The following is a 279,427-nucleotide window of genomic DNA, read 5'->3' on the forward strand; positions in this document are numbered from 1 at the left end:
TCCTTTCTGAGGCCCCTCATATCTTTGGCTAGGAACTCATCTCTGTAAGCATTTGTACTTTGCTCTTGTTTTCGGCAGATCTTAAATATTGTGCCTGGGTCTGAGCTTCCCCTTACAAGTGCAGGATTCTAAATTCAAATTCACAAGCCAGTGTCTGTTTTCTGGAGCACATCCAAGTGTGGGTGAGTGAGAACAGGCAGTTTATAATCCTGAGATGCTAATCTACCTTGCCAGGTTCTGAGTGTGGTGGAGGAAGTAATAAAGTTGGAAAACAGAATAGGTTCCAGGCCTGAATGACCAATTAAACCTCTTTTTAAATGGCCAAGAGCAATATCTATAAGATACAAGCTAATTACAAGAATTAACAACAACCACTACCAAAAAAACACCCAGACTCTTCAACTATATCAAATACCAAGGACCAGAAATGCAAGCCATCTTATATTTGTAACATCTATATTCCTAGCTCTGGCCTCAGTTCACCTCTGGTCCTGGATACAAAGAGGTGGGGTCCAAAAAAGAAGGAGTCTAGGATGATACCAACCATGGGAGAAATGAGAAGGCCCCTGAGTTGTTAGTAGATGGATAAAATACCAGTCCTAGGACCTTTTCTCTCCTGTCACCTTCCTTCTGATCATTCATCCAGTACACATTTATGGCAAGCACTAGGGTAGGCACTGAGACGCAACATGGAGCTGACATTCCCAGTGGGGAACGCAGACAAGCAAACAAATAAGATACCGTCAGAGAATGCTAAGCCCTCAGAAGGACATGCAGTTAGGTAATAGGGTAGTGAGGAACTGGGCTTGGGCAGGGACAACTTGGATAGATGGGTGGAATGGCATCTTTGAGGAAGTGACCCATATAAGCTGAGATCTGTAGGACGAGTAACCAGCCACAGGCAAACCCGGGAGAATGTTCCAGACGTGCAAAGAAGTGCAAAGAAGAGCACTTGTTGTGCCCTCCACCTGGAACATTCTCCTTGTGTGAGACAGAGCCTAAAGAAGAGAGGGATGGTTGGAGTGGCTGTGGCTCAGTGAACAACAGGGCTGGGGGATGGGCCATGGCCTGATGGAGTAAGGCTGCGGTGGGGGGGGGGGGGTAGGATAAGGAGTAGTTAAGTAGAAGCAAGACCCAGAGTCAGAGAAATCTGGATGTGAAGCCCAGTTTCAAGAGTTATAGGCCGGGTGCAGTGGCTCACACCTGTAATCCCAGCACTTTGGGAGGCCAAGACAGGCAGATCACTTGAGGTCAAGAGTTCGAGACCAGCCTGGCCAACATGGTGAAACCCTCTCTCTACTAAAAACACAAAAATTAGCCAGGTGTGGTGGCACATGCATGTAATCCCAGCTACTCAGGAAGCTGAGGGACAAAAATCACTTGAACCTGGGAGGCAGAGGTAGCAGTGAGCCAAGATCTTGCCACTGCATTCCAGCCTGGGCGACAAAGAGAGATTCCATCTCAAAAAAAAATAGAAATAAATATTTAAAAATAAAGATTTATTAACAGCGTGACCTTGAACTGGTTACTTTGCCTCTGAGCCTCAGTTTCCTCATCTTTGAAATGGGGCTAATCAGAAGAGGACCAACCTCCCTTGGTTAATGCAAAGAATAAATGAGAGGGAGCCCTTTAAAGTACTTAGCAGAGCACCTGGCACATAGTCAGTGGCCATAAGCTCCAACGTCTACTCTTCAGACTCACCACTGACCCCCAAGACCAGTGATCGCAGGTCAGGGTCAATTTCAGTCGCCACCACCGAGAAAGCCACCAGGTGGCGGTCTTTCAAGCTTTTCTGGCTTAAGCGTGGTCAAGACTGTTTTGAGCTTGTTTTCACCCAATAGGAAAATGCAAAAACAAATCCTCCAAAGACTAGGTGGGTTTAGGGCCACTGGAAACATACAGGGAATATTTTCTGGTTTCAACAACAAAAATGTAATGGAAAGAACACCAGCTAAGAGGCAGACCTAGGTTCCCGTGTCCACTTTGTCTGTAGATCAATTGAGCTTGGTAGTAATACGTTTGAGCCTTCTGGTCTAGATTTCCCCATCCGCTTACACACAGTATTGCTGTGAGGCCCAGAGGAGGCACTGCTTGCAGAATGGCTGGAGAACACCTGTCTAGAGTGTGCTTGAGTGACAGTCCCAGCTTTGCCACTTACTTGCTGTTTACTTACCCCCAGCTTTTTCACCTATAAAATGGGCATAAGAACAGAATCACAGGCTTTTTAGGATGATGAAAACAGTTAAGCAGTTGAACAGTTCTGAGCACCTGGACGTACAGTCTCAGTGTGTGCTGCCATCATCTGTAAAGTGCCATTAGGTGGATGGGCTATGACCACAGGCTGCCCTGGCTTTGGTTGAGGTGGCTGCTGGGAAGCTGCAGAGAAAGAAGGTGAATGTTTGACTAAGGATGAAGATGAGACAACTATGAATAAGCAGAGAAGGAGGAGTTCCACTTGCAGATGGGGAGTGAAGGTGCACACTAACCAAGGAAATGTCTCCTGCCCCCACAGTGCCTTGGAAAGGGAGCTCACAGAATGTGGGAAGAAGGGACATCACCTGGTAGCTACATCTCTCCAGCCCATTTCTATTCCTTCCCTCTCTGTGTGTGTGTCTCTCTCTCTCCCCTCCCTCCCTTCCCACCCCCTCTCTTTTTGAAACAGGATCTCACTCTGTTGCCCAGGCTAGAGTGCAGCGGCATGATCATGGCTCACTACAGCCTGGACCGCCTGGGCTCAAGCAATCCTCCCACCTCAACCTCCCAAGTAGCTGGGACCACAGGCATGCACCACTAACCCTGGATAATTTTGTGTGTGTGTGTGTGTGTGTGTGTAGAGATGGGGGTCTTCCTATGTTGCCCAGGCTAGTCTCAAACTCCTGGGCTCAAGCGATCCTCCCACCTCTTCCTCTCAAAGTAAGTAAGTGGCAAAGCTGGGACTGTCACTCAAGCATACTCTAGACAGGTACTCTCCAGCCATTCCACATGCAGTACCTCATATGGGACTCACAGCAATACCATGCTGGGATTGCAGTCATGAGCCACTGTGCCTGGCCCTATTCCTTATCTCTTTCAGCACAACTTGGGCACCAATTTCCTGCTGTATGGTAAGCTCCTTGAAGGCAGAGGTTGTGTTTATCTTTGTTCTCCCACCAGCCTAACACAGAGCCCACACCTAACAAGCCCAGGACAAATGCCTGTTGTTGAGCAATCCATCCTGGGCTATCCAGTGCACTGATCACATCCCAGATAACCTAGGGCTCTGCGCTGAGCTGTGACTCCACCAGCCCAGCCACAGAATTGGATGCTCTGCCTGTGACCTGAGGATGTTAGTTACTCTGTGCTAACGCCCTTACCTGTAAATGCGTGCAGACCATGTCATAATCACAGGCAGAAGGAGAAAAGGCACAGGCACCAGCTGGTTTTCCTGGGTTTCCCATTTGCCTGTGACCTGCCCCTCCTGCCTGGAAATCTCTCAGGAGGATGGCACGTGGCGGTGAGTGCTGTGTAATTGCTTAATGGCAGGAATGGGTGTAGGAGGAATTGCAGAGATATGGAAAGGGCAGCAGGCATGACAGAAAGGCACAGCATGCCTAGAAAGACACCCACATTCCTAGCTCTGCTTTGCCCCATGAGAACTTCGGGAGGTGATGGGAGTCACCCCGTCTTTCTAGTTCCTCTTCTCCACAGCAGGGGAAATACAAATACCCACTTCTTTGTCATTAAGGGCACAGCGCCTGGCACACATAAAGTGCTTAAATGCTTGTTGAATATCCCAATAAGATGTGGTGTGAAACAATGCTTTGTAAATACTAAAGCAGCACTGTTAAAACTTTTTACTACTCTAAACACAAAAGAAAAGGTTACACGTATCCCCACACGGTTGGGGGAGTCTGAGAATCTTACCCAACAGGAAGCCTGGAAGGTCTTTTCAAGGCTCATGCTTTGTTTAAATTATGCTCGCACAGTTTTGCATTCAGCTCCATGATATATGCAGATTTATTCAAATCATAATTAGGTATTTTTATTTCTTTTCCTTTTTTTTTTTTTTTTTTTTGAGTCAGAATCCCACTCTGTCACCCAGGCTGGAGTGTGGTGGCAGGATCTCGGCCACCTCCACTTCCTGGGTTCAAGCAATTCTCCTGCCTCAGCCTCCCAAATAGCTGGGACTATTACAGGCATGCGCCACCATGCCTGGCTACTTTTTTGTATTTTCAGTAGAGACGGGTTTCACCATGTTGGCCAGGCTGGACCTTGAATCGACCTGAGGTGATCCGCCCACCTTGACCTCCCAAAGTGCTGAGATTACAGGTGTGATCCACCACGCCCAGCCAGATATTTTTATTTCTACTAAAGGAATTATCACTCCACCACTCCTCCTCTTTCTCCCCACCCCTGGCAAAGTGGGTCTTCTAGTAAAAGTGGATCTTCCAGAGTGGGTCTTCTAGTGAAAGTGGATCTTCCAGAGTGGGTCTTCTAGTAAAAGTGGATCTTCCAGAGTGGGTCTTCTAGTGAAAGTGGATCTTCCAGAGTGGGTCTTCTAGTGAAAGTGGATCTTCCAGAGTGGGTCTTCTAGTGAAAGTGGATCTTCCAGAGTGGGTCTTCTAGTGAAAGTGGATCTTCCAGAGTGGGTCTTCAGTGAGTGGATCTTCCAGAGTGGGTCTTCTAGTGAAAGTGGATCTTCCAGGAAGGAGGAAGATGTGGCACTTTTATCTGGGGTATTTTGTGTTCCCAGAATACTTCCAGCATACTTGTTTAACAAGCATTGTGTAAGACTTCCCTTCAGATTTAGTTATTTGTGTTTAATATTTTACACTTGATCTTAGCCAAAAGACCAAGAAGCGAAGTGTGTTTAATATTTTGATGGCCAGCCTCGGTACCTTGCTTTACTCAGAGGAAAATAATTGGCTTTTGTCCATTTGGGTCCAATCAATGCACCTTTTCCCACCCCTTACTTCCACGCTGCCTCACCCACAGCCCCGCTAGCAGGCAGCAGTTGCACATGCCGGAGAACAAACAGCCTGCGGGGCTCTCCACCAGGAACCGAACTCGACAGCCTGTTGCGACTCTTGACTCTTCGTGCTGTCTGCCCCTCTGACCTCCTGCCTCCCTGGGGCCTGCTCTCTCCTCCCAGCCCTGCTCCGCCTTGCCTTTGAGTTCCTACCTGCCTCCCGCGGCGGAGGTGTCAGGTCAGGCCTGCTGCATCCTGAGCCCTCCTCCAGCTGCCTGTGCCCTCGCCTGCACACACAGCCTTCAGCCCCGCATCCCGCTGGAAAGCGAATAGCGCTCCAGCTCTTAAAGACCTCCAGGGGAGCAGTTTCTACAACCTCTGCAGGAATCTCGTTCTAACATCTCACAACTCTCACGCAGAAAAAGCCCTTCTTTTCATGAAATCTCAATTCCTTTCTGTTGCAATGAGCATGGAGTTGCTTTTATTCTCTGCTGGTTTGAGCTATACTTAAACAAGCCTAATTCCTCACGATATTCTCCCTGCCTCACCAAAGGATGGAATATTGGCTTCGGGTCTGCTCAGCCCTCATCTACCGTGTGTGCGAGCCTTGGTCCAGGCTGGGATCCTGCCTCTGGGGTGTGAACGGAGCAACACTGAAGCAGAGAGTACTCTTTCCCATGGAGGTAGGGCTAAGCCAAGGGTAGCCCTGAGCTCTTTTGGGTGCCTGGAAGTAAATAACTGACACTGACTAAGGGCCTCTTGTGGGTCAGACCTTGAAGAGGTTTATGGGAAATGTAAAACCAGGTCTCTACCCTCAATAATAGCATCATAAAAGAATCACTTACTGACTCAACTCTGTGGATAGTGGAGAATGCACTGATTTTGGCCCAAGAGACTTGCATTTGCATCGCAGCTCTTTTCTTGTTTGTTTGTTTGTTTGTTTAGATGGAGTCTCTCTCTGTCGCCCCAGCTGGAGTGCAATGGTGCGATCTCAGCTCACTGCAACCTCCACCTCCTGGGTTCAAGCGATTCTCCTGCCTCAGCCTCCCAAGTAGCTGGGATTACAGGCGCCTGCCACCATGCTCAACTAATTTTTGTAGTTTTAGTAGAGACAGGGTTTTGCCATGTTGGCCAGGCTGGTCTCAAACTCCTGACCTCAGGTAATCCACCGGCCTTGGCCTCCAAAAGTGCTGGAATTACAGGCGTGAGCCACCGTGCCTGGCCCCAGCTCTGCCTTTTATTCGCTGTGCTGCACTGGGCAAGCCACTATACCTCTCTGAGCCTTCATTTATGTGTCTATCTCATAGACGTTAATGAGGATTTTTTTTAATTCTATAAAGTGCTACACAATTAAAGGATTATCATAGATTGGAGTGGGGTGAATATGAAGTCAGGGGCTCTACATGTCTGCAATAGGAGAAATGCACATGTGATGTGCTAAAGGGCTTGGAGGAAGAGAAAGGGATGAAAGTGAGTGGCATTTCACAGGAATGACAGGCAGAAGAGGTGACAGTTGGGTACAGAGACTGAGGAAAAAGAAAGGAAGAAGGATGATAGCTGTCATTTATGGAATGCTCCCTATGTGCCAGGTGTTCTACTAAGGGTTTTGCATACATTATCTCACGTATTTCTTATGAAATCCCCGTCAAGAGGTTTTATTATCCTCATTTTACCCTTGCATGTGGCAGGTCATAACATACCTCCATACCCTCAAGCTGAACCCATGAGAGATCTATCCTATCTATAATGGAATTTGGGTCAGGATGAGGATAGGGCTTTGTAACAAATCAGAGAACCAAGCAAGAGGTGCAGAGATAGGTGGTCGGGGCAGAGGGTCTTCCACAAACCCTGGTTAATGACATCAGAAGAGTAATCAGAAATGATGGCCCTTACAAATTTCAAACATGGATTCCTTTCTCCAGATGCCATCGATTTTTGTCCAGCTTGTTAGCCCTCCACTTCTATCTTCTACTTCCTGGATGGCCCATTTCCTTACTCTTCTCTTTCTCTTTTTCCTATGTCTCTCTCTCTCTCTCCCCCTCCTCACACATGCACGTACACACAGGCTCAATTACCTTTTCCATCTTCTTTTGTGTCAATGTCTGACTCTGTGGATGACAAGCTCTCCATGCTCAGCTTACACATTGAAAACAAGGTACAGCTACAGACACTCTTCCTGCCCCACTTTGCTTCCTCTCCCGACATCCTCCCTTCCCTTTCTCTCTTCTCCTGATTCTTCCCCTCCTTTTATTTACTCCTTCCTGTTCCCCTTCCTCTTCTGTTCACTTTTCACCCATTTCTCTCTCTTCCCTTAGGATGGAAACTGACAAGGGCACTCCTAGCTCAGGAGCTCGCTGGCATTTGCTGCTAGTAAGTGTGTGCTACCACCACCCAATTGCTGACAGGGTTTTCTTTTCTTTTCTTTTCTCTTTTAAACCATGACCATAAGCTCATGTCTGTCAGAAACCTGGGTGGGTTGGCAGCTGAATATGCCAGACCTGGAAGTGCTGGAATCTGAAACAGGACCTGTCCACCAAGGCAGGGCCAGGGTCTGGGGACGCCCTGGCAGCTGGAGACAAAAGTGAGGCCAGGTTGGGGGCATGTTAAAGGAAGCTGGCATGAGGCAGTTGGCAGAGGTTCAAGAGGACAGTTGACGCCTGGAATGTGGAGCAGCAGGTGGTAAAGACTCAACCTCAGGGAAGAAAGAAAAGTATCCAGACCCCAGAATCCTAGGCCCTGAGTCCTGGGTCATGGAGTAGGGCACCAGGAGGTGAGAATGGGATGGAGACCCAGTGACTGGAGCTGGGGGTACCAGCAGGAGCTCTGTCAGAAGAAAAAGGTAACAGTGTGGTACTAGGACCTGAGAAGAAAGGCAGAGCAGGACCAAGGTCAGCAACAATGATGAAGATCCAAGATGAAGCTTCCTTGCTGTTGACTTGGACTCCAGGGAGCCCCTTTATCATAAAGACTGCTGGCTGAGCATCTCAAGCAGGGGTAGAGAGCTGTGTGGTCTGGGGCCCACGATGGCTTCCCTTTTCCCATCTCCCTCCCTATATCACATTCTTAACCAGCCCCTCAGATTGCAGAGCCACTCCCACGAGAGTATGGGAAAACCCCATAGCTCACTGGACACATAGGCAGGTGAGTTCCTGGAACCCAAGCTATTTTGGCACAGGTTAACATGATGAGCAGACACCTGCTTGCATCATTACCCCCAGGCTTCCCCCTGCCCCACAGCCTCTAAACTTTCTAACCAGACTTCCCAAGATTCCATCGTGTCCTCCTTCCTCCAGCATCCCTTTCCTGGGGCTGCTGTCTGCCTGGAAGAGCTTCTCTGCAGCATGCGCTTGCAGCTCAAGGTCTTCTGAACTAACTCTCTGGCCATCTGGAAGACTCTGTTCTGCGTCTGTGATGGCTCTGGCCCTGACTGAACCATCCCCCAAGGTTTGTGACTTCTCTAAAAGAGTTCCTGCCGGGCACCGTGGCTCAAGCCTGTAATCCCAGCACTTTGGGAGACCGAGATGGGCAGATCATGAGGACAGGAGATCGAGACCATCCTGGCTAACACAGTGAAACTCCGTCTCTACTAAAAAATACAAAAAAAATAGCCTGGCGAGGTGGCGGGCGCCTGTAGTCCCAGCTACTCGGGAGGCTGAGGCAGGAGAATGGCGTGAACCTGGGAGGCGGAGCTTGCAGTAAGCTGAGATGGGGCCACTGCACTCCAGTCTAGGTGACAGAGCAAGACTCCCTCTAAAAAAAAAAAAAAGAGTTCCTGTCCAGCTTTACCCCTAACCTACCTCCCCTTGAAAGTCTGTCTTGTACATCTGCCACTTATAAGCCACTGTTAACACAAGTGCATCTGAAACTCATCAGCCATGTGATAAATGTGTACCCCTTGGAAAAAAGGGACAGCCCTTCCATACGACTTGGTCTGAGAAGGGGTTATTTCCTCACACTCCCTTTAGCTCCTCATTTCTTTCAGTTTGTGGTTTCCCATTTTCAACTATTACTGTTTTTCCACCCCCTAACAAAAAGATTCATTTCTTTTGGGACAATCAAGGCTAAAATACACAATCCCTTTTCTACAATTCCAAACCCTCAAATCTCTGTAAGTCAAAAGGATTTTTGTTTTGCAAGTTTGATGCCAAAACTCATCTGGTAGCAAAATGTGACCTAAACTGATGTGAAGTTACTTTATCCTCACACCTGCTTAGTGTAAACTTCATATATTTTGCTGCAGAAATATTAATGTGTCTGATTTCAATATGCTGCTCAAGGTTTCATGAGGATGTTTTGAAATGTGTGGTACCTTTCTGAATTCTAAAATGCCTCTGGCTTCAAGGGCTTCAGATAAAGCTGTGAGGAACCGTACCAGCCTCTCTGTTCTCCCATGGCAGACCTCTTGGGACAGAAGAATCTCTAAGATCTGGGATCTTGACTTCTCATGTGAGAAGATAGCGAAGTGGATCAGTGAGGGCCACAAGGAAACCAAGAATTGCAAATCTTCTAATGTAGAGAGAGAATTAACAAAGTCATTTGTCAATGAAAGGATGTGGGGGCTGGAGGTTGTCTTCGGTGTTTCCTACAGTTTTTGTCCTGTCCTTGACTTGTGTGACTGTTAGCAACCTGTGTAAAGTCCAACCTCTCTGAGCCTAGACTTTAGGAGAAAACTAGCTCCTGAGAACTCCTGCTCCAGTGATGTTGATGATGACTAACACACACAATACGTCTTGAGTTTTTAGAAAATGAAGTACTGTATAGCTTTAATAATGTTTTTAAGTAAATAAGTTTAATTGGAATAACTCAGCAAATATCTACTGTGTGTTCACTCTGTGCCCAGTTTCATACTGGGCTCTGTGAGGTAGTCAACTGTAAGGTACAAACTCTGGACTTCAAGGGGCTCATATTCTGATAGGGAGGCCAAGTATCACTGAGTGAAACAATCAGAGAAAAAAGCAAATGTGCATACAGGTGATAAGATGGTGTAGACCTGCAGGAGAGCTGAAAACTGCTGGCCAGGGCAGTTTTGGAAGGTGGTTCAGGAGGGAAGTCTTGGTTTGGATATGAGCGGACGAGAAAACACTTTAAGCATGTTTCCTAGGTAAGAATGAAGAAGTTTGTGGGGGAACACTCTGAAGAAAAACAACTTCACTGGGATCAAAGGACCGGAGCCTGAACAAGATTCTTGGGGTAAGGATGTGCTGAAAATGTGTTTATTAGTCAGCTCAGGCTGCCACAGCCAATACCACAGATGTGGAGCTTAACCACAGAAGTTAATGTTCTCACAGTTCTGGAGCCTGGAAGTCCCAGATCAAGGTGCTGGCAGGTCTGGTTTCTTCAGAGGCCCTGCTCCTGGCTTGCAGATGGCCTCCTTCTGTTACTTACGCAGGCTTTCTCCTGAGGACATACAGAGAGAAATGGGGGATCTCTGATGTCTCTTTCTCTTCGTATGAGGACACTAGTCCTATTGAATTAGGGTCCACCCTTATGACCTCATTTTGCCTTAATTGTCCCTTTAAAGGCCTTATCTCCAAATGCCGTCACATTAGGGGTTGGGGCTTCATTATGTGAATTTGGTCCGGAGAGGCACAGTTCAGTCTTATAACTGTGTGCATGTGCCTCAAGAAAGCTGGGTGTGTCTGGGCAATGTGGGAGGACAAGAGGTCTACCATGGGATAGGGAGGGTGGCAGGGCTGGAGCTCTGAACAGACATTGACATGAACTGAGCAAATGGACATAGAGGACATCAGAGAAATGAGATATTTTCCAGCCAGGAGTTCCTGGCCCACTGGGCTCAACCCTCACAAGTTCAAGTGCTAAAGCCAGATTGTATTCCCTGGAGCACTTCCTGGCTGGAACATCTCCATCATTTCCTGCATTTTTCTGTCCTTCCCTAGCACCTTTGGTCTGTTGTAACCTTACCTGGCTAGCTGCAGGAAAGTGTGAGATTATTATAGAGTTATTTTGCACAGAGCATCTATTCACATCTGGTTGGCTAATGCTGATAATTACCATGCTGGTTACTAAATCTGTCGGGTCTGGGTGAGGTGAGGCGCTACAGCTGGGGCTGCTGTGCACAGCTTTGCCGGCGGAGAGAGAGGTGAGAACAAAAACCAAGAAAGGTGTGCTCAGATGCTTGGGATTGAGTGAAACTGGTTAATTACCAGTCACTTGCTGTCTCCCTGAGTTGGAGTTTCTGGCTAAGGAATGCTCATAGATCAGACAGAATATGACAACCTGCAACTTATTTCCACATTAAGAGGGTGGCAGGGACCAAGATGCAGAGAAAGTGTGGAGATAGCCTCTCAGGTGCCAGAGCCTTGGCCAGATGACTCAGATGGCCTCAGAACAAGGTAGTGGCATTCTCCAGCAGGGTGCAGAACCAACTGGACTCCTTATGCAGAGAGCTGGGGATCAGATACGGCCTTGGAGCAGAGTCTATTTGCCAATAGATGAAGGTTCTTAATCAGGGCCCTAGATTAAGTTTTAATGATCCATGAACCCTCCTAAAGTTGCATGTCAACATGTCTGTATGTGAGTAAGCATTTTTATAGGAAACAGATCCATAACATTTATGAGATTCTTGAAAGGTTCTAAAGGGTCTGTGATCCCCAAAAGGAGCGTGATTATAAACTACTGTCCTAGACCCCTGAAGAAACAGGTTGACATTGGACAGAGCCCTAAGAGACTCAGGGTTCCTAATGATCCTGAAAGTATACTCAAGGGGTGTGTGTGTGTGTGTGTGTGTGTGTGTGTGTGTGTGTGTGTAAATGTGTGTGTTTGTATATTTTTCTGCAAAAATGATTTAGTAATTTTTGCCAGATTTTCAAAGGCGCCCACAACCCTTAAAGGCTTGATGGGGGTTCAAAAAGCCAGAAAGTTTGTCTATGCCTAGCTCTTTCTTTTCAGAGGAAGATCACAGAGACCTGAAAACAGAGCCCAGAGTAGGTCCTGGTAGTTCTGCTCAAAATCCAGGGATAACAGGGGCCAGGGACTGGCTGACTGGCCCTCTATAAAAGAACACATTTAAATCATTTTAAGAGTCAAGGGCCCAGAAGCCAGACTAGTGGGTGATGGTCACAAAAGCGTCAACAGATGGGAAAACAGTCCTAGCTCCTTCCCTCTCCGATGCTTTACCCAGCTTTCAGAAACCCAAAGACCTCACTAATGGAAACTCCGAATTCATTCAGTAAACACTGAGCGCCTACTATGTGCCAGGCTCTATTCTAGGCGTAAAATAAAGGATTTGCCTTCAGAGTGTGACCCACCAAGGCCAGTTTCCTGCCTGGACAGGGGTATTTTGAGTATAGCTGATCAAGTGTGTTTTTCTGGCGCTTAGCATCCCCATTCCCCTGGTCCAGAGAGGCAGAAGCTACCTCCCCCCTCCCACGGCAGCGGGTTAGGGGCGAAGAGAGGGGAGCAGTACCTGTGATCAAAGCGGTGAGGGAGGCTAGTAGGACGCAGGCAGCAGGAGCAGGAGGGCCAGGCCCGACCCGGCCACTGCTGGGGTGGGGACTAGGTGGGACGGGGTGGGGGCACTGCCCGTGGGGACAGGGGGTGGGGTGGAAGCGGCACTGCCGGCAGCCGCCTGGGCCTCTGCGCGCCTGATCTCGGAGCTGCGCTCGCCCGCTCCCCGCCTGCGGGGTCCGTCGCGGAGCCCTGCTCTCCATACTCAGCAGTCCCCGGGAGGTGCTTGGACACGTCCCTAGGCTGGATAAAGATCGGCTCCGCGCTAGATCCGAAGTCGAAATCTCGCCATCAGCGCGGCTCGCGCGGCCGCTATGGCCCGGCCCGGCGACGCCAGATCGCTATCCTGGGGGAGAAACGGGAAGGCAGCGACGCCGCTCTCGCCGCCACCCTTGGTCCTGAGCGCAAGCGTGGCCGCGAGGTCCTGGGGCTCGCCGCTCTCCCCTCCCCCTTCGCATTCCTTCCCTGTGAGGCCTCCCCAGGGACCCCCGCTTCCCTCCTGCCCGGGGCCCCCAGTGCCCAGCCAGGCGCCCTCTCCCCTCCTCGCCAGGCCCCGCTGCCTCCTGAAGGTTACGCGACGCAGTGGCGGGGCGCGGGGGGGCGCCCGCCCTCGCCGCCGCCTGCGCCGCCGCCCACCCCAGTGCCCGCCGCGCCGCGCCGGGCCAGCCTGGCTGCCGGCTGCTACCACCGCAATCCCGGCTCCTAAATCAGCGCGGGGAGGCGCTCCCTCCCCTCGCCCGGCTCCCCGGGCTCCCTGGGCCGCGATTGGCCGCACGGGCGCCCCCCAACCCGGGCCCCCGGCTCCAGCTGCCGCGCCATTGGCTGCGGGCCTCCGCCAGCCTTTACATAAGCCCGGGCGCGCTCGAGTGGAGTTGTATAAAGCGAGCGCGCGGCGTCGGGGCGGGAGGCTCGAGGCCAGCCCGGGACCGGGGCTGGGAGCTAGCAGGCGGCGGCGCCGGCGGCAAAGGCGGCAGCGAGCGCCCGCTTCCCACGCCCCCAGGCGGCGGGGCCGAGAGCGGGAGGATGGCTCCGAGCGCTGACCCCGGCGTGAGTACCCGCACCGGTGCCCCCCACCCTCCGGCAGGGAAAGTTTCTCCAGCTCTGCGTGCCCCCCGGATCCGCCCGCGAGGATGGCGGGGACGCCGCCCGGGAACCGGGGAAGACGGGGATCGCGAAGGCGGCGGCTTCGCTCCTAACTTGCTGGGAGGCGCTGGACTCGATTGGCGCGCGGAGCCTCCCCTGCGGGCTGGGGGGCGAGGCGGGGGCCGGGTTGGAGGTGGCGGAGAGGTGGGAGCCGAGGTGTGGGGGCAAGAGCCCGCAGCTGACAGAGAAGGTGTTGGGGGCGCGCTGGAGGTCAGCTGTCAGGGGAGGGGGCCTCCGGGGCCGGGAGGGGGCGGAGCGGGTGAGGAGGGACGTGCCAGGGTATCGGGAGAGTCTCCCAGTCAGCCAGGCTGAGATCCGGGCCGGGGAAGCCACTGGCCTCGGCCGAGTGCCTACGCTTCTAGGCTGGGGAAGAGCCCCGGGGGCTGGACTCTTCCTCCCCTGGGAAGCCCAGTTCCCGGGCACAGCGCTGGGTGGCAGAGAGCTCCGGGAGCCAGCCCCGCGCGCGGCGTAGCTGCTAGCCGCCTTATGCTGGACGAGGTGTGGTCTTCCCTTCAGGCTGCCTCAGGCAAGCCAGCTTCAGGCATTCCAGGGAAACCGTGAGTCCTCCTCGACCCCGTGGGGGCACTTGGAGGCTTTGATGGGGCAGCCAGGCCGGGCTTGGGGGCATGCCCAGCAATGCAGCGCGCTTCTTTGCAGTACAGTAGTTGGGAGCCCTGGTTAGTCCCGCTTCTGCAGAAAGCAACTCAAGAATCCAAAGTCATACCAGCCTGGATGGAAGCCTCCCAGAGTGGAGGGGAAATTCTCCTAGGGTTGAGAGCCTGGGGGGGCTTCCTCCGGGAATGACTAATGAATATTGCTGCTGCTGCTGCCGCTGCTGCTGGTGATGGTGGTGGGTGCACCTAGTGTGGCTTCTGCACATCTAGGAGATGCTTCAGTTCTCCTGACAGGACACATTCTTGAGTCGTACTTGAGATATCTTCTCGGATGGGTGCAGGACTTTCCACGTGAAGCCAGGTGGAAAAGAAGGGAAGAGGGTTCCAGGACAGGGGACAGTTCTATAGTGTTGTCTTGAGTCAGGGGAGAACTCATGTGGGAAGAGATAAGCGATTGACAGAAATTTGGAACCCAGATGACTTGGGGCTGGAGATGTCCAAGACTGAATTAGAGCTCATTGAGAGAGTCACACAGTACCTCACCCTCAGCCATGGGGGAGAGGTGGAGGCTGGAAAAGTGGGAACATGGTGGCTGTTCCAGCATGGTTCTTGAGAAAATGTTGTCTCTCTCTCTCTCTCTCTCTCTCTCTCTCTCTCTGACTTGGTTAAGAACATCCTTCTGGCAGTAGGTCCTAAAGTCAATTTAAGAGGTAATGAAGAGAGTTGAGGGTCTTGATGATGACACAGAGGACCACAATTAGAACATTCCACTTTCCGGTGGGCACTAATGGACTCTGGAGAAGGTGAAAACTGTGTGTGGGGAGTCGGGGAAACCTGCTTTGTGGCTGCTCATTTGGGGCTGAATCCTCCACCTTATCCCACCCCTGAATGTGGGTGGATGTTCAAACTCCTAGGGTACCTGCTTCAGCCTGGAGATATTTTATGGGGGCTATCAATCCATATCCCAACCCCCAGCTCCATCGTTGTCTGCCTGCAGTCAACATTTTTCTGCTGCATTTCCCAAGACCTTCTCTCCACTGGGGAATTGTGCAGCGAAATACCTGCTTGTTGCTCTTTCTTCCCTTCTCCATCTGGGCAGCACCTGGTATTCTGAATCCTGGTGTTTATTCCTTGGCACCTTGATGTTTGGTTAAGACGTCCTATGGCTGCACAGGGGTGCCCCTGTGAATGTGTGGACCAATTGCCTGTGTAATTCTAGGGAGTGAAATAGACTCTTTTAGAAAGAATACCACCAACCAGGAAGGCAGTCCTATTAAACAGGTTTTGACAGCCTCCCATGCTCAAGCGCTCCCTTGCTTCCGATGCTGAGGCGGTAGAAGCATAAAGGTGGAGCAGACTCCTTGGTGTCCAGTAGGGGGCGCCAAAGGTACCTAGCTCAGGACCACTGACTTTCTCACTTCTTGCCCTTCACTGGCTGTAGCAACTTAATGCTTTAAGGCAGCTCAGCCTACAGCCTTCAACCACCACCATCGTAATTGGAATCCTTCTACCACATGCTTCCTGGACTTCAGGTGGTCCTGTGACCTCAGGTGCAATGGGGCAGGTGCAAGCACAACGTTCCAAGGAGACAGAGCTGGTACACAGCCCCACCCTCTCTCGGGGATCATTCCTTTGTGCTTGGAGCCGCTGTGTTATTTGAACTCTTTAAGGGTTCATGGAGTTCCAGAACATGAGAGCCAGAAGCAAGGAGACTTGGAGAGCATCTCATCCAACCCCATCCCATCCCAACGCTCACATGCATTTAATTCACAGATGAGAAAACTGAAGCTGGATAAAGCCAAGGTCACATGACTATTTGGTGGAAGACATGGAACTAGGTCCTAGGATTCCCAGTGCTCGATTCAGAGCTGTTTCCACTCCAGTGGCCTGCTTCCTCTTCACTATAAAGATGGACATACTTTCTCTGTACAGTAGTCACTCATAGTTATTCACTGACCAGGCTTTGGTAAATGAATACATCCCATACAGTTGGGGAGATTCTCTTTGAATCTGTTTTTCAGAGTGAAAAGGTGAGGAGAAAATACAGTTCTTGTCATGGACATACACAGGTCATAGAAAGTCCTAATTATTCTTTCCCTCCCTCTACAATCTCGTCTCATTATTCCAAGTGGTGTTTTAAGCAAAAGCCATGCAAGTCCAGGTTTCTGTCTGTGCATTTGGAGTCAGAAATGCTGAGTCCCCCACTGTGGTCTTGGAACCCAGGTCTGGAGCACCAAGGAATGCTGGCGTGGGGTTTCTCTGTCTTGCAGTCGCACCATTGCTGGTGAGACCTCCCACATTCATTCTAGATGGATTGGAGAGTTTCCAAAGAGTATTTGCCTATTTCCCCCACCCTTGCTGCTCCTAGCTCAAGGTCAGAGTGCTAGGATATTCTATTTTTGCAAAATCCTTATGTTTGGGCTTCTTGGGTGACCTGCAAGATACTACCATTTCCATTGCCCTTTCTTCTGTTCCGAGAGCCTGCTGTTGACATCTGAGCTGGGCTCTGGGAAAGAGGTTTGCTGAGTGGCGTGTGGGCTGCCCCCTTTGTTCTTGTCTCCCCACCTGGCTTCTTTGCACACTGAATGGACTTCCTCCTGGTTCTCCTTGGAGCCTCAGCAGACTTGGCGGCCTACCCTCATAAGAAACCCACTGCTGCCAAGCCAGAATTCTGAGAGGCGGAATCCTCTTCTCTCCCTAAGGCTCACGAAAGGGATGCTTGTTGCCAGGGAAGATGCTTGAGTCCCCTCCTCTCCCTCATGCTCACAGAAGATGAAGTTGGGCTTCATCTTCAGCGGGAGGAGGGAGGTGGCAGGATCACATGGACTACCTGAGAGCAAAAGCCCCTCTCTTTAAACTGGAGTCTTAAGAGGCTGTGCTTGAGATCTCACCAGCTCCTAGCTTTACCTGGTGAAATGAGCCTGCATTCTCAAGACTTGCTCTAGTTCTGGATAAGACCAGAGGAATATACTTACATAAATTGTGGTTATAGCATAAGCTCTCTGGACTTTTGTTTGAATGCGGGAGTGGGTAGAGAGCTTGAGAAGTGGCATTAGACTATGAGAAACAGGAAGTTGTCCAGTGGGGCTTTTATGAGCCCCACCGGATGACTGACCCGTTCCCCTCTCATTGTAATGGTAAGGACACAGGCTTAGAATCTGGTCTGTGCTTGCTGGCTTAGAGACCTTAAACAAACCACTTAACCTCTGCAAGCCTCAGTTTCCTTCTCTGCTAAATGATGAGGCTGACAACTGTGTGATGAGGGTAGGGGAGCGAAGCTGGAGGGAGACAGTCTTTAGTATTCCTCTGCCCTTGGTTAGAGGTAAAGAGGTATTCAGTTGGAAGGCGATATTATTGCTGAATCACTGGGAACCCCCGGAGTCTTCTTTTTCCCAGAGAGTGAGCCTGAGTGCCCAGGTTTGCACATCAGCCTCTGCTCACAGCAACATCTGGGCTGATGGGCAAGGCCTTCTTCGCAGGGCTCCCTCCTTGCCTCTTTCCCTCCCCCACCTCAGGGTTTTCACTTTGGGGTTCTGCCATGCTTGGGAAAAAGAAATTTTACAGGTCCCAGGATAATTTTGAATGTGATGGAGGGCCCTGAGCTATTGATTCCTAAGGAAGGATCTTTCTGCTGGGAGAAGCCTTCCTCGGAGCCCAGTGATTTAAGAGTGCTGACAAATTCATGCTCACCGAGCCTCCTGCAGGCTGCAGATACAGGCTTCCAGGCCAGCCTGGGCTCTGCTAGGGATTTCTGGAGAGCCTGGCTGGTTGCTTAGGGGACATAAACCTGTGAACTTTCCTTAGGAGAAAGTATGAAATCAATTGGTTCATTATCACACCAAACACACCCTGGACCACTTAGGGCATTTAAGAAATGAGAGATAGCAAAGGACTGAGAGGTTGTCTTTGAAAAGCGTGCAGAAAGGTGTGAAAGGGTTGGGGAAAAGGAAGGGAGAGGAAGACCTTTTTTCCAGTGAACCACTCATGATTTTGACCTTATCGAAGTCCTTGAATGGTGACTACAGGGGTTATTTTGTTCCCCCTCCCAGATATTTGGCAATGTCTGTAGACGTTTTTTCTTGTTACAACTGGGGAATGGGGTGCTACTCGTATTCACTAGGTAGAGGCCAGGGATGCTGCTGAACATCATACAGTGCACAGAACACGCCTCATGACAAGGAATTATCTGGCCCCAAATGTCATTGACACCAAGATTGAGAAACCCAGGACTGGAGCCTCGCAGTACAGAATCACAGCACATTAGAGGTGGGAGGGATTTTGGAAGTATTCTCCTCCAATTCCCCCATTTCACAGCTGACAGCACTGAGATCCAGAGAGGAGAGGGAACCAGCCAGGATCACACTGCAAGCAAGTGGCAGAGCTGGTCTGGAATTCAGATCTGCTCTCTCCTGAGACCGTTTTACCCAGATTTCCCCAGAGTTGTTGTGAAAATTAAATGTGAGCTGTGAAAACAAAAATAAACAGAAAATTATAGAGACTATATTAATATTTCTATTATTAAGAATTGGGAGTTTGGAAAGTTGTATTTCTGGCTATGCCACTGACTCATTGTGTAATATTGAACAAATCATTCTCCCACCCTCATGCCTCTGTGAGAGAGTGTGTGTGTGTGTGTGTGTGTGTGTGTGTGTGTGTGTGTGTGTGTGGTGGGGAGGTGGTCTTAGCAAAATATATATATATATATATATATAATAAATAATCATTCTCTTTAGAGAAAGGTCCAAAGATTTGCCCTTCAAAAACCCTAGGCACTTAAAAAAATAAAAATTTTCCTTGAAAGAAATCATGTTGACTTCGTAAGAAGCAAAGCGTTTACTTCTTGGAAAAATTCCAGTACCCTGGCCCTGTAAGCTGGTTCCAGCCCAGGAAATCTGATCAACATCCGGAGGAGAAACTGATAGCTCCACAAATGACAAGAGGCTGGATATGTTCCCTTTCCCTCTGAGAAAAGGAGATGGCGACTACTCCTCCATCCTTTCCTGCTCAACCCTCCTGGCCCAGAAGTTCTACAAGGAACTTCAATGAGGGATGGGAAGGCGTGTCATTAATTAGTGAAGCCTTGTTTACTTAACAGACATATTCTTAAACAGCTCTTCCAAGGGACATTTTGACATATTACTTTAATTAGCTACAGAAGAATTGAGAGTGCAGAGAGTGTAAAATGACCCTCTCTGTTGTTTCCAGTTACTCTTATCTTTGTTTGCACCCAACAAGTACAGTGACAAGGTCATGGGAATCACTGCTGAGCTCTGGGAGTGTCCCGGTGACCTGAGGAGGGACTGCAGGGACTGCTTTCTTTCCTTACATCAACCTTCACCTACCTAGGGAGCAGCCACCTCGGTGGAGATTCCTGCTTTGGCATTCCCGACCTCTATTGATATAGACCTGTCTTAAAGGAAGCATCATGTTGTACAAATTTTAACACAGCTCTTAGGAAGGGGAACAGGCCTGGGAGCTGGAGTTCCCCTCCCAGAAGGGCAGAGGAACTCTTGTAGGATTGGTGGGAACAGCCTTAGTTGGTGTTTTTCACATGAGGTCTGACCCTGGTCTTGTCCTCCTTGTGCTCAGGATCGGAGGTAGGAAGTCACTTGAGGCTCCCCTGAGAGGACTGAGGTGACATCCCTCCCTTCCCACATGGAAGTGTCACTGTGTAGATTCCTGCCATGAATCTTCTACTTGTCCTGAAACAGGTCCCTTAGCCTCTGGAGGTCAGTCACTGTAATCAGAGGAGCTGGGTGGCAGGCTCTTTCCATCACCCGCAGTCTCTTCCTCTAAGGGGTGGCACATTCCCTTTCACTCTAGTCTCTAAGAACAGGCTCTTTCTTAGAAATCATCATCATGCACCTCTCATCTGAGAAGCTGTGTATATCCAAAGAGGCTTTTTCAGGTGGGGAAATAAGAGTCCTCAAGGAGAAATGCTGCCTTGTAAACAGTATGAGGGAGACACTGTCATTTGTTCTCAGCCACAAATTCAGTGCCTAGCATGGCACTTGGCATGCGGAGGGGTTCAGTAGGTGCTTGGTGGGTGCACAAATGAGTAAGTGAATGCTGGTGGCCATTCTGGGGCAGGGGTGACCCTTGGTATTCAATTGGATCTCCAAACCTGCCTTCCATCTAGCTCCTTCCCAGAGCCGGCATGAGGACTATGTAAACCTCCAAAGGTCGCCTAATCAAGCAGCACTTGAGGACTCCAGACAAGACCCACTCCATGAGATGGTGGCTGGCTCTGAGCCTGGAGCAAGGCTGTTTCTCTTCCTCTTTACCTCCCTTTGCTGTTCTCCCTCTCCTTCCTGCCCCCTTCCCACCTGGCTGCTGCGGGGAAGCTCAGTGCAGGTTTACTTTGCTTGAAGCTGATAGACTACATGGAAATTTGGACTTCCACTGGAGACAAACTAGGAAGTAAATCACAAAAGGATATCTGGGAGGATGCTTTTAAATAGCAGGGTCCATGAATGCATTTTAAATTATTTAGGGAAAAACTTGACCCATAAACTATTAGGCCTGGAAAAGGATTTCGGAGGTCATCCAGTGCCCCACCCAACCCCTGCCCCAGGATGTTCAGATCCTCTCTGTGATACTCTCACTCACTCTTCAGAAACACGGTCTATCCATCCTGCACACTGCTGCTTGAAGTCTAAAATGCCCTTTCAAAAATGCAAGTCTGATCCTGTCTCTGCCCGACTTCAAAACTTCCCACATGTTGTGACTCCAGGCTCCTTACCGTGGCATGGCAGGCTCTCCAGGTCCCAGCTGCTGCCCCACACAAGACTGCGTCTCCACCCCGTCCCCACTGTCCCCTCTTCTCTCTCCCTCCACCCCATAATCCAGACATTGCACTCCAGGAGCAACAAATGCATCCACAGCATGTACCAAGCTGTCTCACATGCATGTTGTTGATCCATAGGTCTCCACCATCTACAATCCAATTCACCGTCTTCAGGGAGTCTTTTCTGCCTGCCCTTCCCACCACCTCCCTAGTTAATCCCACCCTCCTATGGCCTATGTCTAGGCTTTGTACCTGTTTCTTTTTTTCTTTTTTCTTTTCTTTTTTTTTTTTTTTTTAGATGGAGTTTTGCTCTTGTTGCCCAGGCTGGAGTGCAATGGCATGGTCTCAGCTCACTACAACCTCTGCCTCCCAGGCTCAAGTGATTCTCCTGCCTCAGCTTCCCGAGTTGCTGGGATTAGAGGCATGCACCACCATGCCTTGCTAATTTTGTATTTTTAGTAGAGTTGGGGTTTCTCCATGTTGGTCAGGCTGGTCTCAAACTCCCGACCTCAGGTGATCTGTCTGATTCAGCTTCCCAAAGTGCTGGGATTACAGGCGTGAGCCACCGTGCCCGGCCTACTTTGTACCTGTTTCTACTCTGAGCTTATCCCACTGACTTGTGTCTTACCCCTGATAGACTGTAAGCTCCTTGAGGTCAGGGACTATGTCTTTTTCATCATTTCTAACCTGGCCCATAGGCATCTTCTCAATGTTTGAAGAATTAATGTGTATAGCATAGCATGCTAAGGGGTTCTGTGCTTAGGAAGCAGTATTTAAGGAGTCAAATAACTCCATCAGGGTCCCCTAGACAAATTAGTTACAGAAGCAAACCTATTCCTCAAAGTCTTACAGTCCAGAGCATTCCATTCAACATCTGGCAACTACTCCTGGAAGGGGAGCACCAAGCAGGCCTGGACTCTGTCACCTGAGACGCATTCATGCATCCCACAAACATTTATCATTAGTAGTAATAGTGTGATTATTGGTACTGTTACCTACCACGTGTGGACTTTCTCTCTGCCAGGCATTACGCTCAGCACTTAACACACATCCATCTCATTTCATTCTCACAACAACCCGATAAACATTATTTCCCATTTTACAGAACGGGAAGTCTGAGCAGTTAATAGTACCTATTAAGAACCTGCTGCGACTTCTGCATAAGGCTAGGAGATTCCATTTGTCCTCTCACTTTCAGAAACACCATTTCATTAGCCCACTGGCTTCTGTGGCACTTCCTCAGCTGGGTCCCCTGAGGTTTTGTCTGCCTTTTTCTGGAGCAAGCCCAAGTCTCTCGTCTATGAGTGCTGCTGCAGGCAGTGTCTAGAACTGTCTCCAGGTAGAGGGGAGGAAGAGGAATTCTTACATTTTCTTCATGCTGGGGAAAATGCATGAAACATGGCACCTTCTGCGGGGTAGGGAGTTGCAGAGGTCTGGAGTTTGTCTCTTAGACTGGCAATACAGAGGACAAGGGTGGGGGACAGGGTAGAGAAATAGAAGCATTAGAATGTATACTAATGCCGTACATTACCAAAAACTTCATCTTGTTCTCAGCTGTTTTCCTAGTGCCCAGAGTAGTACCTGACACAGAGTAGGTGCACAAGAAATAATGAATGAATAAATGAATGAATGAATGAATGAATGAGTGAATGAATGAATGAATGAGTGAGTGAATGGTGGCCTCTAGTGTTCTCGCTCACTTGGGCCACGGTATTTGCCACCTAACTGGCTTCTTTGCTTCCAGCCCAGCTTTCTCATGACCTTCTCCACACTGTATTGACAGAGAATTCCTTCTAACACACCACTCCAGCCATGGCATTCCCTGGCCCAATGGGCCTGTGTCACTCACGAGGCTTCCAAGATCTTTTCCAGCCTCCTTTGCTGCACTCCTTCCCACCAGGTGTCCTGCCCCTGCCCTGAGTCTGCCCTGCAGAGCCTCACTGCACTACACAAACCTGCGCATCTCCCATGCACCTGCTCCTCTCAGCCTGGAACACTCTCTCCATCTTGTTCCTCTGGGCTGCTTGGCATTGTCTCTCTTAGGCCTTCCCCAGCTTCCCCAGGCAGAGATGGTTGCTGCTTTCACTGTGCTCCCATCTCACTTGGTTAAGACAAGTTTGATATCATGAGAGAAACTATTCAGTATGGTGTTGAAGAATTCTGGAGCTCGTTTGCTTGGACACACATCCTGGGTCCACCAGGTACTAGCTGTGTGACCTTGGGCAAGTTACTTACCCTCTCTGTGCCTTAGTTTTCTTATCTGTAAAATAGGGACAGTCATAGTTCTTCTCTCACAGGGTTACTATGCAGATTAAGTGGGTCACTCATGTGAAGGGTTAGAGTAGTGTCTGGCACATGGTCAGCGGTAGATATGTATTATTATTGTTAACTATCCATTCTTCGTATAGTACTTGCTATGCAAAATTGCAATTACGTGCCTCTCTGTGTGCCTGGTGTACAGAGTCCATATGAAGATCCACACGACCCATTCTGAGATTTAGGAAGGAAGCTCTGACAGCATGTGGAAGTGGGAGGAGGGGAGAGGAGAGGCAGAAGCAGTTAGCAGGTATTGCTATTGTTCAGGTGAGGGAGAAAGGGGCAGATCCCCCACAGGAGGGGTGGAAAGACTGAGCAGCTTTGAGAGAGATTTGTGAAGCACAATTGACTCGGGGATCCAGTGGGTGTGAAGAATGAAGAGGCAGCAGAGATGGTGCCAGATTTCCAGCCTGAGTGACAGTGTTGGGGTTTGAAGGGGCCCAGCGAATAGCGTCCCACTCCCCGACTCAGATTCAGGGCCAGCTAAGAGAAAGGACAAGAGAGGTGGGGCTCAGGCAGGTGGAGATGGAAATGCCGCCTTTATTCCAGAGGCAACTGCCTGGCAGGCCAGGCTCCTGTGTGGGGTCCCTGGGGCTTGCTGACACCTTAGCCCTGCCCACTGCAGGCTTCCCTGTGGGTGGGGGCAGGGTGGAGCCTGCCTGGCCAAGCTCCACACATGGCAGAGTGGCCCCTGCAGGGAGGCAGGGCCAGAGAGGGCTCTTCAATCCCAGTTCTTTCAAACTGGCCAGTTCTTTCAAACTCCCTCCCTTGGGAGAAGGGAGCAGAGTAAAGAGGGAGGCCCAGGATGTCTCTCTAGCTAGGGTTTCCCCATCTCAGCACTGTTGACATTTTGGGCTGAATAATTGTGGGGGCTGTCCTGTGCATTGTAGATGATCAACAGAATTCCGTGCCTCTACCCACTAGATTCTAGTAGCACCTCTTCCCTGGCTGTGACAACCAAAAGTGTCCCCAGATATTGCCAAATGTCCCTGGGGCCAGAGAGCAGCAAAATCGCCGTAGTGGAGAACCACTGCTCTAGTCTGATGGAAGGGCCTTTGACTGGAAACACGCAGTGTGGGAAAATGGGTGCTGCCTCCCAGCTTATAAGCCAGGTGGTGGGGTCTGTAGATAGGGAAGGACAGATTGGGTGAAGGCTGGGTCCTCCTGACCTTTGCAGAGTCGGCTCTCTCTGTTTTTCTTTCCTTCCTGCTCCTCCTCCTGCCTCTCCTTGCCCACCTAACTTCATGGCATCCTCTGAGTCCAGCTACAACCCCTCCCTCTAGGAAGAGCTCCCCAGCTCCACCTACTAGCTAACTTAGATCTCTCTGTGCTCCCTCCTCCGCAGCACCCCTCACCCTGTACTGCAAATGGTGAGCAGTTTTCTTGCTGTGACCCTAGCACCTAGCACAATGCCAGGGTCATCGAAGGTCTGCAAGAAGTGTTGTCGCAGGTGAAGACCCAGGGCAGCTCCTGTTAGCTCTTCTCCAGTGTTGCTTGAGTGCCAGGAGCTCTTTTGTGGGTGTCTTTGTGGAGCTGGTGGCCCAGCCTGTGCCAGGCAGAGTGTTCCTGTGGCTGCCTCTCTCCTTCATGTCTCAGCCCTCCTACAAGTGTCTGAAAGGCTGTGTTTTCTCTGCTTGTTCCCAACATCGGAAACATTTAGGCATCTTGTTTTCGTGAGAGCTTGGGGTGTGACCTTGGCTCTTTCCATAGTTGCGAAAGAACTGCTTGCCCCGAAAATTGCCCTGGAGGCCTCTCCCCACAGCTGCCTGACCCCACGTCAGAGAATCCAGGTTGCTTGGTTACCGGTTTCCAGGCCCAATTCAGGAAAGTCCTGAGGCCACAGAAAACTGAGTTTGGCTACATGGAACCCACAACTAATGTCTAAAGACTATCTCACCTTTCAGCTCTCTGCGTCAAAGAAGGGGAACATGCAAGTTGGCTGCCACCTGCCTGGCCCTGGAGAGGCCTTCCTTGTCACTGACTTAACCCTTGAAACCGTGGCCGGTCATATGATCTCCATGGCACAGATGAGGACACCAAAGACCAACAAGATCGAGGAACAGGTCCGAGGTCATGAGCTAGGCTGTGGTAGGGTTGAGATCCAAAGCCAGGTTGCTAACTCCAAACGTTGGTCTCACTCTTGTTTTTTTTTTTTTCTTTTTTGAGACAGCATCTTGCTCTGTTACCCAGACTGGAGTACAGTGGCACGATCTTGGCTCACTGCTGCAACCTCCACCTCCTGGGTTCAAGCGATTCTCCTGCCTCAGCCTCCTGAGTAGCTGGGATTACAGGCGGTGCCCCTTACCACACCCAGCTAATTTTGTTGTATTTTTAGTAGAGACAGGGTTTCACCATGTTGGCCAGGCTGCTCTTGAACTCCTGACCTCAAGCAATCCGCCTGCCTCGGCCTCCCAAAGTGCTGGGATTCCAGGCATGAGCAACCATGCCCGGCCTCTCTCTTTATCTCTCTGTCTCTTCACCTTGCTGGGAATTGTTCAAAAAGTTTGCTTATAGAGCATTTTTAAGAAATTATTGCCAGGTACGATGGCTCACGCCTGTAATCTCAGCACTTTGGAAGGCCAGTGTGGGAGAATTGCTTGAGCCCAGGAAGTTCGAGATCAGCCTGGGCAACAATAGCAAGACCCCATCTCCACAAAAAAAAAAAAAAAATAGCCAGGAGTGTTAGCACCCAACTGGAGTCCTAGGCTACTTGAGAGGCTGAGGTGAGACAATTGCTTGAGCCCAGGAGTTTGAGACTGCAGTGAGCTGTGATCGTGCTACTGCACTCCAGCCTGGTTGACAGTGAGACCCTGTCTCAAAAAACAGAAAATAAATTACTATTAAAAAACAATTCTTCTCACAGCTTGAAACACAAGTTTTCCCATCTCTGGCCTTTATGAAGTCCCTTCTTTTCCCCCTCCACACACCTTCCCTGCAGGAGAAGCTCACATCCCTTACCGAGGCACCCTGCGCTCTGGCCCTGTGCCCCTCTGCCTTTGATATTTAGCCTTGCCTCGTCTGGGCTGCTTTACCTGGATAGCCTCCCATTGCCCTTACACGGGGTGTTACACCTAAGATCACATGGCTGCTCCACTGACTATTGGGAGAGCTCCTTCAAGGAAGGCAAAGGCTGGGTTTTATTCATCTTTTCATTCCTAGGACCTTCCGCATTTCTGCATGGAGTAGCATGTACTATGTACTTCTCTAGTGCTACACCTGCCGGGGAGTGCTACTCCCAGTGCTACTCCCATAGTAGGTGCTTGATACCCAAGCATTCAAGAAAACAAAACAGTTCAGTTCAAACTACATTTCATTCTATTTTTAATCTTTCTACCTGTTCTCCCCAAGGATTCAGATGTTCACAGTGGTGTGACAAGAGGCTCCCTGAGTCAGCCACACAAAATGCGAGGTCACTCCGGGTGCCAGCTGCTCTTCTGCTTCAGGCAGTGTCATCCTGCTCTGCTTTTCCCCCAAAACTCTATATCTCCCCTCCTCCTCTGACACTCCCTAGATAAATAGATTTTCTTTATAGACTTCAACCAGCCGATGATGAATTTTGGTAGCAGAAACATTTCTCACTTCAAATCAGATTGCAGCTTCCCATCTGGGGACCACGAAGCTGGGGCAGTGGTTCTCAACCCAGACTGTCCATTAATATGATCTGGGCAGCTTCTAAAAATACACAGCACTCAAACTCCCACCTCAGACCAGTTCAATCAGAAGCTGGGTAAGGGACCTGGGTGGTGGCATATTTCTAAACACCTCCACCCCAGGTGGTTCTGTTGGGCACCTAGGGTTCAGAGCCGCCAGCCTAGAGTCTCATATCACCTGACAGCTTCCTGGGAATGCAGGCTCTCAGGGGCCACCCCACACCTACCGAATCCGAATCTGTATTTTCAACATGACCCTCAAGTGATTGGTAAGCACACTGCCTTTTGAGGAGCATTTCTTTAGAGGAAGAACAGTTTTTAAACAACTATGACAAATTGCAAGCAGTTTCTGTTGATTCATGTTATCAATTGGACATACTCATTCCCGTGCTTACTTAACACATATTAACAGAGAAGCTGCTAGGTATCAGGCACTATGATGGTTTCTGGGAACACAAGGGCATATGTTTCTATCTTGGCCTGCAAATTCCTGCCCAGAATCCCTTCTTCCTAGGCTCTGCCCTTTGATGGGAGCTATCCTTCATCTCCTTGACCTGACCCTCTCTCCAGCATCAACCCTTTCCCCTTCTCACCTCTTCATAAAAATTAGAGTCAGAATCCCTCTTTGTCACTTCTTGTCAATTGTGGTACTTTGATCCTGAGCTGAAGACAGCCAGCTCTGAGTGTGTAAAGATAAACTGAGCCTGGGCAGCTCTGGAGATTGCATAACCTAGGATTGATTTCAGCTCCTTAGATCCAGAGGCAGAGGAGAATGTTCTTAAACCAATCTTGTACCTTCACTGTAGTATATAGCCTGGTTTCAGGACTCTGGGAGCTACAGTATGGAGCCTTGCTGTTCGATGTGTAGTTTATGGACCGACATCATCACCACCACCTGGGAGCTTGTTAGAAATATAGAATCTTGGACTCCACTGCAGAGTTATTGAATCAGAATCTGCATTTTAACAAGACCACCAGGTGATTCACACACACATTAAAGTTTGAGAAGCACTGATATAGAACAGTGCTCATCAAATTTTGCAACATATTAGAATCATGTGGGAGCTTTTAAAAATCTGATATCCCATGATTATATATTAACAGCAACAAAAATTTGGTGCCCTTACTACACATCCTGTGCCAGTTAAGTCAGAATATCTTGAGATGAGACCCAAGCATTCGTATTTTTTTATTGTGATGCAATACACAGAACATAAAATTTGCAATTTTAACCATATTTAAGTATATACTTTAGTGATGTTATGCATATTAACATTGTTGTACAACCATGACCACCATCTATCTTTAGAACTTCTTCATATTCCCAAAAAGAAACTCCATAATCCACTAAACACTCCCATTTCCCCTCTACCCACTCCATGGCAACCACCATTCTGCTTTCTGCCTCTATGAATCTGACTACTCTGGACACCTTGTAGAAGTGGAACATACAGTATTTGTCCTTTTGCGACTGGCTTATTTCACTTAGCATAATGTCTTCAAGATTTACCCACCTTGTACTGTGTGTCAGAATTTCTTTCCTTTTACTTATTTTTTATTTTTTCTTTCTTCCTATATAAAAGCAATTCCTCCATGTTTAAAGCTGAACAATACTCATTGTATGCATAGGTCACATTTTGTTTATCCATTCAGCTGTTGACGGACACTTGGGTTGCTTCTGCCTTTTGGCTATTGTGAATAATACTTTTATGAACATGGGTGTACAAATATCTGTTCATGTCTCTTTTTGCAGTTCTTTCGTGTATATGCCCAAGTGGAATTGCTAGATCATATGACAATTCTAATTGGAATTTTTTGAGGAATTGCCATACTGTTTTTCACAGCAGCTGCATTATTTTACATTTCCACCAGCAGTGCACAAGGATTCCAATTTCTCTACATCCTCACCAACACTTATTTTCTGTTTTTGTTTTTTATTATAGCCATTCTAATGGGTGTGAAATGGTATCTCATTGTGGTTTTGATTTGCATATCCCTAATGATTAGTGATGTTTCATGTACTTATTGAGCATTTGTATATCTTTGGAGAAACGTCTATTCAAGTCCTTTGTTGTGAGTCAAGTTGTTTAGTTTTTTTGTTGTTGAGTTGTAGTTCTTTATATATTCTGGATATTAATACCTTGTTACATATATGATTTGCAAATATTTCCTCCCATTCTGTGAGTTCCCTTTTCACTCTTTTGATAGTGTCCTTGGATGTACAAAAGTTTTAATTTTGATGCAGTCTGTTTTAGCTATTTTTTCTTTTGTTGCCTGTGCTTTTGCTGTCTTATCCAAGAAACTATTGTCAGGCATCAGAATTTTTTTAAAGCTCCCCAGATGATTCCAATGCATAGCCAAGATTGAGCAGTGTTTCTCAAATTTTAACATGCATTGGAATAATCTGAAATCTTGTTAAAATGCAGATTCTGATTTATTAAGTCTGGAGTGGGATCCAAGTTTCTGCATTTCCAACAAGCTCCTAAATGACGCTGATGCGCTGGTCTGCCGACTGCTCTGAGCAGCCAGGGTAGAGAAGAGCATTTAAATGATTTACTTTATCTGAACCCCCCAAAAAGAGGGTAAATATTATATTTACAGACCGTCTTCTAAGCTTCCTCACCATAACCATTGCCCAAAAAATACACCATCAAGACAGCCCACTGCTTATCCCTGACTTTCAAACTGGTACTGAGCAGCCCGGTGGGTGCATTGGGTGTGTTTGGCGTGGCAGAGCAATGAAATGTAAAGGACTTATTCTCCCCACCCCACTCTTTCCCTGGTCTCGGGGGGAGGCCAACCACTGCTCTACTCATGCTGGGTGAGTTCAGGATGCACATGATGGCTTGCTCCTCTCTGGCCTTGGCCCTTGTGAGGCAACTACTATAGAACCCTGCTGAAAAGCTTGTCTTGTTCAAAATATGTTTCATATCCTCAGAAAGGAAAATCACATTGGTTGGCCTGAAGTTTATAGAAGCAACTCAGGAGGGAAAAAACTGCTGAAGGTCTGCATCTAAAAAAAAATCCTTTAATTCATCATAGAATTTTAGAGCCGGAAAGGACCTTTAGAGAACTCCAAACCTTCATTTTGGAGAAGAAAACTGAGACCCAAAGAGGTTGTGACTTGTTTAAGGTCACCCAGGCAAAATAGAGGTCAGCCAGTGGGTGCATTATTTATTTCTCATCTTGCTTTAAGTTATTTATCTGGAAACGGATAACACAGAGCAGCTACTTCTTTCGTATCTCTCCTTTTCATTAAAAGAAAAGGTAAAACTAAAGAGACTAGATCATGGTTCTTGACTCTCAGGGCCTTCATTAGAAAGGTTCTAATGATTAGAACTTTTAGGCTCATATTACCCCAATGGGACCAGCCTCACTAGTGGCCATGACCCAAATTGCAGGTGTGGTGCCTGGGAGGAACTAACTAGCTTCTAAAACACATGTCGGATGCCACTTTTCTCTTCCATGCCCATTGCTGATGTTGTAAGCTGATCACAGCACTCTTTCCAGCCACTGCCAGTCAATTGGATTTGGCCCTCAAATTGAAACTCCTTTGCCATTCACTACAATAGAGGTCATCCGTTGAAAAGTCCAATGACCTTCAGATCCATGCTACATTTCGGCATGTCGACACTGGTTATTAAATACTCTTTAGTTTCTCATTTCCTCCCCCATCCCCACCCAGCTGCTCATTAATCCAATTATGAGTTTCCTTTATCCAATCAAAGTTCCTGCCAAGTTGCAAAGCTCTTCTAGTGATTCATGATGCATTTGTCTTTAGTGATTAGAAAACCCAGCAGAAGATGCTGTCTCGTTCAGACGTCTCTGTAATTTGGAATGACCTCAGTTTGGTAGTGCCACACCCCACATGTGCCCTTTGAACACACTACAAGAACCTCCTTCCCAGTTTTTGCCCTGCAATTGGAGCCTTGCCCCTGTGTCACTCCCCAGCCTCTCCAGCAAAGCATTCAAGAGGCTCCTGAATCACGTCTGACTCTGAAGGCAGTGCCCAGGCCCTTCATTTTGGTCTCTGGGTCCTTGAACAGCAAGCTCATTTGCTGGCAGGAGCATCTGTCTCCATATGGGGAGACAGTCTTCAGATCTTCCTTGCTCTTCCCTTCATTAAGACATCAGCCTCACTCAGCCTTGCTCTTGGCTGCCAGATGCACTGACAAGCCAGCAGGAAAAGTTCCATCTAGAATAGGTCTGCTACCTTCTGAAGGCAGGAAAGTATCGCTTTGCCTGCTGGGACTGGACCCATGCAGCCTTTGTGGGCCTCCTTCCAGCAGAGCCTTTAAAACATTCCATGAGTGCTGATTCTAGGCCTGCGGAGAGAGTCTCAGGGTGGTGCCATCTACAGCGTTCCAAGTGTCTCCCTTACTTTCACTCAAGGGAGGTGGAGTCCCTCCACCTCCTTGGCCATTTTCATCTGTCTCCTGGGTGTGTGCCACTGGCTCCCATGGCACCAGGCTACTTGGCAACACCCCGAGTTATGTTAGAGATATAATAATGAATTATACAATGCATTATACATAATTAATTTATAATGAAACACGCACGCAGTGGTTTAATTTCTCCAAGTGAATGATGTGCTACCCGCCAGATCCTGCTGGAACGCCTTTCCTAACTGACTGCTTCTTGGTCTGGAGGTGATGGCCAGCTGCCCTAGGGAGGGATCTTGGCTTGAGGAACCTGCCAGGTCGCATATTCCCCCTGGCTACCTCTGGAGTACGTACCACAGAAGAACAGCCTTTCATTGCATCTACTATTGTTCTAGGTCTGGATACTCATGAGGGTCTCACCCAAACTCTGCATTGTTTGAGAGCTGTTATGTTCTTCATTCTCCCAGTCTTTCTCCCAGAGTGTGGGAAATGCCTTTGTATTTATACCTTTCCCTCCCCATCTCCCTCCCTTCCTCCCTCATTTCCTTCCTTCCACAAATATGAAATAAATGAAGGAAAGAAGTGCCTATTATGTGAACTACCCTTGGCTTGCTGCATATCAGTGAATAAAACAGAGATCCTTGCCCAAGTGGAGCTTACACTCTAGCAGAGGGAGGCACACAATAAATTATAAGTGTAATAATAAGTAAATTACACCATACGTCATACAATGATAGGTGCCATAGAAAAAGAAAAAGCAGAGCAGGCTAAGGGCGATCAGCCATGATGGAGGCAGGTTGCAGTTTCAAGGAGGGTGGGCAGGGTAGGGCAGGGTTTGTGGAAAAGTAGCAGCCTAGGCACTGCCAAGCTCTCCATGAATAGGAGAGAAAGGCACTCTGGGCCTACCCAGGACTTTAATGTTCTGGGGTTGCTTTGGTTACAGGTTCTTTCAGTAACGTTTGTCACTTTTGGTTTCAGATGTCCAGGATGTTCCTGCTGCTGCTCTGGTTTCTGCCTATCACTGAGGGGTCCCAGCGGGCTGAACCCATGTTCACTGCAGTCACCAACTCAGTTCTGCCCCCTGACTATGACAGTAATCCCACCCAGCTCAACTATGGTGTGGCAGTTACTGATGTGGACCATGATGGGGACTTTGAGATCGTCGTGGCGGGGTAAGTGCCTCCCACCCTCAGCTTTTGCTGTAATAAGGCTGTGCGACAACTCCAAATCCCTGTGACTTGCAACAACATACATTCTCGTAGGTCTGTGGTCGTCTGCTGGGCTCAGCTGGGGTTCTGGGATGCTGTGGCCTCGCCTTTTGCTACTGCAGTGAGTCAGGATGGAAGGAAGTTTGGAAGAAGGGTGTTTGATCCACAGGCTTTTCAGGGAGAAAACTGGAATGCTCTGCTTTAAGGCACTCTCTTCTCTTCATATTTAAGCCTACTTGATTATGCAGGTATTACTTCTTTACCAGTGGGGCTGTAGGATCTCTGTACAGGAAGGCCTTAAGGGTGACAATTATGATAGAAGGGGATGCTCAAAGCTGCCTTTGCACAGCACTTTACGTAAGACTAAGAAAACATTAATTAACCATTTCAAAGAGGGGGGCAGATGGAAATTAAGAGGGACAGCTAAACCTCTGCTGCACATGCCTTGGTGCCCACGGCTCCATTCTCTCCTGAAAACCAACATTGGGTTGCAAAAAAAGCATAAGACTAGGAATCCTGAGTTCATGCCCTAAGATGTAAACGTTCTAGTTGTATGACCTTCAGTCTCTTACTCACTGAGATTCAGAGATATCCTCTGTAAAACGGGGAATAACTGTAATGGCTTGTTGTCTTGAAGCCTTCATAGGCTATTGCATGTGACAGTGCATTGTAAATTTCTGCCAATCACCATTGACAATTACTGTGCACTGAGGGTGCAGTGGCTCACGCCTGTAATCTCAACACTTTAGGAGGCCAAGATGAGTGAATCACTTGAGGTCAGGAGTTCAAGACCAGCCTGGCCAACATGGTGAAATCCCGTCTCTACTGAAAATACAAAAATTAGCTGGGCATGGTGACACACGCCTGTAATCCCAGCTATTCAGGTGACTGAGGCACAAGAATTGCTTGAACCCAGGAGGCAGAGGTTGCAGTGAGCTGAGACGGCACCACTGCACTCCAGCCTGGGCGATAGAGCAAGACTCCGTCTAAAAAAAAAAAAAAAAGATTGTGCATCGAGCACTGATATGTGCCAGGCACTATGCATCATCTCATTTCACATCCCTCATTTTATTTCATCCCCAACAGCACTATGAAGTAAATGTATTGTCATCCTCATTGAGAGAAAAAGGAAGGTGGGGTTCAGAGACAGTAAGCAGCTTGCTCTCTGCTAAGTAAATAGTAAGTAGATGAGTCGGGATCTGAACCCCAAGGCTTCCTAACTCTACAGCTGCCAAACAGCACTGTACAAAGTTTCGTTATCACTTCAAAAATCAGTCAATCAATAAAAACACTACAGGGGCCTGTCGACCTCATTCTGGGAGGCCCGAGCTTTTTTGGTAGCACTAAAGTAACTGGCGGGTAACATTATTTGCAGCAATTGCATGTAACAGTAGAAAGCTTTGACCTTGGAATTGGAAGACCTGGTTTTAATTCTAACCGTAGCCAACCCAGTATTTATAAACCTTATGCAATTTACTTTACACAGACCCACTTTCCTCATCTAAATAAAATGGGCATATTGAAATCTATAAGGTAGTCATGAGGGTTAGTGGTGAGATGTATAGAAAAGATTCTTTGTAAAGTACAGTTTTTATTTTGTCTGTTCATTTCTTCTACCCTGCAAAGAGTAGAGTTACTCAATTCTAGGCCTCCTAGATCTAGATTGGTATGCTGTCCAGAAGCACTTTCTGTGATGATGTAAATGTTCTGTGTTGATGCTGTCCAGTATGGAATCCACCAGCCACATGTAGCTACTGAGTATGTGAAATGGTAGCTAGTGTGACCAATGAACTGAATTTTTAAATTTTCTTTTATTTTAATTAAAAATAGTCACTTTTGAATTGGACAGTACGGTTCTGGGCTTTTAGAGGGAAAAAACTAAAGAGCTGAATATGACAGAAAAGGAGAAATGGAATCATTGTAATGACTCTTTTTACCTTGGGTGACCTGAGCAGATTTGCAGTCAATCAGCCTTGCCTGTGTCCAGTTCTGTGACTGTCCAGTTGCTCTCTGAATCAGGGAGACACCCTCCTCACTAAGTCCATGCCCAACCTGACTCCCAGAACCTTGTGCCACTCTGCCAGAATCTCTGGTTAGAGGACTTTGATGCATCTCTGAGACGTTCTGTTTGGATGGTTGCCCTGCCTCCTACTTGGCGACCCTGGCCTCCCCTGATAGACCCTGGGGACTGAAAAAGGACAGAGAAAAGCAGGGCAACCGTCCTTCTCTCCTCCTTCTCGCCCCCCAAGTTGCAACTATTATGCCCTCCTTTCATCTTGGAAGATGGTATACTCTTGTATTCCCACAAGTTAATATGGAAAAAAGTAAGACCTGAGATATGAACAGAAAGTGTCTTCACCCTATTTTCTTCTCCTTCTGAGACCTGGACATGTGGAAGGAGCTAGCCAGATCCCAGAGCATGGAAAGCCTCTCCCTGTCTCCACTGGGAAGCTGTCTCTGATTTCAGTACCTTGCACCCCTCTCCCAGCCCCTGCCCCTACACTGAGCAGCCAACGCTGCTTCTTATGGTCTGGCTTTCCCTCCTTCTCCCCTGGCTATTGCAGGAGACCCATTGGGTCCCCCCTGCTCTGTTGCACTCTTTTCCCATGGTTCCAGATGGAAGGAAAGAAAGGGTGCGAAGAGCCAAGCACACCCCCTAAAGGAGGATGCAAAGAGCCTCTTACAGCATACTTCATTATTTTTGCTATCATTTTCCCCTTTCCACAGCATCTCTCTGAAAGGCATGCTGAAATAGTAGGCACAGGTTGCATTGCTCTCCTCATGATTCATCTTTCAGCTGCGAAGAACAGAACTAGCAGAGAAGGTCTTGGCCCCAGGGCTGGTGCTGGCCTGGGTCTATTTGGGAAGAAGCAGAGCTGTTTGGTAGCAGGATTTTCAGTTTGCCTGTCCTTTCCAGGTCAAACGGAGTGATATGTGCCCCCATGGGCCCACTCGCTGAGGTCAATTCCCTGAGCCTGTGTGTAAATGTGGGCTCTGTGTGCAGGTCTTTATCCTGCCAGTCCTTTGATGTGCAGGGGATTGCTCCTGCACCTCCTGAGCCTTCAGTTTCTTTCTTTCCAAGTGTTGGACATTCATTTCATCTTCCTCTTCAATGAAGTCTTTTTCACGTTCTCTTTCAATAAATGTGCCTTTGTGTACTCTGTGGCAGTGAAGCTAGACCATCATTTGCACTGACAGCAAGGTTTAGAAGTCTCAACCTTGTGTAGCTTGCTGTTTATATGGGTCCTGTAGGACTTTGGAGTCATCCTCTGGAAACAAGAACTAGACTGTCCTGGGTCTTGATGTGGAATCAGCCATTTAGAGAGAGCCCTGTCTCTTCTAGGGCAGGGTTGAGCCAGGCAGCCTCTGTCTGAGAAAGCTTGGGCTGCTGGATGTTATTCTGAAAGATATTTATTGCTCACCCCCAGCAAAGAACAAGAGTTACACAGAAGACAGGATGGCAAAATTGGGCAGTCTCCCAGCTCCAGGTCAGGCTTTCTTTGTGGCTGTTGTGAAGCATTGTGAATTCTCAGAGCATCAGAAAGACACATTCTAATTTGAGTACCAAAATACATTCCAAAGGCAAATATAACTTTTTATTATCTTCAGCTTAGGATGATTTGTCACTGTCTCCTTTTTGGTGCTGGATAACCAGAAATGGACTATACAGACATATTTAAATCAGGATGTTGGGAGGTCATTTGGTCCACCCCTTGCCTTACAATAAGGCCACACATACAGTATTCAGAGGCTCCATTTACTTTGAGCCATCTGAGGGAATGTGGCAATCCTATTGTAATCCAGCTCGATAGTTACTTATGTCAAGAACCAATTTGACTAATCTGAATCCCTCATATTAGAGCTTAATAAGCTATTTCTTTTAGCTTTTGTTTTGTTATTGCCTTTGAAGATATAAACCAAATGATCACTATCTTTTCAAACAATGAAAGCTAGGATCACTGCCCTGCCTTTCATCCCATGTGGACTTTTTGGCAACATTTCTGATTTTGACCCTTAGATTTCATCCACCCTAAACCTATATTTAATTCTGTTTTATTATCTGTCTGATTGTCACCTCTCTGTGTAAGAATCATGTAGCAGGAGTTGAAATTTTGAAATATTGCATTTGTAGCCTTTATCAGGGGTACCTACGGTCCAGTTCATAACAGGTTCACCCTCTATTACCTTGTAGACCTTTCCACTACCTGGCCCCTGAAAGCATTTACTTTTGCCACCCCTGGTAGAACAGTCAGCTCTTCTGTTTATAAAGCACTCCGTACTTGAACTTGTCTTGAATGTGTTGACCTTGTAGTATGTCTGACTGGAGCCCTGTTGCTTTGAGTATTTACTCTTTGAATAGGTTTGTTTTGTGTTGCTTTTTCGGTGTCCTCGTTCTGGGTATTGACAGCATTGATTTTGAGCGTGTTGCGGGTCGGTTTGTGTTGTGTTTCAGATTCTTGAGTTAATTGTGATGGAAGGCGTGTGCATGTCTCTGACTCTGGGAGGAGCAGGAAATGACCGCCCTTTGTTCTGCGGGGATGGGGGAGGGCCTGGGCCGGCTCGGATCCTCTGCACATCTGGGCGAGTGCCTCCGCATATGGAGGGCTTATCTGTTAACCGGCAGGTGTATGATTGCAGTCTGCTCCCTGCGGGGTGAGGGGAAGATTTGATCACCTCTGGCAACTTCCACGCACGCACAGACCATTGAGGATCTTCAGTACTAGTTTTCCAGTAAATAGAAAGCCCAGTGGCTTCTCCTTTTCTCAGTGGAACTAAACACCCAATCTACAGTCTCACAGAGTCTGGAAAGGAATTCCTGTTGGTGTCAATCTTGTACAATTCCTTTAGAGCAGCTTTTGTTTCCTGGGATATCCCCAGAGGTCTGAGATAACACCCCTACCATCTCAGTTTCCAACAGGAGTTTGCTCAAATGGAAAGATTGTAGTGGTTGTAAAGTTTAAATCATGATTTAGATCCATTTTTCTACCCAAAGATTATTCATTTGATAAAACCGTAACACAGTCTTCACATTTGGAAGGGTTTCATTTAAAGGGATGCTACGTACTGTAAAGCAGTGTTTTCGGTTTTTCTTAATTTTGCAACTATGTCAGGAAACTTTTTAATTTACTAAAGTTAATTGAATTATTTAAAAGGCAAATTGTATTCAATTACCAAATTAATCACAATCATATAGGAGATAAATTTGCCATTATAAATAATAAGAACAATGATTTTTAAAAAGACACATTTATCCATGATTTAGCCAAAGCAGCATTTATGCATTTTATTATAAGTATGTATACATACATGTAGTATATAGATATATATAGTATTTATAGATAGATATGGTAAATAATAGGTAGATGTAGTATGTATATAAATATAATTAGATACATATTAAAATATATACATATATGCACACATTCACATATGCTTTTAACAAAATCAGTACAAATATTTTTGAACTTTCAGTCTTAATTGTTGTTTTGTATAACATTTTAATAGATTTGATAATCAGTTTTGATATTATCTTAAAGTGTTAAATTATTTCATTCTGTTTCTTTTTTTTTACTTAAAATATATTTTACTTTTGGCCAGGCACAGTGGCTCACACCTGTAATCCCACCACTTTGGGAGGCTGAGGCAGGCAGATCACCTGAGGTCAGGAGTTCGACACCAGCCTGGCCAACATGGTGAAACTCCGTCTCTACTAAAAATACAAGAATTAGCCAGACGTGGTGGCACGTGCCTATAATCCCATCTACTTGGGAGCCTGAGGCAGGAGAATTGCTTGAACTTGGGAGGCAGAGATTGCAGTGAGCCGAGATCATGCCTTTGCACCTCAGCCTGGATGACCAGAGCAAAACTCCATCTCCAAAAAAAAGAAAAAAATATATATATATATATGTATTACTTTTAATTACACTTAAGCACATTTTGTTGCAAAAAAAATCACACAACCTAGGTGAAGGTAAAAATCCATTTTTACCAATCCACACTCCTTCAAGACCATCCCAGCCCCCTCCCAGAATAACAACTTTTTCGGTCTGCTGTTTATGCTTCCAGAAATTTCTATGTCATGTATATGGAAAGAGTGTGTGAGAGACAGACAGAGACATAGGGAGAAAGAGTCTATGTTGTGTACATTTCTACTGTGTATATATATTATAAAATACATAATTTATGGAGAAATCACACTGATACATATTGTTCCAAAACTTGCTTTTTTTCACTGTATAATATGTTCAAACATATAGATGTAGCTTTTTTAAAAGTTGCTTAGTATGGATGTACTGTATTCATTTTGCCATTCCTCAAGTGATGTTTAAGCTGTTTCTAATCTGTGACCATTGCAAATTCCACCACACTGCATGTACATCCTTACACACATATGCAAATATTTCTTTAGGATGGATACCAAGAAGTAGAACCGCAGGGTCAGGGATATGTTCATTTTAAATTTTATTAGATATCACCAAATTGCTTCCAATCTAATCCTTTTGTATTTACTCATAGCCTAGAAATAAAAGACTTTGGATTATTCAGCTCAACAGCTGTTCAAGCACCTACTGTGTGTACAGCCAAATATGTTCCAGGGTCTGAACTTTGTCAATGTAGATTTAACAATCCCAAGAAGGAAAAGAGCGCCTCTTCTACATCTGCAAAGGAAGCTGCTGCTGTTAAAACTGGATTGAGGAACTTCAGTACTTTCTGATTCAAACTGCTGAAAGGGCCTACTCGAAAGCCTCTTCTGCAAAAATATATTTCTTAAATGGGTCACCCTTAACCCTGAGATTTCATTGTTGTTGGTATCATGGAAGAATGATTGCAGTGTGCCAGCTCTTCTGCTGTGGTTTTGGATGGACTGCCCCTGATTCTGAACACTAATAAATACCAATTAAATTAAATACTAATTAAATGCTAATACATATGAATTGGAGCAGGATCCAGGGCTTTTTTTAGCCCATTCTTAAAACTTTTCTAAAAAAGGTTACTCAGCAGTGCCTGGCAGGTTTGCCAGAGCTGTCTCATTGCCGCATCCATACCTCCTCCCCAGTCCTGGGCAGCCAGGAGCAATGGGCAGAATTCCACTTCCACCCCCTCACCCCAAATTACATACTCTCCTGATCAGCTCAAAGGTCTGAGGCCCCTATGTAATTACCCCAGACGCACACACAGACACACACAGACACACACACACACACACACACACAGAGCAACTGAGCCAGTTGGCGTGGTAGACAGAATAATGGCCTCCCCAAAATATCACATCCTAATCCCCAGAACCCACCAATATGTTATCTTACCTGGCAAAGTGGACTTCACAGAAGTGATTAAGTTAAAGACCTTGGAATGGGGAGAATATTCTGGATTATCTGAGTAGGCCCAATGTAATCAAAGGTCTTTAAAAGTGGGGAAAAGGGAGGCAGAAGGGGAAGTCAGAGTGATTCTGTGTGAAAAGGATTCAACCCACTATTCTGGCTTTGAAGATGGAGGGAGAGGCCAAGAGCCGAGGAATGTGGGCGGCCTCCAGAAGTTGGAAAAGGCAAGGAAACAGATTTATCCCTCGAGCCTCCAGAAGAAAACGCAGCCCTGCCAATCTTGATTTTAGCCCAGCAGGACCAATGCTGGACTTCTAATGTACAGAACTGTAAGATAACCCGTGTGTATTGTTGTAAGCCATTAAGTTCATTGTAAGTTTTCAAAGCAGCCATAGAAAACTAAAACACGAGATAAAAGGTTGACTGCTTGGTGTCATTTTTCAGAGAGGTGATGGCCATTACTTCAGAGAATTTTAACTGTGCTATTGTATAATTTCACAACAATAAACAAAATATGCTACCAAGAAATGTATTCGTTTTAATCAATGTCAATCCCTGTCATAGAGACATGTGAGTTTTGGGCCGGGCGCGGTGGCTCACACCCGTAATCCCAGCACTTTGGGAGGCCAAGGCAGGTGGATCACAAGGTCAGGAGATCGAGACCATCCTGGCTAACATGGTAAAACCCTATCTCTCCTAAAAATACAAAAAATACAAAAAAACAAATTGGCCGGGTGTGGTGACGGGTGCCTGTAGTCTCAGCTACTCTGGAAGCTGAGGCAGGGGAATGGCGTGAACCCGGGAGGCCGAGCTTACAGTGAGCCGAGATTGTGCCTCCGCACTCCAGCCTGGGCGACAGAGAGAGACTCTGTCTCAAAACAAACAAACAAAAAAAAGAAGGCCGGTCGCGGTGGCTCACGCCTGTATTCCCAGCACTTTAGGAGGCCGAGGCGGGCGGATTACGAGGTCAGAAGATCGAGGCCATCCTGGCTAACACATTGAAACCCCGTCTCTACTAAAGAATACAAAAAATTAGCCGGGCGTGGTGGTGGGCGCCTATAGTCCCAGCTACTCTGGAGCCTGAGGCAGGAGAATGGCGTGAACCCAGGAGGCGGAGGTTGCAGTGAGCCGAGATTGTGCCACTGCACTCCAGCCTGGGCGACAGAGCAAGAGTCCATCTCAAAAAAAAAAAAAAAAAAAAAAGAAAGAAAAGAAAAGAAAAAACCATGTGAGTTTTGTAAAGAATTCCTAAAAGCATACTTTGTTCCTCGGTGACTATCCGAATTAATTCACTCGGCAACTCACTGTTTGACACCTAGTGCTATGAGTGGCTGGAGGTGGAGAGAGGGAATTCAGAGCTTTTAAAGATCTCACTGTCTTTGGTGGGATAAACACACCCAAATTGGGTGAGGTCATAAGTGACCAGTGCCACCAGAGAGATGCAAGCATTCCTGGAGGTCAGAGGGGCCAAGAGCACTTCCAGCTGGGAATCACAGAGGTCTGGAGGTGGCATTTCGATGGCCGTGGAAGGACAGGTAGCCTGTAGATCTGTTTACCAAGGGGACAGAGCCTCTCTAGGTCAAAGAGAGTTTTAGGCTTATTTGTTTTTGTTCGTTTGTTTTTAAATTTATTTTTTAAAAAGGCTTTTAACAAAAAAACCTGATTTTCACAAAGTAGTGAAGAGTATTTATATAAAAAGCCATTCAAAAATAGTGATATAATTAAAACGCTAAAAATGCCTCTGCTGAAAACGGCAAAGCTACATTTAGTAGTCTGAATTTTTCATCCATTTAGAAAGTAGACGTATGCCGTGTCTCCAATCACTTTCCTTGAAGTCTCTCTTCTCCCCATTTTTTTAAGCGGTGGGCTGGCTGAAGGACCTTCTTAGTCCCATAGGCCCCACTGCAGGCTACAGAGGCCCAGGCCTAGGGCAGGAGAGAGCTGAGGTTGACCCTCCCCGGCCTTGCACCCCGGGCCTTCCTCATTCTTGCTCTGCTCTTTGGAATATACGCAGCTCCCACTCAGCATCACTGCTGCTCTAGGGGGCGGATCTGACGCCAGCCTCCCCATCCTGTGTTTTACTTCACACATCCCTTCTCTTCTCCAGTCCTACTGACCTGGTGAGCAGGTGGTCTTATCATTTTGCTGTGATTCTGACTTAATTTTCCCTCTAAGGAAACTTTTGAGTTTATTTTTGAGGTGCGGGTATCTAGAACACAAAAGGATGTGCGGAAGCTAAAAACAAACATTCCCACTTCAGATTTGTACCATGCTCTTCCCTAGTTTACCTTCACCTGCTTGCAGCCTACAGTTATGGAGGCATAGAGAGCAGGAAAAGCACGTGTCTGGTATTTTACTGATATCTCATTTTAACCATCAAGCAGTTCATATGAGATGCAGCATTTAATTGATCCTAAGTCACAATTTTTTTTTTTTACATTTTAATATCTCTAAAATTGAGATGGGACTTAGAATTGGCAGCCTGCGTTTACTGGCAGAGTTCTTCTTTGCCTAGAGATATGTAATATCATGGTAAGTCTTATTGCCAATGACACTTTAGATTTGACGAAAACACTGTAAATAGTGTCGTCCCTGTTTTGCAGATGAGGAACCTGAGGTCCAGAGACCTGCTTGCGTTCTCAGAGATGGTAAAAAGTAGAATAATATTCTATTTATGCCCATTAAATTAAGCTTGTTAATCGTGTTATTCAAATGACAATCTTTACTACATTTTTTTCTGCTTGGCCTATTAATAACTGAGGGGCTTGCTTTGTAATATCCTACTATGGCGGTTCATTTCTCTCAGTAATTCTGTCAATTTTTGTTTTATACATGTAGAGGCTAATTTGTTAGGTGCAACTTTACCAATTGTATTTTCCTGGTGAATGGACCCATTGTCAAGAAGTGATCTCATCCATCCCTAAATACACATTTGGTCTGATAACATGATATCTATTCCAGCTTTTTTTTTGGTTAGTATTTGCCAGGTTTATCTTTACCATACTTTAACTTTGAACTTTTCAAAGTCCTTATGTTTTATGTGTGTTTCTGGTATGCAGCATATGTATAGCTTAAGTTTCTCCAAATGTTTGACCATGTCTACGTCCCTTTGCCAATTAGTTTAGTCCACTTCCATATAATCAGAACATCAATATGTTTAAACTTGTTTCTGTTATTTTGTTTTCTCAATTTCCGTGTTTTCAATGATTTTCTCTTCCTTTCTTGCTTTTTAAAAATTTGATTGGTTGAAAGTCTTTTTTATTGAAGGTGGCAGCGTTTCAGGATCTCTAGGGTGTCACTCTTCTAGCCAGACCCCTGTGGCTGGTGGCGCCTTTGCCCAAGTCTTGCTTGGGCCTGATGGGCTCGCTCCGCCCACTCGCCATGGCAGGCTGCGCTCAGCTCACACCACCAGCCTGGATCCCACACCTCCAAGGGAGACTACAAGTCAGACGTGGACTGGCAAGGGGTGTGTGAGCCAGTGCAGGGCCCAGCCACTGTGCAGTCAGACACGCTGGCTGTTACCACAGGGCGGGTAACTCCAGGTACTGGCATGGGTGCCTGCTGTCTGCAAGGCTGCAGCTGGACCGGGTGCAGGTAGCTTCTCCGTCTGGCACTGGGGAACATGGTGGCACCTAGAAGCTTGGAGATGCCGGGAACTGCAGGGTCTCAAAGAGGGAGTCACAGCCCTGGCTCGAGGAGATCCTAGGTCTGAGCTCCCTGAAGGGTCACAGCTCTTCTCTCCTTCTCTCTTCCCACAACATAGAAAACAAGGGGCATGTTTCAGCCTTCTTTGCGTTACTGCTCTTTCAGCCTTGCCATTCTGCAGGTCCCAAGTTCTTGTCCTGTGACCAGGAAGAATGAGGTAGTCAGACAAGTGAATGGTGAGCCAGACTAAGAGGAGCTTCACTGAGTGATAGAACAGCTCAGTCTCCCATGGGGCAACTCCTTTCTGTAGCCAGGGTGTCCTGTCGACTGTTCAGCTCCTAGCAGAGAGGGCAGCTCCTCTCTGCAGCTGGTCATTCCATCACCTGTGCAGCTCTCAGCAGAGAAGAGGCCTTAGAGTGGGTGGTTTCTCTCTGCAGGCAGGCATCAGTCATCTCTGCAGCTCTCAGCAGTGAGGGGGCCCTGGAGTGGGTAGCTCCTCTCTGCAGCTGGTCATCCTGACGTATGCCCAGCTCTGGCTGAGCCTAGGGCTTTTATGGGCCTCAGAGAGGAGACAGTGCACACCAGTTGGTCCATGGACAGCCATAGGTGGGCCAAGAAAAGGCACCATAAGTTCCCACTCCTGTCCATGGTGCTGGCAGCCCAAACCCAGCCATCAGGCCCTCCCTGGCCTGAAGGTAGGGACTAACTGTGGACCTGCCCCCTTCTTCTCAGAAACCTGTCTGCCTCCTGCTGCCATTCATGGCATGCAAGTTGTAGGTGCCAAGGGGCATTTGCAGGCCAGCGCTGAGCTGCCCTCAGCACCCCTTTGGCTTCCCTTCTATGCTTATTGGCACCCAAAGTCCAGAGGGGGAAGAGGCAGCAGGGGGCTGGCATGTCAGCACTGCCCTGAGCCTGTGCACACCTGGCTGGGCCACAACAGTGCCCAGGCTTGCCCTAACTTTGCTCTGAGATTGGAGCAGATGCCAACAGCAGGGAGAAGCCAGGTCTCAGGGGCAGGCACTTCTGAGCCTGTGAGGGCAAGGGGGACTTCCCAGGCCCCCAAGAGCACAGGGATGCCTAGGTCTGCAGCTGGGGTTTGGACAGCCGTAGCTGTGCTCAGGATGGCGGGGCTTCTGCCTTCTTCCTGGAGTGGGAGGCCTGGGTCTGCTGCACCTCCCTGCTGCAGCCGGCGTGATGGCAGTGGCCACTCCAGATGGCCTGTCGCTGCCATCATCAGAAAGTTCTTGTTTTCTAAATCCCTTTTTTTTTTTTACCCCTATTGACTTGGGATTTATACCTCTACTTTTGTTTTTTTAGAGGTTTACTTTGAAACTTTATATACATTTTAACTTAACAAACTCTGAAATTATCTTAACCCCCTTCTATAACAATATAAGGACTTCAGGACATGTTAACTCTGAACCCCTACTCTTGGCATTTGTGTAGTATTTTAGTCTTTGCCCTTTGTTAGCCCTGCCAGTTATAATAATAATAATTGATAATAATAGTTGTTGTTGTTATTGTATAAAGACAATGGTTTTACCTTTTTTTTTTTTTTACCATTTTATTTGCTCATTTTTCCTTCTTCCATCTCAGAAAGACCTTCTGGGATCATTTTAATTCCAAAGATGTTACTTTGCTGAATGCCCCATCCTGATAAACTCAGTTTTTGTTTAATCTAAAAGTATTTTTACTGTATCTTCATTCTTGAAAGAACCTTTTTCTGTATTCACAATTTCAAGTTGATGGCTATTATTCCATGGTGTAATGGTTGCCATTGTTTCTTTTCTGATGCCCATTATTCTGATGCCATTCCTTTGTAGATCTATCTCTTGTCTCTCTCTTTCATCATTCAGTTTGGCAGTTTTACTATCATGTATATGGATCTCTTTAAAAAAAAAAAAAAAAAAAAACAAAAAAAAACCTGGTCTGTGCTTCCCAAATTGGAGGAGTCATGTCTGTCATCATTCTGAGTATTTCTCAGCCATCATCTTTTTAAGTCTTTCCTTGGCCAGGAACAGTGGCTCAGGCCTGTAATCCCAGCAGTTTGGGAGATGGAGACAAGCAGATCAGTTCAGCCCAGGAGTTTGAAACCAGACTGCGCAACATGGAGAAACCTCATCTCTACTAAAAATACAAGATAAATTAGCTGGTGTAGTGGTGTGCACCTGTAGTCCCAGCTTTTCAGGAGACTGATGTGGGAAGATCTCTTGAACCTGGGAAATCGAGGTGGCATTGAGCCGAGATCACGCCACTGCACTCCAGCCTACCGTGGCAGAGCAAGACCCTGTCTCAAAAAAAAGCAAAAGTCGTTACTCCATTCTCTCTACTCTCTCCTTTTGGGACTCTACTCAGACAATGTGAGATTTTCTCATTGTAGCCTCCAAGTCTCTTAACTGTTCTCACATTATTTCATCTTCTGTCTCTCTGTGCTGCTGCATTCTGGATAATTTCCCAGTTACATCTTCCAGTTCACTAATTATTTCTTCAATTGTATCTAAACTGCTGAGTTTTCATTTCAAAACTGTTTTTTATTTTTAGGAGTTTTATGTTTTTTTTCAAATCTCCCTGATAATTTCTGAAAATGTGTTACTGCTTATTCACTTTTGTGAGTTCATCATTTCATTCTTTAAACATTGCATGCATAGTTATAATCTGTATTTGACTGTTCTAATATCTGCAGTCCTTGGGTGTTAAATGTGTTCTTAGTTGTTTTCATTACCACTAACTTCTGGTGGCTTACTTCCTTATTATATTTGCTTGATCTTAAAATGTAGGAGTTCTGTGGGCCTAAATTGAAAACACTTTTTTTTTTTTTTTTTTTGAGACAGAGTCTCACTCTGTTGCCCAGGCTGGAGTGCAGTGGCACGATCTTGGCTCACTGCAACCTCCACCTCCCGGATTCAAGCAATTCTCCTGCCTCAGCATCCCAAATAGCTGGGACTACAGGGACATGCCATCACGCCTGGCTAATTTTTGTATTTTTAGTAGAGACAGAGTTTCACCATGTTAGCTAGGATGGTCTCGATCTCCTGACCTCATGATCCACCCGCCTCAGCCCCCCAAAATCCTGAGATTACAGACGTGAGCCACCGTGCCTGGCCTGAAAACACTTTTTACCAGAGAGGATTTGTATCCACCTCTACTGAGGGCCAAGGGGTCCTACTGACCTGAGAATACCCTAGCTCTCTCCAAGGGTCCTGGCTTAATGTAGGATTCTGTAACCCTATCTTGCCACCAATTCAAGGATTAGTAATATTCTTTATGATGCTCAGAGTCCTTCATTTCAATGTATTTACCATTCATTGCTGCCAGGTCTAATTTCAGCTCTCACTTTTCTGTGGGATGGGATGGTTCTTGGAGCTTTTCCTCAAGTTTGTGAACCCAGTAATACACTAAAAATATAGTTCATTGGGGATCTACTTGTTCTGTAGTGGTAGGGTCCTTCAGAGGTCTGCATATCATTGGAAACAGAAAAATAGACTTAGGAAATCCAAAGCTTGTGTTCTTTCTGTCACCAAGAAGACATTGGAGGGTTTGTGTAACTAAAGGAAGTAGAATTTAAAAGGTCCTTCCCCTTAGCTTTTCAGAGATGCTTGAACTCACTTCTTGCAAAATACAAAGAGCTCTATAGCATGGAAGACTTGAGTATAAGACAGATGAGGAGGGGTGTGTGTGTGTGTGTGTGTGTGTGTGTGTGTGTTTTGGAGGAGAGAAGCATGTGCAGGAAGCCCCATGTACTCAAGAAAAGCCAGGCCAGACGGTGGTCCTTGGACTGTGCCTCTCTAGAAGAGCATGCGAGTTCAAGATCAGAATCTGTTTACAGCACAGATGATACCATCCACTGGTGTTTGGCTATGCCAAGCAAAGAAACATGAACTGTGCACATCAGAAGATTCCTTCCCCCTCAGCAGCCATCTTCTCATGTTGTTTATAAAATGCCTATAGCCATATGAGGTCACGGACAACTACACAGTATCCTTTGATGTGCCCAGCTGTTGCAGTCATTCTGTATGCTGTCCATGAGTGGGCAGTGGAAGAAGATTCTCCCTGCTTGGGAGCAGCAATGCATTCCAGAGCTCCTCACACAGGATAAGGTGGCCTGATCTGCTCCTTGGGCCTCCACAGGACCTTGATTCCTTCTGAGAAGAATACTCCTCCTCGGGAGAACTGTTCCAATCACAAGATCCTGTAGGGCTGCCACTCAAAGCAGCCCTTTGGCCACTAGGGATTAGTCCAGTATCTAATCAGTATCTTGATCTGAAATTTTCTATCTTGAAGGAAAGTTCTCCCTTTGCTGTTGAATCATGAGTTGAAAAGGTATATCACAACTACCACCTGTTCTGTCCCTCATCTCATGGAGGAACCTGAGAGAATGCCGATGACATCCAGAGAAAAAAGGAGAGAATCCCGGGGGCCTGTCCCTGAGGTCCACAGATCTATGCGTCCCCTGAAGCTCTCCTATAGTTCTGGGAACACCCTGGCATATGCCTCTAGTATGTCCTCTCCCTCCTTTTCTCTACAGTTACTATCCTTATCTTATACCAAAACTTATGGCTTTTAAGTCAGACAAGAGACGCCCCTTTGTAGACCAGAGTGAGCACCCTATCTGGTGCTGAGTTGCAAACCAGAGAGTAACCATCCCTAACCCCAAAGGAGATGCTTTGGGAAAATTCTTAAGAATACATAAAAACAGTTGGCAATCTGTGATCCATGTTAACCTAGGTTTGTGAAGGAGTTTTTGCTATCTGAATCAGATTTAAAATAAAACTCAAACCAAAAATATATCCCAATCCCAATGTTATGTAATTAAATAGTAAACATTCTAGGCCAGGCACGGTGGCTCACGCCTATAATCCTAGCAATTTGGGAGGCCTAGGTGGGCAGATCACTTGAGGTTAGGAGTTCAAGACCAGCCTGGCCAACACGGTGAAACCCCATGTCTACTAAAAATACAAAAGTTAGCCGGGCATGGTGGTGCATGCCTGTAATCCCATCTACTTGGGAGGCTGAGGCAGGAAAATTGCTTGAACCCAGGAGGTGGAGGTTGCAGTGAGCCAAGATGGCACCATTGCACTCCAGCCTGGGGTACAAGAGCAAAACTCTGTATCAAAAACAAAAGTAAAAATTCTACATACACATTTTGATGGATAATTCTTTTTAAAATTTCTCCTCTCACATTAGATTGCAGACTTCTAAAGGCAGGAACTTTAGCTTTTTCATCCGTGCACCTATAGTGCCTGTCACATAGTGTTCAGATGAAACAGGCAGGGGTCTTATGGGTGGTTGGAGGATTTTAGATAAGAGGATTAGTGAAAATAATAAATATTAGCTATACTCAGAAGTGACTGATTTAAGGACCTTCGTCTTGAGAGCAACATCAATCAATTCAATAAGCAAATTCTACAAGCCTACCTACCATGTGCATAGTCGTGTGCTCAGTGCTTTGGAAGATACAAGAATATGATCCCCTCCTTCAAGCATTCTTAGTCATAAGAGAGATAAGGCACATATGGAAATAACAGAGCAGAATGTCATATGTGCTACAGCAAAGACACTCATTCCATGTTCAGCACACTCATCAAGTTCATGTCCCCAGTGAATATTCTAGCTTCTTATAAACACTGCATTTCATATGAGGTTGTAATCATAAGGTTTTCCCCTCTGTGGAACTTTTCTATGATGAAAAACTTCTCTATGGGTTTGATCTTTTTTAAAGCCAAGGTCCTTACGTTAATTTCCCTTTCATTAAACTGCAATAATTTTTTGTTTGCTGAATAGTCCCAAGGGACTGACAGTATCATTGAGCCTCCAGTCCTGGTTCTTCTCCGTTCCCATCTAACACCAAGACAGGAGAGGCAGTGAAATTCTCAAAATGCGCCAGTAACCAGTTGTACTAATGTCAACCTGGCTTTTGTTTTAATTGGCAGATAAAAGTTGTATATATTTATCATGTACAAATCATGTTATAAAATATGTATACACTGTGGAATGTCTAAATCGAGCTAATTAAGATACGCATTACCTCACTTTTTTGTGATGAGAACATTTAAAATCTACTCTTAGTGATTTTTGAGAATACAATACATTGTTATTAACTATAGTCACCATGTTATACAATAGATCTGTTGAACTCATTCTTCCCATCTAACTGAAATTTTTGTATCCTTTAACCAATATCTCCCTTCCTCACTCCTAGCCCCTGATAACCATCATTCCACTCTCCACTTCCATGAGTCCAACTTTTTTAGATTCTACATGTAGGTGAGATTATGTGGTATTTGTTTTTCTGTGCCTGGCTTATTTCACTTAGCATAATGTCTTCCAGGTTCACCCATGTTGTCACAAATGACAGGATTTTCTTCTTCTTTAAGGCCAAATAATACTTTATTATGTATTATCACATTTTCTTTATCTGTTCATCCATTGATTCACACTTAGGTTGATTCCTTATCTGAGCTGTTGTGAATAATGTTGCAATGAACATGGGAATGCAGATACCTCTTCAACATACTGATTTCATTTCCTTTGGATATATACCCAGTAGTGGGATTGCTGGATCATATGGTAGTTCTATTTTTAATTTTTTGAGGAACTTCCATACGGTTTTCCATAATTAGGCTTATTTTTTGAACATACATTTTTCCATCAGTAACCTGTTGTCCATATCCTTCCTTCCAAGCTAAAGCAAAGTATGGAAGGAGTAGGAGGGAGATAGCTAGCTATTTCCCTCAACCCCCTCCAAATAAGATGGGCTGTAATTCTAGTTCCATCAGGATCTTTTAAAGTTGCTTCCCTATTCTGGGAAGCAGCTGCACCAGGCTATAGTCGAGGCAGCACTCCATCAGCTATTGCTCCATCCGGCTGGCCTGACAAGGCTTTGGTTAAGCCATTTCAGCACCCGATTCCTGGACAGCACCAGAGCCATGGAACAGGCTCAGAGATGCTGCCTGGCCTTCTTTCCTGTCTGTATCCCCACATGCAAAACATTTTGCTTAGGAAGATTTTAAAAAGTATGGTAAGTCTCATTATAAAAGTTTTTTCTAGACAATGTATTAATGTCAAAAAGCAAGAGATAGTGAAATAACAGATATCTCAAAGTTTCCAAGGGTATATCTAAAATCTAAATCAATCTTTCAAACATGCCTAACATTTCATAGGAAAATAAATCTTTAATTTAAAAACCAGGAAGTAAAAAGAAGACAACCAAGACTCATTCTTGGTTCAAAAAGCTGGAGAGCTAAAGAAATTTTCAGAGAACACTGGTAACGCTGATGCCTGTCAAATAATAGTACTTCCTACTGTTGTGGTGAAGACAAATGAGATAAGTCATGTAAATTGCTTAGCACAGCACCTGACACATACTAAGTGCTCAATAGTTAGTGTGTTGAGTCTGAATATGTTTCTTTAATGCCTAATATAACAGGAGGAGTTTGCCTGGACCAATCCTTGTCTTAGAAATGTGTCTCTCTATCCCTCTTTTTATCAAGGGCATAAAATGACACTGTGTAACTTTTTTTGTTTTTATTTTACTTATTTATTTATTTGTTTATTATTTTTTAAAGACAGGGTTCTCCTCTGTCACCCAGGCTGGAGTGCAGTGGTGCATTCATAGTTCACTTCAGCCTCTGATTCCTGGGCTTAAGTGATTCTTTCTCCTCACTATCCCAAGTAGCTGACACTACAGGTGTGTGCCACCACACCTGGCTCAGTTTTGTTTTTGAATTATTTCTAGAGACAGGGTATCACTATGTTGCCCAGGCTGCTCATCTCAAACTCCTGGGCTCAAGCAATCCTCCCACCTCAGCCTCCTGAGCTGGGAGTGCATGCCACAACACCGAGATAATTTTTTGTTTTGGTAGAGATGGGTTCTCACATGTTGCCAAGGTTGGTCTCAAACCCCTGGCCTCAAGCGATCTTCCCACCTCAGTCTCCCAAAGTGCTGGGATTACAGGCATAAGCCATCATGACCAGCCATATTTTTTGGTTTTTAATTAGAACTATATATCTTTTGTTGGTAATTTTTAAAGCAGTCCTTTAAACATTGTTGAATACTGTGTTGTCTGCAGACATGCAATGTAAAATAAGTTATCTTGTATTTTACTTAGTTTCCTGTAAATCAATGTCTCACCTAGGAGAAAGTTTATTTTCCCTATTATATTTGTCAGCTCTTATTCGTTCATTCCACTCATTCTTTTATTAACCTACCATGTGCAAGGCACCTTGCTGAGCCCTGGAGGTTAGTAGTGAATGAGAGCAACACCTGCCTTCACAGAGCTCAGAAAGAGAGTCAATATGCCTGATGGATTAAAGAAATTCTTACTTTGGGAAATAATTTCAACTTCCTCCAACGAAATCTTTTATCAGAATTCATAATTTGTAACCAGAATCATTTCTCATCCCCACTGTCCGTGCTTGCTAAAAGACGCTAATAGGAAATGGAATGATAAAACAAAATGGGGTTAGAAAGGAAAAGGACTCGACTTGGGCAATCCATGAATTAATCAGCCCCTGGATAATCAAGAGGTGATATATAAAATGTAAGTATCACAGTTCATGCCTTCTTAAATAATTAAACATATTAAAGGAAGGACAAAAAACCACATTTCAGAAGAAATTGGTAGCCTTAAGGCACAGGGTGAGCAAAAATGAGCTCTATAGTAGCATTTATAAGCCTTTTCTATATTGCAACAAGCCAAGCAGGTAGAAGTAAGAGGGATGATTATCTGGATTCTCCCATATATTTTAAAGTAGGGAATGCCAACCTAGAGGTCACAGAGTTATTACACAGCATCTGAGGATCCATCTGTGCGTGGGCATTTTATCAATAGATGCTAGTACAGCTACCATTATATGGAGATTCTTTAACATTAAAAGATATCTTCACACCTGAAAAGAGTTCAAAACCATAGTCTTAAAATATATGCTATGTACTGTCATAAAAATGGGATTAAAAGGAGCCAGAGAAGGGTCATTGAAAGAAGAGAGAATGAAAGATTTCAGACAAGATATGGAGAAAGAATGAGAGAACAGAGGAGTGAGAAAAGAACAGAGAGAAGAACTGTGTACAAGATGTAGGAGAGAAATTATGTGCTCATGCAATCTGTGGTTACTCAAATCTGTGGTTAAACTCTAGCTCCTTCTCTTCCTAGCTGTGGGACCTTAAAATGAGTTACCTAGCCTCTCTGAGTTTTGGTTTTCTCGATAAAGTAGAGACAATAATAGCTAAGAGCCTACTTCATAGCACTATGGTAGTGGTGGTATTAAAGCTCTCCAATAAGAGAAAAGAACCAATAGGAGTTATAGCATGCAACGCATAACAACATTTTGGCCAAAGGTGAACCACATGTACAATGGCGGTCCCATAAGATAATACAATTGTGTCTTTGTTGTGCCTTTTTTATATTTAGATACACAAATACTTACCATTGTGTGATAATTGCCTGCAGTATTGAGTACAGCAATATGCTGTGCAGGTTTGTAGCCTAGGATCAATAGGCTATACCATCTAGCCTAGGTGTGTAGTAGGCAGTTTGTGTAGTAGGCAAGACTAGGTTTGTGTAAGTACAAGCTATGATGTTTGCATAAAGACAAAATCACCTAACAACACATCTCTCAGAATGTATCTTAGTTATTATTACGTATGACACTGTGTGTGCATTGGGTGCGGAGAGATTGATTTATTTATTATGAGGAATTGGCATGTGATTATGGAGGCTGAGAAGTCCCATGATCTGCCGTCTGCAAGCAAAAGGCTCAGAAAAGCCTGGAGTGTGATTCAGTCTGAGTCTGAAGGCCTGAGAACCAGGGGAGCCAATGATGTAAATCCCAGTTCCAGGGCAGGAGAAGATGAGAAGGGATGCCCCAGCTCTGCAGTGAGGCAGGGGATGAGGGGCAAATTCCTCCTTCCTCTGCATGTTTTTCTACTCAGGCCCTCAACAGATTGCATGATGCTCCTTCACATGGGAGAGGGCAATCTACTTTACTGAGTCTGCAGATTGAAACACTGATCTCCTCTGGAAATACCTTCTCAGAAGCACCAGAAACAATGTTTAATCTGGGCACCTGTGGCCTACTCAAATTGACACATGAAACTGACGCTCACAGTAGTTAAAATAATGCACACAAAATGCTTGGTCCTATGTCTGACATGTAGACAGTACTCAGGTATTAGCCAGCATCACCATCATAATTTCTTTTTTTGTTTGTTTGTTTGTTTGTTTCTTTTAGAGACAGAGCTTCTCTCTGTCACCCAGGCTGGAGTGCAATGGCGCAATCTCGGCTCACTGCAACCTCTGCCTCCCAGGTTAGAGTGATTCTCCTTCCTCAGCCTCCTGAGTCGTTGGGACTATAGACGCTTGCTGCCACACCCAGCTAATTTTTATATTTTTCATAGAGACAGAGTCCCCCTGTTGGCCAGGCTGGTCTCAAAATCCTGACCTCAAGTGATCTGCCTGCCTTGGCCTCCCAAAGTGCTGGGATTACAGGCATGAGCCACCACGCCCAGCCACCATCATCATTTCTCACTGTCCCACCTTGTGTGTACCCATGAGATCTTTCAGAGTCTTACCCATCCGCAAATATCTGAGTGCTACTTTTTGGGTAATCTTCATCTTTAATGAACTGGATTCATCAGAACTCTTTTGATTGCAATAGAAGAAACTGTTTGCTACCCACCCCTCCCCACCCAAAAAAAAAGGAAGATCTAGAGAAGGCATACTGGGGCACACACAGAACTCAAAGTTAAGACCAGATTAACTGAGTCTTGAGAAAGCAGCAAAGGGACAGCAGGGGCTGTCAGGACAGACAGGAGCCAGAGACCAAATGTGGCCAGGATCGTTCTCTGTGTCCCTGCCTCTCATCCCCATGTCTGTGCCTTGGCCTGTCCACTTAGTTATTTCAGAGCATCTTTCTCTATAAGTCTAGCACCAAAACTGCTGTCAATCCTGGCACATATCTTCCCAGCCTGACCACCAGAGAGAAAGTTCCAATTACAAGAAAAGAATTCTGGGTAACCACATGCCCATCCCTGTGTTTCAGGGAAATTGTGTGGTTGGGAAAGGGGGTAGGATTGATCTTCAAATGCAAAGGGGGTCTGTTCCTAGATCCAAGAAGGAAGAGTGCTGAGCAGACACATCATCATGACATAGTCACTCGTTCAGCAAACACTTATTGAGCACCTATGTGTATTTAGCACTAGAGACACAGGGATGGCCAAGAGGTACATGGTCCCTGCTGTTATGGAGCTGACATTCCAATAGGAGAGACAGCAATAAACAAAGAAACAGGACATTTGAATTTCTGTAGGAAAGTAAGTGCATGTAGATGATGCACACTCGTGCACATGAACGCTGCTCACAGGGAAAATCCTGCAGCCTGCTGTTGTCCTGCCTTCTCCAGCACGGACCCCTTTCCCTTCCTTGGTTGCCTGGAATCCCCTGGTTAAATCATCCACCGCAGCACCCATTTATCTTTCCTTCTAACCCTCAATTTTAGTCCTTTTGAAACCTATTGAGATCCAGTGATGCAAAGAAGACACCAGCTAGATTTCCAAGAAAATTTGCATGCTCAGAATTATGAACTAAAGGAAGGGAGGCCTAGAGAAATGTTCCACATGAACCCCAGTTGGGAAAAGAACAAAGGAAAACAGATGAGTAAAGTCAGTGTCTCAGAGTGTGTCATCCATGAGAGCCATGGCTTATAAAGGAGCCAACCAGGGCCTGTCTCTGGGGATGAAGGGGCTACTGGGCTCCAGCCTTACTCTCTCAAATGTGAGATTCATAAGGCTGTATATACAACCATTGTATTTGTGTGTGCATGTGTTTCAAATATTTTTTCTCGTGATATTTTTAAATGATGTGAATGATTTTGGCAACTCTGTTTTGGCATTCCTTCATTTCTTAATATACTGAGAGTCTCAGAATCTGGAAGTGACCCAGCCCTCTCTCAAACGTCAGGACACTTTGGCATTAGTATTTAATGAGCACCTACAGTGTACCAACTCTGTGCTTTGCCCTTTACACATAATCTCATTTATGATGGAGGTGCTACTGTTTCTGATTTATAAAAGAGAAAAGTGAGAGCAGGAGGGCAGATCTCTCGCTGAAGGTAACCCAGTTAGTAAGGGGCAGAGTCGGGAGGTGACTGTGGCCTATTTAGCACCAAGGCCCAGACTTTTCCTTCCTGCTCCTGGTTCCCAAAGCAGGGCAGGGCCAGTCTGAATGAAATTGTTGTCACTTTGTAGCAAAATTAACTAAATAAGAATAATGTACTAATAATATTTTCATAACACTAAAATTATTTAAAGGACTAATTTTTCAATTCTGAGATTTTATAATTCTTGTTTTTCTGGTGTTAAAAAGTATCTTTAAGGTTATATCATAGATGATGGGGGTTTTGCTTTGTTTTTTATATTGTTCTCAGTTGGCAAAATAAAACACTGGCAATCCTACATGAGTGCTCTCAAGTTTGTTTTTGAAAGTTCACTGTACCATGACATCTTAACGTTGGAAAGCACTGCTCTGGATAACATTGGCATCTCATGAAGGAAGGGCTGCCCTTCATTGAGTGCCCATGGGCCCCAGGCTGGACGGTTTGCATGTGTTGTCTCTGATACATCAAACCACTAAAGGAAGGTCTCCCCTGGTTTCACAGGCTAGGGAATTGAGGTTTAGAGGACCCCCTGGGGGTGCTTGCAAGGGTCTTGGGTTCAAATGCTACAGCTCTCCTCTCCCCCGTGTGGTGGCAGGCTGCTTGGGAGCCCAGTCCCTGCCCTTGGTGCATTTCATCCCCAAGCAGCCTCCCTCCCAGTCCTGGGCCAAATGAGACACAGCCTCATTTTCCCTTTACCCTTCCTCCTTCCCAGAGCCCAGCCCTTTTCCCACACATTGCAGCTTTTATTGCTCTCAGAACCTCCACAAACAGCATTTTAGAGGCTGTTGTAGCTATTGTGGCCCCCATTGGTGCTCTGGCTTGGGATAACTTCTCAAAGATCCTCAATAGGGAGGTTGTGACCTTCTGTCCCTTGCTGGCCAGGGACGCTGAGGTGAAGTGGGTTCCCCAGAGCTCTTGGCAGTTCACAAAGTGATCTCTTATTTCAGTGCACGACGGGCTGGGATGGGTGGGCCAGCTACTGCCTCAGGACCTGGCTTACATGTTAATAATGGTCCGGATGCATGTATATGGCTTTCCTTCTGTGTGCAGGGGTTGAAGGGTGATTCTTCTCTGCATAGGCCGCGGCTGGTTTTCTTGGGAGCAAGCACAATTGGACTACACAGGAGGCCTTGGCACTTTGCAGAGGCAAGCGCACCTCTGGGATGACCAAAGGCTGTTCTCGTGCATGCCCCGGCTCAACCATAGTGACAGATGCACAGTTGGCCTCCATGTGGCTGCCAGAGGTGGCTGTGGCAGGCATTTCGCAAGCAGGAAGATCACCTGCTGTCTTCATTAGGACAAGGAGAAGAACGAAGCTGGCTCCCTGGCCTTATCAGTGATCTGAGGGAAAGGGGCGGGGTCTAGTTCCATCTGGAGAAGATGGAGCAGCCCATAGACTGGTGTATTTTTTAGGAGCTATGCGATAAAAGAGAAAGATTCCATCAGCTCAAGGAACTGGTGATGGCTAATGAGGCCAATGTAATTTACAACATGAGAAAAATGTTGACAAATAGAGCAAAACTTCTTATACATAATATTATACAGTAGTAGGAAGAAGAATAACAGGGCTTAGCTGTGGTTCGTATTTGTCATTTTTTGGTGCCTAGCATCTACTCTCTCTTCCTTTCTTTCCTAGTAGGTAATTGTTTCTCCCCTTTTGTGGGCAGTTTCAGAGAAATGGTAACCAAGGAATACTGCCCTTCACTCTACACAAGCCAAAACGATCCCTGGAGGTTCTGGCTAAGGGATAGAGCCACAAGTTGGGCACAAGTCTGACATGCATCCAATTACAGTCTCCCCTGAGTCTTTCATTTTGGGGCACAGCAATGCAAGGATTGAAGAATTGTTTGAAATTTAGTTATTTTCACTGCAGCACCTGAGCTGGGCTGTCAGAAGTTTCTGGCTCCTCCTTGAGCTGCCTGTTCCTAGCCTGGTCCTTCAGCCTTCCCTTTGAACTAGCGAGCTCCCCCATAGCCCTGCCAGTCAATTTCCTTTTCACATAAATCAGACAGACTCAGTTTCTGTTGCTTACAATCAAAGAATCCCACTGAGCTTCACGTGCCCAAACAAGTTCTCTTCACAGAGGGGTCTGGAAGGTCATGTACCTGGTTCGGTGGTGCTGCCAACCCTCAAAGAGTGCAGGAGTTTTGCATTTGAGATGACCTTGGGAGCTTTGTTTCCATGCCATGCAAGAACACCAGACCCTGTAACCATGCTTCAATTTGGACCCAAAACATTACCAGCTCAATCAGCTGGTTATTCATTGAGCTTGGCTACAAATGCCAAAAAGCCTCTTGACTGTTTCCAAAAATAAAATTCAGCTCCACAGGATGGGGATCTGCTGCCATTGTGCTTATTCCAAATAATGTGGCATCGATTTGAAGAAAATTCTCGAGAGAGGCCCCAAAGTGTCTGGAACAATGGCAGCAACCTTGGGATAAATATCTGGCATCTCTGATGACTGCTCAGAAGGGAAAGGGACACTCATTTGGACGGACAGATTCCAATATATTTACTAAGTAGCCCATCTCATTATCTAGAAGTCACACTCCATGCTGGAGACACGTTTCCAAGCCTGAGAGCTAGAGTGTTTTAAGAGCCTTTGGAAAATTCTCTACATGCAGTCTGAGAGTCTTCCCCACTCCTCAGATATAGCCATGTAGGGATTTTCGCCTTCACATGGGAAGCTGATGAGGTTTAAGAAGCAGTGGCTGTTGTCTCTTGCTCTTAAGCAAGATGTGTGTCCTCTGCCCAAGGATGAGTTGCAAATCTAAAATAAGAGAACATGTAATGTCCATCAGCAAATCCCTGGTTAAAGCCCCTTGTATACGCATCATGTTTCCTTGCTTCTTAACTTTCTTTTAGATTAGAAAAATATTTGCCATTAGGTTTCCCAAAATAAAAAAATGTGTGTATGCTGTGTGTTATGTGCATAGATATTTTTGGACGACACTACGGGCCCCAGATGGAAACACGACAGTGGGTGGAACACACGCTACTTCACCCCCATCTTGATATGTTGATACTTATGGCCTGGCCACACCCACACACATAGGCCAGAGGAACAGATGAATCTTCTGTCTTCTACCACTATACCATTGCCAAGCTTGGGGTCCTGGACCATTTCAACAGTAGAAGAATTCCACTTTCAGGCATGGGGAAGAAGAAATGTGGTAGTTCTTGATGTGTCTTTTGATAGAGAAACAAAAGAAGAATGGAGCTCTCAGAATTGATTTCTGTCTCTTGGTGTCTTGAAATTTCTATCTCTTTGTGATCAAAAGAGCACAGCCCAATGAGAGAAGGGAGAGGAGAATCTCTACTTTTGGCAGGCTCTAAGACAGTCTTGGATTATTTATTTGTTCTGTAACTCATTTCTGTCAAACATTCTTTTTCTATCTCTTGTCATAAAAAATTGAAATGCTAGTTTTTCAGTAGATATCTTGGCTTTAACTATCTGTCTGACCTTGGACAGATTATTTAACCTCTCTAAACCTGTCTTCTTGAATGTAAGCACAGTGCTTGGCCCAGTGTAGGTGCTCGCTAAGTATTTATGGGTGAGTGGGATGACTTCTAAGGGCATTCCAGGGCATTCCATAATTCTCTCTATGGCTTCCCTGATAACTGAGGAGAGTCTACTGGTGGGCTTTCTCCAAAGGTGGGCTCCCTCCCTGTAGTGGGCATCACCACTGTCCTTTGGCATGTTTCATATTTGTTGGGTGCTTATTCTCTAAAATATTGTTTTGCCATTCTTCTGAGAACACTCAGTCACCACGTTAGCATATCAGAGTCATTTTGAGAGTCTAGAATTGAAGGTTCACATGGTTTACCCAGCAGAATTGCTAGCAACTGACCATCACTCAATGCTGTTGGCTTTTGCTCATCAAAAGTTGTTTGTTTTAAAAAATTAAAAAGTTGTTTGTTCTTTTACTCTGTGTTTTTGAAAATCTTTCCATAGGCAACAACTTTCCCACTTTCTTCAACTCTTAGTGGTCTGTGTCAGGTCATCCATAACAGGCTAGACCACAAACTTTGTTCAAATGTTGTGATGCTCCTTCAATTCCTGTTTTTCAGTTGGCCAGTACCTGAATTCACACAATTGTGGTGCTTCTGGGGTTAATATTACTCTTTTGTGATGTTGATTTACAAAATATGTCCCCTAGAGACTCACCCCTTAATCTGAATTGTCAACTGGGGACCGCTAGAGATTGATGATGGGGGATTATGATTGTCTACGTGTTGCACTTTCATCCAATTTTCTGATGTGTTTTGGTAATGATGTTGACAGTTGTGTGAAGATCTGTTACTGAAATTAAAGCAGCAGCAGCAGCATTTTTGAGCTTGATGATTAGATTTGATTAGATCAGAGTGGGTTTTACTTCTCCCTCAGAGTCAGCAGAGATTTACTGTCCACCGACTGATTTAACTTCATGCTGGAAGATGGTTAGGGACATAACTTTCCACAGAAAAAGAAATGTCAAGGAGTGTTAGACTGAAACCCAGCCTTGTTTGACTTTGTGTTGACCTTGAAGGGTCAGAAAGTGTTAATATTATCAAAGATTCCTGCCTAGATCGCACCATAGAGAAAATAACTCTATCTTGACAGATTTTGGTGGACATTTGTATTGATGAACATATTCTAACAGTAGATATCATTTGGTGAGTCAGAAGCTTTTATGAAATCAGATAAGGTATGAAAGAATAGGATTATGGTTTCTAAATTTTTCTTGCCACTGGCAAGAGGTGAAAGTAGCCATTTATGAGGCTAGGGGTACATGACTTAAAGCCACAGTAAGATGCTGGAATGGACAGCTCATGTGCAGGGATTTCCTGTAATGTGGTAGGTGCAGTTTCACTTTGTATATGAATTCTTAAAATAATCATAAGCAGTAATTCACAGAAGAGGAGATGCAGATGGCCAGTAGACACAAAAACAATACATGACTTCAACTAAGAATTTTCATGATGTGGCATAAAATCAGACTCTGGTTTTAATTAACAAAACTAGCAAAAAATTAGGTAGATTATACTACTCAATGTTGGCAAAGATGTGATGAGATGGACATTTTCATAAACTATTAGTGGGAGTTTGAAAATTTGGGAAGAAATTTGCAAAAGGTACAAAGAGCCTAAAAAATATACAGCCCTTTTGACTCTATAATTCTACTTCTATAACTTTGTCCTAGGAAAATAATCAGAAATAGAAGATCAGAAATTTATGTGCAAGATTATTTGTTGTGCATGTTTGTAACAGCAAAAAACCAGAAGCAACTTTAATATCTGTTAATAACAAAATGGTTAAGTAAATTATAGAACACCAATGTGATGAGATATTATGGGGTCATCAAAAATTATTTTCAAGTAATATTTAAGGACATGGAGAAATATTTATATCATAACTAAGGGAAAGAAGCATAATATAAAACTTGATACCGTACAATCCCAACTTCACAAAACATTTAAATATTCACAGGAAAGGGATGAGAAGGAAATACACCGAAGTATTAAACACTATCCTAGGTGGTTGATTTAGAGGTTATTTTTATTTTTTTCCTTACGTCTTTCTGTTTGTTTCTAATTTTTGTAAAATGTGCACACTTTTTCTTATAATCAGGAAAGACTTTTAATGATCATAATTATAGCATCCATAGGGCCACCCAATAATTTTTTTTTCAGCATTTCAGGTCTTCAGGATGAGAACAAGGAGAACGATTACGTGTTTCTCTTCACCTAATTGGGAAAATTTTAGCAGAAATTCCACTGGCTCCAGGTGCCTTATTTTTTCAGCTGTTTGATGATTTTCTGCACCTTGTCAAGAATCACAGGGATTCTGCAGATTCTTATGTCTGATATTGTAAGGTGGAGTTGGAAACATGTTCCTCAATAATTGTCTTAACTGAGAAGGTTTCTGAAATATGCTTTTCAGAGTTCAGCAATGGATTCATTCTTATTCAGCCGCTCTCCATCCAGGAATAGCAAGGGAGACAGTGCCGACTTTGTGCATGTGTGTGGCACTTAAATCTATGCTTTTAAATATTCGGGGAATACTAGACACATCCGTGGGGTCATTTTTCCATCTCTTATTTGTGCCAGACTTCTCTGAGCCTCTGCTCTGGTGCATAGGTGCCCCATGTCTAAGTTCACGTCAGTGTGCTGGAAATTAAAAGCCTTCTTCCTCTACCTCTGAGCTGTGGCATGAGGAGGTTGAACTACATGATCGAATGTCTTCAACTTCAACCTGGTTTGCTTCTATGACACTATCCCCTCATTAGTCCCAAGCACCCAAGTGTGACGTTTTGTGGAAGTGGATCCCAGGACTTCCTCACAGGCACTACTGATGGTGAATTAAAACCCACCCTACAGTTGGCAGGTATGGGACTCTTGGAGTGTAGAATATAGTATTAGAGGTTTTGGAGGCTTAGAAGCAAATTGTAAGCATGTCCCTGATTTAAATGGACCATGTCAAAAATTTGCCCAAAGCTAAAATAAAAGCAAGTGCATTATTAAAAACAGCTTCTCAGAACCCACCTTATATGAGGGTGGGTGTGCCAAGTAACAGTCATTGAGCACCGACTGTGTGCCTGGCATTGCCCTGAGCACTTTACATGAATCTTCTAATATAATCCTCAGCAATCCTTTGAAATTGATATGATTGTTTTCTCCATTTTATGAATGAGCAAACAAAGATTTAAGAAACTTTCCTGGGGTTGCTTTAAACTGCAGAGCTAGAATTCAGTCCCAGAGCTTACACAGGCCATTGGACCAGTGTGTTCCAAGCTTGGTTAAAAGAGTAACCCTGGGCGTTTGTTAAAGAGACAGCCCCCAGGCCCTTGGAGCTTCTCTGACTGGGTGGTCTGGGGAAGAACCTGGGAATTGGTAGTTTTACCAAGTGTCCCTGGTGATTTTTATCATCAGGCAAGCTTGGGAGAGATGGTGTTTGACAATACTGCAGTGCCTCTCAGCTTCTGCTGCAGGTTAGAATCATCTAGAGACCCTTAAAAAAAAAAAAAAAAATACTGGTGACAAGCTCCACCCCAGAGACATTTGGATTTAATCGGACTGGGGTGGGACCCAAGCTTCAGTAGTATCTTAAAGCACTCCAGGTGATTCTAAAGTGCAGCCAGGGCTGAGAGCCACCGCTCTGCTGCCTCACTGATTAAAATTAAATCAGCCTGACTTACTCTAAAAAAACACTGGTAAAAGAAAAATCACTCAGTGCCCACCAACTGTCTCCCACTTCCAGCCCAGCAATCAGGGGACTCATGTAAGGGCTGAAAGAAGAAAGCAAAATGACCAGCAATGTGTGTCATCACAGTCCTTTCTTCCATTCACTCTCCAGCTCCTTATGGGATACCAAAGCCTGATGCCCTTAAGGTGCTGCATAGACCAGAGCTTGGGCAAAGATGAGGATTCTCTTGTTCCTTCCCCATGGTGGTTCAGGTGAGGTATATCCGAATCACATGGAGGGTTTGTTGGAACAGATTGCAGGACCCTATCCACACAGAGTCTAACTGAGCGTGTACAGAGTGGGGCTACCGCTGCTCGTCAGGAGATCACCCTTCAAGGACCATGCTTTAGCAGTTTGGCTATCATGGAACTCACAAACCACATAAGCATAAGTATGAGCCCCGCCCTGCTTCCTGGCCAGTGCAAAATAGTGCTTTGGAGCAAGAACTTCTCTGGGGGAGCTTCCAGTTGGGTCTTAGACCCTCTGATCATAACATTTGCAGGGGACACCACTGAGGCACATCCACACAGAGTCAAGGACCAGCCCTGCCCCCATCTCCTTGCTCAGTCATGGGTCATCACACACACTTCCAGACAGCAGTGTGAATTTATCAAATCATTGGGCAAGATGCATGTGATGCCTGCTAAATGCCAGGCTGTGTTCTAGTGGCTGGAAGAAGAACAGCAGACGAGTCAGCCCAGATTCTTGCCTCCACGGAGCTCTTGTAAGGAACCACCAAACAGACAACAAATAAGCAAGATCATTTCTGAGGGGGTAAGCGATAGGAAGACACAAATCAGAGTGAGTGACAGAAAGTGTAGCTTTGGACTGCGAGGAGCAGAAAGGCCCTTCTGAAGGGAGGACATTAGAGCTGAGACTTGAATGACAAAAGGAGGTAGCCCTCAAGGACCTAGGAGAAGAGTCCCTATGTCAAGAATGTTGCAAACCTTGAGAAGCCATCAACTCCAGTGGCATGGGAGCCAGCAGCTTGTACAGAAATTCCTAGGGCAGGAGCGAGCTTGGTGCATGGGAAGAACAGAAAGTAAGCAAGGGTTGATATGTACACAGCAGCCACTTGCGTTTCCTAGCACTAGAAAGTTATTTACATCTGTCGTCTCATTGGAGTAATGATGTACTATGTAAGATATAAGAGGAAAGGGGGATTTATTCCCATTTTTTGTATGAAACAAAATGAGGTGGAGAGGGAGTAAAGGAACACTACCAAGGTGACAGGGCTGGTAAAAAATGGAGCTCAAAGCCGTGCTTCTGAAGCACTCCTGTGTACACAAGTCACCAGAGACCTTGTTAAAATGCAGATTCTCATTGGCTAGGTCTGGGAGTGGAGCCTGAGATACTGAATTGGTGACAGCCTCCCAGGTGATGTCACTCCTGCTGGCCCATGGGCCACACTTTGCATAGCAAAGTCTTAGGTCATCATGGGTGCCAACCATGGCCGTTTGGTCAGAATTAGGGGGTGAGGGTCTGGTGATTATTTCTGCAATTTGATCAGGTGGACTCTGTTGGAGTTGACCTTCTGGCACCCCACCTAGCAGTCCAGGATCAGAGCCTGAAGTTCTTTCAGATACTGATATAAAACCTCAGGAAGAGGTGGTAGAGGCCTCCCCTCCCCTTCAGGAACAGCGGCTGGTGTGAATCCCTGCTTTGTCTTAGGCACAGCCTCAGCTCAGGCCATACATGCTGATGATCACAGCATATTGGTTCCCTGCCACTCTGATTTACACTTGTGAGGTACTCATCAATTCCAATAGGGAACTTGTTGAGTTATTTCAGGTTTCAGTTTTGATAGCAAAAACCAACTCCATAAAGCCAACGTTTCTCAGTTATGTTTCCAAGAATGGCATATAATTCCTTGCTAACCAGATCTTGTTCCTGTCTGGGTCTCAGAGCTGACATCCCTCCCCAGGGTTCTCCCAGTCTCAAATTTGAGTTGGTACCCTAGTGAGTTGCTATTGTGATTATCCCAGAAAAAAAAAAAAAAAATCAGCATAGACTGTAAACAGCTGGCTTTCTTTTTAACAGCAGGAATATCATTGCAGTAGCCACTGTTACCAGAGAGGGGAAAAACTGACAAGACTTGATTTGGGGGACCTTTCACAGTGCCTTGCCCCATTGGGTGAGCAGAGCCGGTCCTAAAAAGAACCTGCTGAGATGCAATTATAGCTCCTGAGCCTTGCTCCTGTCTTGCTCACGTGCCAGACAGTGTTCCTGGAGCTGCCGCTCTCCTCCCTGGCCATAGTATTCCAGACATCACAATTCAGCTCCTGTCATGATGAGCAGCTTGCCAAAGGACTTATAGAACCTGTCACAAAAGATGCCTGAGTGGAGGCCCCTTTATCAATTACCCTGGGCCCTCTTATGTGTCAGGGGCCCACCTGGTCCAGCTGTTCAGAACTTACCCATAAATTCCAAGCAAGCCCAATACTAATTTGGCAGTAAATAGCATATGAATACCAACTGCATAGAAATGCTTAGCAAATACTCCCATTTTTCCTGTGACATCTTGAAGGTCCAGCAAAGACTCAGAGGCTCTAAGGGAATACGTACTTCACACCTTTGGACGAGATGATCCCTGGGCCAAAATGAACAAAAATGACTGAGCTAGCCTATATTTGTCTACATTTTGTTCAATTCAACAAACACTTACCGAGCTGTATGAAGGAACTTTGCCAATCACTCAAGGAGAAACAAAGATATATAAAGTGCAGTCCTGTAATCAAGAAGATTGTAACCTATTACAGTTGAACCTGTAGACACATCCACAAATAACTAGTACGAAAAATAGAATGTGATGAATTCTGGATTAGAGGCTAGATCAGAGTGGGGTGGGAAAGGATAAATTCTAACTGGAGAAGTCTGGAACAATTTTGTGGAAGCAGTGGCGATGGATCTGGTTTGCCCATGAATAGATAGAATTTCAACTGAGAGATGAGCATTTTTAGTAAAACTAAAAACTGCTGCGAAGTAGTAAGGTCTTTCCATGTATCCCACGCTATTCCAAGTGCTTCGTATGTGTTAGCTCATCTGATCATCTCTTTAACCCCCTGTGGTTTGATGCATGTGATTCCCACTTTATAGGTGAGACAGGTGAAGACTAGCAAGATCAGGAAACCTGCCTCAGGCCAAATACTACTCTATGGGGAGCTGGGATTTGAACCCAGGCAGCCTGGAGCCAATGCCCATGCTGTTAACTGTGAAACACTTTTGCTTCTACATGCAAGATATTTGGTTTTCTTTCTTATTATCCTCACTTTAAAATCACTAATCAACTCTGTTAAGCTTTGTTAGAAGTGGAATGAGCGCGGAGGACCTACTGAAGATGTTTGTTTATTCCTCACTATGGGCTTTGGAGCCACCTATAATCAGTGAAGGTCTGGATGAGAGTAGCTGCCGCAGCCTGCCTTTCTGAGCTCTAGATTGCCGAGAACAGGCTCTCCAGGCACGCAGCTCCCTGACCCTGGAGTGTCTTTCTGGTCCTCAGAGGGCAGCTAAGCTGTCTCTCTTCCTCTGGGTTTTGGGACTCCATGTCAGTGGTCTCTATAGGGGCCCTAAGATGTAAGATGTGGTTCGGCGAAGGGGCCACACACCAGGGAGACGGTTCCTCTTTCTTCCAAGGCTTCATGACCTCAAGGGGCAGCCGGGAGCCAGCTCCTCACTAAGGGCCCAGGAGCACGCTCACCGAGTGTGCCTAGCTTCCCTGGCAGGTGGAGAGGCTCTTGGCACAGAGGGCGGAGGAGCATTTAGACAGGGGCCTCTGTGTAGGAGCTGGGGGCTGGAAGCCCAGCCTTCCCTCGGCTCCCCCAGCCCTACCCCCGTGTGAGGCTGTGCAGGCCTGGAGGAAGGGGCGCCTTTTTGTCATTCACAGGGAGGGTCCATCTAGAACTATGCAGAAGACTGGCTGCCAGTTGTAACAGAAATGGTGCCCCGCGTCCTTGAGGAAATGGTGACTCCATTCCGACCTGGGCCAAAGTGCGGACAGGGTACTCCTCTTTCTGCTTTTGGATACCAAGAGATGTTGACCCTTCCGGCTACTTCTCCCCTGAAGAAGAGGAAGAAAGCGAGGTCTGCGGGCTCCCCATCCCGCCCCTTCACGCCCTATGCAGCCAGCATCTCTGTGCACAGGGCCCCGGAGGTCTGAAGTCTTTTGAACCTTCCAGCCGGGAGGCGGGTCAGGACCCGGCGCTGGCGCCTTCCGCACCCGTGCTCCGTGAGGGGGCTGAGGGCAGCCGCGTCGGTCAGCCGGGCCCCGGGTCCCTCTGCGCCCTGGGATTGGGCAAAGAGCATTTTGTGTTAAATGCCGACATATAAATTTGTAGACGATCCTCGTGCGCAAATTGGATTTCTCCGCAGGGCCCTTAAATGCTGCCATTTAGCCAGATTTAACCGTAGGCTCCGGCCCCTCCGCCGCTCCTCCCGGGCCGGCCCTCCACTGCCTCCCGGGATTCGATCCAGGCCGGTCCCTGCCCGGGCCCCGGCCTCCTCCCGCGGGCTCCACGTTCTCCGGTCTCCTCCTCCCCCCAACCTCCCGCTCCCTTCTCTCCAGCGTCTCCCTCCGCCCGCCTCTCCTTCCCCTCCGTCTCTCCCTCCTCCTGTCTGCGCCGCGGCAGCTGCTTCCAATGCAGCGAGATGCACCAATTCATTCAGCCTCGCAGACTCTTTAAGGTCGTTACTAAATATATCAAGCAGAAGAAAGGGGTCTTTTTTCCTATCTCTGAACAGGGAGCATAAATGCTGGCCTTAGGATCCGAGCCTGTTCTGGCTCCCCGAGTCCAGCTTCTCTGGGCTCCCAGCAGAGGCAGGGGTGACCCCGAGCGGAGGGGCAGAGGGGAAGCAGTACTGGGGCGCAGAGGGGACCCGGGGAGCAGAGATGAAATCCGTTTGATATCTTCAAGGAGTTAAACAACCCTGGAGAGTCGGAGGAGAAAACAATTTCCACCAAAGCGACTTCTCCTTCTCTAGATTAGTATTTTTTTTCTTTATTTTTGAGGATATTGGGAAGCGTTGAAAGAGGCTGACTTGCCAGTCCTGGATGCGCAAATCTATTCAGATACTCTAAGCCGTGTTGTCTCTGATTTTTTTCCTAAGTTGTAAGCAGGTGACCTTGCTGCTTGAGCGGTAACCGGAGGTGCCTGAGTGCACGTGAACCGCAGACTTCGGTGTTGAGATGAGACGAAATGTACAACAAAGTGAGTCCGCCTGTTACGCAGCAGGGGGGAGCCTGCTGGTTTCATGGCAGCTTCTCTGTACCCAGTCCTCCCTACTACACACCGACAGGCGCTTCCTGGGCGTCTCCCAGCCGTCTTCTCTTCCTCCTAATGTGTGTAGGCAGAACAGGCTGAGTTGTGACTTAAGAGAAAACGCCTCCTCCCCATGCAAAAATATCTCCCGCACACAACACAGCATGCAGCGCCCATCCTTTAGAAGTTCTTTGAGGGGAGATAAAAATATAAGTGGTATTTTATCTTAAAATCAAAAGTAGATGAGGTCACCAGAGAATGTGTAGGGCAGTCATTTTCATTTTTAACCTTTTTTTTTTTTTTTTTTTTGGTATGGGATATTTTATGAGACAAAGAATGTGATGGCTGTCTCCCCAGGCGGTGTGCATACTATTATAATCAAAGAATTCTGCAAACAGTTTTGGGAGGTTCGTGAACCCCTAGGGCCTATCCACAGATCTCTGACTTCGAAGTAAGAAACATAGAACCAAAGAAAAAAGGCATTTCAGCGACTGTCTAAAAAGAAGGGTCAGTGACAATGGTAAGGAAGGAGTTAGGTGGAGGAGAATATTCTAGAAAAGTTGTCACTGCAGCAGCAGCAGGCCAAAAGGGGTTCAGGAGGAGGAAGTGGTGCCCATCAGATGCCTCAGAAAACTCAGAGAACATAAGGACTGGGAAGCGTTCCCTAGAATTAGAAATCAGCAGGTTGGTGGTGGTGGGGCTCTAGGAGAAAAGTTTCAGTGGGGAAGGGGAGGAAGTTTCGAGGTCAGGCAACAAGTGCTTTGGAAATGCAGAGGCTGCTCTGCTCCTTTTGGGATAGGACGTAAACAGGAAGTCCCCACAGAAGAGTCCAGTTTTGAGATGGGCTGTTGAAACATAAGTAGGAAATCACTAGGCAGAAAAGGGAGCCAGGGATGGGGGACATTTCAGGCAGGAGAAAGAGCATTTCCACGGAGATGATGGCATGGAGGCCCCGGAGTAATTTGTTGGTGTGTGAATGAGGGTGGGAGGGAGACAAGGCGGAACAGTGAAGCCGGCCTCAGAGGCACGGGGGCTGGGGAGTTTGTGCTTTGTCCTGTCAGGCAATGAATAGCCAAGATGAGATGTTTTTAACTTACTTTTTTTCTGATTCTAAAAGTAATACAAGCTAATTATAGAAATGTCTTTAAAAATGTGGAAAATTAGAAAGAAATACACACACACAATTAGTTGGCATTTTGGTATATTCCTTCCTTTAGTCTTCTTTCCAGGCCCTGTTTCATTACATCTAAGACACCATCATTTGGGAGCACATCACTACTTTCTGTGCCTCTACAAATGCACAATTACACTTGACACAGTGCTTCTTATCAGAGGGACTGAGACACATTCCATTTCAGAGAGGTTAAAATGTGAAAAAACAATCCTTGGATTTCCATCAATGTCTTGGAATTGATGAAATATGGCTACGTTGTTTTTTGAACTTGAGTTCTCATCGAATTTCAAACTTTGTGTCTTGCTTCTTGACTCAGGATTATGCCACAATAATTCTCCAAGTTATAAAAGCATTTACAAAAGCAATTTTTATGGCTGCATAATATTTCATTACATGGATATTCTATAATTTATGCAACCATTTCCCTATTAATAGGTACTACACTGATTTCTTTTTTACTACTATATATAGTATCTTAGTGAAAAACACTTTGCATAACCTTTTTAAATTTTTTGTTTTTAACATTTTATTCAGAGATAATGTAGCAGATTCTGATGACTTTATGTTGCCTTGGCATCCATTTCGAGTACAGGTTTAACTTTCTCATAACAGAAGCAGAGCCCAGTTTCCAGTCCTACACCACACCCAGAGGGCATGGGAACATAGAGTCATGTCTCCTGCCTGGCAGGCCGGGCTCCCTGCTTTCCTGCAGCTGCTTGTAATGGACCATTCAGGCATTTGCCTGTGAACTTGAAGTGACCCACACCCTGCTCCCTTATAACATACACTGCTAGTTGTAACATGCACTCTCTCTCTCTGTCTGACTCTTTCTTTATCCCTGCCTCCCATGGCCTGGAAACAGAGGACTGCCCTCCTGACTCATGGTGCTCTCTTTGCTCAGGGTCTGGAAGTAAAAGGTTTTTGAACTTGTTTCTTGTTCTGGTGGTGTATTGTACCTTCCATCTGAAGAACCAGGGGCTGCCCCAGGCCGGGTTTTCTCTGGGCACCTGGTCAGTCTCCCAGTGTCAGCACAACAGTCGAGTCAGACGAGAGCCACAAGGATGTCTGCCAGTAGAAACAAGTTTCCTGGGCGAGGGACCCTGCTCTCAGATTAGACAGCTAGGCATTTGGCTGTCCTCCAGGTAAAAGAAGTATCCCGTGAAAGGCATGCTGGACACACCATGTCCAGCTCCCCTGCATTTCCTCTTAGGGCAGGGTTGCTAGTCACTCTGGTTACTGAAACCTCAGTGTAGCTGGGGGCTCTCAAAACAGATAAATGTACACTTCAAGCCAAACATTGATATGATGTAATAAGACTTATCTTCGAAAAACATGCATCAAACTTCCCACCTCTCCAAGGTATATAAATAAACCATTGGTGAACTTAGCTGCAGCTCTGTGTTCAATCTTGTAGCTTTAAAAAAACAAAATTATGGTAAGCTATGCATAACATAGAATTCCCTTTCTTAACCATCTTTAAGAGTACAGTTCAATGGCATTACGTGCATCCACGTTGTTGTGCAACCATCATCACCATTTATCCACAGATCTCTTTTCATCTTTCCAAACTGAAACTCTGAACCTATTAAATAAACACTCACTCCCCATTCTCTCCTCCCGCCAGCCCCTGGCAGCCACCATTCAACTTCCTGTCTCTATGAATTTGACTACTCTACCTATTTCTTATAAGTGGAATCATACAGTGTTTGCCTTTCTGTGGCTGACTTATTTCATTTAGCATAATGTCCTCAAGGTTTATTCCTTGTAGCACGTGTCAGAATTTCCTTCCTATTTAAGGCTGAATAATATTCCATTGTGTGGATATACCACATTTTTTTTATGCATTCATCCATTGGTGTGCATAAGCTTTTATCTGAATTTTGGGCTCTCTAGAATAGATTCCTAGTTGTCAATCAGATGGTATGAAAAATATGTTAGACTCTTAATACATATTGTGAAATTGCTTTCCTTTTTACAAATTTTTACTACCTCTATCAGAGTATAAGTGTGCTTGTCAGCATTGGATATTATTATTTGGTTTATCTTTGTTACTTTGATACTAGCGATATAGCATGTCATTGTTTTAACACACACTTCTTTGATCATTCCTAATAAAGTAAACTTTAAAAGAAAACCTTCATTAGCTGGAGTGTGTTTCCTCTTTGTAAATTGTCATTTTATGTACTCTGATCATTTTCTTATTAAAGATGTGTTTTACTTATTACTCTATAGGCACTTGTTATAGATGAATGATTCATTTAAACAGTCACCGACATTCTTGTAGCACCTCCCGTCTGTGTCAGGCACTGTCTAGGCGTTGGAGAGACTGCTGCGAACCATCAGACAGAAATCCCTGCCCTCATGGAGTTTACCTCCTAGAGAGGGAGAAAGATGTTACACAAGATATTAATATGTTACATGGCATAAGTACTAAGGAGAAAAGTTAAAGTGGGAAAGGGAGGTAGAAGTGTCAGGGGTGGGTGTCAGGGAAGGCCTCTCTGAGGAGTTTGAGGCAACCCGAGGGAGGGAGCCCTGTGGTTAGTTGGGGAAAGCTGGCCCGAGGCAGGAACACGGGAGCCTTCTCTGCTGGAGCAGAGTGAGGAAGCAGAGAGTAGTGACAAATAAGAACTGAGTGTAGCCAGAGCAGCAGACCACGCTGGCCCTGAGGGCGGGTTGCTCAGAGTCCGGCTTCTTTCTCTGAGTGAGAAGAAAGCCGTTAGGAGAAGGATTTTGAGCCAAGGGATGACATGATGCGACTTGCACTTTAAAAGGATGCTCTGATTTTCATGTTGAGAAGAGACTGAAGGAAGGAAAGGGGAAGCTGAGAGCTGTCGGGAAGTTCTTGCAGTAATCCAAATGAAAGATGATGGGCTTAAACCAGAGATTAGCAGAGGTGTGAGAAATAACCACGTTCTGTGTATTAATATATTGTAAGGTAGAGCCAATAGGATTTGCCAGTAGGAATTGGGTATGGGATGGGAGAGGAATCCAGTTAGACTTGGAGCTTTTGGCCTGAGCACCTGGAAGCCAGAAGTTGGAAAAGGAAAGACAGCAGGAGTAGGTCTAGAAGGGCTACTGGGAGCTCAGTTTTTGACAAGTTAAGTTTGAAATGTCTATTAAACATTCAAGAGCAATGTCGAGTAGGCAGTTGGATATATGAGTCTGGAGTTCAGGGAAGAGGTCTGGGGTGGAGATATAAATTTGAGAGTTGTCAGCGGGTAGATGGTATTTAAAGCCCTGAGACTGTGTGAGGTCATCAAGGAGTGAAAAACTGATGCAAGAAGAGATACCCACTGACTAAGCCTGCTGCCTCCAGCGTCAGCAAAGATTTGCACCCTTTGCTGTGGTTTTGGCATTTTGAGGGTTACAAAGCTGGGAGTGGGTCTGGGTGGGGAGATAAGACATGATCAGATCTATGTTTCTAACCAGTGGCTCTGTGGGGTCATCCATGGTCTATCTCATTTCTCCTGAGCGTGGAGGGAGTATGAGAGCTTCCTATCTGAGGTCCCCAGCAGGCAATGGTTAATTTCTCAGATTTCCATGGTTACAGTTGACCAAAGATCAGCTAAGTCTTTAATCTCAAGAGTCATCATCAACAGGCAAAGCACATTGGCAGCCCTTTGATACTGACAGGGGAAAATGCAGACTTGGGAGAAAGAGAGGAAGAGAAAGAGAAAGGAAAGGCAAGGGGCCCAAAGGAAGGCTCGGGCTGGAGTGGCAGCCCTGTCCCCACCGGCTGGCTCCTTCTTTACAGTAGTGATTGTCAAGGGGCTGGGAGGGGACGGAGCATCAAAACACCTGGGAGCTTTGCCAATCTATTCTTCCCTGGCTCCCAAGTCCCTGACCCCAGGAGATTCTAGATCCTTCTCCTCCCCAAATGAGAAGCTTCACTTTCAAGTGTGGATACACTCTCAGATTGGAGCTGGGATGGTATAAGCATCGTTGGCCAAAAAAGATGCCTATCAACATGTGACTTCTGCTGCTGCTTGGAGACATATCAGTGTTAAGAAGGGAATGACTATATAATTTGTCACCCAAATGAAGGCACTTTTGACATGGGGGGAAAGGAAAGCAAACCAACCGGGAGTGTCCTGGGCAAACTCTTGTATTAAGACCACCAGCAGAGCTCCAAATGTGACTGAGAAATTCCAGTATCAGCATCACCTAGAGATATGATTTTAAAAATAAATCTCTGAGCTCATCTCCAGATGTACTGGCTCAAAATCTTTGGGGATAGGACCCACGGTCTGCATTTTTAGTGAGCACCCGCTAGTGTAGGAATTCTCTTTGTCCTATCATCTCTATTCCTTCCGCAAGAGGTGATTCATGGTCTTTTCAGACAAGGTTTCAGGAAGAAGGAAGAGCTGCTGGTTGAGAAAGATCATTTCTCCTGCAGTAGGGTGGCCATCCTATTTCTAACATGTCCTAAATCTGGGGCAGCACTGCCTTCCTGGGGAACTCAGCCTTGCTGAGTGTTCAGGACGGTCAATTCCTTATTACCTTCTCAGACTCTGGCCTCCCCCATTTACTCCGACTGGGCTGCTGTAGTAAAATATAAAAAATTGCAAGCTGGGCGTGGTGGCTCACACCTGTAATCCCAGCACTTTGGGAGGCGGGCGGATCACAAGGTTAGGAGATCGAGACCATCCTGGCTAACACGGTGAAACCACATGTCTACTAAAAATACAAAAAAATTAGCCGGGCATGGTGGCAGGTGCCTGAAGTCCCAGCTACTTGGGTGACTGAGGCAGGAGAATCGCTTGAACCCAGGAGGCAGAGGTTGCAGTGAGCCAAGATAGCACCACTGCACTCCAGCCTAAGTGACAGAGTGAGACTCTGTCTCAAAAAAAAAAAAAAGAAAAAAGAAAAGAAAGAAAGAATTGCTCCTCTGTGCACACCCAGGACCTTAAGGGAGCAGCAGAATTACTTCCTCAGATGTCAACACCCTGGCAAGTGTCCTTCCCACAAATCAGCATCATTCCCCTTTCATAATCCATTCTGGCTCTGTCATCTGTGAATTTAAAACCATTTTGAGCTTCATTTATATTTTAAGCCTGTTTTCTCTTCTTTGGATTGCAAATCCCATAAATTTCCTACCTGTTGAATGGTGTATCCTTTATTTGTCTAAATGCCAGCTCTTTCTCCTTGCCCAGATCTCAGACTTCTGAAAGATGGAAGAAAAAGAATGCCCCCGGGAAGCCATGTGTACCTTGGATGTGCCTTTCCTTATATGGCACTTCTGTTTCAACAACCACTGGGCTGGAAGGGACCTTGAGTATAGTCAAATGGGACTTTTCCAGTTGTACCCATCAGATCTCTCCTTTCCTTATTTCTTCCCAATCTGCTTGAATACACTCAGTGATGGAGCACTCACTACTTCCAAAAGCAACCAGCTCCAGCTTTGCAGAATTTTTTTTTGAATGTTGTTTAAAAATCAGTCTCCCCTAAGATAGGATGATTCATGTGGTAATGGATTAGAGTTGGAGACAGTGTGAACATAATATAGATACAGATGGTTACATATAGAAATATTTATAGATAAATGTCTATACATGGGTTAGTATACACACATATATTTCCTTGATCTGTCATCTCAGAGGCCCTAGACGCAACTGACACTCCAGTATCAACAGGCACACCTAGCCCCCAGATCTTGGTTTCTACTACCATTCTCCAACAAAAGGAACCAAGGCTCCTTGGAGAAATGGCTGATTCTAGGAATGGGACAAGAAATATACAAGATGAGCCTGGAGCATCTGGTAGTGCAGACAGTAAGGAGGTGCTTGAAAAGCCGCCATGATGGGGTATATGAAAGAGACAGAGGAGTTAACTGAAAGAGCTCCCAATGGCTAATGCTGCAGCAATTTGAGCAACAACATAAATAAAGTTGTATTGGATTATAACCTAAAGTATAAATAAATATCAATGAAACTATGCTGATATAAATAAATGATTGTATAAATAAATAAATGAAGGAGAATAGACAAACCTCCCAGATAGAAGAATTCCAAATAACTGATGTTAATACAGCGCCCCGGAGGAGCTGAAGCGTAACTCCCTACTCCTGCGTAGGTGCCGCATAGTGACTTCTTTCTGACGTGTGTAGGATGTGGGGGGGTATAACTTTACAATGGAGAAACACAGCAAACACAGCCTCAACCAGGTGATCAAGGTCAACATCAGCAGGGACAAGTCATGATGAGAGTGTGCCCTGGTTACAATGTGATGAAAATGGCAAGGTGCCTTTGTGGTCTTCCTTCCAAAAACCCACTAACCCCAGGCTAACCCTGAGAAAAACATCAGACAAATCCCACTGAGGGACGTTCTGCAAAAATACCTGACCAGTACCCCTCAAAGCTGTTCAGGTCATCAAGACCAAGGAAAGTGAGAAACTGTCATGGCCAAGAAGAGCTAAAGAGATATGATGATTAAATGTAATGTGGTATCCTCGGTGGGATCCTGGAACAGAAAAGGGACATTAGGGGAAAACTAAAGAAATCTGAATGAAGTATGGACATTAGTAAATAATCAATACATTGATACTGGTTCAGTAATTGTGACCCATGTAACATACAAATGTAGGATGTTAATGATAGGGGAAACTGGGCAGGGCATTTGTGGGAACTCCCTATACTACCCTTGCAACTTTTCTGTAAACTTAAGACTACCCTAAACTAAAATGTGCACTTGAAAAAGAAAATCAGGCTGGACACAGTGGCTCTAATTCCAGCATTTTGGGAAGCCGAAGGGGGTGGACCACCTGAGGCCAGGAGTTCGAGACCAGCCTGGCCAACATGGTGAAACCTGGTCTGTACCAAAAATACAAAAATTAGCTGGGTGTAGTGGAGTGGCGCATGCCTGTAATTAGCCACATATAGTGGCGCATGCCTGTAGCGGCTACTCAGGAGGCTGAGGCATGAGAATTGCTTAAACCCAGGAGGTGGAGGTTGCAGTGAGCTGAGATCATGCCGCTGCACTCCAGCCTGGGTAATGGAGTGAGACTGTCTCAAAAAAGAAAGAAAATCAGCTTTCCCTACCTATGTACTGGCCTTGGCTCTATCCTTGGCCTGAGTCAACACAGAAATGACCTAGAACAGGCCAGCCTTGTGTCCCTCCAGGCCGCTCCCAAGTGGCAGCCATCACACTCACCTCTCCCCTGCCCCATCTATCATCTCATTTCCAAGTCAGGTATCTCCACCTCCATCAGAACCTCTGAGTCCTGCTTTCAGCTTTTCTCACTGACTAGACCACTCTTCTTCAGGCACAGCTCAGTTTGACAACTGTCTGCCCAAGTACATTGAGGTGCCCAGAATTGAACATGACACTCTGAGTATGGCTACACAGCCCAGAGAAAAGCTAGCCTGTCACCTCCTTCAGTTCATGACATATGTCTCTATTAATATAGCCCATAGAGGCTAAAATGACTTTACTTTGGGGGGCAGTCACCTCACATGAGTATCTCCAACTCAACTATCTAGTTTTTTTGAAAAACAACAACTCCATTACAATCAGTATAGAGAATAACTTTCCACAAAGTAAGAGCTTACCAAAAAAGAAGAAAGAAAGAAAAAGCGAAGGGTTGCCTCTGGTGGTAGTAAGTGTTCCAACACTGGGAGTATTCAAGTATACCTGGCAGCTACAAAAAAAAAGGGTGGGGGGAGATTTCATGGGTGGAACTGAAAAAGGAGGCTCAATCCAATTATGTTTACAGTCCCCTGAACAAGTTACTTAACTGCTTTTGCCTCAGTTTCCTCATCTTTAAAATGAGGATACTAATAGAACCTACCTCATAGGATGCTGGAGATTAAGCGAATTAATGTGTGTAAAGGTACTTGGGCTGAGTTGGCACACAGTGAGTTCTATACAAATGTTTGCTATTATCTGCTATTATTTTAATATTTGTTCTGAGGGTAGAGACAGTCCAAGAAGAGGGCCTTCCACCAGCCTGTGGTCAATCACTCCTGACTACAGGTCTCTTTTGGATCCCAGCTCTGACACCCAGCACTCTGGCTTCCTCTCCCAATTTTATGTCATGCACTCATTTGATCAGCCAGCCCATCAACGTCACCTTCCAATTCATCTGTGCACATGTTGAATAGAAGAAGACAGAGAGCATAGCCCAGTTGCAAGTGTGATGCGGTGATAAGGCCGGGTTTCCTACCCCCTGGGCTGGTGTCATGCCAAATAGAATGAAATGCCCTCCTTCTTGGGACACCAGATTAGCCTTACCACAAATCATGACAAGCACCTTACATACGCTAATGACCATCTTCCTTTGGTTTTAAAAACTGATCATTTCAGGAACATCAGGGTAAATGATGGGCTCAGCGGCTATCGAGAAAGAAGTTAGAGGTGCTGACGTCTGAACTTAATTAGACACCTGTGCCCTTTATATGGCCTGATAAGGTCAGGTGAATACATTCAGCATTAATAACATTATCAGCACTGTGTGGTCGACAAGCCTTCCCAAAGTCAATAAGTCAAGTTTTTGCGGCTCAGAACATGTGTCTTCTTTTCACACTCAAGCTTGTTTCTTACGTGCCAACAGCTGGTGCCACATCTGGGAAGGCTGTTTCTGCTGTGGCTTTTCTCCCGTGAGTGTTTTATGGGATACCCCACCCCACCTCAATCTTTTTAAGAGAAAAGGGCTCATTCATTCATTCTCTGATGGCCTATCAAGCAGCAACCCCTCTGCATTTGCTGCAGGGGACCCACGTGAGTAAGACAAACTCTCACTGCAGGGCGGTGGTCCTCAAACATTACTGAGCAGAATAACCATGGAGGAGGGGGTGCTTAGGCTCTCATTTCTCACATGCTTCCCCCCACCATGTGATTCTGATGTAGCTGATCTGAGGACCACATTTCAGGAAATACTCATCTTAGGGCTTTTAGGCCCCCACAAGCCACCCAGCAAAATGCACTGGCTCATTGGTATAATTAGCAAGTAGTTCATTCTGTCTTGGGTGAGGATCAGAGCAGTTTCAGGTGGTTCTCTGATTGCCAGGTAGGAGGAGGAAAGGATGTGCTGGAAAGAGGGGACAGCACAAGCCAAACCGTGGAGCCCTGAGACAGCATGGTAGGTGGGGCGAGTGTAGAAAGCACATCAAGATCTGATTTTGAAAGGATGTACATTTAAGGCATGAGTCCTGGAGACAGACAAACCTGGGTTTGAACTCCAGCTCATTGCTTGCTACCTATGTGTCCTTATATAAGTTACACAACCTCTCTGAGCCTCAATTTCTTCTTCTGTAAAAGGCAGCTACCTACATCTACCTCTCAGGGCTGAAATGTTTAAAAAGTAAATAAATATCGATACATAGTGTTTACCAAAGCACCTGCAGCAATGTAGATACTGCTAATAAAATGATGGCTACAAATAAAAATAGTACTAATAAGCAATAACAATCAAATAAACATTATTCTACCTTACTGAGGAATTTCTACTTTAATTTTTTATAGGCTGTGAGTAACCCTCAGAGTTTTAAAAGCAGAGGTCATATTTCATTTAGTCAGTCAATAAGCATTTATTGTACACCTACAATGTGCTAGGCTCTGCCAGGCCCTGAAGCTGGTGAGGTTTGTGTTTGAGAAGGTTGGCTCTGGAGGCAAGAGACCATCACAGACTGTTGCAACAGTCCAAACCAGTGGTTCTCAAAATTGAGAGTGCATCAGAATCACCTGGAGAACTTGTCAAAAACAAGGATGGCTGGGCCTCATCCTCAGGGTTTCTGACTCTAGAAGTCTGGCGTGGGGCCCAAGAAATGTACATTTTTAACAAGCCCCCAGGGGATGCCGGTGCTCCTGGTCAGAGACCACACTTTGAGAGCTACCAGTCCAGGAAAAAGAAGAGGGCATCAAAACAAAGACGACACAAGCACCAAGCAGGGAGGGTGGGGATGCCAGTTCTAAGCAAGGTTTTAGGGGTGCACTGGACAGGAAATGACGACAAAGGACCCAAGGACACTGGAGCCAGGCTGCATCTAAGTCTGGCCTCGTGCTTTGCTTGTGCCTAGATTTTGGACACACCTTTCGGGTCCTGCTAGCCAACCATCTATGGGGGAGAGGAGGAGCTGCTGTCGTGTGGCCTGGCCGTACTTTTGGAACCTTTAGTCTCATCATCCCAGCTAGGACTGGGTTTCTCAGTGCAGTCTCTTTTATCTCCATGGATGTTCAGAGAAGAAGGTTTTTTTTTTTTTTTTTTTTGCTATTCTTTTCCTCCTGGGATGTTGATGCCACCAAGATGCACAGGTACCGTTCTGCAAGAGTGCCTGGGGTGTGTATTGAATTTCAGTCCTGGATCATTTAATGCGTGGTGACAGAGAGAGCGGATGTTGTTTGGATTCATGTGGAACTCTCCGCCTTTTCTATTTTCTGTACCGAGAGACCGCAGAGCCTTGCTGAGCAGTGGCCCCTGAATTCCCCACCTATAAGAACCTCATGGCACCAGTCGCCCTGGTCCCCACAGCATTGCCAAAGCTCCTTGTGAAACCCAGTGGAAAATTGGAATGTTTCTGCCGGTATTCAGGGCATCTGTTTCATTTAAAGCTCTCCACAACTCGAGTTGTTACTGAATTAAACATCGAAACAAACAACAATCAATAGCCTAATAATATTATGTTCTGAAATGTGTTCTTTAATAATGACTGTGAAGCTCTTCAAGGGAGGAATAAGGCTGCGTGCGCACTAGATGGTGATCTGCGTTAATTCCTTTACAGCTGCTGGTTTTGAAAAATGGTTCTGGGTGTTTCTTACTGACGCAGAGTGTCCTGTTTTCTGTGGATCAGAAACTTCGAGGTAGTTGGCTGTGATCTCATCCCTGTAAGTCTTATTCAGGAAGGCTGCTTCAGATCTGCTCACCTTCTCCCTCCCTTTTTTCTGCCTGGAGTGTTGACTTAGAAACTGGCAGACAGCCCCAACCCTCATGACCCGAGACCTATGCACAGACAGGCACTGGATGAAGAAGGAAAACCGCGAGCACAGAGGCTGCACATCTGAGAACAGGGATTTGCTGGGCTTCTGAGCACAGTGATGTTCCACGGCTTTCTGAAGAAGTTAAAGACATGGAAACTGTCTTCTGGGATCTGTGTTCTAAAAAAGACACCTCTAAAAAAGACAGCAGACATAAAGGAGACACAAGCACCAAGTACACATAGAAACTCACCAGTTACTGTTAAAATTAGACGCTAGCCTGAAGTAGGTGCTTATCCTAGAGGAAGAAGTGAGATCAATGCATGGAGCATTGGTCTTGAACTCCTAGCTGCAAGCAATCCTCCCACCTTGGCCTCCCAGACTGCTGGGGTTTTATAAGCACGAGCCACTGCATCCAGTCAATGCATAGAACATTAGAAGTCTTTGCTTAAATTGAGGCCGGAATTATCTTCCTTAGCCATCACCACCCTAAGAAGAGGAAGAACTAGGAAACGGTGTATTTGAGGCTTGGGGCTTAGGGTTATAAGGCCCTATAAAAGTTAATTTCTCCAAGATCCTATGTCTTGCTTGGTCCCCTCCCTGTTCACATGCTGAGTCTCTCCCCTCCTTTCACTCTGACCCAAGATCCAGACCCATAATTTGTGTTTTCTAATATAGCTCACATATTTTGGTTGATTTTTGAAAAAAAAATATGTTAAAAAGTTTTAAACATATACAAAATAGACAGAATAGGATAATGAACCCTCTGTAATTTTGGTGAGCTTTTCATGACATTTTCCCCCCTAAGTAATGATGTCCTGGGGTGCAGTGTTGTTATACTTCTTGAAAGTAACAAAGGAAGAGAAAGAGGATAGCTAGGTTGTTTGGGGATGAAATATCATGTTGCTAAGTGAGAGAAAGAAGATAGAAGTTACAACTTCTGTTGACTTTCATCTTCTCCATAGGGTTGGGGGTGGGGTCTTCAAGCAGGTGTAACCAATAACCTACTAAGGGAATTCCAGCCTAAGGCATGTGAAGCTCACACATGGCCATCTGAGATAAAATTACAAGACCATTCTCAGGCTAGTATTGCTAAAATTAAAAAAAAAAAATTACAAGACCAGTTGCACATAATGACACAATGGTCCTGGAAAATGGAGCAACCAGGGAAGAGAACAGTCAAATTATATTTCAAACATGAAGAAAAAAAGAGTGGATCTGAAAATTAAAGAACAGTGAGTTCAAACAAATGGCTTATACGTTTTTAGGACATAGTGCGGGGATCAGGAGCTAACACTGGCTGTCTAAGAATAATCTGTACACACTACCCTTGTTTCCTTGCAAGGAGGCATTTGGCTGGTAAATTGGCAGGATGCTGTGGACATAGTTTATTTTTGTTTTAGCGAAGCAGTTAACAGTCTCCCTACACATTTTACATCGAATATGTTGACCCATAAGCCAGATGATCATTCTCTTAGCCAGAATTATGCCCCAAAGGTGGATTCTAGAGCTGGAAGAAAGGCTCTGTCCAGGATCCTGCCCTGTTGAACCCTTTTTTATTAATCACTCAGCTAAAGACTAGGAGGGCATGCTAATCAGAATTGTAAAAGGCAAACCAAGACCAGAGATGGAAGAATAATGATTCGACATTTGGAGAGGAAAAGATTTATTATGTAAGCAGTTAATTTATCATAGATACACACGTGTGTGTACAGAGAGGCCATCATGGAAACATGTGCTATATATACACACATGCATATGTATGTATGGAGGCTTTTTTTTCCAAGGAGGTTTCCAGTTTGACTTGGAGGGGGCTGGTGTTTATATGATGGTCTCTCCTTGCTGTAGAGAAAAGATACAAATATGTGATGCTGCCAACAAGAGGTGCTACAATTTATTGAGTATCTATTAATACTATTAATCTATTAATACTATTGCCAAACAATGAAGGAGGCTGTGCAGAAAACAGTTATAGCAGGGCTGGAACTGCTGTCCCTGGGGCTGGGACCGCTATCCCCAGAAAGACCTGCTTGCAAGGTTGCCCTTTGGCTGATGTCTGGGAACTTTGGGAGCATTCCTACCATCCCTAGAACGGATGCCAGGGGCTCACTGTACCTAAACTGTTTATCCATACAATGTGGTTCATTCTGAACACCTGTTTTCCTTCTGGGAGACCGTAATTTTAGTACATGCTAGGCAGAGTGTGCCTATGGGGCCAGTCCCCAGTAAAAACCCTGGGCACTGAGTCTCTAATGAGCCTTCCTGGTAGACAACATTTCACACATGTTGTCACAACTCGTTGCTGGGGGAATTAAATGCTGTCTGTGTGACTATTAGGGAAGGATTTTGTGCCAAACCCCTATTAACCTCAGTAGGGAAGGCACCAGGTTCAAGAAGCTGAAGAAGAGATCTAGAGCCAGCAAATGAAACATAGGGTTTTATTAGGGGCTTACATACAGAGGAGAGAGTCCAGTGGCAGTGGGCTGGACCACATGTCCGCCTTACCTATGGTCCGGTGGTGGTGAGCTGAACAGTATAACCACATGGCCCAGTGGCGGCGGGCTAGGCAGTAAAACCGCACACCTTGCAAACAGCATGCACTTTATATAGCACTTTTACTTAACACCCTCCCCTTAACAGCCTCCACCTGGCCACCTTCATCCAACCCAAAACTCAGGGCCTCAAACCCCTGTACAGCCCATGTTCCGTGGGATGAGCCAGGGGCTCAGATATTCCTTATAGACAAGGAATGAATTTTCCAGTTGGGCACTCCCAGATTCCCTAGCTTGGGGCACACATTCAGGTGCATGTGTCACACGGTGATTCTAAGTTGTGCTTAAGTTGTTGCTATCAGATATGTTTACCCTGTAGCAGACTCTTGGAAGCTTGTGCCTGGTGACCTTCAGACTTCACCCCACATGCCTTTTCCCTTTGCTTATTTTTCTTGCTATTTTTTTACTTTAATAATCTTGGCCAGGAGTATGATTCTATGCAGACTTTCGTGTCCTCCCAGTGAATCACTGTGTCTGGGGGGGTGGTCATGGGGACCCCTGACCCACATGAGTATGTGATACTTATCATATCATTTACCTATTACTGGTAACTCACAGACCTGTTACTTGAACCAGGTCTAACTCCAAAGACTGGCTTGTCCCACAGAGTCTCATAATGGCCAGGAGCTCTTTCACACTCGCTGCTCCTGCAGGCCCAACACCTGAACCGGTAGCACTCAGATTTCCAGAGTGCCCATGTCTTGTCTGTCTCATTGTCTTCTGGGATGAGAATAAACCACCAAGCAGATGGCTTTAAAGCAGCAGGGATAGAGAGTGGACCTTATTTTTTAGGACCTGTGAAATTTATCCCCATTAGTGTCATCCTGGTGGATTCTCTTCGGCCCCTGGGAGAGCAAGTGGTTGTATTTTCTGGCAAAGAAGGCGTATGTGAGCTAATCAGGGGTTAAGGACTAATATTGGCTGTGGCCTTTATAACCCTGCTGGGTGGCCACCAGCCAGTCACCCCTTCCTTTTCCTATCAAGTAAGAAAGGGTGTGCTCCAAAACCCCTAAAAAGTACAAAACCAATAGTGAACCCTAATATTCTCTATGGACTCAATGATGTGTCAATGTGGGGTCATCATTATAACAAATTAACCACTCTGGTAGGGGATGTCAACGATGGGTGGGAATGTGGGAAATGTCTGTCCTTCCTGCTCTAAAAAATAAAGTCTGTTGGTTAAAAAACAAAAACTCAAGGAGATTCACTAGCTCTACAAGGAGATTTATACCCTACAAGCGTAGGGTATGGATCAGGGCCGTGAGAGAAGGCCGCTTTCTTCAAAGGGTGACTAATTTCTAACATTCCCCACTGCTTCTCCATTAAATGCACCGAGGTATCTTTGAGAGAGATGACATTGTCCCTTTCTTTTGCCAATTGTCATGTGATGCACCCTCCCTCTCCCCCAGCCTGAGAATGCACCGAATGCCCAGTGCTGTTTTTAGACTGATTCCTTCACCTAAGGAGCCCTGGCGCTGAGGGAGCCAGGAGGTTACTGTGGGACTACCCTTTTACCCTGCGTGACTCTATTGCGAATGCCCAGTGCTGTTTTTAGACTGATTCCTTCACCTAAGTAGCCCTGGGGCTGAGGGAGCCAGGAGGTTACTGTGGGACTACTCTTTTACCCTGCGTGACTCTATTGTGAATGCCCAGTGCTGTTTTTAGACTGATTCCTTCACCTAAGGAGCCCTGGGGCTGAGGGAGCCAGGAGGTTACTGTGGGACTACCCTTTTACCCTGCGTGACTCTATTGGGAATGTCCAGTGCTGTTTTTAGACTGATTCCTTCACCTAAGGAGCCCTGGGGCTGAGGGAGCCAGGAGGTTACTGTGGGACTACCCTTTTACCCTGCGTGACTCTATTGGGAACCTGATGCCTTCTCTACCGAGGTTAACAAACTCCTATTAACCTCAGTAGAGAAGGCATCAGGTTCGAGAGGCCAAAGAAGAGACCTAGAGCCAGCAAACGAGATGTGGGGTATCCTGCTTACAAGACCCTGGCAAAGGCTAGAGGAAGCTTTAAAAGAAAGAAGGAAGAGACTTTCCCCTGTGCAGCCCTGCTGGTATTGGTTGGAGGAGGAGCTCCCCCAAATTCAAAGCCACGTCACATAAGTTATGATATGTGTTAAAGATTGTCACTGCCGTTTTCTGTTTCCAAGTCCCTCACCCACCATCTCCTTCGCCAACTCCCCATTCAGTGTGTCTTTGATATTTCATGCACTTTAATCCTAGCCTCCTAGGGGTGGAGGGTCCATTGCATTCCAGTATGATACACAGACAATGCCAGGGGACAGTCCCTGCATTTTTGATACACTGCATCACAAACGTGTCTACTTTCAGAAGACTGAAGGCAGGGAACCGCCAGGTGAAAGGCAAGAAGAAAACTGTGTTAAGAATGTGAGCTCAGGCCGGGCGCGGTGGCTCAAGCCTGTAATCCCAGCACTTTGGGAGGCCGAGATGGGCGGATCACGAGGTCAGGAGATCGAGACCATCCTGGCGAACACGGTGAAACCCCGTCTCTACTAAAAAGTACAAAAAAAAAACTAGCCGGGCGAGGTGGCGGGCGCCTGTGGTCCCAGCTACTCGGGAGGCTGAGGCAGGAGAATGGCGTAAACCCGGGAGGCGGAGCTTGCAGTGAGCTGAGCCTGCGCGACAGAGCGAGACTCCGTCTCAAAAAAAAAAAAAAAAAAAAAAAAAAAAGAATGTGAGCTCTAGGATCCTATGGGGCTGGGTTTGAATTGGGCTCTGCTACTTTCCAGCTATGCAGCTGCAGGCAAATTCCCTAACCTTGCTGAGCCTTGGTTTTCTCATTAGTAAAATGGAGATCATAATGGGCCGTGCCTTGCCTTACAGAGCGTGAGGATTGGATGAGATCATTCAGCTACAGTGCACATGGCTCATAGTAAGCCCTCAATAAACATCAGCTTGGACTGCTCCTGTCACTGATGTTGCTGATGTTGTTGGTGCTGTCCCTGGCCCACCTCCTCTGGGCCACAACAAAAGCACGCGGCTTTTATCATCACTCATTCCCTTTCTGCACCGCCCACCTCTGCACCTCAATTCTGTTACCTCTCCCTCCTTATTCTAAGAAGTCTACCATTACCCCCTCCAGAGAGACTGCCAATGCCAGACACATCCTTGTCCCAATGTCTTTTTAAAGCATTGCCCTCTCCTCCCCAAAGAGAGGCCCTCTTCTCTTAATATAAGTACCCCAGCTGGGCACAGTGGTCCACACCTATAATCCCAACACTTTGGCAGGCCAAGGTGGAAGGATCACTGAGCCCAGGAACTCAAGAGCAGCCTGGGCAATACAGTGAGACCCTATCTCTTCCAAAAAAAAAATACAAGTATTAGCCAGATGTGGTGGCATGTGACTGAAGTCCCAAATACCTGGGAGGCTGAGGTGGGAGGATCACTTGAGCCCAGGAGGCTGAGGTTGCAGGGTGCCGAGATCACACCACTGTACTCCAGCCTGGCTGACAGAGAAAGACTCTGTCTCAATTAAAAAAAAAAAAAGTGCTCTGCTTCTCAGTGTGTACTTTCCAGAGAGTTCTCCCTGCCCCTGACACCTCTGAGATCATTTTTGTGACCCCAGCAAAGTGCTGTGCCTTGAGGGAAACTGTCTGGGTCTGTGTTAGTGTTTGTTCCTTTTGAGAACCTACAGTTGTAGATTTCAGTGATTTAAAAGAGGATCAGCCCAAAGATATTTTTTGTTCATTTGTTTGTATTTTGTGGGTGCTAGTGGTGGGTTCTCTGTTTTGTTTTACTTTGCTAAATCATCACTGTTACTGCATATACAGTTTATTTTTAATGAAAAGGATAAGATCCTTTCCAAAATAAAGATGCCCAACAGCAGGCAGTGCAAATTCTTCCTCAAGAACACTGACCCTAGAGTACAAGCATGTGCCGGATTGAGAGCACAGCCGCCAGGGGCTCATGCAAATCCCAGTCTGAACCGTGCACTGTCACTTTATAACTCAGTGACCTTCGGGAAGTCACTTGAGCTCTTACGCCTCATCTGTAAAAAGGGATAACAGGTTCATTTGGGAGAACATGAGAACATGCATATAAAGTGCTTAGCCCCGTGCCTGGCAGGCAGTAAGCAGTCAATACGTGCTAAGCTGACATTAGGATGCATTCTAAAATTCTATCAGAACCTGTGCTTTAAGCAGCTGTTTTGGAATATATGGAAGAACTTGGTGTCAGTCAACTTGCCTCCTGGAAGTCACATGTTTCATCCAATCTGGAAGCAACTGTAATCATAGGCCTTTAACAGAAGTGGGTGTGGTTCCCTTTTCTTCTTACATGGCCTTTATGGTGAGTTGTGCTTGGCCACTGAAGCATCAGTTGCTTATTACAAGGTCATGTAGAAGCCCACAGATATCAATAAGTAAATCTGTGTGATTATCAAAGATATCAAGAAAGACCCACACCTCCCTGTGGGGCTCAACCTTTGCAACTTTAATCATCATGGCCTCTTTGGGACTCCTGTCTGAGGCAATGACTACACCTTGAATTCCTCACCGTGCACCCATGCATATGATTTGGATCCCTTGGGCACAGTGTGGATAACAGTGTCCTCCTATATGAGCCAAGAAGAGCATGTCATCACCCTGGGGCTACCAGCTATCTCCTCTGGAAGGTCTAGCGAGAGAAACACAGCCGGAGTTGCCTGTTCTGGATAAACACTTTAACTTTCATGACATCCCAGATTGAATATAAGAGAACTGGTCAGTAGAGGCATGCACAAGACAATGAATATGGGAGTGAAAATGATAGTTATTCATTCTTGAGCACTTTTTAAGCATAGGTGCATTATCTCATTTGATTCTCACAAGAACCTTTTTATATAGTTACTATTATTATTTCTGTTACACAGATGAGAAGCGTGATACTCAGAGAGGTTAGGTTAACTTGCCCAAGGACACAGAATAAGGAAAGAATAGAGAAGAGGTTTGGGGCCAGGTGTGTCTGACTCTAGAGACGGGGCTTCTTAACCTGGGCTCCTGCCCAAGCATTGCTAAGCAGTGCGGTGTAGAGGGGTGGTTTTAAGACTTTATTTTCTCAGTGTAACCCTTTGAAACAAAAAGAAAATCTTATGGAGTATCCTAACACAGAAATCAGATCCAAGTGGAACAACTGGACTGAAGGGGTTTAGGGGCCCAGAGCCCATCTCTTTCTCCCTCTCTTCCACTCAGGGTTCTTGAGGACTCTCTGAGAAACCCTTGAACTCCACAGGACACAGACCCAAAACCTCTGGTGAAGATGAAGGAGGGTAGACTTCAGAGCTTTTGTGTTCTCTTTGTGAAAGAAAATACAAACATTGTCCTTGCAGAGTTGTTGGGAAGATTAAGTGAGTTGCATATGAAGCATCTAGTACACTCCCTAGCTGCTATTATTATTATCCTAACTGTTAGGTTTTATGGGAAAATAGGTGTCAACCCAGAGAGGATGTAGTGGTTGAATGGTGGTCCCCCAAAGAGCTATGTCCATGTCCTAATCCTTGGAACCTGTGAACAGTAGCTTTTATGGCAAAAGACATGATGAAGGTCAAGATCCTGAGAAGAGTTTATCTTGAAGCGATGCAGCCATAAGCCAAGCAATGCCTGCAGCCCCCAGATTGTAGAAAAGACAAGGAACGTCTTCTCTCTGAGCCTCTGAAGGGAGTGTGACCTTGTTAATACCTTGATTTCAGACTTCTAGCCCCCAGAACTGTGACAAGATAGGTTTCTGTTTGAGCCAGCATTTGCAGCACTTTGTTATGGCAGCCCCAGGAGACTAATACCCGGGTCATTGCCCCAACATGGCCCCAGCTCACGCGCTATATATGGCATTTATTTCACACAAAGATGAAGGCCTAGGGCATGTGTCAGAGTCCTTGGAAGAATGCGTTCATGATGCCCTCCTCATTCCTGCATGTAGGTAAGCGGGATCTGGCAGGAATCCTCTCTGCTCTTTCAAGACCCTTCAAAGGGCAGAATCTGGGTCACTACTCAGGCTTCCTCTTTCCTCCTGAACCCCAGCTCCAGCAATCACAACGTCGAGTCAGTTATTTGTAATGCTCAGATTGGCATTTCTGACAACAGGTCTGCATTTATCTGTGGAGTCTAATGACGTTGAGGACAGGAGGTTTATTTGTGCTGTCACTGTCCCACTTTATCACCATCTACATCCAGGTCTGGGGGGTCCTCTCAAGATGAGCAATCATGCCTCCTAGATACTATTCTTGCTGCATATCCTCTTCCCTCATTTGACTTCAATATTAGCCTTCTCCAGTAAAGTGGAGCTGAACCAAATTAGTAGGAATGTGCTGCCACAGAGAGACCAGGAGGCTTGTGTGGTCTGGGGTTCCGCAGAGACTTGCCACGCTCCTCAGCTGCAAAGATGTTCCTCCCAGGGCGACGCCACGGCAGCTCGACTGTAGAGACTTCTCCACGACAGCCATCTGGCATTGATTTTTCAGCTACACCTCCCGAGAATTTGCCAGAGTCGTAAAGTAAAGAAGCAGTAACTCTTCTTTTTGGCCATCACACCTGCCGAGGGGGTATCACATGCTAGTTCTGCACTCACTGGTATAATTTAGAGCAAGCTTTGCCAAAAGGAATCCCTGGTCTAGTTGAAATAATACGTTAGCTCATGAATAGGATGAAAATAACACATTATGGTTGGGTAAAAAGAAACTAGAATTTGGAATCAGGGAACCGAGTTCAAAGCCCAGCCCTACATTTTCCAGTGGTGTGACTTGGGCATATGACTGACCTCGGGCTTTAGTTTCTCATTGAAAGGTGGGGGAAATAAATAATGACCCCACTGGATTGCTGAGAGGATTAAGCCATCAATGTGCTATGCAACTATAGACGCAGACGACGACGCCATGAGGATGGAAGGAATGCTTTGTCCCTTTTTAGTTCTGTGTTTTGAGTTCCAAGGTCAGGCTGGGTTAGACCAACACAGACGCTGTTCCTCTAAGGGACCTCCGTTGAGGGCCTGCTGGCCTCCTGGCCATTTATCAAGGCTATGAATCAACAGAGACCTCCGGCCGGGCTGCTATCACACCTTGTTGCATCTCTGCTTGTCGTACACTGAATTTCAAAAGATGCTGGCTGGTTTCTCTTATCTCTAAAAGAGAGTGTGATGGTGCATGCCACTCTCTTTCTGAAGGGACCAAATGCACATATCAAAAGGAAAAGAAGAAAGGTAGTGCCATCCCAAAGGACTGAGCGCTTGCAGATGCCTAGGTTTGATCTGACCCCTTTCTGACCTGTGTCTTGGGAGCTGAACTTGGGCAGAGCTGCAGAGGGATGGGCCGACTGGTCCTTGGAAGGGGTGGCAGGTGCAAGGAGGAAGGGGGAGGGCTTATAGGAAAAAGCTAATGAAATAAAATCGCTGGCTTCCTGTCTGCCCTAAGCAGGATACTAGAGTGGCAGAGGCATGGGCTTAAGAGAATGAATGGTTCCTGGGAATGGGAATCTACTCAGCTCCAGAACTGGGAAGGATGGAGGCAGCATGTTGGTTACTCTCCATCCTCAGGGAGGACGTATATTCACAGGTGTGGAAGGGAGAATCAAATGCATTGTGAATTGTGAATTAATCAATAATATAGTCCTTCTAGGTATTCACACCATAGCTTGTTCTCTACCTGTTCAACTGTAATGATATTATAAACTCCTAAATGGCAGAAACAAGATTTATCCAAGTCTTTTCTGTACTAGACTCAAAGCACCATGTGTCAACTGGTCCTTAATGGATCCTGATGAGATTGGAAGGACCAGGGATGGGTCTCACATTTTGATGAACATAAAAACCACCTGGGGGTTTGTTTGGAATGGTGATTCCTGGACTCCACTTCTAGCAATTGTAATCAGTAGGTCTGGGTAGCGCTCTAAAATTTGCATTTTTTATTTTTGAGATGGAATTTCACTCTTTTCTCCCAGGTTGGAGTGCAATGGCATGATCTTGGCTCACTGCAACCTCCACCTCCCAGGTTCAAGCGATTCTTCTGCCTCAGCCTCCCGAGTAACTGGGATTACAGGCGCCAACCACCACGCCTCGCTAGTTTTTATATTTTCAGTAGAGACGGGGTTTCGCCATGTTGACCAGGCTGGTCTCAAACTCCTGGCCTCAGGTAATCCACTCGCCTCAGCCTCCCAAAGTCCTAGAATTATAGGTGTGGGCCACCAAGCCCAGCATAGAATTTGCATTTTTAACAAGCTCTCTGGATGTTTTCATTGTAGGTGGTCTACAGGCTATTTTTTGAGTCGGGCTGATCCAGGCCAGCCCTTCTGAAACATTAATGTGCGTGTGAATCCCCGGGCACCTTTTTAAAATGCAGATTCTGATTCAGAGATCTGGGGTGGGGCCCAAAATTTCACACTTTTTGACATGCTCCCCAATAGTGCTGGCACCACCAGTCCCCACTCCACACTTTGAGTAGCAAGAATCCACTTTTGCTATTCTTTTCCTGCAGGTGGGAGGCACAGCTCTAGCAGGGGCTTTGTTCTAGATGGATGAATCAAACCATAAAATGTGTGCTTACCTAGTATCTTAGATTGTAGTCATGTACCTTTCATTTGTAATTAAAATCACTGTTTGTCTTAACTGGCAGTCAGGTAGGTAATTTTTATATAGCAAGCACTTCAAAGAAATAAATGTCTAGGTACAATTTGGCACTTTCTCATTAGTACTTAACACACAACATTTTCTATCCCTAAACTTTAAGGCACATTTGCTCCAACATCCAGATTCTGATCAGTGTCAATGCTTGGCTGAGGAAATTCAAGGCAGCCTGCAACAAAGACCCCTCTGAATGACCGCTTTTAGTACATGGCAGCGTTATATATTTTTTAAAGCAAGAATCTCTTCTAGAACTATTTTCTTCAAATCAAAATGAAGAGTTTAACTCATCAGTTAACACTCCATAGCAACTAGAAGGCTTTTGCTGCTTCCTCCAACCGTTATTTCTCAAGACACAGCCGGTCCTACCCCCACTAGCTGCAGCAGGAAAGAGACAACTAGAAGGATTTTGTTGTCTTGATTTTGCCATTGGGATGGGATACCCACAGTAGGGAATAGATCCAGCAGGCAGAACAGTATATGCATAAAGTATGGACAGAGGAGGTGGAGATGCAGGTGAGCAAAGGGTGCAACACCACATGGCCCATTTGTCTTGACAGATACAGCGCACTCAGTGACTTATATTAAAAATTCCAAGCAGATAGTCATTGTGGGGGAATTTCACTATCATGAAGAGGAGGCAGTCACCCGGGCAGAATCACCTGGCCCCCCAGCCAGCTTCTCAGTTGCTGTTCCAACTTCTCCTTCCTCAAGCCGTGACTTCACACCCTTCTCTCAGCTGAGAACCTCGCCAGTTACGTACCTATGAGAAGGCCAAGGTCTCTGGGTGTCACTGTCTAGTCACTGTCTTCCACCTTGTCCTATCTTCTTGCCCATCTTGACTTCCTTTCCTCTTAATTCCAGGCCTACCTTTCTGTCTGATCGGACAGAGCCCTGGGCTAGCAGAATAGGCCTTTTCTGATCTGAAAATGGCCTTTCTGTTTTCTCATCCATTCCCCCATGAGCAGTGACCAGCAAGAGCTCACCTGGTCTATCTTTATATGATAACCCTGCCCTTCACCAGGCAAGTCCTGTCTGCTCTCTGCTCCGACAGGGCCCATGACCTGTGTCTAGTGACCTGTGTCTGTTTGCCTGTCCAACCCAGACTTCAGGCCACGCTTGCTTACAGCAGCCTCCTGCACATCTCTAGTCCTGTGCTCAGCCCCAGACGTCCTCCCTGCTGGAGAAAACCACAAAGCTGCCAGCTGACTAGATCCTCAACAAATTCCCATCTTCTCCTTTAACGGGGCATTTCTGCAGCTCAATGGGCCTATCATTCAGCTCCTGTCAAATTGGGTAGAAGACCTAGGGCTCCCCGGGGCCCAGGCAGCTGCCTCTGCTACAGATAATAGCCATACACTCTCTGTGTGTGTGTGTGTGTGTGTGTGCATGTGTGTGTGTGTGTATGCATATGCATACATGCAAAACCAATAGCTGTGTCATGGTTTACATATATTATCTCGTTTGACCTTGGGGTAGGACAAATATTGTTAGCCCCACTTTATAGATGAGGAAACTGAATCTTAGTGAATATATGCAGGTTCCTTCATCAAACATTGTGTTAAGGGCTGGAAGAATAAAATATCGTCCAGAACTCCATGGAGCTCAGAGTCTTCTGTGCTCAAGGCTACACAGGTAATAATAATAATTCATTCTTTCAAAAATATTTTTCGAGCTCCCATTATGTGTCAGACACTGAGTATATAAGGAGAAAAATACAGACATATTAACCAGTGTTTACTGAGCATTTGCTCTGTGCCAAGCCCTGTATTCACTACTTTATAGATATTATGCTAATCCTCTGCACAGCCCTATGGCCTGGGAGCTGATCTCGGCATCCTCACTTTACACATGAGGAAACTGAGGCTTGGACAGGTTAGGTGGCTTGTCCAGGAGCACCCACACAGCTAGAGAGTTGCAGAGCAGGAATCTGCCCTCAGACGGTCTGACTGCCCAGCTGAGTGCCTCACCATGGAGCGATGCTGCCTCTCAGCCTTTATGTCTGACTTCAAGTCCAGGGCTCTCTCCGCCACTCTGTGCTACCCCCACAGAACTCACCTCATTCTGGAGAGCAGATGCTTCTACCACCTTTACCACGCCACTCCCTAGGGTTGGGGGAAGGCAGCCCTGCCTGTGTTCCACCTCTGTCTGTGCCCTCTTGTCCAATTTGGCTGCCTGGCTCTGCCCAGGACTCTCTGCACAGATCGCTCCTCTCCTGGTGCAGGGTCTCTCTTCTCTGTGGGACCAGGGTCCCAGCACCTGTTCGCAGCAGCTTACATTCCTTGAGTTGGCCTGACTTCCCCCTCTGAGGTGGCTGATCCTGCAGGCCCTGTTTACCATGGCAAGTGGTCATGTGTAAGTCTCTCACTTGCTAATCTAGCTTCTCCTTCAACAAGCTCTCTGGGTGTGATATGGTTTGGCTGTGTCCCCACCCAAATCTTATCTTGAATTGCAGTTCCCATAATCTCCACGTGTTGTGGAAGGGAATTGAATCATGTTGGGGGTAGTTACCCCCATGCTGTCTTTATGATAGCGAACGAGTTCTCACGAGATCTGATAGTTTTAGAAGGGGCTTTTCCCCCTGTATTCGGCACTTGTCTCTCCTGATGCCATGTGAAGAACGAAGTGTTTGTTTCCCCTTCCCCCATGATTGTAAGTTTCCTGAGGCCTCCCCAGCCATGTGGAACTTCAATTAAACCTCTTTCCTTTGTAAATTACCCAGTTGCGGGCAGTTCTTTATAGCAGCGTGAGAATGGACTAATACAGGGTATTACCGTCTAGTTGCTCTCTTCCACCTCATCCTCTCTTCTTGCCCATCCTGGCTTCCTTTCCTCTTAATTCCAGGCCCAACCCGTCGGCTGGTACATGACACTCTGTTCTCCCGACCTACTGCACACCCTGCCTAGATGCCCGCAGCATCAACTGCCTCTCCTAGGTCTTTTCCTCTTGCTCACAAACATGCACAGGCCCCAGAGCTTGGTGAAACCCTTGCTTAACCACGTGTTCCCCAGCACATATCTTAGGACTTTCTGAGCACATTTTGTCCTCAATGACCCACCCACACTGTGGCCCCATCCACTCCCATGCACCCTCAGTCTAGCTCTCCTCTCCTCTCCTCTCTAAGGAAACAGCTTTCTTGAAAGTCATTAGTGGCTTCCAAATTGCCAAATACACTTGCTCTTTCCACTCCTTGGCCTTTTTGACCCTTAAAAGCATCTGACACTGTTGGCTACCCCTCTTATTTTAACCCTTGCCTTCTTGATTTCTGTGCTTTTTTGACACTATTTTGTCTTAAGAGTCATTTACTTATTATAAGGAACAGAAACCTAATCACATTAGCTCAGAAGAGTTTTTTGCAATAATTCAGGGAATGCCATGGAATCCAATTGCCATTATTCTGCACTATCATTTCAATTTTCTTCTGTGGCCAGTCCTTCACACATACCAGACAATACTCTCCGAAACACTGTTTGACATAACAGTACATGGAATCCCTGCACGGAATCCTTCAGTAGCCCCTATTTCTTAGCAAATATCATCTTCATTTATTTCTTAATTATTATTTTATTTATTTTTTTTTAGAGATGAGGTCTCATTATGTTGCCCAGGCTGATTTCAAACTCCTGGTCTCAAGCGATCCTCCCGACTTGGCTTCCCAAAGTGTTGAGATTACAGGCATGAGCCACCATACCTGGCCCAGAAAATATAAAACCTTAGTTTCATGCCACATCTCCCACAATCTTAGTTGCCCAGTACACCAAGACCACGCTTCTGTCTTTAAGTTCCCCCAGTTAAAGACCCTTTACCAACAAACTGGATCTGTCTACCTCATTCTTTTATTTCTCGGCTCCTTTAACATTTGGGGAATGCTTTGCATATACAGCCCTTTCACGGAACGTGTACTTTTCCAATTTGCTTTTCACTATTTTTCACTTCTGTCCAACACACACTTCTATGTTGTCCAGCTAGTCTACCCCCTATTCCCTAAACATATTTTTCTGTTCCTTGTTCACACTATTTATTTCATAAATGCCTGACCCATATGTTTCTTACTAAAATCCTATATATCTTTCAAGTTCCGGATCAGACAAACTTTCATTAAAACTTTTACCCCTACAACTTTTGGCCCTCTTTCCTCTGAAAGTTTGGGATTAGGACCACTCTTTATTTGCTATACTAGGCTGGAGACTCTGAGCAGAGAATTACATCATATGCCATGTGCGTCCATCACAGTACCTCGCGGTGTGCCTGCCTAGAAATAGGATCCCAGAAGGGTGGAATGAAGTCAACGGCTGACTTATCTTTTTACTCTTAAAGAAGAGTGAAGCATCCATTGGCTCCTTGCCCCCACTGTTCTGTCCCTAAATTGGCCTACCTCCTCAACTGAAAGAGCAACAAAGACCAATAGCTTTTTAGCTAGAAGCTTCTGAGTAGTTATAGCATGAAGGAGAGAAAGTTTGAATAGATATTTAAAGTGTTTTGTGACCAAGCAGTTAGTGAGTTGCCTGAATCCACAGCAAGTGGGTGAGCTCTGGCCAGACTCTGGGATCCACTTGCTGATCTCATCGCTGCCAACTCTTAGCGTCCTCCTGCTTCTCTGGAGTCCAGCTTTGCGGCTTGGAACACAGGGCTTGAGGATCAGGCAGGAAGTCAAGAATCAGATCATTTCTAGGACCTAGTGACTCAAACATTGTTCCACTTTCTGTGTTTACCTCTTTCTGGGGCTTCTGGAGGGGAATAGTGGGCCCTTGAGATATGTCTAGAGGACACGGTGACTTGCTGGTCCCAGGGAAGCGTTTGTTGTCTTCCATCAGGAGGCCTTCATAGGTTTGTCTCCAGAATGTGCAGACCCAGATGAGTCACTCTTATCTAGAACCACATCCTTATCCTTTCTGGCACTTCTCTTCCTGCATCTATATAGGTGGATCCCAAGACGCCACTTTCACTGGCCTTGCTACTAGTTGAAAGCTGCCAACCACAGGCTCCCAGCTCCTGCCTCTGGGGATGAACAGGTGACCCACCTTGAGCCAATCGGTGCTCTTTTCTGGGGTTTTTTACATGCAAACTGAAGAGAGAACACACTTTCCCTTCTGGTCCTAAAGCTGAGATGTGAGTCTGGGAGTGTTGCCATAGTTAAAGTCTTGGGAAGGAGGATCGTGTGAGAGAATGAGGCCCATAGGCAGAGAAAAGAATGAGAAAGAAGGAAAAGGAAGTGCTCACCACATCCTGGTTCCAGTCATCTTGAAGCCTAGCTGCACTCTTGCTGTTCCTGCGTTCGGACATCTAAGCCAATACATTTCTCAGTTAGTTAACTTGCAACCAAAGAATCCTGATTAACATAGCCTCCGTCTGTCACCTGAATCCCTTCTTTGACAGTTTATGGGAATTCCTGACTCTCTGTCTTCCTCTTTTCCTAGAAACATGCATTGAGGAATGGAGTTATGGTTTTTGTCATCATCAGCAAACATGACTGAGCACTTGCTCTTTCCTGGCACTGGCCTAGGCATGATGGGGAATAGATCTGCATAGGATAGTCCCTGCCTTCTGGGTGCTTCTATGCTCATGAAAATATAAGAAATTCCAAGGACATCGAGCACATGCTGAGCACAGATCTTTTTAAGAACAAGGCGGCCGGGCGCGGTGGCTCAAGCCTGTAATCCCAGCACTTTGGGAGGCCGAGACGGGTGGATCACGAGGTCAGGAGATCGAGACCATCCTGGCCGACACGGTGAAACCCCGTCTCTACTAAAAAATACAAAAAACTAGCCGGGCGAGGTGGCAGGCGCCTGTAGTCCCAGCTACTCGGGAGGCTGAGGCAGGAGAATGGCGTGAACCCGGGAGGCGGAGCTTGCAGTGAGCTGAGATCCGGCCACTGCACTCCAGCCTGGGCGGCAGAGCGAGACTCCGTCTCAAAAAAAAAAAAAAAAAAAAAAAAGAACAAGGCATAAATCAATCAGTCTGAGTGGAGTTTTTACAGAACACAGACACTCATCACAGCAGATTATTCTGATCTTTTGGTGCCAACCATCCCTTTCTTGAAAAACCATCTGCCCCTTAGGACAAAAGGTTTTTCTCTTTTTTCTTAAAGTTACCTTCTTCAGTAGAGCACTCTATTTGTGGAGTCTTCTCCACTCTGGCCAGCTCCTAAATCAGGATCAAATCTGATTTTGTTATTGTTATTTTTCCAACCTTACCCAATTTATTCCCTAGCGGAACCCTGCCCCAGATTTCTCATCATGCCCAGAACCTTCCCATTACCAAAGTCTCCATTCCTTTAAACTAATATTTGGCCTCTGGATATATCCTATTCCAGGATACAATCTGTGAATCTCCTGTTTGAATGTCTTCCCATATGTTTTCTGGTCCTATTTAACTTAAATGGCTTTCAAAGAATAAATGTGTAAAAAGGAACAAAAAAAAGAGCATTACACACATTTCCAAAGAAATGATCTATTCTCAAGAGTGTGCATTCAAAATGGGAAACATTTAGATATGGTTAGAAAGGAAAGAAGAAAGAGAAGGAGGAGTAGAAAAACAGGAGTTTCTGGGATCCCTGTATTCTTATTACTCTTCCACTCTCAGGCTCTGCACAGTCCTTCCCATATCCTGAGATCCAAGTACCAACACAACCGGTCCAGGCCTCCCTTGGGGAGACCTGTCTACTGTGAATTCAAATAGCCATCCTAGAGAATTCCACTGATTTAGGAATAATCCTTTTTCCTACTTGCCAGGGATAAATTTTTCCTCTCCTTAGGTCTGAGATGATAGGTCATCATTATCTACTTTCTTTTCCAAAAACTTAGGGGCTTAAAAACAATTTATTATTTTTCACAATTCTGTCAATCAGGAATTTGGAAAGGGCTCATCTGGGTGGTTCTTCTGCTCCATGTGACATTAGCTGGTGTCACTCACTTAGCTGCATTCAGCTGTTGATGAGCTAGGCTAGAAAGTTTGAGAAGTCCTTGCTCACAAATCAGATGCCTTGGTGCTCTTTCACATGGCCTCTCCATGGAGCTAGCTTTGATTTCAGTGCATGGTGGTCTCAAGGTAGCCAAATTTTGTATCTGGTACCTGGCTTCCTCCAGAGACTAAGTGGAAGCTGCTAGGTCCCTTACAGGCTAGGCTCAGAACTGCTCCAACATCACTTCCACCATATTCTGCCAATCAAGGCAAATCACAAAGCCAGCCCAAATTTAGGGGGAGGAGAAATAGACTCCACGTCTTGATGAGTGGAGTAACACATGCATACAGAGAAGAAAGGAAATGATGGTGGCCATTTTAAGAGACCATCCACCACATCCTTTCTACCCCCTCACTTAGAGCACAAATGCTTTTGCTCATTTCTTAGCCTTGGATTAAATCCCTATTTAGAGAACACTATTATCATCTTAAGCAACTCTTTTATTATTATTTTTTAGATGGAGTTTCACTCTTGTTACCCAGGCTGGGGAGCAATGGAGTGATCTTGGCTTACTGCAACCTCTAACTCATGGGTTCAAGCGATTCCTCTGCCTCAGCCTCCTAAGTAGCTGGGATTACAGGGTGTGCACCACCTCGCCCAGATAATTTTTGTATTTTCTTTTAGTAGAGATGGGGTTTCACCATGTTGGCCAGGCTGGTCTTGAATTCCTGACCTCACGTGATCCACCCACCTCGGCTTCCCAAAGTGCTGGAAGTACAGGCGTGAGCCACTGTGCCTGGCCCTTAAGCAACTCTTCTCAGTTTCTTTTTCCCCCAAAGGTTATCTCGCCTTACAGTCGCCATCCTAAGACCTAAAATCTTTCCTACATTTAACCTTCACTCTCCCTGAAATACTTGCTTCAGGAAACTATGTATTCCCAAGTACTGAACCCAAATTAATTTTTACTAAACCTTATTCTAATTTTTTGTTAAGTTATTATAATGATCATTTAAAACTTATAATATACTCATAATATAAGGCTGACAATCCTGGAGACCAGGGGTTGGCAATCTTTTTCGGTAAAGCGCCAAATGGAAAGTATTTTCAGCTTTTGGCCATACAATCTCTATTGCGATTAATCACCTTCAATATTTAGCAAAAGCAGCCATAGATAATACATAAGTGAATGAGTATGTCTGTGTTCCAATAAAACCGTATTTACAAAAATGGGAGCAGGCCAGATTTGGCCCACAGGCCATAGTTTGCTGATCCCTGCTTTAGACTAAGGGATAAGTTTGTCTTTCCATTTATTTTATCTAATGACTAGCTGTTTGACTTTAGAAAGTCACTTTTCTCAGAAACTTTGTGTATCTATAAAATGAGAATATCAAAGTGACCAACAATAAAATACTCCTTTGTGCCCATAGTTGTGAAAATGCAACACATCTTTAAAAACGTTTAGAGGAAATGCCCCAAATGGCCACAAGATGGCATTATTTCTCTGTGATCATATCTCAGAGTCCTGTTGATGTGTCCGTGACTTTGAGACTTTCTAGGGCTCTCTCCATTTTTCTTTGTAGATATGCAGATGCCCTTTTTCATGGGGCTCCCTTTATATGGGTAGGTGTCTTTATCTCTGTATCTATGTTTACTTAAAAGGTTTTAGGTATGCTCTGATATCATTTTATCTCTGCTTATCGGCTTCATTTTCCCTTTTTGTATATTTCCTCATTTCCATTTTTGTATATTCCATGTGTCTCTGGTCTCGGTCTTGCACTCTTTGTATATTCGTACATCTGTCTCTTCTTTCTGCCCTGACTCTCTATCTTGACTATACTACTGAATAGATATATTCTTTTCACTTTTTTTTTTTAAGACAGCATCTTGCTCTGTTGCCCAGGCTGGAGTGCAGCGGCATGATCACAGCTCACCACAGTCTCGACCTCCTGTGCTCAAGCAGTCCTCCCACCTCAGCCTCCTGAGTAACTGGGACTACAGGAATGCACCACCACACCCAGCTAAATTTTGTATTTTATTTTTTTGTAGAGATAGGTATCACTATGTTGCCCAGGCTGGTCTGAACCTCCTGGGCTCAAGGGATCCTCCCACCTCAGCCTCCTAAAGTGCTGGGATTACAGGCATGAGCTACCATGCCCAGCCTTTTTTTTCACTTTTTAATGGAAAAAAAATTTAATGAAAACAATTTCTCTGTTAATTTTCAAATAGATAGCGTATTTTCTGTATCTTTCAAATCTAAAAAATGTTTCTATGTATATAAAATGGAATGTCATATGTAAATTACTTAGCACAGTAGCTGGTATACAATAGGTGCTCACATCCTTCTATCTGGCTTCCCCTTATGTGACTCCCTAAGTGATTTTTTTCACATAGATCAATGATTCGAAGCAGAAAAGAAGTTAATCCTCCATAACTACAGCATTTGTTGTTTTCTCTCCCCCTTACCCAGGACACCAATTGTTGGTGCTGAAAGCTCTTTTTCATGACTATGTTTGTACATGTATTAATATTTTGGGAACTGATGAAAGTGTAGAGTCAAAGACCAAACAAGAGATTGGCGGCCCAATCAAACTTTTGTTCAGCTCTTTATACCTTCCACAGGCTTCGTCTCTTCCATTCGCTCTGTGGTGGTTTATTGAGTGCTCACTACGGACTGGATGATGGGGAGACAGGAATGAAGAAAACAGACACAGTCTTTAACTCAGGAAGCTTATAGTTTACTGGAAGAGACAGGCAATAAATAAGTGAAGAAACAGGAATAAGTGCTGAATGCAGTGATAAGAATACCAGTGAGGGAGATCTCTCTGAGGAGCCTCTGAAGAGGAAGCCGAAGGATGAGAAGGAGTGTGCTGGGTGGCAGGAGCAATTCCGCAAGAGGGCTCTGGGTTGGGAAGCACCTGCCAGAATTCAAGGAGCTGAAAGGAGACCCTGTGGCGGAAGGAAGCCAATGAGGTAGGGGAGCAGACCAAGCGGACTGTGAGGCCAGGAGTGATCACAGGTCTGGGTTTCATTCCCATACAATGGGAAGCCACCAAAGGGTTTTAGCTATGATCTGATTTATGCAGTAAAAAAGATGCCCCTGGCTACAGTGTAGGGGAATTAAATTAGGGGAGAGTCAAGTGAGGAAACAGAGAAGGGTGTCTGCCCAGAGATGGTGGCAGTGGCGGAGGAAAGAAGAGAAAGGATTTGTGAAACATTTTTGGAAGTAGAAACGACAGGATGGGCCTATTGATGAAAGGCGAAGACAGAGGGGAGGCAAAGCCAAGGCTGACGCAGGTTCCTGGCCTTAGTACTTGGGTGTTCCTTTGTGGGAGGGAGGGGTGGAGTGGTCCACTTTGAACATGTTCTATTAGAGGTAGCAGTGGACATCCAAAGGATGATGTCAGGTAGCCAGTCAGAGATATGCATTTGACCTGGGACTAGGGATTTGGGTTGGAGGTATAAATTTGGAATTGTCAGTCAGGGGAATAACGTTATCCCCTAGTGAAAGGGGAGAGAAAGAGAAGGCCCAGGACCTGGCCTGGGGACTCCAACATTAAAAGGGAAGGGAGAGGAAGAAGGAATTATGGTGGGGAAAGGAGAGGAAGCCAGAGAGAGAGCAGGAAACAGAGGAGGGTGGCCTCCTCGGCCTAGAGGGGAGAGTGCTTTCAGAAGACAGTGGTGGGGAAAAGGCAGAGAGAGCAACAACTATGCCAGATACAGCTGAGAGGCCGAGGGGCATGAGGACAGAAAAGGGCACCCCGAGATGTGGGTGGGGTGCTACCCATGACAGTAGCAGGAAAAGCTGTGTCAGAATTGGGGTAGGAAGGTGGATGGGGGTGGGGCAAATAGGCAGCAGGAAAGTGGAGATAGAAGTTTGGTTTTACATGGGAATAAAGAAATATACCTGCAGAGGATGAGCTGCCGAGGGTGGGATATTTGGGGACAAGAAATGCTGGAGTGTGTTTGGAAATATCAACATGATCACTGGAGAGTGAGAGATTGTGCCCCGGGTTTGTTGTTTTTCTAAATAATGATAAGAACTTCTGATTGTGTAACTCCTCACAGTTTACAAAGTGTTGTCACACACACTCTGGCACCTCATCCTCACAGCCATCCTCTGAGGTATGCAGCAGCCCCCTTTCCAGATGCAGAAGCCAAAGCTTAGAAGAACCAAGGGACAAGCTTGGGGTCAGAGCCAGGAGGTGGCAGGGCCAGGACCCCACCCCCAGGCTGCTCTCGGCAAAACCCAGGACCCTGCTGTCCCCACAGTGGTACTGTCCCAGTGAACTGGCACCAAAATGGGATGGTTCTCACAGCACGGGTCGGTTGTGCCTTTGATGGCGTCTCTCAAGCAGATTTTACAGTTCCACTGAGCCCGTCACCCCTGCCTACTGGCCCATCGTTTGGGAAGCCATAGCTGCTTCAAAACATGGGACTTTGCTCCACTTCCTGGCTCCATTTAACTGAGCTTCGAAGTCTTCAGAATTTATAAAAGTGCCCAAAAGTCTCTGACAGGTGTCAGAGAAAGTGTGTAAGCCCACATAGCTCACACCCAGCTTCTCAGGCTCGTCAGCGTGGGGACTGCCAGCAGCGTGACAGTGGGCAAGTCATCTAACCTCTGAACCTCAGTCTCCACGTCGTGAAATGGGGTGTTAATAAGACCCATGTCCTAGGATCGTTGTGAGGATGGAATGAGACAGTGGGTACAAAGCACTTAGCATAACTCTCGGCACGCAGTGGCTGCTCTGCTAATGCTACCCATGATTATTTTTATTCGTTCATTCATTCACCCACTGATTCACTCGTTCTTGCATCAAATAGACATTTGTTAAGCACCTACTCTGTGCCAAGCATTGCTCCAGGCACAGCAAATGCAGAGATGCATCCACTCCACATGCTTCCTGAGCTCAAGAAGCACGTTTTAATGAGGAAAGTGATGTTGGAACACAAACAATTCTGGCCGCACAGCAATAACCAAGGTACAAAATGCTGTGGGTTTCCAGAGAAGAGAAGGTCACATCCAGCAGGGGCAGTCAGGGCAGGCTTCGTGGGAGGCTGAGAAGGTGGGAAGAGCATTCCCTGTGGGAGGGGACCGCTGCAGCTGAGCAAAACCACAGGAGCTGGAAAGGGCAGAGCACACTCAGAGGATGGTGAGGAAGCAAACAGGAGCGTCAGCCTCAAGAAGAAGTGGGGGAGGGAAGAAGGCTGGTTCTCCTGGTTTTGTTGGGGGATTGTGAGAGGCTCTGAGTGTTGGTCCAGCAGACTCAGCAGAGAGCAGCCTGGGTGAAAGGAGGGAGTGGCAACTCCAGGCACTACCCTGGCCTTGCACCATGGGGTGCCAAGAACCCAACCTAGGAGTTGTTGGTCTGGTTTTGTATCTGTAGTCCTGGGAGGCAGTGGGGGCTGGGGGAGATGAGGGGCAGAGTGTCAGGATGCATCCCAAGCTACCACATAGGTTTAGGGAAGCCTTTGTGGCGTGTGCTCACTCTGTAACAGATCGAAGAATTTGACCCAGCCTAGCAACCTCACCGCTGGAACTGGCACTCAAAATTCTTTAAAGAAGAGAGAGCCAGGGCCAACTGCCTTTCCGGGGTTACTACCATGGTGCAGGGACCTTGTGTGTACCCCAGCTACTCCAGATTCAGGGCAGAAGGACTGGACTCCAACATGTGAGGAGGCCTTGATCCCTCACCTCGCACTGGGAGCTGGCTTCAGGGGGTGGTGAAGACATTCTAGGAGACCCAAGGGGCAGGGGCACAGAGGAAGGGTGTCAGTGCTGGGTTTATGTGGTGGCTTCTCAGCCACAGCCTGGGACAGGGGGCGCCTGCTCTGATCATCTCATAAGGTTAGTGAGACTCACGAACCCACAGAGTCCAGGGGCTTTTAAACTCCAGCTCTGGAATCCCTTGTTCAAACTACGTATTGTGGAATGTGATGCATAAAACAAAATGCATTAACACACAGATGCTCTAGTTGAACGCAGCAGCGGGCCCCCGGGGCTGCTTTTTACCACACATGTCATGACCCTCAGATTTTGTCCAACTCTTGCATTTCACAGAAGAGAAATGCAGAGCCTAGAGAGAACTGACCAGCCCAAGGCCACCAACCTCATCTCTGGCAGAGCTAGGAACTTTAAGAAGTAAATGAGCCCAAGGATGAGAAAGTGCTTTGTAAAGTGTAAAGTGCTATTGAAATGTAAGACTATGGTAATCTTCGCCAGCTACATCTCCATGAAATTCTCAGGCATTTCTCAGGGGCACTACTTTGTGGGAGGCAGCCAGGGGGAAAAATGAACAAGCCTGAGAGTGCTGGCATCATAGGCAGTACGGAAAGAACTTGGGGTTTGGACCCTGAAGACACAGAGGCCCAGCGCTGCCACTAACAAGTTGTGTAAACTTGGACCTCACTTCAGTTTCCTTTTCTGGAAAAATGCTTTGCCTACCTTCCTTCTGAGATGGTGTGGGGCTCAAGGGAGACCGTGCATGTGAGGGTGCTTTTAACAAGGCCAAGCACTCCGCAAATACAGCCGTCTTACAAGGTGCAGTAGTGATGGAAAAGCAGAAGACCCCAAGGCTTGCAAGACTCGTGTTCAGCCCTCACAGGCACTTCCTGTCCCCGAGCACTGGAGCCAGCTGCTGACAGTTCTGGAACCCAAGTGCTTGTCTCCCCTGGCCCTTGGCTAGACACATCTCCATAGGTCATGCTGCACCCTGGACATGCAGCCCTCAGACGCTCTTCGTCAAGGTGTCTAAGGCGCGACCTCCCATCACCGGGCGCTGACTCAGCCCCCAGGAGCTCCATCTCTCCTTTCACACCCTGTGGGGGCCAGAAGGCGCCCAGCCAGCTGCTCAGCATCCCCTAAACCTCGCTGGCTTCTGCATCTTGGGATGGTGCAGCGGGCCAGACTGGATTTGTTTCAGGAAAGAAAGAAGTGATTTCTCTCAAAGACCTTGGAGAGCTCTTCCTGCCCTCCTTGGGTGTTCCCAGCTGGGGGCCCTCCGGAGCCAGTGTCTGCATTTCCCTCTGAATGTGCACATTCAGGCTGAAACGTAGGAAGAGGTGGGGGACCCTGTAGATGAGGTCTGTTCCATTCTTTGGGAGAACCTGGCAAGCTGGTGCTCCCAGCGGGCAGGAAGAGGCCTCAGACATTCATTTCTGTGCTGCCTGGGGTGTGACCCTGGGCACGCTGACTTCCTGCAGGGCCCTTGTTTTCTCCATATGGGAGGGTGATGCAAAGAAATCGACCATGGGACACCTGAGTTTTTATGATTCAGACATGAGCTCAGAGCTTTCATTCATTCAATTAGCCAATAAATATTTATTGAGCACCTGTTGAATGCTAGGCATGGTTCTAGGCACTGGGGAACAAAACAGACGAGAAGTTCTGCCTTCATGGAGCTGACATTCTAATAGGACCAGACAGAGAAGGAAGAGATAAATGAGAATATGGAATTGTCAGCTGTTGGTCAGAGCTCTGGGAAGAGAGCATTAGTGAGAGATAGAGAACAGGGTGGTGGTGCAGTGGTGGGGGTGGTTGCTAATTTTTGGAGCGTGTGCAGGCAAGGCCTCACTGAGAAGGAACAGGGGGGCAAAGGTTTAAGGGAGATGAAGGCGGGAGCCAGTGGTGTGGATGTCTGGAGGAACAGCATCCTAGGCAGAGAACAGCAAGTGCAAAGTCCCTGAGGCAAGAACGTGCCTGGGCTTCAGTACAGCGAGGAGGGAGTTGCAGGCGCAGGAGAGTGAGACAGAGGAGAGATAAGTAGTGATGGCTTTTAACCTTTTGTCTTGAGTTCTTAGAAAAAGATCCAGCATGTCTATCTAATAACTTTAGACATGTTCGTGTTCTCCCAACTGAGAGGCTAATTTCATCCCTCTGTTTAAATGCGGTGACTTTGTCAGGAGAGTTGTTCAAACCTCAACAACAAAGTCTCCTGCTCCTCCAGGGCTCATTCACACAGGGACTCGGGACTCAGGATAGAAAGGGCCTTGGTTCAACTCCCAGCACCTGACACTTCCTAGGCTGTGTTACCTTGGAAAGGGCATTCAGCCTCTCTGAGCCTCAGTTTCCCTGATAAACCTCACCGGTTGCCTCATCCATAAAACGGGTTACTAATACATGCCTACCTCTCTTGATTGTTAAATTTAAATTAATGAGATCATAAATGTGAAAGTGCCTTTTGCATTGAAATGGGCAAGATGAGCGTCAGGCAGTTCTTTGTTTTCCTCAGTGGAGCCTGTGGGAAGGGTCTGTCCGTGGTTCCCACTTCCCTCCACCACCCAGCTGCTTATATGGTGTCCCACATGGCCCCTGCTGACTTTCACTGCACCCGAGCCCAAATCTGATTCAGGGACACTCATCCAACACTCAGGGCTCCGTGAGGCAAGGCTGGCTGGGTTCCCCAGGAACACTCTGGGGCTGACTTGCCTCATAGCGTGTCCGGGAGGACTCCCAACCCATTGTACTGGTCGGATGGGACTGGGTGGGCCCAGCGGCTCCTCTCCAGCATCCCCTCCCCATTCCTCCTCCAGGTACAATGGCCCCAACCTGGTTCTGAAGTATGACCGGGCCCAGAAGCGGCTGGTGAACATCGCGGTCGACGAGCGCAGCTCACCCTACTACGCGCTGCGGGACCGGCAGGGGAACGCCATCGGGGTCACAGCCTGCGACATCGACGGCGACGGCCGGGAGGAGATCTACTTCCTCAACACCAATAACGCCTTCTCGGGTAAGGGCTGGGGCCCAGGTCTTTTCCTGCTTCCCATCTTCTCCCTCCCAGCACCAACTTGAGGAGGGCCGTGGGAACCCTGGCCCTTTCTCAGGCAACTGTCATCGTCCCCCTAGGCACTGCCCCCTGCTGCCGCAGGACCTCTCTGGGTCCCAGAATGACTTCTTCTCTTGCGTCTGAGCCTGTAGGTCTCATCTCCTGAACTCTGGGCCTGGAGATGGACAGGGTGAGCAGAGACCGAGGCTCTCCCTCAGACTGAGTATCCCCACCACCACCTCCTAATGTGAGCCCTCCTCACCCCTCTCCCCAAATTCTTGCCAAGCACCTACACTATGCCAGCCTAGAGGTGCTGAGGATACAACTGTATAGAAGAGAGACCTTGAGTTCATGGAGCCTTTTCTTGCAGGAGCTTCTCGAACTGAAGTGTGCATCCGAATCCCCTAGAGGTCTTGTGCAAATGCAGACTGATTCAGCAGGTCTGGGTGGGGCCAAGACCCTGCACTTCTGACCCGCTCCCAGGCTATGATGACGATGCCTCTGGGTCAGAGACCACACTTTAAGTAACAAGGTCCTGCGTGCTAAGGAATGGATGAGGGAAATTGATGCCCAGAAGGCTAAATGACAGTGACAATAATAACAGTTAATACTTAAGTAGCACCTATTGTGTGTCAGACCCTGACATAAGCATTTACATTAATTATCTCATTTAGGCCTCACACACCTCGGTACTGGTAAATGCCACTGTACAATTGAGGAAACTGAGGCACAAAGAGGTTACCTGACTTGCCCAAGGCCACGCAACTTGTAAGTCCCAGGATTCAAACCCAGGAGTCTGACTCCAGATCCATCCTCTTAATCAAGATGCTCTACGGCTTTCTTCAACCCTGTGTCCTCACTGCCTCTTGGACAGCCTAGCTTGCAGTGCTTGCTCAGTGTCTCATGATTTGGGGGCTGTGCCCTTGTGGCAGCAGATCAAGGTGGTTTCCCACCCCTGATGCTTGCATTTTCTCAGGCTCAGATCTCAGGATCTCAGCCCAGGCCTGTGGGGCTGTAACATCTCTGTGGAAGTCCCAGGCCACAGTGTCCCGAGATGAGGGACACTGTGAGGGATGTAGGGCCCTGTGTCCCTGTGGGGCCAGGCTGAATATGCAGTGGGCTCCTCCAGAAGGCAGCCCTCTTTCGGGTCTGCTTTGGATGAAGCTCTGTGGTTCAGACTTGAGCAGTCATCATCCTGGACCTCCCAACCTCCTGGAGGCCGGTAACTGCCTGGCTATGAGGACCACCTTCCTTGTGCTCCACTCCCCACCCTGACACATATACACTGGCTTTCCCCTGAGCCACGACTTTACCGTTATTGGTTGTTGAGCCCAAGCCAGGATCCAGCCCCTAGACTGCCCCTGATGTTGAGTCCTGCAGTTGCATGAATGGGAGGGGAAGAGGTTAGGGCTCATGCCAGGGGCAGGGGCAGGCAGTGCTGTCTGGCTGGCAGCCAGCCTCATGCAGCCAAGAAACAATGAGCCACAGCCCTGAGTGGTGTTTTATGGGTTTTCATCTCATCTTGCCACCAAGTGAGGCCTGAGAGATAGTAATTATCCCTACACAAATATCAGGGCATGATTATGCAGCTGGATTTACTGCCCTCTCTCCAGCCAAGCCAAGATTGGATTAGGACACAATTAATTGATGGGCTGATCAACTCTTTAATGTGGGACAAGGTCAGAAAGGGAGCAGTGTCAAGGGATGCCTGCAGAAGGGGTGAGTCCCCAGGAAGTCTCCCAGAGGCTGGGAAGCTGGAGCAAGGAGAACTGTGGAAGTGTGGGCTCAGCAAGCAGATGCCAGAGGAAGGGGACAGACCATCCCCTATTCACCAAGCACAGAGCACCTGCTGTGGCAGCCACCAGGTGTCTCTGAAGCAGCAGCCCCTCCCATGCTCTTAGAGTGCTGCATTGTGAATCCCAGAGCCCTGGTTCCCTGCCCAGGCTGCACATTAGGGTCACCTGGGGAGCTTTCAACAATCCCAGCTAAGCGGCACTCCAGTCAATCCCATCAGAACCTCTAGGAGTGGGACGCAGTCACCAGATGGTAAAGACCTCCAGGCAATTCCCCATACACCAAGGTGGGAGGCCACTACCTCAGAATCACGCTGGTTTCATGCTCAGCCTCACAACAACCCTACTCATTTATTAATGCATTCATCCATTGGACAAATATTTACTGAGCACTTACTATTCTAGGGACTGAGGATGCTTCAGTGAATAAAACACAAAAATCCTGCCCTCATGAAGTTTACACTCTATCCTCAACACAGCCTTGCGTTGCGTTTCTCTGGGTATCTGAGTCCCCTCTCCCAATGCCCTGCCTGTACTGTAAGCTCCTTGAAGGCAAAACCTTGTATCGTTCATGTTGTGGCCCCCTTCGGCCCCAGTCAGACATTACACATCCTAAGAGCTAAGTTAAAATTTGATAAATAAATCCCAGGAAGAACAGGCAGGCGTGAGTTGTTGGGCCTGAGAGAGGGTTTGCCAACTGAGGGAAGTCAAGAAAGGCAGGCACAGTGGAGGCACCAGAAAGGCCCTGGGCTCCTGAGATCGAGGGCATAAGTGTGCACTGGGAGAGGCCGGAGCCGGCCCCCGGGGTGGGGGGTAAGGCAACAGTGCCCAGCAGCCTCAGTGCTGGCCACCTTCTATGGGTTTCAGGGATGTCTGTGGGTTTGAGTTCATTTTTCAGTTGAGTGATCCCATTGATTCATCGGCAGTGGGCGGGGTGTGGAGCAGGGACATTGTGCCGTGTCAGCACTTCCTTGGGCCCAACTGGCATGGCACTTAGCCATTGCCACCCTGCCCACTCTCCAGGGACCCCCAACCAGCCCAGGCATGCCCATGGCATTTGGCTGTGCCCATGGCATGTTCCAGGATGTTGGAGCAACCTGTGGAAGCATGGTCCCTCTCTCCTCCCTTGGCCAGCCTTTGGGATGGTAGCATTGGAGTTCCTGGAAGAGGGTGAGCACCCTGCATTCCAACAACATCCTGGGGGAGTCATTCTGTACAAACCTGGGGTCTGCCCCTTATTTACTGTGTGACCTTGGACAGGTTACTTGACCTCTCTCAGCCTCAACTCCCTCGTCTAAAATTACGCCAACTTCTTAAGCTCAATTCCCGACAGTGGCTCCATATCCAAAGCCCTTCCCATCGCCTACAGCACCCCTCCTATGTGACCCACGTTGCCTTTCTGATCTTCTTTCCTCCACTCTTCCTCTTACTCACTGCCTTCCCACCTGAGGCCTTCGTACTTGCTGTTCCCTCTACCTGAAACGCTTTTCCCACTGATGTTCTCCAGGCTCACTCCTTCATTCAGGCCCCTCCTCCAGTGAGATCTTTCCTGAGCCCCTTATCTAAAATTGTAACTCCATTACCCTCTGTGCACTTAACTGGCTTTATTTTCCTTCACAGTACTGACCACTATCTGAAAATAAGCGATTTTTTGTTTGTTGTCCATCTCTCCTACTAGGGTCTTAGTTCCATGGGAGTGTCTTGTTCACTGCTATAGTCCAGATCCAAAGGAGTGCCTGTCACTTAGTAAGCATTAAATACATATTTTTGAATGAACACCTGAGATAGTGAAGGAAAGCACTTATTACAGTGCCCAGGACTTAATAAGCACTCTACACAATAGCCGTTTTAGTCCTGTGGCTCTGAAGAAAGCCAGAGCCACTCAAAGTGTCATGGGCAGAGGTCCACAGGCCTTCCTCCTGGCCTGTGGGAAGGAGAGACCGTGGGAGCAAAGAGAAAAGGACCGCAGTATAACACCATGCAGATGAGGGGCCCAGTGGGCCTGGGTCAAGGGCTGAGAATTGGCAAGTGGGTAAGGGAAAGGAGAAGGAGGAAGACTGACCACCATCCCAGGACGGCCTGGGCCAGGAAACCAGCTTATGGCTTCACCAGCCTGGAAAAATACAAGCCACTGAGTAGCATCTCAGGCAACACTACTCAGGGAAACCAGGTAGGAGAGTGTGTAGGACGCAGGGGGACAAGAGGCAGGTGCCGATACCTCACCTCCATATCCAGGAACCTAGGATGTTCTGCAGCTCCTGGTCAGAGCCCATCCCCTGGGGGATCACACACTAGCTCACCCCTGCTGCTTCACTGAATAGCCCTGAGCACTCCCACCCACATGGGCTGGCCTGGGGTAACGAACAGAAGCATGGGTAGCAGATGGCTCAGTGTGAACTGTGAGCTCCTGCAGGATTTTCATGTATTTTCATGCATTCAGTTCCACAAAATGATGATTGAAGATCTGCTATGTGTGGGGTACTGCTCAAATAATTTATGTGTCTCCCTCCTTCCTACATAAACAGCCTGCCCAACTCATGGTTCCACTCTTTGCTCTTTTCATTTAACAATGCAGTTTGGATTTGATTTCATGGCAGTACGCAGACAGCTTTCTCATTCTTTTTATGGTTGTATAGTACTCCACTGTGCCATTAATTTAATTGGTCTTCTATTGATGAAAGATTACTTGCAGTCAGGTTTTGCCTTTCGCCCTTACAAAGCATGCTACCAAATGAGTAAGTTTGTACCACATGCCATTTCCCACAATTGCAGGCATGTTTGTGAGTTCGTAGAAATAGAATTACTGCCTCAAATGAATATACATGTGTAGTTTTCATAGCCACTGCCAAATTGTCCTTCCTAGGGCCACTGCTCAGGACGTTCCCATCAACCAAATACGCAAGCAAGCACTTTCCAATACCCCCAACACAATATTTCATCTATTTTTACAGTATTTGCTAATCTGACGAGGAAAAAATGATATCTAAGTACAGTTTTAATTTTCATTTTTGTTAAAATGAAGGAGACTGAGAAGATTTTTATATATTTGGATCTCTTGTCTGCTCATAGCCTCTGCCTATTTTTGTATTGATTATTGGTCTTTTCCTTATTGAGTTGTAACAGCTCTTTATAAATTAGGGAATTAGCCCTTTGTCTATAGAACAAGTTGAAGATCCTTTTCCCTTGTTTGTCTTTTTTTTCTTTTGTCTTTGCTCTTGGTGGATGTTGTAATGTGGAACATTTTCATTTTTATGGACTTGGATTTATCACTTTTTTGGGGGGGGCTCTGTGTCATACTTAAAGAGGCCTTCAGCAGAGGTTCTTGTAACTTCTTAGAGAGGAGAAGGAGCGTCAGTCACCTCGATAAAGAGAAGGGTGTTTGGATGGGTGGTACTTCCAGCCTCTTCTGCCTTCACAGCAGAGGAGCTGACTGATCTTGAGAGAAGCACCCCTGGTCGGGCAGCTCCTCCACCTAGTCCCAGTTCCAACTGTACCCAGATATTCTGCACCTCACTACTCCAAGTGTGACGCATGGGCCATAAGCATGGCAATCAGCTAGGCGCTCTTAAAAATGCAGACTCTTAGGCCCCACCACAGACCTCCGAAACCAGAATCTGAATTTAATCTCCAGGAGCTTCCTGAACCCAGCAAAGTCTGAGATGTATGGCCCTATGGCTCCACCCTCTTTTCCTAGGATTCTCTAGGTCCTAAAATGGATTCTAGGGTCTCCTGATCCCCCAGCCAGATTTTACTTGGATGCAAAGTCCTGATTTGCAGCTCTCCCAGCATGGGCCAAAGCAGCACAATACGGAACATGGGACCCCAGAGGCCATTCCCATGGTCCTAACAAGGACCCTTGGGATCTGGGACTGCCTCCCATGAGTGACCCAGCTCTTTAATAACATGAGAGGGGGCTCTGCAACAGACAGACCACCTCACAACAGCTGTGCAACCTTAGGCAAATGACCTAACCCTCTGAGCCCCAGTTTCTCTCTGTGAAATGAAGACTCCACCTTCCTTGCACTGCTGCGGAGAGCACTGAAGGAGCTGATGTGGGCAAAGTGCCTGGCGGGAGCTGATCAGGTTTCCCTCTTCACCTTGGGATGGGGGAAGGAAGGCTGGGGTCAGCATTTACATCAGGGACCCAGCACAGCCTGGGCTCCTCTTTGAAAATGTCCTTTGACTGAATGTGTTCTTTCTTCCCCTGGAGCCATCACTGTCTTGCTGGTTTTCCATTGACTAAATCTTATAAAGCCTTTTATACTTAACATTACAGTTGCCTCCTGAGTTGAGGATCTGCTGTGGTCATGTGCTGTGATTTCCTGGATGATGGTGGTGATGGTGATGGTGTTGTTACTATGTATTTAACTTACCATGTGCCAGGTATTGTTCTCAGCACTTTACGTACATTATCTAATTTAACCCTCACAACAACCTGATGAATAGGTGGCCGTTCTCATTCCATTTTACAGATCAGAAAAACACAAGTTCATGAGTTGCCCAAGATCCACCTAGAGGGAGCGATGTTGCTCGCTACCTCCCCAGCCCTGCTGTTTGCCTGATGAATGAGGTTGGAGGCAGAGGCCTCTGTCTTGCCACAAAAACCTGCGCACCCTTCTCTCTACCACCAATACCAGACCATGAGACAGACCATCTCCCAGGTGGGGAAAGCCCCCTGGGGAGGAGGCATTCCAATCCAGTGATCCTTAGGGAGAATCCTTTATGACACAACCTCATGCTCCCAGTGGCTCCAGGTGCCCTCTTATTCCCCTTTTCTAGTCTTCTGATGCCTCCTTCTCTGTCCCAAATGTGGTTTCTCCCCGGGACTCAAGCGACCCTGTTTATGGCCTGGCCTTTCCCTTCTCCTTAGCTCCAGACTCACTACTCTGTAAGGAGTCATGCCTCATAGCCAGTGACCTCTTGGCCACCCTGTGGTCACTTTAAATCAAAACTGTCTGAAGCCAGGCTCCTGCTCACCGCCAGTGAGCTCAGCATCCCTGCTTGGGTCACTGTTTCCACATTTTGGACAGCTCCCTCACTCTGCCGGCCACACTCAGCCAACCCCTCCTGCACCGGTGCTTCCTCCCCATCCTGATCAAGCCTGAGCTCCTACAAAAGTGGCCACTCGTTGCATTTTCTCCCTCACTAGTGCATTCACCCTTCACTCCCCTGCCAACTTAATCTTCCAGAAACACTGTATTCCCGTGACTTTCCCCATATCAGAAGCCACCAATGGCCCCTTTGCCTTCAGTACTGGGTCTCCCCCACCCTGCCATGCTTCTCCTCCTCCACCTGCACAAACCCCCCTCTCCAGGCAAACTCAATGTCCCCTCTGTGCCTTTTTCTTGCCATCCTGCCTAAACTGTAGAGTGCAGTGCTGTTGTTACTCTGACCCTTCAGTCTCAGTTCAGGTGCCTCCTCCCTTATGAAGCCCTCCCTGATCACAGCGACCTCTTCCATCCTGATTTCAAGGCATTTCCCGACATACTGTGCAATTCTGCCCTGCTGGGCTCTGCCAGCTATGGAATCTTAGGAAATTCCCCTTCTCTCTCATGCCCCAGGCACTTCATGTGTAAAGGAATCATGAAAATAGTACCCACCTTGAGGTTTGTGGTGAGGGTTAATGAGTGAATATATGTGAATTTCCTGGCACCTGGCAAGTGCTATAGACATAGCAGTATCATTCATTTCATGGCTGTCTCCTGGTATCTCCTTTACCTGTCCCTGGTGTTGTGGGTGGACTCTAAAAGCCCCTAGTCAGGGACAAAGGCATACTTCCCCTGGCCTCCCACGGCATCTGGTGTAGCACCTGGCCCCTTGCAGGGCATGGTGGGCACCTGAGCCTCACCCACAGACCCCTCCCTCTGGCCTCCTGGCAGCAAATGGTGGTTCTACTGGACTCTGAGACCTTCAAGGCTCCTTTAATGCCAAGATGCCAGAATCGGGGTGGAAATGGGAATCCCCAGACTTGCCTCTCATGGGGGCTGTGACTCAAGGGCCCCCTGCCCTGCCCCAGATGCCCCCCTGTTTCTCCCAGGCCTCTACCTTCTCCGTGTCTTTCCCCAGGGGACTCAAGAGAATACCTCTCTCCTGCTCCTCTTCCTCACCTCACCTCTTCCCAAACAGCTGCCCCCACCCTCTTATGAGGGACCCCAGGGCAGAGTGCAGTTCTTGTGCAGCTACAAGGAGCCAGAAGGCAGGACTGCATGCTGACATGGGCCAGGGGCCAGTGCTGGGTGTTTATTGCCTGTGCCATCGACCCGCACAGCTCGCTGTTTATCTGTCTTCCTGACACACCTAATTACCCAGGTTGCAGCTGCCAGAGCGTTTGCTCTTCCTAAATCACGGGCTCCCATCTCTCCTGTCGCCCAGGCCTCCGGGCCTCTGCCTGCAGAAGGGCTGCCATTGATTTTGCCGTTCCCATTTATGATCTACAAGGCTCTGCATGGCTGTTGCACATTTTACCTTAATTAGTTTATTCTTCTGGGCATCCCTGTTGAGCTCAGGAGCCAGGAGGCTGAAGAGTGGGAGAGGCCAACAGCACAGGCGCCCTAACACCTCCGGCTGAAAAGCTCTGAGCCTGACCAGACATCAGCACCTTAGGACAGCAACTTGCTAAGGACAGCACCAGTTACACAGGGCGCTACGAGGTGGTCTACAAAAAGGGGTTCCATGGCCAAGGAACATTTGGGAAAGGCTGGGTTAAATAAAATTAAACAGGTAATTCATTGCAGGAGTTCTTGACGTTCTAATAGATCAATGTCCAGGGGGAATCTCCAAGAGGTGGGTGAGTGTGCCGTCTTTCCCAAGCTCACATGATCACAGAGTCCTTTCTCCAGGCTCCTCATAGAGACCAGAGTCCCACAAAGCACACTTTGGGAAATTCTGCCTGAGGTGGACAGGAGGAACTGGAGGTGAGAAGTCAAACAGAGGGGGACAGAGTCACCCTAGACCTAGTTTCTCCTCTAGATAGCTAAGGCGGGAACTTGGGAGCTTGAGAAATTTCTCTCACTGAATCCAGAGGTGTCCATCAGAGCTCTGCAGAACCCCAGCTGCCACACCCATTTTCTCCCCGACTCCATGCCGGCCCAGGCTTCAGTGGAGTGTGACCCAGGCATCTCAGGGATGATGCTAGCTGGAGGTACAGCATCTAAAGGGGCCCTGGTTGGGCAGAGATGGGCAAGGGCTGCTTGCTGATGGTGAGGGCTGGAGACCCGGAAGCCTGCAGGGGCTATCTGCAGAGGCTCCCAGGCATCTGGAAGCAGTAGCAAGCCTGCCACTGCCTCCAGAACAGCCATGATGATGGTGGCCTAAGTCCAAGTCCCTTCTCGAGAGCCCTGAAATCCAGAACCCTCTGAACACTTCAAGTCCATTTTTTAAGTTTTGTGGGAAATTCAATTGATAGCAAAACCTGTCCTGGGCTAATCTGAGCTATTTATAGGCTTTATTTATCCCACTTAGGGTGAATATTCATATAATTCACTGCAGAAATATTAATGTGTTTAATTACAGGGTGCTGCCTCCATCCCTGCTGGGGGTGTTATGTAATAAACGGTGTGTGCACTGTGTTACCTTTCCAAAATCTGAAGGAAAAATATGTAAATTCCTGCACACATTTGACTCCCAGGAATTTTGAGGAGGGGCTGTGGACCTGGGGTCTCAGAGCTGCCCCTGAACTCTCTCCATGTGCGTTTCTCATGTAATTCCCACAACGATGCTGGGAGGGAGGCAGAGCTGTTATCCACAACTTTTAGATGAAGAAACCAAGACCTCGGGCCTCACAGCTAACGAGCCTCAGATGTGGAACGCGACTCCGGTCTACTGGGTCGGGGCCCTGTGGTTTTGTCCGGGTAATCCGCAACCCGGTTTCCCCCATGTGCATCCAGGCCACAGCAGCTCTGTGCAGGTCCCTTCTGGGCTCCACAGAAATGGGCCTGTGCTGAAGCCTCCATCTGCAAGCCCTGCAGGCCTCCTGGGTCTGCCTCCACTCAGCGGAAGGGACTTTTCCTCCTCCCTGGGTCAGGCTTCTCTGGAGAGAAGGCAGGAGAGAGGGTGCCGGTTCCCTGCTCTCGGGTGAGGACCCTTTGGGCCAACTCCAGACCCCACCGATGATGCTTCTGCTCCTGTGGGTCCTGCAGTCTCAGGGGGTCGCAGCATGAGGACCCCTCAGAGACCAAACCTTTTGTTCTCTCCTGGGTGGAGCCACCTGAGGGGTCGAGGGTCACTTACACACTCCCCTCACCTATGCATACTCCCACAAGTACTCACGCTCATCTGCTCACTTCCACACACACACTTGCCTGTTCTCACACACTACGCTCACACTCACCTCACTCGTGCCCACACTCATCCTCACTCTCACTCACTCCGCCATGTTGCTTTTGCGCTCGCCCCTCCTCCGCTCGACCCCGCCCCCCCGCATCATGTCATCTGCGCATCGCGTAAATATCGGTACATCATCTTCGCGTCGTAAATATTTTATCGCATCAAATCGGGTACATCGCATCGCCCCATCAAATGTCATCATGCATCGAAATGTCATCTTTATCATTAAATCGATGCATCGAATGTTTTAAATAAATGTCATCATTTTATCATCGTCATCGTTTACATCATCTTTGCGTCACGTAAATCTTTGCATCATTTTATCGCATCGTAAATGTTGAGAATGCATCAGCAGGTATGGCATCGGTGTTGATCGTAAATAAGCATCGTTGTCATGCATCGCGTCGTAAATCAGATCACAAAAATAAATAATCTTTGCGAAATAAATGTTTTATCTCGTCGACGAACATCGTGAATAATCGTTGGTTCAGACCATCGTTGATAAGAATAAAGCACATCAAATAATCGGATCACGCGTATCATTTTGCTGTCATGCATCGCGTCGATAATAAAATGGTCACACTCATGCTCACTCTGACTCATGCCCACACTCACTCTTACTCATGCCCACATTCTCAACTCACTCATGCCCACTCTCTCACACTCACTCGTCCTTGCCCACTCTTATTCTCTGACACACTCTTACTCTCGTGTACTCACCACACACACTCACACACCCACTCATGCTGACACACACTCATGCTCAGCCATTGTCTCACTCTCACACCTACACACTCATTCTCATGCTCACTCTTTTTCTCACACACTTGCTTTCACAAACTCGTACCTTTTTTTTTTTTTTTTTTTGAGGCAGGGTATTGTTCTGTCACCCAGGCTGGAGTGCAGTGGCGCAGTCACAGCTCATTGCAGCCTCCACCTCCTGGGCTCAGGTGATCCTCCTGCTTCAGCCTCCTGAGTAGCTGGGACTACAGGCATGTGCCAGCACACCTGGCTAATTTTTTTGGGGGGTGGTTTGTAGAGATGGGGTCTTGCTATGTTGCTTGACTGGTCTAGTACTCCTGGGCTCAAGTGATCTGCCCGCCTCGGCCTCCCACAGTACTGGGATTATTGGCATGAGCCACCGTGCCCAGCCCACTCACACACTCTTACTGTCACTCACACTGGCTCTTACTCCTGCACATTCTCACTCATTCACATATCCACACACACAATTCACTCTCACAATGCTCACTCTCGCTCATGCTCACACTCACACACTTCCCACCCTCACACACACCCACTCACAGAATCACTGGTTTTCATCGAACCCCTGCAGTGCAGGGCTGATGTCTCTAAAGAACCTTGGAAAGTAGTTCATCTATAACATGAGAAAAATCATTTCTGTCGAAAAATAGCTACCACTTTGGTGGGGGGACTATCTCAAACCTTTAGTGTGCATCATCTCATTTATTCCTCACAGTAAACTTTCTGTAACTACTATCATCCCCGCTCCCAAGTAGGAAAACCGAGGCTCAGAGATACTGGGCAGCGCACCTCAAGTCTGGAGCCTAGAAGTGGAATCCAAGCAGAACCAAGGCTGGGGCTCCAGATCATTTCCATCACCCTGAGCTCTTGGTGCCCCTGCGCCATGCTGTCTCTCCTCAGTCTAAGCCTCCTGCCTTCTCCCTGGTCCAGACAGTCAAGTTCAGGGTTCTGTCCCCAAGCCCACTCTTCCCCAAGCTCACCTTCCCCGATTCCTTCAGCTGCTCCTCTCCCTGTGTTTCCTCTCCAGCCCAGGGGATAGAACGAGGCCCCCCCTAAACTATGAATACTCGGGGTCTTGCATTAACAAGAAATTAACTAAGGGTGATGGTGGAGGAGAGAGCTCTGCCTTTCAAGTGGTCACTTGAATGGGCTTGCGGCCTCAGCCACCAGCAGTTATTCCCACATCCCCAGAACAAGGCTTCTTAGTCACGAACGAGCTCCAGAGGGCCATAGACCTGAAATGACGTATGGCATATTGTGTGGTGCAAACCTGCGACTCCCTGAGCTGAAGGTCCTTCACCTCCCTCCAGTTCTCAAAGGGGCCAGTAATCCAAAAGAGGTGAAAACCACTGCCTTCTGGGGCTCCCCAGTCCTGGGACCAGGGGCCTCCCAGGGCTGCCCAAACTCATCACACCCCAGGCAGAACAACCCCTCACTTCTCACCCCGTCAGAGCTCAACTTCCAGCCCCTTCCTCAGGGAGGACTGCAACCTACTCATGAACCAGAACCATTTCTTCTGAGACCCAAATCAGGTAGGTCCTGCGATCCAGTAGAGAATGTAGGGACAGCACCTGGAGAAAGAGTCATCTTGGGTTGAGTTTGGATATTACGGTATTGCAGTCCCAGGAGCTCCTTGATGCTGTTGCAGGAGAACGGGGCAGGGCATGAAATCCAGCTGCTGAGAGTCATCTCGGTCACACTGCAGCAGTGGCACTTCTTCCCTAGTTCCTGAGGCCTGGGCCAGCCATCTTCATGAGGCTCAGAGTCTCTTCCCTCAACTGGAAACATCTGAGTGCTCCCCAAACACAGAGGAGTCTCACCTGCTTGAGGTCCTCCTTGCCGCAGATGACCCATCCTCCTCCCATCCCAAGAACCTTGTGGCAGGTGCCATGAGACATACCCAGAGATCAGAACCGAGACCCTGATCCACTGTCCACCAGCCCTCCCTTTCCTCCTCTCTCCAGGGGTGGCCACATACACCGACAAGTTGTTCAAGTTCCGCAATAACCGGTGGGAAGACATTCTGAGTGATGAGGTCAACGTGGCCCGTGGGGTGGCCAGCCTCTTTGCCGGACGTTCTGTGGCCTGTGTGGACAGAAAGGTGAGTGCAGGGGTGCATGGGGGACCTGGGGAGAAGCCATGTGAGAGCCAGGAGAGGAGCCACTGTGTAGACATCCCCTGACAGAGTGGCAGCTCCCACAGTGTCTTGGATAGATTGGGTGCTAAATACCAACAACTAAGACTTGCAGAATGCATTGTTTTGTACCTTTCACATCCTGTCTCCCATGCAGCCCTCCCAGAAACCAGTGAGGAAGCCAGCCAAGGGATCATTGTGTCCTCAGGACACTTGTGGGGATGGAAGCCTAGCTTGGAGCAGTGACTTGCATGGGAGCCCAAAGCAGTTGAGTGGTGTGGCTAGGATATGAATCCACCTCTTCTAGCTGTAAATCCTGCCTGCATTCATTCACTCAACGAACATTTACTAAGTGCCTCCTGTGTGCCAGGCACTGAGCTGTGGGGCCCTTCGTAAATATTTACGGAGTAAATGAAGGCCCAATGGAGGGGTTCCTAGGTAGGTGAGGGGAGGGTTGCCTCAATATACAAGTACTTTAGTTCATCAATAGCTCCTCCAACGTTTTCATGCCCTGTAAGTGCACCCTACACAGAGGTGCCCCACCCAAACTGGACGGGGAGGAAAGATGGAGTGGGAAGGGGCATGAGCCGCTGCAGCCATCTGCCCAAGGAGGGGGCAGCCGCCCACCCAGGCTTGGGTCCCAGCAGGCCTCGCCAGAGCCAGCAGCTTGCTGCAAAGGTGATTTATCCCTCCTGTCACCTGCTCCCCTGCCGCCCACCTCCTTGGCTTTGTAAACAGTCATCACTAAATCAGGGGCCCAGCTGCTGCCCGGCTGCCACAGGAGAGTCTATGGCCCCCATTCTGGGGGCGGGGGCAAGAGGCTTGGCTCACTTTGGAATTGAGATGGCACTGAGGGGATTGGGGATTCAGTGTGAATCTTTACAGCAGGGGCCTCCAGGCCTTGGGAGAAGGCAGGTGCCAGGTATAAATATTTATTTCTTAACAAGCTGGTGCTGGGAAGAGAAGCCAAGCTGGGCTGTGAAGCCACATTTAGCCTGACCTGAATCTGTGCCACCTGGACTCCTGCCTGGAGGGAGGGGATGGGGAGGCAGCTCTGTGAACAGCCCCAGAGTGTGGGGTGGAGCTGGGGGGTGCCAGACTTGGTCACGGTTAGGGGCCTCTTCCCAGCCTCCTCCTGGTTTCCCATCTCACCCGTTCAGGACCAAGGCTTTTGACACTCAGCTAACGTGGGCAACTTCTCAGAGAACTGGAGGGAGAGGCATGCAGGTTAATCACAAAGAGATGCACTCTGTGCTAACAAGGTCATCTGCACACCCACGCATTTAACCACAGGACAAAGGCACTATGTGAAATGCAAAAAAAAAAAAAAAAAAAAAAATGGCCTGGCATGGCAGCACAGGAGGCAGGAGTCCAGAAGCTTGCTCACACCCTGCTCAGCCCCTGACTTCAGTCTCCCAGGCCTCAGAGAACTAGAAAGAAGCCCTACAGTCAATCTGCCAGCAGAGGAGGGTTGCTCTCTGAGTCCAGCCACCGCCTCAGCCATCCCTGGGGCCTGAGGACTGCCAGGGGAGGAATGGAGAGAGGCCAAGGGCAGCCTGGAAGTTGAGAGAGGGTAATGCAGCACGGTGCAGGAAAACACAAGAGCAAGGACAACAGTAACAGCCAACACCTCTTACACTAGGGACATGCCATGCCTTGTGCTGCACACTTTACCTCCCTCGTCCTACTGAGTCCTCATAAGACACCAACAAGGTAGATGCCATCACTATCCCATTTGACAGATATGGAAACTCGGGCTTTGAGAAATTAGGCAACTTGACCTTGATCACACATGAAGCAACAGGCAAAGCCAGGAATTGAACCTTGCCTGTCTGAAAATGAAGATGCCTTTTAACCCTCAGCCGCCCTGCCCCTGGGTGAAATGATAGCAGACACAAGTTTCTAACTTTATTACAGCACTCACCCTAGTCATCCTTCCTTAGCCCCATAGCCCCTACCTGGGGCAGGCCTTTTAATCTAGCTACCTGGTCAGTGGTTCTCAGTGTAGCCTCTGGGCCAGCGGCAGCAGCATTGCTAGAAATGCACATTCTCAGGCCCTGCCCCACTCCACCCTCCAGACAGACTGAATCAGAAACTCCAGGGGTGGGGCCAGCAATCTGGGGTTCAGCTAGCCCTTCAGGTGACTCTGATGCATGCTCAAGTATGAGACCTTTTGCTCCATAAATGCCTCAGCCCCGCCCCCACTCCGCCACGTGCTGTTCTCTCCCCTTCCACCCCTCACTCGTTCTCTGCTCCAAACCCAGAACATCCGCTTGTCCTTTCTCGCCAGCTGCCTCATCACTCACCCACCTTTCTGGATCCAGCTCAAAACTGATCTCTTACAAGAACGTCCTCTGATCAATAATGATTATGCCTCATGTTTATATAGCATTTTTATCTTTTCAAAGACTTTTCACATACGTTGTCTCATTTAATCTTCTCAACAACCCTGCCAGGAAGCAGGGGGAATATGATCCCCATTTAACATCTGAGGAGATGCAGCCTGGAGGCAGCCAGGGATTTACCCAAGGACAACGAGCAGTTAGAGGCAGGCCCGAGACTAGGACCCGGGCTAATGGCCCTGGATCAGGGTTCTCAAAGTGCGGTTCCCAGACCAGCAGTGTCAGCATCATCTGGGAACTTGTTAGAAATGCAGATTCTCATGGCTCACCCCAGACCTGTTGGTCAGAAACTCAGGGGATGGGGCCAGATGTTAAAAAAAAAAAAAAAAATGTGTGTTTTAACGAGCCCCCCAGGTGATTCTGATGTAGGCTAAAGTGTGGGAACCACTGCACTGGCCCCAAAGCTGCAGAAACATCTTCCTTCCCTTGGAATCATCTCGCTCTCCCAGAATTACCGTGGTCAAGTTCACATGTGATTTTCTGCAGTCTTCTACAACCGTAACACATCTGTGTTTGTCAGTTTATCCCCCTGATAAATCAAAGTAAGGAACTAGGCATAACTGAATTTTGTAAATATCCTAATTTCTGGCAGAGTGAATTTCAGTCCACTGAACTTATTGCTCATTTGTTGATGAGACTGCTGCCAGCTGGTAGGGTTGGGAACGGTTTGTGATGGTGCACTTTCCTCTTTGGCCCCTTCATTCACTCTTCATCCAGTCATTCTGCACAGCCTCGGATGGCTGAGAACTTCTCAAAGTTCTCCCCTAATCAAGAAACCTTGTTAGGCCAGGTGTGGTGGCTCAAACCCTTAACCAGCACTTTGGGCATCCAAATCAGGAGGATAGATTGAGACACCAGGAGTTCAAGACCAGCCTCAACAACATAGGGAGACTCTGTCTCTACAACAAACAAACAAACAAAAAATTAGCTGGGTGTGGTGGTGCATACCTACAGTCCCAGCTACTTGTGAGGCTGGAGTGGGAGGATCGCTTGAGCCTAGTCGAGGCTGCAGCGAGCCTGAGTGACAAAGGGAGACCCTGTCAAAAAAAAAAAAAAAAATAGGCTGTACTGTAAAGCAGTGCATCTCAAACTCAGTTTTGCACAGGAATCACATGGCAGTCTTGCTACAATGCAGATTCTGATTCAGCAGGTCTTACAGGGGGCGGGGGGGTTTGCTGAGGGTCTACACTTCAAACATGATCCCAGAGGTCACCAGTGCCACTGGTATAGGGACCACTTTGAGTAGCAAGATTTGTAAAGCACAGATTTCTAGGTAGCAGCATAAAGACTCAGATAACCAAAAGAGAAGGAGCAGAGCAATCTGTAGGGAACAAATTTACCACCTTCTCCAGCTTCACCCCTTGACACTCTCTGCCTTGCATTTTATATTCCAGCAACATTGAACTAACTGCTGTAGTTTCTCTACATACATCCTTCTCTTTCTCATCTCTACTTGGAAGGTTCTTTTCCCTCCTGAGACTCCTTTAAGGAAAGCTTTTCGGAACTTCCCATGGTTAGGTGCCCTTCCCCTGGGTTAGGAGCTCCTCTTCTGGGCACCCAGGAAATCCTGTCCATGCTCTCTGCCATATGCTTGTATCATTGTTGATATATCTGTGTCACCCAGGAGACTCTAACAGGAAACTCTAAGCTCCCTCCTTGGCCTCACCCACCAGTTAGACAGACTCGTGTGGCTCTTCATCAGCTTCCTCAAAGAAAATGACCCCTTCAAAGATTGGCCAAGCATGGTGGTTTACACCTGTAATTCCAGCACTTTGGGAGGCCCAGGGGGGTGGTTCACTTGAGGTCAGGAGTTCAAGACCAGCCTCACCAATATGGTGAAACCCCATCTCTACTAAAAAATACAAAAATTAGCCAGGAGTGGTGGTGCACGCCTGTAATCCCAGCTACTTGGGAGGCTGAAGCAGGACAATCGCTTGAACCTGGGAGGTGGAGGCCGCAGTGAGCCGAGATCACACCACTGCACTCCAGCTGGGGCAATGGAGCAAGACCCAAACAAACAAAAAACACACACACACCAAAAAACCCACAAAGATATAAAGTTGCTGACCAGTTTGGTGGAACAAGAATTGTGCTCATGGTGCCAATGGATGAGAAATTGAAGCAAGGAAAGGGAACCACCAGTCTTATTGCCGTGAGCTCAACAGTTTCTCTTAGGTCCTTTTAGGTTTATGGCTTGTCTTTCAAACTAGACTATAAGCAACCTACAGTCAGAGATTTTGTCTTAAGTACATTTATAACACAGCACTTGGCACATCGTTGGAGCTTAAGAAATATTTACTGTCTAATTAATTGGAGGGAAGTGATGAAAAGGATGAGAGAAAAGCCAGAAAACTGATTTAGAAAGTGTGTGGATCTCTTGGGAAGAAGTCATCCATTGAAGAAATAGCACCATTATAACAACGGGCAGAAGAGAAGAGTCTTTCATCAGCGGTGTTTTGGACTAGTGAAGAGAATGACTCTTGCACAGAGGAGCTGGTGCCCAAGGCTGCTCCTGGATGCAAAGGGAAAAGCGAATCTTTGAGACAGTGTTATAAAGACGGAAGTGATATAATCTTTCTTCCTGGTAATACGGGGGAAATAAGGGAATGGAAGAGGGAAGTAGGACCCCTGCAAATCTGTGCCTCTTGGGCTACCAAAACAGGGGAATGAAGAAGCGCGGGGTGGGAACAGGGGGAGGGAGATGGCTCAGGAATTTGCTTGTCATCTTGGCTGGAGTGAGCTTGAATGGGAGAGAGAGAGACTGAGAATAATGGGAATTGGTAGATCAATCAATCAGCAAATATTTATTGAGCAGCTACCCTGGCTGGCAGCTGGAGAGAGCTCAGCTGGAGGGAGGCACATTAGAAAATTGTCTATAAAAAGGTGGTTGTGGCGGAGAGGGAGGGATGTGTTCTTCTGGAACAGGATGGAAGGAGAAGCAGCCTGCTTTGTTGTACGACTCCCGGGAGTGTCATTCACACGGCAGCCTTTGTGAAAAGCCCCTCTGGAAGTGCGCCATGCACGGCCTGCAAGGCCATTCGCAACAGACCTGGGGAGAAGAACCCAACCCTGTGAAAGAGCTACGGTCCTACCTGGGGTGGGGCGGGGGCGGTTTCTGGGATGAGCCAAGGTGGGCCTGCTCACCGCTTCCTTCCCTTCTTCCTCAGGGCTCTGGACGCTACTCTATCTACATTGCCAATTACGCCTACGGTAATGTGGGCCCTGATGCCCTCATTGAAATGGACCCTGAGGCCAGTGACCTCTCCCAGGGCATTCTGGCTCTCAGAGATGTGGCTGCTGAGGCTGGGGTCAGCAAATATACAGGTACGCAGAGTGACGTGGGAGGCGGTGTGCTGGAGGGGCTGGGGCTGGGGTCCAGGGCCCTGCAAGGCTGAGTCTAATTCATCAGAGACCACAAGGAAAGGGTGGCCTTATGTCCCTGGGGAGGGGAACTAAAGGCTCTATGCCATCCTGCCACCCACAGAAGGCCTCTCTCTCCCACACTGCCTCTCCAAGCGTTGGTGAGATGTCTGGCAGGCATGAGTTTCAGGGCACCCAAGAGGGGACATCTGGCTTGCTGGAAAATGGATGTGAGAACCACATCATCACAACATCGTTCTCTCCCTGGAACATCTTGCCCCACTCCCTCTGGTAACCTCAGTGATGGGTGAGCAGGTTCTGTAGGAGAAAACTGACAAATCACAAAAGCCAAGATTTAAAGCATTCTTTATTGCCAAATCGCAGATGAAATTATTTACTTACACATAAGCAACCAGGAATTGAGTGCTAAATCCCTAGGCTTCAGCTGGGTCCCGTCTCGGATAACTGAGCTCAAAGAATTGTGTTCTTGTTCCAAAACCTCTCCAGCACTTTTTTTTGAAGGCACGCTCCCCCCTCATCTTTCTGGATGGGGGACCTATTGTCAGAGTCTCTGACAGGGAGATCTTTCTAGGCAAGGCTGTTTTTCTAATTCCAGCACGGCTGCTGACTAAACTCTGATAATCTGCCAATAGACTGCTGATGGCAGAGCAATCCAGTTCCTGTTTTGGGTGCCAAAAATCAGGAAGCCAGAGCTGTACACAACAACTTGTCATGTGAACTTAAGCCACACTCACACCTGACCTGTACTTGGGACAGAGAGATCCTCTTGTTGGTCAGCCTTCCCGACATATCCATCCCAAAGTGTGCAGCAGAGGCTTCCAAAGTGGCAGCCTTCCTCAGTCTGAATCCTGGGGCTGGAAGGATGGTTGAGGGGTCCTTTGGGGCACCCCCCTGCCTCCAGACACCTGGGTGGTGGCATCATCTCAAAGTCCTGCCCAGAAAGGGTTGTCACTGCCTCTCCTGAGTTTACGATGCCTTTCTCTAACCACCTTTCACCCTGGTGAAAGGGGGAGATTAATGTTGACCTGTCTGACAAAGTTTCTGGGAACAAATGACTAGACAATAAAATAGTTAGCACAGCTCAAGCCCCATCTAAGTGCCTGAGAGCTCCGCGCGTGAAGGTACCATGGAAAGGCTGTGTCAGTAATAAACCATGTTTCCCCCGGAAAAGAATAAACATGCAGGCGCTTCAGCCTAGATTTGTACAGTCAATTTTTCTGAATAGTTCCCAGTTCTGTGCACTGGGCTGGCTTAGCAATTAAGTGCCTTGATCTTGCAAGGGAAGGGGGTGCACTGGGGGAATGAAGCACTTGAAAATGACGAGGTGGAAGGGAGGTAAAGACTGGGAGAGCAGGCTAGATGCAGAATAAAAGAATTTGGAGGTTGCGGCTGAGTTTCAGCACGAAGGGGGCATTGTTCACGCTGACTGGGCTGGCACAGAACCGAGGAGGGGGAAGGAGGAGACCCAGAGGGGGCAGCTGAGGAGCACAGTGGGGATGGAAGCACCAGCCAACTGTGCCGGCTGGGCTAGAAGGACAGGCGGTTCAAGGAAGATGCAGCAGCTTCGGTGCGGAGGGAGGCTGGGGCAGCTGGCGTGCCCAGAGGACACGTTCGAGCAGCTCTGCAGACTTCCAAAAGCCATTTGGCTGACAAGAACCTATTTGGCCCACCATGTTACTATTCTGTCGGCCCGCCTTCTCCAGCCCACCCTTTCCCTGCCCGCCAAGCCCCCCAACACTACCCTGCAGCCCCCCTTGTCACTCAGCTAATGACACATGGACATCTGGCTGGAAAACCAGCCCAGAGTTCCCCCCACCCCTGAGCCCCAGGAATGGACCCCAAATGTAAGGGCCGCCATGCTGAGCCCAGCCTGATGGCTGAGGCTCTGGGCGCGTGGCCAGCGCTCAGCACCACTCCAGTGCCAGGGGTCCAGAGAAGCTGGGAGGGAAGCAGGCGGAAGGGGCAGGTCACGTCCAGATGTGCACTCAGGGAGCTGGGAGGTCCCTGGAGCCAATACACGCAGCACCTGCCTGCTAGACAGCTGTACGACCTGGGAGAACTTCCCATTTTACAAAGAACAGAGCGAGATCCAGGGAGAAGGGACTCGCCCAAGGTCACACAGGAGGTTTGTAGAGAGCTGGCACTTAGAGCCCATCTCCTCCTGATGCCTAAACTGCCACAGCCCGCTGACCTTTCCGATGACCTCCAGCTTGAGAATCCTGCCATCCTGCAAGACGGAAGGGGCTGTGAGGGGAGGCCCACACCCACTGGGAAGACAGCCTCAGGCTGGCACCCGGACTTGAGGCAGCCCCACCCAGGTGGTTGTGGCTGAAGCAGCTGCCTGGCTGAGTGTTCAGGCAGCGGGGGAGGTCCAGCCACCCCGGGGCGGGCCGGGCAAAGGTGCTACCCAGGCACCGGCCCTCGGCCCTGCGGGAGGGGGAGGGGAGGCCTCCTCTCTAGACATTATCCATTCCCGTGGCTGCAGCTGCTCTGCTGGGTCACAGTGCCATCTAGTGGCCGGTGTGCCGGCTCTCGGGGGACTCGAGGGCCCCGGGAGGGTGGCGGAGCGAGAGATTGGGAAAGAGACTGGGGCAGCAGGAAGACCACTCTCCCATCCCCTGGTCCCCAACTTCCCCAGCTGCTTGAGGCCTCTTGAAGCCAGGACAGTGCCGTAGCTGCCCTGCCTGGGAATCCTGGAAATTGGGTTCTGGCCATGGCCAAGGCCCTGGCATGGAACCAGATGGAACCAGAGGAGGGAAAGGTGGGAGGCAAGGGTCCTGCACTGCCTCTACGGTCCAGGCCCCAGTGACCTTGGGCATGCCCCTCAGCTTCTCTGAGGGCATTGAGCTAGCAGGTGAGGGGACGGGGTTTGGAGCCAGGCCACAGGTACAGGTTCAGCCTACCCTGTGCATTACAGCCTAGGCAGTAGTGGGCACACTATTCTCCCAGCCTCAATTTTCTCGCCTTCAAAATGGGACTGTTGTGAGTAAGAAAGGAGGTGCACATGGGACATGGCTGGCACATGGCTTGGCACACGGATGGTGCCTACGGAGTATAGCAAATACCAATACCTCCTGCTCTGAGGCTCCACCAGAGCGATGCCAGGGCCCTCTGCTGGGCATCTCCTGGGTACAGGGAGCACTGTGCAAGGCACAGGGGGGTGCACAAGAGAAGCAGGCCCAACCCCTGCCTGGGAAACATTCTCTGTGTGTCCCCCCAAACCTCCAGTCCTGGGCATGGCCAGTGGGATCTTCATCCCCATCCCCCCTGGAGTTCATCTCTCTGCTCTCCTTCCCGCCTGCCCGGCCTCCCGCAGGCCTTGCCTCCTCCCCAGGAACTCTGCATTTTGGCCTCACCCTTTGAGGCAGCATCTGTCCAGGCTGCAAGGTGGTTATTAAAGAAGCCTTAAAAGAAATTCAGAAAGAAAATGAAGGTGGATTTATGATGTCGGGTGGGGAGTTTTGCTGTTGGCTGGGAGCGGTGTGGAACAAAGCGGAGGGCAGACCTGATTTATAGGAAGTCATTATTGAAGGAGACGGAGATGCCTAAAGCCCAGCTGAGGCCTTCTGGCAGATCCTCACCAGCGAGCTCAACCAGGGGCCACAGAGTGGGGGCCAAGGGGCCTCCTAGCTTCCCAGGCGGGCGCTGGCCTTTCATCGGGAGTGAAGCCGGATCTGACAGCCAAGGACCAGGCAGGGCTGGAGTGACAGGCTCCCAAGCCAGGGCCCGGGACCCCCAGGGAGTGCAGCATGGGCCTGCTAGGGGTACTCAAAGCCCAGGACACACAGAGACCATTTTCCAGGGGTGTCAGATGCATTTGATGAGTATCAGGGGGAACATTATGCTTCTTTTAAAACAAACACAGATATGTTACAGAATTGAAATGTAATTTTTGTGTGCATTTTTCTCAGCTAACACAGGAGATTTTAAAGAAATGTCAAGCCTGTGGCTAGCCACTCCAGGTTATACCCCCGGGCTACACCCCCAGGCTTTGTCACTGCAAATCCCTCCTCTGTCGAGAGGAAACAAATGATGGGGCCTGTCCTGCTGCCCCACCCCTTGCCTTAACATTCTGCAGACACAGGGCAGGAAGGATGAGGGTGGGTGTGTCCTTGTCTAATGCCCACCACACAGAATAGTCAAGTCCTGCCCAGCTTCTGAAGGCTCCCAGAAGGCTTGGGAGTGGCAACACCAGCACCTACATAGTTACCTTGTCTTATAATTTTTCAGGAAATTTAGGATGAGAGACCCTGTTACCATCCCGTACTTGATCCTCATACCCCATTCTGCAGCATGTGCGCACACACACACACACACACACGCACACACTCTGCCCATTCCTGCACCACGTTTCCAGCATCTCTGCCCTACTCATTTACAATATCTTGGATGCTCTTGGCAGCCTGCGAATCATGGCATCCACCAGAAACATGTTTCTGTTAAGGTTCTATTCAGCAGATGGCCAAGTTCCCTGGCTGAGGGGGCTCACCTCAGAGTCTCCGCTGATGCAGAGGGTGCAGGGCTAGATGGGCACAGGGATCGGCCCCCAACACGCTTATCCTGTGTCCACCCTGGAGGATTCATTCATTGCAAAGTAAGCTAGTAGCAGTCTTGGAGATCTTCTCAATTCCCACCCACTTTACAGGAAGGAAACTGAGGCCTGGAGAGCATGCTTCCCGTGATCCTGCAGGAGGGGAGGCGCAGAGGCCAGGCAGGAACCAAGAGGCTTTACCTTAGCACCGTGAATCCGTGTGCTGCCTCATCCCTGGGTCCTCAGACCCACAGCTTGGAGAAGTTCAGCGGCATGCACACACCCCCTCCTCACCACCTTTCCCTGTCTTACCCCCCAGTCCCTGAGGGCTGGCCCGGATGCAGTCTGAGAGATAGATTGCCTGCACCTGACTTGTACTTTGGTCTGCATTGCCAGCGTGCCAGGGCTCAGAGGTAGAAGGATGGTTCTTGAGGACAACCAAGGCTGCCCTATCAGGGTTGGGCTCAATGAACAGATCATCAGAGTGCCAGAATGTGGCTGGAGGAAATGGAGACCTCAAAGGGGCATTTTTCCCTCTAACCCCACCCCCTACCCAGCCTGGCAGGCAGAGTGAGCAGAAGCCTTCAGCAGGGATGGGCAGGGAGGAGCACTCACACCCCAACAGCCGAACAAGGAGGCCTTTGAAGCTTGAAAGTGCTGGGAAAAATAAAGGGATATTATTCACCCAGCAGGTGGTAAATAGTCCCAGCTAATGACTATGTGGCACCTGACATTTTCCAAGGCACCTTCCAAAGACCAGCTCACTTAATATTTATGACAACCCCGAGAAGGAGCCATTATTATTACCACTCTTATGTTCTAGCTGAGAAAACAGAAGCCCAGGAAGGTTCAGTAATGAGCCCAAGGTCACACAGCTCAAATTTGGACTTTCTGACCCCCGGTCCTGTAGTGTCTCCCACCACCAGTGCTGCCTCTCCAGCCCCAAGAGAATGCGCTGGCCTCAAATTATAAAAGAATTAATTGATGCAAGGTGGAGTTAATTCCCTGTTAGAACATCATTCTCCAAAGCTAAATAAAGATGTTCCTAACAGCCCCCTGGGTGACCGAATTTGGTGTGTGCTAAACCTTAAGAGATGGAGGAGAGGGAGGGTGTGACAAAGGAGAGAGGAGAGGAGAGGAAAGTCCTGGTAGAAGACATTTACTGAATAATTGGCCTTTGACATTGGCCTGGTAGGGAGTAGGCATGGCAGCCTACATAATGATGGGTGGATTCTATTGGTTTGAAGATTTGCTTGTCAACCTGGGAGTCATCTCCCTGTGGCATCAGTGAGGGGTGCAGGTACCTGGCTGCCCCACCTCAGCCCCCAGTTGGGCCTCCATCCTTAAAGCTGCTGGGACTGGCGCCCAGGAGGCCAGCTTCCTGACTGTCGACTCACCTGCTCCCCAACTATGCAGCCAACTTGCCGAAAAGGAGGTGTGGGTAACATCTCTGTTATGGTCCGGTTGCCATGGCAATAAATTGTGGCTAATTAGTAGTGTGGTTACCATGGCAATTTTCTAGTAATTACAGGTTACAAATGGTACAAGGCTTCAACCCAACCCAATTAGTTAATTAGAAAGATTTAGAAATTTGTCCAAAAGGGAAATAACCTGCTTTGTAGAAAATGAAGGGAATGTGTCACAGCTTGGGAGCCAGAGGCAGAGAGGAAATTGGAGGATGTGGAAGCGGAGGAAGAAGGATGAAGCTGTGTGGAGGCAAGTCCCTGAGTCCCACCTGGAATTTCCAGGGGCCCGGGCAGGGCCAAGGGATTCTCACAGAAGCTGGTAAGACCAGGGCAGGGACAGCTGCCAGCAACCACTTAGTGGCACCTCTTTTAATGGACAGAGGTGGTGCCCAGGTTGTGACCCCACATCCTTTCCTGCTAGCTTTAGGACAGGCCTCTGGCAGCCACCCATGCCACTCCATAGCTCCCATCATAAAGAGTGCATGCTGTGTCTTGGAGGACATTCCAGAGGAGCAATGTGAATTCAGTGGCTTCATTTTCATGTGGCTTGGGCTCTCTTTGGCAGCTAATGAGATTATCTGGGAGGAATCTGGGAGGCATCCAGCCCAGAATGTGTTAACTATGAGCGCAATAAGAGTGGCAGTGCCATCGCCCCACCCCATCTCCCTGGCCCCAAATGCCAGCTCTGCTGGGCAGGCTCCATTTGCATAGGCGAAAAAGGCCCCATGATTTCCCCTGGGGGCATCTCTCAGAGGATGGGAGGCACCTAGAGACCAAGAGAATCCCTGTCTCAAATAAGCATGGTCACTTTGGGGAAACCTTTGCCCCATCCAGAGGCGGGTGGGGGTGAGGGAGGCCTGGCCTTTCTTTACATAGGTCTGCTTGAGCTTTATTTTTTTTAAAATCAAGTTCTTCTGGAGTGCTCTGATAACTCTTTTTATTATAGCAAACAACCTTTTAGAGCAGTATTTTCAAACTTTAATGCGCACATAAACCACCCAGGGGTCTTGTTAGAATGCAGGTTCTGATTCCATTGGGGGCCTGAGATTCTGCAATTCTAGCAAGCTCCCAGGTGACACTCCTGCAACTGCTTCTCAGACCTGGCTCTGAGCAGCAAGCTGCTGCAGCGTCCACAGAGCCCTTCATACAGCTCATCGTACAACATGAGGTTTTGAAATAATGTAGACACTGTGGAATGGCCAAATCGAGCTAATCAACATATGCATTACCTCACATACTTTTTTAATGTGGTGGCAACCCTTAAAATCTACTCTCTTAGCAAGTTCAAGTATATAGTGCATTCTTATTAACTAAAGTCACCATGTTGTACAATGGATCCCTTGAACTTATTCCTCCCGTTAAACTGAAATGTTGTATCCTTTGACCAACATTTCCCCAACACCCCTACCCCTAGCCCCTAGTAAACACTATTCTACTCTCTGCTTCTATGACTTCAACTTTTTTAGATTCCACGTATAAGTGAGATCATGTGGTATTTGCTTCCGTGTGCCTGGCTTATTTCACTTAGCATAATGTCCTCCAGGTTCATCCACGTTGTCACAAATGACAGGATTTTCTCCTTTAAAGCTGAGTAATACTATTACGTATATATATCACGTTTTCTTTTTCATTCATCCATTGATGGACACTTCATATCTTCATTCCATATCTTGGCTATTGTGAATAATGCTGCAGTGAACCTCAGAGTGCAGATATCTCTTCAACACACTGATTTCATTTCCTTAGGATATATATACCCAGTAGTGGGATTGCTGGATCATATGGTAGTTCTATTTTTAATTTTTAAGGAGCCTTATACTGTTTTTTATAATGTCTGTACTCATTTACATTCCCACCAACAGTATACAAGGGTACCCTTTCCTCTACACCCTTGCCAACACATGTCATCTTTCATCTTTTTGATAATGGTCATTCTGACAGGTGTATCTTACCTCATTTGGTCCTCTCAAAACCCCAAAGTAGAAAAGGCAGGTCGGACTCTCCCCCATTTTACAAATGAGGAAACTGAGGCTCAAGGGTAACGTAAATTTCGCAGGGCCACAGAGCTTGTTAGAAGCCAGGCTGGGGCTAGAATCCATGTCTTGATCCTGGTCAAGCCATTTTCTGCACAGTATTTCCAGTGTTTGGGGGCGTGGCTCAGGGAAGGCTTTCTCAGGGCAGATTTGTGTTCCTGGGAGCTGCAGGTGGGGCCTGGCAAGCAGAGAGCCTTCATTTGAAACCCACTGGGTGGGGGTGGTTTGTTCAGGACGTATTAAGGTTAGACTTCTTGACATGGATAGCTCAAATTTGATCTTAGAGACTTCAAAGCCCAATGTGGAGCTGGCTTGATTTCTTTCCTTTTTAAAAAACATATATACTTTATTGGATTTCTTCCTTTCAAACTACAGAAGCAGTTCTTGTTGCAACAAGTCAAACACTACAAAGACATTCAAAGAAAAAAGGCCAACTATCGTTTCTCTTTCCCTCCCCAAATCCTACCCCATCAAGGAAGGTAGCCAGTGTTCACAGCTTGGGGTGTGGCCTTTCCCGCTTTTCTCCAAACTGAATAAGCCTGCACAAACATGTGTATCCAGAACTAGCGTGTATTTTCCTATTTTAAAAAATAAAAGCAAGATCACACAATACCATTACTTGGTGAACTGCTGATTCTTTCAACCATATATCACAGGCACTCCTCCAAGTCAATCCATATGGATCTATGCAGTCTTTTTACTGCAGAATGGTTTGTCATATGGATGCTCCGTAATCCATTCAATTTCACTATCAATGGACGTAATTGTTTAACGTCAAACAAGGCAAAGTAAGCATCCTCGTACCTACAGCTGGGACCTGTTCCTACAGGTTCTTAAAGCTAGGACATACCCAGTGGTCTGGACCAGCATACGTATGACTCAAAGCGGGAGTCAGGAGGCTGTCGGGGGATCTGTGACTTGACTAAAATGGCATGCTTAGAGCTAGGTTTAGGATTATTGTGGGTTTAGGATTTAAGATGATTGTTCAGCCACTTCTCTTAGAAGGGGAAGGCAGGCGCTGACCTCTGTGTGGGGTCCCCATGTCCTGTCGAGCTCCTTCCTTCCCTCTTCATCAGTGTTGTCACCTTCCACGCAGGTTCATGGAGACCGTGAGCCCAGATTTAGGCTCAGGAAAGCACGGGAAGGAGAATTCCCTCCGGGAACCTCTGAAGAGCCTCCGGTGCAGTTCCCCCCAGGCCTCAGAGGCAGCCCTGTCCTCCAGGTGGGCCTGGGGCTTTGCTTCTGCCGCTCACTGTGGGTTAATGTCTTTTCCTAGGGGGCCGAGGCGTCAGCGTGGGCCCCATCCTCAGCAGCAGTGCCTCAGATATCTTCTGCGACAACGAGAATGGGCCTAATTTCCTTTTCCACAACCGGGGCGATGGCACCTTTGTGGACGCTGCGGCCAGTGCGGGTAAGTGGAGGCAGCCATGCCCTGTGCGCCCTGACCCCTCACCCCAGAACCACAGAGGACTCCAGACTTCCCTGCCCCCTCCAGCATGGTCTCTTCTGGCTGCAGCGAGAGCAGGACAAGTCATCGTCTGCACCACACAAGAGAAACGCTGCTTGTCACTTCCTATTCCCTAGCTCCCATGGCTCCAGCCACAGGGAGTGTTTGCTGCTGGGGAAAGGGGTCTGAAACTCCTGCCCATTGTCCTGCCCAATATCTGAGATTGCCCACGACCCTCCAAGTCCCGCTTGTGTCTCTCAGCATCAACCTATCCTCCAAGCTGCCTCTCCCCACCTTGCCCCCCTCCCACATTTATCTTCAACATTCAGTTCAATACAGTGAGCATTCATGGAGCCACTGCTAAGCATCAGGTTGGCGCTGGGAACCAGGGATACCCACTTGAATCAGGCTAAGACCACCCCACACACAGAAAAGGCATTGACATTCTAGAAACAGAAATAGACAAAAATATCCTCCTCTAATAAGAAGCAGGATAAAAGCCACACAAAATAGTGCCCCAGGCCCCCAGCTCTGCTTCTCTTCCTTCCTCTGCACTCATCCCCCACCCACCTCAGGGCCTTTGCACCTGCCATGGCCTCTGCCTGGACTGCCCTCCCCCTTCTCTACCTGCAGAATGTCTGTTTAGCCTTCATCGTTCACCTCAAATATCACCTCTGCAGAGATTTTCCTGACTCCCCTGTGCCACCTAGCAGAGACTGGCCCTTCCTCCTCCTGCTGCCCCTGGCATGCACACCTCACTCAGGCTCCACATTGCCATCATGGTCTGTCTATGAGCTTTACAAGGACCGGGTCACGGTTCTATTCATTCTTGACACAAGGCTTGGCATCCAGTGCCCACCCGGTAAATTCTGCTGAATGGCAAAGTGGACACCCTGCAAGTTTTCGGATGTATGATTACATCCCACGTGCCCCTGACCATTTCCCCCCACCTTGCCAATGAATGGGAGGTTTGATTTCACCTCCTTCTTGGAGGCATGGGGAAGAGTTCCGGCCTACAGGAGTGGTGAGTGGGATCTAGACACGTAGATCAAGGGTCCTGCAAGCTCTGGCTCTTGCCGGCAGTTCACATCACATCCCTGCATGTGTGCCAGTCCGTTCTCTTGGATTCTTGGACTTACGAGTACCTACCACCCCAGCTTTCTGCCCAGGAGCTCCATTGTGGGGACCTACTGGCCCAGAACACACACCCACCCCCAGCTTTTTGCCATTCAGCCCCCAATCTTGCCTTACGTCTTGTCCTTCTCTGGCAAGGCTGAAGTTGGGCTCCCCTGGCCTGTCCTCCCACCTGGCTCACCCCTCCTAGTGCTATCCTTTGGCAGCAAATTTTCTCATTGCTGAAAAATCATAAAGCAAAGGGGAGGGGATAGTGGAGAAAATCTAGAGGATTTGATAAGGTGTTAAAGAGATGGAAGCAGAGGTGAGCGAACAAGTTGGAGTGGGAGAAGGTATCAGGCGGGAGGAGAGAGGAAAGGTGCTAGGCCCGTAATTGAAAGTCAGAATGATTGCAGGGGTTTAACAAGACATGTCAAGAGGGCATTCATCACCCAAACAGATGCTGCTGTGAAATGCAGCCTGGCACCTATTATTCCCGTGAAAGGGAACCAGCTCCTTGTCAAGGTGCCTCATAGATAGGAGAGAAATGGGCCAATGCAGAAGGCCACCGATATTTGGGCCAGGGAGTTTGGCAGAGAATTAATGGAGTGTTAATCCTAGAGATTGGAGGCTGCCCCTAGTCTCTGCAAACCCTCTTTCTCAAGCCTGGGTCTCACTGCCTCTTCTCCCCACTCCTCCCCCCAACTCCTTCCCTCCCCCAGGGGGACACTCAGCCTCCAGGGTTCTCAGGGGGCCCCACCCTGCCTTCTGGCAAGAGCTCCCTGTGTCCTGGGGTCTCTGATCCCCACAGCCTATTACATTGTCCTGTGGCCTGCCATCCCAGAGAGCCTGACGACCCACAGCTATTTGTCCTCTGAGAGTCAACGTGGGTGGGTGCTTAGAGTCGCATTCACCTTTGTCTCTCAGCTATGCGCTGGCCAGTGGGCCGCTAGGAGGTCAGGCCATGGCTCTGGGCAAAGCCACCCTCTGTCCTCCCCCAGGACCCACTCAGTGGATGGTATAGGCAGGTGGCATTGGGCACAGAGGCTTCACTTTCCAGATCTCGCCAGGCATGCTGTGGGCTTCTCTGTCATGGCTGTAGTATTTCCTCTGCTGTCACCCACGTCCCGGGTTTGCCTTCTGTCATGTTATTCATGTCTGTGCACTCATTCAGCAAGTATTTACTGAAAACTACCAGGCAACCACAGGCCCTGAGATAGACGTGGCGTGTACCCAAGTGAACTGAGAAGAGAGTCCTGACCTCATGGAATGTCAGGGCTAGTGGGAAAACCAGACCCTAACAAGTCAGCCACAAAGGAACATAACTGCACATTGTGATCAGCATGTTGGAGGAGAAGACTAGAAGGCTGTCAGGGAGACTGACAGGGTGGGCAAGATGAGCTGTCTCAGATGGGTGGTCAGGGAAGGCTTCCTGCAGGAGGTGACATTGTGGCTGAGAGCAGAATAATCAGGAGCTGGGTAACCTAGAGCTAGAGGGAGAGCATCCCAGGTAGAGTGACCAGCTTGAGAAAAGGCCCAGGAGCTGGAAAGATGGGGAGAGTGGGACCAGATCAAGACCAGATAAGGTGGACAGGACCATGGTCAGGCAGAGCCCTGTGCTCCCCAGGCAGGAATTGGAAGAATTAGAACTTTGCCCAAGAGGATTGGAGGGCGTGATCAGCTTAAGCAAAAGAGTGGCATGATCAGCTTAATGTCTTCCAGTGGCAGTGTTAGGGGAAGCTGGGAAGAGCCTTTGTTCCTCCAGAATTTCCCCCAGTCTCCCTCCCCCAACTCATGCCGACCCCAAACAAGGTAAAAATAATATGCATGCTGGGCAAACACAGCTTGAACACAAGTCTCAGGTCTTCTTTTGAACCACATGACTGTCCCACCTCCTGCCCCTATAGAGAGCTAGAGAGCTTCTGAGACTGCAGCTGTGTCCCGTATCTCCTCCCGGGAATAAGGTGAGAGTCACCCTCCCTAGTTGCTTGTCACAGAGCTAGAGCAGGGCGTTTGTGGAGTGTACAGGGGATGCCGCCCTGAGAGTTCCTGCCTCTCCTCCCCAGGTGTGGACGACCCCCACCAGCACGGGCGAGGTGTCGCCCTGGCTGACTTCAACCGTGATGGCAAAGTGGACATCGTCTATGGCAACTGGAATGGCCCCCACCGCCTCTATCTGCAGATGAGTGCCCATGGGAAGGTCCGCTTTCGGGTAAGAGGGGGCCTCACTCCTGGAGTTCAAGACCAGCCTAGCCAACATGGCCAAAGCCTGTCTCTACTAAAAACACAAAAAATTAGCTAGATGTGGTGGTGCATGCCTATAATCCCAGCTACTCCAATAGCTGAGGCACAAGAATCTTGAGCCCAGGAGGTGGAGGTTGCAGTGAGCTGAGATCCTGCTACTGTACTCAGTCACCAGGCTGAGGCTGGCATGAGCAGGGCTCAGGGCTCTCAGGGCCCAGGGTGGGGGTGGTGTGACAAGGAAGGTTACACCAGGGGATGAGGGACTACAGCTGGGCTGCTGTAGGAGCTCTGGAGCCAAGAGTAGGAAGAGCCAGGTCAGCAGAGGGAGGCAGGAGAGCAGCCTCCGAGGGGGGCTGGAGCCCTGGGAGGTGGGCTGCACTATCTGGATCCAGGCCACTTTTCCCGGTGGCTCCTGGAATGGATCCAGAAGCTAGAGCAGGGTGAGTGTTTGTGAAGTGTGCAGGGAATACAGGATGGCGTCCCCTGCACACTCCACAAAAGCCCAGCCTCAGCTTTTCAGATCTTTCCAGACTGACGTTCAGACCAAGGGCAAAGTGGTGGAGAGAATGGAAGATTGAAGCCACGGAGTTCCCAACAGCTGCCCCTAAAGACAAACAGCAGATGGCAGGCAAGGTGGCCTCCGAGCCCCTCTGTGCCCCTCCCTGAGCTGTTGATAGAACAATGCCAAGAATTCTTCAAAAGGGCTGTTAGTGACAGTGATGGAGGTGCCACCAGCATGAAGCGCATGGCTTTGGGACTTTCTCAGGGAGGACAACAGAGGGCGTGGGCTGGTTGAAGCTGATCTCAGGGAGCCAGGACTGATCTCAGGGAGCCAGGACTGCTCTGCAGGTACCTAGGTCCGCCAGAAACCCCTGAGGAAACGGGAAAGTTCCAGGATTTCCCTGAGGCTTGATGATCCCAGGGAAGTCCCCAGGGACCTCATTTCTGTGTGACCAAGAAGAGGCCACCCCTACCAAGTCCCTTCCCTGTAGGCAGCCACCTTGGGAGGCCCAGGCCCAGCCACTCCCTCCCTGCTAAGGCTTGAGACCCAGGCTCTGTGAGTTGGGGGGAGGCATGTCCTGAACCCAGGGCGGCTGTTGCTGGATCTTGGATGATTTCCATCTTTATTCCGCTCTTATTCTCACCCAGCTTCTCAACAGGGGTGATCTTGCTGCCCTCCCTCCAGGACATTCAACAATGTCTCGGAACATTTGGGTTTGTCACAGCTGGGGAAGGGAGTGCTCCTGGCATCTAGTATGCAGAGCCCAGGGATAGGGCTGAACACCCTGCAGTGCATAGAGCAGCCCCACAGCAAATAGTTATCCAGCCCCAAACACCAGTGCACTGAGGGCGAGGAATCTGTTAACTCGGCCGATGGCCCCTCCCCAGAGCTCTCAGGAGCAATAATAATAATTAAATAAAATATGATAAATAAATGTCCCATTTATCAAGTGTCTTCCATGTGTCAGGAACTGTGCTAAGCTTAACATATATTATCTCGGAAGCTCAGGCATCGAATAGGGCAACCCCAAGGGGGCTATGGGAGGTTTCCATTTTTATAGAATCAATAGAATCATAATGGCTAGAGATCCTGAGATCTTTTTGCTCCCTGGCTCCTCAGGCCCAGCTCAACCCACCCTGACCAGCTGGCCAGGCTTATTCAACCTCATTACTGCTCTGATGGAGACAGCCTCCTTCCCTGGCCTCCCCAGAGCAGACAGCTCGACTGCTGACCCAGCCTGCTCATCCCTGTGGCCGCCAAAAAGGGCCTGCAGCAGAAGGCCGATAGCAGATCTAAGCCTGGGGTAGAGGAGACTCCCAGAGACACCACTTGTACCTTTCTCAGCCCTCTCCATGTGGGTCTTGGGGCTTGGACAGGACCCCAAAGTCTTTAAGGGAAAAACCCACCTACGATGAGAATATTACACTCAGAAATAGAAGGTTGCCCTTCCCACATCTCCTTCTGTTTCAGAGGCAAAAACACACCTGGGACCCTTAGCCTGGTCCCCCAAGACCCTCCTAGCACTTTGGAGTTCCAGCTGGGCTATCCCGGGCCTGGGGTCTCTCCATTAGTCCTGGACAGGTGTAGCTGATACCACTGGACAGATGTAGCTGATACCACAACCCCCTCAAAGCAAATGTCTCAAAAAATAAAAATAAGAAGGCTCCCAAGAAACAACATAAGGTAGTAGAAGCAGCCAAATCCACAGCTACAGGTAACCTCTTTCACCTTCCCTGAGGTGGGTGGCAGGTAAGGCAGGACAGGCTGCCGGCGATCTGTCTCATGCCCACTCGGTGCCAGGCATTTTACATGCAATCCTCACAACCCAGGCAGCTATTATTATTCCCACGTTACTGATGGAGAAGGTGAGATCTGAGGGGGTTAGTAACTTGCCTAAGATCACACAGCTAGTCAGTAGTGGAGCCTGGATTTAGATGCACAGAGATTTTCAGGCCCACCCAGCTTCTGACTCAGCGCGGAGGAGGAAGGATGCCTAGGAGAAAGGGCACAGCATCCGGAATCAGAAGCCCTGGCCTCCCCACTCAGTAGCTGTGACATCGCAGTTCCCCTCCTTCTCCAGGACTCAATTACCTCACCCATCAAATGGGAACGCTAATGTCCGTACTGCCTCGAGGGATGGACAGGAGGCATGGACAGGTGTGATCCAGACTAGGGAACAGCTAAGCGCTTCACTGGTGTCTATCACGACTGTTATTCTTCCCTCCTTCTTCTGGTACAAGCAGCCTGAAGTCTGTGTGATCCTAAAGGCAGACCCCAGGTCCTTTTGAGGAGGCAGGAGAGGAGCTGTTGGGTTGGGCTGCCTCTTATTTTTAATTGCCCCTACACTCCATAGAGGAGAGCTGGCTTCCTGCCCGAGCCCACTCTCCTGCCGCTGACCCCCAGCCTTGTTTCCTCCAGGATATCGCCTCGCCGAAGTTCTCCATGCCCTCCCCTGTCCGCACAGTCATCACCGCTGACTTTGACAATGACCAGGAGCTGGAGATCTTCTTCAACAACATCGCCTACCGCAGCTCCTCAGCCAACCGCCTCTTCCGGTAGATGCTCCATCCTGGCTCGTGGCCCTTCACCCTTGACAGCTGGTGGGAGGAACAGTCAGGGAGAAGGTTTAAGAATCAGAAGGGGAGGGTTCCCAGGGCCAGGTGGTCAGGCCAAGGTCAATGCAGGTCCCCTGATGAAGAAACAGAAAGGAGGGAAGGACGAGGACTGGGCAAGAGGCTGTGGGAATGCAGGGTGAAGCCTGGTCAAGGAGCTCGCCTCTGCTATTGCAGGGAAAGGGAAGAGGAATGTGGCCCGAAGTGTGCCCAAAACCCAAGCGCCACAAGATAAAGCCACACTACCACGAAAAGGGGCTACGGGATCCAATCACTACCACAAAAAGGGGCTACAGGGCCCAAGTAAATACAGGTTTATTTGCTGCAGGACTTCTCAGTGCCTTTAACTTGACCATGAATATTTTAATTTTCCAAAAGATGGATGGAGTATTCCAAATAGGCCTGATCACAGGGCACTTCTTTCACAGATTTTTCTGTTGAGATTGGTGTTCTGCAAACCATCCTTTGAGAAATTCTGGATGACAAGGGTTCCTGGTAGACAAGGAAAAGGGTCTCAGAAATGGAGGGAATGTGCAGGCCTCTGAGCAGTGTGTCTAGGGAGGAAGGGCTGGATTTGCTGTGGCAATATTTCTCCAAGGGAACATCCAGAGACCATTGGCATCAGAATCACCCAGAGGGCTTAAAGTACAGAATCCCGGGACCTGCCCCACATCTCCTGATTTAGAATCTCAGGGGGTGAGGCCCAGGAATCTGTATTTTAACAAGTACAGTAGGCACCAGCTGATTCTCATCATATTGAAGTTTGAGAACCACTGTTGGGGAACTGAGCTCAGGGTCTCCCCATGAGTCCTGGGTAGGTGGAGTCCTGGGCAGGCATGTGGCCTGAGATGTCCCTCTTCCTGGCCTGAAACATTCCAAGAGGTCTCAGGACCAGGTGGGAAAAGGCGGGTGGGCCAGGGCCTTGCATCCAGGACATGTGCCAGATCATCTGCTTGGCCCCCCAAGACCCCTACCCCATCTCCCAGGAGGGTCCAACTATTTATACTAAAAGGCAAGAGTGTGACTAAGCGTGTTTTAAAATATAATTATTAACAAAGCATCAATTCTGACTGGATGTAATCACCCCCCAAAGGCGCTAGATTTACTAATTAGGTGCCTTGCAAAAAGCTTATTCACAACTTCCAGATTAATTGCAGAAGATCAATTGCTAGTTAACAGAGACACTGCTTTCCTTCTCTGGCTAATAAACTGTCACTCGCCAGGAGGATGAGGACTGGGCACTGAGGAATCTAGTGCCCCTGTCTGTGGCTCTAGAACCTAGGTACCTCCCCTGTCTTCCTGCCCATCCAGCCTGCTTCACATCTCCCAGCGTCCCCTGCAGCCGGGAGACAGGGCTGGGAGGGAGTACAAGCAGGCTGGCCCAGAGCTGTCAGTGGACAGAGCAAGTCACCACGTGGCTGCCCAATGGGTTAGTGTGTTTGCTTCCACGCAGCAGCAGCAGAAGCCACTTCCCAGGTACGTGGCTGTGCCCCAAGTCCCCGTGGCAGATGGCTGGGTCCTGAGCACACAGCAGAGAGGAGAGCAAGAGGGGCTGCAGCTGGGACTGGCACTCAGCTGGCAGCTCTGGAAGTTTAACCCCCAACTGTCCCACACCACAGGGGCTTTTCACCTGTCACTGAACAGGCATCGTCGGCTCGTTGGCCCTGGTGCTCTCCAGGAACAGGCCAGGCACTCTGTGGGGACACAAAGCCTCAGTGTGCTTGAGTCTGCACGTCCTTTAATGATACCTGCAGCATCCAGGGAACTCATCACCCAAACAGTCACTTAATGAGAGTTTAAGGGAGCCCTCTTAATAATCACAGCACAAAAAAAAAAGAAGAAGGAAAAAAGAAAAAGAATCACAGAGGCAAAAATGCATGAACAGGGACACTCCCAGGCCAACCGCCGTGTGCAAGGTTACCCCCTTTTGCATGTAGCCATGTCTCCGATCTGCTCTTAATTCTCCACCACCATGACACCACTCCTGGTCTCCCATGGAGATTCCCGCACCTCCCCCAGCTGCTCTCCTTGTTTCTAGTCCTGCAGAGAAAATGCAAGTCTGGCCACACCCCTTTCCCACCGAAGATCCTCTAGAAGCTCCCCATTGCCTTTGGATGAAGTCCAAACTCTTTGACACAACCCACATAGCCCGGCTCCATCTCCAGCCTCGTCACTTTCTACTTCCCTGTTTACATCTAAGCAGCAGGCACAGCAAGCTTCCTTCAGCTCTGGGCTGTGCCAAGCCTCACCCTCAGGCTGCCAACTCCCTCTAGCCCCCAATTCTCCCTCTTCATTTGAGCGACATACGTTCACTCGCCATGGTGGTCTCAGCTTAGCTGACCCCTCCTCTAGGGAACCTTCTCTAATTGCCCGAATCTGGGTGAGCTTTCCCAGCTCTGCACTCCCCACGTCCCACTCTCCCTGGGCCTTCAGCCCTCTGAATGGTGGTTCCTGTTAACACGGACTCTGAGCTCCATCCTTTCTACTGTGCACCATACTTCATGCAGGGCCCCATACACAATAGTTGCTGCCTAAGAATGTGTTCAAAGAACACAGAAATGCAGTGGAATTGCTGGGTGTTATCCTTAGGACTCCTTAACTGCATTGTCACCTGAACCAAGAAGTGTCTCTGCACAGCTGTGGCAGAGGCTGCAGGACACAAATGGTCAAAGAGACTGTGGGCATCACACCCATGCACACCAACACACAAGCCCACCTCATGGGGCATCTGCCAGCTCTCTCTGCCACCCAGCCACCAAAGGCTCCAGCTCAGGGGACCCCAACCCCCTCCCTAAGCTATGACTGTATCACAGCCCTCTGGTGTTTCTCACAGGCAACAATGTGGTAGGAAGTGCGATGCCAATTCTTCCTTACGCCCTACCCTCCCATCATTGCCCCATACATCTAGGGCAGAGCACCCAAGGCTGTGAGAATACGCCAAGTGAGAACAATTCTAGAGGAAAGCTCATGGCCATCATCAGCTAAGTGTAGAGAAAGAGCAGGACGTCCCTAGCAGACGTTTCTGAAACAATGCCAAAATTCAGAGTTCCAAACAGACAGAACCACTGCAACCCAAAGGGACCGCTTTCCTCTCTTTGCCTCTGGAATTCATCTTTATATCCTGCAGACACGTGCTTGGAACTTTCTGAGAGCCGAGCACTGTTAGATGCTGCAAGAGATGCAAAGATGAATAATGCAAGGTCCCAGCCTGCAAAGAGCTCACATTCTCCCAGGGGAGATCAGATGCATTCATAGAGAGCTGTAACACAGGCAGAAAGTGATAAAGCCCATGAAGAAAGAAGGGATTGCTTCCAGCAGGATGGTCCAGGAGGGCATGGAGGAGGTGGCACTGAGTGGGGTTAAACCCTGGGTAGCATCCAGAACTAGGAAACCCAGGGGCCACTTGAAGGACAAGGAAGGTCGGTTGAAGGAAGTTCTGTCCCTGCCCCTTCTTCATCCATCAACTGCCCTTCCCTAGTCTGCCTATAATTCATCCATTAGAGAAGGAAAAATCAATATTTACCAACATAAATTAAAACCCAGGCAAGGCACAGGCAGAGTGTAGGCAGGGTCTGGGAGCAGAGAGTGACTCCGTGGGCAGCCAGGTGGCAGCCCATGCACATAGGGACCTGGGGATGTTCAGGGGACAGAGCGGAGCAGGTGGGTCTTCAGGTCCAGGGGCCTCTGAGACCCCACCAGAGCAAGCCTGTCTCCTCTCCTGCAGCGTCATCCGTAGGGAGCACGGAGACCCCCTCATCGAGGAACTCAATCCTGGGGACGCCTTGGAGCCTGAGGGCAGGGGCACAGGTGAGGGGCACCTGGGGTATCTGGCCTGCACTGCCCCCTTAGCACTGTTCATACCCTGGGACGAGGGCGGGAGGGATGGGGCAGCCAGTCCCACGGCAGAGTCCCTCCTGTCCCTGCCACACTGAGGGCTGAGACTCAAGAGCAAGGGAGAGAGTGGAGATGGGGGAACCCTGGGGACGGGTAGGCAGGAAACAGAGGGGAGGATGGTCCACTCCCCCAATCCCAGGCTGATGGGGGCGGGGGAATGAGAGTCTATGGGTCTGTGGGCAGGAGCTTCTCTGGCCATACCTTGCCAGGTGGGGACGGAAAGGAGAGGAGTGAGCCACTTCTGCTCTCAGGCAGAGGATCTTGCCATCTGACCCCTCCCCTCTTTGCACTCAGCTTGTCAGGCAGAGCCCTGGGCCAGGAGTCCCAGAACCCAGCTCTGACATTGCCTCACTTTGTGGTCTTGGAAAAGTGGTTTTACCTTTTGGGTGTTCTCCACATTCATAAAATGGGGATAATTATATCTGTCCTCTTCACCTCTTTGGGTTGTAATGACAACCAAAAGGAGCCTGTGTATATGCAAACACTTGATAAATTGACAGAAAAATCTATGCAAATATAACAGGCATGTATTATTCAAACCATAATAGAAAGACCAGAAAGAAGCCTATGTGGTCTGAGTAATTTGCATGCACTGTCTCCATGCAAAGACCAGGGGAAGGAAGGAAATGTCTGTCCCATGAGTCCTATCATGAGTCGGCTGTTAGGAAGGATAGGAGATGGGTGCCGAGCCCCAGCCTTCCTGCCCCGGTGCTGCGCTTTCTCTGACCCGGCACCCAGGGCTGTGGATACTGCACTTGGTTGGGAACATCTCTCCTCTGTGGGTCTCCTGGATGGCGGCCAGAGGTGAAATCTGCATTGTTTGTAGGGGGTGTGGTGACCGACTTCGACGGAGACGGGATGCTGGACCTCATCTTGTCCCATGGAGAGTCCATGGCTCAGCCGCTGTCCGTCTTCCGGGGCAATCAGGTGCGTTCAGACCTCAGGAGCCACAGATCCCAGCCCTGTGTGCTCTTCGGTACCTTAGGTTGGTGAGGGCAAGGCACTGGGGTGCTGGCTTGGCCAGCATGGCGGGTAATGGAAGCCCTGGGCCCTGGAGGAGGGAGGTAAATTCCAGCAGCACCAGGAAGCTCAGGAAGGGCTGCCTTGGGAGAAGCCCTTGCCTCTCTGCCTTCCACTGTCGTTTCTCTGCCAAACACTGTGCCCTGAGTCCCTCGGCTTTTGTCTCCTCTATCTACAGTGCCTCTCTTTCATTTAGCCAATCTGTCTTTGCCTCATTTGTTTTTCTCGCCTGGCTTCCTCTTCCTCTCTTTTTCCTCTGCCCACTTTCTTCTCTTCCTCCTTCTTCTCCCTCTCCCCCTCCCATCCTCCCTGGCTCCCTGCTCTTCCCACCCACCACGCTGACACCCACTGGGTGTCTACCTCTCACTCTCCCTGCAGGGCTTCAACAACAACTGGCTGCGAGTGGTGCCACGCACCCGGTTTGGGGCCTTTGCCAGGGGGGCTAAGGTCGTGCTCTACACCAAGAAGAGCGGGGCCCACCTGAGGATCATCGATGGTGGCTCAGGCTACCTGTGCGAGATGGAGCCTGTGGCACACTTTGGCCTGGGTGAGTAGGGGTCCGGTGGGGGATGGTGAGCTGTTGTCAGGACAGCGGGATGCTGACTGATTCAGGGACTCACAGCCCGAGCATCCTTGGGCACCACTCTACTGTGACAGCCATGGTGGACACCAGCTACTGGGGACAAACCCTGCTCTGAGATGAGCCTGAGCTCAAGAGGAGGCGAGTGGGAAACGCTGGTTAGATTTTCATGCATCTCACTTGCAGGAGTCCCCACCCCAGTGCCTCCGTGGAATTAGTTCACCTTGGGGTCAGAGTGTTTAATCCTCCATTTGTTCAAGGCTGTAGCCTTGTTCAAATGCTGGGCTGCACCAAATGTGTCCAAGCCAGCTGTTTCCCTAGCCTCTTGGGAGCTGGTTCAGTCTTGAACAGAAGGCTTGGGAAACCATGCATTCTCAATGGGAGTGAAGTCACCCCAAAGAGGAGAGAGTGGGTTCTTGGCAGGAGAAGGGGGATGACAAAATCCTATCTTTTTTTTTTTTTTAATATGTAAAAGCATCAGGGGCCAGGTGCAGTGGCTCATGCCTATAATCCTAACACTTTGGGAGGCTGAGGCAGGTGGATCTCTTGAGCTCAGGAGTTCGAGACCAGCCTAGGCAACATGGCGAAACCTCATCTCTACCAAAAGTACAAAAAAAAATAATAATAACCAGGCATGGTGGCGCATGCCTGTAGTTCCAGCTACCTGGGAGACTGAGATGGGAGGATCACCTGAGCCCAGGGAGGTAGAGGCTGCAGTGAGCTGTGATTACACCACTGTACTCCAGCCTAGGCTGGAGTGAGTGAGACTCTGTCTCAAAAAGTAAAAAAGCATCAACAAGCATATAGCACATAAACAGATATACAGTATATCAGTGGCATTAATGGAACTATCACTACATACCTATTAGAACAAAAATTAAAAATAGCGACAATACCAAATGCTGGCAAGGATCCAGGTAGCTTCTAGAAATCAGAGAAACTGGATCTCTCCTACATCCCTAGTGAAAATGTAAAATGGTACAGTTACTCTGGAAAATCTTTTGGCAGTTTATTTTAAGAAAACAAAACAAACCTAAGCAAACAACTGCTACTCTATGACCCAGCTATCATATCCCAAGCCACTTATTTCAGACTAATAAAAACTTATATCCACACAAACATCTTTACATCTGTTCATAGTATCTTTATATTAATAGCCCGGAACTAGAAACAACCTAGGTGTTAATAGTTCAAGCAACTGTGATACAGCCCTTCCATAGAATATTACTCAGCTATGAGAAGAATAAACTATTGATACGTGCAAAAACTGAGTAGATCACCGGGGCACTATGGTGAGTGAGAAAAGGGGAGAAAAGGCTCATCTCCAAAGGTCAGTATGGTAGATTTTTGTTTACATAACATTCTCAAAATGACGAAATTATACAGCGCGAAACAGATTGGTGGTTGGCAGGACTTAGAGATGACGGAAGGGAGAGGAGTGGGTGTGACTACCATCAAGGGCAGCCCGAAGGGATCTTTGTGGTGCCTCTGGCGGATCCCTGGGTAGGGAACCTGCAACCATTGGGTGAAACTGGGTGAAGGGCACAGAGGCACTTTTTGTACTATCTTTGCGACTTCCTGTGAATCTATAATTATTTTAAAATACAACATTTTAAAATAAATGTATGGGGGGAATTGGGGAAAAAGTCTAAAGAGTCTTCTGGCAGGGTGAGGGGATTACAATGATGGGAAAAGACATTGAGAAACACCAGCAGGAGTAGAGGAGCCCGGAGTGTCTTCACTGAAACACAATGGTTCAGAAAGTGCTGGAGTCAAACATTCCTAGGTTCAAAATCAGACGCCTTCCCCAGGTGTTCCCACCTCATGAGATGTACCATTTTAATATAAAAGGAATAGGCACTATGGTCTCAAATTACTGAATACAAATGTTAACATTATACACACATCATATGTGCAGGAAAAAACTGAAAGGAAATGCAAAAAGTGAGAACAGTGATTCTGTCTGAGTGGCTGGATTAATATAGTAACTCTCACTTATTCCAGACACAGTGCCAAGCACTTCACTCTTATTACTTCATTTAATCCTCATGACTACCTTGTGAGATGAGCAATATTATCCCCATGTTACACATGGGAAAACTGAAGATCAGAACAATTAAGAAACCTGCCGAGGTCACATGATACTATATGGCAGCACTGGGATTCAAACCCAGGCTTCCTTGAGCGTGTGGTTTTTATTTCCTTCCATATGTTTTGTTGTGTGTGTGCGCTCCAGTTTTTATAGGGAACACATAATATTTATGTGTAGTCTGAAAAAGAAGCAATAAATATTTAAGGGACCCAGGGCCTGGTTATATGATCGTTTTCTTGGGCTATTTCACCCTGGATAAGTCAGCCTGAGGTTGGAGTGTTTATCACTCCTAAGGCAGCTATGTGCTAAGCTGGCCCTAAAGGCACAAGACACCTTTTAAATACATAGTCCTGTCTTGCAAAGTAGCAGCAGCCGACACTTATCAAGCAGTTAGTATGTGCCAGGCACTGGGCTGAGTGGTTTGCCTGTCACTTCATTTGATTTTCACAACTTGAAGAATCAGGTATCATAACCCACATTTTACAGGTCAGAAAACTGAGACTGAGGTCAAGTAACTTGCCCCAAACCACACCTCCACAGAGTAAGGAGAGCTAGATTTGGATCCCGACGCCATGGTCTGAGTTCCTGACTGTGACTTAACACCTCTAGTAGCTGCTTTGTGCAGCCAGACAAGCGGCAAGGTGACCGCCATGGTATCATCGGTGGCTGTTTATCCAGGCTTCTGGTTGGAAAACTCCCCCACTCCATTGTGCCAGTAAGGACATTGAGGCTTACCTTGTAAATCAATGGCAAGGGCAGGATGGGGGCTGAAATTCTCCTTCCCCACATCTCAGGAGCTGCCTCTGCTATTTTTTTTTTTTTTTTTTTTTTTTTTTTGAGACTGAGTCTCGCTCTGTCGCCCAGGCTGGAGTGCTGTGACCGGGTCTCAGCTCACTGCAAGCTCCGCCTTCCGGGTTCCCGCCATTCTCCTGCCTCAGCCTCCCGAGTAGCTGGGACTACAGGCGCCCGCCACCTCGCCGGGCTAGTTTTTTTTTGTATTTTTTTAGTAGAGACGGGGTTTCACCGTGTTAGCCAGGATGGCCTCGATCTCCTGACCTCGTGATCCGCCCGTCTCGGCCTCCCAAAGTGCTGGGATTACAGGCTTGAGCCACCGCGCCCGGCCAACCTCTGCTATTTTAAGTGGTGTATTAGGGACCTCACTTGGTCCCTTCTCTGGCCAGAATCTGCCCTGCCAGGAGAATAGATTGCTTTCTTAACTGGCCAGGTCATATGATGGGGAGAAGGGGGCTCAATAGTCCCTTCTGGGCACCTGCTCCCCACACTCAGTGTTATACACACTGCATCTCATTGGGACCTCCGCCTAGTGCCAGTCCTTGCTGTTTTGCAAAGCCCTGGGATTTGTTCTTCGTCTGACCTCTGGCTCAAAATGCTCTAAGGGGCCTCCCGGCAGACTCCTCTCTCTATTGACAGGATCCATTCCCAGCAGCACTGGAAGGCAGGCTGCTCTAGGGACAGGCCTCTTGGGTCACGAGGCGCCTCAGCAGATGGCCAACCCAGCCGCCAGGGACACAGTGAGAGGCGGGCAGTTCCATCCCTGCAGCTCCCAGGCCCCTCTGGATCTCTTATGAGTGGAGCTCAGCACTGCTCTTCCTGACTGATGGGGGAGCTGGCAACGGAGCAGGAGCGAGGGCGCCAGTGGAGAAGGCCAGATGGAGGGAAGGACTGGGAAGAGAGAGAACAGGGGGAGACAGAAAGACAGAGATGGGCCTGTGGAAGACCAGCAGAGGCAGAGATATGGGGAAAGAGGCAGATAAGAAATGCCCCCTGCCCTCCAGGCTGGCAGTGGGCGGAAGGCAGATGGACACAGGACTCTCATGAGAGGCAGATCTGGACACACTGCGACACTGGCCCCGTGGCCATGAGAGGACGCAGGCGAGAGAAGTCAGTTTTGTTCTGGGCAGCTTCCCGGAGGAAGTGGGACTGGAATTAGGTCTAGAAGGACAGTAGGAGCTTAGAAGGGGTAGGCGAGGGCCTAAGGAAAGCATTCCAGAGGTTGGACTGGCTTGGCCAGAGGCCCAGAAGTGGGAAGGTCCAGTCCAAAGAATGGGAATGTTTTGGAAAACTTTTTTTTCTCATTGTAAGAACAATGCATATTGATTATAGGAAAATAAGAAAATTATTTTTAAAAGAAGAAAAATTACTCATCGTTTCACCCCTGTTTGGAATATTAAGGAAAAAGTAAATGTTTCTTCCTTCACCTTCCCTCAATATCATTTGATTCATTTAGTGACTACATATTTACTGAGCACCTACTGTGTGCCAAACACAAAACTGAAGATCCTTGCCACAAGCCATCCTATGTTCCAGTAGAAGGAATTTATATACATAATACACATAGTATATAGGTAAATAAATAAAACGTTAGAAGATATAATGGACTATGAAAAAAGAAAATGCAGCCAAGTGCAGTGGCTCTCGCCTGTAATCCCAGCACTTTGGGAGGCCAAGGCGGGCAGATCACCTGAGGTCTGGAGTTCGAGACCAGCCTGACCAACATGGAGAAACTCCGTCTCTACTAGAAATACAAAATTAGCTGGGCATGGTGGTGCATGCCTGTAATCCCAGCTACTCGGGAGGCTGAGGCAGGAGAATCGCTTGAACCCAGGAGGCAGAGGTTGCGGTGAGCCAAGATTGTGCCATTGCACTCCAGCCTAGGCAACAAGAGCGAAACTCCATCTCAAAAAAAAAAAAGAAAAGAAAATGCAGAACAGAGGAATGGATTAGGAGTGCAGAGGGGAAGGGGCAAGGAGCAGTTTTCCAGCACAGTGGTCCGGGTTGGACAGGTCATGCTTGTGATATGCTTTTATTACGTGTCATATACACAGGAACACACAGACACGTATTTCTTGGCAATTTTTAAAATCAAAAGAATGATGCTTTCCACTTGTTTCTGTAAGTTGCTTTTTCCCCCTCTTAACCATATGTCTAAGGCCGGGTGCAGCAGCTCATACCTGTAATCCTAGTGCTTTGGGAAGCCAAGGAGGGAGGATTGCTTGAGGCTAGGAGTTCAAGACCAGCCCAGGCAACATGGTGAGACCCCCTCTCTACAAAAATTAGCCCAGTGTGGTGGTGCAAGTCTATAGTCCCAGCTACTCAGGAGGATGAGGCAGGAAGATCGCTCAAGGCCAGGAGTTTGAGGCTGCAGTGAGCTATGATCACAACACTGTACTCCAGCTTGGGTAACAGAGTGAAAGCCTGTTATATAGACGTGTGAGTGTGTGTGTGCATGTGTGTGTGTACACATCCTGGACAGCATGCCAGGTCTGTGCATATCTCCTGTTTCCTTTCAGGGCTGTGAAGTATTTCACTGTGAGGCAGCACTCACCCTCACCACCTATTTACCTAGTCCCCTCTAGATGGACAGTTAGATTGTTTCCAGTTCTGAGCAGTTGGGATGAGAAGTGGGGATGTCTACAACATGAATCTGAGAAAGGCCTGCCTTGAGGTCCCCTATGACTGAGGAGTAGAGGAGAGGGGCCAGTGGGAAGCTCCCCTTCCGGCCCTCACAAGACTTCAACTCACCTGCCCCCAGGGCCCCTGCCCCCTTCCTGCCTCCGTGAGTCCTGCGCTGCCTCCTCCTGATTTTGCAGCAAGGTGCGGTGCGCATGTGTAGGTACACGGACGTGTATGTGAGTGTGCACACGTGTGCGTCTCCCAGACAGCCTCAGCCTTGCCCCATGCACATCGTGTCTGCTCCCACTGGAGCACACCCCGAGGACACAGGCCCTCACCTGTACTCCCCACCTCCGTCCACAGGCAATGAGTGTCCGCATGGGGGGCTCCCAGAGGGCCCACTGTGTTGTGCAGAGCTCTCATAGCGACATCTTGCTGTGGGGTCCCTTCTCAGTGGACCCTGCCTTGCTCAGTGGAGCCCCCCACCAAGTTCCGCAGTCCCTCTCCATCCTGGCCTTTCCCTGCTGCTCCTCACCTCCTGCTGAAAATAAGTGTTTCTGCTTATAGCCCTTGTCGAGGGCTCCCCCACCACCAACCTGGTTGCTCAGAACCCACCCCCGAGCCCCACATGCCCACCCTCCACTTCCCAACTGGTAGCGGGCCGAGGCAGCTCACTCCCAAACCCAGAAAATAAAAACAACACCAATCATCTATTTGCCTCCGCCAGCTCCACTGGGAGTCACCGGCTCAGGCAGCCACCCCCACCATTCTCCCTCCCCTCTTCCCCCTCCCCCACAACCGGCATTGCCGATGCCCCAGCCCCACCCACACATGCCACCGTCCTTTCAGCTAATTGCTTGCAGGTGACTCAGAGCTGCCTCTCTGCGCCGGCTGATGCTCATTTACGGAAGGGAAATTCAGTGGCCCTCATAAAAATTGCTTTATTAAAGTGCAAAAATATTCTACCAACTGTATTCCCACCATCTGTTTTGTTTGTAATTCTTCTGAAAAGTGCAATTCTCTCTGCCTCCTTGGCCTCTGTCCTTTAAAAGCTGCCAGAGGTGACTCACTGCTGCTCCTGACCTCTTGTCTCTGCTGGTTAATGGGGGGCGCTCCTCTGCTCAGCCCTCCCCTACACACAGGCCTGGCAGGACTGGCCGGCTTCGAGGCTGCTGGTGTGCGGTGTCTGGGAGCCAGTCCCCCTCGGCCATGCAGCCCCAGGAAGACTTAAGATGTTATGCAGATTGCCTGGGCAGAGGGATGAGCTGCGCCTAAGGACAGGAGACTGGTTTCCAGTCCTAGCTCAGACACCTGCAAGTCACTTCACCTTGTCAAGCCTCAGTGTCGACATCTGGAGAATGGGGATAAAATACCCACCTCGTAAGTGTGGAGGCTCTGAAGCCCCTCCCCGGCCTCCTCTGATACACATTCCCACCTGATACACATTCTGACACTCTTTCCCGCTCTGAACTTCTTCCTGATCTTCAGCTACAACTTACCCTTTCATGCCGCTGTACCTTTGCCCTCACTGTATCCTTTCCCTGGAATGCTCCTTCCTTGCCTTCTCCGCCTCACAAACTCTTACTCCTCCTGCAATGCCCAGATGAAATGACCCAACTCTCTCACCACATGGTAGCAGTGCTGTTGTGGCACTTTCCCAGCTTATAATATAATCACTTGTATTCGTTGCTCCCATGGGAATCATGAGAACGGGGCCTGGGTCTGTCTCATTCTCTGTTGAATCCCAAATCCCTGCACAAAGCTTGGTATATGGTGGCTGCTGGGCGTGGGATAGGGTGGGTGGTGTAACAGGGGCGCAGTAGATGCCGGCTCTGGGATTTGTCGGACCTCTGCTGGGCAACTGGGCGATTCACTGCACCTCTGCATGGCTCCGCCTTCTCGTCTCTGAGACAGAAATGATAACACCGGCACCTTCCTCGTGGAGATGTGAAGTTTCAATGCGTTAGCATCATAAAGCAGTTGGTACAGCTTGGGGCATGTTGTCAGTGGTCACTGTTGTTACCAACACCGGAAAACCCTTTGGAAACTGTAGGGAGACCCCATGTCCAAGAGCTGATGGTGCCAGGGACGCTGAGGTGAATTGCTCCAAGGGTAGAAAGGCTCTGCTTCCCAGGAGTGGTAAGGCTGTCGGCCAGCACCCCCATCTTATAGATGAAGAAACTGAGGCCCAGAGAGGATGCCCAAGTTAGCAAAAAACAGCGGCAGAGGAGGGAGTCCTGCTGGTTGTGCTTTCTGAGGCCTGCTTATCTCATAGCCCCAGGCCCCCTGCACCACGTCTGGGTCTGGAGGAAGCTGCCGAAGCAGAACTCAAAACTAACTCCCGTTGGGCATGGTGGCTCATATCTGTAATCCCAGCACTTTGGGAGGCCGAGGCGAGCGGATCACCTGAGGTCGGGAGTTCGAGACCAGACTGACCAACATGGAGAAACCCTGTCTCTACTAAAAATACAAAATTAGCCAGGCATGGTGGCGCACACCTGTAATCCCAGCTACTTGGGAAGGCTGAGGCAGGAGAATTGCTTGAACCTGGGAGGTGGAGGTTGTGGTGAACTGAGATCCCGCCACTGCACTCCAGCCTGGGCAACAAGAGCAAAACTCCATCTCAAAATAAAAACAGAAAACAAACAAACAAAAAAACTAAGTGCCGCAAGTACCACAGGCAAATCTGTGACCGTCTATGAATATTCTGCAACTCTTTTGAGTCCTTTGTGGCCCTTCAGTCAGGCTGGAAAACATATTCATGTAGCTGTTCTGCAGTCTTAGGTAAGAAACGTTTGCTGTTCTTTGTCTCCTTCTTTTAATGGCAAATATTTACCTTTTATATGTGCCACTTAATTTGGGAACTGCACACCCTGAAAATGCCAAATCTCTCGCGCCTCAAGATTCTACTTCAAATTAGAAAACAAAAAACAAAAAAAAATCTGGCCGGGTGTGATGGGTCATGCCTGTAATCCCAACACTATAAGAAGCTGAGGTGGGTGGATCACTTGAGGTCAGGAGTTTGAGACCAGCCTGGCCAACATGGCGAAACCCCGTCTGTACTAAAAATACAAAAATTAGCCAGGCGCGGTGTGGTACATGCCTGTAATCCCAGCTACTCAGGAGGCTGAGGCAGGAGAATCACTTAAGCCTGGGAGGGGAAGGTGGCAGTGAGCTGAGATCCCACCACTGCACTCCAGCCTGGGTGACAGAGTGAGACACTATCTCAAAAAAAAAAAAGAAAGAAAGAAAATCTGTAGTCGGCACCCCCCAGTCTCATTTTCACCCCTCTTCTGCAGAAGGGATTCTTGTAGATTGAGGGACTGATGAGAAATAATTTCTTGCTTGATAAAGCAAAACCCAGAACAGTAGGGCTGGACCCGGAAGGAGAGGATTTCCCTGTGGGAAGAGAAACTGCGCTGTGTGGGAGAGGAACTCAGGGTGTGAGGACGAGCCTCTGTCTCCGAGCGTCTCTGTTGCTGCTGTCTGCCGTGCCCATGAGGGCAGGGGCTGCTTCTCCATGGACTCTTCAGAGCATAGCTCTGGCCCTGGCCCTCACAGACTCACAGCACGGCAGCAGCAAGGCTGGGACGTTCCAGTGAGACTCCCCTGGAGGCCAGGGTGGGAGAGCAAAAGGAGACCAAACATGGGAAGGATCTAGAAGCTGGGGGTTGTGGCTCGCAAGGCGTAACTCCCTCTGGAACCCCCTCATCATGGGCCCTCCCCCCGGCACCTGGCTCCCTTCCTCCATGCCCCACAGTGGTCTCTACCAGAAGTCTACGCAGAGATTCTCCTCCAAGTCTGCATGTGGCCTCCAAACACCCTTTTCTAAAATATGGGAACCCCCTTTATACATCAAGATATTTTGCCAACTACCGTCCACCCCATAGTAGCTATCGTTGTAAAATTCATTGGTGGATAGCAATGACCAAAAGTGAATATACATTCAACAGCAATTTTAAGTTTAATTTGTTTTCTAACACTATCTACATATGTTAGGAAAAATAATAGTGCATATATGTGGGTGATATATTATTTAGCCCGGGAATGGTGTTTGGAGGAGTGTGTTGATTTCAAGGCCCCCTGCAGGACCCCGTGTCCCCACATCTGCTCAGCCCTGATGGGTGATAGAGTGGGCTGTGCGCTCCCCCTGTCTGTGCTGGGCACAGCTCTCCTTCCCAGGGGCTGACCTGAGAGCAGCCTCTCCTGCAATGTGAGGCCCAGCCCCACCTCCTCCCCACCCCCATCCATCACCATTAGCCTGACCTTGCCACAGTGGCGGGCCTGCTTCCTTATGCGGGGAGCTGGGGCTGGCTTTGATGGTGCCTAAACATCTGACAAATCTTTCCAGCCTGCTTTCCATCAATGATGTAGCACGTTGCTTTAGGGGTGTGTGCAAATGGATTCACTGTGAATATCTCTGAGCTTCCCATCATCTTCTGTAAGCATCTTAGATTTGTAGAATGGTCTTTCTCCCCTGTCCGCCACCTGCCAGCTGTTTATCACTCCATCTTTTTTAAGTTGTTGTTTGTTTGTTTTTGTTTTTGTTGTTTTTTGTTTTTTTCAGAAGCAGGGTCTCACTATGTTGCCCAGGCTGGCCTTGAAGTCCTGGGCTCAGGCGATCCTTCTGCCTCATCCTCCTGAGTAGCTGGGATTCCAGGCATGAGCCACCATGCCCAGCTCTTTTTCCAAGTTTTTATGTGGAGCTCAGTGCAAATGCCCCCTCCCTAAGAGGCTGTCCCTGACTGCCTGACTAGACAAGGCCCTGGCAGCCCCCAGCTCCTCCTTACCTACTTGCCCTGCTTTTGTCAGTATCTGACATGATTTATTTGTTCACCTGTTTGCTTGTCTCCCCAACTGGAGCAGGAACTCCATCAGAACAGGGGCATCCCCAGTGACAAGAGAGAGCCTGGCCCTTAGCAGAGCTCAATAAATAGAAACACAAGAAGCATTCCTGGGATGACAAAGCCAGTTAGCTGCAAAGCTGGGATTTGTCCCCAGGTCTCCCACCCACTTCCCGCCATGCTCTTTTCAACATACCAGGTAAGGGGTAGAGCCAAGATTTGAACCCAGACTCCAAAGACAACCTGCTTATCACAGGCCTTACTGTGTCCTCCAGTACAACCTCCTGATGCTTGGCCTCTCCGCTAGAACGTGAGTTCGAGAGCTGCACTATCCAACATGATAGCCACCAGCCATGTGTGGCTATTAGATTTAAATTAATTAGAGTTAAATAAAATTGAAAATTCACCTCCTCAGTCAAACAAGTCCCACTTCAAGTGCTCAACAGCCACATGTGACCAGTGGCTACTGTACTGGACGGCACAGATGCAGAACATTTCTGTCCTTGCAGACAGACAGGTCTATTGGACAGCATTGTTCCAGAGAGGAGGGACCTCAAATCTGTCTCGTTCACCATTTCCGTAGCACTTAGAACAGTGCTCAATTCATGCTTTTATTCAATGGATGAATTCGTTGATGCTGATGCTTTCTCTGAGAGCCTCCTGCTCTCCTCTGCTGCTGATGCTCTCTCCTTCCATCCCTCAGGGAAGGATGAAGCCAGCAGTGTGGAGGTGACGTGGCCAGATGGCAAGATGGTGAGCCGGAACGTGGCCAGCGGGGAGATGAACTCGGTGCTGGAGATCCCCTACCCCCGGGATGAGGACACACTTCAGAACCCAGCCCCACTGGAGGTGGGCAAAGGCATCTGGGCCTCATAGCCAGCAAAGCGGGCACCACCCACAACCCCATGGGCTGAAGCTGGGTTCCCAGGAATGTGCAAACTCAGCCCCTAGAGTGATGGAAATCTTCTTGGCAAAGCGAAGGCCTCATACTGATCCCTCCATTTGTAGTTTGCACAACACTATCACACCCACATCTTTTCTGCTCCTCAAAGAATCCCTGCTGTATTGGCAGGGCAAGCATTTTTGCACCAGTTTTACAGAGGAAGAAAACCGAAGTTAAGAGAGGAAGCCACCAAGGCCCACCTAGGCTGCACAGTCAGTTGTGAGCAGAGTTAAAAAGTGACCCCAGGTCTCCTGCTGCCCTCCTGGTTCTTTCCGAGTCTCTGACGAGACCTCCTGTTGCCCTAGGATGGTGCTGAGAGCCTGCAGCAGGACTTCTGGGGTCTCTTTGAGGAGCAGCTCTGGACCCACGTCAGTAGTGTCATTCCAACTCTGATGGGGTTCACTTGGTGGCGAGTAACAGTAACCCACCGAAACTCACACAAATAAAGGGGACTTATAAGGAGGATCACTCACAAAACTCAGGGAAGCTCAGGATGAGTGGAAACTGGCAACTTTATGGCCTCAGCCATAGGAGCTCAAGGACCTTTGTCAGTGCACTGGCTTTGGGAGGAGAGGGGCCCCTCTTCCACAACAATGCCCATCCACCCACCTCATTTGTCAGTATGGTCGATTGACATTTTGTGTCATGTGTGTTACATTTTGAGTCCCCTGCCCCACCCCAGGCTGCTGTCTCTGAGATCCCCATATGGGCATGGTAGAGCCTCCACAGCCTGGCAGGACCAGCTCCGAACTCTCAAGTCTTTGAGTCCATTTGTTCAAATTCTTGCTGCAAAGCCTTGAGTCTTCCCTCCTGCTAGGATGTCCGCCCATCAGCCCTGGCCAGAGAGACAGGACACAAGCACGGCTGCAGGCACCCACCCATGTGAGGGGGAAGTTCTTGGAGAAGTGCATGTGGGCAGTGATCAGACACTTCAAAAAGCATCTCCCAGCCCTCGTTACTCTTTGCCCTGACAGACCCAACTTCAGCCTCAAGGCTATGCTACAGGAGGGACAGGTTCTGTTAGGCATCCCATCGCGGGCACGTGGATCCCCTGCACAGGGAAATGAGCAAGAGTCTGAACTGTATCCATTCATGGCCTCCCTGCCAGGCTTCTGTTCTCAGTGCAGAGGAAGGGTCTTACAAGGGAGGGGGCTCCCCCAGGCCCAGAGCATGCCTCACGCTGTGGTTAGGGCGACAGCTGCTCTGTGGCCATGACTAGGAGGGAACCTGGGATGGGACCTTCTCAACTCACTCATGTCTCTGCTTCTGCCCACCTTGCAGTGCGGCCAAGGATTCTCCCAGCAGGAAAATGGCCATTGCATGGGTGAGTTGCCTTCAGTCACCAGGGCATGGGGCAGAGGCCGGAATCTCCCTGGGGAATGCCCGCCTGACTCATGGCAAGGTCCAGGGTGCAAGCAAGGGGTAGAAAGGAGGACAGGGGAGGGTGTTGTTTGTCCTGGGACTCCAGATGCCAAGACAACCACCACATGACTCACCAGGGTGGGAGTGATATTAATGACCCACAGGCTGAATCACTACAGTTCTGGGAACTGGCAGTGTTTCCCTGCCATGAGTACCGAGAAAGTGCACAGGGGAAGGAGACACACCACCACCCTGGCACAGGGGGAATAGCCACATGCCATGGCCCGCAAGTCCATGTGGAGCAGCAAGCAAGGGGACTGGCAGGCAAGGGTGGGCATTGCCAAGGTATTGGGGCAAAATAGCGTATGGAGTGTGGTCACATTGTGGAAGGGAGACTGCAGCCTGGTGCAGTACTCGGGCAGGCAGGTAGCTGCAGCACTACCAGGATGGCAGCTCCTTCAGGGTCCAAGAACCTTCTGAAAGTCCCCAAAGGCCTGGAATGGGAAGGGGCAGCCTAGAAGTTCAGTGTCCAGGAGACCTTCACCCCCAACACTTTCCATCCCAGTGACCAGCAATGAGGGATCAGGCCAAGGATCCCTCCTTCCTTGAACCCTCATCCAGCATTCTTCCCAAGTCTACTCTGCAGCCGCTCATTAGCCCTTTGCTCCTGAGATACAGGAGTAAACAAGACAGATACCACTCTTAGGAGCTAAAAGCCAATGGAGAGCCACACAAGTAAACAGCTGACAACCACACAGTGTGATCAGGGCCCAGAGGGGGGAGGGCAGGGCTTGGAGACTACAAAGCAGGGGCCCTAAACCAGCATAGGGAGGGTCCTAGAAGGTGCCCTAGAGAAAGTGAGGTCCAAGCCTCGGCCCTGAGGGATGAGGAGGAGTTTGGCAGTCACAGAGAGGGGAGACAGGGTTCTGGTGGGGGCACCGTCTGGACAAAGGAGCACAGATTGGGAGGCGGAGGAGCAGTGGTGCCAAGGGTGGCTGGAGGAGGAAATGACTCCCCTACGCTCTCCACATCCCCACCTGGCCCCACTCCAAACACACAGTGCAGGTGCATAGAAATTCCAGGGTCTTCTCTGCCTGCTGGAAGGACCCTTTGAGATCAGACTCCTCTTCCTTTTCATCACCCAACAGGCAGTTATGTGCCTCATACACAGCAGTGTCATGCTGGGAGCTGGGGATGTAGGCCAAGTGCCACCTCCACCCCCAGCCTCCACAAGAGGGGCATCCATTCTAGTAGAGGGAGATAGACCACACAGCTGGACAAGATGATTTCGGAACCCTCTGAGCAAGGTGCTCCCTGGAGACTATTCCAGACAGAGTGGTCAGGGAGGGCCTCAGGAGAAAGACTTTGAACTGAGACCTGAAGGATGAGAAGGATCCAGGCCCAGAAAGAGCTGAGGGAAAGGCAGGAGTGAAAAGCGGGAGGCAAGACAAAGGCTTCGTGTGTCGAAGGAGAAGGAGGGAGGCCAGTATGGCCTGGAGATGATGGAGAGTCCATGAGGCCCCTGTAGGGAGTCTGAATTTTGCTCTTAGGGACCTTAGAAGCTAAACTGGAGAGTGATATGATGTGATTCATGTTTTTAAAGGCTCACTTCAGCTGCTGAATTGCAGAGTGAATTGAAGGGAAGAGGGGAAGACAGGTATTCTGTGAGGAGGCAGCGGCAGAAATCCAGGCAAGAGGTCACGATGGCAGGAAATTGGGTGGTGGCAGAGGAATGAGAAAGAGGTGACAGAGAGAGGTGGACTGGTGGACTGTGGGGAAGAGTGGACAGGCTCTGCTGTGAAATCGCACAGGGGGCAAGAAAGACGGAGGAATCGGGGTCACTCTGATTTCTCCTTGAGCAGCTGATAGATGATGGGGGCATTGATTGAGCTAGAGAAGACAGAACAGAGGGCAAGAGAGGTTTAAGGGCAGGGTAGAATCTGGAGTTCTATTTTGGACATATTAAGCACGAGGTGCATCTTAGACATCCAAGCGGAGCTGTCAAGTAGGTCATGGGTTATTGTATTCGTGAGTCTGGAGCTACAGGGAGAGGCTGTGACTGGAGATAGAACTTTTGGAATCATCCATGCATGAAGAGATCACCTAGAACGATTGTGGTAGATAGAAGAGAGGACCCAGGACCAAGCCCGAGTGCCCCCCAGCCGGTAGAGACCAAGTACAGGAGGAGCCAGCCAAGGGAATTGAAGCAGGGAAACTGGAGCTCTGCAAGGAAGACACTTTCCCAAAGCCAGGCAGTGTATGGGCAGGCAGAGCCTGGGCTGGGACTTGCTGCCCCACACCTTCATGGTGAGTGGTTCCCCTCGCCTTGCAGACACCAATGAATGTATCCAGTTCCCATTCGTGTGCCCTCGAGACAAGCCCGTATGTGTCAACACCTATGGAAGCTACAGGTGCCGGACCAACAAGAGGTGCAGTCGGGGCTATGAGCCCAACGAGGATGGCACAGCCTGTGTGGGTGAGTGGGGCCCCAGCCATAGTCCAGTAGCAAAGGGAAGTTGCCTTCCACTGGGGAGCTCTGGGTAGGCCCCAGATCAAGGTCCCCAAACCCTTCCTTCTCCTGGCTGGATAGAGTCTCCTTTGACCCACACTGGGTCTCCAGGGAAGACCATGACAGAGGCTTGGAGAAGCCCCATCACTTCTACCATCACCTGAAGGGCCAGGGGATGCTGTGTCCTGGCCTGAGGCTCTCATTCTTCTTACCTTTCCTAAAACAACTGTTCCTACCTTGAAGTCAGCCCATATTTTCATAGCTGGGATATAAACTAACTCTTACTACTCATCTTTGGCTGAATTTCTAAACTAGTAATTTCTTCTTCCCAAACTCCTTCCTCCACCCCCACCCCGTCCCCACCCCCTTTCTCTTTTTCCCATTTTCTATCTCCCTGTCCCATCCTTTTTGCAGCTCAAGTGGCCTTTTTAGGTGGGTATTCTTCCGCCGCCTTTAGAATCTCTGAGCCTCTCTCTCGGGCCTCATATCTTTCTCTAGGCCTTGGACTTTGCCTTCAGTTATATGCACTTTAAATCCCGTCAATAAAGGAAAAAACAAAACAAAACTAACAGCCTTTGTGGAAAACTAAATCTCTCTCCTGCTGCCTGTCTCTCTCTCTCCACGCCCAGTAGATTCTGCTGCGTGCTCCCTCTGAATGGACAACAGGGGTGGCCATCTTTGAAAAGGGAAGGTTGGGATACTGATGCAACCTTAGTTGTTTGTGAAGACTTCCTTTGCATGTTTTCTGAGAAAACAGAAAGGAAAGTCTCCCCATTACCCCATCCAGCCTCCCTCACTCCTTCAGAAGAATCAAGATAGTCTTGTATCCTCCAGTGTCTCGTGAGCTCCTTATTTTGCCCTTAACAAAGATGGCTCCCAGGTGGTTGCTTGCTGGTTGATCTGATAATGTACCATGTGCCTGCTGATTTGGCCTGTGCTGTTTCTGCTTTTTGCCCCTGACTTCCTGTGCTAGAGAAAGCCTTATTGGTGTTGGTGGTGGTGATGGGAAGGAAAAGGGTGGTCCTTTAGGACTCTTGATAAAAATGTTATCATTTGAACTTGCTAAGCCTTCCAGCCTCTTTTATGAAGATATTATGCCAATAAACGCTCTACTAGATATTAGTGCCAAGCTGGTGATAAAAAGGGTCTGTGGCAAGTAGAACTGATTGGAATGCTGAATTAGGAGCAGCCCTTCCACCATGGGATGCTTTGAAAGCAGATCATAACACAAAGCAGGTATCACCCTCAGGCACCAGCAGTGGCTGGTTGTGTACAACACTGTTCACATTTGGGGGACCAGGGTTTGGGCCAAGTGAAGGATGTGTGATGAGTAATGGGCAGAAATGGAGTATGTACTCTGGGCTTTTTACCTGCAGGAAGTCACTTCTCCATGCTGGGCCTCAGTTTCCCTAATGTAGATGACAAAAGAGTTGGGCTGGTATATCCCTAAGGGCCTTTCCTTTCTAAGACTCCTTAATGTCTGGCTGGACATAGGCATGGCTCATCTCAGTTTACTCTGATTTCTAGAAAGAATCTTGCTGCCTGGTCTCTGCATTCTGCTTGGAAAATATAAGACTCCTGTAGCCAGAACACACTTTGGGAATGATGTAACACCATAGAATATGCTCACAACCAGCCTCGGTAGTGAAGGCTTGTTATAAAACATAGATCTATTCTTCATGGGGAAAAAAAGTCATCCCAGGATATAATAAAATTACACTTAAGAATGCAGGAACCCTTTAAAAAACATATTTAACAAACAAAAAAAAAACCCTGCCATTTTCTGATATCATAGTAATACTCCTAATAAATCACAAAATATGAATTCCTTGTAGCTAGTGCTGTTTTTACACTCAGAACAGGAGCGTAAATGAAAAGTTTTTAAATGAAAACAGCTACAATTTCCCTGAAAAGTAGACACCAACTTAAAAATCATTCCACTTCTAGAAAGCCCATTCCTGTGTATTGACATAGAATTAAAGATCTGAAAGGGCTCCAGAGTTGAGGCTCAGAGAGCTGAAGTATTCAAGGTCACTGTGCCCAAGGTCATGGAGCCCACTGCTCCCCAGGCCAGGGCTGGAGCCCTTTCCCACCACACCATCTTGTCAGAGGGGTAACAGGCAGCTCTGTCGCTGTTCAGACTATTCCCTAGTCCTTCTGGAAGCTGCTGCCTTTTAAAAAATGAACAAAGTGTATCTAAGATAGCGAGATAAGTAAAACCCAAAACCCACGGAGGAATGGTTCCAAATGCAGTGGTAAATGACAAGATAACAGTGCCCATTGACTGTCCATACACAACAACACAAGAAGTAAGGGACAAGACAACTACAGAGACAGCCTGCCAAGGACATTGGGGGTTCAGGGTGACAGCAGACTTCAGATGATGCCTTATAAATGATAACCATGAATGCCTTTACGTTGAGTTTTATATAACAGGGTATGTCTGTGTCATGTGACCGTGTTGGGTGAGTGGGGTCCAGTGAGTTGCAAAGAGGAGTTCTAAGTTCCCACAGCTGATAAGAGCACCACTACAGCACTCAGACTCCAGGATAAGGCTTCCATTTGATTCATTCATGAGTTCAACAAATACGGATTGAGCACCTACAATGTGCCAAATATTTGGCTAGGCTCTAGGCACACAATGGTAAGTGAAAGTAATATTTGTTGAGCCCCTACAATGTGCCTAGTACTGAGCTAGGCTCTAGGCGTATGATGGTAAGTGAAAGTAATATTCGTCGAGCACCTATTATGTGCCAGGTACTGAGCTAGGCTCTAGGTATGTAATGGTAAGTGAAGGTAACGTGGTTGCCACCCCTACACTGCCTTCCCTCCAGCCAGATAGAGGAGCCAAGTGCATGGGATAGAAGTGGGACACCAAAGGGCTTTCTAAAAAGTCGAACTGAATTCTCAGGTTGCTATACCAGAAAGCAAGCTCTCTGCATTCATTCATTTACATATTCATTCAGCAAGCATTTATTGAGAATATCCTGTATGACAAGCACTAGGTTCCTCCCATGAGGAATGTGATAGGGACCCTCTAATGAGGTGGACAAATCCCCTGCCCCCAAGATGCTTGTGTTGCAAGAGATACAAGGCTGAAAGATACAGAGGACAGGTGGATAGTGAACCCACTCAACGTTACCTACTCCCCACCGCCAAAAAAAAAAAAAAAACAGAGCCTCCTCATTGAGCTAGCAGTACAGGCTTTTTGAGCAGGTGCCTCAAATTCAATGCATTTACTGGTCTGTGCTATACCAGGCACAGATTTGTGGGTGCAAAGCCACCCCCAAGCTACCCAGGCTCAGCATTCCCATTCCCCTCTTTCTTCTAATCCCTTTCTCTGAGACCCGTGGGAGCCCAAACCGTTCCGTCCCCTCCTGTGCAGATAAGTCTGTCATTTTCTTGTCCCTTAGCCCCACCCGGGCTCCTGACATCTTTGTTGGCTTATGCTACACTTTAATTTGTAACAAAAATAGCAGATGTCTTTAGGGGCAGTCAAGTAATGAAATGGACCCGGAAGGGATTATGCAAATGGAGGAGCTGGTGCCCCACCTGCCTGCACCAGGCAGCCGCAACTCACTCCAGCAGGAAGGTGGGCCAGTGCTGCCACAACTCCCCATTTTTCAAGAGAAACCAAATAATAAGAATAACACCATTTTTATTCTGCTCAGGAACTCCCTCTTCACAGGCACGTACGCCTTAAAATGACAATAATAGCTTACATTTAGTGGGCTCGACATGTCTGGGTTGAATCTAAAGTCTTTACAATAATCAACTCATCTAACCCTCACAATAATCTCAAGAGGAAGGTGCTGTAATTATCCCAGGTTTACAGATAAGCTAAATGGTTTGTGCAGAGTCACACAGCCCGGACAGACGAAGGCAGGATTGGATCCCAGGAGTCTGGCTGTCTGCTGGCACTCTCAACTACCACTCCCTTCTTCATTTGGGATGGTGAATTGGTTTAAGCAAAAGCCACAGTCACTCATGCTGCCCAGGATCAAGAGCAGGATTAGGAAGGGGAAAATGGAGCCCCTGGAGGCCCAGTGATCTGAAACAGTCCTCCCCACGGTCACGTTCAAGTCTACAAGAAGAGGTGGCAGTGCTCGCTCATGTCGAGAGTACCCTCGCCAGGCGGGCTTGGCCAGCCTTCGCTGAGGCAGAATGGTAAACCATCCACCAGGCCTCTTCAAGCATCTACATGGTTGCCAACCCTACTCTGGGAAGGTGCCATTCTGAGGGCCAGGAGTTTGATTATGTGTCACTCTGGCTGCTATGGCCCCCTCCCAGGGTCTGGGCATCACACCCAGACCAGTGCCACTGGACCTCAGCCCAAGTAGGAACTCCGCTCCAGACTCCAATAGCCCCATGGAGACAGGAAGATGAGCGCTTCATTTTTGCAGGGAGCCAGCAAAGTTCTTCTAACAGATTCCAGGCTGATACTTCCACCCAGACTTCCAGCCCAGAAGGCAAACCGAGCCCCTCCCTGCCTCCCTGTCCCCAGGGCCAGCCTTCTCTGAGGCCAGAATCCCAGCCGCAGGGGCCAGGAACCTGCCAGGGGTTGCTGTTGTGTCTCCGTAGCAACAGGCACATCCTGGAAGGAAGGAAAAGAACATGGGCTGGTTAACGCCACAGATGATGCCAACCCTCCCACGGTGACTTGTCCTCTAAGGAACTACTATTGACAGTGAAGTGGTCAAAAAATAGGCCACCAGAGGGAAAATGAGACACAAGAGAGAAGAAAAACATCCTCCAGGAAAGCAGCTAACATTTATGCAATGCCTGCCATATGCCAAGAACTTCACATCCGTGTCTCCATGAATCCTCACACCCATCCCAGAATATAAATGTTATTAGTCTATTTTATTACCCAAGAAACTGAGGCTCAGAAACAGTAAATTATGCAAAGTCATATAGCTAGCTAAAGTGGCAAGAGCTGTAACTCAAACTCTTAACTAGCTCCAAAGCCTGGGTTCTTAAGCCTTATGCTGTGCAATCTCTAGGTAACTGACACTGAGGAAGTTATTTAACCAGTTGTTCATGTGATGTACAGCGACTGAACACTTACTGTGTGCTGGGTGTTGTTCTAGTGGCTTGGGATATATATCTGTGAACAACACTGACAAAGGTCCCTGCCCTAGCAAGATGTGGCAGGCACTAAACAATACCCAGAATAAGGAAAGTCTGTAGCGTGTTGGAGCATGATACGTGCTATGGAGGGCTGGAGAAGAGTAACATCAAGGCCATCTGGGAGGGCCAGGATGGAGGCGGAATGCCATTTTTAATAGCGGGGTGAGGGCGGGGCTCCCTGAGAAAGAGGCATTGAGCAAAGACTTAAAGTAGGTAAAGTGTCATTGAACCTCAGTTTTCCCATCTGCAAGATGGGGATAATACCTCATAAAGTTATTATATTAGACTTGACATGGTTCCTGGCACATAGAAAGCCCCCAACAAATTAGAGATATAATTATTATTAAGTGGCCATGTTCAGGATGGAGCCCCGGGCCCATTCAGTGCCAAAGCTCCTGTGCACCCTGCTGCCACCCGGGACACCTGTGATGGGAGAGATGGGGAGGATGGGACCACCTCCGGAGAACTGACAGATTCACCAGAAAAAGATAGCAAATGACCATAAGGGACAGAGCCAGCCTTCCAGGGGCCTGGGCTGTGCTGTGTTCAGCTGAATTCTGATGCGGTGCCATTCCCAGAGAGAATAGTCATAAAACAAGGTGAACTGAGCTGGGCAGGCATGGCATGAACTGGGCCACGCAGAGCAGAGGTCACCGGGAGCTAGTGAGCTGGCCTGGAAATTTGGCCCTCATCAATCACAGAATCCTAGAGCTTTAAATCCAGGAACAGCTGAGAAGTCATCTAGTCCCATCCTCTCCTTTTCAGACGTGGAAACCAAGGCCCAAAAAGAAGCTGTGACTTTCCCAAGGCATCAGCTTTGGATGATGTCTGGTCCTTTTCCCTGCCTGGGCTGCCGGCTGCTCCTCAAAAGAGCTCAGCACCAGGCTGCTCCCAGCACCCTTCTCCAGAGAGCTCCAAGTGTTCCAGAAGCCCAAGTATATGAACAAGTTCAAGAATAAGAGAGGCAGGGCTTGTCCTTCCTGCTCTGCTGACATGGAAACTGAGTCAGGATACGTGCCCATCAAGTAACAGAAGAACCACACTTAGACCTTAGAACTCAGCTGGGATTAAATACAGACCTGAATGGAGGTCCCAAATGCAGAGACGAGCCTGCTCAGCTGTGAGGAGGAAGGCAGGGTCAGGAGAAGGGTGCGGCAGATGGAGAATCTGTATCACCCGTTCCCAGAATATCCCGCCCAGAACCTCATGCCCTCTGCCTGTCTGCCAGCAAGAAAGCAGTCTGGGGCCAGAATAATTCCGCTAAAGGTAGCTGGTTCTCGTTCTTCATGGCCAGCCCCAGAGCAGCCAGGAAGGATCTCATCCCCTAGAGTCATTAAAGCACCCTCCCCACAAATCTAAGGATTAACTTCCCTCCCTCCACCCCAGACCTGGCTGTAGAGCCCCTGGAATAGGAGAAAAGCACATCCTCGTTCCCCAGCTGCTTGTGGGTGCCATGGCAGAAGGACAAGTTTAGGCCAAAGGAAGGAAAGTGAGCCAGACATACACCCTCTCTGCAGTTCAGGTCCCCAGACTCAAGGTTGAGAGCCCTCGAAGGCTGACACAGAGGAAAGAGAGGGAGAAGGAAGCCTGGGGCTGCCCTCGGGGCACCCGGTCATTGGAAAGTCTCAGCGCCTCTTCCCACTGCAGAAGGTGCCTCGCATGTGCCAAAATGCCATGTTTTTTCTTAGAGCGGTGCACAAATCCTATGGCCCTCCCCTCTCCCTTTCACGTGTCCTTAAAATTTTCCCTTCACACTGAAACTCTGGGATCAAATGGGCTTGAAGGCCAGACCCTCTACCCAGGCATTCAGAAGTGGCCTTAAGAAGTTTTTCCATCTCTGAGCCTCAGTTTTTTCATCCACAAAATGGAGGCAGTGATAAAATCCTCATAGAGTTGTTGTGAGGCTTCATCGAGCCTATAAGGTACTTGCTGCAGTGCCTGACTGATGAAATGCAGATATTGTCATAAAATCTGTACCAGGACCTTTAACCTCCTGGCTTCACTTCCAGCAATGCCTGACTTTACAACAATCCATAAGCCATTAGCTGGGGCAATATTAGACCTATAAGGATTCTTCCCAACAAGACACATCCATCACTCAGAGTTACAAATGTGGAGTTCATGTGGGGACTGGGATAACACAGCATCTTCCCTTTGAAGAGCTCCAGCCCTATATTAGGTCTGCACTGGGGAGCCCAGGGGCGATCGGTACCCATCCATTCACCTGCCTCTCCAGGGTCTGCGAGCATCCATCTCAAGCCAGGCAGGCCTCTCGCTCATCTCTCATCTATCCGTCATCTCTCTACACCCATCTTCTCTGTATCCATCCACTTAGCCAGCCAGCCAGCCATCCAGCCAGCGATTCACTCACAGTAATTCACTCTCTAGGGCCTGAGGCCCAGATCTCTCAGGTAAAGCATTCAGCACCAAAAGGATTTCCCCACCTCGAAATGGTGTTTGGGGAGTGTCAGGCAGGGCTGACTGGGGTGGGACACACGCTTCCTCCCCTCCTCTCCCAGGATAGGTAGAGGTCATGAGCAGAGTCACAATGTCACAGCCAGGGCAACATCACTGAGAGTTGCTGCCCAGCTCAGGGGGTGGCCTGGGGTCACTCATCCACCTTTTAACTGAGTTATAAGGTGACCACTTGCAGGTGAATTGTATCCTTCAGTGACCACTGCCTGTCTGCATGGTTCTGAGCTGCTTCTCAGTGGCACATTGCCCCACGGGTCTGCAGATGACACATCTGTATATGCTCGCCTCTTCCTGCCAGCCTGAGATGGGCAGAATCTTCCATTCACCTGGCCAGGGCCAGGCCCTGTGACAAGCACTTAGGACAGGAGAGGTGAGAGTGAGGGTGGGGGAGTGAGTAAGACAGGCTCCCTGCCCTTGAGGAGTGTACTGATTAATTGCGGGCAGCAGGGAAAAGGACCCTCGCCATCTCTGAGGTCTTGTAAGCTGTGTGTAAGCTTGTGTGTAACATTTCCCCCGTCTTGGGGACTCACTCAGCACTGTTCTCACGTGGTAGCTGGTTCCCAATCACTTTTCCATTACAGAAATCAATAACTTGAATTACTCTAAAATAACTAGTACCTTCATGCCCCTGCAAAGCTAATTTTTCTGGGGATGCATTTGCCCACGAGTTTCTCTCTGGTCTGGAATCTGTCTTCTATCTTTATGAGTCAATCCAGGTAGAACAGAGTCTCTCATCTCCCACATCTCACTCTTGTGGCAGAGTGAGAGTGGGATTTGGAGTCAGAGACTTAGGTTCAAGTCTTTGCTCTGACACTTACTAGCCCTTGTCAAGCTACCTAACCACCTAGAACATCAGTTTCCTCATCTGTAAAATAAGATTTCAACACCCCAGTGTTCGAGAATTAAATGGAATAATAATGTACATGAATGTTCCTGGCATTTATTAGGGAGTTAGTGAACCCTTGGATAAGTATCTGTTTAGTCTATGCCAGAATCTGAAGCCTGCTATAAATTATATCATGAGGCCATCGTATAATGAGACCCTAGTATCACTTCTGCAATAACAATAAGATCTTACATTGGAGAAACAGATGATTATTTATAAATATATGTATTCTCATAATGACAAAGCTGAGACTCAGGAAAGTCAAGTGAATTGCTGGAGGTGGGAAGGGGGGCGGCTGGCACAGCCCTCTGACTCCCTTCACACCTTCCCACTTATTTCCATTGTCCCTGATTCAAGACCCAACGCAGCTCCAGGATCTTGCACACAAAGTTCTGCTGTCCGGCAGATGCTGAAATGACAGGCCCTTTGAATATCCTCTTGGAAGAAGAACTGTGAGCTTGGTGCAGGCTGCCCTCGGCACTGCCAGGAGAATAAATCCTCCTAGAAGTCTCCCGAGAAGGGTCATGTGGAAACCCCCAAAGGCTGGGCTCTGAAAGGAAAGAAAGAAATCGACATTACCAAGCACCTCTTTCATGCCAAGCACATTCACGGCCAGTTTCTCACTGACTCCTCAAAACCAATTGTTCTTAACCTTTTTAGGGGGCTGCATACCCTTTTGAAAATCTGCTGAAAGCTGTAGATTCTCTCTTCAGATAACGGCACATAATATGCACATGAATGCAGTCGGGTCGAGGTTAAGAACTCCTGGTGTGAACCTGGGCTGTTTTCAGATTTTCTTAGGCATCAGGGACCTTCCCTTTTGGAGGCCCCACCCTCCACAGAGCAGTGGGGTCTTACATTTTCACACACACACACACACACACACACACACACACACGCGTAACATAGAGTTGCAGTTGTCTGTTTGGCATATGTGTTACATTTCCAGATATTTAACAAAATATTAATTTCAAGTCTGTCCTTTCTTTTCCTATTTTGTAGCCAATAGGCTTTTTTGGGTGAATTTTATTGAAATATATCACTGGTACAGACAAATAACGCAGCTCCTAAGTGTACAGCTCAGTGAATTCTCATGAAGTGAGCACCCTTGTGTAACTGGCACTCTGGTCAAGAAACAGAACATCCTGAGCTCCCAGATGCCCCCCAGGTCCCCATCCATTTGCTACCCCCCACCCAGGGTAATCTTGATCCTGACTCCCAATCAAAGGCTAGTTTGGCCTGTCTTTGAGTTTCCTATAAGGGCAGTCACACGGTACATACTCATTTTTGTGTCTGACTGCTTCTGTGGAACCACAAACTTCTTATCCAGGTCTCAGGCATTTTCAGAGGTGTATTAAAGGCTTATAGGCTATAGGTACTGTCAAAACCAGGGATTGTCAGCCTTACCTTCACGTTAGAATCACCAGGGAAACTCTTTAGAATCCTGACACCCAAGCTGTCCCCCAAAATAATTAAATCAGAATCTCTGAGGATAGGATCAGGCATTGGTCATTTTTCATGCTCCCGGGTGACACCCATTGCCACCAAGGTTGAACACCTCGAGTCTAAACAACTCTGGAGGTATTAGTCTCCCTATTTTACAACTGGGGAAACTGAGGCTCCAAGAGTCTTCATGTGTTAATGTCATGAAGCCAGAGCTCAAATTCAGATCTGATGTGGAGTGGTGTTTGTCTTGCCTTATATCTGGGTGAATAGTAAAGCCCAAACCCAGTGGTGATGCCTCCTGCCTGGTCCCCCGTCATTGTGAGTCCTTCTAGAGGTGTGGAGAGGGATGTGGAGTTTCCCAGGCTACTGGTGCCGTGAAGACAGCCCAGGGGCTGGCCCTAGGGAGAAAGTTGCTGGACTCCACCTTTGCCCTGCACCTCTGGAAGCCACAGAAAAGTCTCTGCGAGTGGCAGTGGCTGCCAGCTGGGCAGCCGTGGGGGACGTGTCACAACAGCCATAGTTCTTTCTGCCTCCACCTTTGGTTCCCCGAGTGCAGTGCACAATTCTGCCACTCAGTGGCACCTCGAGCTTCTGTAAACCCTGTGGTTTCACACACAGCCCGCCTGCGGCCAAAGGAAGGAAGCCAGACAGCAGGGTGCTGGCGCAGGGAGAGGAGCGTGTGCAGCAGGAGCTTCCTGGAGCATGCCTGGGTGGCTGGGGCCTCACTTGGGACCTGGGGGACAGTTTGGCTGAGGCTGGAGCTGCTCCTGGGTCTTGACAGGGCCTGTCCCTGGCAAGGTGGGTGCAGGGACACGGCTACAGCCAGACCGCAGAAAGGCCACTGCCTGTAACTAAGCCGGCAGAGAGAGACCACACCTCCCCAGGCCCGCAGTGAGTCGGGTCCCCCACTACCCTTCACCAGGCTGCCTCTGGGTCCCGCATGCCTGCGAGCACAGCCCATGCACACGCCCATGATGCCCTGGAAGTGGAGGTGCCAGCCCTGGGTCAAAGCCCAGGCATAGCTCCAAGTCCTTCCCTGGGAATCTGCCTGATCCTAATCCCAGGATGGCTGAGGCCCTCAAGCTGCTAAAGGGTCTCTGAGGCTGGGTCTGTCTTCTGCCCTGCAGTTTGGAGTCAGATTGCCTAGATTCGAAGCCAAGATCTGCAACTTCCCAGTTACTTAACTTCCATGAGCCTCAGTTTCCCCATATGTAAAATGGGAAATAAGAATCCATGCCATGGAGGGTTGCTGTGAGGATGGAATGACTAATTATATAGAGAGTCTTAGCCTAGTGCCAGGCACACAGGAAGTGCTAAATAAACATCAGCTACTATTATTATGATGATTACCATTTGAAAATGGAAGGGTCGAATGCCTGACAGTCAGATAAGCACCTGGATTTGGTTTTACCCGTTTAGTAAATCCTCACCCCTTCCCAGGGCCTCCTCTCTCGAAGAGCTGAGCTTGGGTTCAAATCTGGCCTCGAGGTAGAGCAAACTTCCTAGCCCAAAACAGAATGAACCCGCCCTCATGTGAGAGAACACCCTCACTTGTGGCAACCCACACACGGCCCAGGTAACAGCAGAGGGAGTGAGTCTAGGCTGCGCACAGCTCAGGCAAGCACCAAGCTGCCCTAAGGGGAGTAAGAACAAACATGAGACCCACCCAGAGGGGACTGCCCAGCTCCCACCCAAGAGGCTGGAGCCATTGTCCCCACAGTCTGATGAGCTCCTCTCCAGGAACAGACCTGAGTGTGTGACCCCAGTCTCCCTGCAGCCTCGGGCAGCTTCCCATCTGGGTGCCATCCCTGTGGTATCAGAGTGGGCACTGAGTCAGGAGACCTGGGTTCCAAGCTTGGACCCTGTCATCAGCAACCAGCTGTGTGGCCTGGGGCAAGTCACCCACCCTCTCTGGACCTCTGTGACAGGATTCAAGTGATCTTTAAATCCCCTCCCAGCTCTAACGTATGGTTATAGCAAAGTATCTGGCACATAGTAGGTGCTCAATAAATTATAAAATTCAAGACACAACTCCGCTAGGTTCCAACATCCAGCTACTTTCTCCACACCTGATCTTAGCCAAAAGGCCGAGAAGTGATCATCTAGCTACTTTCTCATCTTCAGTACTGAGTGACCTGTGTGATCCAGCTCCCAGCAGGACTCAACCCAGGGGAAGAGCTCAAGAAAAGAGCATTTATTGATATCATTGATTACTTTTGGCCTGGCTTTCAGTCCAACCTGTTCCCCCACCCAAGGCTACAGGTGCCCCAAAGATTCCAGATTAGAGGCGCTGAAGTGTCTGCCTCCCCAGTAGACTATAAGCTCCAAAAAGACAGGGTTCATCCTGCTCCCCATGTTGGGTCCGGTTCAGGCAGCCGAGTATCCCCTCATGTGGTCCTGGCGCATAGAACAGACCCTCCATTGTCATGGGGCAGAGAAAGCATCACAGAGCCTCATGCTGGGCAAGTTCTTTTATTGGAAAAAGAAAAAATAAAAGGACATGGCACTGCCTGTGCCCAGCCCTCCCATGGGAGATGCACAGGTCGGACACAATGCCCAGCCCCACAGGGGCCCAGGGTGGGCATAGGCTGTGGCCAGGGGCTGCAGTGGAGCCCACTGAACTGCAGCTCTCCAGGGGGGATCCTTGGACCAGGACTCACGTGGGCCCAGGACTTCCTGAGGCTGCACAGACTAGGCGGACTCTCTCTGCTCTCTGGGTAGGCCTTTGTTTCCCACATGCTGCTCCCATGTCTGGTAGAAAAGCAGGCCTCTCTTTGGTTCCAGAGAGCTACCTGCAGTGGCTGGTCTTGCACATCCACTTTTAGCACCTCCCGCCAACTGAAGCAGGCAGCCCCCTTCATTTCATCTTCGGGATACCAGCCCCAGGGGCTGCTCCCATCCCACCTGCTCCCCAGGCATCACTGGCTGGACATCTCCTTTCCTTGCAAGGAGGGAGTTTGCCTTTCCCCTGCAGGCTGCTGGCACCTTTGAAGGTCCACGGAAACCTCACCTACCAAGCCTTAAAGAGCCCCAGCCCCTGGGCAGGCTGAACACACAGTGTCTGTAGCCCCATTGTCTTGTCATGGGGAGCTGAGAGGGGGCACCAAAGGCCACCAAGGTTTGGCTCTTCTCTCCTAGAACCCCAGCTTCTCTTCCACTAGAATGTATGCATTAGAGTACGTTCCCTGGTAGCCCTAGGGGAGGGGCAAGGGGCTTTTGGACATTTATTTACAGGGGGCCAGGCTGGACCCACGCAGGGAAGAAGTCACGGACCCTCAGGTAGTGAAGACAGCAGGACGCAGAGAAGCAGTCATTGACCTAGCAGCCAAGGGGAACACACAAACACACTCACACACACATGCACTCACCTGCATACACACACACACTCATACACATGAACAATCATACATACATGCTTTTGCACATGTGCTCATGTACATGTATGCACTCACACTCATATAAAGGCACACTTGTGCACGCATGTGTGCCCATGTACTCATACACACACAGGTGTGCTTACAAATGCACCCACATTCATACATTTGTGCACTGGTGCACACACAGGCGCTCACACACAGGCATGCTAACACACACATACTCACACATTTATGCACACTGCACTTACACACATGTGCACTCACACATACATTCACATGTGCATACATACAGGTTCTAATCTCAGGAAACTGGCTCCAGTTCAGGAGGTTCGGGCCCGGTATGGCTATGTCTCTCCGCAAAGTTTCTCCAGACTCCCATATTACCTCCCAGAGCCCCAGGATGTGTGCCCCTCAACCAGCACCTGGCAGCCTGCAAAGTCTCAAAGTTGGATGCTTCTGGCAAGGCCGTGCTGGCCTCCAGCTCTGGCTGCAGGACAGGAAAGCCATAGGTCTAGAAGAGGTCAGGAGTGGGCTGAACAGCTCCCAACCACGGCACTCGTCTCCCCACACCTTCAATTTGGTGGAGGCAGGATCACAGACAGGCCGGGGCCCTGCAGGGGCATGAGAAGGAGCAGATACTGGGAGACAGCCACAGGACACAGGGCCCAAGAGAGAGAGTCCTGGTGGACATGGGTTTGGGGATGAGGGGTCATGCAGTGTGGGAGTCCTCTATGTGGCAGACCTGGGCCCCTCTCATGGGGTTGGGAGAGGGGCTGTGGAAGAGAGGGGCCGCCTAGGTTGTGTTCTCCCCACCCCAGCCTTCCTAGGAAGATCTGTCTCTGTGTGGCCCAGACCAGCCCCATCAGGAAGGGAAAGCCCCCAGGTCAGGAAATGGACTGATCCAGCTGGGGGTGAGGGATAGGGGTCATAGGTTGATGGCCCACAGGAAATATGAGGCCCGTCACCCTCCCTCCCACCCCGGGCAGCAAGGTGGGCCCAGAGAATGACTCAGAAGCGGGTGCTCTGGTAGCGCAGCCGCCGCAGGTCTGCGAGGCCCTCACTCCGGCCATACACCTCCCTACAGGGACTCTCGGCCAGTCACCGGGCCCCCGCCCCACCACCCCCACCGCTGCTGCTGCCACTGCCACTGCTGCTGCCGCTGCTGGAGCTGCCACTGCTGCACCGGTCCTCGTAGATGGAGATCTCAATCTGGGGTCGGCGGTTAAGGAGAACTGCGAGCCCAGCTGCTGAGCAGGGGTTGGACATGAACCAGTGGATGGAGTCCGGCAAAGGAGTGGGAAAGTGGGCTTGTGCTGCTGCCTAGACAGTAGGGATGTAGAGGCCTGGGAGCTAGACCCTCCCCAAGCCCATCCATGCACATTACTTAGCTAACAGTTAGGGAGACTTGTGAGGCCAAGCCCTATGCTGGGCACACAGCCGTGATCACAGCAGACAGGGTGGCTGCCCTGATGGAGCTTACATTCCAGTGGGTCTAATGACCATATCTTAGGACACAGATGTGCCCAGGAAGGTGGTGTTACTGCACAGGAAGTATGAGGACTTTGGTGTCCCGAGTTTAAATCCTGACTCAGGCACTCACAAAGCTATGTGACCTTACACCAGTCACTTAACTTGTTAGTCATCCATTATCGCATCTGCAAAATGGGGATTAAAATAGAATCTAGGGGTTAGTGTGGAGATTAGATGAAATGTATGTAAGGCACTTAGCACAAAACCTGGCACATAGCAAAGGCTCAATAAAAACAAGTGCCTCTCACTGGGCTTTGTCAACACGTGATTCTGGATGTTTGTGGTTTTTTGACTCTGTTTCTCCTCAGTTTTCCAGTAAACTTTATTTTTTAGCAATTCTACTCGTGTTGTTGCTGCCTGGGGGGAGGGATGTGTGCACACCCAGATCACACTATTCCAAGTGGAGGTGGAGTCAGCAGAACCACGCCCCACCCCCTGTCCAGCCTCTCACCAGGACTGAGAACTTGGGGGAGTCACCTCATCCTAGACCTCACGTCTCTCATCTGCGAAAGGAGGACAATGGGACCTGCCACGGGAAATTCCATGAGGACCGCATGAGACCGAGGACCTGTAAATGAATGTGGTGATTTGCATATTCCTGGAGGGGTCTTTGCAGTTAAGGGTGAGCCTGGGCGCAATTCCTGGCTCCCACATTCACCAGCTGCACGACTCTGAGCAGGTTGCTGGGAATAATCAGAGCAACCCACCTGGTAAGATTGTTATGAGAAGTACATGAATTCATATTTTCAAAGCACTTCACATGATAGCTGGCATATTCTAAGCACTGATTACATGCAGCCCAACAAGTGCAAACCCTGAAACTCACAAAGCCTCCAATAACTTATGGTGGCGGAGGAGGGCTGAGGACCACTGATGTGGGGAATCCTGGGAAAACCTGAGTGGAGGCCCCTAAGGTGGCCCCGTTTCCTGGCAGCCTCACCGGGATCTCTACCGGTTGGCAGTCCTGTGCCCTCACACAGAACAGCAGAGAAGGATACAACCCTCATCCCACGCTCCACGGGGTCTGTGAGTAGGAGGCCTCGAGGCGCAAAGATCTTCTCATTCTGCTCCTGGATGTAGCGGGAAATCTTCTTGAGAACCTGCAAAAAGAGGAGCCAGACAAGGATGAGCGTGCCGCAGGGCAGCCCTGAGGGAGGGGACGCACGGTGGGGCGGGAGGGGCCACCTTCTCGTAGTGGGTCTCCATGCAGAGGAAGATGAAGTAGGCCGTGGCGCAGGCCAGGCAGCCCTCAAGATAGGAGCTGCCCCCAATCTTCTCAGCCTCTGCATAAAAGCCGTTGAGGGTCTTCACAGTCTCTTCAAAGAGCTGCCGCTCGATCTGGAGGGAGAGGGGGACAGAGCCAGGCTGTGGTTAGCCTCACTGGAGTGCGCACAGTCACAGGTGGGGCGGGGGGTGACAATGGTGGGGCCATGTAGATGGGGGAGATGACACTGGCACACAGGTAAGACCAAAGAGGCTGCACGCAGAGCAGAAAGAGCACTGGCCTGGGAGTCAGGTGACTGGGGGGCCAGTCCAGACATGGCCATCAACTAACGGGCTGCGTGACCTTGAACTTACAGCTTAACCATCTAGGCCTCAGTTTCCTCATCTATAAAACGGGAATAAGAATGGCTGCTTGTCCTCCCTTGGAAACAGGAAACTCCCATGATATCCTAGATGTTTTCTGCAGAAGATCAGAACAACTTTTCTAGTGATTTTGACACGTCCCATCTTGCTGGTTGTGAGAGAGCTCAGGACTAAATTCATAGGGGCTCTCCATGTTTGGATGGGACTGCATGAGACTGCTTCAGTGAGACCAGGAAGGGGCATTTCTAGCTCAGAGGTCACCCACAACACCACAGCCCTGTGTGTTTGGACACCTGAGAAGCTGTCCTGCCCGTATCCATAACAGGAATAGCTAATATGTATTAAGTACTTTCTATGTGCCAGGAAATGCACTCTTTCATTTAACCCTCATAACAATTCTGTCAGAAAAGTACTACTGTCATCCCCATTTTACAGGTGAGGACTGCTCTGTGGGCCTAAGACCACACAGACCACGAACTGCTCTGTGGTTCCAGCTGCCACCATCTCTGGCCCCTTCACCGGCCTCCCTGCCCCTGCTCCTGCCCTAACTTCCTGTTAAAGTCAGATTATGTCACAGCTGTGATCAAGAGCTCCCACAATCTTCCCATCTCTCTGCAAGTAAAATCCAAGAAGTCCTTACAATGCCCACTAGGCCCTCCATGGCCTGACCCTGCTACCCCTGGGCCTATCTCCTCTCCTCCTCACTCAGTACACCTGCTTCTTGAAATTGCCTCAGGCCCTTTGTGTCTGTCTCCTCAGCTGCCACACTTTCCCCTGCAGGCTGCCATGACACCCTCAACACCCACGGGTCTCACCTTATTCAACAGCCTCCCCCTGTGCCCAGGATCATTCACCTCTCCCCAGCACACCCAAACCGCCTAACATCCTCCCCTTATTCTTCTAGTATTTGTTATCTCCTGAGCGAGGTATATTTACAGTTGGCCCTGGAACAACATGGGTCTGAACTGTGTGGGTCCGTGTATATGTGAATTTTCTTCTGCCTCTGCCACCCCTGGGACAGCAAGATCAACCTGTCCTCTTCCTCCTCTTCCTCAGCCTACCCAATATGAAGATGACGAGGATGAAGACCTTTTTGATGATCCACTTCCAGTTAATAAGTAGTCAATATATTTTCTTCTCCTTATGATTTCCTTAACATTTTTTCTCTAGCTTACTTTATTGTAAGAATATAGCATATAATATACATAACATGCAAAATGTGTGTTAATAAACTGTTTGTGTTATCAGAAGGCTCCCAGTCAACAGTAGGCTACTAGTAGTTAAGTTTGTAGAAAGCCAAAGGTTATATCCAGATTTTTGACTGTGCAGGGGATGGGCACCCCTAATCCCGTGTTGTGCAAGGGTCAACTGTATTTGCTTGCTTTTTAATTTTCTACACCATCTAATAAAAATAAATGCCATGAGTTTACTCCTGTATCTCTAGAGCCTAATACATACTCAATAAATATTTAGTGAATGCTAAGTTCTCAATAAATACGTAGTGACTGCTAAGAGAACTTGTCCAAGGTTACAGCTCTGACCCCAGTCTGTGCTTTTCACTGTGTAACACCAGACATCCGGGAAGGTCACATTCCAAACTCAGCAGGTGTCAAAGTGTCAACATTGTAGCCCTATTTTTCACATTCTTTACAGTACCTTCTTCCCCACACATGCAGCAGGACCAGAACTGCTGATCACACAGTTTAGGGACCTGCCTGCCTCTCTAGGACAAAAGTTTTGTCCAAGAATAGTTAGAAGCTTAGGATTTCCCCCTACACAGACCTGGGGAGAACTCAGAGAGAAAATCCTATGAAAATCCTGCCCATCTAGTCCATGCCACAAGCCCTGCTGCTCCACCCTGCGGGTCACCCCGCTTTACAGGACAAGCATGCCAAGATGAGAAAGAGACCCACATTCTCTCCAAAAGCGGGCTCGGGGTCCTATCAGTACAGACCATCCTTGCCCCCACTTCCCAAACCCATTCAGATCTGCTGGGCTGCTGAATGAAAGGTCAGGATCTGCCTTCTGGCTTCCGCAATCCCAGGCCCACTCTAGGGCAGCCTAGGATGAGAGCTGTGGACACTCCTGGACCAGAAGCAAAACTCAGCAGCTGATGCCTCACAGCAGTCTGAGGTCCATGAGTCACCCAACTAGCTGAGTCTAGAGGCAGAGGCTGTGGGCAGAGCCCTTGGCTGACTGCCTTTTATGCCACCCAGCAGACTGTGGGATGGTGCATCCGGCTCTCCCTTTTGCCCAAGGCAGGGAGAAGGGAAAAGCAGCCTGCAGATCTTCCTTTAAGTCTCTAAGCTTTTCCTGCAAGACTGTGATCACAAAGGCATCCAGTTTGATCTGTACTCATGAAAGATGCAATTGTGTCAGCAAGAAAATAAGAGTCCTGTGAAAAAGCAGAGAGGCAGGGCACTTAAGCCCGTCTGGTACTTACTAACTCCCATAAGTCACTTCTTTCTGGCCCTCAGTTTCCTCTGCTAAATGAGAGGGATGGACTAGTGTGGAGCTTCTCAAAATTTCATGCATATCTGAATAACCCAAGGAATAGATTAAAACCCAGATTTGGATTCAGTGATCCAGGGAGGGACCCGAGATTCTGCATTTCTATCAAGCTCCCAGGTAATGTTGATATTGCTGATCCACAGGCCACAGTTTTAGTAACAAAGGCTTCACGGTTCTCAGCTCCAGCTGCACACTTAAATTATCTGAGCAGTCTTTAAACCCTATGATGCCCAAGTCCCCCCGCCAGGAGATTCTGAGTCAATGGTCTGGGAAGAGGGAGGATAGGTCAGAGCAGCAAAGATCACCACTGCCCTGCCCTACCCAAGCTGACGCCCTGCAAGTTTCCTTTATCAAATTCGCAGGTGCCTCTAACGTGCAGCTGAGGATGAGAAGCAGCACTGTTTCTGAAGACCAGCTGAACAAGACCAGCAATTCTCCCAGTGTAATCTATGAACCACTTGATTCTGAGTCACCTGGGAATTCCTCATTAAAAATTAAGATTTAAGAACTGGCATTTGGTCTGGGCATGGTGGCTCACACCTGCAATCCCAGCACTTTGGAAGGCCGAGGAGGGCGGATCACTTGAGCCCAGGAGTTTGAGACAAGCCTGGGCAACATGGCAAAATCCCGTCTCTACTAAAAATACAATTAGCCAGGTGTGGTGGCACGAACCTGTAACCCCAGCTACCTGGGAGGCCGAGGCAGGAAGATCACCTTAGCTGGGAGACAGAGGCTGCAGGGAGCTGCACTCCATCCTGGATTTCCATCAAGGGAAAAAAAAAAAAGACCAGGTATTTGATAGCACAACGGGGTGACTATAATCAATAATAATTTAATTGTACATTTTAAAATAACTAAAACAGTATAATTGGATTGTTTGTAACACACAAGATGAATGTCTGAAGTAATGGATACCCCATTTACCCTGATGTGATTATTACACATGGCATGCCTGTATCAAAATATCTCATGTACCCCACAAATATATACACCTGCTAGGTACCCACAAAAGTATAAATAAATAAATAAATATTAAAGTTTAAATAATCATGATTAAAATTCATTTTAAAATTAGGATTTAAAACTATTCAGATTCCAGAGCCCCACCCCTAGAGGGTCTAATGTAGTTGGTTTGGGCTGCAGTCTGAGCATCGGGATTTTTTAAGCTCCCCAGGAACGTCTAATGTACAGCCAAGGTTAAGAACAGCTGCTAATAAATGGAGACTCCTGAGCCACAGTCCAACAGCTGAATCAGCACCACTGGACAACACCTGCATCATCCAGTAGGACTCAGGAATTTCCATTTGTTTAACAAGCTCTCTACATCATTCTTAGGCAACTGAAACTTGAGAGCTGCCAGACCAGAAAATTCCTGAGATCCCTTCAGCTCTAACTTTCTATGAGGAGACAGTAAGACAATATTAAGAATCATCCTTTTGATTTTTTAAAACTCATCCTTTTGAAGTGGCCGAACAGGTTATGTGTCCTATGGTATTATGTGTCATATGATCCTGGAAAAAAATACATTCCAATAAGAACCTCAGTTCCATCACAGCCCTGGGTTCCAAGTGTAGAAAAAGGCATCCTTACCCGGCTGTCCAGCTCTGGGGGGAATTTGGTCTGGAACTGACAGATGGTCCCATCGCTGTAGTCTCTCTGGATAAAGACCTTGGTGGCCAGTGAGGCGCTTCGCCGGAGCTCCTGCAGATTGTGGACCTGAGGAGACGTGCGGGCCGCAGGTGCTCAGAGTGATCATCCATCTCAGCATATCCCAAACGCAGGGGTTTCCCAGAATGCGGGTCTTCCAGCACTAACACCAGGAAAGTTCCCAGCATGCAGAGACAAGCTGGGCACACTACAGGTGCTCCAGGAGGCCAAGGGAGGCAGGGCTGTGGGGTCTACCCAAGAAGCTGCCCTGAGCTATCCAAGAAAGATATTTTAAAAGCCTAAAGCAAGGCTGGGTACAGTGGCTCAAGCCTGTAATCCCAGCACTTTGGGAGGCTGAGGTGGGAGGATTGCTGGAGCCTAGGAGTTAAAGGCTGCAGTAAGCTGTGATTGCACCACTGCACTCCAGCCTGGGTGACAGAGCAAGACCGCAACTCTAAGAAAATTTTTAACAAGCCTAAAGCAGGGCCAAAGTTGAGCCAAAATGAGAAGTTCTGGAACCAACATATTTTAACAAAAGGAACAAGACCTCCTGGTGGCCGATCCAGTCCTCTCTTTCTCTCTCTCTGTCTCTCTGTCTCTCTCTCTCTCTCTTTCTCTTATTTTCTCTTATTCTCTCTCTCTCTCTCTCTCTCTCTCGCACACACATACACGCACACACACACAGCTGAACCTTTCATATTTTCATTCATTCACCAAGTACCAAGCGTTCACTTGTGAGACCCTGTGCCTGGGGAACCCAGCACTGAACAAGACCGATGCTCCAATCCTGCCAAGTGGAATTCACAACAGAGTTGGGGGCAGGTAGCATGTGGGACAGAGGAATACCTGATGCACCCCTGAACTCAGAGACTGGGGTCCAGGCAGAGTTTTGTGGCCCCGGCCAGAGAGCACCCCGGATGCTTTTCACATCCAGCACTTCTCACCACAGGAAACAAAGGGGCCCATGAACAGTGTGGGCCCTTCCCCAAACTTCCCCAGAGAATAGTGTGGATGAAGTGGACTGAGGCCAGAAATGGAAGAAATAGCCTTCCCTGGCAGGAAGGAGAGGGGAGATTTCTGTCCCTTGTGCACATCTGTGGACTTGACGTTGACACAGACTCCAGTGTTTGAGGGGAATGGGCTCAATTCCACAGAACACGGCCACTTTTTCCACCTCTCCAGCCTCAGTCACCCACATTCAAGACAAGAATCCCACTGGTTGAAATATGACCAACATTGAGACCACGTGGAGACCAAGCCCCAAAGGCAGAGTGAACAACAGCCAGTTCATCCCACGTAATTAAGCTGGATCCATTCAGTCACTCGCCTCTCATTTATTGAGTCTCTCCTAGTGCCAAGCTCTGGGGGTGCTGAGCAAAAGAGTCTGTGAGCTCCAGGGAGGAAGACAAGTAAATATATAATGAATTAGACAGTGACAAATGCCACAGAGAAGTAACATCTTACCCAGAAATGCTCACTCAGAAAAGGCCTCCTGAAGCCTGTGTTGAGTCATAAAGGAAGGCCAGGGGTTACTAGTAGTAGGGGGCAGGCAGGGAGTGTGGAGAGGGAGGAAAAGGCAACCCAGGAAAAAAGAGAAGCTTGTGCAAAGTGACAAAGACAGAGCACATGGTCTACTAGAGGCAGATTTCAGCAAGACTGGAGGTACTTTGCAGATTATATAGGAAACAGTGGGAGATGAGACTGTAGAGGAGGCAAGAATCAGATCACAAGGAGCAGGAAAGGTTCCTGCTGAAGGGGAGGATTTAAGATGAAAGATACTTAAACTTGCTTAAACACTGGGGAAAAACTTTGTTAAAGATCAGTTGGTTGTAGATATGTTGCTTTATTTCTGGGTTCTGTGTTCTGTTCCCTTGGTCTATACGTCTATTTTTGTACCAGTAACCCAGACAAAACCTGCTGTTTTGGTTATATAGCCTCGTAGTATAATTTGACATCAGGCAATGAGATGCCTCTGGATTTGTTCTTTGCATAGGATTGCTTTGGCTATTCAGGTTCTCTTTTGGTTCCACATAAACTTTAGCATTGTTTTTTCTTTTTTTTAGCATTGTTTTTTCCAATCCTGTGAAAAATGATGTTGCTAAATTTGATAGGGATTGTGTTAAATCTGTAGATTGCTTCGGGCTGTATGGTCATTTTAACGATGTTGATTCTTCCAATCCTTGAGCATGGGATGTCTTTCCATATGTTTGTGTTATCTACGATTTCTTTCATCAGTGTTTTGTAGTTCTCCTCATAGAGATCTTTCATTTCCTTGGTTAAGTGTGTGTGTGTGTGTATGTGTATGTGTATGTGTGTGTGCGTGTGTGTGTGGCTATTGTAAATGGGATGGGGAAAGGACTCCCTATTCAAAGAATGGTGCTGGGAAAACCGGCTGACCATGTGCAGAAGAATAAACTGGACCCCTATTTCTCACCATATACAAAAATTAATTAAAGATGGATTAAAGACTGAAATTTAAGACCTGAAAATGTAAAAATTCTAGTGGAAAATCTAGGAAAAACTCTTCTGGATATTGGCATAGGCAAATAATGTATGATGAAGTCCCCAAAAGCAAATGAAATAAAAACAAAAACAGACAAATGCAACTTAATTAAATTAAAAACTTCTGCACAGCAAAAGAAATAACCAACAAAGTACACAGACAACCTACAGAAAGGGAGAAGATATTTGCAAATTATGCCTTTGACAAAAGACTAATATCCAGATTCTATGAGGAACTCAAACAATTCAACAAGAAAAAAAAAAACCATTAAAAACTGGGCAAAGGACATAAACAGACATTTCTGAAAAGAATAAATACTGCCAATAAACGCATGAAAATGATCAACATAAATAAGCATCAGAGAAATGCAAATTAAAACCACAATGAGATATCATGCTACACCAATCAGAATGGCTACTATTAAAAAACAACAACAGATGCTGGCATAGATGCAGAGAACAGGGGACACTTATACACTGTTGGTGGAAATGTAAATTAGTTCGACCTCTATGGAAAACAGTATGAAGATTTCTTAAATAACTATAAAGAGAACTACCATTCAACCCAGCAATCCCACTACAGGGCATCCTCCCAAAGGAAAATAAATCACTATGTTAAAAAGACACCTATACTCGTATGTTCATCACAGCACTATTCACAATAGCAAAGTCATAGAACCAACTTCAGAGTGATGATCAACACTTGACTGGATAAAGAAAATGTGGTATATATACACCATGGAATACTACACAGCCATGCAAAATAATAAAGTTATATCTTTTGCAGAAACATGAATGGAGCTGGAGGCCATTATCCTCAGTGAACTAACTTAGAAACAGAAAATCAAATGCCACAAAACACACCTTCTCACTTATAAGTCTAAGCTAAACAATGGGTATACATTGATATAAAGATGAAAATAATAGACACTGGGGATTCCAAAAGAGGGGAGGAGGTGAGGGTTAAAAAATTACCCATCAGGTACAATGTTCACTATTTGGATGATGGGTACACTAGAAGCCCAATCACCACCAATATGCAGTGTACTCATGAAACAAACATGCACATATACTCCCTGAATCTAAAATAAAATAAAATTTAAAAACAAACAAAAATCTTGGGAAATAATAAATACCTAGGAAAGGTTATCAATAAAGTAGAAGGAGCAGTTAATTGGTAGATCAAGGTCCTGAAAAGGTGGGAATCCAAAAACACTATGTGTGACTTTCCTAAATCCAGGTGAACCTTGCTCTATGTACAAAATGTACATAATCTCAAAGTATTGTGACCGAATTAAATAATGTCTAAGCCCTCCTCTAGGCTTATATTCATTGATTCCTCTAATCAAGGTTTTCTTTAAGGAAATCCCCTTGATATCTACTAGGAACCTATGAAAACTTGGAGAAATAAAGAATTCTTTGGTAATATAAATAAGTTAATTGTTAATGTGTCTGCTCTGGTTAAGGTTTTATAATGTATTTTCAAGAGTAAAGAACAGGGCTATGGCCTTCTTCTGCCCCTGTAAAACCAACTTACAAAAGTCAGTCAATCTGTGGACTCCCCTACCCCTAGAAGACTCATTCTAGCAGTTTTGTGGGAAGAGGACAAGACTGGGGTGAGGGGCCAGTTGGAGGGATGATTCTCTTTCTAATAGTCCATGGGAAAAACTAAAGAGTGGTGAGAAAAGCGGTGGTGAGAATGGAAAGAAAGGAGAGAAACCATTCTGACATGGACTCAGCTTCCTCTCCTCTAACCCATATAAAACCTGCTGTTTTCGTTACTATAACCTTGTAGTATAATTTGAAGTCAGGCAATGTGATGCCTCTGGATTTGTTCTTTGCATAGGATTGCTTTGGCTATTCAGGCTCTCTTTTGGTTCCATATGAACTTTAGCATTGTTTTTCTCTTTTTTAGCATTGTTTTTTCTAATACTGTGAAAAATGATGTTGCTAATTTGATAGGGATTTTGTTAAATCTGTGCCTGAATGCACACATGTGTACACACATATATGTGTGCTGTCCTGAAGGCATGTGTCTCTAGCAACTGGCTAGCTATTGACCAAAGCCATTTCTTCTTGCTCCTAGGCACACAGCTATATTAATTCCCAGCCTCCCATGCAGTTAGGTGGGTCCCTATGACTGAATAGAATGTGAGAGGAAGTGACGAATGCCATGTATAGGCTTGACTCATAAAGATGTACCACTCCTCCCTGCTTTTTCCCCTTTCATGGAGGCTGGTGGAGCCCTCTGTTGAAGACAGTGACGCTACAAGTTGGGGAGAGCCTGGGTCCCTGAATCACTGCCAGAAAGATCAATACCTATTGATCAGGAACACTTACCTGGAACTTCACTGAGCAGGATACAAACTTCTATTGTATTAAGCTATTAATACATTAAGATTTGGGGGTGCTACCTTACATAATAAATTCCCATTTCCTCTTGGCTTTGATCCACGGGTTCTCAAGTAGACAGAGAAAGATAGGTCAACACCCTTTTCAGTACCAACAATATCCTGAGCCTTAGACTACTATCCAGGCTCTGGGTGACCAGAGATCTGCTTCTCTCCCTGGAGAGTGTTTGTGAAGAAGCAACTCTTGAGGAGTTGCTAAAGGATATCAGACACATTTTATATGGCAGAGCCTTAGTCTCCCAGACCTACATAGAGTACATATATTGCAGACCCATCTGAAGTTGGTGAAGAGCAGGATTTAAGGCAAGGCAGGGTCTCCTGGTTTTCTCCATTCATGGTGGCTTGAGTGTGAAGTGCCAGGAAGCCCTGGTGGAAAGATGGCCCACTGACCTGGGAGCAGGAGACTTGACCCTGGGCCACATGGCCCTGGGAAAGTCTTCCCTTCTCTGGACCTCAATTTCTTCAGCTGGAAACTAAGAAACTGGAACTACATCATTGCTCAAGCCCCTTTCAGCTCTGACATTTTAGAGGTTTTATCAGGGATTATGAATGCAAATGTTTACAGGGGCTGAGCAATAAGTGGGCCAGGTGGGGCCTGGGGGACTAATTAGAAAACTGGTACCCCATCTCCAGGAGGCAGATGACTATTGCCACACGGGAATGTATACCCAGGTTGCCAGCACTTCTGGTGTCTCAAAAGAAGCCACAAATCTAGATCTTCTTAACAACAAATATCCTGATTTTTGTATGTTTCTAACACATTTTTTAAATGTATAAGCACTCAACAGACTAAATAAGGCACACCCATGGACCAGACTCATTTCTAGAGCTGCTAGTTTAGGACCTCCAAATAAAGAATCCCATGGCTGGGGCCCCTTGGGCAAGAGCTAAGCCAGGCTCCAGGCCTCTGGCCAGCTACTAAGCTTTCAGCAAGTTGGTGGGGCTTTCAGCAGAGATCCATGATGCTCTGAAATCCTACCAGAGGATCTCAAAATATGTGCACACCTCTCTCTGAGGCTGCAGTTTCTGAGTCTCCCCTGGGCATCTCCCAGGAGGTTCTTAACTGACCCAGAGACCTGAGCCTCTCTCCACTTCTCACCTTCCTCAGCCCTGCCCCTCTCTCCCATTGCCACCCCTGGCCCACTGGCAGCAGAGTGAAGACAGGGCCAAGAGGCATTTCATAAGGAAGAAAATCAGTGGTAAGACCCATGGGACCAATTTTCAAACTTCAGTGTGAGAAGGAGGGGGAGGCTTCCTGGAGAGTGGGTACCACAGGTCACATATTTGGCTCCTGTTCACCTGACAGTCAACCAGCTGGGGTACAGTGGAACAAGCTCTGGAATGCAAATGAGTTCCTTGTCCAGTCTGCCCAAATCCAACAGGAGTGCCCCCCTGGCCCCATCTTCACCCTCATTAAAAACCATCTCATTCCCTAGGATGCATGTGAGGCATCAAGAATCAGGAGGTTCCGCTGATGCCAGCACTCTGCTTCCTGGCTGGGGTGTGAAGGAGGAGTGAGGATTGTGAGTCACAGACAGCCAGGTCAAGCCTAAGGATAAAACACCAGCCACAAGGCCTCCCTTCTTCTCAGCCTGTACCAGTGCTCAAGCCTGACCCAATGTCTACTGGTCATTAATTCCAAGCCTCAAAGATCAAACCTCCAAATACCCTGCTTGAATAATGCTACTTGGATGCATTTTAAAATCTCTTAGAGGCCAAACCCCACCGCTTGGAGAAGCCCCTCCCAGCCAGGCACTTCCTAGTTGTCCTTGGTCACCTAGACTATTTCCCAGGGCAGACCCTGCTCCCAGTGACACACATTTGCAGAGGTTTGCTGCTCAGAAAATGGGCTCATTGCAGCTTTCCAAATGAGGTCAGTGTATCGCTCAGGAGGCTCCATCCCTCCTCTGAGTTCCTCACAGACACCTCTCCCCTAATGCTAACTCCTAAACAGAAATTAGGGAACAGAAAAGACCCAGTTTCCACCCATGAATCTCTTCCCTCTCCCTCACCCCTCCCTCTCTGTCCCGATCCCCACCCCTTTCCTCTCCCTCTCTCCTCTCAATACAGCTTCTCCTAGAGCTGAGGACTTCCTATTGAGAATCCTAAGAGAATAATCATGGGAACTGAAAGCAATGTTTTCTCTCTCCCAACAAGTTTGTCCTGGTAATCTCAACTCAATTCTAATAGTAAAAACAGCCTCAGGAGAATGACTCACCCCATAACCCAGAATACGTGCATGTCCTGTGCCCTGGCAGAGCTAAGGCTTCCTGCCTCAGTTCTACCATCAGAGTCCACCCAAGGCCAAATTGTGAAGTGAGGAATGTTTGTCCTCAACTCCCCATCACTTCTGGACTTTCCTTTGCCCCTCTGTCCCTCTGCCCTCAAACCAACCCAGCCAGGCCAAGCAGGGGGCCTGAGTCGCCACACTCCAGCCCGTCATGACTTCCTTTTCTCTCCATCAAAGCTTCACATCAAGACCTGGAGGGCCCTCCTCTCTATCAGGTGACACAATAGGCTAATTGGATGCAGGAAAGAAAAAAAAAAGCACTGGCCAAAGAAGCAGAAGACTCAAGTTCTTATCCCATCCTTGCCACCTTTTAGCCATATTTTCCTGAATAAGTCTCAGCACTTCAGTTGCATCATCTGTAAAATGGGATAATGATGCTTCTTTGGCTCCTTCACAGGGACCAGGCAAGCTTCTGAACCTTAATTGTCTCATCTGTTAATTGGGCATAATAATACCATCCTTACCCACTTCACAGGGCTGCTCTGAGGCTTGAAAGAGATCATGCATGCGATAGTGCTTTGTACACAGGAAAGTGCAATATTCTCAGAGGCGTTATGAGCAGAGCCCCTCCCAGGGGAGAGTCATGCATGTCTCACAGCAGCCTCCTGGAAACGCCGCCTCAACCTAGAGATGTAGCCTGCTGGTTGGAATCTGTGGACCATGGCAGACCTGTGAGGGAGATATCCTGGGACAGATGGGCCTGTTGGAATCTGTCAGATCACATCGCAGAGGCAGCTGCCTTCTCTGCCCACACTGCTGGCCCAGCCATGCCCATGTAGCTGAAGTTCCCCTTTTCCATCCAACACAGCTCTGCTGCAGTCTGGCAGCCCTATCTGGAAGATAACCAGCTCCTTGGTTTCTACCTTTATTATTCCTGCCCTCTTCTGTGTCTTTGGTGCTTTGTGAGTACTCTGGGTTCCTCTATTCTAGAAACCAAGCTCCCAGGGTCTGCCCAGGGCTTGCCCCCACACCTAGTCCTGAGAGGCAAGCTCTCCTCCTAGGTAACCTTGTGCCTTGTCAGAACGCCAAGCAATGCCAAGCAATGACACCTTGTTCTGTGGTGGAAACTTGAGTGGAATAACAACAGCCACACTTAATATTAATGTCACACTGCTCACTAGGATGCCCAGAAGCACTGCATTGAATCATTCAAAGGCCTCTGCGCTTCCCCAGCTCATGCCAGCTGGATTGGAAATGGGGAGACACCACAAAGGAAGTCAACATCAGAACTGGGGAGACCCTGATGTCCTGAGTTTCACTCCAAAAATTCAAAGGCAAAAACTTTCAGCTCTACTGCTGACATGCTGTGTGGAGTAGCAAATCAGTCCTCTCGTTTCTCATCCATCACCTTTACTACATATAAAGTGGGAACATAAACAGCCCAATCTCTGTCCTGAAATGAGGGGGGAGAAGGGCAATTCCTAGGGGTAGAGGGGGAAATCCCTGACCTCAAACATTACACCAGGATTCTGCCCTTAGCTAACAGGCCCCTTGGTTCAGACTTCAAGTGCTTGAAGGTGACACATCTATCACTGCACCCTGAAGAAGGCAGAACCTCCCATCAGATGGAGGGGAAATTTGGACACCCTGGGGAAAAAAAAAAAAAGAAAAAGAAGAAAACCTCGAATGGGGTAAAAACTCAAGAAGGGTGATATGCAAAAGTGGGGACCAACCGTTTGGGTTCTCAGCCTGAGGATGTCTTTGTCCCCTCCCTCCCGCAAAGGAAATGCGGATGTAGAGGTAAGTCTGTCATCCCTTAGCCAAGCTTTAGGGTTCAGAAGCTGACTGCATAGCAACGGCGACCAGCCGCCTTCCCTCCCCTCACACACGCGCACACACGCGTCTCCAACCCTCTAGGAAAGCGGTTTCAGGACTTGTGAAGTCCAGGGAAGGGGAAAGCCCAGCCTGGGACCCTGAAGCAACCCTGGCACTAATGCCAACAAGTGTCGCGGACAGCTTAGGGGCTCAGGTGGGGCAAGGGGAAGATTGACACGCAAGGGGGAGATGAGCCCTCACTAAGCCCCTACCTCCTCCCTCCAGACCTGACCCGGGGAATCACCCATCCCACCCCCAACTCCCGCCTCCCCCTTCTGCCCAGCCCGCCCCTAGGGCATTTGGTCCTGCGGCAATCAGGCACTGCCTGCGAGTCGGGCGCTCGCCCCTACCTCAGTGGCCATGATCAGGGGGCGCTCGGAGGCTGTCGCGAGGCCTGGTGAGGGGGGCTGTCCGCGGTGCTGACCCCGGGAGCAGGTGGGCGGCGGCGGCGGCGGCGGCGAGCTGGGGCCCGGGGCGCTGTCCGCAGTGCTGATGCGGGCGCCGCGGGCCCGGGCACAGGTGGGCCGGGGGCGGGCGGGCGGCGGGGTCCGGGCAAGGGGCGCGGCGCTCTCCGCGGTGCTGAGGCAGGCGCCGGGCCCGGGAGGCGAGGCCGCGCCCGAGGCTCCTCACGGCCCGATCGCCCGCTGCCGCGGCTCCTGCAGGCAACGGCCGGGTTTAGCTTTGGCGGCGGCGGCGGCAGCGGCGGTGGCGGGGGTGGGGGCGGCGGGGGGAGGAGGGGCCAGGAGCCGCCGCGGGCCAGGAGGGGGAAGCCGCGGCCCCCAGACTCCGGCGCCGCCGGAGAGGAGCCCCGCCCGAGCCACAGGCTCGGCTCCCGCCCCGCGCGAGGCCCCGCCTCCCCTTCCTGCCCTCCCCCTCGTGAGAGCCCCGGAGCTCTGCACTCGCTGCCGCGGCCCCCGGGACATCCAGCCTGAAGGAGAGTGGGGCAGTGATTTTTCTGGGGCAAGACGCTTCAGCCTGCGAAGGCTGACTGCTCCCGAGCCTCTCGCAGGCCCCCAGGTGCGACCTCTCTACCTTTCCAGCCACCCCCAGTGCCCCGGCTCTACCCCTCCCCCGCCCCGCCCCCGGCTTCCTCTTCAGAATAATTTCTCTTCTTTCTCTCCCTTTTCCTCGCTGTGTGCTCCCCCCATATACACACAGCCGGGCTTGCACGGACGGCCCCTCCTTTCCCTCTCCTTTGCAGTTCCTGGAACCCCACTAGCTAGACAAAGATCCTGCTGACCGCAGAGAATCATTTCCTTTCTTTAAATACGTGCCCACATTTCGTTCACAGCCATAGCCTGGGGTCACTTCTTTCAGGGAGCTCCAGAATTGAAGCCAGTCTCTCCTTGCTGATCTTCCTGGACCTGGGCCCCACCCTTTTACTCTTCCCTCTCTCCTCTGCAACCCGAGTTTACACACACGCACCACCACTACCACCACCACTCAAAACCACAAGCAGATGGTGCCAAACCAGTATGCTCACTCTCCAAGGATAGCAGGTCTGGCTCTGGTGCCACCTTCACACTTTTGACATCATAAATTCCAACTAAATGAGCTATTTGTTTAATAAAAAGGAGACCAGGCGCAGTGGTTCACACCTGTAATCCCAACACTTTGGGAGGCTGAGGTGGGAGGATTGCTTGAGCCCAGGAGTTCGAGACAAGCCTGGGCAAGACCCTGTCTGCACAAAAAATGAAAACATTCGCCAGACGTTGATGTGTGCCTGTGGTCCCAGCTACTCAGAAGGCTGAGGCAGGAGAATCACTTGAATCCAAGAGTTCAAGGCTGCAGCTAGCCATGATTGTGCCACTACACTCCAACCTGGGCAATAGAACAAGAGCCTGTCTCTTAAAAAATTAAAAATAAGACCGGGTGCAGTGGCTCATGCCTGTAATCCCAGCACTTTCAGAGGCCAAGGCGAGTGGATCACCTGAGGTCAGTAGTTCAAGACCAGCCTGGCCAACATGGTGAAACCCCATCTCTACCAAAAATACAAAAAAATTAGCTGGGCATGGTGGCACATGCCTGTAGTCCCAGGTACTCAGGAGGCTGAAGCAGGAGAATTGCTTGAACCCAGGAGGCAGAGGTTACAGTGAGCTGAGATCGCACCATTGCACTCCAGCCCAGGCGACAAGAGTGAAACTCTGTCTCAAAATAATTAAATAAACAAAATAAACATAAAAAAGGAAACACCAACACAAGTGCCTTTTTACACACCCATAGTACCCCTTGGTCTCTTTGAGGGGTGGCGGGGTGTGCTCCTCTGCAGCTCACTGCTGCCTGACAGTCTGAAGCCCACACACAGGGAGAACCTGGCAGCCAGGAGACCTGGATTTCTGGCCCAGGCTTTTCCAGCTATATAACCTTGAGCAACTGTCTTGTTTTCTGAGCTTATGGTTCTCTTTCTGTAAGATATGAGTGTTGGATTTCACTAGACTGTTTCTAGGGCCTTTTGTTTTTTCTCCAACCTTTTATTTTGAAATTTTGGAACTTAAAGTATAATAATAATAAATTAATTAAAAAAAAAAGAAATTTTGAAACAGACAGAAAAGTTGAAAGAATAGTACAATAAACTATGCCATCTACCTAGCTCCAACAATTGCTTTTTGCCACATTTGCTTTATTGATAGATATAAAAACAGAGATATATTTGCCTAGATTATTATAAGGTGACAGACATCATGAGGTTTTATCTGTAAGTACTTCCATTCACCATGCATCTCCCAAGAAGAAGAGCATTATCCGAACTAGGCACAATACCATTCTCATGCTTTTATTTTATTTTATTTTATTTTATTTTATTTTATTTTATTTTATTGTGATAGGGTCTTGCTCTGTCACCCAGGCTGGAATGCAGTGGCACTATCTCGGCTCACTGCAACCTCTGCCTCCTAGGTTCAAGTGATTTTCAGCCTCCCGAGTAGCTGGGACTACCTGCACACACCACCGTGCCCAGCTAATTTTTGTATTTTTAGTAGAGACGGGGTTTCACCATGTCGGCCAGGCTGGTCTCAAACTCCTGAGCTCAGGTGATCCGCCCAGCTCGGCCTCCCAAAATGCCAGGATTACAGGCGTGAGCCACCACACCCAGCCAATTATCATGCTTTTAAAATTCCCATATCATCTAATATTCTAGAAGTTTGTCACCTCTAAAACACATTAATAGCAATGACCCCTCAAAAATTCCCCCAGAACTTTTCATTTTTAATAGCTAACATTTAGTGAGCACTTACCATGTGCCAGTCCATATGCTACACACTTTACATGTATGATCTTATGTAATCCTCACAATTACTCTGAGTTGTGTTCTTGTGATCTTTTTACTATTCCCACTTTATAAACGAGGGAGCTGAGTAAGTTGCCCAAAGTCACAGGGCTTGTGGGGAATGGAGACAGGTTTCAGACACGGGCAGTCAAGCTCCAGAGCCTGTGTGGTTGATCCTCTTAACTGTGCTGCCTCCCTCCAGCATCTGGTAGACCATACACTAGCAGAGCAATAACCACATCTCCAGCTGTTTAATTTGCAGATGAAAACACGGAGTCCCAGAGGATAAGTGACATGCTAAAGAAGTTAAAGACAGGTGTCTCATTCTACCTTATAGTTTGGCATAGGATTTGACATAAAGGACCAAACAGAATATCTATGAATCCTGCAGTGGTCACTGGTAATAAATGAGCACATAATCTGATTACCCTCATGTAAATTTCACGGTTCCTCCCACTTGATTTTGATCACATCAATTACACAACCTTCTGGAAACCACTCTCTTAACCTGATGACTAGATATCCGGATGAGGCCATTCAACAAATCTATTCATTCAACATCTATTTGTTGAATGCCTACTGTGTATCAGGCACTCTTCTAGGAACTTGGGATACAGTCATGACTAAAAATACAAAGCCTCTGTCCTTATTGAACTTATATAGTAATGGGGGTAACAATCCATGACATAAGCAAATATGTGTAAAATATGGCAAGTTGTGATCACTGCTAGGAAGAAAAATGGGATCACTGCTAGGAAGAAGACATGGCAAGGAGATAGTGATAGAGAGGGCTTATTTTAGAAAGGAATAGTCAGGAAATACTTTTTTTGATAAGGTGAAATTTGGGTAGAGCCCTGAAGGAAGAGAGAGACCTAGACATATAGGTACCTGGAGGAAGAGTGACAAGGCAAAGAGGACAGAATCCAAGGGCCCTGACGCAGGACTGGGCTTGGTATGTTCAAAGAACAGCAGGAGGCCAGGCCCGGTGGCTCACACCTGTAATCCCAGCACTTTGGGAGTCCAAGGCAGGTGGATCACTTGAGGACAGAAGTTCAAGACTCGACTGGCCAACACGGCAAAAGCCCATCTCTACTAAAAATACAAAAATTAGCCAGGTGTGGTGGTGGTTGCATGTAATCCTAGCTACTCGAGAGGCTGAGGCTGGAAAATCACTTGAACGTGGTAGGCGGAGGTTGCAGTGAGCTGAGATTGCACCACTGCGCTCCATCCTGGGTGACAGTGTGAGACTCAGTTCCAAAAAATAGTAATAATAATAACAAAAAATAGCTGGGAGACCAGTGTAGCTAGACCTGAGGTGAGCAAGGGGAAGAGAGTTGGGAGTTGAGTTCAGAGCAGTAGCAGGAATCAGGTCTTCCAGGGTCTTGTAGGCCCCGATACAGACTTTAGATTCTACTCATAAAGTGAGATGGCAAGCCTAAGGAGGTTTAGCATAGGGGCGTGACATCATCTAATTGCAGTTTTTAAAAGATTCCACTGGATGTCAGAGGGGAGGCAAGACTAGAAGCTGCAAAACCAATTAGGAGGTTGTTACAGCAGCTCAGGCTTAGAAGATGTGGTGGTGGCTTAGAATTTGGTAGTAGCAGCAGAAGTGGGAAGAAGTGGCCAGATTCTAGAAATAATTTGAAAGTAATGCTGAGAGGATGTTCTGATGGATTGATGTGTGGTATAAAGAAGACAGGCTGGGCATGGTGGCTCATGCCTGTAATCTCAGTACTTTGGGAGGCCAAGGCGGGCGGATCACTTGAGATCAGGGGTTCAAGACCAGCCTGACCAACATGGCAAAACCCTGACTCCACTAAAAATACAAAAATTAGCCAGGCATGGTGGCACACACCTGTAGTCCCAGCTACTCAGGAGGCTAAGGTAGGAGAATCACTTGAACCCAGGAGGCAGAGGCTACAGTAAGCTGAGATTGCGCCACTGCACTCCAGCCTGGACAGAGAAAGACTTTGTCTCAAAATAAATAAATACATAAATACATAAGAGATGGTCAAAGATGATTCTAAGTCTTGAGATCTGAGCCATCAGAAGAAAGGAGTGGTTGTCTACTGAGAGGAGAAGACTAGGGACTGAGTAGGCCTGAAGGGTTGGGGTACACAGCATTTTGGTTGTGTTTTGTTGACTTAGGTTTGAAGTTTGATGTACATGTTATAAGTGAGTTATAAGGGAGGAGGAGGAGTTGGAGATATAACTTCAGGACTCTTCAGTATGTGGATAGCATTTAAAACCATGGGACTAGAGACATCAAGGGAGTAGGCATAACTAGAAAAGCTGTCCAAGAACTGATTCAGGACACTTGGTCACTGACAGGCTGGAAGACAAAAGACTGAGAAGAGGGGCCAGTGAAGTAGGAGGAGACCCAAGAGAGAGTGGTGTCCTGAAGCCAAGCAAAGAAGGCTGGAAAGAGAGCCTTGCCTGCCATATTGAACACTGCTCGCAGGTGGAATAAGATGAGAACTGAGAAATGACCACTGGACTTGGCAGCAAGAAGGTTCACCAGTGACCTTGACAAGAGTTGTGTTAGTGGTACAGGGATAAGATCCTGATTAAAGTGGGTCTGAGAGTTAGCATGGAGGAAAGGAAGGAGAGGCACTGAGAGTGTAAACAACTCTTTCTGCTGCAAAGGGAAGCAAAGACTAGCATGGGGATCCAAGGGAGACATGGAAGCAAGGGAGGTTCCTTTCAAGAGGGAAGACATTAGGGCATGTTTGTCTGCTGACAAGAATCATCTAGTAGAGAGGGAAACACTGATAGGTCAGAAAAGAGAGGGTTAATTGCAGGAGCAAGCCCTTAACAGGCCAGCAGGGAATGGAACACAAGGCAAACAGAGAGGGGATGGCTTGGGAGAGGAGCACAGACAATTTTCCACAGAGGTGAAAGAAGCACGGTAAACGGCCACAGATGGGAGCTGGTTAGGAGGTTTTGTCACATAAAGAAAAACCTGAGCTCCACTCCTGCTCCCCTTCTACTAGCCAACGGCTTTTCACACATCATCCAACCATTACCTCTAGAAAGCTTGGTCCATCATTCAACCAGTACCTGTAGAAAGCTTGCTCCATGCCAAGCATGGAGCTGGCACTTCCCCGTGTAGCCCAGAGAGAGTTCTCCCCATTGACATCACAGGACTGGAGTCTACAGAGGGCTTTGAGATCACTCACGCAAGGACAAATGATCCCTTTTAATATCCAGCTGCTCTGATGGGAAAGAGGCTTTCACAGCCTCACCTTATTTCCCCTACATTGCCTCCAGGGTTGTAACAATCTGGACAGACCTGAAGTCTTAGTGGCCTCAAAGTGGAAGCCACAGACAGAGACCCACATTCAGAGTGGGGAGCGTTCCACGTTGCACTGACTCAAGGCTGTGATGGGATGCTAGAGGATGGGATGTTCCCAAATGCAGTCATCTGGACTTTAGCCCCTATATTTGAGGCAGAGAGCTCTTTGAGATTTAATCTGACTAATCATTATTATCCAGCTGCCTTGGGACAATCTAGTCCTATGCAAGAGCCTAACTCTTTGATGTTTTTTTATCATAAATTAATGAGTTCACCCACAAAATAACATCAAAGAAGATCCACTAACTAATTCAGTGTTATCATCCTCCGATCTGTGGCTGCATTGGAAAGCCTCCCAATAAAGGACCACAGCCGGAAAAAGAAACCAACAGAAAGATTTGGAAATCATAATATCTGGAAAGAGATGAGAGAAAAACGAACTCTTGCAGACTGCAGAGAAGCCAGGGAATGAGCTAGCAAACCTCAGGAAGATGAAGAAAAAGCAGGGGAGACAAGGAAATTCTCAGCACTTGGGTCTGGATGGAAAACAATCGCATGAATGCTTGAGGGGGAGCTTGTGGTCTGGAAAGTCTTAAACGGTGTCATCTCACAGCACATTGCGGAGACTACTAGGAAGTGTGTGGCAGGAAACGGCGTCCCTGGAGTCAGATGACACAGGTTTCAACCTCTGGCTCTGTTATTTACTATGTAATCATTATGTAATCATTAGCAAATCTCAATCTCTCTGAGTCTCAGATTTCTGATCTGTAAAATGGTGGCAAGAATTCCCCCTCCCCAGATAGAATTCATCCAAATATTAGAGGCTTTCTCTAGATGTTACCTGACTCTTCCACATCTTGTCTTTCAAGAAGAAAACAGGAAAAGATTTATGGTGATGCCTTGAGAGAAATCTTCCCACACTGACATTTCTTGCAGGCCCAGTGGGATTTCCTAAAGCATAGAAGAGATATCGGCAAATATACTTCATTTCACTCGGCAAGCAGTTATTAAACATCCACTGTATGCCTCAGAGAGACGACCATGGGATGTTTCCAACCCCCCAAGGACACCAACATGCAATCGAGAGATGGCCGGGGTCTGTGATAAGTGCTAAGGTGGAGACAGACTCTCCAGAGTTGGGGGCCCAGAAAGGTTTTACAAACTACATGGCATTTGATCGTGGCCTTCAAGGATCAGTGTCAGATCCCCAGACACCAGATGAAAACCAGTGTGCAAAGGCAAGGGTGCATGAAAGGTGCCTGGAAACACAGAACCTATGGAACCTCGAATTCAAGAAAGCAGCTGCCAAGCAGAAATGGCAACAACTACAGAGGCCCAAGAAACATGAATGGAGTGGACATGCCCTAAAAATAGAACAAGAGCAAGAGTAGGCCGACTATGACACATGTCTGGAAGTGGAGTCACTAGGAGGTGACTAAGCTAAAGGGGAGTTGCCTCCCTCCCTCCCTTTCCTAACTTCATTCACAGTCTCTCTCTCTCTCTCTCTCTCTCTCTTTCTCTCTCTCTTCCCCATCCCCAGGAAGTGGAGTAGGAGGCAAGGTTCTATAAGTAGATTCTATAAGCAGATTCACAGCTGCACAGGAGAGACTGCAGATACTGAGATGACATTGGAGAATTATTGGCCAAAATGTTTACCTGTTGTTACAATAGCCACTGTGCTGGAGGCCAGACAGAATGCCCATGGGACCTTTGTTCTAACAGTGGCTCCAGAGGCCCTCTGAAGTAGCAATCAGGAATGACCGACTGCACGGTCTCACCTCTACACCAAGCAAACTGGCAGCAAACTCACCAATCATATCACACCATAGCCAACTGGGGGAAGACTGCAAGGCTTCTGGCTAAATTAAGGAAATTATTTCAGGAAGTAAATAGACATGAGCACAAAGGGTAACAGGTGCTTATAAAGCATCATTAATTACGAGAGCCAAAAGGGATCATAGAGTTCAAACCAATTTTAGCTGCAGAACCCTTTGTTCAAAGCTCGCATGAAAGTCAGATACATAAAATAAATAGAAGAAGGTGGATTTGGATGAAATGAGGCAGAACTTGCTTGCTCTACCACCCTCCACTCCCCGCAGAAGTCCCAAAGGTATCTCCCATCATCGTGGACCCCCTCAAGTGCTCAGCAGAATTTTTTTTAATCATCAGAGTAACACATGCCTATGAGTTTAAAACCCCAAACATACAGCAAGGCTTGTTTTAAAAAGGCAAGAGTCCCCCACCAAGTCTGTCCTGAGTCTTCCCAGTCTGTCTTCTTTCCTTTAGAAGAAATGACTTTTCACTGTTTTCATGGTTTCTGTTTTAAATTCTTCTGATAATGATCTTTACTTTCTAAATGGTATACCTGTACTTTTTTTTTCAAGATAGAGTCTCGCTCTGTCACCCAGGCTGGAGTGCAGTGGTATGATCTCGGCTCACTGCAACCTCCGCCTCCTGGGTTCAAGTGATTTCGCTGCCTCAGCCTCCCTAGTCGCTGGGATTACAAGTGTGTGCCACCATGCCTGGCTAATTTTTGTATTTTTAGTAGAGACAGTTTCACCGTGTTGGCCAGGCTGTTCTTGAACTCCTGACCTAAAGTGATCCTCCTGCCTCAGCATCCCAAAGTGCTGTGATTACAGGTGTAAGCCACCGTGCCTGACCTATATACCTGTGCTTCTATCTCTTGATTTATTCACTTTAGAAACTTTGTCCTGTTTTCTTCAGCGCCAGAAGAGAACTTGGGTCACACCGATGCCCTCGCCTCCCCATATAGTTATGTCACTATTTAAACTTAATTTTTATCAAAGTAATACATGCAATTAGTTTAAAATTCCAACCAGGGACAAAGTCTTATGCAGGCAGTAAAACACAGACGTTGTGTCCTATCTCTTCCTTCCCTCCATCCTTCCCATCCTCCTTCCCACTCAGGTAGGTTGGCTTGTGGAAAAGAGAACTCTCTGTTTAGTCCCCCTTCTAGTCCTTTTCTGTAGCACTCATCACCTTTTCTAGCAAACTGTATAATTTCCTTATTATGTCTTCTGTTTGTCTTGCCTGCTAAATTGCAAGCTTAGGTAAGGATCTTTGCTATGTTCACTGATGTATCCCAAATGCCTAGAATAATGCCTGGTTCAATAAATATTTGTTGAATTAATTAAAGCAGAGTTCTCTGGAAAGGGAGCTTCTTGGAGATACTGTTAGAATCTATCATTTTGTATCTGATTTGTTCTATGGGAGAATGTATAAATGAAAATTTTATTTTGCAGATGATACTAAATTATAGACAATAGGGGTGGTGCCATAATAGATAAAGACTTCAGTTCAGACCCACTTATTGGCTTTCCATGTTTGGACAAATTGGTCCAATTACCTTGGAAAGAAAGTAGCTATTTGCTTAGCTTGGTAGAGACTGGGAGGGACATGAATGATGAGGAAGTGGCCTTTGCCAACCTCACACTCCTAAGGTCAGGTTCTGCTTTGGAAAGGAGAACCAGAGGTCCCAGGAGTAACTGGGCCACCAGGGTCCCCAGAGCCAGAAGCCCTTAGCCACAGGCTAAGATTGAGCATCTCCTATGTTCCAGGAACTGTTCTGGGCACTGGCAGGAAGGAGAGAACACCTTTCTCACCACACCGAGGCCCAGCACTATCAGTCCCACGTTGCAGACACATCTTGAAGTCCATCAGGGCCAGGAAGCCTTTCTTGAACCATTCCACTCCCAAATACAGGGCTTTCTAGACACCCCCCTCATGGTTTCTATCTTACCATGCTTTGCCTGGCAAACTCCTTAGAGGTTTTGGAATTCCTGACCATTGCCCAGGTCACAGGGCAAGTTCCGGCAATTGGAACATTTCCAGTCTTCCGAGTTCTAGCAGCCATTTCATCATTTCCTGCCTCCACGTCATCTATTCCTCCTGCTGGGCCCCTGATATGCCCCTGGACCTAAAGCTTCCTTGGCCAGAAAGTGCTGGGGCCAGGCGCGGTGGCTCACGCCTATAATCCCAGCACTTTGGGAGGCCAAGGTGGACAGATTGCTTGAGGCTGGGGGTAAAACCAGCCATGTTGGCCAACATGGTGAAACCCCATCTCTACAAAAAAATACAAAAATTATCCAGGTGTGGTGGTGTGCACGTGTAGTCCCAGCTACTCAGGAGACTGAGGCGGGAGAATCACTTGAACCCAGGAGGTGGAGGTTGCAGTGAGCCGAGATCATGCCACCACACTCGAGCCTGGGAGACACAGCGAGACTCCACCTCAAAAAAAAAAAAAAAGTGTCATCCCTCCTCACCAAGGCCACAATACCCAGGACACCTCTCTCTCCTGGGTCCAGCGCATCTGGCCCCCACCCACCACCCCTCCTAGCCCTACTTACCACTTCTCTTCTACACACACTCCATGCCAGCCACAGCCAGAGCAGACTTTGGTTTTCCACTCTCTCAAATGTGCTGTGCTCTCTCTCACTTCTGAGCTTTCACCTGTGCTCTACCTGGAATATTCCTTGCTCTTCACCTGCCACTTCACCTGGCTAAACCTCTTCTAGTCTCAATTTACAATTTCCTTCCCTGGGATGAAGCCTTTCCTGTCACTCTGGCCTTGGTTATATGCACCCCTATTACGAGCACCCTATACTTTCCCTATAAGTCATTCTTTCTACAGTTTATTTGTTTGTCTTCCCTATTACACCATAAACTCCTAAAGGCAGGAACTTTGTCTCCTCAACTGCATTCCCAGTGCCTAGAACAGAACCTGGAACATAGTAAATGCTCAGTTAATGTTGATACAGGCAGGTGAGTTGACTTACAGGAAAGGGAACATCTCCATTCAGTTCCCCAAGGTTGAGATAGGGAGAGGCATGGTTCCAATCGTAAAGAACTTTACGGTCTTGTGTGGGAAATCTGGCTCAGACACCATGACACAGTGAGCATCTGACAGGTGCCCCAGGAACCTGTAGAGACAGCAAGAGTTATAGCAAAGCTGAGGGGGGAGAGATCCCAGCAGTCTAGTAACAGAAGTCTTCCCCTCACCCATAGGACTAGAGGTGGGTACTGAAAGATGAGGTGTTTTCTGCTTAGGGGAGGAAGATGCCAGACAGTGTGGGGGTGGAGAGTGGGCAGCTGGAAGTTAAGAAAGGGGAAGGTATGTCCGGAAACAGCAGCCCATGCTGGTGGATTTGAACTACTCTGTCAAGAACCAAAGCTGGAGCCAGATCATGAAGGGCCATGAAAGCCAGGACTGGGCCATATAAGCAGTGGGAGCATGTGAGGGCATCAGGAAAGCAATGTATTGGAACCACCCATCTGGGAGCAGTCTCAGGGATGGATGAGAAGGGGAAGGGGAGGTAGTGAGGCATGGGGCATGGCCTAGGAGTGAGGACAAAGGGACAGATGTGAGAAACATTTTCAGTGGGGTCACCCAGGGCTGCTGCTTCTGACTGAGAATATGAGATGGAGAAGGGAGGGGTGGAAAAAAGAATGCAGGATGACCCATCCATCTCCCTGGTTGAAAGATGCTGTGGTCAGAAACCACAAAGGCAGACCAGGTGAGAATTACACATGGCAGATGTAAGGGGAGAGGAGAAGCATTCGTGGTTTTTCAGGACTGAAGGGATCATGTAAGACTGTGGGAAAAACCTGAGAGGCCTCTCTAGAATTGATGCAGTGAGTAATATCGTTTGTATATTTGTACCCACCCAAATCTCATGTTGAACTGTAATCTCCAGTATTGGAGGTGGGGCCTGGTGGGAGGTGACTGGACCGTGGGGGTGGATTTCCATGAATGGTTTGGCATCATCCTTTTGGTGCTGTCCTCACAATAGTGAGTGAGTTCTCGCCAGATCTGTCTGTCTAAAAGTGTATGGCCCCCATGTGACATTCCTGTTCCCCTTTTGCCTTCCACCATGGTTGAAAGCTCCCTGAGCCTTCACCAGAAGCCGAGCAGATGCTAGCACCACGCTTCCTGTAAAGCCTGAAGAACTGTGAGCCAATTAAACCTCTTTTCTTTATGAATTACCCAGTCTCGGGTATTTTTTAAGACAGGGTCTCACTCTGTCACCCAGGCTACAGTACAGTGGTGCTATCGTGGTTCATTGCAGCCTCAGTCTCCCAAGATCAAATGATTCTCCCACCTCAGTCTCCTGAATAGCTGGGACCACAGTTACAAGCCACCACGCCTGCCTAATTTTTGTATTTTTGGTAGAGATAGGGTTTCACCATATTGCCCAGGCTGGTCTTGAACTACTGGACTCAGGCAATCTGCCCTCCTTGGCCTCCCAAAATACCGAGACTACAGGCACAAGCCACTGCGCCAGGCTGTGTCTCAGGTATTTTATTATAGCAATGCAAGAATGGCCTAATACAATCAGAATCTGTCATTTGACCTCAGGAGAGCGTTAAAAAGAGCTATGAGAAAGAGACTGGCTGTCTAGCCTTGGGCGAGATGGTGTAATTGAAATTGAAGATACCTCAGTTCAAATCCCAGCTGTGTGTCAGTTACTAAGTCCATCACTGTGGATGAGTTAATTACCATCTCTGAGCTTAGGCTCCACATCTGTGAAGTGGAAATTGTAATACCAAAGTCACAGGAGTTTTGTAGGGAGTAAAATGACCTCTGGAAAGAACCATGTTCAGCTCCTGGTCTGTAGCAGGTGTTCAGCAAAAGTAACTCATGGAGAGAAGGAGAAAAAGATGACAGCAGCTGAAGACCCCGGACCCTGGAGCATCACAGAAGCCCAAGAGGGAAAAGCCTCCAGAAGGTGGATGAACAGTGTCAGTATTATAGAAAGTTCAGGATGAACTGGATTGGCAGGAATTACATTACTGAGTCTTTAGAGAGCATGATTTGGAGTACAAAAAGAGTCAGTGAACACGATGACAAAAAAAGCACGACAGAAATCGCTACAAAGGCCAAAGTCAGGATTTTGGGGCTGCAAATAGATTATCCTATGAACATCATTTGAGAATAAAGACATCTGATTAACATAACAAGCAGTCTATAGGGTGGCAGCTCCAGAATTAGCTCCCTGGCCCCCCAGTGTCCCTAAGAATCCAGGCCTTTTTCATCCTTTCTCTACATTCCAAGCATACTGGCTTCTCATCCTCAGACTTACTGCTCGGACTTGCAAGGTGGCTGCTGCAGTTCCAAACATCATGTTCTCATGTATAAACATCCATGGCAGGCAGAAGGAGGGAGAACCTACTTCCTTTTTTCAGGGAGATAAATCTTTCTCAGAAGCCTCCCAGTAAACATGCCCCTGTATCACATTGGCCAGAACTCGGTCCCATGGCCATGTCTAGTTGCAAGGGCGGCCAGGAAGCTATCCAGCATTTTCAGACTCTATAGGAAGAGGAAGGCAAGGAAGAAGAGGTTGAAAATAGCCAGAGATTGGGTATGTGACCAACACTACCTACCACACTACTCATTTATGAAATCTGGAAATCATAAATATGGGGACACTGGAGATGATGGGGAGGAAGGGGAGAAGTAGGCTTCTACGTTAGAGAGAAAAGAGCCCAGGCTTGAGAGAGAAGGAAGGCTGCATCCTTTTCTGCCATAGTCAAGAAGGGTAGAGGGTGGGCCTGGAAACAGACTCTGAAGAGGAGAGAGTAATCTTAACCTTGGCGAAGACAAAAAATGGCTGCTTTGAAGAATACACTGGAACATTGAGGGGGACCACAATGAGATACCACCCTCTAAATCAACAAAACTTAAGAAGATACCAAGCATGGACTGGGAAGGCTGTGGATCAACAGGAATACTTCTATACTGCCAAAGGGAATATCAGCAGGTACAGCCGCTTTGGAAAACAATTTAGCCTTACTCCATAACCCAGCAATTCCACTCCTAGATCGACACCATTGCATCTGTGGGTCCAGTTACGAACCGGAATGTTCTCAGCAGCACTGTGAAAGAAAAAAACCTAAAAACAGCTCCAAACATCCTTAGGTCAGAGAATGAATAATTAAATCATGATCTACTCCCATAATGGAATAACTATATAACAGTAACCGACCAGGCACAGTGGCTCATGCCTGTAATCCCAGCACTTTGGGAGGCCGAGGTGGGCAGATTACTTGAGGTCAGGAGTTCGAGACAAGCCTGGCCAACATGGTGAAACCCTATCTCTACTAAAAACACAAAAATTAGCCGGGCGTGGTGGCGGGCACCTGTAATCCCAGCTACTCAGGAGGCTGAAGCAGGAGAATTGCTTGAACCAGGGAGGTTCAAGTGAGCCAAGATCGAGCCATTGCACTCCAACCTGGGGGACAAGAGCAAAAAAACCAGTTATAACACGGATCTCAAAAAAACCAGGTTGAACAAAAAAGGCAAATGAAAGATATATACAGTGTGGTTGCATTTATCTTTACATAGAGTTCCAAAGCATGCAGAAACTAAAACAATATGTTACTTGGGTATGTAAACATAAGTGCAAAACTATAAAGAAAAGAAATGAAAAGATAAACACAAAATTGAAGAAAGTGATTAGCTGTAGGCAAACTTGGGGAGACGCAGACGCGTAAGTCCAAATAGGAAGGAAATGCTCTCCTTAAACCGAGCAGTGGGTACGCAGGTGTTCGCTGTGTTCTCGTTCTTTATACTTCACACAGATGCCAGAAAAATTATTTTGTACCCACTGAATAACTAATTAAAACAATTTGAAGATTAAAAAGGAGAGAGAATGCAAGTGAGATGAAGGCACACCTGCGAGCCCACCGTGGGGGCAGAAACCCTGTCCGTTGCGTCACCATCTGGGACCGGCAGAGCTCAAACAACATAGAGTTGAGACAACTGGACGCGTTATGGCTGAAGTCTGGCCAGTTCTGTCTGGGTGTCACTTAGAATGGGAGAACCTCACATTTGGGAGGGGAAGGACGGTGGACAAGAGTGGGTTGGAGAGAGAGAGCCGAGACATTAGAATGTTTTTCCTTAAGGAACTAGGGGTGAAAAAAAGAAAAGAATTGTTCCCTGCATGCAGGGCTTGCCCTGGGCCTGGAACAGCCTGGCTTCCCATTGAAGCCTCCTGACACGTTTAGGAAGGGGGAATTACCGTCTCCATTTCTTTTTAAGAGATAGGGTCTCACTCTGTCACCCAGGCTGGAGTGCACATCATAGCTCACTACACTCTGGAACTCCCAGGCTCAAGTGATCCCCCCACTTCAGCCTCCTGAGTACCTTGGACTACAGGTTCACATCACTGTGCCCAGCTAATTTTTTTTTTTTTTTATTTTCCATAGGGACAGGTTCTTGCTATGTTGCTCAGGCTAGTTTTAAACTCCTGGCCTCAAGTGATCCTCCTGCCCCAGGCTCCCAAATTGCTGAGATTATAGGCATGAGCCACCGTGCCTGATCTTCCTTCTCCATTTTACCAAAGAGAAGACCTAAGTTAGTGACTTGCTCATGCCACACAGCAAGTGAGTGGGAGAGGCAAGTACTTGCAATCATACATAACCTCCTCCCAGTCTGGGCTGCCAGCCCTCCAGCCTCAGCTCATGCCCACTGCCCTTCCATCCATCCTTCCATTCAGCCAAGCCTCTCCTGCCCAGGGCTTTGTATATCCTGTCACCTCTTTCAGAAACCGACCTCCCACGTCTTTCCCTAGCAGGGTCCTTCCTATCTTCAGGTCTCAGCTTCAGTGCCACCTGCTCAGAGGCCCCTCTTGACCACCCGCACGTCAGCGGGACCCCTTGTTACTCTCCTTCCCTGGACTCTGCCCCTTGCCCTCCTTGTGCCTCAACTGTCCATATGCATCAGCTGCTTTGCTTGGTTACTGTCTTTCCCATGTACTGGAACCTATGTCCCTTGAGGGCAGGGACTGCATGCCTCTATTTGCCATGGCATCCCCACCGCCCAGCTCTAGGTCTGGCCTGTGGCAGGTCTTTGACAAATGGTTGTTAAATAAACGCACAGCTGAACGAGAGTAGTGAAAGAAGGCTGAGGTGAGAGACATGTAGACAGACTCAGACCCATGTCCCTGCTCAGAGAGGGGTCTATCCACACCCTCCGTGCCCAGAAGAGCAATTGGTAAGCCCCTTCCGCCTTCAGACTAGTGTCTGGGCAGCCCTGGATGCCCAGGAATGGAAGAGGTAAGACCCTCCAGATGGCATTGTTACTGGCAGCTTGGGCAACCCCTGCCCAGTGGGGATGTTCCCTCCCTCCATCTGCTCCTAATGAGATCTTTCCTGACTGCAGCATTGGGCTCTTGGCAACCACTGTTCCAGAGGGTACCCTGCAGTTGGAGGGTGTTCAGAGATGAAATATCTGAAACAATGCAGGAACAAGGGAAATGGAATAATTATAACAGATGAAAAGACCCACACTCTGGGCTTTGCCAAGTTAAGCAGAATAGGATAATTGCATGCAAGGCTCCAAGGGGTGTGAAGGCCTTTGAGGGAGGGGAAGTATTGGGGATGACATGAGAGGGCATAATTATGCAAAATGGTATGAGATGAATCCCTGGGAATTTTAGGCCTAGTGGCAGGAACCATTTTCTCCCGGCGAAGCTCTGAGGTTGGGCAGCAGTTTCCTAATGGAAGGAGTGGAGTTCCACCCTGATGGCATTTAAGCCCACGTTAAGCCGAACCTGGAGACTCTACGAGTACACTGGCCTTATTCTAGAAAGCTGGGATCAGGTGTTAGGGGGCAGAGGTGACCTGATGGCAGGGTGGTACAATGGTCATTTGCACAGGTTTTCTGGTCAGCAAGAGCTGGATTCCAGTCCCAGCTGGCAGCCTTCTAGCTGTGTGTGACCTTGGGCACATGGCTCAACATCCCAAGGCCTCAATTTCTGCATCTATGAAATGGTGACAATATCACCTGTGCTTTAAGGTTATCGGGATGATTACATGTGATAACATAAAAGCTCTTGTCACAGTGCCCGGTATACAGGAAGAAGGCATTAAGTGTCAACTACAAAGTCTGCGTGGAGCCAATCATTGGCTTTTGCTAGGATCTCTGGTCCATGACAGGAGGAGGATACCGGCAGATCCCTGGAATCCCAAGGCTTTGATTGGCTCTGAGGTCCAACTTCCTGCAGGAGCTGCTTGGGAGGTGCAGGTGATAGCAGGCCCCAGCTCAGACATGATAGCTCTTAACAATGTGAGATTTCTGAGAGCTGGAAGCCCTCAGCAGGAGAGCCTGGTTAGGCGGATGCCACATCTTCCTTTCCTTTATTTTCTAGGCAGGGGAAACCAACCAAACTCCAGCCTTTTGCGACACTGTGGGCACCAGGCCATCTGGTCTCGGGACCCTACTGGAAAGATAAGTGTTTGTAAGCATCTGTGCCAGAACAGGTTTACAGAAGGACCCAATGTCTAGTTTAAAAGTGCCTGTTAAGAGTATTTCAGAGATGAACAGACCGACTTCCCACAAACTGAGGGAAGATGACAGTTTGGCCGGGTGGGAGGAAGCCAGGCCACCCAAGCCTCAGCAGCAGAGAAGCTCCTGCTGAGTGCTATGGTCGGGACGCAGGTGATTCCTGGCTTCCTCTGAAGCTGACTTGGCTCCCAAATGTCTTAGAATGAAAGCGGGAAAGGGCCATTTCCTTCAGCCAACAATGAAAACAAGAAACTACGTGATAAAAGCAGCATAAACAAAGTGCTATATGGGGCACAAAGGAACAGTGCACAGTCCTTAATTTTCTGCACAAAGCTTTTCGGGAGGTGTGGGATCTGGGGAGGTGGAGCTGGGGTGGGACCTGGGAGGGGTGGTGGACGCAGGAGGAGGGGAGCGAGGTGGACCTAGGAGGGGTGGGAGCTGGGAGGTGGGATCCGGGAGGGATGGGATCCAGGAGGGGTGGGACCTGGGAGGGGTAGGAGCTGGGAGGTATGGGACCTGGGAGGGCTGGGATCTGGGAGGTGTTGGAGTTGGAAGGTGGTACCTGGGAGGTGTGAGAAGGCTATTTTGACCAGCAGAGTTGGGAGGAGAGCAATCCAGACTACAGAAAAAGCACGGACAGAGGCGTGGAGAGGAGGCAGTCAGCGAAGTTCTTATAACTGGCCCATTTGGAATTAGAGACTATCCTGATCCTCACCAATCCCTACGCTGTTCAGTTGCTCCCTGTGACTTTCTACCTGATCCAGTATGGGGATGCGGGTCAAGACATGGAGACAGGAACTGAAAGTGGGGTTCCCTGTGGGGTCCCCAGCACACTGACGGTTCAGGCTGGTGGGGTGCAGTGGAGAGAGCACTGGGTGGGGAATTAGGAAATCCAGGTTTGAACCCTAGCTCAGTCCTTTACAAGCTGTGTGACCTGTGACAGGTAACAGGCCCTCTCTGGACCTCCGGCTCTCCATCACTGACAGAGCAGGTGGGTCTCACGACCCTCAGGGCTCTCCCAGGCCTGACACCCTGGGATTTGCAAATACTCCTGTGTTCCAGCTGTTCATATGTGTCTGGGTTTCTGTCCCTCATTTGAGTCATTTTACACACAAGACAGCAGGAAATCAGGATCCTCGAGAGGTCTGTGAAATAGAAGTCACTGAGTGTCAGAGGATATACCAAACACAACAGGCAGAGACTTCCCTATGGCTCCAGGGTGGCCAGCTTCATCAGCCCTGACTGCCCAGACAGAAAGAGCAAGGTGGGAGGAGCAGGTCCTGCATGGAGAGCCACAGCCAGAGAGATGCTGGATCCCAGGAGGAGGAGCCTTCGCCCATGCCCAGGGCAGGTTCCGGGGGACCAGCTGGCTCCTGCATTGCTTCAGATAGCCCTGGGGTAGCTGGGTACCATTGACGGCTCAGCACTTGGCAGGGAGAAGACCTGACCCACATCCTGGTGCAGCAGGACCACTCCCATTTGTTGACCCTTACTCTGTGCCAGGCCCCAAGCCAAGGGCCTCATATCCATCATTTCACTTAGTCCCCCCAGCCCTCCTGGGAGGAGTGGTACCTCTGCTACACCCATTCTACAGAAGGGCAAGGAACTTTCCCAAGAGGACACATCCAAATAAGAAAGACAGGATTCCAACTCCAGTCTATCTGATACCTGATCTTGTCCTCTTTCCAGGGAGTCTCCACTTCCCTAGTGGGAATCCAGAGATGGGAGGCCAGCCTATCCCAAAATCCCACCACCGCCAGCCTGCAATTCCATTTGCCACTCTCTGAATGAAAGCACTGTTGTCTCCTGAAGGTCCCAGAGGGACACAATAAATGAGGAAGGTATCGGACTGTCAGTCACTCCAACAGGCCAGGCAATAAGCAAATGGGACATGGGCCAACAAGGTTTGACAGGGGATGAGGCTGGGACTATTGGGAGGGGAGGGGGTCTGAGAGACACCTGCAGATGCTCCAGGAGGTGTGCCTAAAGAAAGAGGAGCTTGGTGCAGCAGAGTGACCGAGTGACTGCGGTATCTTACTCCCACACTTGGGTGCAGCCCAGTGATCTAGAAAGAACAGCTCTCTGGGGCAGAAATGCACAAGGCCAGAGAGCCTTCAGAGGAAAAACCTCTCTGGCAGAAGGAGTTTCGGCTGGCTAGGGAAGACTGCAGCTGGGGCCCTGCTCCCAGCATCTAAATCAGGCCACCCAGGCTCCGGGGCCCCCAGGCACTGGACCGCTTTGGGAAGTGGGGAAATTCCTCCGGAATGAGATGGCACACAGGCTGCCAGCCATCCTCCCCGGATGCTCACTGAGCTTCTGGCAGGGAGGGAGCCCAGAGCCAGCAGAGGGGCTGCATTTTGCCATCAGTGGGATGCCTGCGGGTGGGAGGGGCTGTCAGCAGGAATCCTGCTCCTGGGCTTCCGTGGAAGAGACGGGAGGGATGGAGGAAGCGTCTTTCCGAAGAAGCACAGCGAGCTTAGGGACCCTGGTCATGGCCCAGTCACACCAGCAGGGGGGCGCTGGCCCAACCTATCCTCCAGAGAGCGTATAAAAAATAATAACAATGCAATCCCTCCCCCCTCCCCGCTCTGATGTAAATGACGAGTTGATGGATGCTGACGAGTTGATGGGTGCAGCACACCAACATGGCACAAGTATACATATGTAACAAACCTGCACGTTATGCACATGTACCCTAGAACTTAAAGTATAATAATAATTTTTAAATAAATTAATTAATTAATTAATTAATTAATTTTAAAAATAATAATAATAATAACATATTGCTGAGCACCAATTCTGAGCTAGACGCTGGAGATACCACGGGGCACAAAACAAGCAAAAGGCCCTTCTCTCATTATGTTCTAAAGGGAGTGACAAGCAATACAACACGAATACATAATAAACTAGAAGGCAATAAACACTTAGAAGGGATATAGAGGAGGGAGAAGAGATGGGGAGGGGGGCGGAGTGCTGGCAGGGTCCAGGGGGCAGTTTGCAATTTTAGGCAGCACGACCAAAGACCTCACTAAAGAGGTGACGTGGCCGGGCATGGTAGCTCACGCCTGTAATCCCAACACTTTAGGGGGACAAGGCAGGAGGATTGCTTGAGCCCAGGAGTTTGAAACCAGCCTAGGCAACATGGTGAGACTCTATGTCTACAAAAAATTTTAAAAGACTAGCTGGGCATGGTGGCACATACCTGTGGTCCCAGCTACTTAAGAAGCCAACACGGGAGGATCGCTGAGCCCAGGAGGTTAAGGCTGCAGTGAGCCATTATTGCACCATTGCACTACAGCCTGGGCGACAGAACAGGACCTTGTCTGAGAAAAAAAAAAAAAAAAAAGGTGATATGTGATTGAAGACCTGAAGGAGGGCAAGCTGTGTGGACACCTGGGGAGGAGTATTCCAGGCTTAGGAGCAGCAAGGGCAAAGGCCCTGAGGCAGGAGTAATCTGGCAAGTTCCAGGCATGGCGAAGAGGCCAGCAGCTAGAGCGGAGTGACAGGAAGGGAGCAGCATGGGAACACTTGGGGAGTATGCTAAAGGGCGAATTAGGTCAGGCAGAGCCTGAAGACCGTCACAAGGATTGCGGCATTTCCCATGCATGAAAGGGGAGTCCCTGGAGGCCTATGAGCAAGGGAAGGATATTATCTGCCATATGTCTTAACAGAGCTACTCTTGCTACCGTGTTGAGAATAGATAAAAGGAAACTGGGAAGCCCAGTTATTATTATCCCCATCACCATCACCATCACCAACTACAGCAGCAACAGCCAGTTACTGCCCCTGCCACCCACTTCACTGTTACTATCTAGTTTACATCTCACAACAACCTGTACAGACAGAGGGCCTTACTTCTCCCATTTTATAGCCTAGGAAACTGAGGCTTGGCCAAAGTCAGAAGGTCACACTAATAAACCCTCTCCAGAATCTGGCCCACTGCTCTGGCACCCCTGCCCAGCCTTGTCTCCCACACCTCCCTTCTCACCTGCACCCAGCCTCCCGCCCCAGGGAGCTACTCCCAGTTTCCCCAACTCCACACATTCTTCCAGGCCTCTGATTTTTTTCACATGCTGTTCCAGCTGCCTAGAACTCTTTTCTCCCATATCTAACTGCCACGTGTATTTCAACCATCTTTTGAGAGACAACTCAAGCTCTGCCTCTTTGGGGGACCCCTCCCTGATTGCCTCCAGCACAGCAGCTCATGGCCACCTCCCAAGAAATATGAAGCATGGCAACTGCCCCGCAGCCGGCCTCCCACATACCATGTGAGCACATGCTCAGGGGCTGGAACTTATCAACCTCTGTTTCCCCAGCAATCAGTTTTGCAACTTGATAGGTCTCAGGTTGAAATCCTGCTGACACTCTGTTTGCCTAGGTGATTTTAAATTTCTCTGTTGCAATTTAATTCTGAATCACACTTCCTTCACGCATGTCCATTTCTGTGCACATACCCCTGTCCTTGGACAGATACACGCAGAGCCTTGGGCTGATGGGTGCCATCGCGCTTTAGAAGAATGATGCTTATAACAGAGGAGGAGGTGCATGGTGCAGAGGGAGCCCTGTGCACTTTAGAATCAGCCAGACCTGAGTTCAGGTCCTGTTCTGCCTCTCACTGGCTGTGTGGCCATGAGCAAATCATTTAACGTGGGCCTTCCTATCTTTGTCTATAAATGAGGCAAGTGATATCCACTCATGAGTTTTGTGAGATCTGAAAATGGTACAAATGCAATGTCTGGCCCTGAATGTGCCCTCAAGGGCTTGTATACTAAGCCAGAAGCCCCCACTTCTGGCCCCAGTCCTCTCTCTGAGGCAGGGCCTATAGATTCCTGGCAGTTTCCCCTGCCCTGGTACCTGGCACCCTGCCCCTGGCCAGCCCCACTGCCTGGCAGGTCCACATGCTCACTCCTTCCCTTCCACCACATGCTCACTCCTTCCCTCCCACCAACTGTCCTGCCTCCATTGCTACCAGGCCTTCCTGCCTGATTGGCCAGGCCAGCTACACTTCCAGCAGACAGTGGGAAACAAGTAACTAAGGAGGGGTGACGCCACAGCAAGGAACAGGTCAGAACAACATTTGATGCCAGCCACTAGGCAAACACCCCAGATCCTGGTCACTCAAGGTATTGTAACATGCCAGGTCCGGGAGGATTTGAAGGTCCAACTCTCTCACTTTACAAATGAGAGGCCCAGAGAGGGTGAGACACTAACTCAAAGTCACACAGCGAGAGAGGAGGAGGCTTTGGACTTGTCCCTGGCCACACTCTTCCTACTGCACCTGCTCCTCCTCATCAGGGACCACATTTGTTTTCTGTTTTTGTTTCTTTTTTCTCGAGATGGAGTCTCGCTCTGTTGCCCAGGCTGGAGTGCAGTGGCACAGTCTCGGCTCACTGCAACCTCTGCCTCTTAGGTTCAAGCAGTTCTCATGCCTCAGCCACCCACATAGCTGAGATGATGAGTGTGCACCACCACGCCCTGCTAATTTTTGTATTTTTAGTAGAGAAGGGGTTTTGCCATGTTGGCCAGGCTGGTCTCGAACTCCTGTCCTCAAGCAATCCTCCAGCTTCGGCCTCCCAAAGTGTTGGGATTACAAGCATGAGCCACCGCACCTAGCCAGAGACTACTATTGAACTGGACTGACTGCAGGAGCAGAGCAGCTTGTTGAAGGCCCTGTAGCTCTGTTTCCCTTGAAAGATATCAAAACACTTTCAGCATCTTAATCCCCAAAGGTATGACACCTGACATCAGTCTCTTGAGTGGCCTGCAGGGAAGCCATTGTCCAGGTTCTGTGCAGCCACCAAGTCCACTGACTAAGCTCCGAATCCGCAGTCTCCTGAGGTTGCTGTTTGTTCTCTGTCTATGGACTGCTACTACATCTGCGGCTGCACTGTGCTTGAAACCTCAACAGCGTATCTCAGGGGTGGGTAGAGGAGGCTGGGATAAATGGAGCCCCAGCCTCTGGAGGCCTGACATGGAGGTTGTGCAGCTCAGTCCCTGGGCCTCACCCCTGGAGAGCCCCATCCAGTGGGGGTTCGGGGGGTGACTCGGGGATCTGTACCATAAGCAAACTCCTCCAGGGATTCTGATGTGCTGCCGTGTTGGGGACCACCAGCCTAATGCAGCCCTTCCCTCAGGGAGTCCCCTCCTCCACACTCTCACAGAAGGCCACCCATCAGGGGACTGGGAGCCCACCACCTCACAGGTGGCAATGCCCCAGCAGTGAGCACACAGACTGTGCCACGCTGAAATCTGCGTCCGGGGTCCTCGTCTGCCTTCTGTGACTGACTAGTCAAATGTCTCTTCTTTCTCAGGAACAAAATCAGGCCCTATTGCAGCCCTGTCCTCAACCCCCGGCCTCCCAGATGCTGTTCCTGCCCTGGAGGCTCCTGGTGTCCCCTTAGGCCTGACAAGGGAGAGACTCTCCTTGTCCAGCACTCAGGCTCCATTTGCGAGTAACTGTGCCTCCTCCGGCCCCACCCACACACGCCCATCTGCACCAGACACCGCCCAGCACCAGGACACAGTGTCCTCCCCGGCCTGAGACCAGAGCAGGCCTGATCAGGAACACTCAGGACCCTGCCTTCTCTGCCCAGTGGCCTCTGGCTCCTGGTGCCATCATGTCTACTTGAGATATTTCCAAATAGAGAAGATGGAAACAATGAGAATTCCTCCCAAGAAACCGGCTTGAAATCAGAACACCCAGGTCCTCCCAGGACCCCCACCACTTCCAGCTGTGGGACCTTGAGTGAGTCCCAGGGCCCATCTGGTGAGTGGGTCTGCTGAGGGAAATTCGGACAAGCATCAGAGCCCACCATGCCCTTCCCTCTTGGTGTCAGGGGTTTTCTGCCTTTGCCTGAGCCGTGGCCACACTCCCTTCCTAATCCTTCAGACAACTGACACACATACAGCTGCTGCCCTGGCCTGAGACCCTGATGTGGCCTGAGCGGCATGGGCCCCTACCCAATGGACTAACTAGCAGCCGATGAGCCTTATTAAAAAATATTTCGGGCGCGGTGGCTCAAGCCTGTAATCCCAGCACTTTGGGAGGCCGAGACGGGCGGATCACGAGGTCAGGAGATCGAGACCATCCTGGCTAACACGGTGAAACCCCATCTCTACTAAAAAATACAAAAAAAACTAGCTGGGCGAGGTGGCGGGCACCTGTAGTCCCAGCTACTCGGGAGGCTGAGGCAGGAGAATGGCATAAACCCAGGAGGTGGAGCTTGCAGTGAGCTGAGATCCGGCCACTGCACTCCAGCCTGGGCAACAGAGCGAGACTCCGTCTCAAAAAAAAAAAAAAAAAAAAAAAATTTGAGGCCGGGCGTGGTGGCTCATGCCTGGAATCCCAGCACTTTGGGAGGCTGAGGTGGGCAAATCACTTGAGGTCAGGAATTTGAGACCAGCATGGCCAACATGGCAAAGTCCTGTTTTTACTAAACAAAATATATATACAAAAATTAGCCAGGTGTGGTGGCGTGCGACTGTAATGCCAGCTACCTGGGAGGCTGAGGCAGGAGAATCACTTGAACTCAGGAGGCAGAGGTTGCAGTGAGCCAAGATCATGCCACTGCACTTCAGCCTGGGCAACAGAGCAAGACTCTGTCTCAAGAAAAAAAGAAAAGAAAAAAAGCCGGGTGCAGTGGCTCTCACCTATAATCCTAACACTTTGGGAAGCTGAGGAGGGAGAATTTCTTGAGATCAGGAGTTTGAGACCAGCCTAGGCAACACAAGGAGACCACATCTCCACAAAAACTTTTTAAGTTAGCCAGCTGTAGTGGTGTGCGCCTATAGTCCCAGCTACTCAGGGGCTGAGATGGAAGGATTGCTTGAGCCTGGGAGGTTTAGGCTGCAGTGAACTGAGATCTCTCCACTGCACTCCAGCCTTGGCAACAGAGCAAGACCGTCTCTAATAAAATAATAATAATAATAATAATAATAATAATTAAATAATTGCATAGAGCTGCCTAGCACAGTGCAGGGACATGAGGGCTCAGTAAATATTTGTGGTATCTAATTTAGGAACACCAACCTGTACCCACCAAAGAGAAAAAAAAATGTACCTTAGTACTCACCTAGTTTAACCTTTTCATTTTACCACTGAGGGCTTCCAGAGAAGGGAAGTGACTCATCCCAGGTTGCCCAGCAACTTTAGTCCATAGTGGCTCAGTTTGCCCAGTCAGAAATCCCTGATGCTCTCATCGAAGGCTGTGGCGCTGACAACATCACAGCGAGAAGAGGACTCCGCGGTGCCCAGAACCCCTGCAGCGCCATTCACCAGAGGTGGACAATGCTCCCTCCTGGCATCCCCCTGGGCCTGGCTTCTGACCAGAACCCTGCCCTGGACATCTCAAAAGCCCTCAGGACCTCAGTGCTGCCACCTGCTCACAGAGCGTGGCAGGTACGGGGGTGGACAGCCCACGTCCCTCTGCCAGGTTATTTATAAAGTGTTTTCAGATGAGTCAGGCACGGAGCTGCCCAGCACTACCACGGACTATCCCCTGGAAATGCTAGAATGATCCTGAGCTCTGGAACCCCACCACACCCCTTCATAGCCTGCTTCTCATGGAAAGCTAGAGGCAGGAAGCTGAGGCCAGGGCTGTGGGGCTGTTGTGATGCCCCCCATGAGCCCTGGCAGGCCAGGCTTGGGGGACAGATGGGGAGGCCCCAGGAAGGAGAGGAAGGGCCTCGGACAGGCCCCCTTCTGGGCCACAGACCACATGGCCCTTCCTTCCCCTTCCCACTCCCAAACAGGAATGACGGACAAGCCCAAGAAGATAGCCCCCACCCCGTGCCCCTGGCGCTGGCTGCTCGCACCTCCATTCCTGTATGTACTGCTCTCCGCCTCCACCAGGAGCCCAGCTATTTCCATCTCTCTGGAAAGGGAGCCCAAGCCTCCAAGCCTCCCATCCCCTTTTCCTGCTCCTGGCAGTGCTCTAATTACTTCCTCAGCTGGATGCTGCCTGCCATGGGTACCCTGGCCAGGGCTTCCATGAATAACTGCACCTGCGCTCACACTCAGCTTCCCAGAGAGGCTGGGCCCAGTGCCCCTGCAGAGAGTGTGACCACTGGGAGCCTGGTCCTGGGGGCCTGGACTCCCCCGGCTGTGCACTCTGCTTTGTGAGCCTGAGCTGAGGGCATATGGGGGTCTTTGGGACTCACCCTCTCCTCTGCAGCCTCCACCACAACCCTGCAAGGGCTACTTGCTTGTTCAGCAATCCTGCCGTGTGCCTGGCATGCGGCTCAGCCCTGAACAGGGGAGGAGTTGGGAGGGCAAGGAGATAAATAAGCCTGTCCACCCTCCAGGGAGGCAAACATATAAACAACTCATTATGCAACGAGGAGGAATGAAGTTAGTGCTAAATTAAGGTACAAGCTGGGCACCAAGCCTGCAGGCCCTCAATTCTTCCCTACTTTTTTTATTATAAAAGCAATTCATACTCATTTTACAAAGAATTTGTATATGCAGATAATAAGAAGAAAATTATAATACATTCTTTATCCATCCACTCAAGGACAACTTGGTCCATACCCGTGGCCCAGACTTCCAGACTTTTTTTTAACAGAGCAAGGACAAGTCACAGATCTGAGGGTCTCTCTTCCAGGGACCACCTGCCTGGCTCTGAGACAGTCTTTCCAACTTGAAATTCACAGGAAATGTATAGAAAGATTTCAAAGCAAGATAATATGGATAGCATGACAAGTTCATGTAAAAAGAAAAAACCCAAAACTCTATCAATGCCTGGAAAATGTCTGGAAGGATACATACTAAAGGGTCAACATTTATCAGTTAGGGGGAACGTGATGGAGGAGCAGATAGACTTTTTTCTGCTAGAAATGTCTTTGAATTGTTATAGTAAGCATGGATTTACATAAACTTCATGATTTTTTTAAATGAAAACTTTTTTTTAAAATTGCTCAATGAATAATTTCCGAATTTTCTATGGTATTGTCTTATCTTTGCACTTAGAATAATATAATATGAAAACTAAAAGGAGGCACAGCCACTGCGGAGAGCAGTTTGGCAGTTTCTGCAAAAGTTAAACAGAATTTCCATATGACCCAGCTACTCCATGCCTTGGTATATGCTCTAAAGAACTGAAAACAGGGACTCCCCTTGTTCACAAATGTTCATCACATCACTATCCACAGTAACCGAAAGGTAGGAACAACTCAGTGTCCATCAACGGCTGAATGGATAAACAAATCGTGTTATATACATGCAAAAGAATATTATTCAGCTATTAAAAAGTACTGACACTTGCTATAACATGGATGAAACCTGAAAACATTACGCTAAGGGAAGGGAGCCAGACACAAAAGGCCACAGAGTCTATGATTCCTTTGAAATGAAATGACCACAATAGGTAAATCCATAAAGGTAGAAAGCAGATGAGTCGTTGCCAGGGGCTGGGGGGAGGAAGGGAATGAGGAGTGATTACTTAATGGGCATAGGGTGTTTTTCTGAGGTGATGAAAAATTTTGAAACTAGTGGTTTTGAAACCGGTGGTTGTACAACATTGGGAATGTACTAAATGCCACTGAATTGTATAATTTTATTGATTGATTGATTGATTGAGACAGGGTCTCACTCTGTTGCCCAGACCAGAGTGCAGTGGGGCGATCTCAGCTCACTGCGACCTCTGCCTCCCAGGCTCAAGCCATCTTCCCATCTCAGCCTCCCGAGTGGCTGGGACCACAGGCACACACCACCACACCCAGCTAATTCTTCTACTTTTTGTAGAGACAGGGTTTCACCACATTGCCCAGGCTGGTTTCAAACTCCTAGACTCAAGTGATCCTCCCACCTTGGCCTCCCAAAGTGCTGGGATTAGAGGTGTGGACCACCGCACCCAGACTGAATTGTACACTTTAACATGGTTCCTTGCATGTTATATGAATATATCTTTAAAAAAAAAAAAAGACCAATGAAACATTTTTAAAAATAAAAAAATAAAAATAAAAGCTTTGTCTCACTCAGCTTTCATGTCCCCCAACCCCTAACCACCTGGCCTTCGAGGGTCGTGAAGGAAAAAGCTTCAACCTGCCCACTGGCGGGGCCGAGCCACTTGGCTCCCAGAAGGCCTTGGAGAGGCAGGGGAGTCCAAGAGAGAGAAATACCCCCAAGCAGGAGAAGGGAGAGGAGATCAGGGGCAGGAGCTGGGCCAGGCAGACAGAAGAGGGAAAGCAGCCATCCTGCACCAGGAACCACACCCCCGAGGAACCCTCAGATATCCCAGAGAGGTCAGAACTGCTATCCCATTCTTCAGATGAGAAAACCAAGGTTCAGTGTGGCTTGGAGGCAGGGCTAGAAATGTCTTTGAATTGTTATAGTAAGCATGGATTTACATAAACTTTATGATTTTTTAAAATGAAAACTTTTTTTAAAAATTGCTCCTCCTGACTCCAAGGAGGAGAGGCAGGGGAACCTGGCATAGTCCCAGGCCTGCAGCCCAGCGACAGCTCCTTCCGGCTGGCTGGTCCCCACTCCTCACCTGCTGGCCCCTGAAGGGCAGGTGAGGGGCATGGGATGGGGAAAGGGGAGCCTGAGGGAGGGGCAGGGATGCACTGCATGGGCTGGAGGGTGAAGGAACTTACCCTAGCTCTACCCCTCTCTCTCCCTGCTTCCAAATCTAGATGTAACCCCTTGGCTGCCCGAGGCCTCCCCATCCCTCAACTCGTGCGTGGTTAAGGTAGTGGTTAGGGCTTGGGCTCTGGTCTAGACTGCATGGGTCCAAATCCTGGTCCAATGACTAAATAGCTCTGTAATGCTCACTTCCATATCCCCATCTGTCAAATGGAGATGATGGCATCAGTCCCAACCAAATAAGACCAACGAAGGATAAAATGCTCAGAAAAGACTCGGCACAGTAACTCCTGGACATCTTACTTTTGTTTTAGTCAAACATCTGCTGGGATTACCAAAGCTTCTGGGGTTATGGGATTCAGGTGTGCTCTGGTCTCATGTCTCCCCCTGCTGCTCAGGGAAGCCCCCTTGCTATAGTGGATGCTGGTAAACTTGCCGGGGCTCAGAAGCACTGGCCGAGGCACCATGGCACTGACATTTCTGGGCCCTGGCTCCTCCAGCCAGCCCTAGGCTGCCCTCCTCAGAGCTGCTATCTGGGATTTCTTTTTTTTCTCTCAAGAACCCAACAGTTCAAACCCAGCTACCCAGCTCCTCGACTCTTTATAAGCGTTCAGATGGTCCTGCTTCTAATCATTAAGGCCCAGTTACACCTGTATCCTGTTTTATAGTCTGTGGAACAATTTGCCAGGTATTACCTCACTCAGTTCTCACCAAAACCCAGTGAGGCAAGGATCATTGTTCCGTATATTATAAACATAGATTCGATATAAATATATAGATATAGACCTACCAGGTAGTGTCTGTTCTGAAACCTACTTTGTCTTATATTGACATAGCCATTCCGGCTTTCTTTTGATTAGTGTTAGCATGGTATACGCTAACCATCTTTGTACTTTGAATATATTTGTGTCCTTATATTTACAGTCGGTTTCTTGTAGGCAGCATGGAATTAACTCTTGCTCTTTTATCTGACAATCTCTAAATCGTGTTCAGACCATTGATATTTAATGTGATTATTGATATAGTTGGGTCTCAGTCTATCGTTTTGCTATTTGTTTTCTATTTGTTCTGTTTTTTTCCCCTTTTCTGCCTTCTTTTGGACTATTTTTGATGATTCCATTTTATCTTCTTTGTGGGCTTAGCAGCTATAACTCTGCTATTTTAGCAGTTGCTTTAGTATTTATAGTACACATCTTGACCTTTTCACAATTTACCTTCAAGTGATGTTGTGCCACTTCACACCAAGTATAAGAACCTTACAGAAGTTACTTCCACTTCTCCCCTCCTGGCCCGAGTTCCCCTTTCTGGGTTGTGGCCAGAAAACACTCTCCAGGCAGTAAGCAGGGACAACCTGCTAACTCTCCCCCTGCTTAAAGTCACATAGGTCCCTGAACCTAAAGTGAGTTGACTAGTGTGAACTAGGGACCCCTGAATCTTGTAGCCTGATGTCTAGTGTCTTGAAAACCATTATTTCATATGTTCTGTCTGTTTTTAAAAAATTGTTTCAGGCAGGAGTGCAAATCCAGTCCCTGCTACCCTGTCTTGGCCAGAAGCAGAAGCCCCCAGCATGCATAGGAGGAAACCAGGACTCAGAGGCTAATCCCCTCACCCAAGGTGAGGGAGCCCGTAAGTGAACAGGCAGGAATCCAACCAGCCCTGGTGCTGTCTTCCCTGGCCCACTGCTCCTTCGTGAACCAACTGAGAACGCAGAAACCGCTCTCAGTAGGGGAAAGTGGACTTTTGTCACCACAGCAAAAAGCTGCTCACAGCATTGTTACTGCTTTGGAAGCCAGTGGGACAATGGGATTGTCTCCCCACTTACCCTCCCATGAGTATTTTCTGGCTGAATCTAATCACCTAATTGGTGGAATTGTGGTAACTCTGAGTGTGTGTATGTGTGCATACGTGTGTGTGTGTGTGTGTGTTAATTTGGAGGCAAGGAGGAGGCCCCGTTTTTATCACACTAGTCAACTCACTTTAGGTTCCAGGACCTATTTGGCTTTAAGCAGAGGGAGAGGTTTTTTTCCTTAAAATCACTTGGGGCAGCTGGCTGAGGCCAGATTCTGATAGAATCTGATGGGGGATGGGGCCTAAAATAGCCTTCAGCTCCTCCCCACCCTCTATCTTGCAGGCAAAGAGGAGTCGGGGCCCAGTTCTTTCCCAAGCCCTCTCCTCCACCAGCTGACCCCAGAAATACATTGTTTAGAAAACCAATCCGAAAGCAACAGGAAGGACTTTCATTCCTACCAGCACCTTGTCACACATCAATTTCATTTAAGGCTCTTTACTATTCCACAGCTGTGAGGCGCAGGCAAAGTCCTTACCCCAGCCAAGACTCCAGCTCCCAGGGCTGATCGTTAAGTGGCAAACACAATGCATGTGGCACAGACTGGGAGCTTGAATCTTAGACTTCTTTCCATCCTCCTCATACTCCATTCACTTTGTTGAATGTTGACAACGGCATACAGCTATTGGTGTTACCAGCAAAAGTGTTACCCAGGCGGGCATGGTGGCTCACTCCTGTAATCCCAGCATTTTGGGAGGTCGAGGTGGGCGAGGATCACCTGAGCTCAGGAGTTCGAGACCAGCCTGGCCAACATGGCAAAACCCCATCTCTACTAAAAATAGAAAAATTAGGCAGGTATGGTGGTGTGTGCCTGTAATCCCAGCTACTCGAGAGGCTGAGGCAGGAGAATCGCTTGAACCTGGGAGATAGACGTTGCAGTGAGCCAAGACTGTGCCACCGTACAATCGGAATGAGTGAGACACCATCTCAAAGAAAAAACAAAAAACAGCGTTACCCTTAGAAGTCTGTGTCCTGCTTGTGGGTCTGTTGCTCACAACTAAAACAGACGGGACGAAAAGCCACACACAACACCCTGCCTGCTCCGTCCAGGTCAGAGACTTCCAAACTTCGCTGCACACTAGAATCCCCTGAGGAGTTTTAAAAACCCCAACACCAGCTGCACCTCAGATTCATTAGATCCAGATCTCTGGGGATGGGGTCCTGGCATCAGGAAATGTTAAAGCTTCCCCGGGGCTTCCTATGTGCAGCCAGGGTTGAGAAGCGGTGGTCTGGTGTGAGAGGTCCTGAACGCTCTGCCTGTCCCACCCTCTGCTTCACCTCCAATCCCAGCACATCCCTCGTGCTCCCTGAGTGCAGTAACCAGGATGCAGGACCAGACAAGGGCGGGCAAGTGGGACATTGAGGGAGCCTGCATTCTCAGGCTCTGGCAGCAACGGGTGGGGAGTGGGCCCTTCACCACCCTGAGAATGAGGGCCTCCCATATTTTGCTCCCCAGGAACCTCGTTCTTAAGGAGACGCTCCCTCGCTGGGTCACTTCAAGAACCTGAGCATAAGTGCCTCCTTACGCATGCCCTGGCCACCCCCAGGGTGCCTCCCTACCCCTGCCCCTCCTTACCTACAAAGGGCCATGATTCCAGCCCCCTGGCCAGAGCCCAGCAACTGTCAGGCCACCTGGCTGAGAGGCAGGCACACCCATCAAAGGGAAGAGGAGACAAGGTGTCCCTTACCAGCCAGCCAGCCGCCATCCCATTCCCCAGAGCTGGCCCACTGCCTGGGTGGCAGTTCAAAGATTCTGGAAAATGACAAGACTTGGCAAAGCCAAGCATGACCTTTCCTCCAGGTGCAGGGGCCAGAAGGCTGGAGAAGATGATTCTCATGCCCTCAGCCTGGTGAGGGCCCCAGCTGTGCCCAGAAGGAGGGTCTCCAAAACAAGGCTCCATCAGCAGACTAGAAGGAGAAATTGGGTCCCCAGTCTTGCCCTGGAAAACATGGTTTGTGTCAGACCCACGGCCCGCTAAGCCCCAGCCTCCTCTTCTCATACTTGAATGAGCAGGACATCACCTGGGGAGCTTCCCTCCAGGCTCTGCTGCAGCGGGGCTGCGTTTTGAACCAGCACCCCCAGGTGATCCTGATCCGGGTAGTCCATACTTTGAGAACCACTACCCTGGGCCTTGGAGGGATGATATCTCAGCATCTTGCTCTCCTGCCCATTCCCCCTCCCCCACACTATCATCCTTTCCAGAGAGCATCTGCCGAGGAGAGCATCACCCTGAGAAGGAAGAGCCTGAGTAGGTTTGGACAGGCACCCTCCAACCGGTGACCAAGCCTCACTGCCTCCCCTGTGAGGCCTTCACCAACTCTTCCCATCCTTTCAAATTAGCAGAGATGTCTACATTTCTGTAGTAGCAGAAATGTACATACCTAGGCCAGCAGGTATGAGGCCCGAGGAATGGTAGGGAATGTAGCAAGCTGGAGAAGGCGTGCTGTGCCCACTCCTACCTGCTGCTGTGTAGCAGGCTGGGGTTGCCAATCTCCTGATTTGTCAAGAGAAGTCAGGAATCTAGTTTTTATAGGCAATTTCCAGCTTCTTAAACTATGGAAGCCAAAGCCGGCACATCCGAGGTCCCAATCTGGCCTGTGGGCCACCCGTTAGCAGCCTGTCTAAGAAGTGGGCCCTCAGGATGAGAGGCCCTGTGGGCATCCTCATACAGTTGGTGTTAGCACACTGCCTGCATCCCCAGGGTCCCAGGAAATACCCCTGACATGAACAAGTGGGTGAACACATGGTGTTGGCAGGCAGGAGAAAAGGATATTTTTGTAGGGAAGGGGGACTTCCCACCATACCACACCTAAGGTCAGCCTTGTCAGCAGGGGTGGGGCCTGTCCCCCCTCACTCTCAGTGGAGGGCCAGGCTAATGCCTAATTCACCACCCCACATTTAACTGCCGCTTCTAACATCACTGGGTGTTCTGTGAGCACCCCCCCCATCATGCAGACCTCTCTTGGGTCTGTAGCTTTATCCACTCCCTCTCTAAAGCCCCCCAGCTTGGCCTGACTTCAGGCCACTTCTCAGAAACCTTTGCCCAGGGCACCCGCCCCCGGTCCATTCCCAGCTCCTCCAAGACCTGCAATGCAAGAACCAGCAAAGCCACAGAGCTACCCTTGGGAGCAAAGGCCTGGTCTGGGTGCCCGCAGGAATATCCCAGGACACACCCTGCCAAGGGAGGCACATCTGAGGCTTCTGCCATCTCAGGAGACGACAGTAGGCTGTCACCAGTGATGTGCCAGGAGGGAGGAGCCCAGCCCATCAGAAAAAGGGCTGAGAGGTTGCTTAAAATGGATCAGAAAAAGAAGTGACGGTCCTGAGGGAACAATGTAAAGCCCATGGTGTATAATAGCGCCCCATGTGAAGTTTAGTGGCAGCTGCTGTGTGGTGCGAGCACAAGCTGGGTTAATGGGGAAAGCGGGTGGGGGGATGGGGAAGCCTCTGGGTGATGGAAACAGTCCATATCCTCATTAGAGCCGTGCTTGCACTGATGTACAAATATAGAAAAATTACACCGACTATACAGCACATGTAAAGATTGGTGGACTTGGCCAGGCACGGTGGCTCATGCCTGTAATCCCAGCATTTTGGGGAGCCGAGGTGGGGGAATCATTTAAGGTCAGGAGTTTGAGACCAGCCTGGTCAACATGATGAAATCTCATGTCTACTAAAAATACAGAAATTTGCCAGGCATGGTGGCGTATGCCTGTAATCCCTGCTACTCGGGAGGCTGAGGCAGGAGAACTGCTTGAACCTGGGAGGCCGAGGTTGCAGTGAACTGAGATCACGACACTGCACTTCAGCCTGGGTGACAGAGAGACTCCATCTCAAAAAAAAAAATTGTGGACTTTACTGTATGTAAATTTTACCTCAATAATAAAAGAAAAGAAAATAGCAATGGACAAAAGGAAGGGAAAAGTTCCCCACATATACCTACAAACCCAAGAAGCTGGAGATCTGCTTGCCAGTTCCTTGGGGAAGTTTAAAGAGAGACATAAAGGCCAATGAGATATAAGAACCTTGCTCCCAAATAAGCCACGGTCCTGATTTCTAACAAAGTGAGCCAGCCAGCAGGTGGCAAAGTTCAAGTGCAAATACGTAACTGAAAATCTGCTCACAGTAGAAGCCTGGAAGGCAGGAAGTAACACCACATTTAGAGTCCTCCAGCCTTTTCCCACTAAAGCCCCAGTCCATCCTCATGCACTCCCTGAAGCGGCAATCATGTCTCCTATTCAGAGGGACACCAACAGAGGCCCAGGGAAGTTCAAGGACTTACCCCAGCTCACACTGTCAGTGCCAGGACTCAAACCTGGGCTCCCAAGTCTGTGCCCTTCCTTATACCTGCAGAAAAAAGCATGCCCCTCCTAGACCACCCCGCATTCGAAAGCAATGCAAATGCGCGGAATTGTCTGTAACAATAGCCATTTACTAGGGATAGTCATTTTACCCAAACTTTATTTGGGGAATAATTTTGTGGTGGGGGGCTAATGGTTAGCCTTTTCTTCAGAACAATCTCTGTTCGCAGAGACAGCAATCTTTGAGATGTGCCGGGGTGAGAGCTGTCTCTATCTCAGTCATTTGTAACCTACAGACTGGCACAGAACACAATTCCATGAGATTTGACGAAAGAGGACATATCTCCCCTATGACAGATTTCAAGACAAAGTACGAAGAAGGCCTCAATAGCTACAAAGGAGGGTCTGACAAAGAAGGGGGCATTCTCCTGAGGCTCCTCGGGCAGGCCAGGGGTGGGCCTGAGAAGTTGAGGGTGACACGGGAAATTAGAAAGACTGGTGGACACCGTTAGTGCCTACCCTTAAGACACTGCCTTCTCTTTATTGCTACAGACTCTGATATTTCTTCCAGCCTCAGAAGATGAATCAGGATTGGGCTAAACAAACACAGTAATCTCATTTGCTTTTCCCCAATTCTTGCTTTCCCATTTTCCCTTGCTGTCAAGATATGGTTCCAGCCAATGAAAAATAAAGACAAAGCTGAAGGGCTTCTTGCTTCTTGATAAAAGAGATAGACATTTAATGGAAGAAACTGTCCCTTTCTCCTCCTTCTTGCCTTGAATGTGGTTGAGTGAGGGCGTGATGGCTGAAGCTGTGGCAGCCATCTTGTCATCAAAAGGTGACAAGCTTGTCCAGGCACGGTGGCTCATGCCTGTAATCCCAGCACTTTGGGAGGCCAAGGCGGGCAGATCACTTGAGCTCAGGAGTTCAAGACCAGCCTGGCCAACAATGGCAAAACCCTGTCTCTGCTAAAAATACAAAAATTAGCTGGGTGTGGTGATGTACATCTGTGGTCCCAGCTACTCAGGAGGCTGAGGCAGAAGAATTGCTTGAACCCGGGAGGTGGAGGTTGCAGTGAGCACAGATCGCACCATTGCACTCCAGCCTGGGTGACAAGAGCGAAATCAATCTCAAAAAAAAAAAAAGTAACAAGCTTAAGAAAAGCAAACACAGTGAGGATGACTAAGCAGAGAGACGGAAAGAGCGTGGATCCTTTCAACATCTTCTATCTGCTCATCAGCTCCGGATCAGACTCCTGGGATAATTCAGTATCACTGTGGTTTAAGCCACTGTGCACGGGATCTTCTGTTGCCTGTGTCCTATCTGACTCAGAGGACAGAGGCAGACACATCCAGGCTGCAGGATTCAAGTCACATGAATGAGACCAGGTTTAAGAAGCAGGGGCCAGCCAGTTGAAGACCTGGAGGGCGGCAAGAGACAGAGTTCTGCAGCTTCACCAGGTCAGCGAGAGTATTCTCACCGTTTCCCAGGCTATCCAGCCTGCCAACAGAAGCCTGAACGTGCTACACGGCCCCACTGCTCTGATGGTGTTCCAGATGTCTCTCATCGGGGATTACCCGAAGCTGCCACACAAAGAACTGTTACCCTTTATAGCCACAGAGTTACGTGGATCTGGGTTTTTAACATCCTCTAACCTTGGACAGAGGAGAGAAGCTAATCTGCGAGGCAATGTGATCTCTTTTCAGTTCAGTGCAATACAAAAAAATAGCTAGATTCACTGCAGCTGCATCCCATGCATTAATGCATAGGGCAGCCGCTCTTTGTATTCTTTCCTGATGGTAAATTATCTTAAACTTTTTATATCATAATGACTTGCTCAAGTCAGGAAGTGCTGCAAAATCCACATGAATTAAAGATCAGACACAAGGCTTTAGACACCCTTCTCACTTGGAGCAGACTTGAACGGTGTTCACACACCTCTGTCTCCAGGGATGCTCTCAGGCAGAAGCTGGAGAAGCACCCATCCACAACTACCTGTGAGCCAACTTATCAGCGAGGAGGTTCCAAGCTTAGAGCATCAAACTGGGGCAGGTCAAAAAGCGTAGCTCAAGATCTTCAAGACCAGGGAGCCCAAACTCATGGCTAGAAAAAAGACACAATTCTGGGGACCAATTTAGGATCAATGGGAAGCCTGAAGTCTGGGTTCCAGGTCAGAGCTGAGCCCTAAAGTCCAGAACCACATAGAACAAGAGTATAGCACAAGTAAGAAGAAACAGAAGCGTCCTGGAGGAAGATCTTTGCTAAAGAGTTTCCTCATGCCCACCTGAGCCCGCACCTGCAGTGGGAGGAAAGTGCTTCAGCTGGTTCCAGACAGATGGCAGGAGTGAGGCTGCAGCCAGGGTCCTCACAGTGGTTCATGTGTCCGGAGTAATCATCACAATGGCTTTCATTTGAGTTTGCCATGTATCAAGCACCATGCTCAATGGCTTTTCAAATCCTCACAAAGCCCCATGATTTAGGCCCTAGTATTATCCCTACTTGACAGATGAGGAAACTGAGGCCAAGAGAGGTTAAGTCCATTTCCCAAGGCTTCACTGCCATTAAGTGGTAGAGGCAGGTTTCAAAGCCCAAGCTCTAGGCCAGGTGCGGTGGCTCACACCTGTAATCCCAGCACTTTGGGAGGCCGAGGTGGGCGGATCACTTGAGGTCAGGAGTTCAAGACCAACCTGGCCAACGTGGTGAAACCCCGTCTCTACTAAACATACAAAAATTAGCCAGGTATGGTGGCGTGCACTTGTAGTCCCAGCTACAAAGGAGGCTGAGACAGAAGAATCACTCGAACCTGGGAGACAGAGGTTGTAGTGAGCCCAGATGGCACCACTGCACTCCAGCCTGGGCCACAGAGCAAGACTCCTTCTCAACAACAACAACAAAAAGCCTAAGTTGTAAGTTATTTTGAATCCCAAGCCCACCCACACTTCACCTCCCCTCTTCCTTCTCTCAGATCTCACCCTTCTCTCCTAATGTCGTGCCTGTCACTGTGTGGTTGGTGCTGAGGTACCTCCTGCTGCCATATAGTGACCTAATGATACCTGAGTGTGTTCCTTATCTCCCCAGGAACCCTGTAAGCTCTTTAGGGACCATAAGCATTTAGGTTATGCTTTTGGCTGCAAGTATCAGAATGCCCAACTGAAAGTCGCTTATGTAATAAGGACACTTATAATCTCATACAAGAAGCCTGGAGGCAGGAGACACCCAGATTATGTTAATTCAGTGGCACAACAAAATCAGGGCTTTGGGTCACCTTCTCTGGCATTCTCTGGGCTTTATCCAACCCAGTCACTGAGACCTGTGACAGTGACAAACATCTCATTCGCACACAATAATATCCAAAAGGAGAGGCCTTTGTACGCCTTGCCTTAAAAGTCACTACAATTTTCCCACACATCTCCTAATGTTTCACTGGCCAATTGATAGACCGCTGAATACCTGTCACATGCCCAGACCTAAGGCAACCATTAGCAAGAGGACTGGAAATATGTGTAATCAGAGATAAGACAAATGGTATGGGCTTATTAATATATGGCCTTTGGAGCTGGAGAAGGGGTCATGAAATACAGTTACCTGATACCAGGACAAAATCTCATTCAGTCTACAAGGAAGGGGGTTTGACTGTGAATGGACAGCTATAGGATCTGATTCAGGGGCCCTTTGCATCTGGTCCTGTGCAAGGTGCTCAGCAAACACTTCTGGTAGGCCTGGCATGGCGGCTCACCCCTGTAATCCCAGCACTTCAGGAGGCTGAGGTGAGAGGATTGCTTGAGCTCAAGAATCCAAGACAAGCTTGGGCAACATAGCAAAACCCTGTCTCTACAAAAATACTTATTTTTGTAATTTAAAAAGCTAAAAAAAAAAAAAAAAACCAAACTACTGGTGGTATTGGATGGTACCAGTCACTCCCAGGGAGGTTTTGAAACATCTTTCTGCACCCAAGCAATAGCAATTTTGGTCATCTTACAGTATGTCAAGTTAAAAAACACATTCCCTTTGATATTAGACAGGTATATTTGTGTGTGTGTGTGTGTGTGTGTGTGTGTGTGTGTGTGATATTAGGTGGAAACAGTGTCAATCTCTAAAAATAATATCAATAATCCTATTATCCAATATTTCTTTTGGTTGCTAACTATGTGCTTAGCAGCCCCTGTGTTGAGCAGCAAAGCTCCTGATGTAGGCATGATTACTATGTGGGAAGGCAGTATTTGGCATCATGATGAAGAATGCAGACTCTGCCAAGCATAGTGGCTCACACCTGTAATCCCAGTGACTTGGGAGGTTAAGTCAGGAGGAAAACTTAAGGCAAGGAATTCAAGACCAACCTGGGCAATATAACAAGACCCTGTCTCTACAAACATCAAAAAAAAAAAAAAAAACCCGCCAGGCATAGTGGCATGCAGCTGTAGCCCCAGCTACTTGGGAGGCTGAAGAAGGAGGATCCCTTGAGTCCAGGAGGTTGAGTTTAGGTTACAGTGAGCTATGATCATGCCACTGCACTCCAACCTGGGAAACAGTGAGATTCCCATCTCCAAAAAAATAATGTAGGCTCTGGAGTCATATCCCAGCTCTATCACTTGCTGTGGTGTGATTTAGGTAGGCCCTTGACTTCTCTAAGCCTCAGTTTCCCTGTCTGGAAAATGGGGGTCATAGCAGCACTCTGGCTTTGGTGTCTAGCTGACCTTAGGTTCAAATCCCAGCTCTGCCACAAACCAGTCATGTAACTTTAGGAAGGTCTCTTCACCTCTTTGGACCTACCTTTGGTCATCTGTAAGATAGGGATAATAAAGCCAACCTTACTGGAATGTAGGGAGGGTTAAATAAGAATACATAGAAGGCACATAGCATAGAGTCATCATTCAAGGGAGTGCCCAGGAGAGCAAAGTGTCTAGAGATCATAATAGATAAAAACTGGTCAAAAAATCCAGGGATCTTGATATGACAGCCGACTGCAGATGTGTGCAGGAGCGCCATCTGAAAGACACACTGGGTTTACTTTGTCTAACTCCAGTGGGCTGAACCGGAACCACAGGGTAGAAATCTCAGGGAAGGAGATTTAGTTTCAAACAAGAAAGATTCAGCCAGGCATGGGGGCTCATGCCTGTAATCCCAACACTTTTAGAGGATAAGGCAGGAAGATCGCTTGAGCTCAGGAGTTCGAGACTAGCCTAGCCTGGGCAACATGGTGAAACCCCGTGTCTACAAAAAAATATATAAAAATTAGCCAGGGACAGTGGCACATGACTGCAGTCCCAGCTATCCGGGAGGCTAAGGTGAGAGGATCACCTGAACACAGAGGTTGAGCCTGCAGTGAGCTGTGATTGTGCCACTGCACTCCAGCCTGGGCAACAGAGTGAGACCCTGTCTCAAAAAAAAGAAAGATTCCGGCCGGGCGTGGGTGGCTCATGCCTGTAATCCCAGCACGTTAGGAGGCCGAGGCAGGTGGATTGCTTGAGGTCAGGAGTTCAAGACCAGTCTGGCCAACATGGTGAAACCCCATCTGTACTAAAAAATACAAAAATTAGCCGGGCGTGGTAGTATGCGCCTGTAATCCCAGCTACTCAGGAGACTGAGTCAGGAGAATCGCTTGAACCCAGGAGGCAGAGGTTGTAGTGAGCCAAGATCACGCCATTGCACTCCAGCCTGGGTGACAGAACTAGACTCCGTCAAAAAGAAAGGAAGGAAGGAAGGGAGGGAGGGAGGGAAAGAGAGAGACAGAGAGAGAGAGAAAGAAGGAAAGAAAGAAAGAAGAAAGAAAGAGAGAGAAAGAAAGAAAGGAAGGAAGGAAGGAAGGAAGGAAGGAAGGAAGGAAGGAAGGAAGAGAGGGAAGGAAGGAAGGAAGAAAGGGAGGGAGGGAGGGAGGGAGGGAAAGAGAGAGACAGAGAGAGAGAGAAAGAAGGAAAGAAAGAAAGAGAGAGAAAGAAAGAAAGGAAGGAAGGAAGGGAGGGAGGGAGGGAGGGAGGGAAGGAAGGAAGGAAGGAAGGAAGGAAGGAAGGAAGGAAGGAAGGAAGGAAGAAAGAAAGAAAGAAAGAAAGAAAGAAAGAAAGAAAGAAAGAAAGAAAGAAAGAAAGAAAGAAAGAAAGAAAGGTAGGTAGGTTGGTTCACCTTTTCTCCACTGTGAACACTGGCCTTGTAGGTAGTGACTCTGGAGATGTAGACACTGTCAGGCAGAGGCCAGCTGAGTCCAGGTCCCATTATCTCTGAAGGCTAAATGCATCCAGTCAAGGAGACCTAGCCCCAGCTCCCAAAATGTTAAGGAACAGCTCTCATATAGAGTAGTCTTCAAACTTCGACACACATTAAGAAACGCTTGGGAGGCCGGGCGCGGTGGCTCACGCCTGTAATCCCAGCACTTTGGGAGCCCGAGACGGGTGGATCACGAGGTCAGGAGATCGAGACCATCCTGGCTAACACGGTGAAACCCCGTCTCTACTAAAAATACATTTAAAAAAATTAGCCGGATGCAGTGGCGGGCGCCTGTAGTCTGAGCTACACGGGAGGCTGAGGCAGGAGAATGGTGTGAACCCAGGAAGCAGAGCTTGCAGTGAGTGGAGATCACGCCACTGCACTCCAGCTTGGGCGACAGAGCAAGACTCCGTCTCAAAAAAAAAAAAAAAAAAAAAGAAACGCTTGGGAAACACGTTCCAAAACCGACTCCAGGCCCCCCTCCTAGAGATTCAAACTCAGCAGATCTCAGCTGGAGATCTGCATTTCCAACAGGATGATGCAGGTTCACATGGTCCAAGGACAAACCTTGAGGACCTCTGCCCTCAACTCCCACCTGCTGCTATTTCAGAAACTCACATGTGGGGGCTGAACCCACAGTTAGGAACACTGCACACAAAGAACTGCTTTGAACTAAGAAGACAGACCCAGGGGAATCATCCCCACCCTTGGAGGTGCCCAAAACAGGTGCTAATGAATTCTGGTCTTAAATCAGGAGGTGCAGCACGCAGCACCTAAGAAGGAGAAAATTATTCAATGTGATCTCTAGAACAGGTGGGGATGAGACAGTGAGTCAGGGTGCTTCTCTCCAACACGCACCCACAGAGCCAGCCCTTGGAGAGGACACTGGGGGAGATCGGAAACCAGTGGTTGGGAAGGGGGCAGGACCCAACCATACGGGGTGCCACTCGCCTTAAAGTCTTTGTGATGCCACCCCCTAGAGACGTCCACTGCTGGAGGCCCTGAGGATGAGGCTACAAATACACAAATCAAACCCTTTTGCAAAACATTCAAAGCCCCTTAGAGTTGGGCCCCAATCCACCCTACAGGCACCCTTTCCCCTGAGTGGCCCCTCCTGGAGCTGATTTATTTGCAAGAAACTGGGAATTCTGTGGGCAAACTGCGCTCCCGGAGCATCCCTGGCTCCTGCCACATGGCTCTTCCAAGCCTGAATTTGCCCAGCTCCTGCTAATTCCAGACCTTCAGGCATGGGTGCCTCTGTGGGCCTTGGTGAATCCCACTTTAGCATTTAAGACCCTATCAGATGCCTCCTCTTATGGGAGGCCTTTCCAGTGTCCTGGACACAAACACACACACACACACACACACACACACACATACAGAGCAATCTGGGTCCCCCAGCACTACGATGTACTCAAGAACAGAGCTTTATACACCACCACATAGCCTCAGAGGGCAGGGATCTTTGTTTTGAACACTGGTCACTGGCATATCCCTACTGCCCGGGACAGCGCCCAGCACACAGGAGGTGCTGCATAAACACTTGCCAAATGTGGCCGGGAGCAGTGGCTTGCACCTGTAATCCCAGCACTTCGGGAGGCCAAGGTGGGCGGATCACTTGAGGCCAGGAGTTTGAGACCAGCCTGGCCATAACGGCAAAACCCCATCTCTTCTAAAAATACAAAAATTAGCTGGGTGTGGTGGCAGGTGCCTGTGGTCCCAGCTACTCAGGAGGTTGAGGCACAAGAATCACTTGAACCTGGGAGGTGGACGTTGCAGTGAGCTGAGATCACGCCACTGCACTCCAACCTGGGCAACAGAGTGAGACTGTCTCAAAACAAAACAAAACCAAAAAAACCCACTTGCTGAATGTATAAATTTTGCAGGACAGCGGTTCCTGGCCACTTCAACTAGGTGAACCAGCAACATGCCATGCACCACCAATATTCTCAGCTGGAGGAAGAGACCCCTGGGAACCTCTCTTGGTTATGTAAAGGTGAGGCGCGTAGACATTCATTGCCCAGGACCTCCTATGGCCTGACAAAGATCACCACACCCAATCTCCCTTGGTACACAGAAGTAATTCCAGAGGAGCAGGTGGGTAAATTTGCAAATTTCCAGGAGATCAAAAAGTTTCCTGGAAGAATGCCCTGCCCAACCCCAGCACCCTCAAAGATGGATGTGGTGACATCGTGGGTCTAGGCCTCATCCTTGGCCTATAAGTCCCAGGGAAGGGGCATGGCTTGGGATCGAAGCTCACTACCTCTTAGGACTCAGCCCCTTGGGAGCTAAGTGAGCTAGAACTTCAAGAGCGTGAGAATGGGGCAACCTCACAGCCTACCAGGCCAAGGCATCCTTGCAGCAGCAGATGAGGAGGCCCAGGAGCACCCGGGACTGGGTCCGACAGCTGAAAACCCTGAGTGAAGGGGCAGCTCTCTCCAAGGTCTTCTGACGAAAAGGACCATGGATTCTTAGGTTATTCAGGAATGGGGGAGGCCTCACTAGGGAGAAACCAGCCAGTGGATTTTTGCATGATTAATTGGAATAATAAGAACTATGATTGCATTTTGGCAAGTTGATAATTGAGCACCCATTCGAGCCATTGTTTGTAATTATTTACACAACGTGTATTTAGCGAGGATGAGGAGAAACTGCTTTTCTCTTATAAAACTTGAATACTTTTCTTTAGGTTCAAAATAATGGATTTATTACATGCATTTATTATGGGCAATTTTCTAAACCAGACAGCTTTCTGGGAAGCACAGGCACCCTTTAAAATTTAGATGCTAAATAAATCACTTGCTGTGGTAAACAGCACTGTGCTGGCATGAATCCATTTCACTGGCTCAGCTGACTACGGCTGTTAACACAGAGGCCCTCAGGGTGGGTGGTCTGGCTTGCTGTCTCCTATAACCAGCAGGTGCGCATCAGAACCGAAGTAGGTCAGCAGTGGTGAGGAGGGGTTTTGTTTTTTGTTTTCTGTTTTATTTCCAGAAGAAGATACCACACTATCTTCTTCTGTCCGAGCCAAACCAATAAACATAGGTCAGAGGTCAGCAAACTTCTACAAAGAGCCTGACAGTCAACGTTTTAGGCTCTGTGGGGCCAAGAGGCAAAATTGATCAACCGTTCCAGGTGAAGGGCTACATCGTCTTTTTTTCCCCCACATTTTATATTTCAAAATGTGAAAACTATTCTTAGCTCTAGGACACATAAAACCAGGTGGTGAGCCGGATTTGGTCTGTGGGCCATAGTTTGCCAACTGCTCATTCAAATCAGGCAGTTATGGAAGGGGTAGGGAAACCTGCACGCCTGGACCCCAGGTGCATGACTCTTCAAAGAGAGGTTTTCACTGGGCACGGTGGTTCACGCCTGTAATCCCAGCATTTTGAGAGGCCAAGGCAGGCGGATCACTTGAGGCCAGGAGTTCGAGACCAAGGCCGGTGGATCACATGACGTCAGGAGTTCAAGACCAGCTTGGCCAAAACGGTGAAACTGTCTCTACTAAAAATACAAAAATTAGCCAAGCACCTGTAGACCCAGCTACTCAGGAGGCTGAGGTGGGAGAATCACTTGAACCTCGGAGGCAGAGGTTGCAGTGAGCCGAGATCATGCCACTGCACTCCAGCCTGGGTGACAGAGTGAGACCCTGTCTCAATAAATAAATAAATAAATAAATAGAGGGAGGTTTTCATGCCTTTATTAGGATAATTTCATGGCTGATAACTCCTTAAAACAATTCTGAATAAAATACTATCTGCTGTTTGCAGAGCACTTTACAAGTTCTTCCCCAATTTAACATAAGCCACCACAGCCACTAAGCCAGAAACTCAGGAGTCACGCTGCTCCAGCCTGTGTTTCCACCGATCAGGGCGTTCCGATGGCTCTACTCCAAATGACCTCTCACAACCAACCACGGGACTCACTCAGATCCTTGCACGCCCATGTTTACAGCAGCATTATTGTGGATGAACCTTGAGGACGTTATGTGAAGTGAAATAAGCCAGTTCCAAAAGGACAAGTGTTGTGTGATTCTGCTTCTATAAGGCACCTAGAGTAGTCAAATTCATAGAGACGGGAAGTGGGACAGAGGTTGCCAGAGACTGAGGGGAGAGAGAATGGGAACTTATTGCTGAATGGGTACAGAGTTTCCGTCTGGAGTGACGAAAAACCTCTGGAACTGGACAGTGGTGATGGAGTTCAATATTGAGAATGTATTTAAATGCCACAGAACTATATATACTTAAAACCAGTGAAAATGATAAAGTTTATGTTACGTATATTTTACAATTTTGAAAATTAAAAATAAAAAAATATTTTTAACCCAACTACCAGCACCAGCTACCACCCTAACCCAAGGGATCGTGATTTCTGGTCCCTTAACTGGATCCCTGCTGTCACCTCTAGTCCCTGACATTGGACTCTCCATAGAGCCACACAATTCAAGTCACCACTTTCCTTCCTTTTCTTTTCTTTCTTTGTTTTTTTTTTTTTTAGAAGGAGTCTGGTTCTATCACCCAGGCTGGAGTGCAGTGGTGCAATTGCAATCTTGGCTCACTGCAACCTCCACCTCCCAGGTTCAAGTGATTCTTCTGCCTCAGCCTCCTGAGTGGCTGGGATTACAGGCACCTGCCACCATGCCTGGCTAATTTTTGTATTTTTAGTAGAGATGGGGTCTCATCATGATGGCCAATCTGGTCTCGAACTCCCGACCTCAAGTGATCAGCTGGCCTCAGCCTCCCAAAGTGCTGGGATTACAGGCATGAGCCACCGCACCCGGCCTACCACTTTCTCACTTAAAACTCTCCAGTGGTGTTTACCAATGTTCTTCAAAGTCTGGGTGATAGGCCAGCCCCATAAGCATCCCCTGAGAGCATGTCTGAAATACAGAATCTCAGAGCCCAGCGCAGACCCATGCATCCTATGTCCTGAAAGTTCAAGAAGCGCTAGTGCAGCTGAGGCCAAGGCTCACCCCACCCAACCTCCAGCCCTAGCTCTCCTGCCTGCCTTCATTTGGGGGCCAGAAAAGTTCATTCCTATACTTGACTCCCTTTTCCGGCCTCCCTTGAAGCTAAGAGCAGTTCTGATTAAGAAGAAGCCAGCAGACTCTGCCTGGGATATAGCTGTGATACCTGGAGGTGCTGCAGCCACTCACAACCAGAGCAGAAAGTCCAGGAATGACACACATCTCAGCCCCAACCTCCCCAAGCCACTGAGCCAGCAACCAACAGTCACCCAGCTCCAGTCTCCTTTTCAAGTGAGAAAAATAAACTTCATTTATTTGTGACACTGTTGGTTTAGTTTTCTGCAACACGTTTATTTCTAAATTACACAACCCAGCTCCCATTCCCCTGAGAATAAAATCCAAACTTGGCTGGGCACAGTGGCTCATGCCTGTAATCCCAGCAGTTTGGGAGGCTGAGGCAGGAGGATTGCCTGAGCCAGGAGTTCAAGACCAGCCTAGACAACATAGTGAGACTTCGTCTCTACAAAAAAAAAAAAAAAAAATTTAAAAATCTGGCAGGCATGGTGGTGCATGCCTGTAGTTCCAGATACATGGGAGGCTGAAGTGGAAGGATCGCTTGAGTCTTCAAAGTTGAGGCTGCAATGAGATGTGATCACACCGCTGTACTCTCAAAAAAAAAAAAAAATCCAAACTCCCTGCTAGTGCCCACAAGACTCTGGCAGCCTGGCCTCTGCCTGATTCTGTCCTCCCGTGCCACCCTCCCTCCACTTTCTGTGCTCCAGCCACTGGTCAGACCCTCCTCCCATCCCTTCATCAGTAACCTATGTGTCTGGCTCCCTTATGTCCGTGGTCTTCAACTCCAAGCGTCACCTCCTCACATCACCTCTGTCTCCCAATCCATCTGACACAGACTGAGTCCCATCACCCTCTCTTTTTTTTTTTTTTTTTTTTGAGACAGAGTCTTGCTCTGTCCCCCAGGCTAGAGTGCAGTGGCGTGATCTCGGCTCACTGCAAGCTCTGCCTCCTGGGTTCACGCCATTCTCCTGCCTCAGCCTCCCGAGTAGCTGGGACTACAGGCGCCCACCACCACACCCAGCTAATTTTTTTGTATTTTCAGTAGAGACGGGGTTTCACCGTGTTAGCCAGGATGGTCTCGATCTCTTGACCTCGTGATCCGCCCGCCTCAGCCTCCCAAAGTGCTGGGATTACGGGCTTGAGCCACCGCGCCCGGCCTCTCTTTTTTTATTCTAAGCACTGAACACTATGAGAAAGAACATCGTATTGTTTTTTATGTACAATTACATAATTGTTTTATGTACAAATACATAAATTGTTGATTGCATGTCTCCCTACCCCCACGCTAGAATTTAGGTCCTATGAAAGCAGGGACCTTGCCTGTTCTGTTCACTGCTCTCCTACCGGGCCCTAGAAGAGTGGCCAGCAAAAAACAGGGACTTCATAAATCATCGCTGATTACATAATAAATGAACCTACAAATACTTGTGACATGCCTCATTCAATTGATTCGAACTGCTCCCTGTGACATAATCAGGATAAAAGTATTTAAAACTATTTTGCTGATGAGCAAAAGGAAGTTGGGAAAGGTAGGGTGGTTCGCAGCTAACAAGTGGCATGCTTGTCCATGATGCAGCATGTGTCCCGTGGAGGAGACACAGCAGGATCCAGTCCTAGCCACCACCGTTTGCCTGCTGCAGGACCTTGACAAGTCACCGGCCTTCACGGCAGTTTCCTCTCTGAAAACGACACCTTCCTCATAAAATTCCGGGAGAATGACATAGATGCCTTTGGCACAATGCCTGGCACATGGTAAGCATTACATAAATAGTTGTTCCCCATATTAATTAATGCTCATTATTCATTGACATCTATAAAGATGACACCATAATTATGACATTAGCTTAAATATTACACTCAATGCTCATAAATGCCAAAACCAGGGCTAGTGCTTGGATCTTCTGACCTTAGACCCAGCTCATCTGCCAAACGCTTCACTGTTCCCCACCACAGCCCCATCCTCCCTCTTCTCACCCAGTGGACCCTGTACGGCGGTGAAAGGGGCCCCAGCGGTGGTTCTGTGCCTCCTCGCTGTGTGCCTCTGGGGCCCAGCCCTGCCCCCTCCATTCCCCAGCACCTCCATGGCACTCTGGGGAACCTCCAATGGCAGGTCACGACCCTGTGCTGCTGGCTAGCTCAGGGGAGCCTGTTCATGGGCCCCTCCCTAAGGCCTGGGCAGCTTCCAAGAACATTTCTCTGGGTTGGGCCAGCTCCTCCCTCAGGCTCCTGGCACACATTCTGAGGAATAGCTGGAGACAAAAATTGAACAGTACATGCAAGCCTACATCTGCATCTATGTCTGAACTGGGGCAGATGGCAGAGAGGTGGCTCTCTCTGAGCTCCTAGACCTACAGCGGGCACAGCTGAGGCAGCTATGAGCTCAGGTATCCACTCTGAGTGGAGCCCAGCTTGACTCTGCTTGCTGCATGGCAGCTATTGATCCACTCGCCACTGTGTCCCACCCCATCTTCCTCCAAAGACACTCACAGCCCTCAGCCTCCCTGTTGGTCCAGCCTTGGTAAGCCTTCTGAAGCTTTCTGCACAGGAGCTGTGTGGCCCAGATCCTCCATCACCTCCATCCCCTGCACTCCCCCACGCATCCCAGCCCCTCTGAGTAGAACCACAAACCCCAAGGCTGCCACTTCCCTCCCAGGGAACCCCTCTCTGCATCATGGGTTGATGGAGAGCTTGCACTCTGAGGTAGGCAGGGCCTTGCCCATAACTGTGGAACCTGGGGCAAACTGCTTAAATCCTCTAAGCCACATCGTATGCACCAGAATCTCCAGGGCCAGGAACAAAGACAGCAGAGTTCCACCCAGAATAGCAACAACTACCACTTATTTATATGAATGATTATTATCTCAATTTTGCAGATGAGGGAACAAACAAGAGAGAAAGGTTAAGCAACTTGTCCAAAGTCACACGATTAAATAAGTGTCAGAACCAGCTTTGAATCTAGGCAGCAAAGCTCTTGGGAGTCACACGTCCTCCCGTCTGCCTCCATCAGAACCCACTGAGGTGAGTACAGTGTGATCCACCTAATTGCCTCCCACACCCCCAGCAGGGACCAGAGACTGAGAGCCCGCAGGAGAGGAGGCAGAGCCCCTGGGCACCGGCCCAGTCCCAAGGCCTCCTGGTCCCGGGGTTCTTTGATCAGCCCTGCCAGATGTAGCATCTGCTGCTCCAAAGGTCAGGCAGGCCCCGCTTATGAGGTCCCGCCAATGGACGTGGGAGCCACTAATAAGGGCATCATGACAGATGAAGGCCAGTGTGCCAACTTCTCAGGAGATGATGCTCACACCAGGGGCACAGTGAAGGCCTGGGGAGGGGCAGCAGGCCCCTGCTGGGACTAGGTGTTCTGGGTTCCTGCCTCCACCTCTCCCATTCCTTAGAAAGTTCTGTCCTGGCCCCTTCCTTCCCTTCCCTCTGTCCTTTCTCCCTCTCTGACCACTGACCTTGGAGACCTATGACCCTGACTCTAGCTGCATGATTCCTTCCTCCCTCTAAAGCCAAGGAGAACTAAAGAAGCAGATTTGCATTCCCCGCCTCTCTACTTCCTTTGCCCATTTGACAGATGAAGTTACTGAGACCCAAGAATCATAGAACCACAGGCCCCCACAGAATGCCACTGTTAGGAGGAATTTAGAACCATGTTGCCCAGGGGTTCACAACAGGGAGCAGCACTGTCCCCTAGAAGCAGGTAGCAAAGAGCAGGGCTGTTGTGGTGGTAACGGAGCCTAGGTATGCTACTGACATTTAACAGACATGGCTGGGGAGTGCTAAATGTCCTACATGGCAGAGGACAGTTCTGCACAGTGAAGAATTGTGCCACCTAACACAGTAGCACCCAACACAGAAGGCACTGCCAACAGTGCTTTCTCCCCAGTTATAGACGAAGAAATGAAATTCAATGAGGAAAAGTGATCCAGTCAAAGTTACAGTGACAGAAACTTCCAGTTGCCTTCCAGTTTCCCTTTTTCTTGTCTTCCTTAGAAAAAGAACCCCACAACCAGCCCAGTGCTACCCAGCTCAGAGGTTCCATTTCCCAACTTCCCTGCAGCTCCATGTGAGTGGTACACAAGGTCCAGTCCATGAGATTAAAGAGGTTTATTCTGCTGGACTGCCGAGAAGCCTCCCTAACTGGAAAGGTGTGCCTTTCTCCAGCCCTTCTCCTCCCACGCCTAAAATGCAGGTGCAGCTTGGGTAGCGCCTTGGGCCATAAGGCCCTGCACTAAGGATGAAGGAGCAGCAAGGTGGCTGGCGTCAGCAGTCCCCACAAAGTGGAGTCACTGCCTCAGCCCTGGACTACATATCTTCAGATGTCAGTTACATGAGAGTGAGAAACAAACTCTCTGTTGAAAGAGAGTTTCTAGTATTTGCAGCTAAATTGATCCAGCATGTAACTGGTTCAGATTAATATTATTCAAACATTTTCTGAGTGTCAAAATGTGTCAAGCAGCATGTTGGGGATGTTCGCAGACATTATTTTAGGAGAACTGGTTCTTAATTCCATGTTGCAGATAAGCTATTTTTAAAAAAGAGGCCTAAAAGGGAAGTAACCCCCTTTTCCAGGATAAGGAAGGAGTAAGTGGCAAAGCCAGCACTGACGCAAATCTCCAACTCCTTGACTATTGCTGCTTCTGCTTGTGGCAAGAGAAAAATTGGGGCCAAGAACGTAACTATATGAGGATGGCACTATCCATCCTGCGTGACCAAGGCAGATGTGCTCTTGGTCAACATGGGGGCACTTTGTGACGAAAACAATCCCAGGAAGGCAACCAAAGCTCCTTTGGAGAACAAATCCAGGGTTGCTATTTGTCTAAGAGTAAGGTCACTACCACTTATTCTTCATTTAAACTCTTGGTTGCTATAACAAGGTAATGCAGGCCAGTTTTCACTGAGGACAATGAAAGGAAGGTGATCCAAAAAATTAGAAAAATATCTTCTTGAAAACACCAAAGATTACAAACCCCTGAGAAACTGCTGGGCTAGTATCTGGGAGTAAACAAGAACCCAGAGAGATAAGCCCAGTCACAAAGTGGCTTTTGTTCAAAAGGCGTTTGCTTGCCTGGGAGAAACAGATGCTGGTGCAGGGCTGTGCTCTGGGTATCCCTCCCAGGGATGGAGGGAAAGAGGTGAAAACCCAGGGATTGTCAAGGGTGGGAATGCTGAAAACCCATGCCCTGCACAGAACTGAGACTATGTACCCAGGATAGGTGCAACAACAGGCAGGGAGGGAACCTGAAGTAAACCAGCCTTCACACAGACTTGCACCCTGGTTTCTTACCAGGAAATATCAAGCCTTGAAATTGAATTGTGGTGGTCCCAAAATGATAACATCCCCAAGCATTTGGCTGAAGCAAATAATAATACTCTCTGGATTTTGAATCCTAGGCTTCAAGATATTATACCAAACTCCATGACAAAAACTCCACCCCAAGAGATAAGCCCAGCTACAAAGCTGCTTAAGCTCAGCTACAAAGCTGCTTTGTAGACTTTCTCTACCAGGGCTATGACCAGTGTTCTACTTACTTAAGGGCAAAAACACCCCATTATCATCAAAGAACCCATAGGATGAGTCATTTAAGAGATGCTCTGCCACATGCTTTTTCTTCTCTCCTGAGACTTCTTTTAAGAGTATGATAAGTCTTCTCTCACTCTATCTTCTATGTGTCTTACATTTGCATCTATATTTTTCATCATTAATCTCTGTGCTGCATTCCAGATAGTTTCTTAAGACCTAACTTCTAGTTCACTAATTCTCTTTTCAGCTGTATCTAAACTGCTGTTAACACCATTCTTTGAGATTCTAATTTTTTTTTCAGAGCTAGAATTGATCATAACCTGGTCACAGTCTGGGTAATGCTGAGCTGGTGGTAGAGTTATTTTTCTAAGAATAAAAGAAACAATGGACAACAGAAATAGATCCCAAAGTACATAAAATATGGGTATTATCAGGCAGAAACTAAAACCAACTATGCTTACTGTATTCAAAGAAATAAAAGTCTTCTCTCACATGTCTGGGTTTTTCTTAAGTCTAAGTTTTCAAATTTTGGCAGGGAATAAGTAACTATAAAAAGTGACATAGCAAGTCTGAAAAAGAACTAAATAGAAATTCTCGCTCTGAAAAAACAATTAGGATCTCAAAGAATGGGGTTAACAGCAGTTTAGATACAGTCAAAAAGATAATTAGTGAATCAGAAGTTAGGTCTTAAGAAACTACCCAGAAAGCAGCACAGAGAGATTAAGGATGAAAAATATAGATGCAAATGTAAGAGACCTAGAAGACAGAGTGAGAAGACTTAGCACACTTTTAAGAGAAGTCTCAGGAGAGAAGAAAAAGCATGCGGCAGAGCATTCCTTAAGTGACTCTATCCTATGGGTTCCTTGATGATAATGAGGTGTTTTTGCCCTTAAGATGGTCACAGCCCTGGCAGAGAAAGCCTAAACTTTTTCTTCTTTGTCAAATCCCTCTCCTAATTTTCACAACCTGCAAAAGCCTGGGCAGAGGAAGACCTCATTAGCATCTGGCTGAAGACTGAGATGGCAGAGTTTTGCAAGACACAGGAAGGAGCATGAGGATTGGGACTCTGTTACTTTGCACAGTAGAGAGGAGTATATGCAAGGACCAGGGTAGGAAACCAGATGTGGAAAGTGTGAAGAGGTATCTGTGGGAGGGGTCTGAGGAAGCCTGGGGAACAGAATTCAGATCTGAGAGAGATCCTAAGAGCCTCTGAAGGTTTCAAGTGCACTTAACTGTTTCTCCCCAGAGTGTCTGATTTCCAGTGGCCTAGTCACCCTGACCCTCAGCTGGAATCCCACCACCCTTCCAGGTGGTCCCATTGGAATGAAACTAAAGCAGCTCTAGACTGCATCTCCCTCATGCATGGCCTCATCTGGTCCACAGAGAACATGCACACCTCCTTAGCTTCACCATCCATAGAAGAGGAGCTGGCTCCCAACACAGGTCTTTTTTCGCTTGCTCTCTTTGCTACACCTTTTCAGGCTGAAAGCCAAGGCCCTTCACATTAGACTCCTTGGGTTCATATCAAGATCCTTGAGCCTCCCAAACTCCAGGAGACACACCCCAGGTTCCTCCAAGGGGTTTCCTTGTAGATCATCTTACCAGGCTTGAGGGGAGGGGCAACCTCCCTCCCTCAGGGGTTGGCACCAAGGGGCTGGGACTCATAGCCTAGCCTCCTACAAAGAAATTCTCTCAAATTTCTCCCAAATCTCAAGCTCCTGACCCCATTTTGCCATCTCCCCAGTTCTCAACCACAGTGTGCTGCTCACAGCTCCTTCTGCATGTGGTACCTCTGTCTTCTTGCCCCAGTCAATACTGGAAGAGAAAGAGTCCTGACTTAATATCTCATTCTATGTGTCACTGCAAGTAAATAGAGAAAAAAATTGAGAAAGAGATGGATTCTGCACGGTGCTAACAAGAATAATCACCAGAAGTTCGGATTATAGGTGAGTTTTGTTTCTTTTACTTTGCGTAGTTTTCAGATTTTCTAAAATGTATTTTATAAGCAGAAAAATTAAATTTTATTTTTAAAAAAGACGTAAGCTGAGCATGGCACTTTGGGAGGCCAAGGCAGGAGGATCGCCTGAGGTCAGGAGTTTAAGACCAGCCTGGACAACACAGTGAGACTCTGTCTCCACAAAAGTAAATACATAAATTATCTGGGCGTGGTGGTGTGTGCCTGTAGTTCCAGCTATTTGGGAGGCTGAGGTAGGGGGATTACTTGAGCCCGGGAGTTCAAGGTTGCAGTGAGCTATGTCAAACCACTGTACTCCAGCCTGGGCAACAGAATAAGATCCTGTCTCAAAAAATAAATAAATAAATAAATAAAAATTTAAAAAAAAATTTTAAAGTGATTGCTGAAGCAAACATTCTTGGTTACCCACCCAGCAGCCATTTCCTGACTCCATCCTCACTAAATAGTCCCTGCAAGAAGTTTTTCATGACAACCTAATGGTTGTCAGACCTTCAGAGAAAGCTGAACTCTCCTTTGTCCCAGGACTGATACTTGGTCACTCATGGTAACGTCTTTCCCCTTGCCAGCAACTGGCTTAGGAAGGAACATGTGACTTGATTCTGTCCGATGAGACATGACAGGAAGTCAGCTGGGGAGACTTCTAGGAAATGCTTTCTTGCTCTTAGGAAAAGGCACAGAAGATAAGTAAACTGTGGCCAATCCATGCAATGGAATGTTATTCAAGAAAAAAAAAAATGAGCTACCAAGTCATGAAAAGACACGGAGGAAGCTTAAATGCATATTACTAAGTAAAAGAAGTCAGTCTGAAAAGGCTATGTACTATAGGACATTCTGGAAAAGGAAAAATGGTGAAGACAGTAAAAAGATCAGTGTTGTCAGGGGTTAGTGGAGAGAGAGGGGTGAATAGGTGGAGCACAGAGGATTTTTAAGACAATGAAACTATTCTGTATGATACTATAATGGTGGATACACGTCATTAGACATTTATCCAAACCCATAGAATGTACAACACCAAGAGCAAACCATCATGAAAAGCATGGACTTTGGGAGACGATGGTGTGCCCATGTAAGCTCATCAGTTGTAACACGTGTGCCACTCTGGTGGGGGATATGGATAGTGGGGGAGGCTGTGCATGGTGGGAGGGCAGTGGGTATATGGGGAATCTCTCTACCTTCCTCTCAGTGTTGCTGTGAAACGAAAACTGCTCTAAAAAAAATTAAGTCTATTTAAAAAAAAATTTTTTTAAGACATGAGGAAAGAAACAGTTCTCTTCTGCCCATTAACAAGGTCCTGTGAGATGGGATGCAGCACCCAGGGACGCACTGCCTGTGGAAAGAACACCTGGACTGCTGGCAGGGGGCGCCGAGAGCAGGGCGGTGGGAGTGGGGACCCTCCCAGGTGCAGGCACTGTGGGAGTGTGCTGGGAGAGAATTGGAAACAACAGTAAAACAAACCAAGGGGCCATCGACATGCTATCCTCACCAAGCAATTCCTTTAAGGGATATCAGTGATATAATACCCTTCCCTAAAAAATCCTTCATTGATCTAAGTCCTAAACAAGTGCCACGGTTATACTGCTGGGCTTCCATATGTGTTAACTTCCAATTAACACATTCTCATGATTTATTCTTTCACAAGCATCATATTCTACATGACAGTTAATTTAGAAAGCTCTCGGTTATTCGGGCAGCCTTAGACACACACTGACTTAGCTATGCTTGTGATATATTTTTAATTAGTAAACTTCATTTTTAGAGAGGTTTTAGGTTTATAGAAAAATTGAGTACGGGTAGTTTCCCTTAATATTAACATCTTACACTACAGTGGTACATGTGTTACAACTGGTGAACCAATACTGATACATTGTTGTTAATGAAAATTCATAGTTTACATTAGAGTTCACTAATGACCAGCAAAAGCTTTGTACATTCTATGGATTTTGACCATGTAATGACATTACTCATCACTATAGTACCACACAGAATAGTTTCACTGTCCTAAAAATCCTCTGCCATCCACCTATTCATCCCTCCCTCCTCCAGCCCCTGGAAACCACTGATCTTTGTGCTGTCTCCATAGTTTTGCCTTTTCCAGAATGTCATGCACTGTAGTTGGAACCACACAGCATGTGGCCTTTTCAGATGGGCTTTTCCCCTTATTACTACGCATTTGAGGTTCTTCATTGTCTTTTCATAGCTTGACAGCGCATCTTATCTCTTTTGCTCACTGAGTAACATTCCGTTGCATGGATGCACCACAATTTACCATTTACTTTTTGAAGTGCCCCTTGCTTGTTTCCCACCTGTGTATTTCTAGGATAAGTTCCTAACAGTTTAGAACCATTCAAGCTGGGCCGGGCACGGTGGCTCACGCCTGTAATCCCAGCACTATGGGAGGCTGAAGCGAGCAGATCACCTGAAGTCAGGAGTTCGAGACCAGCCTGGTCAACATGGTGAAACCCCATCTCTACCAAAAATACAAAAAAAATTAGCCAGGCATGGTCTACAGACTACAGACTACGCCTGTAGTCCCAGCTACTCAGGAGGGTGAGGCAGGAGAATCGCTTGAACCTAGGAGGCGGAGGTTGCAGTGAGCGGAGATTGCGCCATTGCACTCCAGCCTGAATGACGGAGGGAGACTCCATCTCAAAAAAAATAAAAATAAAGAATCACTCAAGCTGGCTTCAAGTGCAGTTTGTGTCCCCAAATCCTACAGTTCTACACATTCCTGCATTTAAAGGGTATTTTATTTAGTTAGTTCTTTTATTTTTTATTTATTTTATTTTATTTTATTCAAAATGAGAAATTATAGCCTATTGAGTATGAAGAAAAAGCAGAACTTGAGTTTCTTCAATTCTGTAATTCTATGGGACCACTCTATGGAGGTTTGTTTTGTGTTTAAAATGGATAACCATGATGTAAAGTATGAATGTTTTTGTCTGGTAAATCCGACATTTGTTTATATGCAAAACATTCTACTGAATTTGAACAGTATGCTTAAAGTTGACATTTTCTTTGTGTTTATTTGTTTCAAAATGAAAGAACAGTTGTTTAAAAAGTAATTATTACTGATTATTACATGGTTATTAGTGAAAATAATTTTTGTCATGCTGATAATTCTAAAATAGCCTCCAAGATTCCTACCCAGACTATGCAAAGCCTGTATGATCTTCTCTTCCTTAGTGTGGGCGGGACCAGCAAACATGGAATGTTATAATCAGTTGACTTTGGGTTAATAGAAAGTGAGATGATCCTGGGTAGGCCTGACCTAATCAGGTGAGCCCTTTTAAAGATGGCTACACCTCAGACAGAGCTCTCCAGCTGGCTTTGAAGACACAGTCTTCAAGAACAAGATGCAGGGCTTGGTGCAGTGGCTCATGCCTGTGATCCCAGCACTGTGGGAGGCCAAGGTGGGAGGATCGCTTGAGCCCAGGAGTTCAAGACCAGCCTGAGCAACATAGTGAGACCTCATCTCAAGAAGAAGAAGAAGGAGGAGGAGGAGAAGGAGGAGAAGAAGAAAGAGGAGGAGGAGGAGGAGAAGAAAGAGGAAGAGGAGGAGGAGGAGGGGAAATAATAAAGACAAAGAAAGAAAGAGAGAAAGAGAAAAGAAGAAAGGAAAGAAGGAAGGAAGGATCTTAAAGAGGTTGGGCTGGGTGTGGTGGCTCACACCTGTAATCCCAGCACTTTGGAAGGCCAAGGCAGGAGGATTGCTTGAGCTCAGGAGTTCAAGACCTCATCTCTATATGAAATAAAAGAAAGGGAAGGAAGGAAGGGAGGGAGAAACGGAAGGAGGAAGGGAGGAAGGGAAGAAGGGAGGGAGAGAGGAAGGGAGGCAGGAAGCAGTTCTACATCTGCAAGGAAATTAATTCTGCTAAAAGCTAGGAAGCTTGGAAGAAGCCCCCAAGTCTCAGATGACCCTACCCCAGCTGAGATGTTGGGTTTTGTTTTGTTTGAGATGGAATCTCACTCTGTTACCCAGACTAGAGTGCAGTGGTGTGATTTCATCTCACTGCAACCTCTGCCTCCTGGGTTTAAGCGATTCTCCTGCCTGTCTCTCAAGTAACTGGGACTACAGGCGCATGCCACCACATCCGGCTAATTTTTGTATTTTTTAGTAGGCCATTTTGTATTTTTAGTAGGCCAGGCTGGTCTCAAACTCCTGACCTCAAGTGATCCATCCACCTCGGCCTTTCAAACTGCTGGGATTACAGGTGTGACCCACCACTCCTGGACCTGGCTGACACTTTGACTGCAGCTTTGTGAGACCCTGAGCAGAGGACCCAGGTAACCCGTGCCTGGACTCCCAACCCACAGAGACAGTTTGCTAATAAATGTGTGTTGCTTTAAATGCTAAAGCAACACACATTTGTAATTTGTTTCAGCAACAATAAAAAACCAATACATGTGAGTGCAAGGCGTCAGCTGGCAAGAGGCGGTGCTGCAAGATGATGAACACACCACCATCCTCGCACTATGTAGGAATCTTTATTACTGCTCTGCAGATGCCAAAACGAGAACTTAAGCGTTTTAGCCAAGGTCACACAGGTGATAAGTGACTGAGCCAGGCCAGAAGCCAGGCCTGTGTGACTCCAGGTCCTCCAGTGAGTTAGTTTCATGGATAATCCTGCAGGTGACTAGTGGACTAAACATCCTCCCTGCTGTCATGGCCAGGTCCTTATGATGACCTGTGGTAATTTCTGGTGACAACAGGAACCCATGACTGAGAGGGGCGTGTTGGAGGAGGCAGTTCCCACCCACAGACTCGCGGACTTGCTCCACCTCAATCCCACCTGGCCATCTAGGTGAGCAGTGTAGAACATGGGTCCCCAGCTGCTGCCTCTCCCAGCCTCCTGTTTATTTCCTTTACTGCACGTTTGCCATTACTCCGTTCATACATCTTGTCTTTGCCCAGCTTCCCTTTAGAATGTCAGCCCTGTGAAAGGCCACGTCTGCCATGCACTCCCAGGGCTACCACAGTGCCTGGCACACAGTTGGCACTGCATGACATTAGCTGGACAGACTACAGAGTGCAATAATGACTTCTTTGCCTCCCTGGATGGCAAGGGAGGCAGGGGCCGAGATCTGGGATCTCAGGCCCAGGAAACCCCATCCCTTCCCTTCCTTGCACATGGCCCCATCTCCTGGGCTCTAGAGAACTGAGACTGGTCTTTTCGGAGGAGCTCTAGGATGCAGCCCTCACCCTTGCCAGCTCTGTTCCAAATCACCCCAGTCACCCTCTAGGCCGAGGGGCTTACAGGACAAGAGCACCCCCTGCCAGGCGGCCACCCCACCTGGAGCCTCCGTGGTTCCCAAACACAGCACCTGCTCCCTCTGCTGGCGGAAGTAGACAAGTGCATGCAGATCCCTCCTTGCCGGAGACGTGGCAGACGCTGGGAAGGCAGGAGGGTAGGAGGGTAGGGCTCCAGGCAGCTCCTACCCTGGACCCCCTGAGCCTAGGAAGAGGCAGAGCTGGGAGGCTAGGGGAAGTCGGTAGCCTGGCCAAGTCCTGCCCTCAGGCGTGGGGGCCTGGCCTCAGCCCTACTTACAGGGCTGGCAAAGCAGCACCATCACTTGGATTCCCCGTCTTTGCTGAGCACAACCTGGATGGGAGTCCCCAGACCAGGAAGTGGGGACATTGCTTCCACCATGAGAACACACTACTCCCAGGGAGGGCAGCCCTCTCTCAGCCCAGCCTCAGGGCTACCTGGCCCCATCCCATAATAATAACAGCCAGCGCTGCACACCTGCTGCGTACACACCTCATCTAATCCTTGCAGCTGTCCTGCTCCATGGACATGATTGCGCCTACCATACAGATGAGAACTGAGGCACGAAGCAAAGTCAGAACCTGAACCCATGTCAGTGTGGCTCTGAAAGTCCCTACCTTTCCCGTGCTCTGTGCCTCATACATTACTTTTAATCCTACAACCAAGGAGGTCTCCTTACCGTAGCCAGTCCTGTGTGGCTTCAAAGCCAAGGCTGGATTGGGTGTGGCTGAAACTGGGGTGTACCAGGGGTGGGAAATGGCCTGGTGTGGTGGGAAAGGCCAGGCTCTGGGACCAGACAGCACTGTGGACACCCCCTAGCTGGTGGCCTTGGGCAAATTGCTTCATCCCTTTGAATCACTATATTCTCACCCATAAACTTCATTCCTAACTTAGAAAGCTTTTGTGGAAATGAGAGATAACGTGTGTCCAGTTCCCATCACAGAGCACCTGGGCATAGAATAGCTGTTAATGTTTGTGGTGGCTTTAAAAGCGGTCCACAAATTCTGATACTCCTCCATTCCCTTGGGTGTGACTTGTCTCCAATGAACAGAGTAAGCAGAATTGATGGCGGGCAATTTCAGAGACCAAGTAGTAAGAGGCACTGTGCTTCCCCCAGCCTGGCTTCCTTAGGTCACTTACCCTGGGGAAGCCAGCTCCCGTGTCGTGAGGACACTCAAGCTGCCCACGTGGCCTCCAGTCAACAGCCGTGCAAGTGGACTTGGAGTCAGATCCTCCAGCCCCACCCAAGCCTCCAGGTGGCTGCAGCCCTGGCCAATATCTTTTTTTTTTTTTTTTTTTTGGCAGAGGCAGAGGAGACAGTGTCTCCCTCTGTCACCCAGGCTGAAGTGCAGTGGTGTAATCACGGCTCACTGCAGCCTGAAACTCCCGGGCTCAAGTGATCCTCTTGCCTCAGCCTCCTGAGTAGCTGGGATCCCACACATGCCACCATGCCCAGCTAACTTTTTTGTTAATTTTTTATAAAGACAGAGTCTCCCTATGTTGCCCAGGTTGGTCTCAAACTCCTGGATTCAGGTGACCCTCCTGGCTCAGCCTCCCAAAGTGCTGGGATGACAGGTGTAAGCCACTGTGCCTGGCCCCTAGACAATATATTGATGGCAATCTTGTGAGAGAGACCCTGAGTCAGAACCATCCAGCTCGGATGCTCCTGAATTCCCAAGCCACTGAATTATTTATTATAATTATTTGTTGCATTACGAGATAATAAATGTTGATCATTTTAAGTACAAAGCTATAACTAATACACTTTATAATCAGCATCCTTGGGCCAGCAGTTGCTTTGAGGCTGAGCTGCCCCACCTCCTCCACAGCTGTGGTCATAGAGAATCTGCTCTAATGAGGGTCCAGGCCCTACGGACCTGGCCAGGAAAGAAGTAAGAACTCACATTTACTAGGCACTTGCCATTTGCCAGGCATCGAGCTAAGCACTTTACATTTATCTTTCTAGCAAAACCTCCCAAAAATGACAAGGTAAACACTATTATTATACCCATTGTACAGATAGAGGAACTGAGGTGCCAGAGGTTGAGGAACCCACCCAAGATTACACAGGGGAGAGGCAGAGCTGGGATTTGAATCAAATTCCACTACTCCAGTACCTGGGTGCTTAACCAGCATACTGCATGGCCCTCCAAGGTGCACAGTGGCTCAAGGGCCCCATTACCCTTCCTGTCCCCCAGCAACACCGCCTCCCCCACCACCCACTTGCTGGCCTGGGTGATTAAGACAGGTGCAGGGACAAATCCCATCCAGCCCACTGTCCCTCAGCCAAGGTGGTGCCTCTGCCCACACACCCTCCGCCCCTCTCCCTGCCAACGGGTCAGTCCACGTCTCACCTACCCAGGGCCTGGCACTGAGCGCCTTTAAAGATGACCTTCGTGTCATCTAGTCCAATCCCCCAGTCCCTCATTTTTTCAGATGTAGAAACAGCAGCCCAAAAAGGTGCAGTGATTTATCTAAGGACACAGAGGGGCTGGGCGCGGTGGCTCACACCTGTAATCCCAGCACTTCAGGAGGCCGAGGTGGGGGATCATTTGAAGTCAGGAGTTCAAGACCAGCCTGGCCAACATGGTGAAACCCCATCTCTACAAAAAATACAAAAATTAGTCTGGCATGGTGGTGGGTGCCTGCAATCCCAGCTACTCGGGAGGCTGAGGTGGGAGAACTGCCTGAACGCAGGAAGCAGAGGTTGCAGTGAATTGAGATCACGCCACGGCACTCCAGCCTGGGTGACAGAGTGAGACTCCATCTGAAAAAAATAAAATAAATAAAGGCACAGAGGGAACTGAGGGAGCCCTGTGGCCGGAACCCAGGTCTCCTGGCTCGTCTCAATCCAGCCTGTTCCCTGCCCTTCCCAGCGCAGTGACTGCCCCAGTGCCCACTGTGGGCTCCACCCTCCCTACCCAGACACTTGGGATTGGAACCTGGGCCAAACTTCCCAGCAATCTCCACTGGCCCAGCCCCTGAGGGAGCAGGAGGAAGGGGCTTATCTCCACCTGTGATGTGGTGTTGTCTCATCCCACCCCCACCCCACCCAGCCAGGCAGCCTTGATTAATGGGCTGGTGCTATCTTATCTCCCAGCTGCATTGGTTAGAAATTAATGGGGGTGGCAGGGCTCAGGAACAACACATTCTGCCTCCTAGATCAATCCGAGAGCTCTGCAGGAGGGTGGGAGCAGAAGGAGAGCTCCAAGGGGACTGTTCTCTCGCTGCCGTCCTGCTCTCCCATCTGAACTGGCTGAGCCACTGCAAAATAGGTAAAGCACCAAGGATGGTGCCCGGGACTTAACAGGGGCTCAGTGCATGGTAGCATTGTTTCTGTTGCTGTTGTTAGTTCTGGGAGTCCTAGGCCAGCACCTGCCCTAAGGCTGAGCTGCCCTGCAAGATTCCTGAACAGCCTGTGGAGCAGTGAGGAAGTCACCACCCCACTCCAGCCTCAGGTGCTCCATCTGGAAGGTAGGCACAGGTTTAGGGCTTAGAAACGAGAGTGTAGATCTGATTTTTTTTTTTTTTTTTTTTCATTGAGACAGAGTCTCACTCTATTACCCAGGCTGGAGTGCAGTGGTGCAACCTTGGTTCACTGCAACATCCATCTCCCCAGTTTAGGCGATTCTCCTGCCTCAGCCTTCTGAGTAGCTGGGACTACAGGTGCGCGCCACCACGCCTGGCTGATTTTTGTATTTTTAGTAGAGACGGGATTTCACCATGTTGGCCAGGCTTGTCTTGAACTCCTGACTTCAAGTGATCCACCCTCCTTGGCCTCCCAAAGTGCTGGGACTACAGGCGTGAGCCACTGTGCCCGGTCTGATTTTTTTAAATGTGATTTGACTGAAAGCCTAAGAGTGGGCTTAGAGGTCTATCCAGCTGGTCTATCCAGGATTCAGCAAATCCTTCACACTCTGAGCCTCAGCTTCTCCATCTGTAAAAGGGATAAACTAATCTCACACTGTCCTCCACACAGGATTGTTAGGATGTGATAACTTCTGGAAAACCCTTTAGGGACTATTCCACATCACACAGGATCGTGGGTTTTGGGATCCCAGAAGGAGTCAGACACCAAACTGTTATGAAGGGGTTGACATTGACATGGGTTTCTACACACAGAACCAACCCCAAAATCCAGCTCAGGTCTGGGAGAGAACGGATGCTAAGTCACAGGCCCTCTCCAGGCTGGGGCTGAAGGAGGAGGGACAAATGTCCCTCTTTGCCCAGGACAGTCCCAGGCTACTCCCCTTGCCTGGGTGTGGTAACTCCTATTGTCAAGAGAACCCTTTCCACTCTCCCAAGTGTCCCCATTTGAACAATAACTGACATGGTCCCCTTGTCGAAGGAACAAGTTTTCTCCTTCCAGGGACAACGAGGCGCCATCTAACCTGAGTGAGTGGCCTGCATGTCTGAAGTCAGGCTATTAACTCTGCCAGAGCTACATGGGGGCCCAGACTCAGAACCCCATGGCTAGGCTTGGCCCCTATGGGAAGAGCCCACAGGACTCCCACCCACCTCTTCCCTGGCTTTCTCAAGAAGCCTGTGCTCGCTTCTTAAGGGAAAGGAAGATAAGAAAATAAATATGTGATGGGGGAGAGGGGCAAAAAGGATGGAGGGAACAAGGTGGGGGATGAACTTTCAGACAAATGAACAGAATAAGGGAAGAATGGGCTGGGCGTGGTGGCTCACACCTGTAATCCCAGCACTTTGGGACATGGAGGTGGGAGTATCACTTGAGCCCAAGAGTTCAAGACCAGCCTGAGCAATGTGGCGAAACCCTGTCTCTACAAAAAATACAAAAATTTAGCCAGGCGTAGCAGTGCACAGCTGTAGTACCAGCTACTCAGGAGGCTGAGGTCGGAGGATCACTTGAGCCCAGGACATCGAGCTGCAGCGAGCCATGATTGCACCACTGCACTCCAGCCTGGGTGAATTAAATGAGGGGAGGGGACAAATGGATGAAAAGGGAGAATGAGTGAGTGGAAGAAAGGAAGCAGGGAAAGATGTCAAAAGGGAGGGATGAAGAGATGGACAGATGGACAAAGGAGGCATGAAGAGAGATGGCGTGAGAGTCTTGCCAGCCCCAGCTCCCATCCCTTTGGCAAGGCACAATAAAGCCCAGCAGAGGACTTAATTTCCAGGACAGACAGATTGACTCTTTGGGACCCCAAGAAGCCAGTCTTCCCTCCCTCATTCCAAAGACATTCCTAGGACTGCCCTTCCCCTTCGCTCTCTTTTGCCCTTTCCCAAAGGGCAAAGGGCAGCACAGCCAAGGAAAACTCTCTGCTGTCAGCCCCAGTTTTCCCAGCCCTGTTTACTCTGGGTGGGCAATTAACCAAGTCTCCTTCCCAGATCAATGAACAGTCGGGGGCCTACAGCAGGCACCGGGAGCCCCGACTGGCCAGGTTACTCATTGATTAAACAACAGAGAATTGATGGAGGCTACTCCCTAGTCTTGCTCCAAGGTGTCCCATCAGCCACCCCTTCCTGACCCAAAGAGGCCCCAGCGTCCCAGGCAGTCCAAGCTCAGAAAGGCCAGCATGAGATGGAGTAGACAGCCCTGCTTTGAGGTGTGTAATATGTGTGTGTGTAGCTGGGGTACTTGATCGGCCTTTACTGGGCAGCCCCAGAATCAGGCTGGATAGACTATGTAGCCTAGCAGTGAAGGTCATGGACTCGGGAAAAACCAGACACGGGTTCCTAGAGCTGTCTCTTCCCAACAACCAGCTGTGTGACCTGGAGCAAGCTATTATACTTCATCACTCAGTCCCGCTGTGTCACACAGGGATGATGATAGGACAGACCTACACCAAAAGGCTGCTATGAGGACGCAGAGAGTTGACATCCACAATACACACAGCCCAGTGCCCAGCCTCATGAGGCCTCAGAACATGTCAGATGCATGTCCGTCAGTGGCCAAGCTTGGGCTCCTTTGGGGAACCTGGGATGCCCGTCTCAGTCTTTCCATTCTCCGGCTCCTTCTCTCTCATGGGGTTCTCTGAGGTGTCAGCAGGGACGTGGGGGCCCTGCTCTCTCACTTGCCCAGAAGGATACCAGAGGTTCCTGGTTGTCCAGTACAGTAGGCAGCAGCTTCTTGTGGTTATTTAAACTTAAATGAATTAAAATTAACTAAAATGAATATTATTCCATCATCAAAAAGGAAAGCGGTACTGACACATGCCACAACACAGATGAGGCTTGGAAACATTACGTTAAGTGAAAGAAGCCAGGTACAGAAAGTCCCATACTGTAGAGTTCCTACAGATATGAAATGTCAGAACAGGCAGATGCCTAGAAGGTATCATGGTGGCTGCCAGCAGCTGCGGGGAAGGGGGAACAGGGAATAACTGTTTAATGTGCTTCTTTCAAGGGAGACAAAAAATATTTTAGAACTAGATAGAAGTGACGGTTGCATAACATTGTCAATGTACTAAATGTCACTGGATGGTTCTTTATTTAACTATATTTATGTTATGTGAATTTCACTAAAACAAAATTAAATTTAAAATTCAGAGGGCCACGCGAGATAGCTTACACCTGTAATCCCAGCACTTCAGGAAGCCAAGGCAGGCGGATCCATTGAGGCCAGGAGTTGGAGACTAGCCTGGGCAATATAGGGAAACCCCATCTCTACCAATAATAATAATAATAATTACCTGGATATGGTGGTGCACACCTGCAGTCCCAGCAACTGGGGAGGCTGAGGCAGAAGGACTGCTTGAGCCCAGGAGTTCAAGGTTACAGTGAACCAGGATTGCACCACTGCATTCCATCCTAGGTGACAGAACAAGACCTTGTCCCTAAAAAACAAAACTGTTTTTAATTGAAAAATTTAAAATTCAGTTTCTCAGCAGCACTCGCCACATTTCAAGTGCTCCGCAGCCATGCGTGGCTAGTGGCTACCGAACTGGAGAGCACAGAGGTAGAAGCCCTCTGTCGTTGCAGAGGCCCTGCTAAACAACTCTGCTGGTCAAACGTGACCTCCAGGTAACCAAGTAATTACAATGGTACAGCCTCTTCACATGTATTTTCTCACCTGATCCTCTCACCAGGAGGGTATTCTTTTCCTTTTTTTTTTCTTTTTTTTTTGAGATGGAGTTTCACTTTTTCACCCAGGCTGGAGTGAAGTGACATGATCTCAGCTCACTGCAACCTCCACCCCCCGACCCTCTACCGGGTTCAGGTGATTCTCCTGCCTCAGCCTCCCAAGTAGCTGGGATAACAGGAGCCCACCACCATGCCTGGCTAATTTTTTGTATTTTTAGTAGAGACAGGGTCTCACCCATGTTGGCCAGGCTGGTCTTGAACTCTGGACCTCAGGTGATCCACCCGTTCGGCCTCCCAAAGTGCTAGGATTACAGGTGTGAGCCACTACGCCTGGCCTATTTTCCTTTAAGAGGGAAATTGGGGCCCAGAGAGGGGAAGTGCAGCCCCAAGGAGGACAGGGAGTGGCAGACCAGGGACTCACACTGGGTCTTTAGGCATCAAGTCTATGGTCCCTTCTGCCTCCCGTGACATGGGCCTGAGCCCAGGATGTTGTCACCAAACTCCTCTCAGGCCATCTGGTTCCTCTGCCACGCCTCGCCTCTTGGTTTCTTATCAGAGCTGCTTTTTCCTAACAGGGCCCTGGCACAGTTTAAAGGAGAAAAGGGTGTGAAAGTGTGTGGTCTTCTAGTTGAAGGGTGCTTGGTTCCTGTTTGCAAAAACTGTGGGGAAGAGAACTTATTGCCAAGTGATTTGGAATATTAACAAAAATTCCAGGAAGCCAGAAGCTGGGTAATATGAGTTGAAGGGAAAGAATGCACCTTTCCCTGACCCCGAGTTGCCTCGCCACATAACTAGGTCAACAGGGTATGGACCTCGTTGTCTCCAGCAGACCTTGCGCTGGCTTCAGAGCCCTCCAGGGTGGGGTGGGGAAGGGCAAATCTCAGGCCTTTTCCATTTCCCTGACTTTGGCACAATCTTAATTCATGGGGCAATAAGAAAAGCATGGCATCTCAGCAGAGTCAGGACTTTGTTCAACTTGGGTTCCATCACTTACTGGCAGAGGGACTTTGAGTAAGTGAACTTAACCTCTCTGAGCCTCAGTTTCCTCATCTGTAAAATACGGACTGTCCATGCACGCCTCCCTAAATTGTCATAAGGAAGAAACAAGGTCACAGATGTGACTCCCAAACACACCACAATGAGTCTTCCTCCCCAGGACCCCAGCAATTCTCAGCTGCTGTTCCCATGAGATCTTTCCTTAAGTACCAACCTCTAGGAAGTCTTAAGACTCAAGTCCTCATTAATAGTAATACTAACAGGCTGGGCGTGGTGGCTCACACCTGTAATCCCAGTACTTTGGGAGGCCGAGGCGGGAGGATCATCTGAGGTCAGGAGTTTGAGACCAGCCTGGCCAACATGGTGAAACCCCGTCTCTACTAAAAATACAAAAATTAGCTGGGCGTGGTGGCATGTACCTGTAGTCCTAGCTACCCAGGCAGCTGAGGCACGAGAATCGCTTGAACCTAGGAGGTGGAAGTTGCAGTGAGCCGAGATCACACCATTGCACTCCAGCCTGGGCAACAGAGTGAGACTTGGTCTCAAGAATAATAATAATAATAACGATAATAACGACCCAGCGTGGTGAATCACACCTGTAATCCCAGCGCCTTGGAAGGCTGAGGCAGGAGGATCCCTTGAGTCCAAGAATTCGAGACCAGCCTGGGCAACAAAGGGAGACCAGTCTCTATTTTTAAAAAAACAAACACCTGAAGTCCTCATTAATAATAATACTAATGGCCAGGCACAGTGGCTCACGCCTGAAATCCCCGTGCTTTGGGGGGCCAATGCAGGAGGATCACTTGAACCCAGGAATTGGAGACCAACCTGGACAACATAGTGAGGCCTCATCTCTACAAAAAATAGGAAAACTTAGCAGGGCATGGTGGCATGTGCTTGTTGTGCCAGCTTGGGAGGCTGAGGCAGGAGTATCACTTGAACCCAGGAGTTCGAAGCTACGGTGAGCTGTGATCATGCTGCTGCACTCCAGCCTGGGCAACAGAGTGAGACCTTGACTCAAAGTAATAATAATAATAGTAGCATGCCAGACTCATTGAAGGGTGATTACGAAAACCCAGACAGAGGCCAGGGCTGGCTGCCCTCCCAGTATCCAGCATGTGTCAAGTGGAGTCAGATCTACCTGGGAGACTCCCCACTCTGTGACCTTGGGCAAGTTACTCAATCACCTCTGAGTTCTCCTCTGTAAATGGAGTGAGGGAGGGTGATAACAGTAACACCCATCTCATAGCATTGTCAAGAGGTTTAAATGAGATGATAAGGCACTTAGCCTAGGGTCTGGGCACACTACTGTCTGCAGACACCATCATGAATCACAGCCCTGAGATGGGCGCTGGAGCAGATAAGGTGGCTGTGAACCCAGCTACTGACCCCACACAGAGGGGGACAGGGAACAGGACTGTGGAAGGGACGCCAGGTTGTGTGCAGCTTCCAGAAAGAAAGAGTTCTCATTTCAGCCGGAAGGAGGCCCACCAGCAGGGCCCTGGAGGGAGGCTGTGGCCAGCCAGGGCAGGAGGAGGCAGCGGTGGAACAAGGAGCAGGCATAGCCCCCTGGGAGGCTAGCATTTCCCATCCTGGTCTGCAGCCCACTGCCTCAAAATTGCCTGGGAGTCACAGGTATTGAACTGGAGTTCGTGCAGTGGCCCCGCAATCTAAATATATACTTTAATCAGCTTCTATAGTGACTGCTTTGCAATATAAAATTTGGGAACCCTTCTCCTCCCCTGGCTGGGGGGTGTGCCCATGCCAGCAGCCTGGTCTCAGCCAGCCTGGTCAGGCCTTGGCCCAGGAGACCAAGGACAATTCCCGGCCACAGGAAGTTAGTCTCCAAACCCTGTCTGCCCATCCTATCGCTTAGAGTTAAACAAAAAGACAAAACCCTGCGGCATATGCCAGGGTAAGGAGTAACAACTGGTACAGCACAGACATTGCCAATTTCAGCAGATGCCCCATCAATCAGAACAGAACACCCAGAACCGCCCACACAGGGCACAGCCAGCTGCAGAGAGGCCCGGATGAGGGCCTAGGGAGGGTTCCCACCGGGCCCCCCACCAGCCCTAACCATGCTCTCCCCTTTCATCTGTTTTATCTGTCGAGTTCCCACAAGCCACATCGTTTGAAAACAGGATGGTGCTACCCTAAAAACAACAAGAGTGAAAAGCATCCATCTAGCAGTGCAGCTCAACAGGGGCTCCATCGGCTCTTGGGGCATGGCAGTTCTTGATCCTGAAGGGCTGAGCTGAACCCAGCAGGAATTTAGCAGCCCTGGCCCTTTCCCTGAGTGCCAGCCCCAGGGGTCCTGAGGACTGAGCCCATGCCCCACCCCGGGCCCAGACGGGCTAACCACTGGGGAAGAAGCACTGCTATTCATAGTTAAACTCTCTCACTTTACAGGTAAAGCAGCTGAGACCCAAGAAGCCAAGCGAGCTGGCCACAGGGCAGCAGGGTGGAGCTGAAAGCAGGAGAGCTGCAGGAAGTGGGCTGGGCCCAGGCCTCAGAGACCAGCCTAAACAGGGCTCAGGTTTCCCAGAAGTGTGCAGAAGGGAAGTGGGGGCCCCTCTTCAGAGAGCCTTGGCTGGGCATCCATACCCCAAACTGCCAACTGGAAGAAGTAGGACTGGGTAACCCCTACTGGGGCCTGAAGGATCAGCAGCCTGCACAGAGGAGCTATTCTGGGACCAGGCAAGGAGGCCAGGACTACCTCGGTGGCCCTAAGGGCAGGCATCCAGCTGTTCCCAGGCCCAGGCCCAGCTCCCTCCCAGCAGAGGACAATTGCTCCATTGGCGGGGGTTGGGAGGAAGAGCCTCAGTCCACTACTTCCTCACCCTCACTAGCTGTGGCCGTGCCCCGCTTCTCCACACCCTCACCCTCTCCTTAATGAGGCCATTGTCTGCCCAGGATTCCCCATCACTCCTGCCCCCACCCCTAACACTCCTGCCCTGGATTTCCCCTCCACAATCCTGCCCCCAGGGTTCTCCCTGGGGGTTCCTCACTTCCTCCCCTGGCGCCCAGCACAAAGTAGCTTGAAGCCTCTCTGACCTATTGTCCCGTGCAGGCAAGTCAATTCCCCTCCCAGCCTCTGTTTTTATATTAATCAGAGATGCAGGGACTGCCAGCCGACTTCTGTTCAGCATGAGAGGAGTTCCATCCTGAGAGCTGTAATTCAGCCAAAAGCAAAGAAGTCTGCTGTTTTGTTTACGGCAAATGAACCCTTCTGTGTTGATTTGGGGAAACATGGAGAATCATTTATGAACCTTTAGTACTGCCTTCACAGCCCCTGGGTGGTCAGGAGAATATAGGAGAGCTTTCAGCTGCAACATTTTATAAATCTGGGGTCCCAAGGGCCGCACATAGCCATAGTCAGGGCAAAGAGAGGGGGGGCCATGCCACCCGCCTCCTGTGATTCTACAAAACCCTTTGAATACTTAACACTAGCAGTTTTAAGCACTTTCAAGTATCTCTCATTTAATCTTCCCAAGAAATCTACAAAGAATTTCTTCCTGTCCCTGTTTTGCAGATGAGGAAACTGAGGCACAGAGATTCATGTGCCTGAGTTCCCACAGCCCAGAAGTGGTAGAGGCAAAGCCTAATAGGCATAGGCAGCTCTCACTCTGCATCTGGTGCTCTTTCCAGCTTCCACAAAGAGCAGGCCCTGGAGTGCCTCTCCACCCATCTCCCAGGAAGTCACCCTAGTTGCAATGATAAACTATTTGTGTATTTGTGTATCAGCTGGTTCCCCCTCTACCTCTAGACTGTGAGCTCCCTGAGGGCAACAACCCAGCCAACTGGTCAAACCTGCTGCAACCTCAGCGACTTGATTATCACGGAAGGGTCTGCTTCCCTAGGGCTGCCTTCCCCTGCAAGCCAGTTTGGGTCAGTGTTCAACAGAGTGGCACTACCCCCAATCACTTCTCACATCCACAGCAGGAAGTCCTGGGTTCAAGTCCTAACTCTGCTGCTTCTGGGCTGTGTGACTCTGGGCAAGTTGCTGACCCTCTCTGAATCTCAATTTTCTCATATCACATGGGGATAATAATACCTCCCTCACAGTGCTATCTGGATGATGAAATGAAATACAGGAGAGCAAAACCACCTAGGGGCTCTAAACAAGTATTCATGAAAGGAAGGAGAAAGAGAGGCCGACCCACACTTAGGGAGCACGTCCATCACTCCCTGGTCGGCAGCAAGCACCGCAACTGACGTATCACTCCTCTTACTCCACTTGGTCCTCACCAGCTCCCTGCTAGAATTTTCCTGATCTTCCCTGGTCCTCTCAAGAATTCCAACAGGGCCTGAAAAAGGTTCTGGGTTCCAGCCTGAACCCATCTGGCTCCAAAGACTCCTTCCTTCTATCACTTCCTCCCACTGACTATTCATCCATCTGTTCAGTCATTCATTCACCAAACATTTATGGAGCACCTATTATGTGATTGACAGGGATCTGGGAACAACGGAGATGAACAAGATGAGGGCATACCCTTGTGGATCTCTCAGTCTAGTGAGAAGCCAGAAGCTGATAAAATAAACAGTTATATAATGACCAGTGTCATTATAAGCAAAGGGAACTTCAGGCTTCCAGACAGTACCCAGCAAGGGGACCTGGCCTTGGATAAGAGCTTTACCCAGAGCCTGGGTAAGAACTTTACGCTAAGAACAGTAAGAGCCACTGAGGGGCTTGAGCTGAAGGGTGAGACCATCAGGTTTGCAGTTTGAAATGATCTTGTTGGCTCCTGCAGAGTGGAAAACTGAGACCGCAGAGGGAGCAGGGAGGATGCGCGGAGAGCAAAGGGAGGGAGAGCACAGGAGGCATATCAGAGAAATTGGGAGTGAAGAGCTACAGGATTTGGCGATGGTCTCTAAAGACCACTGTCATGCCCACATTCAATAATATTAACCAACAATTATACAGTGCTTACTGTGCACTGTCCTAAATGATTTTTAAAATTAAATCTAACCTCAACAATTCTCTAAGAAATTATTGTTATTAATATCCCCATTTTACAGATGAGGAAACTGGAGCACAGAGAGGTTAAATAACTTGCCCAAGGTCATGTGGCATTGCTAAAATCAGAACCCAGTCTGGCCCCAGAGTTCACACTCTTAACCAAAACATTACACAGCCTCTCCAATGTGCTTCTAGCCAGTGTTGCCAACTGGCCATAGCCCAGGGACTCCAGGTGTGCTGGGAACCCAGGGAGAAGAGGAGAGCAGTATTCAGCCTTCTCTCCATCCATAGCCCCAACTAGAGAATGCCAGCAGTGCCCACCCCATCCCACCTGCCTTCAAGCTTCAGATGGGCATGCTTTGAGCTGGACTCAGCCCCAGGCCCAAGAGAAGCCTCGCCTCTGCTTTTGTTCTTCAAGCCATGTGAGATCACGACAAGTCGGAGAGCCTGCCAGTGGCTAGGCTCATAGAAGGGAGGACTGAGGCTGGCCTCCCTGGTCACTTGATTTAGTGGCCGGTAAGTCTCGCTCAAGCCCCTCTGTAACCAGTTTACCCAGTGAGGCTGAGCAGGCCTCCCTGAACTGCCAGCCAGAGCACAGACTGCTCAGCAGGGAGGCGCTGCACAGCTGGGGGCCTCTGGGACAGATGTTGACTTTGCAATTGACAAAGCTAAAATGCTGGAAAGTAAAACAACTGGAGGTATGATAGGAAGAGCTCTAGACTGTGGGCTCAGGAAGGCCAATTTTTAGTTTCCTCTTAAAGAAAATGGTGGGGGACCAGGAGAGCGATGCTTGGGGAAAGTAGGTGCCTACCAGCACTGATAGTTTCATTAATTAGACCACTCACCCTGGCTTTTTAATGGGCACTTAATGGCAGCTGCTATGAAGACACCACCCTGTCAGAGAAGCACTGGGATTGTAAAAGGCAGACAATTGGCCGGACGCGGTGGCTCACGCCTGTAATCCCAGCACTTTTGGAGGCTGAGGCAGGCGGATCATGAGGTCAAGAGATCAAGACCATCCTGGCCAACATGGTGAAACCCCATCTCTACTAAAAATACAAAAATTAGTTGGGCGTGGTGGCGGGCACCTGTAGTCCCAGCTACTCAGGAGGCTGAGGCAGGAGAATCACTTGAACCCAGGAGGCGGAGGTTGTGGTGAGCCGAGATCGCACCACTGTACTCCAGCCTGGTAACAGAGTGAGACTCAGTCTCAAAAAAAAAAAAGAAGGCAGACAATTCCAGGAGTCTGAAATAATGACAAGACCCTGTCTTAGCACTTCAGTCATCCCAGCCCTCCTGGGGGTCCAGGCAAGCCTGCGCTGGTAAGGCCTCCTCACAGCCCAGGATAGGGGAGGCAGCAGCCACCCTGGGGGCCTCCTTGCATTCCTCGGCTCCACCTCCATCATCATCCTGAGACCCTTCCACTCTCTCATTGGATCCTCAAGATAACCCCACAGAGAATGCAGGGCAATGTGGTCCCCCCCCACCGCACAGATGAGGCAACTGAGACTCAGGGTCTCACTAAATTAAAAAGTAATTAAATTACTTTTGCTAGTAAATTAAAAAGGTATAACTCAGGATCTTTCAAATCCCAGCTTGGTGCACTCCCCACTGCCCCACACTGCCCTCCTGGGGGCCTTGTCAGGAGGCATAAACAGGGCAGATCTCCTGGCTGGTGGCTCTGCTGCAGCACTGATCACAGAGCTACTACACAGGGCACACTCTGCAGGGTGCTGCTGTCACTCATTATCTCAGGAAGCCTCCCGCAACCAGCACTACTAGTACATAGATGCTATTAACCCTATGTTATAAACTGAGGTTCAAGGTCCAACATACACAGGCCCAAGGACACACCACTAGGAAGTGCTCAGAATTCAGCACAGGTCAGTCTGACTCCAAAGCCCAGACTGTGCCTGCCGCACTACATATGTTGCCTTCCTGTGCCTGTGTACTCCACACCGACAAGAACTAAATCTCTTTCGCATCCATACCTGGCCCATAGCAGGTTCTGTTTAAGTGTTGGTTCATGAAATCATTATTCTTAAGTCCTAAGGCATTAAAAGGAACAAAAAAGGATATTTCATACAGACAGAAGTTACAATTCAATCAGAAGTTATAATAATCATGAAGCTTTATACACCTGACAACACAGCATTAAGGTATATAAAGCTAAAATTGATTTTAAAAAAAGGAAAAATTGCCAAACCCATATGCACAGTAGATTTCATATACCTCTATCAGAAATGGACAGATTAAGTAGCCCAGCAGTTCTCAAACATTTTGGTCTCAGAACCTTCTTGCACTCTTAAAAATTGAGACCCCAGACTGGGCACGGTGGCTCACACCTGTAATCCCAGCAGTTTGGGAGGCCGGGGCGGGTGGATCACCTGAGGTCAGGAGTTTGAGACCAGCCTGGCCAACCAACATGGTGAAATCCTGTCTCTACTAAAACTACAAAAATTAGCCGGGCATGGTGGCACACACCTGTAATCCCAGCTACTCAGGAGGCTGAAGTGGGAGAATCGCTTGAACCCAGGAGGCAGAGGTTGCAGTAAGCTCAGACTGCACCACTACACTCCAGCCTGGGCGACAGAGAGAGACTCCTTCTCAAATACAAAAAAAAAAAAAAAAAAAAAATTGAGAATCCCAAAGAGATTTTGTTTACATGGTTTTATACCTATCATTATTCACCATATTTGGAATTAAAAATGAGGAAAAAGTAAAATGCATGAATGCATTTAAAAGAAATGTTTATATGTTAATATAAATTTTTATGAAAAATAATTGTATTTTTCAAAACAAAAAATAATTTTAGTGAGAAGAGTGACATTGTTTTACATTTTTGCAAATCTGTTTAATGTCTGGCTTAACAGAAGACAGCAGATTAACATATATGCTTCCGCATTCAGTCTGTTGCCATATGTTGTTTTGGTTGAAGTATATGAAGAAAATTTGGCCTCACACATAAATGCAGTTGGAAAGGGAGGAGTATTTTGATGGCCTTTTCAGTTAATTGTGAATATACTTCTTTGATACTACCCCAAAGATTGACATGTGTAATCTTTTTTTTTTTTTTCCTTGAGACAGGGTCTCACTCTGTCACCCAGGCTGGAGTGCAGTGGTGTAATCTTGGCTCTCTGCAACCTCCACTGCCTCTCCTCAACAAACCCCACTCCCTAACCCCCACTTAAGCGTCCATCCTCCCACCTCAGCCTCTTGAGCAGCTGGGACCACCAGCACACACCACCACACCCGGCTATTTTTTTGTATTTTTAGTAGAAACAGGGTCTCACCATGTTGCCCAGGCTGGTCTCAAAACTCCTGAGCTCAAGCAATTCACCCACCTCGGTCTCCCAAAGTGCTGGGATTACAGGCATGAGCCACCGCGCCTGGCCTGACATGTGTAGTTTCTTAAATGTAATGCAGAATCTGAAACCATATCAATAAGCTTCTCTTACCCAATTACCTTAAAATCCACTGGACTATCTTGTACTTTGAATGGGCATTTGAATTTTGTACAGTTTTGAGCTTGTATACTCCTCCGGAAAGAGTCCTGGGGTCCCCCTGGGGAACACTGACTACACATTGAGAACCATTGAAATAGACAATAAAAGAGTAGAAAAATGTAGAATTTGACAACGTAATTAGCAAGTTTGATCTAAGAGGTATTTATATAGAACTTTGCTCACAACAAACCACGAATACACATTTTTTTGAACAAATGGTCCCCTTTATCAGCTGGGGGAAAGGTCTGGACAGGCTGTGGATGCTTCAAGATGGACAGATGCCCAGCACAGTGCGCAGGTGTTCCACCTGCTGCTTAGGCCCTGGTTCAGCCTCAGCAAGAAGGGGCGCTACATCAGAGCCAGCCTTCTCCTGCCCAGGCTGCAGAACCAGGTCAAATGGCCACAGAGAGCTCCCCTGACAACAGCCTCATGGTGCAGCCCTCACCTCGGCTTGGTTCCTGTCGAGTTTACCTCCTCGCATTCACCCTGCCCTGTGTCAGGGGCCCTTGGGGGTTCCCATGACAGAGCTGCCAGGTAAAGACTGTCCACGCTCCTCTTCCAGGAGGCTTTCAGCCTGGCCCCTCTGCCCGTTAACAGCCCTCAGAGCTGTCAGGTATGGACTCACAGCTCTCTGGTCATGCGCAGTTCTCACATAACTACCAGTAGAAACAAAGCCCTGCTCTGTCCAGGCCAGGCACGGGGACGCCAAGAACAGCACAGCCAACCAGCTGCCCAAGGAGCCAGCACCTTGCACAACCACCTGGGGGGCTCTAACACCCCTGCCAGTGCCCGAGGCCACACCTTCCCTGGAGGGCGGGAGCCTGCCAAGCCTAGAGAGGTGGGAGAGTCAGCGTGCAGGGGCACAACTGCTGTTCAGAGCCCCAAACCAGAGCCAGAGCCAAGGCACCCAAGGGCTTTCAGAACACACACCACTTTTTTTTTTTTTTTTTTTTTGATCTCAGCTCACTGCAACCTCCACCTCCCAGGTTCAAGCAATTTTCCTGCCTCAGCCTCCTGAGTAGCTGGGATTACAGGCATGCACCACCACACCCAGCTAAGTTTTGTATTTTTAGTAGAGACAGGATTTCACCGTGTTGGCCAGGCTGGTCTCAAAATCCTGACCTCAGGTGATCTGCCCACCTTGGCCTCCCAAAGTGCTGGGATTATAGGCATGAGCCACCATGTCCAGCCACCACTTTCTTCTTTTAAGAGACAGGGTATTGCTCTGGTGCCCAGGCTGGAGTGCAGTGGTGCAATCACAGCTTATTGTAACCTCGAACTCCTGAACTCAAGTAATCCTCCCACCTCAGCCTCCTGAGTAGCTGGGATTGCAGGCGCATGCCACCATACCCAGCTAACTTTTCTATTTTTTGTAGAGATGGAGTCTTGCTGTGTTTACACAGCACATTTTTACTCCAAAGTCACACGTCCCTAGGTGTTCATTCTGTGTGTTGGCACTGTGCAGGGGGCTTTCTTTCCATTCACCTTATTTGCTCCTCACAAAAACTGCTGAAGAAATTCCATTTTACAAAGAAGGAAATCAGGTTAAGTACTTGCCCAAGGTCATACAGCTGGTGCGTGGCCAGGATCTGAACCTGGCTCCATCGTCTGCAGAGCCCAGGCTCTCGTACCATTGCTACACTGCACTGCCTGGCCCTGCAGAGACCAGTCCTTCACCTTCTGAGTGGCCATCCGCATAACCTCTTCATGCTGGGGGCTGGGAGAGGGAGAGGGGAAAAGAAGGTCAAAGTTTACTCCACCTGGACCCCACTAGGTCATCCTGGACATCAAACACAGCCTGTCCCACCCTTGGGGCTCAGTGGGGTGAGGCTTCTCCTGCCTCCTCTGCCTGCCTTGTGTCTTTTTCTTACAACTAGACCAGAAGGAACACAGCCATGTCTTTTGCACCTCTGTATCCCCATCCATACCCTACCCCATGCCTTGCAGATAGTAGGTACTCCATGCATTTTCCATGAATTTTAAGGAGTGGCCCCTCACCCCTCTCCACTACCACTGCAAGGACAGACCCAGAGGAAGACAGGAGCCCTGGAAACATCCATCAGTGGGACTAAGGGGAGGACCAGAGGGAGAAAGTGCCCCAGCTCTCCTGCCTTCAGCAGAGCCAGCCCCCAGCTCCCCAAGCCCTCCTAGGAGACACCTCCCCAGGGTGCCCTCCCCACCAAAGACTGGGAGGTCAGGTGTCAGGTTAGGCTCTCAGGAAGGAATTCCCCTCCCTTCAAGCCTCCAGTCAGAGTTCCTCTCAAGGGAAAGCCAATGAAAGGCAGGACTCAGACAGGAGAGAAAGGCACCAAGCATGGGGTTCCTGAAGGTCCCTTCTCCTCTGATGCTTGCCTGGGTGCACCGCTCAGAGACACCATCAATTCCCCCTCCTCCCACCGTGTTACCTACCATGGGTTGGAAGTTATCTTACCACAGGGTGGTTAAGCCCTGGCCTTTGGAGCCCCACACCTGGATTCAAATCCTAGCTCCTTCACATATGAGCTGTGCGGCCAAGGGCCAGTTACTCCACCTCTCTGAACTCCCTATCCCCTTGGTCATTAGGCCTACAGACTCAGAGTCCAGGCCTCCTGGTTGTTTCTGGGCTCTGATTCTCGAACCAGACTATCTGGGTTCAAATCCCAGCTCCAATCCGTGCTTAACCTCTCTGCCTCAGGATCTTTATCTGTCAGGTGGGGACAATAATAGTACCTCCCCACCATCTAGCATTATTGTGAGAATTAGCAGAAGGAGTTTATGCAATGTGCTCAGATCAGACTTGGCACACAATTAGCACCCACTAAGTATTGGCTATCATTAGCAATAGCTGATAAGTTTGGAACGTACCATGCACCGCACCTTGCACCTTGCACCTTGCACCGTCTCTGACTGGTAGTAAGAGCTCATTAACTAGAAGCTATGATTACCTTCACCCCACTAGACTATCCTGGCCCTGGGGGTGGGTTCTGGGTTATATCCATCTTTGATTCCCCAGCAGCCAGCACGGGGCCTGGCACCAAGCTCAAAGAAGACCTGCCCGGAGGATCAGAAGATCCAGGAGGGTGTGGGGTGGCACGAGCCTCCCACCAGGGAGAAGAGGAACCGAGGTGTCAGGGAAGAGAAAACAGAGCAGAGGGAGAAAGGCCGAGGCAGAGAGATAAGCAAGTGAAGTGAGTGAGAAAAGGAACAGGAGAGGCTGTGGCGGAGAGAGATAAGGAGGAAGGATGGAGAAGGCGAGGGTCGAGGAAAATGCCCAGGGAGGCAGGGAGCCCCGGGGACAAGCGCTGGGCGAGGCCAGGGCCGCAGCAGCGGAGCCGAGCCGGGAGAGGGGCGCAAGACCGGGCGCTGGGCGGGACGCGCGGGCAGGGTGCGGGAGGGGCTGAGGGCCGCCCCCACTGCATCCCCGCCTTGGAGCGGGGGCCAGACGGCCGGAGATTGGCTGGGGCGCACGGCGAGGCCCGGGCTGGAGCCCCGAGGTGGGAGGCGCCAGCATCAGTTGGGGCGCCCGGAGCGCAGGCTGCCACCCACCTGGGCGACCTCCGCGGCGGCGGTTGGGGAGAGTCAGGGCCGGGGGCGCACGCCGGGACATCTGGGCCGCCGGGCACCGAACGTCGGGGGGCTGCGCGGCGCGCGCCTGGACAGGGCGCAGCCATGCGGGCAGCGGCGGGGGTGGCGCGGACAGCCGCTCTGGCGCTGTTGCTGGGGGCGCTGCACTGGACGCCGGCGCGCGGCGAGGAGTACGACTACTATGGCTGGCAGGCCGAGCCGCTGCACGGCCGCTCCTACTCCAAGCCGCCGCAGTGCCTCGATATCCCTGCCGACCTGCCGCTCTGCCACACGGTGGGCTACAAGCGCATGCGGCTGCCCAACCTGCTGGAGCACGAGAGCCTGGCCGAAGTGAAGCAGCAGGCAAGCAGCTGGCTGCCGCTTCTGGCCAAGCGCTGCCACTCGGATACGCAAGTCTTCCTCTGCTCGCTCTTTGCGCCCGTCTGTCTCGACCGGCCCATCTACCCGTGCCGCTCGCTGTGCGAGGCCGTGCGTGCCGGCTGCGCGCCACTCATGGAGGCCTACGGCTTCCCCTGGCCCGAGATGCTGCACTGCCACAAGTTCCCCCTGGACAACGACCTCTGCATCGCCGTGCAGTTCGGGCACCTGCCCGCCACCGCGCCTCCAGGTAGCGCCGCCGCCGCCGTCCCCGCGCGCTCCGTCGGCCCTGCAGCTCCCCTAGCACAGCTCTGCGAATCCCCCAAGAGGTGCAGCTCCCCCTCTTCACACACACACACACACACAACACACGCTGTCTTAGCTCAGCCCATCGCCCCCGGAATTATCCCCCGCAGCCTTCCCGCCTTCCCACCTCCCCAGGGAGTAGCAGCGTAGTGCCTCCCTGCGGCTCCAGACCTTCCCTCTGGCTCTCGTTCCCTGGACACCCCTGGCACCCCTCTCAGTGCCCACCCAACCAAGCTGCTGAGAATCCCCCAATGCCGTCCCCCCATCTTGGGACGTCCTGATAAATGCCTTATGACCCCTCTCAGCCCACGAATGTCTGGGGTCGTTAAACAATGCCTTTCACCTGGATCCCGAGGCACCAAAGCAAGCAACACTCCCATCCCGTGTTGGGACCTTGGGAAGAGAGGAGAGGTGAGGGAAGGGATGTGGGGAAAGACTGGAGACTAAGAACGTTCCTGGGCTATGGTCTGCCTCCCCATTTTCTGTACCTGGAACCCTAAGATCTCCACCCTCTTCCTCCGTTCCACTGGCTGGGAGTCATTTGGGTAAGGCTCACTGCGGAAGGAAGAGCAGATTAGGCTCTGCCCCTAAAGAAAAGCCCTTAGGCAAGTTGCTTGACTTCACTGAGCCTCAGTTTCCCCCATCCATAAAATAGGAAGCCATCCCAGGCTCATGAAACCTGTGAGATCCTAAGTCCCTCCTCCCACCCACACCCTCAGTCCCCTGAACCCTGATTTCTCCCTGGTCTCAGCCTCCCCTTTGCTGTGCTGGTCCACATAGCTCTTCCAGGCTGGCTCCATGCCCTCACCCCCTTCCTCCCCGTCTGCTGTCAGACTTGAGTAACCCGCTCTGGGCCTCAGTTCCCTTTTCTCCAAAATAGGAATAAGGGCCAGGCACCGTGGTTCATGCCTGTAATCCCAGCACTTTGGGAGGCCAAGGTGGGTGAATCACTTGAGGTCAGGAGTTCTAGACCAGCCTGGCCAACATGGTGAAACCCCATCTCTATTGAAAATACAAAAATTAGCCAGGCACAGTGGCACACACCTGTAATCTCAGCTACTTGAGAGGCTGAGACAGAAGAATCGCTTAAACCTGGGAGGCGGAGATTGCAGTGAGCTGAGATTAGAGAGCCACTGCACTCCAGCCTGGGTGACAGAGTGAGACCCCGTCTCAAAAATAAAATAGGAATAAGAATCCCTACTTCATAGGCTGAGGATGAGAGGAGATGAAATTTAAACGACAATGCACATCATGGCTGTGGCCGCCAGGGTCATGGAGCAGTCACTGTACCCACCTGGCAGTTTTGTCCCTGCACAGCCTGTCTGGTGATTGTCAGTCACTCTGTGAGCGGGTAGTGATATGATTGCCATCATCCCATTTCTGGATAAGGAAGTAGAGGCTTGGCAGGGGGAAGTGGCTGGTCAGTGAGGAAGCCTGCACCCTGAGTGGCTGTTGGAACTCCAATCCCCTCACCAACTGTCCCCCAACCCCACCCCACTTTCTCTCTTCAGTGACCAAGATCTGCGCCCAGTGTGAGATGGAGCATAGCGCTGACGGCCTCATGGAGCAGATGTGCTCCAGTGACTTTGGTGAGTGTGGGGCCCATGCTGCCACTGCCCTGGCACCACCCCCAGCCTCTTTTTCTTGACACACACGGGAACAGACGTGCCCACATCCATCACAGTGAATCCCAACAGGTTTTGCATCATGGCTCTGGTTTAGAATCCAATGATAACCATAAACCCTCTCCCAAGAGAAATGCACCTCTTTCTGCATCATCTCAGGACCATCACAAGTCCCTCAAGGCTATGGGCCTTAGGCCTCAGAAACCACCCCGGCCAGGGCTCCCGCAGCCCTCCCTTGGTGTCATTTTCAGAGGGGCCTCCATGACTGGATCATCTCTGTGGATAGTGCAGGCTTAGCCCAGAGATGGATGGAGCCAGGTGGGGAGTGATGGCTCTAGGATGGAAGTGGAGCACCCTTGTCCGTGGGTACCTCCACCTGGGACTCAGCACACCTCCTGCCAGCAGAATTGTGGTCACCTGTCACCACAACTTCATCCCAGAGCCTTCCCATTTTCTGGGAAAACCCAGCCAAGTCCGGTCAGGACCCGGCTCACATATGGGCCACGCAGTCCAGTGTGTGATCTTTGCCAAGTCAGTTCCCTGTTTTGTGTCTTAGCCTCCCTGTCTATAAAAAAGAAAAAAGGAGATGATAATGAAGTCCTTTCTTCAGAGGAGTCTTTTATGTCGGTAGCCTGTTTGTGTTTGGAAAGAGAATACTGCTATTGCAAGGGGTGTGTGTGTGTGTCAGAGAGAGAAAGAGAAGAGGAAGGGGACATAAAGAAAAGGAACAAGATTTTATGACAATTTCCAGCCAAGAGTGGGCAGAGTTATTCTCTGACTTCTCCCTGGCCCCACAGAGATGGGGGCCCAGAAGCCTGAAGAAGGGAGAAACCAGCCCGAGGGACTCCCCACCCCACCCTGAGGCCCAGGACTCCTTAGGCTCTCTACATCCACTGCAGGGTGACCTGCACCGTGACTCTCTGGCTACAGACCCTGCCTTCATCCTAGCCCCCCAAAGGAAAGGAGTTAGGGTCTCAGTGCCTCCAGCCACACCCCCTGCCCTACTCCTATACATACCACAAACACACTCCCATCCACCATACAATTTCTCTCTCACACACATACATATTACTGTGCAGTGGTGTGTTCACACCAGCAAGAGCTGAACTGTGTGTATCTATTCCCAGCTCCACACCCAGTCTTGCGGTCAGTTGTGGTGGGAGTATTTACCCCATGGATGTCAATGAATGCAAAGCAGGGCTCCCTGTCCACAGAGCCAGCTGTTAAATATTTGCCAGCCCACCACTGCTCCAACCACACTCACCGTGTGTGCATGCACGCACACTACACATATACACACTCCATATATACTCCATACCATACACTCACACACAGCCAGAAATCCCAATGGGAATCATCCCCAGAGATCAGGAAGTCCAGCCTCCCTCCATCGCAAGGATCCCCTTCCAAGCAGCCGGCCCCAGTCCCATCCGCTCCTTATCCCTCCCTGGGGGGAGCCCCACACGCTGCTCCATCAGGAGCTCTCCACCCTGCATTTGGTGTCTCAGAAGGGCTTGGGCTCTTGATTAGCGCAGGTCACAAGCTCTCTACCCCTCATTTCCCCTCTCCTGTACCTTGAGGATGAAACATGATGCTGTCCATGAGAGTGCAGCACCGTAAGCGCTTCATAAATATGAAAATGTGCCTGTACGAGCTCCACCCTTCCAAACCCCGCAGGGCATCAGGCTCCCCGAGCCCGAAGGTCCAGAACCCACCAACTCTGGGCCCACGTAGATCTGACCATTCCCAACTTGCCCCTGTCCTTTCTTCCCACAGTGGTCAAAATGCGCATCAAGGAGATCAAGATAGAGAATGGGGACCGGAAGTTGATTGGAGCCCAGAAAAAGAAGAAGCTGCTCAAGCCGGGCCCCCTGAAGCGCAAGGACACCAAGCGGCTGGTGTTGCACATGAAGAACGGCGCGGGCTGCCCCTGCCCGCAGCTGGACGGCCTGGCGGGCAGCTTCCTGGTCATGGGCCGCAAAGTGGATGGACAGCTGCTGCTCATGGCCGTCTACCGCTGGGACAAGAAGAATAAGGAGATGAAGTTCGCAGTCAAATTCATGTTCTCCTACCCCTGCTCCCTCTACTACCCTTTCTTCTATGGGGCCGCAGAGCCCCACTAAAGGGCACTCCTCCCTGCCCTGCCAGCTGTGCCTTGCTTGCCCTCTGGCCCCGCCCCAACTTCCAGGTTGACCCAGCCCTGCCGGAGGGTGTTTTCACGAGTGTTGTTACTGGCACAGGGCCCAAGGGATGGGCACGGAGCCCAGGCTATCCTTTTTGACCCAGGGGTCCTGGGGTCCCTGGGATATTGGGCTTCCTCTCTCAGGAGCAGGGCTTCTTCATCAGGGGGAAGACCCCAGGGTCTCAGAAAGTAGGCAGGGGAGGAGAGGGTGAGGGAAGGGTGGAGGGGCTCACGGCACCGTGAGGAGGAGGTTTCAGAGTAGACGGTGGTGTCAGCTCCAGCTCCCCTCTGTCGGTGGTGGGGCCTTGCCTTGAAGAGGGAAGTCTCAATATTAGGCTAAGCTATTTGGGAGACAGCTCTCCCCACCGCCCCTGTATGCGTCATCCTAGCCCCGCAAAGGAAAGGAGTTAGGGTCTCAGTGCCTCCAGCCACACCCCCTGCTTTCCCCAGCTTGTCCATTTCCCTGCCCCAAGGCCCAGAGCTCTCCCTGGACTGGAGAGCAAGCCCAGCCCAGCCTCAGCACAGACCCGCTTCCGGTACACCCGCAGGCTCGCTTCCCGGGGTTCATTCCTCAGCCTCTGCTTCTCCTTTTTATCCCGATAAGTTATTGCTACTCCTGTGAGGCCATAGGTACTAGGCAACCAATACATACACGGTTGTGTTTTCTAATTTTTTTAACTTTTTAATTAAAGAAAACAATAATTGGTTTGGACCAGGTGATTTCTTTGTCAGCTGGTTCCCAAGAGGTGGGGGGAGAGGGAGGTTTAGAATGGAGCCTCACCCAGAAAGAAGCCCTTATCTTAACCCATGGCCTGGCCACATAGACCTCCTTGGAATGCTAAGAAAAGCAAGGCCTGTGTTTTTGTAGTACATAGCAAGGGTCACCCTGTCATTCTGACCGCTAAGTGAGGGATGGAGATGGACGTTCTTTTGTCCCTGAGGAGGAATGGAAGTGCCAAGTTCCCCAGCTTTCTCCCACAGTCCGAAGACTCCACGTCCTGCAGCAGCTCCCCCATGAGGTGAAGGCCTGATCGGAGGAGTCCAAGAAGGCAGGGCCGCAGGGCAGTATCGTGAAGAGCCTGAGGTCAAAGATGTGTCACACCGCGGGCACTGCTCCTTACCTGTCCCTGGTCCAGCAGCATGAGCATCACTGGGAGCTGGTTAGAAAGGCAGCATCTGGCTGGGGGCATGGTAGCTCATGCCCATAATCCCAGCACTTTGGAAGGCTGAGGAGGGAGGATCCCTTAAGCCCAGGAGTTCAAGACCAGCCAAGGCAACATAGTGAGACCCTGACTCAACAACAACAACAAAGAAATGCAGACCTGCTGTATCCGAATCTGCATTTCAACACATAAACGTTAGAATCATCTAGGGAGCTTTTACAGAATCCTGGGCCCTACTCTAATGCAATTCAATCAGAATCTCTGTAGGGTGCCCGGGAGTTGGTGTTTTTAGATGCTCCCTGGGATGATGTGTAGCCAGGATTGAGAACTACTACCTAGATAAGGTGACAACTGAGACAGGGAGAGGGCAAGGAGCTGAGGGGGTGCCCCAGTGGGCTCAGAGCAGATGGAGGCTGCTGCCTTGAGGTGGATGGGCAGGGAGGGGGAGAAAGCTTGAGATGGAGGCGAGAAGCCACTGCCACTCTAATGAGCAGCCTATGGACAGGGCAGTGCCAGAAAGGAGCTCCCTGGGGGGTCCATCAGCAGATGCCAGATGTACCCAGAGCAGGGGGCTAGGGGCACTCCCTGAGGGGCTCTCCCCACCAGTGGGAGAAGTTTACCCCACCAGTGGGGGTAAAGCTGGGATGCCAAGTCCAGACAAGGCCTGGTGTTCCTCCAAGACAAAGGAGCCTCGTTCTCTGGAGCTGAGGAAAGCCTTGGCTTCCACTCCCAGAGGTGCCCATCACCTCAGGGAAATGACTCCAGAGGGGCCAGGGCTGAGTTCTGCTGTGGGCCATGCGCGCGCACTCCCCTGAGGTCTGGCTAGCAGGTGGTCCGACAGTGTGCTCATAAATCACCCTGGGCAGGCAGGTGGCCTCGCCGCAGGTCAGCAGCTGCATAGGCTGCCTTGTTCCTCCCTCATCCACCCACGCCCAAACCCTGCCCAGCGCACCTGGCTCCCTGAATCTGCCCCTTGTCTCCCAGCCGCCTACCCTGACCAAATGTTTACGGACACTTCTGTGGTCAACCAGGACCAGGGGTGATTTTTCCATGGCACACACAGGACTGGGCCTGCCCTGGCTGAAGTACTATGCTGACTTCTGCCAGATGCTGGCAACCATGGGGCAGCGGGGCGAGGGGAAGACTCCCTTAGTCCATCCTGTGAAGCCCAGGAAGGCACTCCTCTACCCCCACAAGAGGTCAGGGCCTAGCTCTGACTGCTGTCCCCCAGCATCTGCTGTCAGACTCACCAGGAACCTATTTTCTGTGACCAAGAAGAATCTTCCCAAAGACCAGGGAGGTCCTTCCAGGCCTGAGCCCCACCCTTCATTCCCTTCAGTCACACAAGGCTCCCTCCCACTGGCTGGAGACCCAGCAGCTGTGTTGCCCCAAGCGCACCTGGGTGCAGTGAACGATGTGGCCCCCACCACACAGAACAGAAACCCCAGGAAAAGAAACCCCAGCTTCTCCACACAAGAGGGTTGGAGGTGCACAGGTGGGAGGTCTACGTCCAACTCCTGCCTTCCTGCTTTGCCATGGGGCGACATTCGCTCTCGTGGTTATAGACGATGCCTCCTTCCAACTTCTCCACCACATTCCAGACAGCAAGGCGGGGAAGGGCGAGGAGCACAGCTTGTCAGCTGCCTTTGGCCCCCCTTTGATCAGGAAAACAGAAATTTCCCCAGCAATCCCACCTAGTAGATTTCCACTTTTAGCTCACTGGCCAAAACTAAGTCACATGGCCACCCCTAGGTGCAAGAGAGCAGAGTAAGTCAAGCTTTTTCAGCTGGGGACAAAATCAGAGTTCTAATAGAGAACAGAAAAGACAGGGGAGGAGGCAGCTGAACACTCTGGGCTGGGGTGAGAAGAGGCAGGTACAGTCCAGTCCTGGCTTCTAATCTTGTGACTTAGTGACTGCGTACCGTCGGGAATAGTGCCCAGCTGTAAAATGGAGTAAAAATGTCTACTTCACAGGGTTGCTGAGCGTTAGGTGGGAAAATGCACGAAAAGTACAATGCACAGTATATAGATGTCCATTAAATGGTCATGAGTATTTTTATTAACCAAAAGCGATGACC

The 279,427-nt window shown here is 48.7% G+C and overlaps 2 protein-coding genes, 1 long non-coding RNA gene and 1 pseudogene across 5 annotated transcripts; 2 read left to right on the forward strand and 2 right to left on the reverse strand.

Annotated features, from left to right (window-relative positions):
- The first annotated feature begins 13,087 nt into the window (after window positions 1–13,087).
- CRTAC1 (cartilage acidic protein 1) lies at window positions 13,088–177,540 on the forward strand. 2 transcript variants are annotated; one of them, XM_003904095.5, is made up of 15 exons: window positions 13,088–13,462; window positions 32,286–32,479; window positions 106,790–106,986; window positions 119,870–120,006; window positions 125,609–125,765; window positions 135,129–135,263; window positions 138,479–138,624; window positions 141,577–141,713; window positions 145,495–145,577; window positions 146,491–146,591; window positions 147,063–147,231; window positions 158,318–158,463; window positions 159,839–159,881; window positions 162,252–162,395; window positions 176,827–177,540. In XM_003904095.5, exons 1-15 carry the CDS (start codon window positions 13,439–13,441, stop codon window positions 176,991–176,993), a joined length of 1,980 nt encoding a protein of 659 aa, XP_003904144.1. In that variant the 5' UTR covers window positions 13,088–13,438; the 3' UTR covers window positions 176,994–177,540. The 2 variants fall into 2 exon arrangements, with proteins under 2 accessions (XP_003904144.1, XP_009213373.1); XM_009215109.3 differs by lacking the exon at window positions 176,827–177,540 and adding an exon at window positions 162,843–162,997.
- On the reverse strand, window positions 171,476–176,829 carry LOC108580439 (annotated as a pseudogene). Its single transcript, XR_002524392.2, has one exon. The product of XR_002524392.2 is annotated as an uncharacterized LOC108580439 (transcript).
- Window positions 177,541–182,988: 5,448 nt separating the features above from the next.
- Window positions 182,989–220,508, reverse strand: LOC101019888. The gene is made up of 4 exons (XR_002524394.2): window positions 217,973–220,508; window positions 205,696–205,922; window positions 203,392–203,535; window positions 182,989–183,086 (listed from the first exon to the last, which is right to left on the reverse strand). It is a non-coding gene; the product is annotated as an uncharacterized LOC101019888 (long non-coding RNA).
- A 51,119-nt stretch (window positions 220,509–271,627) lies between these two features.
- Window positions 271,628–276,898, forward strand: SFRP5 (secreted frizzled related protein 5). The gene is made up of 3 exons (XM_003904094.5): window positions 271,628–272,323; window positions 273,891–273,968; window positions 275,781–276,898. Exons 1-3 carry the CDS (start codon window positions 271,801–271,803, stop codon window positions 276,125–276,127), a joined length of 948 nt encoding a protein of 315 aa, XP_003904143.2. The 5' UTR covers window positions 271,628–271,800; the 3' UTR covers window positions 276,128–276,898.
- The last annotated feature ends 2,529 nt before the right edge of the window (window positions 276,899–279,427 follow it).

This window comes from Papio anubis, chromosome 11 (assembly GCF_008728515.1).
Source record: "Papio anubis isolate 15944 chromosome 11, Panubis1.0, whole genome shotgun sequence".
Classification (NCBI taxonomy): Eukaryota; Metazoa; Chordata; class Mammalia; order Primates; family Cercopithecidae; genus Papio; species Papio anubis.

Bases quoted from the DNA above. Each gene is read 5' to 3' on its own strand.
- CRTAC1 (XM_003904095.5), top strand. From the start codon at position 13,439: ATGGCTCCGAGCGCTGACCCCGGC. The intron at 146,592-147,062 runs GTGCGTTCAGAC...CTCTCCCTGCAG, and splicing joins CCGTCTTCCGGGGCAATCAG to GGCTTCAACAACAACTGGCT. The intron at 147,232-158,317 runs GTGAGTAGGGGT...TCCATCCCTCAG, and splicing joins TGTGGCACACTTTGGCCTGG to GGAAGGATGAAGCCAGCAGT.
- SFRP5 (XM_003904094.5), top strand. From the start codon at position 271,801: ATGCGGGCAGCGGCGGGGGTGGCGCGGACAGCCGCTCTGGCGCTGTTG. The intron at 272,324-273,890 runs GTAGCGCCGCCG...TTCTCTCTTCAG, and splicing joins GCCCGCCACCGCGCCTCCAG to TGACCAAGATCTGCGCCCAG. The intron at 273,969-275,780 runs GTGAGTGTGGGG...TTCTTCCCACAG, and splicing joins GATGTGCTCCAGTGACTTTG to TGGTCAAAATGCGCATCAAG.